At 40.2% G+C, this 271624-nt stretch overlaps 8 protein-coding genes across 14 annotated transcripts; 5 read left to right on the top strand and 3 right to left on the bottom strand.

The window, feature by feature from the left end:
* Positions 1 to 44634: 44634 nt before the first annotated feature.
* add3b (adducin 3 (gamma) b) lies at positions 44635 to 64674 on the top strand. The gene is made up of 15 exons (XM_014980735.2): positions 44635 to 45391; positions 46010 to 46253; positions 48429 to 48573; positions 49329 to 49480; positions 49830 to 49910; positions 53601 to 53750; positions 54089 to 54232; positions 55395 to 55493; positions 56540 to 56713; positions 58790 to 59050; positions 59260 to 59376; positions 60648 to 60737; positions 61548 to 61671; positions 62691 to 62786; positions 63114 to 64674. Exons 2-15 carry the CDS (start codon positions 46053 to 46055, stop codon positions 63362 to 63364), a joined length of 2085 nt encoding a protein of 694 aa, XP_014836221.1. The 5' UTR covers positions 44635 to 45391; positions 46010 to 46052; the 3' UTR covers positions 63365 to 64674.
* A 5586-nt stretch (positions 64675 to 70260) lies between these two features.
* Positions 70261 to 76898, top strand: LOC106914133 (max-interacting protein 1-like). 2 transcript variants are annotated; one of them, XM_014980737.2, is made up of 6 exons: positions 70261 to 70620; positions 72606 to 72708; positions 72898 to 72927; positions 73977 to 74091; positions 76029 to 76200; positions 76296 to 76898. In XM_014980737.2, the coding sequence occupies exons 1-6, from the start codon at positions 70386 to 70388 to the stop codon at positions 76457 to 76459; spliced, it is 819 nt and encodes a 272-aa protein (XP_014836223.2). In that variant the 5' UTR covers positions 70261 to 70385; the 3' UTR covers positions 76460 to 76898. The 2 variants fall into 2 exon arrangements, with proteins under 2 accessions (XP_014836223.2, XP_087869103.1); XM_088012977.1 differs by lacking the exon at positions 72898 to 72927.
* A 1903-nt stretch (positions 76899 to 78801) lies between these two features.
* On the bottom strand, positions 78802 to 82864 carry smndc1 (survival motor neuron domain containing 1). Its single transcript, XM_014980738.2, has 6 exons — positions 82705 to 82864; positions 82302 to 82428; positions 80916 to 81058; positions 80256 to 80417; positions 79484 to 79637; positions 78802 to 79396 (listed from the first exon to the last, which is right to left on the bottom strand). Exons 2-6 carry the CDS (start codon positions 82419 to 82421, stop codon positions 79259 to 79261), a joined length of 717 nt encoding a protein of 238 aa, XP_014836224.1. The 5' UTR covers positions 82422 to 82428; positions 82705 to 82864; the 3' UTR covers positions 78802 to 79258.
* A 2038-nt stretch (positions 82865 to 84902) lies between these two features.
* Positions 84903 to 86102, top strand: LOC106914135 (alpha-2A adrenergic receptor-like). The gene has a single exon (XM_088013029.1). The coding sequence runs from the start codon at positions 84903 to 84905 to the stop codon at positions 86100 to 86102; it is 1200 nt and encodes a 399-aa protein (XP_087869155.1).
* Positions 86103 to 96323: 10221 nt separating this feature from the next.
* bnip4 (BCL2 interacting protein 4) lies at positions 96324 to 101104 on the top strand. The gene is made up of 6 exons (XM_014980744.2): positions 96324 to 96600; positions 96817 to 96988; positions 97136 to 97196; positions 98153 to 98259; positions 98922 to 99071; positions 99870 to 101104. The coding sequence occupies exons 1-6, from the start codon at positions 96558 to 96560 to the stop codon at positions 99910 to 99912; spliced, it is 576 nt and encodes a 191-aa protein (XP_014836230.1). The 5' UTR covers positions 96324 to 96557; the 3' UTR covers positions 99913 to 101104.
* LOC106914137 (protein phosphatase 2, regulatory subunit B, delta) lies at positions 101037 to 108893 on the bottom strand. Its single transcript, XM_014980743.2, has 10 exons — positions 108702 to 108893; positions 108440 to 108514; positions 105503 to 105600; positions 105192 to 105357; positions 105000 to 105112; positions 104697 to 104874; positions 104424 to 104588; positions 104144 to 104313; positions 102999 to 103090; positions 101037 to 102824 (listed from the first exon to the last, which is right to left on the bottom strand). The coding sequence occupies exons 1-10, from the start codon at positions 108706 to 108708 to the stop codon at positions 102545 to 102547; spliced, it is 1344 nt and encodes a 447-aa protein (XP_014836229.1). The 5' UTR covers positions 108709 to 108893; the 3' UTR covers positions 101037 to 102544.
* An 18106-nt stretch (positions 108894 to 126999) lies between these two features.
* On the top strand, positions 127000 to 214030 carry ebf3b (EBF transcription factor 3b). 5 transcript variants are annotated; one of them, XM_014980751.2, is made up of 16 exons: positions 127000 to 127795; positions 128125 to 128281; positions 128637 to 128700; positions 128885 to 128940; positions 130837 to 130910; positions 132706 to 132774; positions 179156 to 179237; positions 183097 to 183214; positions 187915 to 188045; positions 188707 to 188833; positions 201676 to 201764; positions 208933 to 208998; positions 209168 to 209339; positions 211304 to 211489; positions 211957 to 212046; positions 213357 to 214030. In XM_014980751.2, exons 1-16 carry the CDS (start codon positions 127665 to 127667, stop codon positions 213386 to 213388), a joined length of 1644 nt encoding a protein of 547 aa, XP_014836237.1. In that variant the 5' UTR covers positions 127000 to 127664; the 3' UTR covers positions 213389 to 214030. The 5 variants fall into 5 exon arrangements, with proteins under 5 accessions (XP_014836237.1, XP_014836234.1, XP_014836236.1 ...); XM_014980748.2 differs by having other exon boundaries at positions 211957 to 212124; XM_014980750.2 differs by having other exon boundaries at positions 187912 to 188045.
* Positions 214031 to 226003: 11973 nt separating this feature from the next.
* mgmt (O-6-methylguanine-DNA methyltransferase) lies at positions 226004 to 252632 on the bottom strand. Of its 2 annotated transcripts, XM_088012974.1 has the most exons (6): positions 252456 to 252632; positions 250104 to 250249; positions 235862 to 236022; positions 230018 to 230157; positions 227574 to 227575; positions 226004 to 226882 (listed from the first exon to the last, which is right to left on the bottom strand). In XM_088012974.1, exons 1-6 carry the CDS (start codon positions 252471 to 252473, stop codon positions 226723 to 226725), a joined length of 627 nt encoding a protein of 208 aa, XP_087869100.1. In that variant the 5' UTR covers positions 252474 to 252632; the 3' UTR covers positions 226004 to 226722. The 2 variants fall into 2 exon arrangements, with proteins under 2 accessions (XP_087869100.1, XP_014836238.1); XM_014980752.2 differs by lacking the exon at positions 227574 to 227575 and having other exon boundaries at positions 226004 to 226851; positions 252456 to 252629.
* Positions 252633 to 271624: the final 18992 nt, after the last annotated feature.

The raw sequence follows: 271624 nt of genomic DNA, 5'->3' as shown, positions 1-271624 counted from the left end.
GAAGAGACTCCCCCTGTATTGAGCTGTGCTCTCTTCATCGCTCTGAGCTGCGACGTGATCCTGTTCCACATACGGGTCAACCGCACAGAGACGTCTTTCATTGGCAGCCATTAGCGATGCAGTGAGCTAGAGCTGTCTCAATCTGTTTTAGTTAGCCCCCACCAGACAAGAGGAAATCAGTCTATAATGCAGATTGATGGCTGACTGAGAATTTCAATCACGGAGAACGTCGGCTAAAAAAAAAAAAAAGAAAAAAAAAAGCTGAACGCTTGACCGTAACGCAAACCTAAAAGCAAAACCGGCCATCACAATGCACATCAGCGCCTCGGCGAAAGTAATGACCATGCAGGTGTGAGACATCCATACAACTTCTGTAATGTGTTTTTCACTCGCGGAGGTTTGGCAGGGACTGATTCCCACTGCACATAATAGATTCTTACTCTTGATTTGTTCGCGTAGATCCACATGGATGCATGTGGAGAGGTTGCTTATTTGTCATGGTGATGTTTTATGACGACTTGAGTGACATATGCGACTTCGAGTCACTGTTGGTACGTTTGATCCAGTGATTAGTTTTTAAAAATGATTAAGTAAAAAGTTAAAAGGAGGATGCAGTGGTTTAGTGCAGTTTGCAGCGTGAGCGTGCTTCTGTTGAACGTGATTAATGTACACGAATAAATCTGCCTCATAACCAGTCACATAATCAATCAGAAGTCTCAAGTCTCTTTCTCTAATAAAAGAGGCAAAGTGATTTCTAATAATATTTCTGGACTAGCATGTATTTGGCTTCACTCTAAAATTATGATGATGGAAAAAATAAATGTTTTTTTTCTTTTTTTCCATTCTCTCTGGTGTGTGAGCGCTTTTGTTATGTGTGGATTTTGTAGACTCTGTTGCAAATGAATTATCCCCTGGGATCAATAAAGTATTTCAAGTTGAGATATAAATATGTTATTAGCTACAACAAAATCAGCCGACTAATAATTTAATGAAGAAAAAAAAAAACAGCTTTATTACATATTTTACACATATTTTTACATTTCAATCTAAAGTACAAAGATGCAAACAAATATTCTACTCTGCAAAAATCCCTTTTTTCCTTCCTTTGTGACTTTTTTTCCTTCTTTGTGTCCTATCTCTGCAACTTCCCTTGATTCCTTCCGAATCTCTCTCTCCACTCTTCCTTTCTACTATTAGAAGTTCCTCGTTTGAAGACTGAAGAATGTGCTAGAACCCTGACTGTTGTTCTGGCAGGAAGGTCCCTCAGAAGGCTGTTGGCTCTGGGCCAGTTAATTTGATATCAGTGAAAAACAAGAACATCTATCACAACCGAATCAAGCAAATTTATCAGCGCGATGCTTCTTGGTGGCTTCTGGTTTCATCCAAGTCTCTCTGAACTCAGCACAGAACTCCTCGCCAGGTTTCGGTGGAGACGCCTCAAGGGGCCGTTCAATCAATCAGACTGAGGATAAAGTCACTTCACACTGTCAACGGGAGAAAAAAGAAAAAAGCAATCTGCTACTTTTTTAATAAAGCACTTTTTATATATATATTAAGATCCAAACCATTAGCAAACTGTAATAACAGTCATTATATCTAGATTATGACCTGAGCTGTTTTTCCATTTGAAGTTCAATGGAATCAGGCAGACAATGATTCTAATCGAGAAAAAGTCAGGCTCATATTTTACACATAAAGTTAACTGAAACCTTTTTCTTATTGTCCGAATAAGGGAGAATATGATAACTCATATAAGATAAGCTTCGACATATTGACAAGCATTCTTTAACTCAACACTTCACAAAAAATATTCAAACTTCAGGCATTTTGACTAGATCTAAATAGCGTGTACTTGCATAGCGCTTTGTCGAGTCCAGAGGACCACAAGGCGCTTCACACTACAGTCAGTCATTCGTACGCTGATGGTGGTGAGCTACATTGTAGCCACAGCTGCCCTGGGGCAGTCTGATAGAAACCAGGCTGCCATCCACCAGGAGGATGAATGTCTTGCCCAAGGACACGAGACTGAGATTTCACAGAGTGGGGTTTCGAACTGGCAACTCAAGACCAACCCCAACGACTGTCATCTTAACAGTAGTTCTTGAAGGTGAAAGGTCAGACCAGACATGTTTGTGTTCACCATGATTTAACCTCTCTGAGGGGAGCTGTTGTGAAGTCTTTATGTATTGACAGATCCAGGTCTGTGAATTTATGGGTTACAGGAAAAGTCTGCTTCCGCCTGGCATAATTGTTGACTGGTACTGTCAAATGAGAGTCGAAATAAAGAAATGCAAGATTTTGGGGGAGATAAAGCAAGCAGTGAAAAACCCTTGAACTTCCCCTGCCACTCAAGCATAATGAGGCAGTTCCCTTGTGGCTGTGTCAGTATCACTCCTGATAAACCTCACCACGTTGCCACAGAGAAGAAAGGACAAACAGTATATACAGGTGATTGGAGCAATGACTCTCACACAGGAAATGGCAAAAAAGAAAAAAAAATCAGATGTAAAGTTAGTGTCAAGCTTAAAAAGTGAGCAATATGGCATCTCAAACTCTATAACCTAAGTTTCTTTACTTTTAACAAGTAGGAATCTATGTTTTGAATGTAAACCATATTTTTTTTATAGCTGAAGAAAATTAGAAAGATACTAAAATAACTGTAGTGTTTGAGACTTTTCTTCATGTGCTCTGGTAGGGAAAAATATGTTTGGAAAGATGTAATTAATGTTTTATGAAAATGTCCTTGATGTGAAAATATGTAGGATGTGCTGTGCTTCGACTGGTAAAGGAACTTTCAGGCAATGCTAATGAGATGATCACAATAAAGGGGAAACTTTAAAGACGAAAAATTGAAATCCTTACATTATTTTTCACGAGGCTTAAAAAGACTTAAAGAAACTAAGGACATTAAAGCCTCCAGTCATATTAAAAAAATGAGGACGCCCAATAAAATATTATGTTTTTTTAATAACCCATATCAGTAAACTTTCAAATCTTCTTTTTTTATTAACATGGTTTCACTTAATGATCAATTATTTGATTGCAGTGGAATATCAACAACTAGCTGCTATTTTGCCTTTGTAAGCAACAAGGACTTACTTAGTTTTTCCCATGACTTTATTTACCACCAATAACAATGTTTTTTAGGGAGGGTTTCTCTCTCTTTTTTTTTTTTTCCCCCCCGCGACAAATGTAAGTCATCTACATTTGTTTTTCCAAATCCAGGTTTTGAACTTGGAAGAAAAAAATTGGTATTTCTTTAAGAAGAAAAACGTAGCACAGGAAGGAGTCTGTTCGGAGCAGCATGCACGGTTGCATCATTTGACAGCTGAAAAGGAAAATATGAGCCCTGTGGATAGGTTGTATATTTCAGAGTAAGATGAACCAGAAACCCATTCGTGTGTAGCACTGCTTTTATGAGACATTTTAGCGTTTGGTCCACTTCAGTTCCGACGTCTGACAGAACCTTAGACGAAGGAAAGGCTGGTGTTTGAGAGATTGTCCTTCAGCTGTTCGGTCTCTTTGTCATTTAGGACCGAAAGATATGGTAATATTTCCGAAATGCTCTTCTTCTGCAGTTTACATCTTGGGACGTGTTTTGGACTGACTCTTCACAAAAACCGCCTTTGATGACTTAGCAATATCCGACTGAAAGTCTTAATAATCAAGCCTCTTCAGATCCTTTATATTGTTCTTGACTCCATTTCAAACTGAAATGATCTGCAAGCCATCTTCTTTCATGAATTGCCATTTGGCAGCTCCTACTGTAAAGCAAAGTGAGAGACCCTCGGAATAGCCCCCCAGCATGACGGAAACGGTGTAATGAGTACAGCGAGACTCCTGCCTTTACCTGAACTCCAACTCCAGTCTGAAAGTGGTTCTTTTTCCGTCAAAATGAAGTGAGTCTTGTATTCATGAATTATAAAATATTTACTCCAAGGTGTCGACTCTCTAACTCGTGCGAGTGGTTAATGTGCAGGCATATGAAAATAGCAGCACAGATAAACGCCTTAATGGATTTAAAAGTCACTTTTTGACGATCGCATTATCTGTTGAGTGTTGGCAATATCCCTTGAGTCTTTTCCCATTTTGTGTCATTACAGCCACAATCTGCCTGGTGTGTGGCTTGCATTTATATTGAGCCCCTTTATTTAGATACTCCTAAGCAAAACCATGTGCAGCCAGCTGCCTTCAGAAGTAATCCCTATTGCAGCGCTTAATAAAGCTCACCTGTATGCAATTTGAGCTCAGTATGCATGCAGCTGTTCAGTGATGCCCTTAGAGGTTTGTTAGAGAATATTAATGAACAGGCTAGTTAATGAAAGTTCAAAGCCAGGTTAGATTATCAAACAATATTGATGGTTGAAACATCTATTTCATCTTAGCATGTTGGTACAACTACGTATCTACCAAGATATGTCCAAACTAAACTGACAGAACAAGCAAAGAGAATATTAAACAGAGAAGCAACTAAAAAGCCCGTTCAAGCTCTGGAGTAGCTTCATAGACTTACAGCGGAGGACAATAACTAAAAGAAATGCCTTTAGTTACATGCTCCACAATCTATTCTTGTAAAAACTTTGTTGAAAGAGAGACAAAATATGTCTTCATTGCCGATAATACATGGAAGATGAGATCAAAATTCAACATTTTGGCCAGCATGTAACATGCTATGAGGAGGTAAACTAACATTACACATCACCCAGATCACACCATTTCTAAACACGGGGTTGTCAGCATCATACTGAGGGGATGCCTTTCTTCAAAGGCAGACAGGGATGCGGGTCAGGGTTAATAGGAAGATGGATGAGGGTTGACATAGAGACAAATATAGAGAAATCCTTGAAGAAGACCTCTTGGTGGAAGGTGAGACAGAGATTCACAGTCTTTCAGAAGGGACAACAGTCTTGAGAATGGTCCAGTCAAAGTCCAGACATAGATTCAGTTGAGGTGATTTTGCAAGACTAGAGAATTGCGGTGCATAGATTTGACACCTGCAGTCTGACCAAGTCTGTGCTACACTGTAAAAAATAAAATGAAATGTTTCTGTATTTATACGGCAAAAACAGGTGACTGTATTTTACCTTAAATTAGAGATGTTTTTTTTTCAACAGTGCACTTTGTAAAGAAGAAGGGACAAAGCCTTCAGTCTCTAGATGTCCAAAGACGATAGAGACATACCCGAACAACAAGCAGCTGTAATCCCAGACAATATGAGTTCCACAATAAGGAGGCTGATTTCATATGCACACCACAAAAACAAGCACCAGCAAAGTTTGTGGTTGTAAGACAAAATGTAAAAATATTTAAGAAGTATACTACTATGAGGCACAGTGCATTAAAAAAAAAACAAAAAAAAAAAACATGTAGCCAAAAAAAAAAGGGAATTTGAGTAATCCTTTGCAGTGTGTTGTAAAACACGGCTCCTGAAATAAATATCACAGAAGATGTCTGTGTCTTGCTAAGAGTCATCAAATTTTGTTGTAAAAGTTGACATATTCCAGGATTGATGTCATGTGCAGCACATTTGTGTGCACAACATGGTGGCGGAGTGGAATCATTGTCTTTCGACAGACAAGTCTGCTGCTTCGCCGCCTGTCACACTGACTGAATACAAACTGTGCAGGCTCCCCGAGCTCCTTCTCCTATGATAGGAACTTGTGAGCATGCAGTGTGAAAAAGCACACAAAGGAGCAAGGTGACAGCTATCTACGTTGTTAGACTTCTCTGTGTTTTAATTAAATAGAATCCAGCAGAAGTAGAAAAGAGCACTGTAAAGGCCATCTCTGAAATTAGTCTCTTCAAGTCTGATGTCTGGTTCGCTTTCATAGCGCCCTTAATTATTCTGATCTTTATAGCAGATAAAACAAAAAAAAGAGAGGTAGAGAGAGAGAGAGCAGACGTTAGGGTTGTTAGTGATGCGCAGTGCATTGTCAAACCGTTTTGTTCCTTCAAAAAAAAAAAAAAAAAATCTGTCGTCAAAGCTGGCTAATATTGAGTAAATGAAAACAGATATCTGCAGCTGGCGCGAAAGTCATCTCTCTTTTCTCCTTAAAGTGACTCCGAACATCTACTCATTTTTCCCCCCCCCTAAATCAGATGGAGAAATACGCAGAGCATCTGTTCAGACGTAGCATACACAGCTCCTCGGATATAAGAGGGTGTTGCAGCTGCAACAGCATGCAGCTCGAGTTGATAACAGACACCTCAGACAACTATGTTAATTAAAGCTGAACACACCTCTGAGGCTTCAGCAAGAAAACTGCCCTTTCAAATAATGATTTCAATTAAATTACAGAGAGATACAGTGAAATGCAATACAAGTAGCAGGTCGGCTGCTGCGACTTTATATATAGGCTGCATGCTTCAAACCCGTCAGACGCTCACTAGAAGTGTGGTAAGTACGCTTGTATTGTCAGTCAAGTGAAATGACGTAGTGGAACAGAGCTATTGAAATGTACAGAAACATAGCATGTGATCATATTAGAGTATGCTTTGGTCAACGTTGTTACAATAGTGCACTAACATTAACATCATAAGTGAAACCTATTGTAGTTTAATCTGAGGAGTCAGTTGTGATTAGTTTGGCTCGGCGTTCAGTGAACATAAATTTTCCTCATAAAGCCAAATAGCAGCAGCAACAACAGTGAAATATGAACAGAAAAGTTCAAAAATCTAGGCTGCATTGGTATGACCTTGTTGTTTCACAGCAAGAAGCAAGAAGCATTTTTCTTTTTTTCTTACGGCTCTGTGCAGCTTGCAAGTTTAAGTAGAGAGAACACTTTTCAAGTTTCATATTGTTTTGCAAGGCGAAAGTGACTGAGATTATTCGTTGTTGTTTGTTTTAATTTTCGTCTCCATTTTGTCTTAGTTATTAGAGCTGCTGTGTGCCACAAACTGATCAAGATTGCTTGAGATCAGAGGCCTCAGGGGAAGGAGGCAGCTCATTATACTGTGCAGTCCCAAGACGGGGATGATGTGTGGAATTGAAAAAGTTTCTCTGAATGATCCGTGTCAGCATATTTTTCCTTACCGAGGTTGAGTAGAGTAGAATATAATATACTTTATTGATTGAACATGAGGAACATGAAACTCTGAAATGTACCTAGACTTTGATGAGGCAATTCTTACAAAGGAGAATCCTTTGAACTTAATCATCCTACTGTTGCTCAGGCTTTTTGTTTATCATGTGTTTAGCTCTTTTCATGCTATGTGTAACTGAGATGTAATCTAGGTTGTATAATGCTTTGTGTCTGTAAATAAACTTTACTTACTTTATACTTGCATCAGGTTTCACCAGTTTCCCTCTCCCTGCTGAAGAAAAAAAAAAAAAAGAAAAAGAAGCAATCCCACAACACAGTTCTGCCAGCACCATACTTTCTCAGAGTTCACAATGTCCTCAGAGCGTCGTGCAGTGCTGGTTTTCACATAGTGGTTTAAATGTAGGCCAGAAAGTTCACATTATATCTTATCTGCCCACAAACCCCACATCCACATGTTTGCTCTTTCCCTTACATGGCTTAAGATAAACAGAAAACAACAGATCGCATAACTTTCCTTGAAAAGTAAATTTCTTGTTACTACACTCCTATGAATTTCATATTTATGGCGTGGAAATGTTTAACTTTTTTTAAATTTTTTAATTTTTAACTACTCGCAAATATGAAATTTGCGCGTAGTTGTCCTGTCAACAGGTTCTTCCACCTGAGCTGTGTTTGTCTGCAGTTCCTCCAGAGTAACCATGGGCCGAGAGGCACGTTGTCTGATTATTGCTCTTCATTCCCGGCTTGTAAAATAAGCTGGTAGGTTTGATGTTGCATTCTTAGTGTCCAGTGATTGACTAACCAATGCTCCACGATACGTTTGAAGATCAGTCATTGTTTTAAAATATAACACTGCTTTAAATGTTATCCCTCCTTTGTATGCTTGTGTTTCTGGACCTTCAAGATGTTGTTTGTTCAGTAATGTTATCTAACAAACCTTCTGAGAACAATTGTTTTCATGTTAAGTTTGCATTGCACGGACTTAATTTATTGACTAAGTGAAATGTGAAAGTTGTTTGATTCCTTTTAGAAGAATCTAAGTAAAGGGAGATGAATACAAATGCAAGCTGCACATTTCAGATGTCTATTTGTTTAAAGAAAAAAGAAAGAAAATTAAACCGTACTTTCTTAACTTTTTAAAGTACGTTCTACTTTGTGTTGATGACTTTGAAATTTATAGGTGTAACATGACAATATGTAAAAAGAAAAAGTTGCGGGGGTGTAAATACTTTTGCAAGGCACCTTTAAGTCTTTTTTTAAATATTTTCTATAAGTATTAGAGGTTACGCAGGACATAATGCAATGAGAATACAAAATAATGTAGAACCCGAGATCTAATATAGCGGTGATTGTCTCATATTGAAGGTGTTTATTATTCACTGTATCTTGGATATTGAAAATGTGTTGACATTCACGTCTGCCAGCTACACCAGCTAACTTTCCAGCTCAGCTTAGAGCTATTTTGGACCAAGCAATACAGCGCACACGGACCCCAAGTTATATTGTATTTTTGGGCTGTCTGAACTGACTGTGAATGTGGTTCCCAGGATGCAATAGAGGAGAAAGAAAATCTGGAAGTGTAAAAAAGATGATGCAGAAATCCACGAAAGCTGTAATTCTTGCCAAATGTGTTAATTTGGCAGAGATTTTTTTATTATTATTTTCCACTTCACCATGTCGTGTCAAATTTCAAAATGATCGAATGACTTGTTTAAACGTTGAAACCAAAGTTTCCTGAAGTCATGGACATGTACAGTAGTTCAGAGAGAAATGCCAGGCTTAAGATTTCACTGCACAAGCTTCAACAAAATGTAATTTTCATGCGGTACCCCAGATAAAAGCCTGGAAGAAGTCATTTCTGAGGAGATGTTTCCTGACTCGAGGAGAAGTCAATTTGGGATGGGAAATTTGCACAAGACTCCAAATATTACGACTATATTCATTATTAAAATTTACTCACTTGGAAATGATGACTGAATTGTTCATTACTAAATTAGATGAACAAATCTGATTTAAGGAGGAAGATTCCCGATGGTCACATGAAGCAGTGAAAGTGGGAGAAGTGAAAGAAGTCTGAACCTGTGGCTGAGGACACCACGGCTCAGCAGCATTCGAGATCTGAGAGAATTACAAAGATGTTGCTGCAGCAGGTCCAAAGATTTTCAGATTTTCTTTCACGTTAATTAAAACTTGAAGAAGTCCCTCATGTCCACTTAAACTCGGTGCGGTGATGATCGAAGCCAGGGCACCCTGCTGAATAATCCCCCCCTCCTTGAAAATGTTGTTTTGTTGTCTCGTTTCTTCTCCTGCTCACTCAAGTCAACAGATTAAGAGCAGACTCTTAAAAACACCCCCCCACACACACCCTTCCCCACCCGCCCCACGTGGTTGTTTAAATATTAGAGGTGAACTCGAAAATCATTAAGACACATTTCTTGCAGCGTATTTGTAGGGCATAACAAAACCTCAGTCTTTGACTGAAAAGAAGAAAAAAAAAAATCAAGTAATTTTCTTCACAGTAGAAAGAGCCGCTCATATCTTGATTGGCCTCCAGCAGTAGAACCATAACCATGAGACACAAACTTGTAGTTATTAATAATAAATGTATCTATTCTTGCCGTCTCCAATGTGCAAATGGTGGAGGTCCTGAAATCCAACTCACTGTGACAAATTGACCAAATAATAATACAAAACAAATTGTTATGTGCTTTATCAAAATATAAAATAACCTCCTATAATAATGTTGTCTCATGTCACCAAGACAAAATGTTAGGGGCACAGTTTGATTTGTAAATATAATTTTAGATTTGATAAAAAAAAATAAAATAAATAAAAACTAGGAATCAATATACTCACTTTAACTCATCAAATATAATGTGGTCCTTAAGGAGTAACCTAAGGTTGTCCTAATAAACACAAACGCAACAAAGAAAAGCAGAGAAGTTATGCAGGACATTATGTGTTTTTATAGTCTAACAGTTTCTACTCTTGCCAAATAAATTGGAGTTTCTAAACTAAAAACATATAATGTAGAGCTAGACATGAAGAGTCAGAGCATATTTCATGGAGTAGTAATTCCCATTTATGGAAAAGCCACTTTTCTTGCACTCCTGTTAAGTACAGTTTGTGTTTATTGGGATGAAGGATGTAGAATTGAGTATTATATTATATGTTGAGGTAGATAATTTTTGTATTGTATTTAGCATGACCATGTCCTTGCTGCTGTTGTTTTTGTGTCAAATGTACTGTTCTGGGGATTGACGTCTAATGGCCTCTGCACAGCCTATGAGTGGCCCCAAGCGGCACTTCTAGGTTTGTCAAAGTACCTCAGATGGAGCCACAACAAAACATTTAGCATCCCAAGAGTGAATCTTCATCAGCACAGCAATGCTTCAGAGTTGACACTTTGGTTTAAATTGCATCTTTACACCTTGGTGACACTCATTTCTTCATCCTTTCTATAAATTTGAAAAAAAAAAAAGGATCTTAGCCTGTTATTCAGCAGACATTTAGTCTTTAGTGCTAAATGCTCTGACAGGCGGTGAACTGTAGCGGAGGTGGTGCTACAGAGCCACGAGCGCCAGAATCAACAATTTTAAGGTTCCTTTTTCTCTGTTGACGATTGCCTCATTATACCTGCACAAACATTACCTTCACTGAATGCAAGCCACGTAAATTCACAGTGAAACACTGATTCTAGCAAAAAAACACACTGTGTGTTGTATCATATTTATTTTTGGTCAACTTAACTGACCTAAGACCTTATATTTTAATCCAAATTAAAGTAAAATAAGGAGAAAAACGTCTTTTTTTTCTGTTTTTATACAGTACACGGACATACCTGGATTCTATGATGCAGCGTATAAGCCTATTTAGATTTTGAAATTACGCAGGACGACTATGAAAAGCATTTTAATTCTTCGCCCTCTTCCCCCTTCCTAAAAGGAATCAAACTAGCAACCTTTCACTGCAGCTATATTTAATGTTTTTCTTGTCAGCTTTGCTACCACTGAAACCTTTTTTTTTTCTCACCAAGTTTGTTAAATAAAAATTAAAGTTTTAAAAATTTGCTTCAGCCACAGGGTTCAAACTTCCACTGTTTCACTCAGCAGTAAAGATCTGCCTGTCAAATATTTGATTGGCAGCTGCCACACAGACACTGAGATGTCATCCCGACACTAATCACAGTCACTTTTTCCCAAAATGCCCCCTTGCCGTCCCCAAGACACACACGTAAAAGGTTTCCACAAAGTTAGGCACAGTTTTATTCCTCGCTATATCTTTTTATCACTATTTTTCCTGAGATCCTCCTGTGCCCTTTGCGACTTCCGTCCCTGGTGTCTGAGTGACTATAATTGTGTACAGTTGTGGCTGCACCACCACGCTTAACCGACCAGCACAACTTTGGCACCTAACTGTTTGGTGTAACATTCAGTTCTTGATACTCCCATTTCTCAAAAAGACTGAAGTGTTCCTCTAAATTGGGCTGACATACTGCTTTTTGTGGCTTAGCCTCGGAAGGAACGTGGCGTTCTCATGTTTCCCCCCAACCCCTTCAAAGCAGGTGTCGTCCAGTGCTCTTTTTCTTATTTAATTAGTCAAGGGGCGCCACATACGAGGAGAAGAGAAGGTCATTTTTGTTGTTTAATATACAGATAGAAGCTAAAGGATACACATCAGTACTAACCACTAATGAGGGCATGTTAGCCTTTTCATGCTGGTGTAAAGGCCATGGCAAACTTAAAAACCCTGAACTTTTCACAATAATAAGGCAGCCAGGAGGGTAGAAACCTCCCACACAGCGCATCAGTAATTCACAAAGTGAAAGATTTCATCCTGCAGGAGACCCCTCTTATTTTCAGGAATGTCATTTTTGAGTCATATGAAGTATGAAAGGAGACATCTTTGCAGACATCAATTATTAACCGCAGCTTATATCATAACCTCCTGTTTCAAAACAACATGCTCGTGAGATACCACAGGGTATCTGATGTATTTAGTGCTGTCAAAGAAACAAAACAAAACTAACACACAAAAAAAAACTAAAACAGAAAGGTTACGTGCCAGATTTCTGACGAGAGCTCCACAGCCTTTGTAATTTCCCTGACAGGTACGCAATATGGCAGAGGAACACTGTAGGGTATGTGAGCCTATCTTTGTACTCCTCTATCAGAGGGAGAGAATTTTGCACCACCACTGAATAGGGTTCCTGTGGAAATGAATATTTTATGACATTGCTACCAGGCTATGATTTGTAGCTTATGAGTAGATTTGCATTCTAAACTGCCTGTTGTGCAAAAAAAAAAAAAAAAAAAAAAAAAAGAAGTCATTATAGCCAACTTTAGATATGTCCTAATATGCCAAGACCCCAAAAAATGTGTGCAGCTGTTTTTGTAATGCTTTTTTTTTTTTTTTTTTTTAGTTTAAAGCCACACAGCAGAAATATTTACCCACAGTGTGAAGCACAACTCCTTTGCTCTTTCTACTTATATTTTCTACAGGGAAGTTTTGCAATGTTGTCCAACAAGACTTTCTGCAACAACATATGGTACTGGCAAGTAATATTTCACAAGGGCTGGAGCACAACCTTGTGATGTGTCTTTGAAAACTCTCAAAATCGTTCTGGCTTTTCTCTCATGTTCTACTTTCTGTAGGATTTAGACACTAAGACTACAAAAAAAAAGATTTTTGTGTTGATTTGCGCACATGTTTTGGATCAATAATCTGTTGAAAGACCCACTGAAAACCCATTTTCACTTTCTAAAGGCGGAGGCCACCAGATTGTGATGGTATTTTATGAGCCACAAATTCACATATTTGACTTTTGGATTGAGGTGATTTCCAAATGGTTTCACTACAAACCCACTTCAGTGTTGGTTTACCAAAAAGAATGAAGACTGTGTTCTCAATACCATAGAAGAGGGTCTAATACAACTTTTACTCTCACACATTACCTACTACATCTTATTTGTATATAGCAGTCTCTACAGAGACAAAGCAAGCACGCCAGACTGGACTTTGAAGACGTCCACAGCACAAGAAGTCCCTTCTTTCCCCCCTCATGTCTCACCCACCTCACGATTTGAACAACCTTGTCAAAATCCGAATCCCAATGACATCACTCCAGGAACCCTTCATTTCGTCACCAAGCTCCCATTATTAAAACATTTAAATCTAAGTAGTTACAGAGTCAGCGCACCTCCATCTCCAAATCTTTGTCCTGACTGTGTGATAACAGGCCTTAGTTCTACCACGATCTACATGAACTCCTTTTGTTCCCTACAGGAAAATAATGTAATGTTGTTGTTTTTTTTTTCTCCTTTGTTTATTGTATCACATCTTTATCATGTACGGCACTTTGAAATGCGTTGTTGTTGTTTTTGAGCTTGACATGACTTAATTTTGCCAGCGGCGACATTAGAATTGATACCGACATGCTGACATGTGTGGCATCTATATGTACTCTCATAAACACAGCATGCCGACTGTGATGTCAAGTCTTCTTAAGCACATGTGGGTCACTTAGGGGCTGTAAACTCTTGAGGCGGGAGTCACAATAAAATCATAATGTGAACAACAGCACAAAATCAAATCAAATCTCAGCAAAAACTGAAACTGAAAGTAGCTTTTCGAGTTAACACACAGTTCCAGATTAAGTCCTGGTATAGCAAACTCCATGTCAGAAGAGAAGAGGGTTTCTCCTATCGTGTATCTCAAACAACTGGTTGGTGTCTAGATAATATCCAATAGACTGGGTAACCCCAACATGCCACAGTTTGCTGCAGTTCTGGGGGTTTTTGTCTCTCTTTTTACCTGCTTTACCTGTGTGGTGACAATGTAAATAAGCGTCCTCGTGCAGACAAGTGAGCCTCAGTTTCACATATTTATACCACATAAAGAAATAGAAAGTGCTAAAACGTAAAAAGTCCCTAACTCTGTGACTCTAGAAAACGTTTTTTTTTTTTTTTTAATGTAGAGCTCTTTTCTTAACTCATCAAAAATGTAAAGTATGAATTTGAAGCTATGTTGAATTACAAAAGTTTGTCATGGTACCAAGTGATTCTAGAGCGACATTAACTATTTCTCAACATGAGTTAAATGGCATCTTATTAAATCTCAGATGTTTTTAAATTGAAATCAGGCTAGTTCAAGAAAAAAAAAGTTGTTTTCCTTAAAGACTTTTCACACATCTTTGGGAGAGATTTGTCTGGCTGAAAAAAATAAATATTTAACCTTAATGTTGCAATGAGAAAAATGATCTCAGTATCTGGCAGAGTCCTATTAGTGGCTATTCAGCTGAAAGGTCCTGCTTTACTTAGAGTACTGTTGCGAAACAAAGGCATTAGAGGAGAAATGAATAATGTAGAGTCATATCACAGTAAGAAGTCTGGACTCTAGTCCCATAGGGGAGCTTCATCGTCCTCTAAAGCCTCTTAAACTCATATTACCAAGTCCTTTTTAGCCAACCCACTGGGAAGCAAAGCTTCAAGCTCGCACAGTTAAAACAGATAATTCATCGCAGTCCTTGCGCAGTCAAGTGTGAATGTGATGTTTGTATATCGCTGCACTGTATACCTACGCTTTGGTTGAAGCTTATTTTATATGTTTGGCGGAGGCTGCCCCAGATTTACAAAGTGCTTTGTCACAGAATCGCACGCTCAGAACTCCAGAAAAACAAAAATAGCCAGGTTGCTTCTGCATTCCCAAACACACTCCGTCTTTATCTAAAGAACTTGTCACTCTCCACCTGGTGACACAAACAAACTTGGAACCAGCTCAGGTAGTTGATACTGATTTGCATTTTGTATCAAGTTCCTTGGTTTGCTGCCAACACAAGCATAAAAACCTCTGCCCACCAGATATGGAGGACCCTGATTGAAACTGTGGCCAGAGTGGATACACTCTGTGTGTGTGTGTGTGTGTGTGTGCGCGTGCGTGCGTGTCCACTATACAGCAAGCTCATTAGCTGGAGAGACCTGTGTGCATTGTTCCAAGTCTGCAGAGTCAGCGAGGGAGCCACTCATCACTCCGCTGAATCCAAACTCTTGCACATCTGGTCTGGCAGCTTCAGGGTGACCTGTGTTCATCCACAGCAACACACACACACACACACACACACACCCACACACACGCACACACACACACACATATGCACCATGTAAATGTTGGCCAAAGTAGCAAACATAAACATTCACCAGAGCACAGAGAGTGCCATGATGCCTGAATGCACATAATCTCCTGGCTGATCATGCATGCATTGTGCGAACAGAGTTCTGAGGATGAACAACAGGGAAATGCAAAAGATTGCGCACACTCGGTCACACACGCACACTCACACAAGTCCAGCAATGATTTACTGGGCATTTTACACCCTGCTCAGGTGGCCACTTCCAGCGCTGACCCTGTCCTGCAGCCTGGGGACGTCAGTGCTTCTCTTTGCAGCACGACCCACAGACTCCCGCAGCACAGAAGGAGACTGAGTTGTCTGCCTCTCCTTGTTGAAGTTTTAATCTGGTGCCACAAGGTTTTAAAATGTACCTGTTTGCTTAAATGTGAGCTTTTTCACTACTTCCCCACGTTCAGTGTGACAATCAGTTGATTCATGCTGCAGATTGCTAAAAATGTCAGTGCCATAAAAGTAAAATACCTTGAAAAATCAAGAGTAGCTTACAGGTGACTCTTATAAACAGCATGTGAATACAGATCAAATGAAATGAATCTGCTGTGCTTATTAAAGGAGACATGCCCGCTATTCAGAGCATGTTTCATTACTGTGCATTCTTTTGAATCTCCTCGTCATACTGTGTTGTTTACGGGGAAAAAAACAACAACACTGAGCTCTGAGAGGAAGAAGAAGTTGATAAAGAAAAAATAGCAATAGGCCACCTATCGATTCCTAAATCAGTATAAAAAGAAATATACTCACAGGGCCCTCAGTTGCCATATCAAAAAATAAAGTTAATCTGAAGAGTCCATTCCTATGGCTTTCAGATAATGACAGAGGCAGAGCTGTCATTTAAGATAAAAAACATGAAGATCAATATTGAGTCTTTTTTTGTTTCTTTTAGCATTGGTGAGAAGTTATTGTGGATTCCTTGCTGCAGACCCTGGAGGCTCAATGAGATCGCCATCATTATTCAGAGGTATTGTGAGAAAATATCAATATTATCTCCTCTGTTCCAGCTTCTGTCATACACAAAATTGCATCAGTTATCGGTGCAACATCCAATTATGTGGCATATCACTGATTTCTACTCACTTTTTCTTTAGAGAGAAAGGCCAAATATGAACAAATGAATGTGGCAGGTGAATCCTGAAATAAAATCATCCCGCTGCATTCTGGGCCTGTAGGCACAGTTTGACACTTTTAAAAAGACGTCTTGCAAAACAGGTTCAGTTAATTTCTTTCCTGCAGTAAATTGTTATTTTTTTTAATAGTAGCTTAATTTTGAATCCTGATTTGCTGATTTCTCAAGTTCGTCTGGGAGGGATTGAAACCAAAGCAGATTTTTTACTAAACTGCAAATCAAAAATGTCAAAGCGGTCGTTCTGAACGCAAGTTAATGGACTTCTAAGCTGTTGTCATCCTTACATTGAGTGGTTATTTACAGAGAAACGCCATGATTACTCACACAGAAAATGGAAGTTGGCAGCACTGCACCACTAATGATCTTTCCATGTGAAACGTGTACAGAGAAGGAAACATTAAAAGCATTTCCAGATAAAGTAACTGTCAGATAAAAAAGAGTAACACGGTGAATAGAATAATGCCTGCAGTATTCTGCCGAAAGCATTTTGATTTTTGCTTACTGGATGTGGTTTACATGTTCCATTCTCAGTAGGCAACAAGGGAGAGCCTCTGTAAATCACAGTCTAATGCAAACATGATTATGGTTCAGAGATGTACATAATAGTGTTTACATGAACTGCAGTGACAGTTTGGAGACTATAAGTAAGTAAACAAATTTAATGGAAAGCAACTTAGTAATCAATTTGGTGCTAAAAGATGAGCCTGTTTTCTGGTGACGAAGTGCCACGAAGTAAAAATCTGATTTTTACTTCCGTGTTGAATGTCTGTTTTATAATATATCTACCACCAATGACAAAAAAAACATTTTCTTTTTTTTTTACTTCTGTGTTCTGTGAAGCCTTAAGTAACAATGCTAAACAGTAATTTTATTTTCAAGGCAGACTTATGATACCTCTAATTAAATTATTCATTACAGGCATACATTATCCAATTCAAAATGAATACATAGACTAATTATTTTTGCAGACATGTACATCAGTGTTTAAAATCATATAAAGGATGAAATGAAGATATATGGTATTGATATATGTGACACATCTGCTTAATTGACTGTAACTTAGACCTGATTATCTGTGCACGGCTGCAGAGGTTGCTGGTGTCAATCTCCAGAAGTTATTGGTCAGTTCATAAGCTCTTCATGTACTCATACAGAGTGCAATCATTAACAATTTGCTGACATAGAGAAAAGGTTTATGTCTTCTCTAAAAACTTTCACTAAAGCATGAGGAGTGTGTGTGTGGGGGGGGCACCATTACAGAGCCTAAACCACAGTTTTATTAATGCGTCAGTAATTTATTTAGTTGTGAATTTCTCCATCGTTCTCAGATAAAATCATTCGAGTGCTTTTGTGTTTTAACACCAACCTGATTGGTTCAGTTAACAAGATACTTTGCTCTGTTTGCCCACTTAGCATGCCTCATTTGAGCAGGCATGAGAGCTGTTAATCAGCAGCCTCAGTGGACATGCCCCCCAGCTTCTTAATCATGTTTGGCTAGATCGGTGACGATACTAATTGTTTCCACCCCTGATAAACTCGCAACACAATAAATATATCTGTGTGCACTTTACATGAATTGAAAAGAACTGTTGTAAGTATATACTAATATCAAACCTTACTGACATTGCTCCTGTTTACATGTAACGTAGATGTAAAACTGTGCATAATAACAAACCCGCAACCCTACATTTTCAAAAACGAGTTATCTTCCGTCTAGATTATGAAACTCAATTAGGATTAGAATCATTCAGGCAAATTTGCCAAACCATTAGCAGAGCTAAATGTGTCTAAACTTGAGTTTACACACGTTGAGTTTGAACAACACTGATTGCATAGAAGATATACCATCTGATGAAAGTGTGTTGTGATGGTGCACAAGAAAATCACTATATTCATCGCACACAAATTAGTCAAAGATGTTTCAGTAGGTAGAATTCAACCTGACTGTGTTAAAATGATGTATTTAAGAACCCATTCCTTTTGATTGTGGGATACGCACAGGCCAAATTAACTGCAATCTGCTTTGTGTCATGCAGAAACCAAGCAAACAGCAGGTGCATAAAATATACAATATATCACAGCTTCATTAGTTTCCCCTAATGTCTTATTTTCATCTTCGAAATGAGATGGACAACACTGTTTTTTTTTTATTTTTTTACTGAGCACATAATCTTTTGTCTTACTGCCCACTGTCTCATAGCTCTTACTTTACAAAACTAAACTATGAAATAGCAGACTAAGAGATTTTCCTTAATGACTTCATCACCATGATCGTAAAAATAATACACTTTTTAAGTAGAAAATCTGTCTCAAACAAATGTTCACCCATAAAGGAAACAGCTGATCCATAATTTCTTTTTTGTTTAGGTGCATAGAGTTGCTGTTTTGTTAGCAAAATGATGAGCATATATTTTAGAAAATAGACTATACAGGAAGTTTGTTGGCAGTGTGTGGGAAAAAAAACAAAAAACGTGCTTTTCATTCACACTTTGTTCACTATACTGTCAGATGATGATGATAATAAATGAAGTCACCACATTTCCAACCATTCTTTCATCTTCCTGCTTTTGAAAAATATGTGCAGGTCTCCCACCAGACAACAATGGGAAGTCGTAATTTGCAATTGGTGCATATTATCTAGCGGCAGACAGCAATTTCCCAGGTGAGCGAAAGCAGCTTGGACGGAAGTACTGCTGGGATTAGACCAGCTTTCATCCCAAACCTGCCCAATCAATCATCACAATGTTTCATAAACTTTTTTTTTCTGGATTATTATCAGGGATGTTATGATTTTTGTTACATTCTCACTGTGACTTCAGATGAGCTTGAACAACTGTAAGAACGTACTCCCAGGGTGTGACAACACCTCTTCAGAAAGCTGCTAATTGGGAAGATTCATCCTATTCTCAGCAACCGATGAAGAAGAAAAAAGACAGAAGACGAAAAGAGGAGTGTGAGACTTCGATGTCCCAGGCTCGACTGTCACAGCACACCATCCTGCTTGTCCCACGAGATTTGCCTCAGTGAAATGCACACACAAAGACTTGCAGCATCCTCATTTTAGTTGTAAGAGATGTGAGGAAGAAAAAAATAAAATAAAAAGAGTTGTCAAGGCAAGAAAGAATGTAGTCGCAAATCCTGTGTGGCTCTACATTAATGTGTGTAAGGCGTCACATTGTGACGATAATCAACCTTCTATTTGTGGAAGTTTCTGCATTTGGTGTTGGGGCGAGAGTGGAAACGCTGTTACTTGATTCACCTGCATGACATCATCATTATTCAGCTTCATGTCTTTGTTGTAAAAGTGTGTAAGAAAGACCACAAATTAGGTGCAAACATCTAACATTGGAGACTCGGTGTTCAGCAGCAGCTCTCAACATTACTGCTCTGACAGCACTGAAAATAATGCTGGAATCCCAGCTATGGATTCTGGGAGAAGGTTCCTGGTAATAAGGAAGTTCACTAGACTGATGCTATCACATTGTTTAATATGCATGGCATAAATATTAATTCTGATCTCTACTTATATCTACAAGTTTGCTGCCGTGCCATTAATCGACTGGAGAATTTAATGGCGAATTTTTCTGACTTTGTTTCCCCCCCCCACACACACTGCTTTTTATGCATGCATGATCATTGCTGCAAATTAACTACACTTAGGTTTAGCTGAGTCTCTTTCCTGGATTGGGTCACTGACGGAGCTAAAACTGCCATTACCTTTGTGTTTCATTCGTGCCTGGCTCTGTGTTTCTGTGTGTAGCTATTTGTCGCTCCTAGAGGGGTTCATAGCTGGCACTATTGCTGTCATAATCTGCATCCCCTCTGTTTTTCTGTCCAACAGAAAGTACTACTGGCTTGGTGCTTCTGTGCTCAGCTGCGACTCCTTTCGAGATACAGACCCTAAAAGAGTTGTTGCTGCCATTAACGTTGTATTCCTGTTATTTTCTGTTCATAGGACGTGACCAGCGAAGTGATTTGAAGTAATTATGGAAAAAAGAAGCGTCTTGGGGGAGCTGGGTGACTCTTTTTGGTGGAGTGTGTGCAGTGGCTACCACTATTTGCAGCTTGTCTTCCCCCTCTCTATTTATCCACCCTGCACTAGTTCCAAAAATAAAGCTCTTTAAGGTAAAAGGAGTGTGTTATTAATTAAATTAATTTAATTAATGTGATATTGTTGGTAAAAAAAAAAACAAAAAAACTTTGTAACAGAAATGTGGCACCTTTCTTCTTTGCTTAGTAAGTTGTCTATGGAAGGTTTCAGAGTGAAATAGTTAACTATGCATGGGGATGCAACCAAGGACAGCCAGGCAGGCACTGGAGAACTGAGAGCCTTATCATAAGCTTTATGAATAAAGCCTGCGAAGGTCCACTACATGCTGCCCCACCATCCACTAAGTAACTTTCCCATTTTTCAGACATCCACTGAATGTTCTCAGATTTTCAATGCAAAATAAAATAATTAAAGACAACACGTCTGAACTCTCCACTCTGAGGGGAGCTGAAACTTTTATGAGCGCCATCCACTATTTTGAAGTCTAACTTTGGGAGCCGAGCCTTCTCCTGGCATACTTTTCAGACTCCATAAATAAAATATAACATTCACATGGGTGTGCTTAAGCAACAAAAAGAAATGCTGTCTGGGTTGTTCTACATGGAGATCCTTTTTGAAGACGGGGGGGAGAAAAAAAATAGTCCTACAAAACAAAAATAATTGTCTCTTTCATAGCACTTTGCTCAACTCCTGATCAAAGCCGTTGTCATTGTCATGTTTCGATGTACAAAAGGAAGTCTTTAGCTCAAATTTCTTTTGTTTGAGGCTTTAAGATGTTTGCAAAACAGCAGCTTAAGTAGATCATAAGAAAGTTAGCTTGTAGGTTTCCAGGTGGCTTTAATAGAACCCTTTAAGGATGAATAAGACATGAATTGAGCTCATAAAGATTTAAGTGTACAGCTGTCACACTGTCAACAAGAGTAACATGATACAAATTCAATGCCTTCAGTGAGTTATGCAAGGGTGGCATCAACAACCCTGTAACACATCACATCCTCGTGCAATAGCAGCTGGTCCATTCAATGAAATATTAAATGAAACAAACAGGGAATCAGTCCTTCTGACTCTGCTTGTAAGCAAAGATGATGGATTTATTTATGCTCACGGAGGAAGGTAAAACTTTGGTTTCTTTCAAGTTCTTCCAAACACATGTTATCCATACAAGACGCCGCAAAACAACTCAGTGAGTCTTCAGAAGTGTGAATCGTATTTTTGCCTCGAAAGACATTTAAGATCTTCCACTGTTAAAGTCCCCTGTGAAAAACCAATTGAAAATCATAAGCAGCCCATGCTTGGAAACGCTACATCATCCGTTTTTTTCCTTATTCCTGACTTAAAATGGTCAGATAATCCGTTCCATCTAGTATTTAGCATCATTACAGTGGCTTGCTTATTTGCTTTGCAGCATGATATCCACAATCCTGATGGATGTGCAGCAAAGATGCATTTTTATCCAATGAGGAATCTATCTTGGGTGGTGTGACGCAAAGCATTGAAAAAAATGCTTTGCGTCACTCATTGTTATTCTGTTTGTCTTTTTACTCTCTCTAGGAAACGGCTCTCCTCTCCTTTTGAGTTTATTTTAAAGTGTGTTGTTTTTCACACACTTAAAAGTGTGTTGTTTTTCATCCAGACGGCATAAGGCCGTCTGGATGAAAAAAAAAAAACATGAACGCTGTGTGCGCTGGGTTTTAACCTTAGAATGGCCAACTCTCTGTTATTCCTATGCCAATTTGATACAGTAGGGGCTATACTTCCCATATCTGTGTCCTCTGTCACTTTTATCAGCAGTGAAAACTGTTTAATCCGTTGTTAACATGTGGAAACCTGTTTTTCTGAGCCGCAACATGAGCACTACGACACTCGCGCTGGGTTTACACCTGTGCAGCAGTGAAGGAGACCTGCTGCTGCTGGGCAGAGATACACAGTTTTCACAGTTTTCCCTCCAACCTAACCGACTGAGTTGAGTAAAGCTGTTGGATGCAGGTAATGTTAGCTAAAAGATGACTAGCTAGCTCAGGGGTGGGCAATCCTGGTCCTCGAGGGCCGGTGTCCTGCAACTCTTCGATGTCTCCCTGGTCCAACACACTTGAATCCAACAGCTGAATCACCTCCTAAGTGCAGTCAGGTTCTCCAGAGTCCTGCTAACGACCTTGTTAGAGATTTTTTGGTATTATCATTTTGTTATTACTTTAGTTTATATTCAGTCTAATGTTAATCAGTATTATTGTGATTTTCAGTTTAAAGTGTTCTCTTCCTTATGTGTGTATAAACTGACCTGGAGGTCACGACTGTCTGTTCATCTTCATGTGAAACAGTTAACTCTGTTTCTCAGACCGTAGATCAGATATCACACCTGGAACTGGGTTGCTAGTTGTTTAGGTTAGAAGTTTTACGACCTCTGTTGTTTTTCCTGACTGCCCCCTTGGCTGTTTTTCTTAGACAATAAAACAGGGGCTTACGCGGAAGGAGAGCAGAATGCTCTGTGAATGGCTTGGAGGAGCTGCTACCAGAGACTTCTCCTTTTGCAAAAGCTTTGTCATGAAATTCATATATGTTGTCTGTGGTTCTTTTATGTAGGTACAAGAAAAATACCCATCAGACCTCATTATTTGACTCAGGTGTGTTGAAGTTGAGACACATCTAAAAGTTGCAGGAGACCGGTCATCGAGGCCTGGAGTTGCCCACCCCTGAGCTGCTAGCTAATATCAATACAGCACCTTAAGCTTAACAAGTAGCCTGCAGGCTACCGATGTTGTTGTCTATGTTCAGCTATGTACATTCATTTTGCCCCCAAAAAAGACGATTCCCTCCCCCCACCCCTCCCCTCACATGCGTCGTTTCAACCAAACAGCCATTTGTAATGAAAACCTGCTTTGAAGCCTTGACTTGTAATCTTTATTTTTATGTATCTTCCTTAAGCAACACTGTCCTTCGCTGGAAGACGTGGGCTGTGGATAGAGATCTACTTAGTAACCCACAATTAATTCTTCATATTTTAAAGAAGGTGAAGACATCAAGGATTTGTCTTAGACACTCTACATTTAATAAGTGTCACCTTGAACCCCAGATATAGCTCTGGCTATACCAGAGAATATTCTCCTTTTGGTATTTTATTGGAGAATAGTTTTTCCTCCGTCCTATGGAGCCATGAGACTGTCACAGCAGATCCCATATGTGGGTTTTGATTGCCTCTGAGCAGCAAAGAGGGGTCCTGCCTCGTTAAAAATAAATGCATCAGGCGATCAATGGTTACAACAATAGAATATATTTGGAGGGGGGGACCTGGCTGTGACATCAGCGACGCCGAGTTGGCGATGATACGCTGAACTCATTTAAATGATTTAAGTTGGTCTTCAAAGAACTACAATTCAAATCCCGGGACAGCAGGCCGCTATAAATCGGAGCCGGGAATCTGAAGTCGTGACCCCTGGTCTTTTTTCAACACGGCTCCTCTTTAATGATGACAGGGACAAGAAATGGCATCTGCAGTGCTGCCCAAACTTCGTTAAGTAATGAAAGTTAATTTCTCATAAGCTCATCTGTCTGAAATATGAACGACGAAACTGTGAGAAAAATAAATAAAACACAGAAGCGTTAGGATTTCTAAGTACACCGTGTCTGCACTGTGTTGTGCTTTTTAAAAATGTTTACAAAACCTGAACTTTTACTTTTATTTTAATCAAGGGACTGAATTGACTAGTTACTTTCCACTCCTGGTAACAACAAACAACTAGGCCAATAGCATAAAACTGTGAGGACAGACATGAACTAAGCAGGGAAATTCCAGTACTAACACCCAATGAACAACAAAGAAATGAGCAGCCAATTAAGCAATGTTGGCACTAGCAAGATTACTTATTGTTTTGCTCTGTTTTTGGCTAGCAAGCATAGCTGCACCGTTCTACATCAATTTGGCAAGTGCATGCTACAGTCTGCTAAGTAACTTAGGTAAAAGGCCATTTCATCACATTAGTTTTGCTGTACCTCTGTTTCTCCTCTCCTTCCTTTGCAATTTCGGGCATCAGATAATAATAAACCTTCCCAGATTCATCCCTACAGAGCAGAACTGTGACTGTCAGCAGCAGTGACGAGAAGTGGAGCGGGACAATTGGGGTGCAGCAACAAACCAGTAGACGATGGGGTGAAATGTTGCTATACGTCCACCTAATGTTTCCTACTTTCAAGAAATTGTTAAAGATGCACAAAGCAAATTCTCTTATTCTGGCATTTAGGAGTTAGAAATAGTTTTGTTAATCCCAACTTATATAAAATAAGTGTTGTGTCTGATGTCAGAGAGCAAGAAAAGAAGGGTATGCATCTTTTTGTGCAGTACAGTGTATTTGGTCCAACTGGATTAGCAGGCTTTCGGACAAAACGTTGAAGCATAACTCCTCAAGGTCATGAAAACAATGATATTTTTTTCAGATTCAGGGAGGCCATCAGGATAATAGGCTGTTATGAATAGATCTAAAAGGCCGAGCAAGGACATTTTTAATTGGCAATGGGGATACAGTTAAATGTGGTGAAAGGTCAACTATGATGTTATCTGAAGTAAGCATTTCAGATTCCAGAATGTGTATTTTGCATGTTCTTTGACACCTTGTATTTATTTGTCTAAATCATAGACAGGATATTGGAAGTAAATACAGTTACAAAGTAAAAATAAGGTTTAATTCTCATGTTACACAGTTAGTGAAGGCTATGAAAGTCATCTTGACATTCAGACAAAATACAGAGGAAAGTTAAACCTATAAATGGCAACATAAAACATTTACACAGCCAACCAATCCAAAATCAATATAAAAGTTATTAAAGTTACACTTTTCAATGCCAGCTTTAATAAAATATGAATGCATTTCATTATTACAGATATATATATATATATATATACATATATATATATATATATATATATATATATATATATATATATATATATATATATATATATATATAACCCAGACTCTCAATGCATTATAAAAACTTAAATCAAATGACAGTTTTATAACAGAACTTTATGAGAAACACCTGGATATATATACTTTTTCTCTATCTAAGAAATCTGGATCATCAAGTGTTTGATTCCATTTCAAACTTTCTCAACAATACATAAACCACATTAAAGTCAGAAGTTGAAGACAATGGTAGAGAAAAAAATGACTTTTAAAAATGCTTTCTCTGCTGCCTACACAGAAAAAAAAACACTCAGTTTTAATTTAATGGTTTATAATTAAACAAATTGATGGTGTTTACAGAAGATAAAATCTAATTTACCCCTTATTTATAGTGATGTTGGTTGATTTGGGAAAGACCAGGTGGTTGCTCCTTCTAATTCCAGTTAAGGCACATTTTGAACAAGTTCCCAGTCCATTATGCAACGGTGAACTTTTATACTTGTAAGAGTTTATAAGCAGTTAACCTACCATGCATCTATCTGGTCTTTGGAGTCCTGTAGAAACCCACGCAGGCTAAAAGAGAACATGCAAATGCTATACGTAAAGGCCTCAGGCAAGGTTTGAACTATAAACCTTCCTGCTCTGTAGTGACAGTGCTAACCGGTGCAATAAGCCACCCACATAACATACACCAGCGGACCATAATTGTATTTTAGCTCTTACTTTTTTTTTTCCCCTTGCAAAAGTAGAGGGCAAAAAAAAAGCAAATTTGTAAGACAAAAATAAGCCCTAGGTCTTGTTGTTGAATGGGTGTTTCTGTGTTTCTACAGATTTTTTTCTCAGTTGGACTTCTTAAATTGGCCTAATGAGGGAAAAATAATCCCCTTTCCCTTCTTTAGTGTTGGAGTATTTTCCTTAAAAGGCCTTTAAACAACGGATATTTTATACAACAAAGTAATGTTGCCGAACAGCCTCCATTAATACATCTGACAAATCTATTCTCTGTGTTGTTGGGTTTTTTTTTTTTTTGTTTTTTGAACGCACTCTTTGTATGGTCTGAAAAATATCCCACAATAATACTGTGCTTCAGGAAAAATAACCTCATGACCATTTTTTATGAGCTTTGGACAAAAAGCAATTCCTTTATGCGAGCAGCTGCTTTGTGAATAATGAAAACCTCCATCATTCTGCCGCTTTATAGTTTCACTTTTGGGTTAACTAGTCTTTCAACTTAAGAGACGAAAAATCATTAAACGTATTTTTCCCCCATTTCCACTCGAGTGTGCTGCCAGAGAGAGAATTGTATCTGGGAATTTAAGCTGTCAGCTCCAGCCAAAGCTAAGTGAAGTCTGAGCTCTGGAGACGGTGGTTTGCTGCATTCTGCATTCATGGTCTGATTCTCTTCCCTAAAAGTTTGGGACTCTCCATTTACTTTTATCATTAAAGTTGCATAAACAACAACAAGTACACAAATCAATGCGTTTCTAGTTAATGACAGAGCCTTGCTAGCAGCACCTGCTCACCAGCACTGGGGCTTTTGCTGTCTCACAAACACATAAGCTTTTTATCCAAGAAAAGTAAAAAGATAAATAAATTAATTAAAACAATGACAAACAAGAACAGCTAATGTAAATTTAAGTTCCCTTAAGTGGAGAAAAAAAGAAGCAGAGATATCTTGATGTTAATCCACGTCGATACGCTCATTTTATGTCTAGACAGAGGTTTCATACACGCAAAACAAAATCTTCAAAAGATGATTTCACACGAAAATCTGCTTCATGTTGGAGTTTACATCGCTTGATCTTTGAGTTTCTCTTTAAACATTTGGGACGATGCTTGTGCGCTTTTGTGAAGATTAAAAAAAATACACAAAAAGATTGTTTTTGTTTTTTTGCTTCACATAAATGTTTTATATCAATAGCATAAGACATATGTTTGACAGGTTACCTCATGCTATCTCAGACACGTTCTGAATGAATAAGAAATCAGTTTACAAACTGGTTTCTTATTGAATATCCCAAACCAACCTGGCTTCAAAGGATGAAAAGAAATTCCCTCTCCTTGTTAAATGACGAACAAATGATGTGTATGCCTGATTATTGCCCTGCAGAATCAAAAATATCCTTTATACTGAACTTGTCACATCTAAATCTGCGACATGTATTGATAATGTTGGTGTAAATCGTACGTTGGAACAGCAGTTCAATAAATTTGTGCGAAAGATCTGGTGGACCTGTTAAGAACTAAATAGTGTTGTTATTTAATTTGCTTTACTTTCATCTTAGATTTTTCACAAATCAAACTGAAGAGCAGTGGGCAAACTGTGTTTTTGAGACATGTTGCTATAACAACGTGGCAAATGATCCAAATTAAAGTCTGTTGTGTCAATAGACCACTTGTTCATCCCTTTGAGCTTTAGCAGCTTCTTATGTCTCAATGACACATGAGAGTCAAGTAGCTTAACAAACAGAGAGACATTCTCCTACAAATGATTTGGTGTTAGACTGGAAAAGTTCAAAGATAAAGCTGGGAAAGCTCTTGATTAAAAAGCAGATGAGAAGGACAGCTGGCTTCGTACTCCTGTCCTTTCTGTCTGTTGCCGCATGCGGTCAGTCACCCAACAAAAGAAAGGCTTCTGCTTTTCCCATAACTTGTGAAATAACAGAAGACTAAAAATCTTTAGGCCTTGATGTACATTGGATGTGCTTTTGCATTACCCCGTATGTGCAAACCTTTGCTTAGCTACATTTCAGAAGATGATATTGATAATAGCATTGTATGCTCTTGAGTTTGTTTTTGACTCAATCTTTACACATTTTAAAAATAAAATACACTGTAACATGTTTCTATGTGTTATTCATTTTCCTTCAGGCGAATAGTAAAACCGTTTTTTAAAGATTTCTGGTCTCTGGTAGTTGAGTGAGGTCGTATTAGAACGTGGTCAAATTGTTGTTCTGCTCAATAAAACTATTCCTCTCTGAACCTCTGACATTGTTAAATTTAGATAAATAAACAGATAACATAAAAGTGTAACACAGAAAAGAAAAGTAAAAATATGCCTGGCTCAGTCGTGTTTTGGTGAAGAAAAAAGAAACTATATAAAAATCTAAAACCACACAGTATTTACCATTAGAATGAAAACAAAATGCCAGCAAAGGGTTAATTTACTACAGACCTGAACTCGCACACTAAGAAACATTTTAGTTATGATAACAGTAATTATCACGATTAATAGTAATGCTGTACAGTCAAAGAAAAAGCAAGCCATTTCCGGGAGGCAGGACAGGAGCAGGAGAAGCTCCCAAAAGGTGAGCGCTTGGTATTTCAGAATGAATCATTGTTGGCGGTGTCAGCGAGGTTGGCTGGGAGGGGTGCTGACTTTCCAGGAGTTGTTTCTCTTTCATAGGAGGTGGCTTTTGATCCAGAGCTCCAGCGTTTGGTTCGTCGATTCTGACAGAGGTAATGCTGGAGGTGGATGGGGATGCAAGGTGTGGTGAGTACTTTCAGGCGGTAGCTGTCCAGAAGAAGACCGCTGCGAAACAAGCTGCTGATCCAGATGAGCGTAGCAGGTTTAGTGAAGCAGACAGAGAAACTCGTAAGTCTGGGATCTTCACCAGTGGAAACTCGAAGTCAACCTCAGATTTGACTCACAGAGAGACAAGTACTGTAGTTACACAAGTGAGGATTTGTGTTTGGTCGATTATTTCATTGTTGTAACAATGCTTTCTGAGCGATAAGTCTGTTTATTTCCCTTTGAATGGTGCCACTTTTTTAAGGAAAACTTATTCGTCTCGGCAGAGATGAGTGTTTGGGTCGAGTCAATGGAAAACTTCCCAACGCTGATGAAAAAATGCTGAGTTGCATTTTATTAAAAAAAAAAAAAAAAAGCAGAGGCTTGAAGCGCTTGAGATGTATATGTTTGATTAACTTTTAACAGACACAAATACAGAAAATAACGCAGTAGATAAAAAACCTAAATCTTGATGAAACTACAACTCCCCAACCTTTAGCTCACAATGAAATTAAGTAGGAATGGAAAGTCGATGAAAAAAACATGTCAAAATGTGATTCTGGTACCGGTCTGCTATGTCTTGCTGATGTTATAATTGTACGCCTATATTTTTCATGAAGAACCTCTAGCTTCATCTCAAATGTACGTCAGCTCTGTGGTGCACTGCAGCAGAGTTGTTACCCTCGCTGTGGACACTTGGTTTTGATAAATCACAATCCGACCTCCTCAGTGTCCCCGTTTGACACCTAGCAATGAAAACCGATGCAATGATGATAGCCCGCGGTCTTACAAGGGGCGACGTAGCACAGTACTTAATTAGAGCCAGGTTTTAACTCTCCCCCCTCAAAAAAAAAAATGCAAACCTCAGCTGAACGGTGCTGCTTTTATAATATTATTTTCTCCTCCATCTTTTACATTGAGGAGTCTGAAATATTCTATGCCAATCACATCAAGAGGCACCCTGGGAACAAGTTCAGGCACAAGTTCAAAATATGCTCACAGAGCAGGAGTGTAGCTCTGAGCTCCCTCCTCAAGGATTTTTGAGGGGAAAAAAATAGCTACGAGACAATTTCTCTAAAGTTCAGAATTTTTTTGTTTTTGTTTTTTACTTTTTTTTTTTTTTTTTGTCACTGCAGCAAAATCTAATCCAAGATGAATGAATGTGTTTATTGAAATTGTAGGGATTTAAATGGATTAGATCTGCAAACAAGTCCGTGATGCTATTTCTTGCCAATCAAAAGTTTACTATAAACAATATTTCACTATGTACAACTTGTTGTTGAGTGTTATGTGGATTACACAGAGTGATAGTCTGAATCTTAATTACTATAAATAACGTACAGGTAGACAATTGAGCTTTCTGGGGGTATTAAATTACTCAGTTTTTTTTGGGTTTTTTTAAAGCCACTTTCACGCATCAAACGTGAGATTTCTTATTTAGATTGAAAGTTTTTGCTTTAGCTCAATATGTAAATCATTAGACATATTCCAGTATTGTAGCTCTCAAAAGAGCAATCCTCCACATCATCATTAAAAGTCGGTGAAAGTAACTTTTAATGGCGTCTTCCCTTGTTATCTCACTAAAAATAACCTTGGACATTATTATGCATCAAAAGCCAATGGCTGATGCCGTCTCCTGACCTAGAAAACAAGGACAGTTTCCTGAAAGTTTTTAAACATTTAAACACTTTTTTTTAAAAGCCCATTAACATTTCTATATCTTTGCCTTGAAATATTATTGGTATGTTTTACTGGAATTTTTTTTTAAATGCTCCCAAAAGAATTGACAAGGTATTAGACAAGTAGGCCTCAAGCCAAAGAACAATTGATTAAGATCTGGAGATGTTCCAGGTCTGGAGCTTCCACCATTAGGCTGTTATTGGTTTTAATCCATAGCTACAAATTTAAGGAGGACGGAAGCTTGATTCCAAATCCTGAGGGCACGTTCGCAAAGTGAAGGAATCAAATTAACCTGTGCGTGGCATGTTAGGAGAGATCTCTTTGGAGACAGCTTTTGGCACAGTAGTCTCAGCCTTAATCAGATTTGGACACCGATAGGACCGAGGAAATGATTGTTGCAAGTGGGAATGAGCCTCCAAAGCTTTTAATGGTTTTAATGAAGTATGCTGTGCTCTTTTATCTCTGTCCACCAATTCTTTACAGACGCAGTAGTAATTCCCTTTCAAGGATTTGGATGTGGAGGAGTGCTCACCGAAAGCTGTTCTCAAATATATGTCTGTGGCTGCGCTCCTGGCATTATTAGGTCCTGGAAGCACCTCGGGGAATGCTGTGGCTCCTCAAATTTGAGGCAATCTGTGACACAGTGTGTGCAACTCTGCTTGCGTGACCCTGTTAAATGAGTTTAGTTTGAAGCCGATCCTGATTTGACAAGAATGACGAAACAGAGAAATTTTTGGAGGGTATGACAGCAGCCTAAGCTGGAATTTATTACGATCCTGGAGAAGTATCTCATCTCTGCATCTCTGAATGAATCGCCTTGATTCCTCTAGCGTTGTTTCAGACGTAGCTTGCCATTATTAGTGTATGAATTTGCCCTTTTAGATTTCAATTTTATATAAAGGGAATTATAAATCAAATGTATTATTATTATTATTATATACACCTTGAGAGTAACAACTTGTTGTAGATATGTTTTACATGTGCATCACAGAAGCAAAAGTTGTCTCGAAATAAGCAAACCCTTTAAGTGAAATTCTAACAAAATCAGTAGCATCCAACAACCTTTAAAATACGGGTTGAGGTACTGATATTATACAGTATTTTACTGTTTTCACAACCACTCAGTGAACATTTACTCTACAAGACACACTCACTTGTTCACACTCATGCCATCCTACACAAAGGTACATTGACACGGGGATTCAGGAACTAAACCTGCAACCCAGACAGACAATTTACTCTTCCCACTGAACTGCAACTTTCACCCGTCCATCCACAAATCTATCTGTCTGTCCATCACGCTTCCTGTTCGGAGTAACAGAGAGTACATTTAATGCTCTTCAAAGAAGTTTCAGTTGTTGCTGTGTTGTTTTCCCTGAACTCCGATGTGTATTTATCAGGAGCGGCAGGACTGGGTGTGCAGAGAGCAGAGCTCTGTCCAAGGTGAGTGACACGGTGATTATGAACATTTGTTTGCCTCTTTTTAAAAGAAATAGGCAACCATTGCATCAATAGTATAGTTGCTAGTTTATTGTGCGTGGCTGTTAGGTTGCATTTTAATTTACTACTTGTCATATGGTTACTTTAATGGTGCAGCATTTTTACTTAAAGATTACAATAAGCAATGCATTAAGAACTTGGCATTTTATATAGGAATCTGGTCAGTCTACCATCTGAAACAGATTTTTTTTTTTCCATATTTAAATTTTTCTTTTTTACACTCAGTGGCAGGTGTGATTTCAAACATAACTGTGTACAATACCTAAAGAAATGCTTCTATTACACAGTTTTAGAAATATGTAAGAGTGTAGAGGTAAACAAAAATACATATACATTAACAAGGAAAATGTAAATGCTTTACTTTTTTTATCTGGAATAAAATGTCAGTTCAGCCCCCTGAGACACAGCTGCTTTCTTGATAAGTGTCTCCTTTTCTCTTTTCTCTGTTATTGCAAAAGGAATTTACTGAAATCACATCCAAAGACCTAATCCAGCTGTGAAAGGAAGTCCTTGGCATTAACAACACTTCTATTAAAAATGTAACATATAACTGAAACTTAAAGCAGCTCTCCAACATTTGCTTGGCTTGAGTTATTCAGTTTTTTTTTTTTGTTTTGTTTTTTTTTCCATTATTTCCATCTTGTAAGACAAGCGGTGTTGGATGTCCTTGAGACTTTTGTAATAGCTAAATATCTTTCTGACAGAGAAAATTAAATAACTTCTTTAATGTCTCATGACAGGAAGTTGGTGTATCTAGGGACGTGTTGAAGATTACTGACTGATGTCTAAACCGAACATTAGAAAAGGAGGAAAGAGGATTTAAGAGACCTGAATTGCATCATGGTTACTAGTCCCAGATGTGTTCGTCTGACTACTTCAGATCTTGATGATCCATCCATCCATCCATCCATCCATCCATCCATCCATCCATCCATCCATCCATCCATCCATCCATCCATCCATCCATCCATCCATCCATCCATCCATCCATCCATCCATCCATCCATCCATCCATCCATCCATCCAGTCAACTAGCCAGCTTTTAATTCTCTAAACCATATTACTTTTTAAGTTACTACTTTTACTCAAAAACCTTGTCCCTTTTCTCACTTTATTTTTGTACTTTTAACTATTAAATAAAATATATAGATTTGCTTTAACAGCTTTTAAAACTTTTATTCAGCACCAATAAAATATACTTTGATATTTACGCGTTTCACTTTTTGACCATATCTATTGTTGTAAAAGAACAACAGTATTTTTTTCTCTTACACAAAAGCTACTCTTTAAGCACAAAACTGAAAAAAGTGTAATGCTCCTTTAATGCTGTGTCTCTTCACTAAGCTTCACACTGGCAGCCATTACTTACTCACTGAAAGTCGAAACAATATTGTTTCTCTGGTTTTTGAAGTAACCCATAAAGAAGCGCTATTTTTTAAATAAAGAGACCTAAATAATGTCCGTTGTGTGAGAACCGTCTCAGACTGTGAAAAACACAATAAATTCAAAGTGAACTCAACTGCCCCTCTACTGCCCCCCTGCTGCCCCTCAGCTGCCCCTCAGCTAGCTCACACATGTACTAAGTCCTCTAGCATTAGCATTGGTTAGCTGTCAGAAATGTCCCGTTTTCTACTCAATACTAATCACAAACTGAATAATGTGACTGAGTAGTGGACATTTGATTTATTAACCTCTTCAACTCTTAAAGGTAACCAGTATATGTGCATCAAAATGCATTTTTACTGACCTGTGATATAGAAAAGACAAGACACACATGCTAAACTTCCTTTCATCTAATAATTCTTCTGTGTGCCCACAGACACGACTGCCTCTCTCTAGCTTTTGTATGTGGGATCACATTGAATAAGTGAAATCACACTAAAGAAATTATTATAACAAGAAATTAAGGATAGATAAGGAAGTGCCTAAGTAACATTGTGAAACATTAGAATAGTTTTACAGATGCTTTAATGCGGCTACGTCCAGATGAAACCACCAAATCCTCATCTGGCTGCATCTTGGCACCATCATGCCATTTGATCTTATTCAGGTGCAAGACTGGAAATTAATGTATTTCATATTTGGCACAAAATAGGAAGATGATCCTTTCAAATCATTCATAAAGTTCAGAACTGCGTCATCCACCACTGTTCCTGTGCCCCTGAGACGTTCTTTGTATTCCAGCACAGTTTTGTTCATCAATCACTGCAGGAGGCTCAGGTGGTTTGCCAAAAAAAAAAAAAAAAGTGAGGATGGGTGAGATTAAAGCAGCAGACATATTAATACACAGAGCAACACAGCTAATAGGTTGTGCATGCTGTTGTGAAGACTGATCAGTTTCTGGCTGTCCACCTTTTGGTTCAACACCTTTGGGAGGTTTTTCATTTGTTTTACTTTTAATTTGACGTATTCTTACCCAACAAGAGATTTAATTTAAAATATAAGAATATTCTTAAATGAACATGAAGTGCAGATTTTTTTTAAAGTACTTTGAATTTACAAATTTCTAAAAGATGCTTAACATTACTTTTTTTTTTCAACAAAAATCTTAAGATTATCACAACCCGCATTATGCTAAAACGAGAATCTTTCAACAAATCGTAAACACAGCATTCAGATGTATTAATAGTCAGCATATTCTGTTTTATTTATGCAATCTGTGTCAATTTCAACATATATTTATAGCATGAAACTCTTTTGAATGTAAAAAAAAAAAAATAAGCAGCATCAACACCAAATTAATATGCCCTCTTTGTGTACTAATGTATGTGCATATGCATTTTTGGGGGAAAAAAAATATTTTTGCGAAAGGATCCAAATAATTTAATCTGAGAAGCTGCTTCGTAGAGGAAAGAGGAAAGTTACAGACATTAACAGGATGAAGCTTTTGTAGTTGTGTATTCCTATACATTGGTACTACTGCGTTACCAAAGTTGCTCATCACCACAACTGTTTGCCCTTTCCCTGAGGTAGCTATTTTCTATAGTGTACGGTTAGCTACTCATGACAGCATCACAAACTTCTTCCAACGTTAAGTGAGCCCCAGTTGTAACTTTGCCTTCCAGATCAGAGTCTCAGTGGTGAGCGTTCTAGCCAATCAATGACGGGAGTCTGCCTTTTTGTTTTCATGCTACAGCGCTGTGTGTTTTATATGAAAGAGCCGGCTGTCCAAAGCAAATAACTTGGCAAGTGCTCAAATGAGATCAACTGAACACGAGAACAGCACATTCCAAAGGATCTTAAATGCACCAAGACTGCAGACCCAAACATTCATGCCCCATGAGAGGAGCTTTGATTTCGACTCAGCTGTTGGGCTCTGTGATAAAAAATAATGAAAAAAAAAAAAAAAAAAAAAACAGCAGCAGAACCAAACAGTGTTGATGCCTGTTCATGTTGCTGCCAGTCTGAAAGCAACTTGAGAAAGTGCCAGAATTCACATCTACAGTTGCACACAATGCAGCTCTATTGTGCAGGACTTTCAGTGTTCAACTTTCTGGAGAGATTAAGGTGCCACGCTTCTCATGTCAACCTTTCATAGCCGTGGGATGACAGATTATATGTTTCTAGCTATCCCTTCTTTTTCCTGACAATTCAGAACAGTCTTATCTGTGTGATATTTGGTCTTGCAAATCCTTTCTTTAGGTTTTGTTGTTGCGCAGCAAGGAGCGTCACATTATATCGCATTAAAAAAGACAAACACCATCTGTGGTGATCTTCCGGAGTTAAAATCAAGTCTAGCCTTGCGAATTTATTTGTGGAGTTTATATAATATTCAGTGCCAAATGAAGACAAGTCATGTTTCCTGTTGTTCTTTTTTATCACCTTCCACCCACTTCTATACCTCGTGTCAACATGTCCGGCGCTACATTGTGCGATGTGTTTGCGGCAGCCAATTTTTGTGATCATGTCACGGCTTTCCTCGGAGACACGAGCCAGATCCTTCAAAAATGCTGAAGTCCTGCTTGGGCTGAAATCTTTATGAATCTGATATTCTGTTAGAACAGGGGAATAAGAACCTCCCCCCCAAGCCCCAAATGCCCTTCTGCTCCTCCACTCCCCCTTTTCTCTTTCTCTCATAGCCTTTGTTTTTTGTGTCCCTACACCACCAACAACTGATTGTTTTCATCATTTATTGTTTGCTACTGTTTTCCCCCAAATATTCTATCTATATTTATTATTAGACCAATCCAGGGTGTAACCGCCTTGCGAGAACAATCAGTTATAAATGATGGATTATTATTTGGATTTATTCAGGTTTTTCTTTTATTATTACTCTTTGTTTTTTAATTCAGAATTTTTAGTGAGCTATTTATTTACATACCTCTGTTAAAATATGTATACATATATTTATGTTAATTTTTCTCCCCCTGCTGGAAGAGAGTCTACTGTTCACTGATTCTGTATGACACATCTCATCTATTATTAGATTAGACTGTCTGTCTCATGCTCTTTGAGTTGATTTTATTGTTTGTTTTTTTTTCCAAAAAAGTTAGTAGTCTGTTTAATCTTATTGTTACTATTAGCGTTATTATTACTGTGAAATCTTTGCATTTTTCTATATTTTCTGTATAAATCTGTCCGTGAAAAGTACGTAGGTCACGTTTAATAAATTAACACAAAAACCTTTAAAAACAAGAAATTATTTTTAAGTCAACAGATCAATTTAAAAATCCTGATCACAAAAATGTTGCATTTTAATAATTCAACATTTTAAAAAATTCAAACCACCCAGTTGGAGTTCTGCCCTCAGAGGGATGTCGAGAGCATCTGACTGACACCGGGATCTGACATACAAACTTCACAGCCCAAAGCTACCAAAAACCTATTTTCTTGATTTTCTTCTTTTTCTCCCCACATCGCTGCTGGAGGATCCACAAAACAGAGTGACAGCCGATGCAACACTGAAGGAGAGCCTGCATTTTTTAAAACTCAAATGGTTCGCTAAGTCGCCACTAGATGGCAGTGTAGTGTCAGAAAAGTTCTGAGCAAGTTTCACCCCGCCCCTCTCCCTCAAAAATGCATCATTACACAAACTTTCAAAGGATTCTTCTCCTTTCTTTTTCTCTTAGAGGATGTGAATATGTAAAGAGAAACGCTTGTGCGAGCCTGGATATTTATTTTGGGAAGTTGCCTCCATCGTGCCGTGACTCCTGACCTCATGCCTCGTTTGACCGGGGTCATCCTGTGGGTGTGGTTGCGGTGACTGCAGAGAGCTCAGGAAATGAATGTTTTATCAGCCTGCAGAAAGACAACAACAACAGCAGCGTAGTGGGTGGGAACACACAGAAACCTCTAAATTTATCCCCGTCAGCTGAGGCCAAACCAAATAAGATCAACGGCAGACAGTTTCCTGTAGGTTCCTCTTCCAGAACATCTGAGATTTCACCAAACAGATTGCTCCCAAGTTTACTGGGACCTCACATTATGTGGATGCAGCTTCATAGCTGCTGCTGCTGCTGCTGCAGCAGCAGGATGATGTTGACAGTGTGGGGAGGAATCTGCGCCTGAAGTCATGACATTACACAGTGTCAGTGTTTCATCCAGAATTCGTGTCAGTTTGGAGAGCTACACAGAGACCCCTCGAATCACAGGTTTGCTTCCCACACATCACCTCCCGTCACTGTGTCCTTGCTGTGGCAGTGTAAGCCAGTGTCTACAGCGCGTAATTACCTCGTATACCCAGCAGAAAAGCGTGATCTCTTCAAAGGTCTTCTGTATTCAGGTGGTGCAGAGGAGAGGGAGAGCTGCTCGTCCTACTCATTCAGTGTAAAGAGACTGTGGGAGGAGGTGAACGCAGGCAAGCATTCGCTGTGTGCAATGCCATCCTCGAGAGCAAAATTTAGAACATGAGGCACTCAAAGCAAGCAGGAGAAGAAAAAAAATGTGCCAAGATGGAGATAGATGCAGCTTCCCTTCATTTATGTTTCAGCAGAAATGAAGCTCAATTACTCCTGAATATTAAAGTTTCGTATCAGTAGAAAATGAAGTCGAGCACATCTCTACCTGAAGGAAATTACTCATTGTTGCAATGCGTAAATAGGAGGGGCAGACGCTTGATCCACCCATTTTGCCCATTGCAGTCCAGTCTCATCTGAAGGTCTCCACAAACCCCCTCTGTCAGGTCTTCCTGCCTCCCCGTGAGAATAGGCAGCCGCCGTCACAGACAAACGGTGGGAGTTCAGGAGATCTGAGGCAAAGCAGCAGTTGCCTGTTTTTTTCTGGGAAACCAGATGACCCTTCTCTTGCTGATAATGTAAACAGTCATCTAACTGAGCCTGGAGCCGTGGGACTTGGAAATAAAACCCAAGGAATTTTGCAACAGGATAAGTGTGAAAACAGCCAACTCTGTAAGGTGTGTTCATTTCACTTGTTGTTACTCTTATATACAGAGAGTGTACAAGCATGCAGGAGCTCCAGTGATAAGTGAGGATTGATGGTTGAGGAAGTGCTGACAACTGAAACAAGACACAATATATGTCAACATATATTCTTTTAGCACATTGTAAATTATAATAATTATTTTCTAGGTTTGGATGAGAGAAGAAAAATAGGATATATGCATTCATTCCTACTGTTTTGTTATCATTATTGTTCAGCACTTTGCTTGGACCTGGTTGAAATTTAAAAGTACCGCATAAATAAAGTGTTATGTGTTGTAATTCATTTGTTTATCTGTTTAGCCATTCATGTATCTGTTGACCTTTCTGGTCATCCATCAAGACAAGTTCCATATTTCAGACTGGTCAGTGTAGAAACATCAACAGCAAGTTACACTATTGTATTAATACTTTAAATTGGTATAATATAGACAGCGAGCTCATGTAAACGGAGTCTGGAAAAGTGAACATTTTTTTTACATGAAATGTGTAGGAATCCTGTTGGTTTCGTCTTACTTTACTGGACTTTTAGATAACACCCTGGCGCTGCTGAACTCCACTAAATGGACTGTTTGCAGCTGCACTGTCAACTCCATCCGCGGAGGTTGCAAACAGCTGGTTTCAATAAACGTGGGCCAGCAGAAACATTAGTCTGAGTGAGCATTTGTTGACTTTGCATGTGGAGCTGGGGGAGCACAGGGTTTCATAATATGCGCGTCTGGTGATGTAAGTTATAGGCTCCCATAAAATCAAATAGGCAGGTCATGACCCAGATCCTTTCACCCACGCGATCGATTGTTCTTTGGACAGTTCATATCTCTTTACATATTTTGCGTGCTACGAATTTTAGCTCAGATTAAGCTGACTTCAGTAGCTTGCCAAGTTCTTTCAAACCTGCATTCATTCATCACTCTGGTCAAATCGTTGATATTTTATTAAATGTCAGCATGTAGTTTAAATGTAAGAGAGACTTTTAAGACATATCAAAGTGAAAATGTCCTTGTTTCAATCAGTTTTGACTCAAAAGCTACAGCCACACCACCTCCACCCAATTTGAACTGAACCACATACTAACCACTGGAGGCCATCCAAAGACAACCACAGTGGGGACTCCAGCCAACTCCTCCACTTTTGTAAACAAGTCTGCCTTTTACCACACAGCTGCAATCTGTGTACGTGTGTGTGTGCGCGTGTGTGTGTGTCTGACTGTAATTACGAGCATGTGTAAGTTGCCGAAGAGGGAACCATTCCAACTGTAACAACGTGAATTATTTCAAGTTCAAAGTGGACTCTCTGTGGTACCCCTCCGCCCTCCCACCACCCTACCAGCACAGAGGGGTGCAGCCCAGCCATTTTCAACTAAAGCTGGAGTTTGCACTCTAAATAAATCCAGACAATGACACTGTTAAATTTTATTGTTTTTTGCAGAAATTCAAAGTCGCTTGCACAACACTTCCCTCTAACAGGTCCGTCCTACTTGTCACGGTGTAATTGCACGCAGTGCATTGCTATTCCTTCTTTAAGTCATAAAGTTTGACCTTGGTGTCAGTTTCTGATTTTCTGATTTCTTGTAGCTCACTCAAAGGTTCCCTGAGCCGTGATAATGTTGCATTCAGAATGAAGAATGCAGCATCGGTGCACCGTAGGACGTCCACTCATGAGAAAAGTAGTGATCGCAAAGTCTTCATCTGTGTTTACTTCCACCGAACACCCAGATTCCCAGCACATTTGTTTCCAAGTGTCTTGCAACATCCTTTTTCTCTACTGCCAGTAGGTGGTTGAATGCATTTGAAATATATATATATACAAAAGCTTCATGAAATGGTCCTTTTTAATCAAGAAAAAGTAAGTATTATATGCAAGACAGCAGTCAGTCACACACTCCAGATTCATATGGTCATTTAAATAGGGCACACACTTCCTGTTTTTAAGAGATTTGTGGCTGCAAAGACGTGTTTGTTGTCAGAAAGTGGTTTTAAATTATTTACCTGCTTTGAAAAGATCAGAATATATTTATGTTTCGTATTTTTAAATTTATGGGTTTTATAGCTCTAAAATATAAACACCTTCAAGTGTAGTACATTTTACTTCTATAGTGGGCATACTCTGTGCATGACACAGAGTTATGTCATGTCTATATAAAATATGATAATATATTAACTGACTTGAAATGTTTAAAGTTTTGTCAAACTGAATCTAAAGGCATCCATTATCCTTTTGAGCTTTAGAATTTTTAAGGCTAAAGTTTTATCAAGAAAAACTTGGCTGTGAAATCGAAACTTGAAGAGTCCCAGATCACCGTACCGTCAAGCCCCAAACAGCAGCCAGTGTCATTTAGCTTGCTCTCAGCGATAAAAGCGATTGCGCTGACAAAAAGGGAAGGGTTGAGAAAACCGTGGTCAATATTTCATGTTTTTTTCTGCAATTCAGAAACAGTTGTGATCTCAAGAAGACAGAATGTCTTTGGTTATTAAGAAAATACACACTCCCTTTTCCACAGGCTCTAATTAAAGAGGAAAAGTTCAATCAGGCAGCATTAGCGGTGATATTGATGTACTGCTTATGCTTTGAGATCCTTACTTGTGTTTACTTGAGCCGTTTAGGCCAAAGTGACTTATTCCTACACCAATCTAGATTAATTATCAAACAATTGATAATATTAAAATGCAAACCAGATAGCAAGGACCCACCTTAACAATAATTTTAATTGATGTTCAGCAAACAACAACCTATTCCAGTGCTTCAACTATTTTTAGTTAAGATGTATAGTACATTCTTCTCGGACAGAGTGAAAATGTGAACGTGGATACCTGTTCTCTAAGGAAAGACACATATATCTCTGTTTATTCCCCCATGTTTCATCATGTAGGGTAACATCATATGAAACAGACATAAACACCAGTAGTCTCATTTTTACTACAAGACAATTAGAGATGTACGAATAGTTTCGGAGAATGACCCAAAAATGGAGCTAAAGCTCAATAAATCGCTCCCTGAAATTCATGTCTTTCTTCAGCTTCTCTTAAGGCCATTCAAATAAAAAGAACACACAATACACAATAACCTGCATCATATTATTGTGTATATTTGGATGGGTGACCCATACTAAAACTTTAATTACAATGTTTTAAGGTATTTCTTGATAACATTTTAATAGGGATGATAAGAATACTTCATGGTTCCTGAGTGAAACTGTGTTATCAGTTCAGCTACGTTAAGCTGTTCAATGTTGAGGAAACTATATCAACAATTTGTCTCTCAGGAGTTTAAAATAAAGATTTTATGCTGACTATTTTTGATTATAACATCATCCTTGAATTGCAAGTGAAAAGGACAAGGAAGCAAGGATCCAAAGGCTCAGAATCACCTGAACCAATTGGCTTCCAGCACCAAAGACACAAACTAAAGAAATAATTGAGCGCCTTTCTACATTTCATTTCATACAGAGGGTCTGGGACCCTCGACTATTGAGAAACAATTGCTTACTGGAGATGTGGACTCTGTTTTGGTTTTAAATTTTACCCAGTCGCTCATCAAGCTCTCATGGGATGAGTAGCAGAAAACGTGACCAAAGAGCCAAAATAATAGTTCCTTAAAACTTTCCGGAGTTTTACAGAAACAATTAAGGGACTGCCGCTTGTTCAAGAAATATTTTAGCAAATATATTTTAAAAATTGAATGAATACTTTTAATGTTTAGTGATAGCTGTGCGTGAATTATTTGATGCATAAAGTGATTCATTTCATTTCTAAATCAGTGAATTTTTGGTGATTTTAGAAGCTAATGTGCATTGATCTAGCAATTAAATCGATATGAGAAGACGCATGATGCTGTATAACAAATCCTTTTCTTTTTTTTTAAACCTGTATTATTGTGTTCTTTTCTGTGTGTTCAGTCAAAGAAACCAAATTCTGCACAAGCCTCCACAAACCCATCACCAGCAGAGATAAAAACAAACTCCTGGGTGGGTCAAAGGTGGACTCAAGCTTCCCACTTTCTCAGTGCGCTGTGGTCTTACAGACATCCTTCTGAAAGATTCAGACATGACACGACTCTGACTCAGTCTCTGAGCCAAGGTCCCTCTGGATTTCACAGCAGCTCCTCATCAAGCATGACAAGCTGACAACTTTCAGATTTTCTATGAAACCCCCGATCATGGGAAACTTGTTCTTGTCTTTCATTTTCAGTGTCTTGAGTTCATTTTTCTGAATTTAATGTGGTTTTACTCGGCTTGTTTGAATTCTAACAAGCTGCTGGTCATTGGATACTTTCGAAGTCAGGTGAGAATCTACATTTTAATCTTTTATTTGTTCTCCTTTTTTCGTTTTAGCAAATTTGACCTTTCCCCACCTTCTGAGTTATTTCTTGGTGGCTCCAACGTGCCTGCCTCTTTTAATGAATCACAGAAATCTCTCCATAAAAAAAAAATTAAAATATTAGCTTTTCAATCGCAGGCATCCTGATGGCTGTCTGTGTGAACAAAGTGCCGGCTTATGCTAACTGAATTTCGGTCAGTAGTTTCCAGATAAAACTCCCTTCCCTGAAAAGTTCAAGTGGTCCGAAAGAATGTGGGGGCTGGACGCTGGGAGGCTGTTGTGTGTAGGAGTCTAAGCTTACATGTGGTTTCATTGGGAACTCTGCCAGGCTCAGGGGGTTGTTCTTTTTTTTTTTTTTGGTGGCGGGGCAGTGGGGTGGGTTGAAGGGTCACGTTGCTCCAGAGGGGGAAAGTTCTGCTTTTCATTACGTGAACCATTAGATCACATATCTGCTCCGCCTCTCTGACTCTGCTATGTTTCCTGAAATTTTCCTGTCAGTCAGCGATCCAGTCCTCCTCTGTATTGCGCCACAAGTAAAGATAAAGGTGTGAGTGTCTGATTGTGTTTGACTAAAGGCATAATAAGTTTGCAGGGATACGTGGGCAGTGTACAAAAAAAAAAAAACATTCCAGAATTGATTTCAGTTCCTATGGGATGCATCTGAATACTGCTGAAACTGACAAAGCAGTGGATACATAAAACAAAGGAGAGGCGATATATCTGGCCGTGCAAATGTGTTCATGTTTTCTCTTATAATTATCATGTTGCAACCATATGCTTCAATGTATTTTGTGTGGAAAAAATAATAGTAAAGTAGATGGACAATAATGAATGTTTTTATTATTTGTCACAATGTTTTGTGCACATTTATACCCTCCAGGTTTTCCCATAAGTATTGCCACGTGTGTAGCTCCATCTATTTTTCCAGCACAGTTAGTTTTCTACCCAGCATATTTTGAATTTAAGCCAAAAAGTTCCAGTTAAGTCTCATTTGACTGGAGCACCTCCCTCAATATGTTTCTTGTCTTAATAGCATGGATCAGTGAACTGGGAACAAGATTTATTAAATGTTTTCTTTTTGCCACGGTTCAATAACTGTCGTTGTACACATTTCCTAGTTGTCTCATATCAACACATTCCCCTACCTGAGCTGTGGAACTCTGCAGCTCTGCCAGAGTTACCATGATTTTTTATTTATTTATTTTATTTTTTTGCCTGCTCCTCCACTTCTTGCAGATTAGTTGGGTGGCTCTGCCTTGGTGGATTTGCTGTTGTGCCATTCTCCTCATTTTCACCCACCGTCCGTTTACCAGCTCCAGGACCCGACCAAAACCCCTCAGTGTCATTACCTTGAGAAATAATGAGTTTTGGTTAAGTGTAAAACTGGTCAATGATCAAATGTTACAAGCCATGCAAGTCATACAAATGGAACAGATTCACAGCGCTGGGCTCCACTCAGCTCACCTTAAGGGTGACAACAAAGTGAAGCAAAGATTGTAGCGCAAGTTCTGCTTTTATCTTCTTCTCATTCTGCACCCGCTCTAAGGGGGTGTTGGTCTGCCTTAATCAGTTTTTATTTATGTGTGACTGTCTTAAATGTTACGGTTATGCAAGCATGTGAGCAGATAAAAGAGGCAGAGGAAAGACAAAGAGCCATTTTATCCACAACTCTAACAAACATCCAAAGGCCTCATAGAACAGTGAGGCATATTTGGTTTAATAGAAGTCAAAGTATATTTTTTCTTTTAAAGTTTGCTGAATCCCACTAAAATATATGTAAAAAAGGTCAAGGGTTATTGATGCTCCTGCAGCAAACTGTATAGGCACAGCTGCATTCACTTCAATTTTACCTTCATTTATGTTGACAGCGTTGGAATATAAAGATATTTAGAGACAAGTATGCATGTAAAAGCTTTTGCAGCGAAACTTACTGAAACGCTTTAGTGGTGTTAGAACCTCTGTATTATTATTATTATTATTATTATTATTATTATTAAATCTACACGTGAAGTTACTTTTATTCAAATGGTAGACACAATTTGTTGGAGTCACTCGAGTTTTAAGTTCTTACAATATGGAAACTTTTTGGAGGGAAACATGATCTGTTTCGATACATTAGAGCCATAAACAGACAGCGGTCTTGAAATACAATAAGTGATAATTCACAGACACATAAAGGAAACAAACTTTTTTTTTCTTTAAAGGGTATTTTAGAATCCATCTGGCAAAAAAAAAAAAAAAAAAAAAAAAAAAACACGACCGAAATCAGGCTGAAAATTCAGACACCTTCAGTTTCAGCGCGCAGTTGTAACATCCGGTCCACAATAAGCAGCCCCTCTTTTGTCCCGCTCGCGGGGCCCCGGTGGTGGGTGGATAAGTGGAGTCACATGGTCACTTTTCCTTTTTCCCACACAAACACACCCACATCCTCCTCCACGCTGCCGCTCTTCTTCCTCACTCCTCGGCTCAGCACTGAGAGGACCGCAGCGGGCAGTCCCGCTCCGTCTGGATACTGTAAAGCAGCAGCGGCACAAGTTGCGCCTCGCAGGCTTTTTACTTTCTTTCTTTTTTTTTTTTTTTCCGCCCACCCCAACACAATGAATCCGAATCGACCATAACAGCCGCGCTGTTCCGCTTTATCCCAGTCCGTGTTGGAGAAAGTCGACATCACGCCGTCCTGGAGGAGTTGGGAGGACTTTTTTTAGAGGTAATTATTAATGCAAGGAGTTCTCCATTTGTCTTGTTTTCTTTAATTCGAGTTTCACTTTTATGTGCATCATCTTCTGTGTTGCTTTTTTTTGTGGTTTAAATGCTTTAAAGTTGTCTGCGTGGTCTGCTTTGTTGTAGTGCTGTAATCCCAACTTTTAAGCAGGCCTAATGGAAATGCTGTCTCCTACCTCCTCCACATCCAGGTGCAAACTGCTTTCAACGTGAGCTCGTTTACAACAGGCCCTTACCTTTGTTTATCCTGCACCATGCTTTACAGTTTTCCTGAGTGGGGGGGGGGGGGTTGCGTTTTTAAGCCTAACATTTGGGGGGTGAAAGAGTTCTTGGATCTACATGCATCAGTGGTCTTGTTGTGGAATTATAGTCCAACGAGTTCCCTTCTTCCATCATGTTCAAAGCATCTCTGACTAATGCAGCTTTGCACAAATCTGCCTCAGTCACAAAACAATGTTCTGGTCTCTTTTGTCTATATCACTGTAATTACATGAGTCACCGCTGCAGCCAGAACAGCTTCTTTCCCAGCTAAAATAACACCGGTTGCCTTGACAGCCTGAATCTGAATCTGAAGTTGAGGTGAGGCGATCCTCGTGTTTTTCAGAAAAAAAGGAGGTCACAGAGGAGGACCAGGAGGAGGACAAGACATGAGTCTGGTTGACGTGAGGCGAGCGGCCGGGGCCCTGACCCTGCCCCTGTCCGGCAGTGACTCCAAGGAGCACCACTTGGACGGCGCGGGCGACAGCGACCCGGAGTCGCAGCGCAACCGGACCCTGTCGCCGGACCTGAGGCAGGACTTCAACATGATGGAGCAGAAGAAGAGGGTCACCCAGATCCTGCAGAGTCCAGTACGTAGAGTCGAGCTGCATGAGACTGCTTTCCTCCTACACAGAAGCTTTCACTGTGTATGAGTAATGAGTGGTGGTGTTAGAGCCAGAGAGGCAGTGAGATGCTTTCTTTTTCCATGTTTAAAAAAAACCTTCTGCATTTACAAATGTTATACAGTAAATTTTTTTTTCTGTGAAATGCTGCCAAAAAGGTTTAACTTATGATACTGTAAAGGAACAGCTACCTTGCAAAACATGAAAGTAAAGTCCTGTATCAGAATTTAGTTTTATAGAGAGAAGGAAGATGTAGCATCTCCTACCTTCCCCCACATGTTGCTGAAATCACTTTAAAAAAAAAGGGCTAATACACTTGTTCAACAGAAAGGTAAATTTGACTCCTTTAAGGTCTATGTGGTTGCTAAAATCATTAGTAGTCTTGGCCTGAAACGAAAGGAGTGCCACCCATCATTCTTTTTAATGCAGCACTTTGAACTATAGCTAGCAGGATACCTGCTAAGCATCCAAGTGCAGATTGTACCACATTTAATATGCTGACTAACTGGTTAATTTCAGCTTGTCCTGCAGGGTTTTCCATACAGTGGGGAAAACTGTAATATATGGATGTAGTTTTTTTTTTTTTTTCTGTTTATGTAAAAGTATCAAGAAGTGACTTTTGATGTTTATATGTCCATCATTCCTTGGTCCCACCTTGCATCCCTTAATCTAATCACAGTAAAGTTGCCATAAACTCACAGTGAAGTTTGTATTTAAACATTAAAAACAGGCTAAAGCAGATGGAGGACTCTAGAAACGTAAATCAGGACAAGTATGAAATTGTGGCATGAAAACTGCTTAAGCCTCTGGGTAGCAATACTCAGATTTTTTTTTTTTTTTGGAAGGAAATGAAGAGACATTAAAATGGGATATACCTTTAAAACTGATGTGATTCTTAAGTTAGATCTCTTCATCAGGTGTTTATTTTACTTTCTGCTAGTGTGCTATCAAAATAATATTGCATATAAATATTTTACATAAAATTATGTTTTATTTTTTCACTCATCCTATCACAACATTTCAGGCGTACCACATGAAAAACAATGTCGCCTACATGTTCCAGGGCCAGAGATAAGATACTATCTACAACAATCAATATGCTAAAGTATTTTAGGAGCAGCAGGAACACTTTTACCTATTCTGTTCTGTTTTAAATTAAATTATTTATGTAATTTTATAAATTTTTATCTAAACATTTTGCATAAATACAGTAAAATTATGGCATTCTAACCTCATACCAACTTAGTTTCTACTTGTTGGGTTATCGTCTTCAAAATCTTCACTCTTTACCTGCATTACTTATTTTTGTTTTTATAGGATCACAGTTTTAGGAAATCATTCATCATTAATTGCTAAATATTGCAATGATCATGTTATTGTGGCAAAGCCACATTTCCTGACGGCTCTAATCTGTCATTACAATGCTTCAGCCACTCTCTGTGACTCTCAGTATGTAGAGTTACCTGCATGATGTACGGACATCAAGTACAGCAAACTAATTATATAATCGGCATGCAATGCATGAATATCATGCCCACAGTGATATATTCTGATGAGACCCAGTTTTTCTCTTTGTATTTTGATGAAATTCAGAAAGTCTTCCCGAACTGCTTCAGAAGGCTTTTTATTTCTGTACAGCTGAAAGCAGCACCGTCTAAAGCACCGGGAGGTGTAGTGCACAAATTGCCAATGAAGTGCATAGAAATAAGACGAGCCCACACTCCTCTTTCATTGCATAACAGGCACAACAAGTGTAACTCATCACCATGGGAACTGTGGATGGATGGAGCAGAATACCAGAGCTCAGCTGTAGCCCACAGAAATAAAATTTAAAAAAAAAGAAAAATATTGCTGTTTCAGAACTCACTGGCAAGTTCTTCATGCAAAAATCGATAGTCGGGTTTAATGTACACCCCCCTTCGTCCCCTCTTTGCTTTTAATAAAGCCCCCTTTTCACAGCCTCACAAAGAGCCTTTTAATAAGCTTTGGTGATTTGTGTACAGTGGTAATAAGGAGAGCCGCGCTCCCCGGACGCATCCTCTGGAGACGCCGGAATGAGGTCAAGGTTGTGTTTGTCCCAGTTGTCAGGGTGACGCGAGATTTACAACAGTGTTTTTCCTCCATCTCCTGCCTTGTTTACAGGTGTTCAAAGATGAGCTGGAGGGCCTGATTCAGGACCAGCTGACGAAGGGCAACAACCCCTCTGGTCTCCTGGCTCTCAGGCAAATTGCTGACCTGGTCATGGCCAGCACCGTGGGAGGAGCTGGCCCTTTGACTTCACCCATCAGTGAGTGGCTGTGTTTGCAAAAGAGTCTGTCCTCGTCCCTGCGGGCCCGGCTGACTCTAAGCGCGCTACATGTGTACGAGCGTGTTCTGCACCCTGATTAACCTCATTGTTAGAGGGTAAATTCTCAGACTCTTGTGACGCTCGACAGCCCCGAAACTGCAGAAGAGGCACAAAGTTGTTGACAACGTCCTTCATTGTGTGCGTCTCTCATGACCACTCTTGGTAAAGAATTATAGCAGTTTGCAGTGGTAATTATGTTAGTGTGACGGTTTGCCTCAGGGGAGTTTTCAAGAAGGTCATGGAGAAGTTATAAACATTTGGATCGTGCCATGGAGGAAGTGGCTGTGAAACTGCTTATGCAAACCTTTCTTTCAAAAAGCCAGAGTGGCTGTAAAAGAAGGCCGAGTTCTGTATCATTATATGTCCTTATATGGAGGTAAAGGCCAAAAATATCCTCCGGTTTCACGTTGGGAATCGTGAGACCTTTTTTAGCCTTGGAGCCGCATTCAGCCGTGGAGACTCCAGTTTCCTGTTTGTAGGAAGCTGGATATAAAATAAAAGCAAAACCCTGCATCTGGACCTCGGTTACATGGTTTCCATGTCATCTGGACAAGTACGGAAAAGGAAGAGTTGCTTTGTTTTGTTAAATTGAGTGAGTAAACACTGAATAAACTAATGTAGACCATGAAGACGTAAACTCTGATTTGCAGTCTTGAATCGGACCAATGCACTGAAGCTGTTATGTCTCGCTGCAGGCTTTGGGATGGTGACTCCAGTAAACGACCTGTACAGCATCGAGTCTCCGTCCTTTGCCAAAGGAGAGAAGCAGAGCCGCTGCAAACTGGCCACCCTCTACAGGCTTGTTGATCTCTTCAACTGGGCTCGTTTTACAAGCTCCTACATCACTGTGAGCACAACTTCACTGTCACGCTTCGGTGGACGGCTGCTTATTTATGCAGTGGTTTGCATTTCTTTATGTGAGCTTGGCGTTGTGACCTCTTTAGCGGTCTACAGAGGGAATCCCTCTTTAATTCAGAAAGCATAAATGATAAATGGTGTAGATATCTGAGATCTCGAAGTCGAAACGGCTCTGAGAAGCCAAGTCACATTTCTGTCTATGTGTAGAGTTATACTTCACTGTTGTCAATGCAGATCGGCTTTTACAATGTTGGCCAGAGTGAATTTTCTCTCACATGGTTGGAAGTGTTGATATGCACAGCCCGAGGAGTGAGCTTATAAATCTCTCTGCGTCTCAGGTGCGTGTCAGCAAAGAGCAGGACCATGTCCTCATCAGTCCACGAGGCCTGTCATTCGCTGAGGTGACGGCAGCAAATTTGGTAAGAACAACGCCCGAGCAAGACGTCACTAACCGAATGTTGCCACCGGTGTTACAATGATCTTGTTTTCCGTCTTTTGCCCAAATTCACTGAAACATCAACATTTGCTATGAATTCATTCAGTTCGAAAACTGGATGATTGTGTTTAACTAGGAATGTCGAGACAACAATCTTACTTCGGACTGTAGGGGGAAAGACCTAAGGCCAGTATTAGAACCCAGAACCTTTTTGCCACGAGGCAGCAGAAATGTCGTCGGTGTCACAGTGCAACATCTTTGAACTCAAACAGTAAAAGCCTATCTTACAGAAACTGCTGGTGTTTTGTCGCCATTGCTAATAAGCCTTAGTAACATTGAGTGTTCACAGTGTGAAGGGCAGAATGAAAAGAGCAGGGTGTCTGTTACTTGTATTGTGGAAGTTAAACTCATTTAGTGAAGGATAGTCTGTAGGTGCCTCATATTGTGTCGATTGCTTTGTTTTACTTCCTTACCCTTTTTTTCAGAAAGTTGCTAGGACAGAATTTGTACATGTTTTGCTCAGACTGTCTGCAACGGTTCAGGATAGTTGTCACAATGGAAGCATGCAATGTGGGAACAAATGCCCTAATTAGTGTCTGTGTGCGGGGCTTTCCTTACACAGCAATTTGTGGTGGAGGCACATGTGCTGCATACCTCTCTGCTTAAGCTAAGGATCTAGAATCAGAGCACATATGGTTTCATGTGTCGTCAAAATTTCTAACAGCCACAGAAACACCTTGTATAATGAGGCCTTTGAAGGGTTTCTAAGAATGATTTTTGAACTAAAATGAGCCAAAGGCGTTCTGCAATAAAGAAAAGGCACGCAGAGTCTTTTACACTTATGAAACAGAATACAACACAATAAAAATAATATCAGAAATAATAATAATAATATAATTTCTTCCTTTTTACAGTATTTTTGAATGTGAGTACCACATTCAAAAATAATAACAACTTGGTTATTCTAGTTAATGGTAAATATCCAGCTAAAACCCTAAATATTAGGTATATTTCAGTGACTTTTCATCATAAGTAACTTGATTCTCATTTTCAGATAAGAATACATTTTCTTGAGGACCTCCTAAACTGTAAATAAAATATAAACGTTATTCGTTATGCCTATTCTTTCTTGAACAGAGATGACAGAATTATTAAAACGCTATATTCTTTACTTGTACTTTTGTGAGAGATTATGCTTGCTTTTTAACGTGTTTTAAGCCTAATAGCTAAAAATAACTTCTGAACAACCTGAGGTAAATATTGGAAAATAATATTATCAGTCTTGGTTTTATTTTGCTACAAAGCCTATGAGAAACTTTACTGGGAGTTTTCCACTGGGCTTACCCAGGGATAGTGGTTGCTTAGCAACAGTCCATACGGTTTCATGCATAAAACCGGTCTTAGCGCAGTTGCTTGCTTGCTGTGATGAATGGTCTGTTTTGATTAGCAGTGGGAGGATGGTATCATGGAGACCAAAAATTAAAATACATTATTGCGAGAGAGCATTGTTTAGAGTTAATTTCACTTTAAATCTGTTTGGTGCGAGATAAAAAACAATTAAATGTGTGGCAAGTACCAAATGAATTATCACTGCAATAACAAAAGCTCAGTTTGCCATTCTTTCTGCTGTTTATGTTAATATTGTATGTCACATAGTGAATGTACTGCAGATCAATGCGCTGCACAGAGGTGGCTCTCACTCAAAAACTGCCAGTTTACATACCCTGTTTGTGACCATGCTTATAAACGCTGCAATGTCTGGTTGTTTTGTAAATCCTGCTTGAAATAACATGCACACAGTTTATACTGCACAAACACAAAAGTGCTGTTTTTATAAATTATGCTGGTAAGATAGTATAGCACAACTGTTTCCTGAGATACCAAGACAAATGCAGTGATTTTTGTTGATAAACTATCGTCTTGCATTGTGATCCTTGAAATAAATTTAAAACACAGCAGGGCAAGGATAAAATATCTAGATCTATAGTGGATATGTGGCCATGGAAAACTTAACCAATCCTTGTGTGCGCTCATAAAAACCACTAAGGATCTGATTCTAGTACTGAGTACAAGAAAGAGCTTCATTGGTTGCTCTGTTGATTCACAAAATGCAAAAATTGAGTTTTAGATGCAGCCTTAAAGCTGGTGCTGCCAGTTTATGTTTCCATAAAAAGCCATTGGAAACAGCTGTTATCTGTCTGATCATTTACATTTTTCATGTAGTCACAACTTCCAGATTTTTTCTGCTTTATATTTTTTTTACTTTAAATACTTCATATAAAAAAAAAAAAAATTCCCCTCTCACCCTCTGTGGGTGGTCTCTTTCATCCTCTGAGCTCGGGTCCTCTACCAGAGGCCTGGGAGCTTGAGGGTTCTGCGCAGTATCTTGGCTGTGCCTAGAACTGCACATTTCTGGACTGAGATGTCTGATGTTGTTCCTGGGATCTGTTTGAGCCACTGCTCCAGTTTGGGGGTGACTGCCCCGAGGGCCCCGATGACCACAGGCACCACTGTGGTCTTCACCTTCCAGGCCTTCTCCAGTTCCTCTCTGAGGCCCTGGTATTTCTCCAGTTTCTCATGCTCCTTTTTCCTGATGTTGTGGTCACTTGGTATTGCTACATCCACCACAACGGCTTTCCTCTGTTCTTTATCCACCACCACAATGTCCGGTTGGTTCGCCATTACCATCTTGTCTGTCTGGATCTGGAAGTCCCACAGGATCTTAGCTCGGTCATTCTCCACCACCTTTGGGGGTGTCCCCCATTTTGACCTCGGGGCTTCCAGTCCATATTCTGCACAGATGTTCCTGTACACTATGCCCGCCACTTGGTTATGTCGTTCCATGTACGCTTTCCCTGCCAGCATCTTGCACCCTGCTGTTATGTGCTGGACTGTCTCAGAGGCCTCCTTGCACAACCTACACCTTGGGTCTTGTCTGGTGTGGTAGATCTGAGCTTCTATTGCTCAGATATATATATATATATATATATATATATATATATATATATATATATATATATATATATATATATATATATATATATATATATATATATATATATATATATATATATATATCCAATCAGACAAGTTTAATACAAATAGATACAAAAAACAGTTTTTGTATCCAAAAAATGACAAAAAACACTGTGGTCCTAGATGAAGATGTATTTGTCACCATTACTGAGTCAAGAATAAATGGGTTTTATTCACTTTTTTTTTTTGTTTAGTTTCGCTGACCATAACGAGGCTTGATCACTGCCAGATGGTAGAATAAAAACCCCACCTAAAAATAACCTCTTTGGCAGCATAAAGCAGGCTGTATGATTTTTTTTTTTTTAAAAGCACATCACACCCCATTCTAACGAAATTAAAATACAAAAGAGAAACATAGCCGCTGACATCAATCCGTGACTTCAATAATTGAAATTCTTTCTCCAGCTTGAACTATTTGTCTTACATGCAAAGCTCTTGTCAGAAAATTCACACTGCACATCACCTTGAACACACCGTGAAACACGGTGGTGGCTGCGTCATGCAAAGTTGAACCTACAATAAATCACCATCCAGCAGGTGAATAAAGACCTGAGTAGGAAGGATGGTTGCCGCAGATTTGCTTTTATATATGGGCTTGTGTTTTTTTGTTTGTTTTTGTTTCTTGCATCACATGTAGGTAAAAGTGAACATAGTGGGTGACGTTGTGGACCAGGGTTCCACTGACCTGGGCCCTGACCACTTTGGATTCGCTCCTCATGCTGCCATTTACTCGATGCGCCCCGACGTGAAATGCATCATCCATATACACACCTCAGCTACGGCTGCTGTAAGTATGCCCCGGTCATATTTTAATTGAGTTTTTTTTTTGTTTGTTTTGTTTAACTCTACATAAAAGTTGCTGCTTTACAGCTGAAAAACATGATCAAGTGAAAAGCAGCCTCTCGCATGCCTGGTTGGCTCAGGTACAGAGGCCCCTGTAATGTATTTTTACCATCCCTTTTGAAGCCTCACTGTAAAACGCAGAGCACACTGCAAGCATCGCTATAAAACTGCGTTTTTATTTGTGCCCAAGAGCAAAAAAAGAAAAGAAAAAAAAAAAATCAGTGCTTCTGTTGAAGACGCTGGCGCATCACAGTCTCGCTTGTTTTCATCCCACGCTAACAGGTGTCCTCGATGAAATGTGGAATCCTGCCCATTTCCCAGGAGGCTTTGCTGCTGGGAGACGTGAGCTGCTTCGGTTACCATGGCTGCCTGGATAATAAAGAGGAGAAGGTGGAGTTTCAGAAAGCGCTGGGCCCGACTGCCAAGGTACCGCGAAACTGAAGCACCTCATTAACAGCTTGCTCGCATTAACATGAGGCAGGCTTATTATATCATAATGTTTCACACACAAGGGAGTCTGTGAATGTTTTGTTGAACCGGTTTAATCATGGCTATACGTGCCACTAGGCACGGCTTAATTATTAGAGTCTATGCATAGTTTCTAAAAAGATACAGCCTCAAAACTTTTTCAGAGATGTTCCACTATAAATTTCTGTTTTGAAAGACTACATCTGTTGCTGCACACGGATGGTTATTGGACCGAAAGAGGGCTATAGCAACAAATTTGAATGTTAAAAAATATGTGCAAAAAACACATGGAGTCATGGTATAAAAACTAAAGAGGGTACTTCTAAAATGTAGCAAATATGAATATTGCCGGTATATTGACCTAAAACATGTACAGTTTTGTTTTGATGTTTACTGGTTAGAAAAAACATAATATGTTACATTGTGAACCATTGTGTGTGGGAACTATGCACAACATCTTAGTTGTGCCAAACACACCATTAGAGATTTAAAGTAATTAAGAGGAGAACACAACTAATTTTGAAACATGATGAAATATAAAAGTTTGCTTTCATAGTTTGCTCCCATTGCATGTTACACATTTCAGATTCCACACCCATGTCATTAAACCATTTAGTGTTATTTTATTTCTCTTTGTGTTTTAAGTATTTTTCATGAATTATGGAATGAAATGTTCAGTTAACGTCATGCATATTATTTTATGAAAACTTTATACGGTTGGTATTTACCCTTCCAGTGTTTGTAGTTGCTGCCAACCCCTAAAACAGCGACCTTGCAGATTTCGCTGCCAGTGCATAAGGCTTCCCACCCTCTGAAGGCATGATATGCATCTGCAAAAGCAGTCAATAGAAACTGAGCAGTTTTACTAAAACTTCAAAGCCGAGAACAGAGCTCAATTTTCGTTTTCTTTCGGAACACATAGATTTATGTTAGCCCGGGCAGAATATGGAGCAATTTTGTTCACAAGCTTCAAATAATCAAAGCTTATCCAGTTTTTTTTTTTTTTTTTTTTTTTTTTTTTTTTTTTTTTTTTTTAGAACTCAAACAGAAAAACAGAAACTAGTGCGAGATCTATGAAGTAGCTGGATCACGTACCATGATCCCATGATGTGTTTTTCAGGTGATGCTTCTGAGGAACCATGGGCTGCTCGCCTTGGGAGAAACAGTGGAAGAAGCTTTTCATTACGTGTACCATTCACAGCAAGCCTGTGAAATCCAGGTACGCAAATGATGCTCTTCATCGGTTACCCTCTGCTGCACCGTCGGGCTCATTTCAGCCCAAGTGTGTCCCTGTACTCATACTCGCCACCGTCTAAGGTAGCCGAGTTATTGTTCATCATACGTTGATTAATGAGTCAGACGGATGAGATAAAGCCAGCGCCTAAAATAGACACGCAGCAGATGATGTCTGGCATGCAGGATTTCCAAGCAAATCTAAGTCAAATATGAACTGGGTGAGGCTTCTCTTGGGTTGGATTGTTTTGTTTTTTTGTTGTTCTGGTCACAAATTTGCAGTGAGAGCTCCTACACAGTCTAGTAAGTCTGAAAATGTGCAGAATTAGACCTTTGTATTCTCCAGATCTGGATAGGTATAGAGAAAGAAAAGAAGAGGATGGACAAATATGTAGCATTTGTGGAATTTATTCCGTTTCCTTTTTCTTAACTCTCTTCATCTCTTTGTTTTCTTCCTTATTTCCTCTGTTCATTACCTCTGACCTCAGTTCCATCTTTTCTTGCTTTCTTCTGTGCTTCGTACCTAAATTTCTTTTTTCTCGTCTTACTTCCTGGCTTCTTTTCCTTTTGTCTAGCCTTTCTTATGCTGTGCCTTACGTCCGTCTGTCCCTCTTTTTCTTTCTTGTGTCCTTCCTTTCTCCCTCCTGCCCTTTTGTTCCCACGTTTCCCACTCCTATTGTCTTTCTCTGACCTTCTTTTGTCATGTAAAATTTCTTTTTGTCTGTTCTTTCTTCTTGATGTTTGTTCTTTTTTGTTTCATTGCAAAGAAATGTCCCTTCTGCCTCTCCTTCTTTAATTCCTTCTTACTTCTTACTCCTTCCTTGTGCCATACTTTTCTTCCCTACATGTGTTCTTCCTTCCCTCCATTATATAGTATAATAGTATCTCTGAGTTGCTTTTGAGTATTTTTGAAGTGTGTTTTATTGTACCCATGAGGGAAATTATAACTTCACGCAGTGATAATTTAGCTTTTAACACTCTGCAAACACAGAACTAGCAAAATGAAATCCCATGTCTGACGGCTTCGTTTAGGTGAATTCTCTGAGGTGTTCAGGCACCATGGACGACCTTGTCCTGCTGGACAGGGACAAGTTTAAGCCCCGCACCCAGGGAGTGGCTGCCGCCGGGGTCGTCATTGACAACGAGGTCAAGTGGAAGGTGGGCGAGGCCGAGTTCGAGTCCCTAATGAGGATGCTGGACAACCTGGTGAGTGAACCCTCACCTCACCTTCCCAAAGGAAGCGACTGATTAGAGAACACAATGAAAAGACTACATGTGTTTGTTAATGTAATATTTTGCGTAAATTAATCATATTGTTATGTGATTGTACTCCCGTTCCCCTCATGGAGCGTGTTTGTATTTTTAAGTTGTTGAGTCCAGTGAACCATTTCCAGGGTGTGTTTTTTTTTTTTTTTTTTCTTTTACCTCTCTAAGGATTTCTGTGGGCTGATTGCAGCCGCTGTCTTTGCACCGGCTCTGATAATAAAAAGCATCCGGCTCGCTCTGTGGACAGACGAGATGTCAGGCTGTAAGTCTGAGTGGACTTCTCGCAAACAGCTGCTGCAGCTGTGTTAACTCTGTGGAGTCATTACCCGCTCGTCCACTCGATCACAGCTTTTCAGACGGGAACGAACGCTGTGGGCAGCTAAGAGAACCACAGACCACTTATTGGAACAGCTGTATTTCAGCTAGTTTATATTTGGCATTTCTTCAAAGGCTTTTAAGGGCTACCGCGTGAAAATACGAGTTCATTAAGCCTAACTGGTGGTCTGACCTTTTAAACCAGAAGGGGAAGTGGGCTAGTTGTGTGAGGAATGAATCATAAGCAACAGACCCTTGCAGAAAGAATAACAAATTAGGTTGAGTGCATTAGTTTTCCGAACTAAGAAAAGAAACTGAGACGGGTCAGAATTTCAGATGGGATTTATGATGTCTGGTTTTTAAAAACCAAATATTAAGAAGTACGAAGAACAGCGTTGAAGCCGTCAACTGCTATCCATAATTATTGTCACGGATAACACCCTTTAGTGTTCTTATGTTAGCGATTAGCGTGGTTAGCATTAGCAGTCCTATAGACAGAATGTAGATTGTTACTTTAAATGTGATATTTGTAAAATGCTGGCAACATTTCCCAATCTTGCCATTACAGACAGAAGTGAAATTCTCATTTTATTCCATTTAGCCTTCCTGTTATCTGCTATCTTTATTGCTCTCTCGTAACCCGAATGAACACACTAAGGATGGGCAATTGTCATTACATTTATAATTATTAAAAGATACATTTATCTTGATACAAATCAGAACTCATTGTGAGCTCAGTAATCTCTGATGATGCTTGCAAACCCCAGAAACGGACGCTTTGATTGGAATTGTTTCTTTTTCCTTTTTTCAGAACAACTTCTTTCACTGTTTGACTGTTTCAGTTACATCTACGAAAATTGGTATTTTGTAATGCCCTTTTTATAATAATCAATAATCAAGATTTTGATTAGTATTACAGCAGGCAAACGTTTTTATAATGGTTGACCAGCTTTTTTCCTGCTTCCTGTGGTATTTTACTGACAACTTCTACAATAAAGAATGCCACATCATGTTTAAAAACTCCTTTGCTGTCACGTTTGTATTGACATTGTCATGATTATTATAATTTCATATGTATAGTTGGAATGTTTGAACGTTTCTGCTCGTCTGAAAATTATCTGATTCTCAAGTCAAGATCTTGCTGCATCTCTAAATGAAGCAGATTTGAGGAATCCCTCAGATTGTGAATGGAATATACCATTAAATAATAATTCATTTTTTATGCGTCTTCAGTCCTTGCATGTTAGTGAGGACGTGCTGGTTAAAACTGTGTATATATATATATATATATATATATATATATATATATATATATATATATATATATATATATATATATATATATATATATATATATATATATATATATATAATAGATAGATAGATAGATATGTTGGGGGTTTTTGTGGGGATGGTGCACAAGCAACCTCAATCTAAACATTTTAATTAATACTCCGCTTTTGATGTGTTAACAAACTGAAAAAAGGTTTGATCTTCTCGTTCATGGACTTTGCAAATCCATAAAAACAGTTTGTTTATGTTTTGGTCTGTTTAAATATTTAAAAGCTAAATGGAAACGACTGTTTTGGGGCCTGTGGATTGTTTGCGTTTTAAATGTTTTTGAGTGCAGCTCTCATGCCCGGCTAATGTAAATTGTTCCATTTAGTCATTTGTTTGTCCCTTCTGCACGCGACCTGACAGGGATACAGAACAGGCTACTCTTATCGGAACCCGATTGTCCGTGAGAAGCCCCGTTCCAAGAACGACGTGGAAATCCCCGCCACGGTGTCGGCGGTGCCGTCGGACGACAGTGACCCAGGTCTGCGCAGCCCCTTTAAGTTCATGGCACAGAAACAGCAGAGGGAGAGAACCAGGTGGCTCACCTCGCCTCACAGCTACCTGAAGGTCAACGTTCCCGAGCAGTCACCCAGCGGGGATGTCAGCCCCAGGACCAAAATCATGGTACACTGATTTTTAAAAGCTCCGCCCTTCACAAGATACTGAGTTGTTCACAGTTACGGCCTCTGCTTCTGGCTGCAGAAACAAACTCTGCTAAGTACATTTTCTTTTTATGTAAGCCTGCCCTCTTGTGGTTGGTTTGGAAAAAAGCATGCGTCAGATGCGGTTGTTACTTTAATTTCTCTAATGAATCTGCTTTGGGTTATTTTCAGTGGATGAAATCATCACAGCCAGGCAACAGCGTGGGGACCCCGATAAAAATTGAGGACCCTAACCAGTTTGTCCCACTGAACACAAATCCCACAGAGGTGTTGGATAAGAGGAACCGGGTCAGTTTTTTCTGCGCAACAAAATTTCTCTCGGTTTCAGGATATCACTTTCAAAATAACAACCAGACATGTTATTTAAACAATTACAGATCGTCAGTATCAGGTAATCTGACTACAAAACACATCATGTCGTTATTTTCACTGTTTAGTGTAACCAGTAAGAAAACAACCAGTCAAAAAATGTTTAAGCTTTCTTACAAATAGTTGGGCTACCAGCTAATTAAAGGAGGGGTGGGCTCTTTATTTTTTATTTAAACATTTTTTTTAACTTAAATTATAAACAAAATGAAAAATTTTAATACTAGCAAATAAAAAAACCCAACTGTAAATTTGTATTTTAACACTAATATGAATATATGTGACTATTTACTTTTATAAGAATAAGTGATCATTTAAAAAATCTATATACATTTTTATGTGAACACAGGAAGTAAAAAAAATAAAATAAAAGATGCATCTTAACACATTGAAAAGCATATGCAAACATAAAAAAATCTATATGAAGTACGTTCGTTTTCCTTTGACGTTCTGATATAATTGCTGTTCTGAACAGTGAACTATTCATATAAAACAGATTAGCTCAAACTAACACATAATCCACTTGGTCGATTTTCAGGCAGAATAATTCATCAGTCTCTAATCCTGATTTTGGCAGACCAGGTTTTTCAGCTAAATCAACAAACTGCCTCGTTAGAGTAGCATTGGAAAGCCAAACAATGACTTGAGACTCGTAATGGTTCTCTGAGACGTCTCTATCCCAAATAAAACGAGAGAGAAAAAGAGAAATGTCAGCTGATTCTATCTCTGGGAAAAGGGAGGTTTGGTTACAGAATCTCATTTCTTGAGTGAATAGAGTCCGGAGATCTTTTTACTTTGAACTTCACAAGAAGTAACTAACACAAATTCGCTCAGTATGACCACATCGCTTCATATTAACTAGAATACATTTTGGTGCCTATAGCACTTAGAAAGTAATTCAAGATATCCTTTGTTTTGTATTATTATACTAACTGGGTATCCTACATTTGCTCCATAGTTTGTGAGCTGAATAAAACGTGAATATTAACAGATATTTCTCTCGACTTTTATATATTACAAACATCTGTATGACATAAAACATATTTATCCCAAGTATCCAAAAGGATCTATGTTGAGTTGATGAATCCACTTAGTAAACAGCTTTATGTTCCTTGTTTTTACCGGTGTTGTATTGTTCTAAAATCCTGTCAAAATGTTTGTATATGCATTTTTTTTAAAATGCGTTTTCTCAGATAAAGGAACAACACAGGGGTGATCAGATGACTCCAGGACCAAAATCTCAATTACTGGCAGGCATTGTAGTGGACACCAAACCTGGACCAGTGAGTATACGCTTATGTGATGTTAAGAGTTCAGTACCTGTAACTGCAGTTTGCCAGCTTTTGTCCTTTCCTTATGCATGTTGAACATAGCTTCATGGAAACGTAGTTCTACGTAAAGGAGTCCTCTTAAGGAGAACCTTAAATTAAGATAAGCGTTTAAACCTCAACATTAATCTAAACCTGGCCTAAAGTATTCTGCACTGACAGTAGCATTTTGTCTCCTGCTATTTTAACTGGTACTGCACCATGTTGACCAATAGAAGCTGTAAACTATCATGTGTACAATTTTATGAAATCCAAACAATTAAGAACTGCAAATACATTGTTCACCACAGCAGATTTCACTGCATTGGATTTTGATGTCTGCTCGGTGAGAAATGTGCAACTTTTAACGAAATACGTACCAGTAGCACAAATATATATCTTAAATGCTCTTTCCAAACAGTGTCTGAAACACGGCGGCTTAAAACAAAAATACAGCAGCCTACCAGGAAAAATCACAGATTATTCTCTTCATATTCCTCCTTCACGAAACCACTGGAATCGTCGTCTTCTGTGTCGGATTTGAACGGCCTCTCCCACACATCCTCAACCTCGCGTTCGATTTCGCTTCCATCTTGTGGCAAATTCACTTTTCGCTTGTGCTGTCGTCTTTATCACGCCTTTGTCGGTCCAGCCTTTTGAAACCCGTTGGTGAAAAGTCGCATATTAACCGCATCACAGCTGTCCACAGGATGCGGGGGGGGGAAAAAGTAGCAGCTTATAAGTCTAGAAATTACAGTGATAAAATTTGACTTCTCTTTCCTCCAGGCTTTCATCATTGAAGATGAGGAGCTGACCCGGACTCTTCCTCCCAACCCCTTCAATGATCTCACCGAGAAGGAGCTGGAAGAATATAAGAGCCTGGTGGAAAGAAAGCAGCAAGGGGAAGAAGGTATTATTGTTGTTGTTGTTATTATTATTATTACTGTTATTATTAGTAGTAGTATCAGCAGAAGTAGTAGTATTGTCATTACAGTGATCAGATTGTGTCTCCCATGGCAGAGCAAAAGGGAACAGTGTCTGATTTTCAGATCTTTCTGACGGTAGATAAGATTGCTTTCATTTGTAAATATCGCCCGATCCTCAATCACCCAAAATGTAAGAAATCGGGGCTGATTGGTTCACCGCCGCTCCCTCCAATAAAACACAAGTGTCACTGGAGGGTGCCTCTGTCTCTGTAATGAAACAATTTTCATTGGGTTCATGTAATATAACCTTTTTTTTCTTAGGAACTAAATTATGACTTTCCATTAGCTGTAAGCGCCAACTATCAAAATGAGCAGAAACCAAACCCAGTTTGCTATGTAGCAAATCTACATAACAAACTGAATCGCTAAATACATAATTTTTGTAATTAATATTGTAATATATTGAGATGATATTATAATACGTGGAGATGCACCTGCACACAGCAGCTTATTAGATTGTCTTCCAGGCAGTTCATTAGTCCACCCCAGAGTGGGATCATTTCTGTCGGGGGAAACTTTAAGGCAAGATGAGCAGGAAACCTTGAAGTTTCCTGCAAACAAGCGTTGGGACACACAGCTGTCAGCCTGTGCTCGGCGCTGTTCAGTCGGCTCACAGGACGATGAGGGACGAGCAGCAAAGACTTCAATCTTGTCAAACCCTTCATGTCTCGGTTGTTACTGCAGGCGGGAATGAAATGTGCGTGCAGGAGAGGAATGTGTTTACGACTGTGCAGCAGAGTGTCACCTTTATTTCCCTTAATAACGTGTCATTTCTGAAACACGTCAGCTTTAGCAGATCTGTGCAGCTTGTTTAATAATTTTGGTTTGGGTTACTTTGGTTTGTGCGTTGCGACGCTGACAGCGTCTGAGCAGCTATCAGACGAAGGAGAGGCTGCCACGTTGGATGGTTAACCGCCCTTTTATGATTTCATGTCTTTTGTAGAGGATGAAGATGCAACTGATGCTGATGAGATGACCACATTCGATGGCTCCACTATCTCCCTGTCACTTTCTCCGATAATGACACCAGCGAAACAAGGTAACCGGAAAATCAGCTGTCTCACAAAATGATTCATACTCCTTGGTTGTTTTCACACGTCAACATAGTAGGATCGTATGTGATTGAAAGTAGAACGTAGCTGTGAAGTAAAATGGGAAAGTCCTAATAAGTACAAATCAGAAACATCCCCCCCCCGCTTACTCTGACCCCACCATATAAAATGTATAATCAATCTGTCTGTCTATCTAATTTTACTTTAAAATATGATCAAATCCAAGTCACAGTATAGCAAATTGATGGTTTAGCTCGTGATTAAATGAGGCGCTTTCTGCAGCTCGTCTCCGACTCTGTCTTATGTGTCAACAGATTCAATACCCAACGGTAAGGACCACTTGTCTGAGCTGGAGGAGGATCTGAGCATCGAGGTATCCAAGCTGAGCGTGAGCACTTCAGAAACAGTGGAAATCTCCATAACAACGAGGGAGAAGACGGGGGAGGCCCAGACCCCAGAGAGCCAGAGCAAGTCCCCCAAGAAAAAGAAAAACAAGTTCCGCACTCCCTCATTCCTAAAAAAGAGTAAGAAAAAGAAGGAGGAGAAGGGAAAGACGGAAGCTTGAGGTTTTTTTTTTTTTTTTTTACATGACGGGGGGGGGAGAAGCGTGAAATGAAAGCCTTATTTTCGTTGTGTTGAAGGGAAGTGAAATAAGAGAAATGGTCTGATAGGAGAGCCTTCTGTGTGTTTCCCCTTATTCACAGCTATCTTTCCAAGTTCTTTCAATATATTTTTTTTTTATTAATTTGTGACTGACCACTGAGAGCTTCAAATGAATCGTAAATCAGATCACGAGCGAATGCAAAACGGCATTCCTATACTTCTTACCCATGTTTATAATGGGCTGTCATCTGTATCATAAAGTGTAGTTCATACAATGAAACATCAAGGTGGAATCCCTTAAACTGTCGTGTTTTTCTTATTATTGCACAAATTGTTGAATGTATTCGGCAATCTAGGATTTTCTAAAACATGTTTAGCTAACAGTGACAGAAGTAGTTAGAAAAGTTTTAACGTTATAACGATGTTTAACTTTAGAAACAGTATGATTTGTATTTGATCTTTGAATCTAATCGTAGTTATATTTACATGTAATAATATACGTGGGTTTATATGACATGTATAACAGTATAGTGTTTGGTAGTAAATGATTTGATGGCCTTTATTTACTCACACACTAAAACATGCTGTGATGAATCGGACGGTATCAATCCATGTCGTTTTCTACACGTGTTCACATGTTTGCTGCTTTTACGGTATTCGTGATGAGGAATCGAACTGTGACTAATAGAGGAAGCTGATTAAGTGACTGTTTATGAATTTGACTTTTACTAATAGCTACTTTTTTATATATTATGGGATGGCAGTTATGTAAGTGCCAAGTGTGGATTGCAGCAAGTGGATTGGAGGACTTGGTTTTGTTTGTTAAACTTGTCAAAATGAAGGTATCGGGCTGTAAAGCTTTTCTTCTTGCTCACTGTTGGAGTTTTCCATGAAGTACAATGGAGGATTGTATATTTTTAACCCAGTCAATAATGTGAATGATGAGTTTGAACCCAAAGGGAGTGAACTTTTTTTTGTAAATAGTTTTGTTTTTGTGCAGTTCCTTTGTTATGCTAAGCCAAATGGAAATGACTCTTTAAAAACGTGACAGAACAATCTAATATCAATATTTTAACACTCCCTGTATTACAATGTAGCTTTACTTACTTTGATTAAGCTCCATATTTTATTTTATTTTTTTTGCGTTTTCATTTGTGTTGCTAGTGTGTGCTTGTGTTTCCCCTTTTGTTTACATTGCTCTTTGTATTGCCTTATTTCAGTGTTGGCCTTTTTAATACTGCCTTCTAGCTGAATAAAACATTTCTTCCGTAAGTTGTTCTCACTTCTCGTCCTTTTCTAATAAGATATGCAACTCATTTTTAAAATCCAAAATCCACTGACATGCAGAAAAGAAAAAGATGCAATTTGATTTAGTTTTTTTTTTTTTTTTTTTTTTTTTGGCTAGACAAAATTACACTTCCCATTTAAAATAAAGCTTTTCTCAACAGTCCCCCCCTTCTTAAAATGCACTAAACTCTCCCCCCCAACCATCAGAAAACAACGCATTCATTCCGTCTGGTGATAATTGCCCACGTGAAGCTGCATAATCAGCCTTCAGCCATGATATGAATGAGCGTTGTCATGGTAAAACCCTGAGTGTGGGGGCTGTGAAGACAAAAGAGGGGATTTGGTGTCTCCAACAGGTGTTCGTGGTGGGGGAAGTGACAGGATCTGCACCTTCACGACCCCCTTAAACCACACACACACGCACACACCTCCATAAAACACATGGAGAGGAAGATTAGTATTTTTTTTTTCTGTTAATTAAGGCTGTAAATGCATCTTTCCATTTATTAGATTTTTACCATTTTTGTGCTTGACCACCATCAGACTCCATATTTGCTAAAATGAGCATGTGGATAACAAAGCTCAGTTTAGTTTCTGCCCTGTCTGCAGCAGGCTGCAGAGGGTAAAGAGCAGGTGACAAATGTCTGACCTGTAGCAGCGCTGAGCTCTGACCTCTGGACAAAGGGTCTCTATTGTCGAGAAACAACTATAGAATCAACAGACCACCAGTATGCTATGGTGTTGAACCTTTTACATTTTTTCACATTGAACTACAAATCTTAATGTATTTCGTTGGAATATTATTTGATGGACCAACACAGAGAAAATGATACTTTTACAAACATTTTTGAACAAAACAGTACTTGGAGAGCATTTGTAATAACTTGACATGAATAAAGCTGTTTTATGAAGATCTTGAGATTTGAAAGAAAATTAATTAAAGCATCATTGAGACCAAGAACTAAAGTTAAAGAAGACAACAGTTTCCCACATGTTGAGCACCTCAAAATCCCGTGTTCAATCTGTAGCCCAGAAATCATAAAGAGTACAGCATAAATGGAAAGTTACCAAGACGGATCATTAATGAGAGAAGCAGCCAACATGACTACAGTGACTCTGGAAGAGCAGCAGAGATCTATAAGGTAAGACGATCTGTTGGGGAAAAAAAAGCCACAATGCGTCTCATTTGTAGTTTTCCACAAGTCGAATAGTAAACATGTTGAAGATGATAGATCAAATCAAGGTCTGACGTTTTAGCCCAACATGCAAAACACCTTTCCTTCAACACGCTACGCCTCAGTATGGACAGGGAAGCTGTTCACAACTGATGTGAAGATGGCAGTCCTTGAAGAAAACCTTTTTTTTTTTTGCCGTTACTTTATATTCTCAAAGCACCATAAACTCCTGTAATGGTGGCAAGAACATAGCTAAGTTGTGAAAGTGTATTTAACATCTCAATGAGCACAACTCATCCTTTGTCTCATCCTAGGTAGGGACGACAACCATCAAAGTTATAGCATGAGCCACAGTGGAATGGGTTAAAACGGAGCTACACACGTAACTCAGTTTATCTGAGACCAGATAAATAGATATCTAGATAGCTAGATAGATAAAGTGTTTTTCAGTTTAAAAAATAAGCAGCACCGTGTGTCTTTGCCTCTGCTATGATGACAGGAGAGCCACTGGTGTAATCCTCAGGCTTTTCAGATTACTCCAGTTGGGGTCACATTCTACACCAACCTACAGCGGGTCAGCTTTCCACTCCCTGCTATCACTCAGCCAGTCGGCACACAAGCCTCACAGCACAGATGAAGCTTTTTTTTTTTTTTCTGGTGAAACACTTTTAGGTTCCCTCCCCCACTGATCTCTCAGTGCAAATCTGTCCTTTTTGAGCACACTGGTTCAGAGAGCTATTGGAGCAGAGGGTGATGTCTGAGTTGCACACATCAGAGCTGCTGCAGCAGTGAAAAACTCGGTAAAGTGGAGTTTTTAAACGTGCAAACCGGCAGAAATGCAAATGAGCATCTTTGCCTCTATTGACCAGATTATGAGGTATCAGGGCTCCAGGCCTCACCAGGCGGCTGATATAAGCTACATGGGAGGGTGAACTCTCTTTCACTCGGTCGTCCGTTACAGGCCTGGCCACATCTGCAGCAGGCGAGCCATCTGCACCTATTGTCTCAGAGCCACAACACGGCGGCGCACGCATGGCTGGCCTCGTAAAGGCAAGCGAGCTCCTTTCCCCTCTGTTCTCCGCCATCTCTTGTAGCGAAGGGGGAACATGACTTCATCGTCTGACAAAAGCAGCAAACAGCAAACAGACGTCAAACTGAAAAGAGCTTTCGTTTCAAGGTTAGCTTCATTAAACAGGAGATAACATTAAACATCAGTGAGGTCATTGTCACCACCAGACACATGGAGATGACAGAAAGGATGGGTTGTGCTCATTGATATATTAAATATACTTTCACAACTTTCCTATGTTCTTTCCACCGTAATGGGAATTTAAAGTGTTTTGAGGACATTAAGTGAAGCGAAAAATATTAGCACAGGTACATCTTTAAAAATGTGAAAACAGTGAAAAAGCTTAGTGTATTTTGTCACTTCAGAAAGTGGAACTCATGTAGTATTTATATTAATCACACAGTTACCTGTTTCAAGCTAACAGATAATAAAAACCCTAAATTCAGTGTCTCAGAAATTTTAACCTCACACACAGCCAATAAAAAAAAAAAACATTTTCAATGTACAAATGTTACGTAATTGCCATAATTCTCTCTGACTACAAAGATGTCCAGAAGACAATCACATACATCGTCCACAATGAGAGTAAGATACAAAACGTCACTGCTAATGAAGCTGGATGTTCACAGGATGCTGTATCCAAGCATATTAATAGGAAGTTGAGTTGAGACAGGGAAAAGTGCAACCAGGAGAATCACAGCCATGTGACAATTGTCCAGCAAAATCCATACCAGAATGCTGAGAAGCCTAATAAGTACGGTTGGGGCCACTCAGCATAGACCAATCCACATGTGGGACACAAATGTCACAGAGTTCATATCAAGCCAGGCCTAAACCTCAAACCATCACCAACTGCGACGTTCTGGGATGCCATGTTGTCTGGTGACGTTGATCCACTGTGTTTCATGAAAGCCACGGTCATGGCCATCAGCCAGGAAATTCTACAGCACTTCATGCTTCATTCTGCTGATAACTTTAATGGAGATGCTGATTCCATTTTCCAGCTGGACTTGGTGTCTCTCCCACACTGCCAGTGCCAAAGATACCAAAAGCTAGCTCAGTGTTCCAGTTCTTGATTAGCCAGCATTAGCAAGCTCCTCTAACCAAACCCGCATGGTATGTTCTATGGCATTCTGTCAAGATTCAAGTTTTTTCAGCCTTGTAAAGAATAATAATCTGCTCTGAATGGATCAAAGGTTTCTGGTTTGAGTCTGAGAAAGCAGACTCAATGCAGACTCATTGCCTAAAAATCTCATTGATTTTTAGGCAATGAGAACACCTAGGAGTAAAAAATAAATTCAATGTAGCTACTAGGTCTTATGGGCAACATAGTTGCGTGGATGTTTTGAGAGGACTGTATTTCATACAAAGAATACATATAAAACCATGCCACTTTCAAGTGTTTCAATTTGTTGGGATTTTTAGCAAACAGCTAATAAGCCACTATTTTAAAATGGTGATGTCACAAACTTAGCCCTGAGCGTGATAAGCATAACACCAGTAAGTTTCAAGCGCTGTCCCAAGACTATGTAGGGCATAAGGCTGAATTTCATTTGGATGGTACACTTCTATCTGTGCCCTTTACAGAGAGACTGCGTTTGTTCGAAAATCACACAAGTGGATTGTGTTCCATTTGTAAGTTGGAAAATATCCCCGAGACTTGCAATTAATCGCAGCAATGATTTTTAGCAATCATCAATAGGCATGTATTTGTCTCATTTTTGTGAAGTTAAATACTTAAGGGATTGAGCTGCACTATTTCCCACTGCTTTAATGAGATAACAATCATCAGAAGAGCTAATAAATAGTTTATACCTGCAGCTTTTACTGCACCTTCCACAGCAGCCGTACTGGATTCAATGTCAGCGCTGCTCCTGGACCTCCAACTCCACCAGTCAGAACTCCAACTTTAAGGGACCCTTCTTGTTTTATTCTGACTAGAAACTTGGAAAATCCAACTCAAAGACACAAAGAGAGCACACCACTGGAGATTGGTTCTATGCTTTGCAAGTCCTAAAGAAAAAGGCTAATACTTTTGTTTTTTATATTCTTATAAGCAGTTCTAGAAAGTTTGTGGCATGAGCAGAATTTTTTTTAAAATTAGTGATTATAAATGACTGTTAAAATATTAAAATATATTACATTATTTTGTAACTATGTATAAGTTGTGAGTAACTGGTGCATTAGCAAACCTGTCCTAGCTGAAACCAAGTGATCCTGTGGTTCTCAGCTGGACTAAGCAGTCACAGTGTTCACTAACACCAGCCGTGGTTACAGGCACTTTGCTTTACAAACTCCACAAACGGGCTAAGCAAAGTCAACAAAATGTTTGCTTTCTTTTTGCTCTTGTATAGAGCTTAGGGTATTTCTACAAACAATGGTATGCTCACAAGTACGTATTTCACATGGAAAAATATGAGCAACCTACAATAAAAGGTACACTTTTATATGAATGCAACTTTTCTATGTAAACATCAGGTCAAAAAGAAACTTTTGAACTTTTGGACATATATTTGCTCAAACTTTCTTCAGGAAGTTATTGCTTAGGCACAAATTGGTCTTCCAAACAGACAATAACAATCACAAAACTACTCTGTATTTTTGAAATGTCTATCACAAAGCCCTGACCACTTATGGAGAATATGTGAATAGAGGTGATAAAGTTGTGTGAACCTATAAACTTCACTCACTTACATCGGTTCTGTCAAAATTCAAGCAAACTATAGAGAGAAGCTTGAGCAAGGACAGCCATAATAGTTCAGACAAGTTATGCAGTTTAAGGAAATTGGAACAACAGCAACAACAACAACAAAAAAAGTACATGTTTCAGGAATTTGAAGAAAGAAAATGTTTTGCTTATTGTTCTAATGTTTATCTACTAGAAACTAACTGACCAAAAATAGCAAAGGCTTTGTCTGGATTAATGTCAGACAAATAGCTACAGATCTTTTTCGCCACAAGGTATTTGAATACTGACTGTCATGGCTGCAGATGACATCAAAGTTGAACTCATACTATGGCAACAAATTACTTAGAAATCAGTGTGCACAAAATAAAAAATAAAAAAAATATATATATATTGTTTTTTTTTTCTTTTTACGATGTAATAAAGTGGCTTTTCTACTAGCTCAAGCAGCCTTTATAGTCGCATTTGCCGTTCTCCTGCAGTATTGATAATGAGGATTTATTATGGAACAGTTGACAATGAATGCAATGTGCATGCGTTAGTGGGAGGGATTATCCACCAAGTAGGGCAAGTGGCTAAGGCTAAGGACTGCAATTCCATCCAGCCTAGTTCATTTCAGTCATCCGCTCTGAGCACACACACTCACACACATACGTGCACAGGACAAGGGGAGCACATTTCTGCGCAAGCTCTTCCCCACAATAGTAATAATAATAATAATAACAATAATAATAAAGAGCCTTCAGTGAAAGGAAGAGGGGGTAAAATGGTAAAGTACATTCGACAGCATAGCAGCGAGCTGGGAAGCGAAGAGGTCCTGTCGGAGTCTGACGCGTCCAAGGAGCAGCAGGAGAGATTCGGAGAGATGTCCGGCTGTTCTTTCAGCGACGCTTTCTACTCCAAATGTTCCGCAATGGACCAGATCGGGACTTTCATGCGGAACGTGCAAGTGCTGCTGGATGCGGCCAGTTACATTGAAAGCGCTGAGAAGAGCAACGGAAGTAAGTAAACAAACGGGACATTTAATGCGCCGAGCAGACAACAATAGAGAGCGAGGGCGACAAAAGACGCGCAGCGGACAGATGCACTGCTGGCCCGAGCGGCGGCTGCGACGTTTCACCTGCTGCTTCCTATTAAACCCGAGCTCTTTTGAGGCTGACATAATTCAAACGGGGCTCGTTTGCAGACGAGTTTGGAAATGCATTGAAGTAGGAAATTGGGAGAACAATCGGTTCATCGGAAGCAACGTCTTGCAGCCGCCTCTCGCTGCTGTTTAAGATGATTATTTTTTGCCACTATTAGATTATTTCTAGTCTTTGTTTGTTTGTTTTTTTGAAATTACGTGCACAATTTTAATGAGCCTTCCTTATGTGCACTTGAGTCCACATTATTATAGTCTATTTGCGGCTTCCCATTTCTACACCTAGCATTTTTTTTTTCATTTAACAGAACCTATCCTCGGTTTATGTCCTTTAAGTTTACACATTCACTGGGAATACGTCATGTTTACAGCCCTTCTATCGTAACCGAGACTCCGATTTGGATTTTATTTCCTCTTGGCTTTCCAAATGATCAGCCCTGCTGCCCTGGTCTCTGAAAGCTGCTGCTTCCTTGTATGTGTTGTTCACATGGTTTACGCATGGAACAAATTGCAAAGTTTCTATTGGTCGGAAGCCACGTCCTCAACCCCTGGTCCACAGCAGCTAACCAATGGCAGGCAGGTTTTATTTCTGACGTCTTACGTTACCGAGAATAGTGGTTCATGGGAACTGTAGGAAACAGGATCCCAAACCAACACTAATTCTACTGTCAAAGGGGAGTAGGATAATGACACAACATTATGGCGAGGGAACAATTTAACAAGCTTTGCCCGTTTATTCTGACCTTTTGTAAACTGATAGATATATCCTCAATGGCCACTTTATTAGGTACACCTTTGCTGGTATTGTTTTAATTGTTTCCAGCATATTTAGGTCCATACTGACATGATAGCATTCCAGAGTCACCACATCCAAAATGTGCCCAGCTGGTTTGAGATTTGGTGATTACACACACTGCTCAAAAAAATAAAGGGAACATTTCACTTTAATTTTGTGTGTGGCTCCAAATCCAGGCCTCCATTGGTTAATAAATTTGATTTCCAATGATGATTTGAGCATCAAGAAAGCATCCCTGCTGTCACCAATCGCCTGAAATCTAGATATAAGTCAGGATGGAATCATTCTTTTATGTTGCTTATGCCAGATCTTGATCTTGTGTGAGCCTGTGTAAACTGTCGCTTCAGTTTCCTGTTCGTAGCTGACAGCAGGTCTTCTAACAGACTCATGCGAAGAACAAATATGATTATCATTATCAAAATGCAACCAATATAGCAGCTCCATGTAGCTGCTTGAAGGTCTCCCGCACCAACAGGAAGAACACCGGAATTGTTAAGAAGAGACGTTTGCAGATGTAGCTGACCGTCAGCCATAGAAAGGGAGCTTTCTGTTTGATAACTTTCACTCTCCGCTTGATTGCGAGACACTACAGAAATTGTATTAAAACATAGCATATGTCATACTTCGAGACTTTAAACATAAACTATGCATTATGTCGCTTGATAATTTTCTCATAGCTGTATCTATATTTGCAAAATTAGATTTATCATCAAGAAACATACATATTTGGTTGATCTATGAAAGAAATGTCTTCGGCAACGGTTAGCAGATGTAGTTGGAAGTTACTGAAATTTAGCTTCATACAACCCCGTGTCAGTTCTGGCAACAGAGCATCAACATTTTCATTTGCTTGTTTCCATAATTCAGTTTTTTATTTTTGTTTGTTTTTTTTATTGCATGGACCTTTTTGCAATTTAGTATGTAAACTTCAGGTCATATTTGGTCACTTTTATCAAGTAAATTCACCCTTCTTTGTAGTTGTGGCAGATTCAATAAAATAAAAATATTAATTCTCTATTTCCATTTATTTTTTTTCCCCCTCTTATCAGAATGTGAGCATGGTTATGCTTCAGCATACCCTGAAGCACAGATTGCACATCAACAAAAACATCGCAAATTCAAGAACAGGAAAGTGGACAATATGCACAACAGGTAAGTTAACACTATTGACTTGCTGCAAGATCCCCAATACTCATCATGTCATATTATCTTTGTTAACGACTGAATTATAGCTTCAGTGTGTTGGGTTTGGTGTTTGCACACAGTACGCTTATGCTGCTGTGGATCTGGTTTCTCTATCAATTAAATAATTGACAGTAAATGTTTTAATGCTTTCAACAGATCAGCACATAATGAGCTGGAAAAGAACAGGTGAGTGAAGCAAGGTCCTCTCAATGCACGTTTTAACTTTCGAGACAGCCACACTACAAACAAATCTAAATCTGGTGCATGCTTAACACTTGTGCATGACAGCGAGTATAAAACTTGAGAGAAAGGAGGAATAAATCAAAAATAAGAAAAAAAGTCTATTCTTATCTGCAAGTTTCATAATGGGAGCTCCAGGTGCACAAGCCCACAACGTTCCTTCCCTCAGCCACATTTGCATATCTTGGGCAAATGCTAAATACATCTGCCATATAATTTCAAAATAAGATGTGCTGCAGGACTCTAAATTAACTTATCGCCACAGCACCTTAAGGGAACTCTTATAAAGAAGAGCTTTGTCGTTTCCGTACCGGATATAGGCGTAGATTTTTGCAAGGCAAAATAGAGCACGGCCGCAGTGTAGCAACACTGTTCCTCGAGGACATGCAGACATTTCCCCAGTCAGCAAATGGGAAGCGTCCGTTTCCAGACAACAGGGTTCCTTCCTGAAAGATTTCCAGCTGCGAAAGCCGACTGCCGTTTGCTTTTGCTTCCCCCGTGATGAGGTTTCTGCTTTAAACGGGGAGCTATTCGAAACTTAAATCAGCAGCCATATGCATGTGTAAGTGCAACCTTCAAACAAAAAAAGAAAAAAAGAAAAGAGAACACCCTAAAGGAAGATTCAGAAGAGATTACTCTAATTTACAAAATGGAGGCCAATGCAGATATGACATCATGATTTGACCTACATTTTACTCCATTATTTGCAGGCATACTGAGAGTCCTTTTGCCAGTTATTGTGCTCACTCAGACTGCAGAGGAGTCTCTGGATTGCACAGCAATAGATGACTTCAGCAACTTTGAGATCTCGACCCACATTTATGCCTTCATTTGAAACACGATTAATAACATTATAAAATAGCAATTTTTCAAAGCCCTTTTCTTTTGTTTGTTTGTTGTTTTTTTTAGCGGTCATGTTCAGTGCGGGGAATGCAATGTACTCGTTGTGCTCAGTCCCTGCAGAGAAATTACCTGAACAATGTCTCCTCCCACAGGCGAGCACATCTCCGCCTGTGTTTGGAGAGGTTGAAGTCACTCATCCCTCTGGGACCAGACTGCAGCCGGCACACCACACTGGGACTGCTCAACAAGGCCAAAGCACACATCAAGGTGTGGTAGTGTGAGAGCTGTGGGAGAGGGGACTGCTGAAGGCTTCCCCCCTTTTTTTTATTGGCTTTTAGAAATACTTCTCATGAGGGTGGCTTTGTTTTTGTTCAGGTTTCACCACAAAGTAGTCGCTGGGTTATATAGGTTTTAGAAAAACTTCAGAAACAGTGGAAAACACGTCGTTTCAGGTTATGAAACGCATTTTAATGTTAGACAAGTATAGCTAGGGTAAAGCATTTTGTCACTCGTTTCAAACTAACTGAAGCCTGTGTGAAAATCTAAATGCCCCTCAAAGTTTAACGATGTATTATAATGCATTGGCTGTGCCTAACCATGTTTTTAGGCAGCTGAGTTGTATTTCACTTGCCACACCCAGGCCTGATTACTGCCAGACTTCATGTGGAGTAAACATGAAGCCTAAAAGGCTTAAAAAGCCAAAACCCATTACCAATCTAAAAAAAAAAAAAAAAAACAGACAAGAAGCTGGCACAAAACAAATAGAGAGAACACAAAACAATATCTAGAGCACTACAAGTGTTCAGGATTAAACAAAAAGGAAGAGAGGAGAAAACTGGAGGAAAATGGCATCATTGGGAAAGGTGCAGTTTGAAAACAGCTACTGACCAAAAATAACCCCAAGGTCTGTTTAACATTTGCCAGAAAACATCTTGATTGTCCTCAAACTCTATGGTACGTTTGCAGCTGTAGCACATTCACCCAATGTTCAGACGATGGATGATCCTTGAGATGTTTAAAGCTTGGGATATTGTTTTGTCATTTATATTGCTTTAAACTTTTCTCCAGCTTTCTTACTGACCCTAACTTGATTTTCATGATGCAGTTTGTCCACTAATATTTTCTGACACACAGATTGAGTCTATTTACTAACTGGGTGACTTTTAAGGCAATTTATTTTGGCGCTATCACGTGAAACATTTCTAATCGAACTAATTTGATTTTTGTAGCTCCAGCATTGACCTCCGGTATTAACACAGGTTAGCTTAGCGGACCACAGCGTCTAGGCGACACAAGACAGAGGAGCTAAATAAAACCAAATAAATTAAGCTTAAAAGCGTCCGCCACTTAGCACAGCAAATATAAGTCAAAATAATTTTTGAAGTGGAGTAGAGGTTGGAGGGAAGCCATATAAAAAAATACTATCCTGGCGACGGCCTACAAGAGTTCATCACCTGGAGGTGCAATAAGTGAGAAAGCTGAAATGTTTGCCATTGACACTGGATTTGTACAATTAAAGTCCAGAAACCGAGGCTTTCTAAAAGTTACTGTAGTTTTATTTTTAGAACGTGAGGCTGTGTATTTAAAGGGTGGAGCAGGTGCAGCTGGCAGAGGGACATTAAGCCTGCGGGCATAAAAACAAAGCAAACCAAAATCAACAGCTGTTTTGCAGAGAGCAGTGATAAAAGCTCTTCTCCCTTGTATGAAGGCAATAACGTGAAAAGCTCTGTTAGCGTTAGATGTTTGACACGTCTTTAACTTTATACAAGTCTTTATTTAAACAGTAATATTGGTCTCTGCTGGTTCCCCCCACACCCCTGTGAATAGAAAATTTCTTGATCATGTCCACATTTTGTCATGTTGAATTTATAAACTTCAAATGTAGCTTACTGGGACTATTGTGTTATAGACAAACACAAAGTAGAGCATATTGGTTGTAAGGGAAATGAAATGTGCCTCTCAAAGGCTTTTACAAAAAAAAAGAAATATCTAAAATGTTAAAAATTTATATATTTTTATTAATTTGTCGATGAATAAAAAATAAGAATGTCATAAAAATTTGTTTAAGTCACCATAAGACAGTTCCGATGATCCAGAAGTGATGCACACAAATTACAAGCACTTTCTTCACATTTCTTCAACGACAAGAGCTCTTTAATTAGGAATGAACATTCCTTTTTTTTTCTTCTTCTCTCTCTCTAAAGAAACTTGAAGAGGTAGACCGAAGGAGTCAGCACCAACTGGAGACCTTAGAAAGGGAGCAGAGGCACCTACAGAGGCAGCTGGCTCTGCTGCAGTCTCATGGAGAAAGAGAGAGGGTCCGCACAGACAGCCTTGGCTCCCGCATGGACTCGGACCGCTCAGAGTCTGACAGAGGTCAGTGTCGCAATGAAACCCTTCACTTACTCTTTTTTTTCCAATGGTTGATTACTTATCGATTGTAATTTTTTTAATTTTTTTCCTGGATGCAGAGGAAATCGAAGTGGACGTGGAAAGCACTGAGTTCTCCCATGGAGAAATGGACAGTGTTAGTACTAGTGGTGCAAGCGACCTGGACGACCACAGCAGCCGGCAGAGCTCGGCCAGTGACGAGGGCTACTCCACCTGCAGTCTGAAACTTGCCTTCTCTGCTTAAACAACCAGCCTATACCTACACTGAAGCTGCGATCTTTTTATGGCTTTCTCCGTTCAAAGTACCAGCCTAGAGCTCCGTTCTCCCTCGATCTTCTTCAAACGAACCAGCCTCCCCACATGAATAGTCAAATGTAACTCTTCCCAGAACCAGCCTTAACTTCAGTACACTCCCCTTCAAAATAATAATAATAATAATAATTTTAAAAAAAGCAGCAGCCATCTCTCTACCACATTATTACAATAATACAACTTTGGTAATGTACAACCGTTATCAAAACATCGTTCCCTTTACCTTTTGTAAGTTCAAGTGAACTATACTCGTTTTAAAAGTCGATCCCGTTGAGGACCGGTTATTTAACCAGTGTCAAACACTGAAGGAGGAACTCTGCTTTAAACAAGCTGATCTTTAAAAAAAAAAAAAAAAAAAAAAAAAACAACAACCAGCAAATCCCATTTTCACACACACACAACCAGCGAGGAGCTCACCATTGGAAACATCTGCGCCATATGCCTTGTAAGAAAAAAAAAAAGCCCTTCGTTTCCCCCACTGGATAACACATCCAGACAGCACTTCTTGTTAACGTACAAGCCGGCAAGGGCTAAAATATAGCTTGCATTCCAAAATACGCTCCACAAGTCTGTTTTCTCACGCTTTAGGATCCACAAATCAATCCTTGATTTCATGTGGCATCCCTCTTCTTCAACAAAACAGTCCAATCAAGACACAGGTGGCACGTGGTCCACCTGTTACTCCTAATATATTTTGCATGATTCTATTTATTTTTGATATATTTAATTGTACTTTAGTTGTGCTTGAATGGCAAACCTTTCATCACTGTTTCATCACTGTTTTTAAATGTCTGCCAAACTGACTTAGTAGGAAGCCCCACAAGAAGCATTTGCTGTGCTGAGTTTAACCCATTGCTCAGTGTTTAAATGCTTTCACACTGTGTGCAAATTCAATGAGTTTAGTCGGTAATAAGCTAATCTAGCACTTGTCCAAGCACAAAGCTCAAGCAATAATGTCTAGTTTGATCATGTGTGTAACGTTGGCTGGGTTTGACAATTTTTTTCTCCCCCCCCCCCCATCCGTCCAATTCCAAATACGAGGATATACACTTGCTTTTGGTAGTAGAATCGGCGACTAATAATCAGCAGTAAAATGATTGTAATTGACTTGAAACGCTATGGTGCATGTGTTCTTCTTGAATGTAGCCTTTCTAATATTGTAATGTATTTTGAATTGACAAGTCTCATAATATTAATAATAATAATAATAATGTTGGTAGCATGAACAGCAAGTGACAGAATATTGGTTTTGGTTTATACGTCAGTGTTTAATACTGTATCGTTTTTTGTTTGTTTTTTTGTACTGTAGCTGAGAAAGGAAAAATTGAATTTTTTGACATTTGAAGACTTTTCACTGAAATTCAGAATATATTTAATACTAAACTGCACAGCTGATTTGTTTCAACAATTGAAACCAAAAACAGATATTTCAATATGATCATTTATCTGCGTTCTTCTGAACAAAGTCCTAAGTAAATCACCACCAATTTGTGTCTTAACGTGGGGATTGTCCAACGCCTCGTCGTTGGAGATCGGTCCCCTACCCAGCACGTTTGGGGAAACTGCAAAAAATATAAAAAATAAAATAAAATAAATGCACTATTTAAAGAAAATGTCAATTATGTCGAGGCACAATGTTTTTTCTTATGCTTACCAAGCCGTCCAAGGTGACTTTTGTGCGAAATACGTGCTGCTGGTCCCCTGCTAACAATTTGTTACAACTCCTGGAAACTATTCCTAGAATCTTAATAAAACCTTTAAAACACAAAAACATGCTTATGTTGTGTTTTTTAAGCTTCCGGTGAGGGTTTATGTACAGTACATCACAAATGATGCAATTAAAAAGTAAGTAAAAATTAAAACTCACTTTTTCCTTTATAGTCACATTTCAAGCATTCATTTCTGTTAATTGTGATCGTTAATGAAACCCCAACATTCTGTTTCTCAGAAAATGAGATTAAGACTAATTTAAATAAAGGTTTCTTTTAAGTACAGAATTGCTATGGCCTAAATGAACACAGACAAGTCTGCTGACTTGACAGTTGTCCAATAACCAAGATTATTTTAATGATGTTCTATGTTACTATGATGTACCTTTGCCAGCAATTTTAAATCATACTGTTTTACTGCTTAACTGAAGTCAGGATTTTATTTTTGTTGGGCATCTCCAAACGGCTTCACATTTTAGCTTAATTGTACTGAGTGTAAAAGTCTCTGCTGCCATCTGCAGGGTTAACAGAACCTATACTACATTGAGAAAAAAAAAAAAAAAAACCGAGAACATAAGGTTTATTTTACGCTTTTATATATATGTACAGAAATTAAAATGTCAAGTTAGTCATTCCAAATTCTCAACATAATTAATAATCAGATATTGTTATTGATGAGAATTGAACAATCCAGCATCAAATGTACACTCCATATCAACACATCTTGGAGGAGATTTTGCCTCAAAAATAAGTACAAACAGCAAACTCCACAGGTTTTTCCACAACATACGTTCTTACGCAACAGGAGACTTTGTTCCAGTGGTGGAAAAATCCCTCATGTGAATCTTTTAGTTGAGCCTACGTAATATACAAGATAACTACAGCAATACTTTAAACACCGGTGTCCAACCAGTTCCTTTAAAAGCTTTCATTATACGAGGGACTTTAATCATGTAGAAACACAACAAAAAGCACCGATACAACTAGTATACAGTGGATTATTATGTACAGAGTGTGCGAGGTCATTGTGGCATCAGATGTCTGACGTTGTATTTGGATGTGTCGTTATACTGGGTCATAGGTTTGTCTGCAATGCCACATGTTCCCACTCCCACCTTTCCATTTACACTTTCTGGTGATGCAAATATGCTTCTCTTTACCTACAAGGACATAAAAAAATAAACTGGTTAGCTGGAGGAGAAATAATAATAATAAAAAAAAACAATAAGAGGTTAAAACTATCTTACCTGTCCTTTCTTGTTCTTTGAGTAAGCTTTGTTGTTGAACTGTTGCCACTTAGACTTCTGGTCCTCCCTCTCTTGCTCCAGCTCCTTCATCCTCTGTACCTTTTTCTGAGCTTTCTTCTTCTTATACTCTCGCTGCTCCGCTATTTGCTCTTTTCTAGAAAGTCACACACAAGATGAGAGAAAGTTAAAACAACAAACTTCACACCAGAGATCGGGAACTGCAATTTATGAATTGACTTGAAGTGGTAGACCTGTAACAAAAGTAGTAATGGTAAAAAAAAAAACATGAACAGAATATTGGCTTTGACTTCAGTTTTTAATACTGTATCTTTTTGAAAGGAATGGATGAGTGCAACGTTCAACACTGGCCGTGTCATTCCTGCCACTTGAGGCTCCACTTCCAGGTTTTATTGCTTTCTTAGGAGTCTTAATGGTATGGACACCTCCATATTTGTCTGGTCTTCAGTGTCCCCAACACTCCACCCACAGCAATTAATGTGCACAAATCAGCTCATGGTGGACATCCATAAATCTAGAATCAAATGCAAACTCAAAAACCTCCTGAGCGGTGGCGCCTGATCTGTGGAACAGGCTGCCTGGCACCTCATAGAAAGGCTAGTGTAGCTTCACAAACCTAAAGAAAACACTTCTATGGTCAGAGATAAGTCATATCTTACTTATTTGGGGAAGCAGAATGTAAAGCGTCAGTGATGCAAGACTTTCACAGATTTCAGTGTAGAAATAGTAGAAACAAGACGAGTTCGTTCATTACCTTGACTTTGACTTTAAACCTCCGTCATCGTCAGATCGTTTCCCTTCCTCCACGGCTTTGAGGTTCTGCAGAGGAATCACTTCAGCATTCCCGTACTCTGTGAACGTAACGGCCGCAGTGCCGTTCTCTCTGTCTATCTCCTCAATCTCAGCTTCATACACCCTGTCAAAAGATCACGTCTGTAAGCAGGTGAGTATGAGCCAAAGACTCAAGGTCTACTTAATAGGCAACGTTCAATAATGGCTCAGTAAGTATGAAATAATTCCATTTCAATGTTACAAACTCTAATTTCAATTTTAGAAGAAAAACTGTATTTTTTAAAAAATATCTCCCAACTACAAACTTGTATAAAGTTAAAAAGACACAGACTCTATAAAGCAACAATGCATTTCCTCAAGTTACATAAGAAGAATGAAAAACATCATTATATGAAATGAATAAAATGAAACTGAATGTCAAAATACAGTTTTGAGGATATTCACACTGACCTAAGGTTTCTGAAATGTTACGATTACGATTCGTCTTCATCAGTTACCATTTACGGAACAGAACTACGAATAAAAATATTTTCGTGCATCCAATGAAGAAGGTGCTGCTTTATGGTGACACACATTACACTGGCGAGTCATTTGTTTATTTAAAAAGGATGTTGAAACTCACTGGCCATCGTGGCTCCACGTTGCCAAACATCGTTCACCCACTTTCCAGCTTTTCTTCACTGGCACCGACTCTGAGCCGCTGGTGCTGGAAGACCCATCAGCGGGCTGCGAACTCAGGAGATCTTTAGTCAGATCGATGACTTCCTGCAAAAGAGCAAGAAAAAAAAAAAAGAATAATTACAGGAACTAAGGTGCTCTTATTAGGTTAGGCAACATAATGACTTCCTACTTCCTCCCTTTCAAATGCTTCCATGTCATCAGTTATTTTTAGGGTTTCATGTTAATACAATTCACCACGTCTATAGACTTGATCAAACTTATTAGACAAAGGTAAGAGTGTGTATTAAGGTAAACCGGAGATTTCAAAAGTTATGGCTTAGAATCTGCTTAATTGTGTAAACCTACAGGTTTAAGTCATTTTAATGAGAGGTCAGACACGCTCCTGGATTTAGTGGAGTTTTCTGTGGCTGAAAAGAGAAAAGATCTCCCAACCTGTTGCTCTGTCAGGCAGTTAGTTGAAAGAGATCAATTTTATACCATGAGATTGTCACACTGGCTCGTGTCTATATGCAATTTTAGATTCTATAAATATAAAAACTTGGCAGAGTTTCTCTTCAATTGGATTTCCTGCACTGCACACATTCCTGTCCTAGAAACTATGCATGTGTGGGGCTCACGTGATTATAGTGGACAATTTTATTCATTTGCAAACTTCAACACAAAGACTTATTACATATCAAAATCACAAAGAACTGCAGTAAATAAGTACCATCTAAAGCAGAAGGTCATCAACACTATTTGCTTAAACATAGTTGTTCATTTATCGATCATTTGAACTTTATTGATTACATGTTTCACAGATTTTGTGTAGCCCTAATTTTTATTATACATTTGGTTATCTTATTGAAGGTACTTTGTCTTTTAAACCTATACAAAAAGAAGTTAGATTACACAAAAAGTAATGGTTTACACGCCAATAAAAAAACTGCCCAAAAGTGACAAATGCTTTGTAACTTTATTTGAAATTTCCTAATAAGACTAATGAAAAGGCATACTTTTTAAGATTAATTTACTTAGTTTTACGGTGTTTTCAGGGTCATGTTATAAACGTACAGCAAATATGTATAATCTGCAAAAAACATAAAGAAGAAGTAATGGATGAAAAATATTGAAAATGTGGGAAGCACGGATGTAGAGAGCAAAGAATGAAGAACGAAAGGGAATAAGACTGGAAGGACAATGAACACAAGGGTTCATTATCATTGGGATGGATGGAGCCAGACAAGACCGCATATCAACAAACATGATGACCCACTGTATTCCTAGTAAAAAACCTTTTATAAATGCTACAGTGAAAACAATTTTCGGATGAAGGGAGAAAACAAACCTGCAAGTCCTTCTGAAGTTTTAGGAGGTCTTCATTATCTGGATCGGTTGATAAGGCAACTTCTACTTGCTGTAACTGAGCTTTATAGCTGCTCAACTGTTTCACCAGATCTTCCGACATTTGTGCGCTAAAAAACAAAAAGCAAAATGCGATGTTACCCAGTTTATTACGGGTAGCTGATAAGAGGGTGCAGTATAAAATACGTTTATGACTATACTACTAATCCCGCTTTATTAAAATCTGAATAAATTGATCCATAATGCGTCAACTAAAAAATTGAATGTTAGCACAGCGCTAACACTTAGCAAGGCCTTTTCTTCGACGTACGTTTACCGTAACGAGGCTACCGCTAGCTAACAGCCACAAAGAAGAAACAACAAAAGAGCGGCTATGTGGGTCTTACCTTTGTTCTAGAACCCTTGTCTAACCAGCTGAACAATAAGTACGATTCAAAGTCGACAATTTTTCGTAAATAGCTGTTCTTATTTTTAAAATGTGCTCTTCTTCTGTCTATCTGTGAATAGCACACCGGAAACCAGTATAAATCCCATGCGATGATACGCTGTTCTAGAGGTTCATCAGCGCCCCTATCGGCTGGACATAGCATCTTCAGTATCTCTTTGACTTTCGACTTAAAAACCAAGCTTGTACAGTCGCCACAACAATTTCCAATGAGCTTAAAGTTGTTTACTTATACAGTTTTTGTCTCTTTAAACATGTAAAAGAGTACTTCTTAATCCCACCCCATAATAAAGTTATATATATTTAACTTCCCACAGCTCTTAAGCAAAATCGATGGCTGCACAGTTGGTTTCTAAGTGGTCAAAAGTAAAACAACATTTTCTTCCACATCATTTCTCCGAAACACTAAAGTGTATAAAACCTATTTTGTCACAACATTAAACATATTGCCAGAGATATAATGAAATAGTTCAGATCAAAGCAAATGTATTAGTTAGAATAGCTTAATCACAGTTTTCCAGTTTCCATGCAAGACTTAACATTTACTTTGTTCACAATCGCTTTACATTCAGTCAGACTGAGCTTGCAAAGAATTTTAAGAATATCACTCTTTAAATTAGAGAAGCTGCTAGAAATAAATACTTGCAGCTGTAACTGCAGCAAAAGATGAGTTGACAGAGTACCAAATCAGAGTCGATATAAATGCACATGACCGTCTTTAGATTTTCTCTTAAAAAGAAAATTGGAAAGTCGTTTCCTTTCCACTTCACAAATATTAAATACTTTGTGTTAGTCTATCACATAAAATCCCATAGACGCTGAAGTTTGTACATGCAAAGTGAAGAATATGAAAAAGTCCAACAGATATGTACTCTAATGTAGCAAGGCTGAGCTCAGCAACAACAGCTTCACTCACCCAGAATGTCACACATTGGACTGGAATCTGATGTAGAGGTGTTGCAAAAAACAAAGTGAGTAAAAATGAATCGCTTATTGTGTAAAACTATGTGCAGTGAAAAATAAGCAAAATGTCATAAATTCATAGAAACTGTAGAAAAATTACATTATCAGATAAGAAGCACAAGAAGAACAAGGTTCCTAAAAACCTAAATTAAAATGACCCCATATGTGTATTATTTCATTGGACACAAGTAACAACTTTAAAATATAAGTTGTATCTGACTTACTTTATAAAAGTTTAGTATATTAATCAAACCCATTCATTTTGATTAATGCAGTTCTGCTCTGAAAACAAGATTAGATTAATCTGTGTCAGGCTGTATGTCAACAGTCTCCTCTATCTGGGCCTTAAGTGCTATTAGTGAACAACTGAATAACCCCCTCCTCTCTCCAAAGACAACCATTATTTCCAGCTCTTTCTTTTCTTTTTACTTTCAAGATATATGATTGGCTTATGACACAGGAGCTCAAAACGATAGCGTGTACTCGTACAACACTGTAATCTAATAGTGCACATAAATTGCTTCTATAAATCACCAACATAATTATCCTCAAAAATCAACCAATGACTTAGGCGTCTGGAAGCAGCACCGAATCACTTTTTATGTCTTCAGCAGTTGAACTCCTCCCATTCCTGTTCTCACTGTAGTGGAGGCAGCATCACAGATCTCCAGCGTCAGATCAAGCCCATTGAAAACACGAGCTTCACTACAACTGCAACAGATGAAGAGACCAGATGAAGACAGATGAAGACAGATGAAGACAGATGAAGAGACCAGGAATTGAAGGAAAATGGGTGATTTATGATATGGCTTCCAGGGAGTTAAAATGTGTAGTTTTATTCCTAAAGGTAGGTGGATTCATATTTCTTATTGCTATTACCAGCACTGAGTAAAAAAGAGAATTATGTAAAAGGTGGAATGCATTAAATCACTTTTAATAGAGCTTGTCTCTTTAACACAAAGAGATATTCATGGTTATTTTGTTTATACTTTTTTACTCTCAAAGGAGACACAAACTATTGACTTCTTCAGCAATCTCAGCAAAATGAAGAGACCGTTCTCTGCTGCTGTTTTCCTTTAGAGAATCCCCCGAACAGGCAGTGGGAGAGCACAGTTTCTCCTCGGCTCGCAGTGAACACAACTCAGACTATTATTTTGGACGCCACGGCTCGTCCTGATGGGCTGCCTCAACCTCACCAGCAGAAACGAGACTTTGCCTGGCAAGCAGCCCTTCTCTGTGCAGACCTCGGTGATGCTCACCACCCTGGTGGGGATGCTTATTTTACTAACCGTGTTTGGAAACGTCATGGTAGTGATCGCTGTGATGACGAGCCGGGTCCTGAAGGCGCCCCAGAACTTGTTTTTAGTCTCTCTGGCATGCGCAGACATTCTGGTTTCCACCTTAGTGATGCCCTTTTCCCTAGCAAACGAACTCATGGGTTACTGGTACTTTGGCACAGTGTGGTGTGAAATCCACCTGGCTTTGGATGTTCTCTTTTGCACTTCATCCATCGTTCACCTGTGCGCCATAAGCCTGGACAGGTACTGGTCTGTGACTAAAGCCATCGAGTACAACCTGAAACGGACGCCCCGCAGGATTAAATGCACGATCTGCTTGGTTTGGGCGCTTGCAGCCTTGATTTCATTCCCCCCGCTCATCACAATGACAAAGAAGGAGGGAGGAAAGGACAACCCTGAGTGCAAGATCAATGAGGTGAAATGGTATATCATATTCTCGAGCATTGCATCCTTCTTTGCACCCTGTGTCATCATGATTATGGTGTATGTCCGGATCTACCAGGTTGCCAAGAAAAGAACCAGAGCCTCACCAGGAGAGCGGCAAAGAGAGAACGGCAACTTAGAGAACACCCAATTTGACATGGACCCCGGAGAAAAGCAAGAGAAGGAAATGGATGAGCTGAAAGACGGGGAAGAGGTCTACGGGCTGGACGTGGAGGAAGAGCCGTCCTCCTCTGATGGGAATGAAAACATCCTGTGTTCCCTGATGAAGAAGAGGAGCGGGAGAACACCCAAAGCGACTCAGGTGAAATCTAAAGAAACTTGTACAAAGGCAGAGGACCTGTCCTCTGCGAGGGCGAGCAAGTGGAAGGGAAGGCAGTACAGGGAGAGGCGCTTCACCTTCGTCCTGGCCGTGGTCGTGGGAGTGTTTGTTCTTTGCTGGTTCCCCTTTTTTTTCACCTACACGCTTGCAGCAGTTTGCGACACGTGCTGCATCCCGGAGAAGCTGTTCAAGACCTTCTTCTGGTTCGGCTACTGCAACAGCTCACTAAATCCGGTGATATACACCATATTCAACAAAGACTTCAGAAAATCATTCAGAAAAATCCTTTGCAAAAGAAACACAGGAGGTTTGTAATTAAAATACAAAAAAGTGTGTATTATGCTTGTTTTGCAATCTGTATTACAATGTTGCAGCATGCCAGTTTAGAGTCTTGATATTGTTTAACTGTGACATTGTGGGTGGCTATTTATGAAAAATGTTACACATTAAATGTTCATGTTTATCATAATTATACAGGTGCTGGTCATAAAATTAGAATATTGTGATAAAGTTCATTATTTTCCATAATGTCATGATAAAAATTAAATTGTCATATATTTTAGATTCATTGCACACCAACTGAAATATTTCAGGTCTTTTATTGTTTTAATTTTGATGATTTTGGCAAACAGCTCATGAAAACCCAAAATCCCTGTCTCAAAAAATTAGAATATTATGAAAAGGTTCTCTGAACGAGCAATAAAAATAATCATCCGAATCAACAAAGTAACTCTAAACACCTGAAAAAGATTCCTGAGGCCTTTAAAAACTCCCAGCCTGGTTCATTACTCAAAACCGCAGTCATGGGTCAGATTGCTGACCTGACTGCTGTCCAGAAGGCCATCACTGACATCCTCAAGCAAGAGGGTGAGAAACAGAAAGAAATTTCTGAACGAATCGGCTGTTTGCAGAGTGTTATATCAAGGCACCTCAGTGGGAAGTCAGTAGGAAGGAAAAAGTGTGGCAGAAAACGCTACACAACGAGAAGAGGTGACCGGACCCTGAGGAAGATTGTGGAGAAGGGCCGATTCCAGACCTTGGGGGAAGCAGTGGACTGAGTCTGGAGTAGAAACATCCAGAGCCACTGTGCACAGGCGTGTGCAGGAAATGGGCTACAGGTGCCGCATTCCCCAGGTCAAAGGTCAAGCCACTTTTGAACCAGAAACAGCGGCAGAAGCGCCTGACCTGGGCTACAGAGAAGCAGCACTTTGGACCACTGTTGTTCAGTGGTCCAAAGTACTTTTTTCGGATGAAAGCAAACTTTGCATGTCATTCGGAAATCAAAGTGCCAGACTCTGGAGGAAGACTGGGGAGAAGGAAATGCCAAAATGCCAGAAGTCCAGTGTCAAGTACCCACAGTCAGTGATGGTCTGGGTGCCATGTCAGCTGCTGGTGTTGGTCCACTGGGTTTTATCAAGGGCAGGATCAATGCAGCCGCTATCAGAAGATTTTGGAGCACTTCATGCTTCCATCTGCTGAAAAGTTTTATGGAGATGAAAATTTAATTTGGTCTGGAATCGGCCTTTCTCCACAATCTTCCTCAGGGTCCGGTCACCTCTTCTCGTTGTGTAGCGTTTTCTGCCACACTTTTTCCTTCCTACTGACTTCCCACTGAGGTGCCTTGATATAACACTCTGCAAACAGCCGATTCGTTCAGAAATTTCTTTCTGTTTCTCACCCTCTTGCTTGAGGATGTCAGTGATGGCCTTCTGGACAACAGTCAGGTCAGCAGTCTGACCCATGATTGCGGTTTTGAGTAATGAACCAGGCTGGGAGTTTTTAAAGGCCTCAGGAATCTTTTTCAGGTGTTTAGAGTTACTTTGTTGATTCGGATGATTATTTTTATTGCTCGTTCAGAGAACCTTTTCATAATATTCTAATTTTTTGAGACAGGGATTTTGGGTTTTCAAGAGCTGTTTGCCAAAATCATCAAAATTAAAACAATAAAAGACCTGAAATATTTCAGTTGGTGTGCAATGAATCTAAAATATATGACAATTTAATTTTTATCATGACATTATGGAAAATAATGAACTTTATCACAATATTCTAATTTTATGACCAGCACCTGTAATATTGTCATGAAGAGTACAAATTTAAAATGACACAGATGCATCAAAACGTGACTTATATCTGCATGCTACAATGGTATAGATCTCCTAAAATTTCAAAGTTTGGCACATTATTTATTTCTGACGACTGTATGATATCCCCACTGCGGTACTGATTCAGTAAGGGAAATTAAATGCTAAAAAGATGCATAACAGATTTGTGACACTTTCATAATCACCTCGTCAGTGCTGGCCCAAGAATATACAGGGCCCTAATCATTTTAATTTGGGGATCCTTTTTTTAATTTGGGCCCCCCAGCCTCCACACCATAAATCTGCTATATATTAAATTTAACAGCAGTATACTTTCACAGTTCACTAGCAAACCGACAATTAAATTGACTATTTGTATTGATCTTGACCCTGATATCATTTGCTCCGTATTGGGTATTAAAGTAAAACCTGAAAATGCAGTAGGTTGCAAAACTTCAACATATTTCGTTAGGATTTCTTTTTGTTGTTGCAGAATTGATAAGTGAAAGGAATAAAAAGTACAAATAAAAATCTAAGAAAGTGCAGTGTGCCTTTTAACTCTGCTATGATGTTCATTTCTGAGGTGCAGCTATAATAATATAATGTTCCTGACTCAAGTTGACTCAGGGATTAAAAAAAAAAAATGCACTGTCAGAATCCAAAAAATATTCCCCAAAATATTTTATATCTGATCAGTACTAACAATTTCAATCAATATTTACTGCAATGATGCAATTTAGCGCTTAGAAATGAAGGCTGAATGAGGATAATTCACTTGTTTTTCACAAAAATAGAACTATTTTAATTTTTAATCTCCACTAGGAAAGCCGACACAGACAAGTCAACATCAAAATTATATTTTTCGATTTTTTTGTCAGTGTTCAGTCATTCGTCTGGTGCTATGACATCCAGTAATCGTGTTCAAGTTACCTACTCCCCCTTTGACAGTATTAAAGGATTTGTTTTCTGGTCCTTTCAGGTGATGATTTCAGCACTTTTGTGCAAAGTACTCAAGAGGACAACATTTTTTCCCTTTTTATTAGGACACTGTAAATTTTCACAGATTACGTTTTTCCCCCTGAGACCATTTGCCATAGTAAGCACCGCCCTTGTACCCTGATTCTTTGGAGAAGCTAAAGCTGGTTTTCCAATGAAAACCTACAAAGTCTATGTATAGCTAGTGTTTGGATCACATGCTGCTCATATTATTATTATTATTATTATTATTATTATTATTATTAATGAATGGGTCAATTTGACCCTTAACATAACAGGAGGGTTAAAAACATTCTTTAAAATTAGCTATTTGTGAACATTTGTAAAGAGCATAAATTAAGATAAATCTTTATAAAAGAACCACATAAATAAATAAATAAATAAATAAATAAATAAATAAATAAATAAATAAATAAATAAATAAATAAATAAATAAATAAATAAATAAATAAAAATGCTAAGAGCTCTGGCACCTCCCGCCCTACTTTTTTTGAGAATCAAATTTTGCTTTTTCTGGGGCCAGCCCTACACCAGGTTGCATTTCTTCAAGCACGTCAGCGATTTTGCATAAAAGCAGACATCTTTTTTTTTTTTTTTTATGAAAAAACCTGAAACTGACAATTTCCTTGATGGTTTCCATGTTTTCCACCTTCAACTTCAGGATATATATTTCTTCTCGTTTTAATGCAAATGAATTTGGACAGTAAAACCCACTGTTGTTTATTTCAAGGTGCTGAAGTGAAAATATGCTTCACATATTTAGCAGGCTGTAGTTTTTTAAAAAGTCTCTGCTGACATGATTAGCTGCGATGGTGTATGACACGAACATGGTCGATTGTTCCAATGTTTAACCCCAATAAATGACTTTTTGGCTTCTGTATTAGATGTGACTCTGCTTTTATAATTAGGCTTTGTCAAAGGAGCACAAAAAGAAAAAAAAATCATTAGCTCCAATTATCTGCTGCATGATATGCAATGATTGTGGCAGCCAGGCAACTGAGCGTCTTTCACTGTGAGACCGAGGAAACAAGCGACATTGTAAATTTTCTGAAAACTATCGTACATGTCTTTTAATGGCTATACAAACAATTGTGCCTCCTCCTCACCCCCGAAGCAATCTGTACAGAGAGGGATGTTATCTCCACCCCACCAGCTAGCTCACTCCCTCATAACAAGCCCTAGAACAAGACAATTATACGAACAGAAAATTATCCCTGGGAGGGACGAGTAACACGACAGTATTGAACACAGTTTATCATGAATTATAGCCCCTCATATCAGGATATCATTAAATCCTCCCCTGGAGTCAAACAGAACTCACGCATGGATAGAAATATGAGTGTCTTCTGCAAATTACGCTGTGAGGTTAATATCCAGCAGCTTATCAGTATTTTTTTTTTTGTTCTTTGAGTGTTATCAGTGTTCCCTGTCTCTTGTCCATTTTTGTGCACTTTTCATGCTGAAAGTTCTCATTGTTTGTACTTTTTTTCACTTAGTTTTTTAGGTTCAGATTGATTTTTTTTTATAGTCAATCATTTGTTTGTAACTTACAAAACATTTTTTTTAGTCATGTATTTTTTTTTTTTTATACAAATAACTGAGAGGTTCCCAGGACTTGCTTTCTGGGATTCTGGTATCGTAAGATTCCAGTGGTTCAGCCATTTCTCAAAGGCTTAAAATACAACATAATAGAATTTCCATAATATTCCATTATGAGAAAATTGTATTTGAGGTTTTGTGGCGAAGCCTAATCATGCAACATGAATGTATTTCTACAGCAGCATGAATAGATCTTAAGGTACTCATGCAGAGAAAAAAGTAGACATTTGGTCTGTTTTTGGAACAAGTTTAAATAAGCATCTGCTTATGAGAGTCTTGAGTATTAACAATATGAAATATTTAGTATTACGAGGATTTCAAGAGAAATATATCTTGTTTGGTTCTGGCTCATTGCATATCAGTGTGTTTGGAAGAAAAAAATTAAAATAAACTGCTGTGATTAGTTTCTGAATGCCTCCTTTAATTAAAATGACTATTCTCTTGGAGTCTGCTGCACTGCTTGAGCAGCTGCATTGCATAAATTACAATTTGAAGTGCCTCAACATCAAGCAATTGGGAGATTAAAATGCCAAAATGAACATTACTGTCTTCCCCAAAAAGATTAATGAAACAGTCGTAATATAAACGGACGCGCTCAGTTGGTTTGGCTCAAACCACAAAAGCACTGGCATTATTTCAAGCCCTGCATGTTTTTAGGCTGTTTTTTTTTTGTCTCATGTCAAATTACAGTAACTTATGCGACTTATGTTTGGTTACAAACTACAAACGGTGCTGTTGCAATAGCTAAAGTACACATGAGTCTACTTTCACTGTTTGCTGAGACAATGATTAATTTCCTTCTGCAAAGACCGCAGACCATCACGATTTATGCCCATGATGGCTCAACTTGTAAAACTATCTTTAACACTTACTCACATTTGGAGTTCCCACAGCTTTCACACAGTTTCCCTGTCAGTCCTCTTCCTTTCATAGTTCTTTTCTACTCAATTGCTAATAATGGGTCAAATTTGATCCAATGCAGATTAGGTTAATTTAGCTTGAAAAGATTGCCTTAGTATCATCAGATTTGACCTTTCACCTACATAATATACTTTTCTTCAAATTCCTTCAAAAATATTAAACTCTTACTAAATGTGTTTTTATTATGTTGACCACAGAAAGGAGTGGGCATTGTCACAACGACAGCTAATGGAGATCCTGAGCAAATCAACAAAGAAAACAACACACATTCTTTTTTTTTTCTGCTAGTCATTGGTTTAGATACTAATTTGTGTTTGTATTAAAATAGACTGATCAAATGTTTGCCACCTCAACTGTGAAAACCATTTTAGTTATGATAATACATTTCTCTACAGTAATCAGTTATCCACATGTTCCGTCTTCATAGTCTTCTGTGATTTACAAACAACGCCGTAATCTACTTCCTCTGTGCAATCGGACATGCCCACACACTTGTTAGACCCCACCTCTGGTTGGATGATCAGGACTCCTCTGGTGCATGGATGCAAGAGCTGGCTTGGACTGTCAATCTGGGTAGAAAGTTTGACTATCATAACCACAGCCCACTGACATTAGCAACAATGAGCAGATTTTCTTTGTTCTATCTTCATGTTGTGGAAGAAGTCATTGAGCGGTTCAGAACGGTAATCGGTGTGGAATGAAGACGATCCTCATGATCCAGTCCAACAAACTGGATCATGATTTTTTTTATTTTTTTTTTTTAGCCAGATGTTTGATTAAAAACCCCAAATCTCTGTCCTGACAGAATAAAGCAAACCATTTGCGTTAAAGAAATCACCCATACGCTTTTTTCTGTTTGCCACACTCTCAAAGAAGTAGTTAGAGAGACATCAGATAAACAAGAGTTGTCCAGAAGCCCTAACAAGTTTAAATAAAAGCATGAGATGAATAGGCTGTTTTTAATTTAATGGTAAGTCATCTATTATTTATTAATCAGAATGCGCCAGGCACACTGGGGTATATTAGATCTCCTCCATGATAAAGACACAAGATAATATCATTTGACTCTGAGGACTGCAAGAGGCAGGAAGACCCTGTAAGGTTTCATATTTCTTCCATTCCCAAGGGTTTGCTGCTGCATATAAAATTAACAATTAACCCGGTTTTTAATTGTGTAAGACACCTGTGAAACTGGAGTTGTTGTTGTTTTGTTTTTTTATTTAGAAATAACAGACATCATAGTGTGACTTCTAAAATATAGATTTGGCTATCTCCCCCTCTACGCCCAGAGACCCCCAAAAAATACATGATTTGCATAATATTTTTTCTTTTACATTTTTCATTTACCATGCACTTGGCCTCTGTTAATTCACAAAGAAATCTTAATTCGCCTTAGGTCATCTTCTGATTGACAATAACCCCTAACAGACCCAGTGGAGACAGTGTACCCCAGTGCTTTCATGTATTTTTTTTTTGCACCTCTGCATAATTTGAATATTTCCACAATCTTGAGCAGTTCTTACAAAACAGTTTCCCTGCAGGGATCAGCGAGGTTTTTCTGAATCTGATTAAATCTTCAAGGACTCCACAACCAAATGTTTCTTGTCTGCTTTGACTGGAGGCCACTCTTGATCTCCAGAAGAACACCTCGGGGACCAGAGGACCTCACTGGGAATTCAAAGAGCCAGAATATGTGGATGGCACAGAATTTGGAATAAGAAATCAAACATCTCGGCATTTTAACAAGCCTGTAATATGCTAAGTTAAAGGCTTTCAGTCTTGTTTTAGTTTGTTACGCAGATTTAAAAAGGACGGTTGTGTCCTCATGCTGCTATGGCTTCTTCTTTGCTCTCTGCCCAAAATGCTTTTTTGGAAAAGTATGGCAAAATTACAAAGACCACAGAGGTGATGTGGTTAAACAAACCTTAGTGCCACATAATCCCCTCCTTACGTTGTATAAACAAAAATAATGAACAAAACTCTACGCTCCTATGTTATGAAGCTGCGGTGGAGTTCTACCTACTACAAATGGCCACTAATTTCAGTAGGAAAAAGCTGATTAAATAAGGTAAAACTGCATAACGCATGCAGGAGTTATTTGAAAAAATTATACAAGCTGAGTACTCTTGGTTAGTTACTTAGCATAAAATGTTATAAGCACAGGAAGGCGTCCATTTTATATGGAGGAGAAACCAAATTACCTCCTGGGCAGCTGCGAATGTATTCTACTGTAATACTACGAGCCATAACACATTTCAATGACTCAAGAGCAAGGAGAAAATGGAGCAAGTTTTCCGAGAGGTGATGATCTACATGGTGGTGGGTGTGAAGGTAAGACTGCCTTAATCCACAGCAAAACTCACAACTTCAACTCCTTGAAATTAAAATGAAACTTGATATGTGCAACGCTAGCATATAGTTTTAACCAGGAGACACTTTACTAAAATATTCACTGACTAAACATGTAGTCAACAGACTATGATTAAGCAAGGGGTATACAAAACCCAGCCAAATCTGAAAGTTAAACTGAAAAGGACAACTAACGTATTAGTATAATCCATGATCTTAAAAATGGATTGACCAATAAATAAATAAATAAATAAATACATATATATATATATATATATATATATATATATATATATATATATATATATATATATATATATATATATATATATATATATATATATATATATATATATATATATATATATACCTGGTGTAAATTTATTGACGAGTTTTCTATCTCATTATATCAGTCCAGCCAATATTATCATTTCCGCTCTGTTTTCTCCCGGTGTTTTGCTCACAACATCCTCCCATATATGCACATGCATCTGGGCAGTGCCAGCATCCGTCATACAAAGCCAACATAAATATCAATTTCTATTTACTTTTAGTGAACTTCATCTATTCTCACCAGTCAACTGTTGGGGGGGAAGAAAAAAAAATCTATTGATGAGCTGTCATCTACAGCACACCCAGACACACAAAGAGTTAGCTGAATACAGAGACGTTTAAACAAGCTCTGACAGCTTCGGTAAAGGTGTCAACTTTACTTTATTTCATCTTAAGAGACTTCCAGAGAACAAAGTAAACCTACCAAGCTGGTATTGAGTCACACCTAATGACATTTTATTAAGTGATGTAAAGATGTGTCATAATAACTGCAACATGCAAATCAGTTGGCATTAATATTCAATGTTCTATTAGCCCATAAAATAAAAACATTGCAAAGACTGAGAGAGACATTTCTAAACAAGGTTCAGACTTTTTAATAAGATACTATTTTAATTATTAATTTGAATGATTATAAGGCTACATACTGTATCTTTCTATGATTTTCTTTGTTGTTTCTTTGGATTAATCATTCAGTATATTTCTCTTGAAGCTGTAAAAAAGGCAATGAAATTATTTCAGGTTATTATGGTAGGTAAAGTTTGGGGTAAAGTGACCATATCTCAAATAATTGGTATTTAACAGACTTTGAATTATACAGCTGTCTAAATCTTTCAGGTACTTTGGTAATTAAATGTTAAAAATGGCTTGCCATAAACAGAGGTTCTGCTGAAAAACACCCAAAGGAAAGATAAATACATTACATATTTTTTTTAATTGTCACATTTTGAGTCGTACTGATAAAAAAAAAGCGGTTTTCCTTTATTTCTACCATTTATTCCTCATTTTATTTGTTCATTCAAATTCAGCCACAAGAAGAATGGCTTCTTCCATTTTTGGCAATCGTCTTATTAAACAATAATAATATCAATACTTATATTGCTCAAAATAGCTCGCAAAAGACAAAATGTTCTGTATGATGTTGATGGCAACCTTTTATTTTTGCTGCACTTACACAATTAATTTAAAATAGTCTTAACAGTTCCCTCTGCCTAAATAAATGTATTCCTGTATGGAAAAGGAACCCACATCTCAGAATAATAAGAAGCTCTCTCTATTGTAGAAATAATTACATTTTTTTCAGGATAATCAGTCACGCTTATCTCCATGGGAGCTAAAATAATTACATTTGCCAGATTCAAAATTGGGCTTGCCTGATGAAGAACTAATGAACAATGAATCCGTACTTTACCTTTTCACATTGGAGCATACACTTGGGCAGTTCTTCAACAAATGTATGACAGGTAATGTTTCTCATTGTGTGTCTGAAAACTTTAATTCACTTCGATTAATAGGTCTGTCGCAGTTACATCAAAACTTAACTGATTTGTAAATTGCTTGGCAAAGGTATTCATACCCCTTCTTTCCCCATATGTTGCCACGTTACAGCAAACTTCAAAGCATTACATTGAGAAACCATGTGTTCGAACAACACAAAGTAGCAAATAATTTTAAAGCCTTAAGAAAGTGATGCAAGTTAATGTTCATTAGTATTCTGAGTCAGCGCTGCGTAAAACTGCCTTTGACAAATGGCAGCTGCTTTTGCAGTTTTTTGGGGGGTTCTTCTTGCAGCTTTGCATCTAAAACTTAGTTTTTTCCAGTCTTATTTACACCCCCCTCCCCACCTCCCCACCCAAAAGTTAAGACAATAACGAACGCATTGAAGAATATAACCTCTAATAATTAATATTTAATTAACAACTAACTTTGCTAAAACAATTGTTGAATTTTTAACCCCCTCTTTATCCCTCCCGCTCAAGTGTTTATCAAAACTCGACCTCAAAAAATAAGTTGTGACAGTTTGGAAAGTGCTAGTGCAGCTACAACTCTGAAGAACATGACAGTGATGAGTCATTGCTGCCATCTTCAGACGACTGAGTGGAACTGCAATATTTCAACAAACCTGCACAAATAAACCTGACATGAGCGAAGTTTTTTTTTTTTTTTTATATATTGCTACAGTGATAATTTACCAGATCTTAATATGCATCCGTGATGCTTTAAACTTAACTGAAAGGGTATTCAGAAGGCGTAGATGTGACCCTGCGCATGCGCACTGACTCAGATGTCATACTGGAACTTGGTGTGCGTTTTATACGTGCCCTCCTTTTTGGAGCCAATCCCAGTTCGGATAAACAAAATATTGCGTCACTGTTATTGTGCTAGTTGAGACTCCAGCTGGTTGGGGACATTTCGCCACCATTTCACCTACAATTCAGGCCTTTAAAGCTGTGTTTCCGATTAAAGTTCGTCACACGGCACAGCGCAAATGTCGCTTCAAAAGGACGCGTCATCTGACGAGAGTTTGCAAGGTAAAGTACTGAAAGCTAATGATATATAAAACATTAGAAACACGTTGTTGTCTCTATATTTAATGGTGTCTCCCCCCCCCCCTCAGCGTTTGAACTGTTAGTTGTTCTGCTGTGCACTTTACCCTTCGTGGGAGTTGTTACCAATACGCCTGTAAAAAATAAAATAAAAAAAAGGATAACAACGAGCATTCATGTGTAGACACTGTTTATCCTAAGGTTCCTGGGTAGAGCTGCATTTCAGTGGAACTGGCTCCCAAGGTACCAGTCATCGAGGAAGCCAGGAGCACATTCCCACGTCCAGTCAGCAGGGGGACGTGGAGAAAATGCTCCTAGAAGCGCAACACGAGTCAGGCAGGAGCAGCTCCAAAGGAAGTTCCCAGTGCAACAGGTTGGTTTGCAAAAAAAAAAAAAAAAAAAATGAGGAAGAAGAGTCAGTGCTGTTCTTTCAGCGTTGGTTGTGCAACACTTATTACCCAAGAAGCTGCTGTTCCGGGTGTGTTCACGTCTCTGTTATGTATTTTCTTCTCCGCAACAGCCCACTCAGATCACAGACTCCCCTTCTTCTGTGGAGAGGCTCAGAAGGAAACAGCTCTCAGGTAGAAGATGTTGGAACGACTTAGTTTTTTGTACATTTCCTGAAAAATGTATCAATGTTCTCTGATCTTTTTTTCCTACATTCAACTGAAAAATAGTTTTTAGAACCACCTTGTGCCGCAATTGCAATTGGAAGTCTTCTGCGGTATGTGACTGTCGGCTTTGCAAGTCTGCAGCCCGGGATTTTTGCCCATTTGTGTTTACAAAACAGCTCAACCTAAGTCAGATAGCATCTGAGACAGCTACTCCAGTTTCAAGTCTTTTAAAGCCTTTTAACTTCCACGCCTACCCTGTATTTAACTCCATCCATCTTTTCCATATCACCACAGCGGATGTTGCCTCTACCGTGCTTCACTTGGCGATGGTGTGTTCAAGGGAGGTGTCGAGTTAGTTTTCCACAGTGCACATCAGTTTGCTTGTAGGCCAACGACTTTAAATTTGGTCTCATCTGACCAGAACTCCTGTTTCCACATGTTTGTTGTGTCCCTTACACATCGCTGGTGGTGAAGTTGAAACAACTCTACTAATGGTTTTTCTCTCTGCAAATGCAGACTTGCTGTTCTTTTTTTTTTTTTAAATAAAAGTCAGATTTGTGGTGTGCTGCCACACTCTTTCCATTCTCACATGATGGTCTATAATAAAACCAATTTCTGTGGTTATAACGTAACAAAATGTTCAAGCGGTGCAATACAATATGGTATACATTTACAAGACTGTAGCAGCGCTATGTTTGACATGTCAAAGCAGGAACAAGAAAATATGTCCTAATAACTCTGGCATTCCTGTACAGGGAGGTTCTTATTTGTTGTGCATTCAGGCTTAGTTTATGCAAGTGAATCAGCCTTAATACTACTAACGCTAATCTTGGGCTTCATAGCCATTGTACACCCTAAAATCATCTGTTGCTCACGTTTCGTTTTAAAACGCAGACAGTTTTCATTGCTGTCAATTTTTCCAGTCAGATGAAGACTTCCAAGAGAGAAGACGTGAAGTGGAGAGTCTGATGAAGAAAAATGCCGACTGGATATGGGACTGGTCCAGTCGGCCCGAGAACAGTCCGCCAAAGTAAAGAGCTCTTTTTTTTTTTTTTTTTTTTTTTTATAAACACAAATGTTTGAACATTTAGGGCAGTGTTTCCCAACCCTTGCCCTCAGGGCACACTGCTCTGCATGTTTCCCTGCTTTAACATGCCTCATTCAACAACAGCCTGGCAATCGACCATCAATTAAAATGAGGTGTGTTGAAGCAGGTAAACATCTAAACATAGGGGCAGTGTGCCTTGAGGAGCAGGGCTGGAAAACACTGACTTGGGGAACTGCTGTTCACTGAGGTGTGTAGACTTGGCTGCTGTTATCAAGATATACAGAGGTTTTAAAAGTTTCAAAAACATTCGAAACCCTTTGAGATTCCAAGAGAAGATGCCATGAAAAGCATTGCCATAGCTGTAATAAACACGATTATAGGAGCTAGAGTAATCATTACTTTTCAGTTTTAAATGAAGTCACTGTAGTCAAGGCTGTCATAGCTCTAGTGTAGTTTTAACTGCAAACACTCGGGGCTCTAACCCGATTTAGATTGCTTATATTTCCCCCATACTGTCATATTTGTGATTTGCTGACTTCACGGCGGTATCTGTGTGAGCACGGGCGTTCGCATGACATTAAACCAGAAATAGCTGATCTTTAATCTATGCAAAAAGACTGAAATATTAATGTGCTGCTCCGCAGGGAGTTCCTGCTGAAGAACCCCAAGCGCTCGACCTCGCTCAGCATACGGAACACCAGTGTCATGAAGAAGGGCGGCATCCTCTCCGCCGACTTTCTGAAGATATTCCTTCCCTCGTTAATCATCTCTCACATTCTCGCTGTTGGCTTGGGGTAAGCGGTAGGATTTATATTCCGACTCTGGGAATGTCATGGAGCCTCATTAATTTTTACGCAGCACACAGGTGCATCTCAATAAATTTGAGTATTGCTGATAGGATAATGAATTTCACAAATGGAATTCAAAAAGCTCAGCTCATATATCCTATAAATTTATTAGACACAGCGTAGTGTATTCCAAATATTATTTCTGTTAAATTCGATGGAAAGAAAATGATTTTCCTTAGGAAAACGTTGTGGTATGGCCTACACAATCATGAAAAGACTTCTGTCTTGATAGTTGTCCAGCAGTTACTTACACACCCAACAAGAAGAGTAAGCCATGAAAGGTAAGTTTTAAAAGTGCTACATCCAAACATTTTATTAGGAAGTTGAGTGGAAGGAAAAAGTCTAGTAGGAATGGCTCCCTTCAGAAAGTTGTGAAATCTCCCTGGTTCAACTGCTGAGCGCATGCACTGTAGTGTGGAGTTTATGGCCATATGTATCAGTAGGGTTAACATTTCTGTTTTGGAAAATTTTATTTTTGTCTCTTCACTGAATTTTTTTTTTTTTTTTAATTCCATTTTGGTTTTTCATTAACTGTAAGCCGTAATCATCAAAATGAACAGAAATAACTAACTAAATTAACATTACGTTGAAACTATATCAATTTCATTTTTTTGACATATTGAAATAAATAAACTTTTTGAATATATTCTATTTTTTTTTTTTTTTTAGGATGCACCTGTAATATTTGAACTTAGTCATTTGTAAAGGACTACTTTAACATAAAAAATGTTTATCTATTTTCAGGATATTTATTGGGAAGCGCCTAACTTCCCACAACACCTACTGAGCGAGGTGCCGATGCGTTTAGGGACGGCGCGTTACGACCAGCTTGGCATGCCTTATTAAATTGGGACCTGTGCCATGTGACCTGTGATTCTGACTGATTGCCCGACGCCAGCATGAAGAGCTGAGGATCTCTCACTGCTGTGTTGTTGAATGCACCACAACCAATCGCTCTGTCCATGATGTGTTCACTGCTAACTGAGATGATCGTTTTGCTGCTTACCGCTCCTTGCACATGCATGCTATGGGACAAATATATATATTATATATATATATATATAAATAATATAAATCACTTCTTTTTTATTTAAATAAGATCTGATTTCATTTATTATGACGTGCTGAATTTGCTATTCTTCTTAGATCAGCCTTGTGACAAAAATTAATAGGAAAATCATTAGCTCAGTGTTGATAATCAGAAACAGCTCAGTGTAATAATAATAAAATATGTTAGAATTTTAAGGAAATTGGAAGTACATTTGATAAATAAATCAGCAAGTGTCTTTGTTATTCCCAATAATCTAACATATAGATCATTAAATGTTACACAGGTTATATGACAAAACCATATCTGTTTGATAGATTTCGTTTTGCAGTGCACTGTGAAATAACAGTCCAGGTTTGGATTCACACAGGAAATGTGACCGAAGTTCTAGATGCGTCTGTGTATGTCGTTTCTTCCATCCCTGACTCCAGGTGAAGTGAGCGAATTGTTAATCTCCAAATTCCTCAATAGGCTTTGATTCATAATTCTCTAAAGGCTGCAGTTATTTTTCTCTCACTTTTTCCCACCACTAAACTTTCCCACATATATGCTTGGACTCAACACTCTTGTCCAATGAGCAGGTAGTGACTCACACCAGTGACTCTTAATGGCTCAGAACCAGTGAAAATAATTACTGATAATTATGTTGTTTGGAGAGTAAAATGCAGCTTTAAATATATATTTCTTTTTATCAATATTTCATGTCTTGCATATTTAATGCTACATTTGCTTTTAAATGTGTTAGGATCTACTGAATTGTGCAACGTTTGGACCCCTGCAGTGTGGAGGCCTGTATTAAACATTTATGTGCCTGACGGACTTCCAACTCTTTACCACGCATAACAAAAAAGAAAAGGAAAACATGCAGATGAACACAATTAAAATTTTATTGAACTTTGGTCAAAATAATAAACAAGTGAATACATTGCCACCATGTTAGGAATCAATGGACAAAGACAATGCATTATTATGTGTTTGTAACGTCATCAGTATACGTTTTGTGTCGTCAACCTTCATGTCTGCATTCACAACTACAAAGATCCACGTTTGCAGTATGTGGTTCAGATCTGGGTGGCATCCCTAATCAAATGGAAAAAAAAAAACAAAAAAGGAAAAAAAAAAAAAAAGGGCACATGTATGAGGCCTGTCTTTGTTTTCTACTTATTACAAGATTTGGAGGCACTCTATCACATAAACTGTATGTATGGTGTGCAATTTTCCTCCTTTGTGTGTTTTCATAGACAGCCACGTGTAGCAGCAGTGTATGAGGACAAAACTCTATAAAATAGGATTTACAAATAATGCACATGAGGTTCGTATAACGCTCGGGGACGCAACTCGTAGCTGTCACTGGTTGAAGTAGGTATTAAGGCTGCAGATTCCCTTTGTCCTGGACTCTATTTTGTGCCATTCAGTTTCCAGTCTGCATCCTAAAACAGTGTCAAAAAGTAGGACTTTAATCTCTTCACGCAGACATTTTCTGACAGTAATTTCCAAACCGATTGCCCCAAATATAGTTTTTTTCCTCGACAAGTTTGACGTAGATCTGCTTGAAAAAGAAAGAAAAAAAAAAAAAAAAAAAAAACAGTGGCGTGACTGGACATTTCTCCACCTCTCTACAACATAAAAACATGCAAAGCAATAAACATGTTTTAATACCTTACTTCTAAATTTAAAAACACATCTGTAGTTTTAGTTTCTTTTATTATGTCGATGACAAGGTGTACTTGAGTAGATACAGTCAGTGAATTTTACGTTGCTGTATTGACTGGGGGATAAAAAGAAGAGAGCGGGGGAGGGGGAAGGGAGGAAATGAAACAAGTCCACTTTTCAAATTCATGGGCCTTTTTCCAGCAGTAATTTGGCCTGAATACGAGACCAATGGGGGAATGTTACAGTTAGGCCTACCGGCCTATTCACCCGTGCTTCTCAGGGCCCAAAAATCTCTGAAAGATGAATACAACCTTGACAAGACGTCACTTTAAGGACTTCCGAGAGTTCTGTCGTCAAATCGTGAAATGAAGGCTTAAAATGTCAACACAAATAGCAATGTTCAAGGGTTTGACCTCTAGGAAGTGCCATTCCATCAATTAGACCCGAATTGGGCTTTCTGGGTCAGGGGAGGGGCGTGCTGATTGCCCTGGTGCCAAAGGCAAAAAACAACCTAAGCTCAGACTCGAAAATAAAACAGGCCTATGGATCAACCTCCTGTGGCAAAAAAAAAGTAGACACGTGCTTTCAATTTCTTCACCAGGAGGAACAACAAGGCTGTTTCTTCTTATACAGATAGACAAGTAGTAGGCTTAACTACACAGGTATGGTAAAAGCCCTATCCTCTGGAGCCCCAAATATTTTTTTATTTTTTTTGTTTTTAGTTGATTTTGTCCTGGAAAATGTACAAGTTGTTGGTGGCTGCCACAGCTATCACGTTATCTTTGGGGTGCCAGGCAGTGTGGAGGATCTTCTTGTTGAAGTCCAGGCTGTCCACGCTGATCTCGTCCTTCTTCCTCTTGCCGCCGGTGGACACTTTGCGGGGTTTGAGCGTGGCCCGTGGTTTGCTGCTCTCCCGGGACGCCTCCAGTGTAATGTCCCGCCTGGTGTTGCGGTCAAACATTCGGAAGAAGTTGTTGTAGGAGCCGGTCATGATGGCACTGGTGGAGGAAGTAAAAACGGATTATCCCCATTGATTGTCTCGCCGTAAAACGAAAGGAGAAAAAAAAAAAACAACAAAAAAACAAAGCGACTCGTGGGTCGATGATGCTGAAAGATCTAAAGCGGCAGCAGGGGAACGATAACTGCTTGCAACAGGGAGGACGTTTGTTTACCTGTCACTGCCATTCCAGCAGCACTCAAACTTGTCGAAGATGCAGTCGTTTTCATACAAGGAGCAGAGCTTACTGCGAAGGTATTCGTGGACCTGAAACAAAGCATTTCAATAGACATGAATATTTGACTTAAGAAATACAATTGCTTTGAAAATCTTAAAAGTAGTGACACAAAACGTATTATAAATGCATAGCCCATGTCATTTCTAAACAACCATTTATTGCTTTTGTCTGCAAAGGCAATAAATGGAGAGCAGTGAATTGCATGTTGTCATGTGGGAATAATTAAGCCCAGACCTCAAGAGCTACTCATCCTGCAGCTTTCAGACGCATCCGAATCTGATGAAGGAATTTAGGCATTTGATTTAAGTGTGCATCCAAAAGTCGCAGAATGTTATCGCTCAAGGATTGGACTTGGGCACCAACGGCACCTGACAGTATTCCATCGAATGCTAATGTCATTGTAGCGAAATATAGCAAACACACATGACTTTCATAGTACATAGAACTTGTGTTAGGCAACATTTTGATGCATTGTAGCTCAATACATTCAATGAGCAGAGCTGAAAGTGGCTAACATGCACTTGTTAGCATATTAGCCAAAGACAGCGAATATGTACAGCTTTTAGCCCAACAGACAGGGTTAGCTAACATAACCCGACATACTATTAATAGCTTGTTAGCTTACACTAGCATTTTAGCTAACAAGGACCCAACTTCAGTGAAACATTGTGTTAGATATCGATAGGAACATGCTAGTGTTAGCATGTTTGATATTTTTTTTGGAGCACTTTTACTCTAGATTCCCAAAGTTGATACATTTTAGGGATAACATGGCTGTCCCCGTAAAACACCAGCATTTCTTCAAGACTTTTCTAGCTTAAAGTTACTTTGATTATTTGTATCTCAATGGAGCTGTCATCAAATACATTTCTCTAATTAAAAAAAATAATAATTCAAATAAATAAACATAAAAATCACTCTAAATGTGGCGGTTATTTACTGTTACTTACTCAATGTTGTTGAAATGATAGCTAAAAGTCATAATAGTCTTAGTGGATTTACATTTCATATATTTGTACTAAGTGCAGAGAGATGCACCTAAAATAGTTGTTTTGAACCCCTGCAGATGTAGATCTACGCACCTGATACGTCTCCACTGGTCTGTTCTCCATGTTGAGGTCCCAAACCTTGACGGAGAGGTAGTCACGTGTCATCATATAGCGTCCGCTGTGACTGAACTTCACGTCTGAGATGGAGGAGATAATCTCTGAGAAAAAGGATCGGCTGCTTGGATCCTCAGGTTCCTCAAAGACTGAAAATACACACACACATTAAAAGAAAAATTGAGAATGGTTCCCAAAACTACATTTACAAAGAGCAAGTGAGGTAATCCTACTATCCTCTATTGAGCCATAAACTTACACTTAGAGTGCCTATCGCAGAGTGCCGCTGCTCGCATGTCACACAGGCGGATGGTGCCTTTGCTACTGCTGTACACAAATACATTGCATTGGTGTGGATGGCACTCAGCAGCTGTGATTACTTCTGTCAGTTCTTCCATATTGGCGGGCTTGATGTCTACAATATCTGGGAGAGCAGCGTTAAAGGAACAAACCGCCTTCTCTTTTAGTAGAATACAGACTCCAAACTACAAAGCATGCGTCTGATATCTGATATGATCAAGAAAAAGGATACTAAAACTTCTGTCTGTGATTTCCAAGTGCCATAGATTTATTCTTAGGTCATCTGCAGAGAGGTAAGTTTCATGGTCACTATTTACAGAAATGGAATTAATGTGATAGGTGTGCGCATTTGCAAAGATCCTCCGTGGGCTTGCTTCTACCATGAGATCCATTGGCATCAGAACTGGTACCTAAAAGAAAACAATCACAGAACAATCGCTTATCAATTTAAAAAGTTTTAGAACTCATCACAGGCAAAAAAAAAAAAAAAAAAAAAAAAAAAAAAGAGGCAGGTTTGAACTGTTGTCGCACATACCCGTAAAGAGGTGATTCTAAAAGGATCTCTGAGTCGCCCATCTTCATCTTTTAGGTTGTAACCCTCTGCCCGTTTATCTCTTTCGCTTATTTTCCACAATTTGATAGTTTTATCTGCCAGAAGTTAAAGACGTCGTCAGTTTTGAAAACCAGGCGTGGGCATGAAGTCTAAAACAAAGTCAAGGCCTCTTACCGTTTGTTGAAAGTAGAAAGTGAGCAGCATTTTGTTGGGGTAGCCATCTTATTTTATTAATTTTTTCCTCAATTTCTAAACTTTTCAAATAGTCGAATTCTGGCTCATGACTCTGAAAAGTGCTATAGACGTTGTATTCCCCACGCAGGTGTGGACGATTCTTAGACTGAGGAGAACAATAAATAAGAGCACACACAAAAAAAAAACAAAAAAAACATGAGTCACCAGGTTTAAATCCTTTCACTGCAACAGAGGGAGGGAGGGAGGGATGGCACAGCAAATCATCCCTTACTGTACTCAACAAATCTTACCTCTTGTTCATGTTGAAAAATCACTACTCGCCCTCCCTTGTCTCCAGTTGCAAGTAAATCTCCAGAATAGTTGAACTCAACAGTTGAGATTATGTCAGCTGAAAAAAACAAACAAAAAAAAAAAAAAACACATATTGGGTGACTGCGACTTCACCCAACATTGCCCTTTTGACAAAATTTAATATGACAGTTAATTTTAAGATATCCATAAAATTATTCTGACTTCTCACACCCACAGTTATACGAATCTAAAATGATTTCAAATGTCATCAAGAGGTGCAAAATTGAGCGTGAGGTTGCTTAAGCACTACGCGGCTCTCTGGAGCGTTTCAAAAGTATCATCTTGAGGAGGAAGAACAATACTGATGTGAACACAGCAACAGATTTCCAGATTTCTTGGAGGCAGCGAGTCAAAAAAGGAAAAAAATAATCACTTGGTTTATGCTGTCTACTTGCTGGTCTAACACCAACATTTTTGCAGCAGCATTAATAAGCATACATTGTATTGCAGTGTATTTATATCTTGACCATTATACTTGCTGAAGCATCAACAACATATTGGCCAGAATATGAATCAGACACTTTTTTCCTTGATTGGCATGAACTTTTTATTTATGTGTATCAAAACTTAAGAACTATAAAAAAATTTTTAAAAAATCAGTCTAAAAAGAATCGACCAACAGCAACAACTTTGATCAACTTCTTTATTTTAATATATGCAAAAAAACACAAAAATAACTAAGGAACATTAACTTTGATTTTAAAAAATGGGAATAGTTTAGCAATTGCTTAACTGGGTTTGTTACATTTTAAAACTGAAACCTTTAGCACTTTTTTTTTTTTTTTTTTACTTTTAAAATGTAACTGGGATTAAATAACCTGATTGGCAGGTCAGAAATTAAACACAACTGACAATCAGCTTTGGCCTAGAAAAGATTGATACATATCTAAACATCCCTTCTATGCACGTCGACAGCAATAAGCAGTACGTTAGAAATAAGCTCTATGGATCTGGGACTCAAAGGTTGCACACTGGATTTCTGTCATTCACTATTTTACTGGGTTTTTCTTTTTCTTTTTATTGCCCTCGATCGATTCTACCTCAAAATCTGCAAACTTCAACTCTGTCAAATCTGTGCAGGATTACCTTGATCGATGATTATGGTCGATAAAACTTTGGTTTGTTTAAATTTAGAAAAGTGTCCGTTTTCAAGTTGTTGTTTTTTCTTACCAAGGACTGACTCAAGATTAGCAACATTTTTTTTTTTTTAAAGGAATGTGGACTACTCCCTTTTTTTACATTTAAGAAGCTTTAAGTGTTATTTATTTACAATAAAGTCTGCAGCTGCTGTTGATGCTCCAGTGGATTAACTTTTGAATATGCTAGTCATGGCGGCACTGTCCCATAAAAAGGACATTTTATTTGCTATTGTAGATTGTTGTTTTGAAAATTAACAAAAGGTAATTGTGTGCAATATACACAAAACAGAAATTATTACTTGTTGGATATAAATGATTGCTGTATATGGCATGATATTGAGCTTATTTTCAAAGATTTTGTCTTATGATAATTAAGCACAACACAAGTAGAATTTACAAATCAGCCAAATAGTCTGTTAACACTTTCCACGTTTCCCGAAACTAACAAAAAATAAACTTATTTGATACATCAGCACAAATAAATCAGCCTGTGCGAGGTCCAGAGATTCCAACAAAAATTAGAAATACTCTATTTTAGGATGCAACAGTGTTTCATTTGAACAAGAATGCATCTTTTTCATAAAGCAGGATTTTTTTTTTTTTTTTGCTGTTTTTACACCATTTTAAAATTGTGTAAATATAATTTGCTACCAACAGATGTCACCTACAGGCTGAATAATAAAGGACTATTTACAAGCCAATTAACTAATATTTATTGTGACCATTAAAAAGGCTGAAAGTTGATCAAATATCGTAAATAACCGCAAGTGTTTTTATTACAGCAAATCTGAATGCGTTTTTTTTTTGCCTGTAATTTTGACATGCGTTTAACTCTTTAAACGTATAGCAATCTTGTATTTATTTTTTTTAATAAACATTGCTGTTTACTTTTGGTCACCACCTTCAGCAAATTTCAGTATAAATTGAGGAGCACAGAATTTCAGCTTTTAAAGCTGCTGTAGCAGTTCTCATTTTTAACACGCACGATTTCAACACTTTAAAGTTGTGGGTTTGACAAACAGGTCTTATAACACACATTTTGCTAAAACGTCTAGCTTAATATTCTTTTAATAATGCCAGATGTCAAAAACGCGGTGAACTAGCCCTTTACCCTGCACCAAGATCAAAGGCCAACTTCGACATCAATGAGAAAATCCAGGAAAGCAGAAGACAATTAGATGATTTCTTGTTTGAAAATGTTCCATTACTCATACAACGGCGAAAGGCTCTATTAGAAATTTGCATAAGCTTGTAAAATAGCATTTCCCTGAATGACTAAATGTGTATACAGAGGGTGTCACTGAGGGAGTAACAGTATTGTCTCGTTGCTAGTGAATACCTGAAATGTCATTCTACCGACAATGAGGAAGTACACTTCAGGTACAGGCAGTGCAGACAAGTACCGAAAAAGGGAACGAGGGGCCATATTTCAGCGACTGACAGCTAAATACGCACAGCGACTCTTCATGTATGAATGAAAACAAGCCATGATGTCACGCCAGCAGCACACTGACATTTAGCTCCCACCTAGCTTACAGCTAGTTAGCGAAAACAGCAATTCACAGGGTAAGGGCGTTCCCACACGCACACAGAACGGGAGAACCGACTTTTAAAATAAATCATGCTTGCATCTGTGGCTACGTGTCGAGAATTTCCCTTCAAGCCCACAGAGCGCCATCCCCACGGTATCCGAGTAGCAGCTTTAGCTTAGCTGCCGAGCTAACGCTAGCTACATACCTTCCGCAACATCTTCATCTATCGCTCCTTTCACTTGGGAGAAACACCACTGGAAATCATTTCCTCCTGCAACTCCTGCGAAAAGAACGATGGCGTTAGTTTGGGTTAGACTGTCTCCTTATTTTAGTTTTTCAACTGGTGATGAGATGACCTGACAGGGACACAGTTTGACAACTTAGCTCGCTAGCGCTAACGTTGGTTCAGATTCAGGCCACACCGAGAGAGAGGTGGATCCTTTTTCCTCCCTTCAAAAGTAGCTTACCCGCCATTGCTTCATTTAGCAGCTTTTGTTGCACACAGTATCCGATACCCGATCAACCCAACGCGGCTCGCTCGCTCCGGGAAACGGATAGCATCCACAATCAGTGAGAAGACTCGGGTCCAGATCTGTCAAGACCACGGAAATTATCCGTGATTTTTTTTTTTCTTCCAAAATGGCGCACGGTACATGGAGAAACGACGTCATGCACACATGCCACATCCTGGCTCCATCCATCCTCCCGTGCATCCCTTTCTAACGCCTTACATTTCCCCTCTTTCTTCCATTTATCCAACTTTATTACACCAAACTAGATAATAAAACCTCCGCGTCTTTAAGACACGTTTTCCGCTCTTTGGTGACTGAGTCAAACATTACATTCAGAGAACAGCTATGAAAATGATTTCTAAATTTAAAGTAAAGAAAATATATCTTAAAGAGCTACCAGGCAGACTATTACATTTTTAAACCGCGTGTTCAACAGGCGGCATATTTTTTTTATTTATATTTTAAATGCGAAGGATTAGAAATGCAGAAATATTCTTTTAAAGCATATCATTAGTTTTGTTTTGTTTTCGAATTTTTGTGACATGATTACAATTTTAAAGTGAGATGTAATTTAAAAACGTGAAAGGATAGGGTACCAATAGTTCTATTTGACGGGCATTTAGTGACATCTAGTGGTGAAATGGTGGAAGTCCATGTTATTGAATAATCTGTCTATGGTCAAAAAGTGTTATATTAAAAAAACAAACAAAAAAAACTTAAGCGATTAAATAAACATTCGAGATAAATGTTTAATGAATGCATGCACAATTATTTAAATATTTCAATGATGTATGAAATACATGGCTATGTAATAAAACATGGTTAGTCCTCAATTACAATTCGAATTTGTTAAATGTCTATGTTGTATACACATTCCAAACAACTGCTGACATAATCAGGTTTGGCTGTTCAAACAAGTTCACCTTGAAAACAGATCACTAGGTGCTAAAAGAAGTCTCCGAAAATATCTAAAGTGTTATTGCAGAACCTACAGGAAGAGTTTGCAACCTTGCGAAACACACCAGAAAAACACCGCATGAGTTTTACTCCTTTGGAGATGTGCAAGGAAAAGGCCCATACATAATGCAGATAAAGACCAGGACTTCTGAAGTCAAGCTCGTTTGGCAGATAAGGCCAAAATTGTATTATGTACAACACCAGGGAAAAGCCAATTAAGTTGTCCTATTTTTTTTTTTTCTCAAACTAGATACATTTTGATTTACACGGTTTGTTTTATCAATGAAATTATGGTTATGTTTTAACACACACCTATAAATAAATCACTATTTTTTTCCAGCAGGAAAAAAAAAAAGATTAGAGATCAGTCCTTTTAAATTTCTCAATTAATAACCACAATTTGAACTATCCTTATTTTTTCAAATGGAGGAATTTGTGGGTGAAGAAAAAAAAATAGAGCAAACAAAATTTCAAGCAACAACACATTTGCTTTTATTTCATCAGTCGATCATATTAATGTTTCAATGAAAGCATTATGTTTTTTTAGATACACTCTATATTGGGCTGCAGTTTCCACTAAATGTATCTTGCAATATTAAGTATAGCATCACAGTGAAAGCTGTAATGCTCCACTTGTGAAAATAAATCTGTTGGCCTTCACCTTACAATTCTGAAACAGAAAGGTTCCGTATAAAAAGAGAAAAGAAAACCTATAATACTTTTCTTCCTTTCACTGAATGTTTTAAGATAGTTTCATTTAAACTTAACCCCAAAAATAAATAATAAAAAAAACAACAAAAGAAGAAAATGTGTATAAATTAATGCAAACGACTGAGTATCTTATGAGGCAGCCCATCATTTCAGCTGCATATTTGTTTATTCCACAAAATTGGCATTTTTCTCACAAAACAAACAAAAACAACTTTTCGAATGCTCTTCGTCTCAACCGGAATTTATGCTGCGCACTTATTTATTTAGCGTGCTCAATCAAAGCAGTGTAAGAACACACCGAGAAATAAACGTCGGAGCAGCAGAATTCATTTATAGTTTCATACTTGCGATGCTGTGTGAAGTGCTTTCTGTACAATGAGTGCTGTCATGAACTGGGAATACAATGATTGCCCACTGGGATTGATAGTGCTATAAAAAAGTCACATTCCAAAAAAAATATGAGGGGAAAAAGTCTCATGTAGCTTGGGAATGCTTGATATCTGGGCCACATTTGAGCGGATAAAGCAAGCACATTTGTTCCTTTGAGTGCACCAACTGATAGAAGCACCCTATTTAAGTGCATACTAATATATATATGTATTTTATTTTATTTATTTATTTTTTCTTTAAACTGAACTAGGTCCTCTTCTTTGTACATTTTCCTCTTTGTTATAGAATATCTCTGTGACTCGGAAAAACACTACTTCACAGTTAGTAACTGTGATCCATGAGCAAGATGTCTTACACAGAAACAGTACCTGTGACTTCTTTTGTTATACGTTTTCTTCATCTGCAGATTCTGCTGGAGGTGTCAAGACAATGGATAGGGGGAGTGCAGCCTAAAAGAACCGGACCAAACTTGACCAAAAATCTTCTCTCCAGTATCTCCCGAGCTACGCGCATCTTTCTCATCAATCACACGGCGTGTCCCGTGGGAAGGAGCCGAGCAGAGGCCTGGAGGTTAGGTACACTCACGCACAACACACACACACACACACACACACACACACACACACACACACACACACACACACACACACACACACACACACACGCACCCCCACACACACACACACACACACACACACACACACACATCAACAAACGCACAAACAACCAGTGAGAGAGGAAAAAAGGAGAAAACTGACATAGATAACAACAGAAAAATGATGCATTAGGCATGTTAAAAACGGATAATTATGCCATATCTCTTCTTCTGCTTCACCTTTTGCACCAATCCCATTTGGTTATTGCAGATGTGGGAAGTTGAGAAAATTGATTAGAGGTGTACCCCAAGGCTCAGTTCTTGACCCACTCTTTCTAGTTTACATTGAGCTGATTTGAAAATAAGCAGCAGGAAAAAAACAACAACAACAACAACAAAAAAACATGTGTCTGTGGTGTACCCCAAGGCTCAGTGGTTGGCTTAGTATTTTAGTTCATATTGAACTGATTTGAAAATAAGCAACACAAGCAAATTTATCTACGGATTGATGGAGGTTTCAAGATGGACGGTGATGATACAGTTTGGATGGAGATATTCAGGACATCGCCTGTATTGATATTTGGTATCCGTAGAGGCATAGCTGGTAAATGTATACATTATGCTGGCTGTAAAAAAAGAAAAAAAAAATCTTTTGTTTGCTTGATGTTTTACTTACATTAATTGTTAAACTGGAGTTTAATTGGTAACTTATGCTGCAAGTATTTGAAAAAATATATATATTTTGGGTTTGAATTCGACATTTGACAAGAAGGTGAAGAAAACCTGCGAAAGCAATCTTCTACAGACTTGAACTGATCAGACAGCAGTTTCTAGTTTATGTTATAAATTACTATTATGACACTCTTGACATACTGGTTCAGTAACTCCAATGCAAACTGTAGGATTAGTTTATGCAGAGATTTTCTTGAATAAATATTCTCTTTAGGAGAGATCAACAAATGGATTTGCAGACCTGCAGGACTACTTCTGAACTCATACTGGGGTCATTTTAAAATAAAACTGAAATGATACGAAAAGACCAACTATATTGCTCACTATATTTTCTTCTTACTTTATTTATATCATGTTATATAATTCATTACAATGCTTGCAAGCATCGCAAATCAGCTCAAGCTGAATAATGTCATGCAAAAGTACATTTGCCTTGAATTTTTCCAGATGTTTTTTTTTCTTTTTTTCACTTTTGAACCACAAAATTAAATGTTTAATTAAAATTTGATGTGACAGACCAAATAAGCAGTTGACCATTATTGTGAAGTTTTGGTTGTCAAATGTTGCATGTTTATAATCAAACATAAATTTAACTGGATAGCCCCAAAATTAAATCTATTGCAACCACCTGCCGTCAGAAGCCAAAGTTAGGAAATAGAGCCCACCTTCCTTTTACTTATTCTGAGTGCAGTTGTTCTGAAAAGGCTTCGTTTGTTAGAGATCATTAGTGAACAAACAGAGTCATGAAGACCAAGAAACACAGCAGATCAGCAACAAAGCTGAGGAGGATTTTAAGGCAGGGCTAGGTTATAAAGCAATATGTCAAGCTGTTCAATCTATTATCTGAAACTGGAAAGAGTATAGGATTATTGTTAAAAAAAAGCCAAGATGTGGATGTCCACCTAAACTGGATCACACAAGAAGAGCATTATGAGTGGTAACTCTGGGGGAGCTGCAAAGATCCACAGCTCAGTGATGATATATCTGTTTTTTTTTTTTTTTTTTGTTGTTGTTGTTTTTTATGGAGGAGTAGAAAAAACAAAGTCAAAAGACCCCCAGTGTGCCGCTACATAGGGAAGACAGCAAACATGTAGAAAACTTACATCTCCTAGAAAATACTGCATATAATTGAAACGTAGTGTTCAAAGTATCATGCTGTGGGAACGGTTTACTTCAGTGGTGAAAGGGAAGCTTAAGCTAAAGAAGATTGGACGATTCTGGAAGAAACCCTGATAGAGTTCACAATTGACCATAAACATACAGCTGGAACTGCAATATCACAGTTTACATCAAAGCATATTAATATGTACTGTTTTCCTTCAACTCCACGTACTTTGTGTCGGTCAGTTAAAAAAAATCCCAATAAAACACACACAATGATTGTGGTCATAACTTCACAAAATGTGAAAAAGTTTAGAGGTGTAAATACTTTCCGAAAGCATTGCGCATCAGTGTACATGTGTTAATATCTAGAGTTTGTCCTGATGGCAATGAACTACAAATCGATGAACACAAATTGTTGTGATGTTGCAAAAGAATCGTTTTAAGAATCTTAACCTCTAAGTCATGTTTGACTTACTTTTAAACACGCTGGTTTGTTTTTCTGCAGCTTTCACCTTTAGCTAAATAAGTTGTGATAGAACTGAACTTTATTTGCCCCATGAGGTACAAAGAGTTCCTGATTTTTAAACTAAAAGCTTTTCCTACGACAAATGTTTTATAACAAAAAGATGTTGTTTACCATGTAAACGACTTCATATGTTCATATTTCCATTTAGATTGAGAATGTGCTGCAATGCCAAATGTCAAACTATTAAAATCATCAGACTTTCTTTTTTTTTGTCTATGTGAAATATTTGACTGAGACCTAATTTGCTATTTTATAAACTAAATAATTTGTAGGATTTTTAAATATTTCTTTACAAGTTTACGGTTTTGGCAGTGACTGTGTGTGTGTGTGTGTGTGTGTGTGTGTGTGTTGCCGTAGCTTCATCAGGTATAAGGAGAGGTGTTGACTTTATTCCGAGCCTCCAGTAACACCACTGACTCTGATAGTTCCCCATCCCTGTGGGAATTCATTATAAGACAGCTAGAGGCTGCTTGTGGATGGTTACTGTGCTGCCCGTATGTTAACTTGTCGCTATCGCGCAAGGCAAACATGTGGTGCAGCTGCTTTCTCTGGCTGTGGGCAACCTGGAGAGATTGATTGGTGAGCCTTCTGTTTTATCCAGGATCAGGGCCACATTCAGTAGACAAGGTGCCTCCGGAGAAGCAGCCATTTTCCCCAGAAAATATAGCTCATTACCAGCACAGACAAAATGAAGGTGTATTGACTTTTTAACATCTTACAACACACCTATTCCTGGGCCGTTTAAAACAGCGCGCATTTGTTATTCTGGAAAATCATTACCTTATTGTATTCTTGAGCAAAAAAAGAGGCATAATGTGAGTCAACTTTGTTTTTTTTTTTTTTTTGGAGGGGGTTGGGGGGGCAGAGAAAAAGCCGATGCAGCCACTGTCCTCGTGCAATTTGGTGCGAGTGGCCGCACAGAGGCATTAAAGCACAAAACAAACACACTCCTCCCCCACACTCGGCCTATCAGACGGTCTTTAACACAAGCCATTGGCCAGTGGATGTGTCTGCCCTGCTCAGGGGCATTAAGCTCTGTCCAGGCCTTCAGTCTTTTACTTACAGACACACAAACGCACACACACACACACACACACACACACACACACACACACACACACACACACACACACACACACACACACAAACAGCAAAGACAAACACAATCAATTATTCAAGACTCCAGTTTTTGGCTTGTATTTTTTATTTTTTTGTTTTGTTTTGTTTTGGGTTTTTTTTTTTTTCTTTTCTTTTCCTTATTATTTTTGATTCCATTGCTTCTGTAACATCTTCTGGCAACCTTAACAGCCGGAAGGCCAGATGAGTGAAATGTGAGGCCTGATGACTTGAGGTCTGTGTATGTCTTTGTAATTTAGATGGCAGAGTGTAATTTGCATGCGCAGCCTTCGACATTGCCTCATTTTCTGAAAGAAGGTTGTCCTTGCAGCTCACCACAAACTAACGGCTGTCAGAGACCTGGCTCGAAGGGCAAATCTTTGTTTATTTCCCCCCACATGTGTGGTCATTTAATTCAGTTATGCCCCACCCTGTAGCACACGTGTATTCAGTGAAGAGGTACACAGACTTGCGCTCTCGTTTCTTTTTATTTTCTACCTTCTACTTTCAGTGTGCCCACTGTGTGGTGTGCTGTGCAGCTTACTTCATGTGCACAGGGACTGTCGCTCTTCAGTGTGCAAATGCGTTCACTAGATGGCACTATGGCACTTATTATTCAAGCAAATCATTTTTATTCTGGATGACGAACCTGTGTGTATGGCACTGGCACAAACAGTTTAACCAAACCTAATAGGTTTTGTTCCGTTTTAATTAATGAATAGCTATGACCTTTAATTGTATAAAAAAAAAAATAAAAAAAAAAAAACTAGAACTCTAATTTCAAGAGCATGGGTTTGATATAGGAAGACACACATAGCTGGACTCGTCCAGAGCATCAAAGTTTCCAGCTGGACTCTGAGCACATGTGCCTCATTTTATGGGCTCAGCTGCACATCAAACAGAGCGCACTCTTACAAATCAATGAAAACAGAAAAGAATTACATTGCGGGGAATGTACCAGGTTGCGAATCCTTGCAGCGATGATGTCCTCGTAACAGATCATATTGTAAATAAGATGGGTTAAATTGCACTTGTAGCTTCCCTTCAAACAGTCAGGCTTTTTCTCTCAGGGGGGCAAAGAGAGAGAGAGAGAGACAGAGAAAGAGAGAGAGAGAGAAAGAGAGAGAGAGAGAGAGAGAGAGAGAGAGAGGAGGAGAGGGAAGCGCTGCCGACTCTTCCTCTAATAACGCCAGACAATGAGATCCCGGCTCATAACGTAGGCCTCCACTATATAGAACAAGTAGCGGGGGCTTAGCAGCTAATAAAGTGGCAAGTCTTCAAATCCATGTCAGAGGAGCAGAGTGCCACGGGGACCTTTCATAACTCTTGTACGAGCAGGTTCCAGTGCAGTGTAAAGGTTACACATCCGCGTTGTACTGATCAAACCTGATGAATTGCCTTAAGCCCCACAAATTTTCAAGGCTGTTTTTAGTTTTTTTTAGTTTTTTTTTTTTTTTTTAAAAAAGCAGAACCGAATAATTCTCCGTCTCTATGAAAGACAGCAGGCGAAGACATGAGAGGAGAACGGATCCTGAAAAGCAAGAGCATCTACAGTCAGTGTGAACTTTGCTATTGAATCTGACAAAAATACGACTTCAGCTGTTAAACCTGATTTAAAGAATCTGTCCAGGGGTGTATATTTTTCCGCTGACAGATGCAGGCTGATAATAAAAATACAGATGGGTAATAAAGTACAGATTTCCACTACTAGATTTCACAAAATACAAAGTCTTAAAGAAAAAAATACACTGAAGGAAAAAAATAGCTAATCTTGCTTTTTGTTTAATTAGGTTGAAAGCAACACTGAAAGGTAAGAATTCAACATATCAGCTGAAAAAATTAATCTCAGTTGAAAGCATCAAATAGACTATAAGTTTTATAAAAAAAAAAAAAAGACATCCAACTTGACTTGTAGTATTGGCTGGTGATTCTTAATGAAATCTGCCCACTGTTGTCCAACCAGGGCTGTCAATCACAGATCCCCTCCGTTTTATTGTTGAAAATTCTGATGTGTTCTGACTTACAGTGATACAAAACACAGGGAAACACCTTTAAAGGTGGAATATGATTGAAAACATCCTTGGAAAAATAAAAAAAATACAAATAGACACACAAAAAAATACATAGATCAGAAGTCAGTGTTGCCCTGTGCCATATATGATGTAACCAAAAATATATACAAGCTTGTTTTAAGGAGTGTATATTTTCTCCGGATTAAATAATAATTTGTAACAAAACATAAAACAAATACAAGACTGACTATGACATGTGATTACAACATATATGTGGAGAGTTGATTATTTTATAGAACTACTGCTGGAGAGAAGTTTTACTTCTTGATTTTTGTTGTTGTTTTATACCTATAATCTAGTTTTGTCTGAATTATTTTTACTCCTCGATAACAGTCACTTTTGGTACTCCATACGCTTAGTTTTATGTCAGGTAATTTTTAGACTTTTTCTGCATGAAAATAAAGCTTTTTTTGTATTTTTCTCTTCTAAAACAAGCATGGGCTTAGAGTGGAGGCAAGTTACTTTTACGTATGCAAATCACAACAGAATGATGGTTAAAGTTCAAGATCTTTAAGCCTAGTCCATATTTAAATACAGTGGTTTTTTTAATGCTTTTTTTTGTTTGTTTTATTATGAGAAAACAAAAGAAATCATGACATCCTTCCTAGATGTTTCTAGAAAATATTAGTCAAATTGGTGGCAGGTAATTTATAAGGTAACTGAAATGCTCCAAAATCAAAGCCACGCTGTTTGACATGCTTTTGATCAAGAGGCAGACTAAAGTTTAGACTACAAAAATTGTCATTTTCAAATAGTTTCAGCTTTCTACACAGAGGTCCACAAAACTTAAATACCAAACTTAAACTTAAAAAACTTTTCTTTTGGAAACTTACACAACAACAACATTTATTCAAAATAAAAATATATATATATATAGTTTGGGAATCCCAAAATCTCAGGACCCCAGACTGCTGCCCGATAAGCCCTCGGTAAACTCTGGCCAAGGCCACAATGTGTGTCGCTGAATCACGCCGCCCTGTGAGTTCAGAAACACAGTCTCAGTAATTAGCCTTCGACTGCCTGGTCTATGTTTGATAAAAAAAAATGTAAAAAAAAAATTGTCGCTCCTTCCTTCTCTATGGTGAACCTGTCCTTCACTTGAGCACTCCTCCAGCATTTCCACCCACTTTGTTTGTGAGTCTTTGATCCACAGTATTCCAGTTAAAGTTACACCCATGTGCTGCAAGTTGAAACTTTCAGCTTTGTTGCTCAGGGGAACCTTATACCCGTGGCGCCTTCTGCTTTTGTCCTTCCTTTTAGCAACAGAACTCTCCTATGCTCCTGGACAAAAGACTGCTCACGGCACCATTTTATGATCTCTGTGATGATACTGTTTCCTTCCCCTGTTTGCATGTTACCCCCTTGCTTATTTTAATCCAAGCCAACGTTATGTCAAAAAAGAAAACATCATTAGGAAGGAAGGTGGAGGTGGTGGGGTGCTCTCCTTTGAGACAGTTGTTGATTTGGAGGAATGGATGAGGAAATAAGAAAAGAGATGTGTTTTACTCCAAGATGGAACAAGAAAACCAATTTAAATAGGTTCTCTTTATGCACAATAACGCAAAAGCGTAAAAACAGATGCCGCCAAGTTTGTAATTTAACCATAAATCCAAAGCCCGACTTTATTTTTCCCCAATTATATTTATTTGCACTAAATCAGCTGGACTAAACAATAACTCTCATTCTCTTGATTGTTTTTGTGCACGTACGTGACATGCATGTAAATGTGATTGTGTGCTGAATTACAACTTCTTATGTGAAGCGTAATTGACACACCACCACCAACCACTCTCTCTAACAACAACGCAATCTGGTGGATAAAACACACGAAGGCAAAAGCCAACAAATACAGTATATCGAAGTTGCATGTGAAATGCAACGACGTCTGGCCCCCTCCCCCAGTTTGTCTAATCACTTATGTGACTGAAACATTCATGGTACACTAGATCAGTTCAATATTTAATTTCCCAACAAAGACTACATGATGGAACAGATGCTCAAACTTTGCATGTTTCGTCAGCAAGAGGGAGTGTAAAACTCACTCTGTTTGAGCCGCTGCAAAGCACAAGATCAGATTTGCGTGAGAGTTCCTCTTTTTTTTTGTTTTTTTGTTTTTGTTTTGTCCTCACTTATGTGAACTACCTGAATTAGTTTTGAAATAATTATTTGATGACTTTTAAGCTGCATTTGCTTACTGGTTATTTTGCACGCTGTTTTTCACTCCTTAGTCATTTTTTTTTATTCCAGTGTAATATAAAATATAATTGTTAATTCATGTATTTCTGAGACTTCAACAAAGTTGATGCCTACCTCTAAGTCTTCTTACTTGTCCTATGCAAGCACACTGCTACAAATGTTTTATTTTAAAATGCTGGGCTGCAAAAGAAGAGTTTTAGAAAATGCTTAACACAATTATTCAAAATTTAAGTTAAATATCAAATACTACAGAAAAAAACAAACTGTGAAAATGTGTGTATTTTTTGCGATGCTTCAAGTATACAGTTACATTTTACAAGCAAGTGCAAGAGTGTAAGCTGCTTTCGGTTTCTTCATTTAATCTGTAATATTCATATACTAAAATAAAGCCAGCTATACATTCATAACTTAGTCAGATTTATATTTAATGGAAGAAGCAAAACATATATATTTATATCTGTTGTAAATAGTTTATGCATAATTTAGCAATGTAATAATGTAACTATTTTGACATTTCAATAAATACTTAAAAAAAACATCCAGTAAACAGTTCAGTTTTCAAAGTGGCAGTATGATGTATTTTCTAGGCACACAGTGCCATTTTATAGCACAATCAAGCAACTATGTTACCTTTGGTTGTTACAAAAATGCCGTATATACTGATCATGACTAAAAAGAAATTTGACGCCTTGAAATTGGGCCTCTGTCTCTTTAAGAAGCTCTCGTTCTTTACGACGCTGCTTTCAGCACATCATCACAACGCTTAGCCTTTGGTAGCATTCTTTTGGGGCGTTACACTTAGAAGTAGTTCATACGATGAGCTCAGTGGGTGTGCAGCTCCACCAGGTGTGTGCTAACTGCTGCTGCCACTAGTCTGGTGGAGCTAAGGTTTGGGGGAGGGGCTCTGTGAGGCCGAAACTCCAAGAAGGAGTTTTGTAGAAATGGGCTGCACTTTATGGGAGCAAGAGTTTAGGTAACAACAAGGAAGATTCATGGATTTCTCAAACATGCATGAAAGATTCATAGCAGCATTCAAAGTATATTTCAGATGAGGGCATAACATTATACACAATATAAAGCCAAAAAAAAATCTATTTCACATAATACCACCCCTCCTCTTTAAGGTATTTTCTGACCTTTACTTGTATCAAATGTTAAAGGCATCGATTGTGTTAAATTATTTGTATTTTGCCATTTGTATAGCTCTTTGGTGCAACTGAGGTTGCTTTAAATGTGCCCTATTGGTAAACAAAATCATTGAAATGCAACGCTAAGACTCCTGAATTTTTTGTTCCGTCTTTCGGCTTTGGTGCGCCGCTCCAAGATCATCAGTGGGGAGCCCTTCCAGCCGTCCCTTCTGCAAACTTTCTGGAGGCGGCCCTGCTCCGACATGCACTGTGAGTCGGTGCTCAAACCATGTTCTGAATACATCACTTGTTTACATCCAGGGGCACTGAACACTCATGTGTGGAACCACATTAGTGATGCGCCAAGGTTGCCCTTTGCCTTTATGTCACATTTCAAGTGAAAATTTGACTTGGCATGTTTACATAGGATTCCTTCATCTCCCTTTTCAAACCCCCTATGGGCAAGCTGAAGGTGAGGGGAACTAAGATTATTATCCCCCCACCACCCCACCCGTTTCTCAGAGGAGCTTTTCTTTATGCACACCCTCACAGATGTCGACATTTGGTTAGGCGGTGTACATAGAAGCCCCAGATTATCTGCCGCTCCAGGAAGTCTGTTTAGCTGAAGTTAGGAGTGGTTACTTTCCGGCACCTTTTTTTAATTTGTGTTACCCAGAGACCCGCTTGCTTAGCCTTACATCTGTGTTAAAAGGGAGTTTAAGAGGGAAATATTAGATTGGATAACGCTGTCCTTTCCCGGGCAGGTTTTAATTATGCTGATGTTCGCATCAATAGGACTCCACTTGTGCAGATGTAGACCTATACTCACAGGAAGCAGAACAGATGGTGTACTATATGTCATAATGCTATAAAATCCAACAGGAATTGACAATTGAAATCCCACCCTGGAGTTTGCCTCTTTTTAGCTTTTGCATAATCTTCTCAGGATTTCAATTGCAAAGTCAAAGAGAATAGTCTAGCACATGGGGACTAGTTATCTGGGGCAAACGCGGTCTAAGGTTGACAATGCGAGGGCTATGTTTATGTGCATCACACTTGCTATACTGAATGCTTCCCAGAGTGCAAGAACATCCTCCCCTGAATTCTATTGCTCTTCCCACGTCCCAGCGCTGCCGTGGAAAGTAGGCCAAGTGAGCACCAGGGCGTTGCTTTTTTTAAGATGATCAGTTTGTCAGTGTTTTTCTGTGTGTGTGTGTGTAGGTGCGTGTGCGTGTGTGTGTGTGTGTGTGTGTGTGTGTGTGTGTGTGTGTGCTCAGGACAGCTATTCATGTTGCTCTACCCGGTGGAAACAAAGAGTAGCATTATACAATTTGCAAGCCCTTCCAAAAGAGGGGAAGAGGTTGGAAAATAGGGACGGGACGAGCGTGGATGAAACAATGACAAAATCTGGCTTGTTCTCTAATTCATTTACTTCCTCCTCTTTTTTTTCTCTCTTCTTCTTCTTCTTCATGTCTTTGTTGCAGTAAAAAGGTCCCTTGCCGGTAACACTCCTCTGTAAGGATCACACTGCACTCTGGGCTGGCGTGGATTATTTTTAGCTATTGCTGTGCAGCTTTTCACCTTGACTCCTTCTGCCTTGACATGATAATTAACATTTCTCTTAATAGCAACACAGTTCAATATTAATAATGATCTTTGACTCGAGTCAGAGAAACCACCGTCAGAGCGACGAGGAGCCGCGCAGCTGCATTGCTTCCCATCGCCATCAAATGATGATATTCCCTGTAGAGATGGATTAGAGGCACTGATGCAACATGTTGAAAATATACATTTTGATGGGAAGGAACTTGAGAATTATTGGACTCCTGCAGACAACAGGAGGGCGGAGAGGGAGAATAACAGTAAGTTGGCAGCACCTCCATCGCAGGGGTCAGCAGGTGAATTCAAGTTCTCCTGAGTGCCAAGGCTGCAGGAATAAGAAGAGGAGGAGCAACCTTAAACTGATTCCTCTCCTCGTGTCTGGACGCAACTGGTGCCTGTATTTCAAACTGACTGTTGAGATTTCTTAAATGACTTTTTCAAAGTCATTTTTTTTTTTCCTATTTGCACCTGCATTCAGCCTGCTTGGCAGCCGGGCGCCCGCATTATAAGTGGATATGTTCCGATTAAAGGCTGAAAAATGAAATTTGCCTCACTTTCATCAACGCGAGGCGGCGTGATAACTTTTTTTTCTTTTTTTTTTAAATAAGGAATTTTAGATGGGCCAACAAAACGGTGATGGACACAATCGAGACGTGCGGGGCCGCTCTGCGAAAGCGAAGGGTATACCCTGGGTATTTGGTCATGTGTATTTTGGTCCAAATTTCCAGGGGATATTTTAGATGTTAATAGCCCTGAAGTGGTCTCGGTTTCTTATTTAATTTCTCTCGCCTTCTTTAAATGTAATTCGCCCACAGACTGCGCCGCGAGGCTCTAAACCGCGCAGAAACTCTCTCTCATCATTTCCACAGCAGAATGGAAATGCAAATTGTGCGCACGGGCAATGCCCTTGACAGAACTCACCACTGCACACAATTAACATGAGCGCTCTGACAGAAGTCAGTGACGAAATGTGAGGTCACACCGGCACTGAGTCGGAAAACCTGCTTGCATTTATTTAAAACAAAAGGTAAAAAAATAAAAAAAATAAAAATAAAATAAAAATAAAACATAACAATATCAATAATAATGAAAATGTCAAACGTATATAATAATAATAATAATAATAATAATAATAATAATAATAATACAAACAGATTTTGCTACCTTCCGTGTCGCATAGTTTGTTTCTACCACTTCATAATTTAACTTAAATATGTTTATAACAGTGTCTTTATAATAATCACTTAATTTAGTATTTTTAATATTTTTCCATTATTATTATATTTTTTATGATGATGATGATAACTAGTAGATTTCTTTTAATCGATGTAAACATGAGAGATTCTGCTATCTTGTCACTCATGAAGAGAACAGCTGCCTCAAAAATCGACACGATGATCTCAAGTGTAACCAAGGAGGGGCGCTGTCCGTCCATCAGCGCCAACAACTTGACACGGGCTGGGCTGTGCAGCACCGCGCGCCCGCCCGATCCCGTGATTGATCTCGCCACTCTTGCCCGTCTGTGTTTTACCGCTATAATTAAAAATAACGTGCGGGCTTGTGTTTTAATGCGATGTTTGAATATGTCACCTCGGATTTTCTTTTTTGCCCCCTCCCTTTTTTTTTTCCCGGAGGTCCATAAATCAGGTCTATATGGAGTTGGGAAAGTTTGCAAAATTTAGGGTTTTCATTTCATATTAAAGACATTTGAATGATTTAAATAAAAATAAAAAATAAAAATCACTTCCCACTAGGCCTTATTTTTTATATTATTATTTTGCCATTTAGAAAATGCTTATGAAGCTTTTATAATAACAACATAAAATAGAAATATTAGTTTTCTTTCCAACAATATTCATTTTTGCGCGCGAATTTTTGGAAATAAAGACCACTACATTTTTGTTTCAGAGCAATTGCTTTCTTTTTTTTTCATTATTATTCTAACAGAACGATTACTGCGTTTAAGTTGTGTTGCTACAAACAATACACGTGCTCACTATTTTTTCCCACAATGATTTTGGAGTGATGCGTTTACTGTAGGCGGATTTGATTAATAATAAATCGGGGAAAAAAAGAGAGAGACTTGCTTAAAACAGCCTCTATGATAAAGCAATGAGCGATCTAGCTCAATGGGTGCTAATAAGACACCCCCCCCCCCATCCCTCCTTCACCTCCTCTCTCTCTTTTACTTCCTCTCTCTCCTTCTTCTTCTCCTTCTTCTTCTTATATCGCCAATCAATCCATTAGGAAACAATGCAGGTGAGCATAATGAAAGTGTTGTCCCAATAAAGTGCATCGATGGACAGCTGGGCAGCGGCCGGCTGATTGACTTTGCCTTGACATCTGGGAGGCCCGCTGGCCCCTGGCACGCGTAGAGGCTGATGTCGCCATTTACATGCAAATTTAAGGAGATCATGAGGGCCTCGCCCCGTAAATTCACACACACACACACACACACACTCACCCCCACACGCGCACACACACACACACACACACAAAGAAAGACGTCACCTCTGAATACGAAGGATGCACATAACCCTTTGAGACTGGAGGTCTTCTGAAGTCACCCTGTACATCTTTTTTTTTTGTTATTGTTATCATTGCTATTATTATTATTATTATTATTATTATTATTATTATTATTATTATTATTATTATTATTATTGGAGGAGTTGGGTTTGATTTCAGTCTTCAGGCTCAACTCTTTGGGGGCTCGTTCATTGTGGTCACTGAATAGAAGAGTGAAGATCAGCCGGTCATTTAAGACTGAGCGCAGCCATGGCTCCAACGCGGGCCAAAGATGCAGGAGATCAAATATAGTTTGCACTTGTCACCCACCACTTACCTCCAGCGTGCTGCTGAGGAAAGCCTTTTTTTTTCCTTTTTCTTTTCTTCCTCCAAATAATGAGGAGGATCCCCTTGAATTCATGCAAGTTTTCATGCATGTAAGTATTAAACCAAACAGGGGATGGGATCAGCGTTTCTTTCTTTTTTTTTCTCCATCTTATATATTATTATTATTATTTCTGATGCTGTACCATTTCACCTAATGATGGAGAGCGCATTTTCCACGGTGTAAAGCCCACCACGCAGATGATCCCACAGAATGAGCTGAGACGGATTCAGACTCCGCGCATGCAGCAGCAGCAGCAGCGAGCAGCAAGCAGCAGCAGCTGACTCCCTCTCTCCGCGTCCAGATGGCTCCTGCACACAGATTTGCATTCATTTCCCCCCCACCACCCGCCTTTAATATCTTCTGAAATAGCGGGGGGACAGCTGCATTTGTTGTCAAATACGGTTTAAAACTCCCTTTCAGGACAGCATCGTTACCTACGTGACGGGTGTGGAGATCCATTTTCCCTCTCCAGTCAACAGTATCAGATCTAAGAGGATTTGTCTCAAAAGTCTCCCTAATTTGATAATCAGATTTAAATCGCCTCGGTGCGTGTAATCAGGGGTTAAGTTCTAATAAGCGACTTGAAACTGTTCAAAAAAAAAAAAAAAAAAAAAAAAGATAGAAAGAAAGAAGGAAAGAAAGAATGAAAAAGAAATGCAATTTGCACAAACAACAGACAAAACATTTGCAACATGCGTCTCCTTTAAGAGGAAAAATACGATTAAAAAGGCGTCAGACATTTTTCTTTATTATTATTATTTTTGTGCAAACTGAAAGTGGGATCAATTATAAATTTGAAAAAAAAAAAAAGTTTAAGCAAAAGCAAATCTTTATTTTGTGACTGAGCAATTTGGCAATAGATTTTGCAGAGGTGAAAGCAACAGCTTATAATTCACTTATCTTTGGCAGCAGCTATTAACCCTCAGCACCAGCTAGATAGATTGCTCAGGATATAGCACACATCTCTCTTCCTCGCACCCTCCCCTTCACCCGCGCTCACCCCTCTCCCCCCCCCCAACCCCCCGTCTACCCACCACCCCCTTTTCACCACTAATGAACCGAATTGCTTGCTTGTCCCTCTCGGACAGAGTCGGACATGTAAGGGAGTTGGCCTCTTTAAAAATGATTAAAATGTTTCTGATTATTACTGATTTTACGGGACGTGCATGAAATAAGAGGGAGGGCAGAGAAGCCACGCGGCGTGTGGGGGTCTCCTCGAAGTTGTGTCCCTCCGTGACCAAAAAGTGATAAGTAAATAAATAAGTATTCACCTTCAATAACTGGGATCAAAATTTCACTGATTTACGGCAATGCGAGAATTATTGTAATTAGTGTATTTCATTTCCTTGGCTCGTCCATTAAAGCGCAGAGAAATTGAGAAACTCTTTTTCTTTATGAAATAAAAAACAAACAAACTTGATAGTGTTGCAATTTCTCAATGGAAAATGAATCCAATATAAAACATTTATAATGACGAGTGATTATTTTAAATGAAAGCTGAATTATCCGTGTCATATATATTAATTGCGTTTTAAAAACTTTAAAACATTTGTAAATATGTGAAAAAAAGTGAAAATTTTAGTACAAGTATAAACGTAATGTGCTCGTATTGAAATATTATTTTTGACGTTTCCAGAACAAAATTATTATAAAACTTCATCAAGGTAATATATATATATCTAATATATATATATATCACAATAAAAATAATCAAACAAAAATTAATCGAAGGGATACAACAAAATTCACCACTTTTAATCAACAGAAACTAAAGAAAACTTGCGATCATTAGGCCATTTAAAGAAAAAAAAAAAGAAACATGAATTCTGAAGTCGGAGTTATTAACAAGCATTCTTTTATTATTATTATTATTACTATTAATATTACCACTATTTTATTTCTCTCTCTCTCCTTATTATGCTTGATGGTTACACCCCGCTCGAATTGTCCATATCATTAAAAAAGTCAAACTCACCACATATAGGGGCCTAAGCAAGAAGGAAAAAAAGTGGAGCGAGTGAGTGTTCTCATGCTGCTGCACTAAATGGGCTGCACCCGCGGAGTGGAGCGCCGCTGCCTGACAGGAACCGTCAGCGCTCCGTATATGGTCAAAACCCCGCCCCCTTCAGCGTCACGTTCTGACAGCGCCTCTCCCGTGGGTTTAGAGTTTTGGCTCCCGGGAAAGATTTCAGTCCTCGGGGAAAGAGGGCTTAGTTTTGCATGTTCCCATCCATCCTGCACGACGCGAAAGGGGCCCCCTTATCCACCTCTCCTGTGTACGAGGAACACCTCCACTGGTGATCAGCCTTTGCCTTCGTGTGTTTGTCTTGCGGAGAAGCAGCGGCAGCAGCAGCAGCACCACCACCACCACCAGCAGCAGCAGCAGCAGCAGCAGCACCTTTTTCCAGGAGTGGGGCTTGCTTTTTTTTTTTTTTAATTCAACGAGAAGTCCTGAAGGTTTTGGATGCGGGCGCTTCAGGGATGTGGGCACTTTGAGAGCAGCAGCATCACCCACAAACACAAACAACTGCCATCGATTTTTCTCTGAATAGCACAAAAAGACAAGAAAGAAAGAAAAAAAAGAAACAGAGGAACAATAGCAAGACAAAAAAAAAAAAACTCGTCTATTGAACAATTCACTTTTGCAGTTTGTGGATACCGCTCTAACTAAGTACAGCACTTTGAGAATTGCTCACATCGGACGGACTGAAGAGGGAGGCAAGACCTGTGGACCGGGTTTTTTCCCTCGCAAGTCTTATCCCGCGAAGATAAAACCCTGAAGGATAACACGCTTGGACGTTTATTTCCCCTAATTTCACAGGAGGCTCTTCTCTCTTTTTTTCTCCTTCTTCTTCTTCCTCTTCTTCTTCTTCTTTTCACGCAAATTGTCCTAAATGTTTGGGATTCAGGAAACTATACCGCGGGGTGGGACGACGATGAAGGAGGAACCGCTGGGTGGACTGAACTCGGTCCGCTCCTGGATGCACACAGCTGGGGTGGTGGATGCAAACACAGCCGCCCAAAGGTACGCATGCCAAAAAATGCATCTGATTTTTTTTTTTTTTTTCCCCTCGCACGCATTCAGCTCCTCATCATATCGACCCCTCAATCCCCTGAATACTCTGTATCAATTACGGTCTCCCAATAAAATGCCCCCCCTTCGGCTTTTCGCTTCTTTCATTACATCAGATTAGCCATTATTGTGACAAATCAAGAAATCTCCCCCGGTTTGTGCTCAAGCGTGCTTCTGCATCCTCAATGTTTCTCCCCCTCCGCCAGCTTCTCCATCATCTAGTGGCATATCCCCGGTGTCCGGTGCTTTAACCGAGATGGTCTCTTGTTCTCTCCCCGCAGCGGTGTCGGCTTGGCACGGGCACATTATGAAAAGCAGCCCCCTTCCAACCTCAGAAAATCCAATTTTTTCCATTTCGTCCTGGCGCTGTATGACAGACAGGGTCAGCCCGTGGAGATCGAAAGAACAGCTTTTGTGGACTTTGTGGAGAAAGAAAAAGTAAGACGTTTTAATAAATAAAAAAAAAATTAAAAAATAATTTTATTATTATTATTATTTTAGAAATAAATGTATCTGCAAATAACATGCACATGTTTCCAAATTATGTTCTCTGAAATTATAGAAGGGGGGAAGTCACGTGTACTGTTGATTTATTTTTCTTTTTTTAATTTAAAACTCAATTCGCTTATGGCAGAGAGTCATTTTAACCACTAAAGCAGATCTTCCTTCTTATAGAATTTAAAATATGCATGCATTTAGATTTTTCTATTTGATTAAAAAAAACAAACACGTCTGTTAGTTCTAGAAAGCTGTTTCACTGATGCTAATTTTCACAAACTGTTGTCTTCTGCAGGAACCAACCAGTGAAAAAACTAACAATGGAATACATTACAAACTACAGTTATTGTACAGCAACGGTGAGTAAAACTAATAATAATAATAATAATAATAATAATAATAATAATAATAATAATAATAATACTTTATTTTGACATACATTTTATTTTTATTGAACGTTGCTTTATTTGCAAGCTAAAATTCATAAAACATTTCTAAAGTGCTCCTCTTCTTCTCTCCACCCTCCACCCCCCCAACCCACAGGCGTCAGAACAGAACAGGATCTTTACATACGATTAATCGATTCCATGACGAAGCAGGTAAGCTGTTTGTCACACTTTAAGTTTCTTTTACGCACGGCGCAAAACCCCAAAGTGCCGTGCAAATCGTCACCCCCTAAAGCCAGAGGGGGTAACATAACAGAACTTATGGTACAAAATAAAATCAAATTACGTGCGTAATCAGAAGAGACAGCCTCTATTTTTGACTGTTTACGTTTGACCCTACATTATTGCCATACTCCTAAAAGTCAATGTCACCCTGGAGTTTCCTTTCTTTCTTTCTTTCTTTCTTTTTTTTGGCTTCTTTGTAAGTTCAGTTTGTCCAAGCATTAAAAATTTACGCATCACCTCTGCTCCATATGATCTGATTTGACTTTTCTCACGCAAAGAGTCAGAGGTGACGCTCTAAACCAGTTTTGGAATAGTGTTTTACATAAATACACAGATTTTTAAAAAAATATATATTATTATTTTAATTTTAGTTTTTTCAAAAGGAGCTTAAAGCCTAAACGCACGGTGTGGATTTTTTAATCCAAAGCAAACCCGATTACAATGAAAAAACAGATAGATTAAATTAAATGAAATATTAAAAAGGCCGCGCACACATGCATAATTTTTAGCCTTCCCTCTCCCCCCCCCCCCTCCCTTGTTTTGTTATTAAAGCAGGGGGTGTGGAGGGGAGGTTGGGGGGGGGGGATTTAGATAGAGCCGTGAAGCTTGGACAACATTCCTGCGCGAATGATCCGAGTCAATGACGCAGAACAAGCAATTTATGGATTTCTGTTACTGCAGTTGCAAATAGCGACATAAATCAAACCAATATAGATAATCGCCAGTTACAAGCGGGAAAAATACTACAAAAAGGAACAAGGGAGGGGGGGGGGGGGCATAATAAAACCTGCAGGTCAAACAAGTTATCTTTTATAATGTGAATGATGCGACCTGGTTCAGATGTGTCACTCCTTTTTTTTTTTTCCTTTCCCCAAACTCGTTTTATGCTGTTGGCCTGAAGCGTGCCAGACGATGATTGAATTTATTAATGGCAACACAGCGAAAATCAGCAATAAAATTATCACCCTTATTATTATTATTATTTGCTATATCCCTTTTTATTTATGAACGTCGACTTTTATTCATTTGTTTATTTCACTCACATTTGCACGGTGTCTCAGCCTTGTACAAGGGAGTAAAAAAAAAAGAGAAAGAAGTCTATCCTTAGAAATAGAAGAAGGAAGGAGAGGAGAGGGAGGGAGGGGATGGAGGGAGGGAGAGAAGAGCGGCAGAACTGATAGCTCCACGCCATCTGTTTCAGCCAATGCTCAAAAATTACTCAACCGTACCGCCAGACACCGCTTTTTATCCACAGAAAGATCATTGTTAGCGGCTCAAAATAAACAACAGATTGCCCATTAACACTTTCCCCCAAATATCCCCAGATTATAAGCATATTGATGACACTTCTATTGGATCTCTCCTCGTGAAAAATCTCTTCTGTGTGTCTGTGCGAGCCACAGGATATTACCGAGATTAATAATAATAATAATAAATAAAAATAATACAGTTTATTATTAGGCTATTTCTATAATTAACAACAACAAAAAACAAACAAACAAAAAAAAAACAAATTGTGTGCTTTTTTCATTTTTGATAAAAATACTATTGCTGGATTTAAAAGATTTGTTTCTGCTATTTTTATTATATTTTGGAATTGTTGATCATGATTTAAATAGATTGTTTGTTTTTTTGGAAATAATTTGCACATGGGAACCGCATTTCCCTTTCAATTTAATATTTCGAACTGTCTTTACACTGTGTGTGTGTGTGTGTGTGTTTAGAAGAAGAGAAGTAAAATCAGTAATAAAAAAACACAACTATTTATTTATGTTGCAAAATAAATTAATACAATTTATTTCTGTGTCATTTTGGTTTAAAAAGGCCATAGTTTATGAGGGTCAGGACAAGAATCCAGAAATGTGCAGAGTTCTTCTCACTCATGAAATCATGTGCAGGTAAGCAATGTGTATATATATATTTTTTTATTATTATTATTTTTATTTTACACTGATGCGCTGTCCATGTTGCAGAACCAGGCAAAATCATTATTCTCTTTCCCTCCAATAAGTTTTGACACTTTTGATGTGATGCAGCAGCCTAAATTGTTCTGTGGTCCTTCAGCAGCCACACACACACTCACACACACACACACACACACACTCACACACACATACGCACACTGTGAGCTAGAGCGAGAGAGCTAGAGAGGAAGAGAAAGCTGCTGTCATTTCCAACTTTGATATGATGTGATTAGACTTTGATACAAATATGACAGTGAAAATGAACTGACTGTCTTTTTTTATTGAATGGAAATTGACATAACCACACAAGATCCAATTTCTTTCTTTCTTTTTTTTTATTTAATGCGATTTCTTTAGGAGCTGCATGCCACTGTTAATGTTCTGTTATGCATAAATGCAGCATGCAGCGCATTCTCCATCTCTCTGACTTTTTTTTTTTCCATTTTAGTACAGAGTCATTTCTCGCTTGATCCCACCTGTCAACACTGATCAGCGAGCCTTTTAGTGTCATTTAAACCACGTAAATCTCAACAGCTCACGTTGCACCCGCCTATTCATCGGTGTCACTGATACTAAAAGGAAAAAACTCCTTTTGTTGTTATTGTTAAGGCTCAGCGTGAGCTCTGTGAACACTGAATTTGGATACTGTCGGTTAACCTCTCCTTTGTTGCACCCGGTGCATTGTTCAAGTTGTGCTGGTTGGGGAGCAGGAGCAGCATGAGAGCTGAGAATGATTTGTCCTTTTTCATGCATAAACTCATCACTCACGCTCAATTTATACATGCATCCATCACTTATTTGTGACACACTGAATATGCTCGTGCTGTAGGGGTAATTTTTTTATTTATTTTTTTTATCAAGAGGAAGTGCATTTTGCTGCTGCATAAACTAAGTACTAGAACCTATTACGACATATATAAGAATGGTGTTTTGATATATTACCTAATTCTATCTTTTTTTTTTCCCCAGCTTGTTTTGAATTACATTTTTTTCTTTCCTTTAATACATCTCAGCTATAAAGCTCACCTTTAATATTGCCTCTTGTAAATAAGGGACACCCAGATAGTGTGTGGTTGACTGACAGAAGCTTTGTTTTTCTCCTTGCAGCATATGGCATAAATCAATCCCATTCACATACGCTGCTACGTTTTCATCTCAAACGGAAGCCGAGACGATGCATTTGTTTGTTGTTGTTGTTTTTTTTTTTCTTATCCACTTCCTGTTCCTGAACCAAAGCGGTGATAGGCAGCAGCTATAGCTATAGGTTTTCTTTCTTTCTTTTTTTTTTTTTTTTTTTTTTACAGTGAGGAAAGGGCTGGAATAATGTGCTGGAATATAGATTAGTGCTTTTGAGGGCCATAATTGATAAATGCCCCGCAGAAATATTGGTTGAGGGTGGCACCTTGCATCTCCCTCAGAAATAGCAGCTTGGCAATTAGAGGTAAACAAAAGCTGAAGCTGTGAAAAGTGACTCCCCTGCCTCCTGGCCCAGTCCCCACTCCCCTCCCTTCCATCGCTAAGCCAAACAACACAACATGTTGTTTTCACCATTTTTATCAGCCATCAGCATCAATGGGATTGGGTAGATTGAGTGAAGGAAATCTCAAGGCAATGTCTTACCACTCTGATGTACTTAGCGAATAAATGTTCTGATATTTAACTAATTATTTGTTGGTAAAAAATAAAAATAAAAATAAATAAATAAAAATCATTTTCTCTGTGTCTCCAGCCGATGCTGCGATAAGAAAAGCTGTGGAAACAGGAACGAGACCCCGTCAGACCCCGTCATCATTGACAGGTAAGGGTGTGTGCATCATTCTGCATGCGTATGTGTGTGTGTGTGTGTGTGTGTGTGTGTGTCTGCAAAGAGGCAATGAGTGGATGAATGAGAGTCACACTGACTAAACGGATGAGTGACGGAGTGCTTGATCTCCCTCCTGGTGCACCAGTCTGGCCCAGTTGGGCTGACTTGCATCTTCCAGCACCACAGTGTGGGAACCGCGGGCGAGTCTGTGTGAGAGTCTGAGGGGCTTCTTTCCCAGGTAGCCTGTGCACCACCGAGGGGGCGGTCACCACCTGGATAGGGTCTGTTGGATCACAGGTGGTCGAGCCACCAGAGGATCATGCCGGGAACAACGTCTAATTAGCTGGCTCTTATCTGGCACGCTGTCGTATCTTTATTTTTGACAGCGACGCCGTCAATAATAATTGCTTTTCATTGACTACTTCCTCCACTCGGGCGAGCTGCTCGCTGGGCCGCCACTAAAGTTTTGTTTTCAGGGGGGGGATAAACACTTTATGGCTGCTGTTTTAAGCTCCACCTGAAGGGAAGTTGCACCTTGCACGTTTATATTACCCTCGCCGCTAAAGAGGAAGAATAAAAGCTCCTCTCTACAGGCACTGACATTTCTTTCCCATGCCAGGGCAATAGGTCCTGGTCAGCAAGGGGTTTGTTTAGGTTCAACATATGTGTGTGTTTGTATGTGTGTGTGCGTGTGGTTGGATACAGAGGTGATGCAGGGGGTTGCAGCCTGAGCGTTGGATCTCAATGTAACTCTCGCCACGTAGTGAGGGAGGCAGCAATGCTAATGTTTGACTAGCCGGAATCACTGTTTGCTTAGCGGAGAATGCCTGGTATCTGACAGAGGGGACAACTCTCTTATTAGTAATCAAATAGGGCTGAGCAGTTGTTGCTGCCACTCCACTCCAGCGGCTTCTCATGCATCAGGAAGTAGGGAGCCGGCTGCCCTGGGAGCCTGGATGGATTACCAGGGCTACTGCTGTCTGAACCCCAAACTCACACAGACACAAATGCATGTCAACACACACACACACACACACACTCGGATGGAGACACGAGTGCAGCAAGAGACACGCTCTCTGCAGGCGCGCATGCACATTTTCTGTATGTTGTTTAAACTACTGCTCTGGTTGACTGTCATATTTTTATACAGCTTGGGAGAAAAAAAAAATTAATTAGGAGACCTATGTACAATTCAAAGTTCTTGTGATGTGACTGTAGCTCTGAGTTTGAGTAGTGCGAACATTTGTTCTAATCCTACAAACATCAAACAGCGTTCCTCCGAAATCTCACTTAAAGATATTGTCGCTATGAGTATTTTTTGCAGCAAGAGAAAATGTTAAAATAAACTAAGGGAAATAAACCAAGTTCATATTGACTTTTAAATATCATGTTCTTGATGGTTTAACTTAGGATGCGTTCAAGCATCAGTATTTGGTGGAAAATCAAGATTTTCAATCTCAGCTTTCACTTGTCTTGGCGTGCGCTCCATACGTTTTTCCTACTGATGTTGAGTTGAGGTGATCACCTAGTCGGTGATCACCTGACGTGTGCTTCTTGTGTTGACTCGATTGGCTTTCACGTGGAGATGCTGATTTCAAAACAATTCGCAGGGGTCATTTTATACTTTGAGAAACTCATATCCAATGACTGCGGCAGGTTTAAAATAATTTTTTACTCACGTTTATTTAAAAATTTCAAATAAAAACTGGAACATTTGTTAGATTCTAATCTGACATCTGATCTCGCAGGGGTATGGATAATTTTGTCAAACATTTTTTTTTGTCATATTTTTACATTGAGTAACGCAGTGCTGCGTAATCCCTACAATTATTGGTGCACACTTCTGGTCAGCTGGCTGAAATAAGCTTACTGTGGTTTTTCCTTGTTAACAAGAAAAAACACTGCATAGAAAAAAAAATGTAAATGGTTCCAAACTATAGTTAATGGAGGTTATCCACAGCATTACTAGAGCTAGAATTCAAAATAATTTGTATTATTTGAGCAGGAGTAGGCATAAAGGTGGGTTTTCAGATTTCAAACAAAAATTACATATATGCACATTTTACTTTGAAATCTCTCTTTTGGCCTATGCCAAATGTACATATATATTCTTTAAGGCAGGCTCAGTGGATGTACACCAGTCTGAAAAGGTGCATTCATTAGTCAGGTGGAGTTATAAAAAGATTAGACTAAATAATAAATATCAGCTTTTAGCCTGATTTCCGGCCCTTTCATGTTTGCTTTGTGTCGTTGCTACTGTTTAAAGTTTCGCACACCATTGTCCCTCGTTCTGATCGGACAAAGGAGTGTAACTTAAGTACAATAAGCAAAATGAAAGCAAGTAGAATTAAAGTCAAGAAGAAGGGGTGGGAAAAAAAGGGGTGGTAAAAAAAAAAAAAAGGAGAGAAGCGGATGGATATTGTAAGCTCAACCGGCTCAGGGAGGGCTCGGATTTTCATTGTGACGACTCTGAATAGGAGCAGAGTATCCCTTTCCTTGCACAATGAGCAGCTCTGTTGAAACACAAAAGCATATGTTCCTCATTAGACCCTCCCATTGTCTCCATGTCGTAACTATGAGCCCGTCAGCTCACCCTAACAGACCCACGCAGGTTCCCAGTGACTGAGGGGGGGAAAGCTCGCGGAGAGAGGGGCGCCTGTGAAAGTTTGCAGAGTTTAGCAAGAGTTACGGACATGACCCGAGCACCGAGCGCGCTTACTTACTGTACGATTATTTAGTGCAGTTACTTGACTCTTCCTGCAGTGCATATGGTTAAGCTTTTAGTTTAAGCCCCCATGTTTTACAGCCATTTCTGTTACATCTGTCATTTTCCCATACACATCATTAGAGGCACCTGTGCTGTGGTCGCTGCTGGCAGAAACTGATTATTTCCAATTGAGTAGAACATAGCTGAGTGACATAAACCTAGAGGAGAGGTTTGATTGTTGAATCAAGCATGTCTCATCTGTCTAGAATTACAGCATGAGAGAAAAAAGAAAACAAAAAGGAAGAAAGAGAGAGAGAGAGAGAAAAAAAAGAAAAAGCTCAGCGAGCACTGCCACATTTCGTTGAGAAACAGTAGCATGGCTGAACCTTAAGAAACAGATTTGGAGTGAATCATTGATGGCTTTCACTCTCTGTAACATTTTCCCAGATGGTACGAGGGGGGAAAGCGCACACAGCTAGCTGGCATCTAGCAAGACATTAACTGGCTTTCCCATGGATCTGGCATATCCAACGGAGTTTGGGAAACTTATCATTCCAAATGTGTCCTATTTTCCTGCGGTCAAGCCAGACATCTGTTTACCCTATTTTCTCTTGGAGTTTTGATACAGATTTTCACTCAGATTTCTGAAGAGGAAGGATTCTCTTAAAAAAAAAAAAAAAAAAAAGAAAAAAAATGTTGGTTAGATATTGGCCCAACAGCTGTCACAAAGTTTCAGCTCTACTTGGGCTTTAAATATTTCAGCAATTACACTAGATGCCCTTGCATTATTCATATTTGGTTTTGGATGAAGAAAAGTCCTATTTTTGATTAATTCTTGTGGTTTCATATCAGGCATGGGGCCGGCATGAGGTTCTCACGGTGTGTACAAGCGCCACAAAAAAAAAAAAATAAATAAAAAAAATAAAACAGTTATCTGAGTGCTTTTATTTAAAACTGGAACATTATTCATACTACTAAAATGAGATTGTGTTGTTTATTACAGTCATGGTAATGTTTCGATAGCATTTATTTGTAGTTATTTTGAGTCTGACGCATTTAAGTGTGCTTAATGTTATAATTTTGTTGGTAATATCATTATGAAAGCTACTATTATGTGGTTAATTACAGAGGTTAATTCCTTAGAAAAAAAACAGAAACCTGTCCTTTAAAATTGTGTTACACTAATAGGTTGATAGGTGGCGCTCTTTTAGTTTCTACGTTGTATTTTACTTATTTTTGGACACTAGAAATATTTTGTATTTTGTTCCCACCAGTCAAATTTGTGTTTCTTGTAGAAAAGAAAAAAAAAAAAAAAAAACGGTCGCAGCCATTCATTTGGCCAGCTGACCAGCAGTGTGCAGCAACAGATAGGGCAAGAAGATTACTTGCGGTACGCTATACTCCATACAACCAGATAATTAAAAGGCCCTTAAACTGTAGCAATGATATGACAGACAGATTTATGCAATTTAAAAATCACATTTTTAAAAAAAATACGTATTATACCTTTAACCCAGCCTCTCCTCACTTTGTATTTACCATAACTTCTTGTCAGTCAGTAATATGAATGTGTTTTTCAGACATAAAAAGTGGAAAAAAAAAAAAAGAAAAAAAAATTCATAGCCAGTTGGTGCGAGAATTAGATTCATCTAGAGACTAATTGTTGTGATGTTGCTATGGCCGCATCCCCTTCCAGTTTGCATAAATCTGGCAGAGCTGCAGATGTCACTTTTATAAGTTAATGGTGCTTTAAAGTAACTGGGGGAGCAGGTTTATTTAGTCTGTAATTTAAATCTTGAGAGTTATAGTGATGAGGTACCCAATATCTGATTAGATGTTTTTCTCCCCCCCATTTACAGTGCGCGCAGCATATATCCCAAACATAACTTAATTTACGACGACTCCTCTGGTCTGGGATCTGTCTTCACTCTTCTGCATATTGACTTTGTCTTCTCTTGTGTGAAAGATTAGATACACTGGCCAGGCTCTACGCATGGATTTTGTAATAAGGCGGCACATGTTGTTGAAAGATGAGAGAAAATGAGTCATTCTGACTGTCTGGGTTCAAAGGTCACCTTTAGCCTGGGAAAATTGGGAATTTTTGTTGTTTTTTTTGGTTTTTTTTTGACGGCAGAAATCAGACGGACAGTGTGTGAATTCTGGTTTTATTGTACGTTCGTGAGGTCGGACATCCTGTCTCGATTTTCATTGCCATTCGCAAACAGTTTTTGGAAGAGAGCTAAACATGTCAGCTTCATTTTTTCCATCGGCCACAGCACTCCATTTCACTTCCTGTCACAAAGGTCAAAGAGCGCTGACCTTTGGAGTGCAGCCCAGCCACTGAATAATTCATGACATTGACTTGTTTTTTCCCCTTATTTTTTTCCCCCCTTGCCTCTTTTTTTTTTTTTTTTTTCCGGTCAGCACACATGGCTGTGCGGTGGGAGGCTTTTATTCATTTAGCTCATTTATAAAAGGGCTTCGCTGCACCTGTTTGTGTGTTAATGCAATTAAATTTTGGCCTAATGTAAATTTTGCTTAGCTTTCTGTTATGTCCCTCATTAGGCAGCCTGTATTTTCTAAACGACTTTGCGTTATCGTTCATTTGTGGGAACACCTACGAGGTCATTTCCCAGAGTGCACTTGACTTGTTGTCAAGTTGTTTACCAGAAACAAAAGGGGGGACCGCAAGCCTCAGAACGTCTCGCGAGCGGCCTCCTAAGAAACAAATCGTGGAAATTTGTGCGCTCCCATCTGGTTTTTGCAGAGCCGTGATTACCTCCGAAAGCTGAACAAATGCCAGTATTTATAAGGTCAGCCCTTTATGTGGAAATGCGATGTAAATGAGAATCAGCGAAAGGGGACATTAAACAAAATTAAATTCATTGTCTCCTTTAATGTCATTTACATTTTTGGCTAAGCTCCGGACTGTCAAAGAGGATTTCTAAAACCATTTTAATTGCACATCAGCATTGAGGGAGGAAAAAAAAAAAAACGGAGGGTGTTTTCACTGTGCAGCTGCCTTGATAACCTGCAAAAAAGAAGTGTGTTTATGAAGTACCTAAATGACATGTTTTCACTGCGTCTGCACGGGGGCAATTAAGATGGCAGTCAGTAGGTAGTGTTAATCTGCCATGGTACTCCAAGCATCCTTAATGAAAATGATGCTGAGGGTCTTTATTTTATTCTTATTACTTTTTTTTATTTTGCATTGCACCTTTAAGTTGCAGCACTTGAGTTGCAGTGCTTCCTTTATGGTTTAGCCATTAAAGCTGTTAACATGTATAGGAAGTGCCCTCTTATTATATTTCTGCACGCATGCAAACACCTGCGAACACCTAATTACTTGCGACTTAACAACACATTCAAGTCGACGTTGTATTTATGGACGTGTTTGGCATCATTCCTGAGACAGATGTGGGTTGAGAAATGGGAGCACAAGCCGGCCACCCCTGCTTTAAGCCGGCGTGGTGTTTGAGTGAAGCCTGTCTCCTGCCGGGGTCCAGAGCAGGAAGAGCAGGAAGTGTTGAGAGCGAAAGCTGTACTTTGGCAGCTCTCCTTTGGCTTGCACTTGCCGAAAAATGAAACCCAGACCCTCTGCGCAGCCCCTAAAGGAGCCAGAAACCTTCCTTCCCAGCGCTCCCAACCATCCAGGATTGGGTAATACTTGTTCACTAAGCAAAACATTACCTCAAATTATTCTCGCCCTGTTCCCCCTATTCCCTCCTCCCCTCGTGTCGGTTTTTATCGCAGTTTGTAAATGTCAAGACACGTACGACGACGCACAGTATAAATGATATTTTCCAAATTATGCTCACATGTTTGGGTTCACATGAGTGGCGGCTGAATGTAACGTGGTGCCTGATGCTCCCGCGGGACGCCCACCTCACTGGGGTAGCATTCCCCAGTGGCATCAGCTAATGGCAAGACTTGACAACAGCAGAGAAGCCGGGGGTGTTGTGTTTTACTAGCGCTGAGCAGGGGTGATGACTTTAACATGTGTGCAGAGAGAAAGACGGAGATGTTTGTGTGCTCTGTGTGTGTGCGTGTGTGTGTGTGCGTGTGTATGTGTGTGCTGTGCTAAAGAGAGAGGTGTGCAATACGAAAGATTGGCGCGGGCCAACAGAGCGACGGATTCGGCTCCAGCTTGACGGCAGTGAAAGACGAAACATGGTTCCACATGTGTTGAGAAAGAGCAGTCCATCTGTCCATGGAGACAACCCCTCCTCCTTCAACCCCCGTTTCTCTTCCCCTCTTTCCTTCTCCTCCTTTCCTTCTCCTCCACTCTTTTACTCCCCTGGTTCAATGCTGACAGAAACAAGGCCAGAGCTGGGGTGATGAGATGAATGCTGGGCCAAAAGCAACACTGGACCTTGTGTACACACATAGAGAAACATGCGCACACACACACACACACACACACGCACACCCCCACACACACACACACTCACACACACATATATCCTGAAGAGGAATGAGAAAAGGCTTTAGAGAGATTATTTGTTATTTTGTGTTATGTTTTATATATGTTGGTAAAAGTTTTCATTTTTATTTCTGTGCTGTTTGTGCATTTTAAATCTCGCTCCCTCACCCCCCCAAAAAAAAAAATCCATGAGTAAAAAAAAATCAATCTATAAAAACAGGGATTGTTTACTGGTATATATATATAAAAAATAAAATGTATTAAAAGCGTGTTAAAAATATTGGGCTACAACTATGCTAACACTGAACAAAAAATTTTACATTAGCTATTGTTTGTAAACCCTACGAACTGAAAGTATGGTCGGAGTTATGACTTTTTTTTTTTTTTTTTTTTTACCAGTGACCAGTTATTTTAACGCCAACATGTAGGAGGCTTGCTGTATTTTAAAGTAATGAGCTACAATTTGCAGGGATAGAAAAAAAAGGAAGTTGTAACACATATCACCTGATATTTGGTACGTAGGTACGCGCTTTGTGGAGGAGGCAACAATCTTCTTTTGTGCCGTAATGAAACTCCTGAAATTCTGTAATAGCTTTTGGATTTCGGTGTGCCGCCCTAACAATGTGAGGGAACCCCATCTGGAAATCTCTTTCAAATCCTTCCACTGCATAATCCATCGGAGCAACAATAAGTATCGATATTCGGCACTAGTTCATGTAAATAGTGTAGCTCATGTGAGGAAGGGTAAGTTTTATTGCTAGATCAATATTTGTGTTTGTGGAACTTTGCATGCAGTGACAAGTGTAATGTCAAAAAGACAGATGAAATGAAACATAGGATGCCGGATTCTTTTTACTGCAATAATAATAATAATAATTCCGTGATTATTTTGATAATATTTCAGCCCATATTGCCAATCCCTGATGAACGCTCTAATGAGATAAACAAAACAAGTACTTAGCAGCACTCCTTTCTAATTCAGCTTTATTGCGGTTTTGAAGGTGTTTTTTTTTTTTTTTTTTTGTCAAATCGCTTCTGATTCTGTGAACCAGTTTAGTTCACTCAAACCTATGTTTTTCCTTTTGCAGAGAGTGTCCGTTTTCTTTCTCTTGGCGTGTTCTCACTTCTCATTCAACCCTTATTAGGTTTCCCCTAATTGTCAAACAAACTGTTGGGTCAACCTCAGTCATATCTGGCTGTAAAACAGCACATTAGGCCCCGGCGAGGGATATATGTGGTATTTCATCGGGAGACGGAGTAATGCTGGGGTTTTATGGTTAAGTACCAGTTCACGCCCACGCCATTTGTTTCGCATTAGAAGCGAAGGTTTTGTAAATCAGATCAATATGTTCGCTGAGATGTGATTCCATGTCGGGATCTCCCGAGCCGTTCGTTCCCCCAGTATTTTTCTTAGGGGACTGGTTGTCGATGCACACTCTTCCCCTCCTTTGCCCTTCCTTTCCACCCCCTTTTCTTTTTTTTTTTCCTTCCTGTATTTCCCACCTCTGCTACCCCCTCCCTCCGTCTTCACCTCAATCTATTTCCATTTTCTGAACGTAGCAATTTGTCGCGTGACACGGACGAGATTAGGATGGGAAGCAGTCCTGAAGATTTCATCGGACATGGTCCTGCTCCCGCTGGTGTGAGGTCACAGGACAAAAAATGGGGGGTGGCGATGGTGTGGTGGGGGTGTGGTGGGGGAGGATTCGGGGAGAGGGTCATCAGTTACCTTTGGGGAAACGAGCTGGTCTGCTGGCTGCTCCGTTGGCCCCCAGGGGTGCCTGGGATGTATCGGAGGAGAAGGCCCCAGAGAAGGAGCCCTGAACCAGTGTCATTTATTAAAAGTGACAAGTTATTTCTAACTATAGCTCTGTTTTTATTGTTTTACAATGCTGTCGTTTGGAACGGCGGCCCCTCTCTTCAAGCATCACAAACAAGTGATGAATGAACCAGGTGACCAGCTTTTTTTTTCTTTTCTTTTTTTTTTTTTTTACATGCTCAATGCACTTAACCGCCACATGTGCGCAGTTAAATCATGTAACATATCTTGTTGCTCTGTTAAAATTAAACAAACGTGCAGCTTTAATAAAGATCAGACCATATGTTAAGTGTAGAAGAAATATTTCAGCATTCGCCAGTTTTTTTTTTTTTTTTTGTTCTCCAGGACATTTGTTCAGTAAATTAATAACAGCTTACAGTATGAATCTCAAGTTGACCTCTGCATAATCAGTTCCAGAACATGACCAAACTGCAATAGTTGAGCTTTTTTCCTCATTCCATTCAGCACTTCCTTAATGAAAACCCCACTAATAATGGCGTGTTTATTCAATGTGTGACCAAAGCTCCTTATTGAGGGTCAGCAAGGTACCCGACTGCCCCCACCTCCTCAATCCCCATCCCCCCCATTTTTATTTTTTTATTTTTTTTAAAGCCAGCCCCAAGTGCGTTAATGATATATGACAGAAATTTCCTTGTGCTGGTTCAGTGGCAAGAAAGGTCCTGGCTAGTCTATATCAATCCATCTGACTTATGTTCCCATGTCTTGAATTACCGCTTGATGGAAACCTGCTGCGGGCTTCTCTCGCCAATTGAAATCAGATCTCCTCCACAGCCTGGTGTGATATTGATCCATATTCAACACCCAGGCTGCGGATCGATCAGTATTGATTTACAATAAAAAACACTCCTCTGCTTGTTCAGCACTGCAATCGATACTTTAAAGCAAAAGAGAGAGGGGGGGAAAAAATGCAAAAAGAAGAAAAACAGGACCTGCACTGTCCAGCTGGAATTTATATATGAAAAAAAAAAAAATGAGGATCTGTTTTATTTCATTTGAGGAGCAAGAGTTTATGTGACCAAACCTTAACCACTCTGGTAACCCCGCAACCCCTGCAATGATCCTCTCCTGCAATGTAAGACAAACCTATAAAAAATGGTTTTACAGGATGATATTTCTATAAGGACCCGTTTACTGAAAGAGGTGTGTCTGTTTCTGAATTAGCGGCACATCTGCACTGCAGTCTGCAAGCGCTAAAACTGTCACATCAAATCTGTTGGAGAGCTGAAATGGAATGCTAAAATTGGTGGATCACTTTAGCTTGATTTCGGCGTGTTAACACAATGACATGATTTCCTGTGGTTTTGATATTAATTCATTTCTCATTTTCCACCCCCCACCTTCCTCCCCCCCGCCCCCCCACACACACACACACACACTCACACACAGACACATAATCTTGGTCCAAGCCTCCCACACGTTCACGATTAGGGCCCGGTACAATGCTGAACACGCTAGAACAGGCCAAGGCGACCCAGTGAGCTCCGGCCAGATCCACTTTCCTCCCTGTCACATCTTAGTCCTAATCTTTCGGACTTCCTCTCCCCTGCCAAATAACTGTTCCCATCCAGCAGGTCCCAGCATTGGCTCAGGCTGCCAACATCTGAAAGTTATTATCCCCAATCTCTGACATCCAGGAGTTTACAGTTATATAATGATGGGGAAAACCACATGTCCCCAGAGGCAGAGAACATTTTTGAGATGCCTCCCCATCTGTTTTGGGGGGAGCTGCCCATTTTGGGCAAAACTCAGAATGGCAAGCAAGCAGAATTTTTTTTGTAATCTTTCAGTTTTTTTTTTTTTTTTTCCAACAACTGTAACAGGCTGGTCTGGGAGTCATTATATGGGGTGATAAAGCAAATCCAATTGGGTCAAGTTCTCCTCTACACAGCGCTGGTGGCATCAGCTCTCCCTGCCTCTCCGTTCGTCCCTGACTGTGTAAGTGGCGCTTGTTTGTTTGTCCTAGAGAGGCAGGGTTGGGGGGGGCTAATGCAAGCCCAGGGGCCAGCCAGGTCGGAGGCGACGGTAAACCCGAGCTGCCTGGTGTAGCTGCTCTCCCTTGCTGCCGGCTCGGCCTTGTTTGGACTGCAGCTCCGGTTTGCTTTCTTAGAGGGAAGTTGAGCCTCCGTAATCACTGAGCCCTTCGCTCGGGTGGGGAGTGCAGCCGAGGCCAGAGGGAGTGATGACATAGGTCCGCAGAGGCCTGGCCCGGTCCACCCCTGCTGCTCCTCGCATATTTATTTTCTCTTCCCATTGCATGGTTTAAGTCACACCATATTATGTTCGGACCTTATGCACGTGCGTAAGGCACTCAGATGTGATGAGGTGCATCGAGTAAGCCGTGGGCTTTGTTTTTACTAATAAAGCTAGGGATTATTGCCTTGCTGACCTCAGTGTAAACTTTATTAGTCTCTTAATCACATACTCTAGTTATGAAGCAGCCCTACCTGCCTTGGGAGTACTTATACAGCCATACAGTTCAGGTTATTGGGGAACTGACTAAATTGCACTCAATTATTAAAACCCCAGCCACACAACTTTGGGAATTTTCTTACATGGGTAAACTATTAGTCTTTTGAAAAAAAAAAAAAGCTCTGTCAAGACTTCTGCAACGATAATGTAATACTTACTCCACGCCAGCAGGTGGCAACAATGTCGTCAACAATTACATCAACGCTTCAAAAAGAAGATCAGTGACTCTGTTGCTATATTTAGCTAGTAATTATAAACTTCCGCTATCTATTTTTCAAAAAGCAGCAACAATTGGCAAATCTATCAAAATATTTTTTGGTGTTACTGAAGACTTTTTTAACTTGTGACAAGGCTTGCATCATCTGTACACTTCTCAACGAACAGAAGTCCGTCCCAGTTGCAGACAGAGCAGGACATTTCCACACATCTAAGGTGTGAGTAAACTACGCATGTGTGAAGCAGTCACTGCTAAACCTCCAAATCCTCTAATCTGACGTAAGAAAGTTAATCTGTTTTCAACAATTTAGATTTTCTGTGTCACTTCCATTGCATTTTTTGTCTCTCCAACAGCAACCATACAAATTACGTGTAGAATTGCGTTAATTAGGTGACTTTCTGAGATGCTAAATGTGGCTAAAGCAGCGCAGGGCTAAAGACTCGGCCAAAATATCTGTTTTCTTCAACACTTTATCCTCCTAACCATCAGTCATTAACTTCAGCTTGCAGTTTAGTGCAAACAGAGTCTCGGTAGAGCGAGACATATTCGTAGAAAAAGAGCTTTGTTATAGTCTAAGCGTAGTCTTTTGTCTGGATACCAACATTGGGGATCCACTTTTTAAGAATCCAGATTGCCAATCCACTTAGATACACCACCATTCATTTTTAAACTAATCAGAGTCCACACTTACCATACAATACAATTATCTACCTGTGCTGCTCCAGCAGGTGGTGATAACAATGATATGACCTACAAAAAAATAATAAAATAAAATAAAGGATGAATAAAATGAGGATGCCGAAAGCAGTGCTAGAGAGTCTCTTAAATCAGTTTTCGTTCATGTTTTCCTTGTCATCATTTACCCTCTGTCCACAAGCTGTTGCATCAGAGTTGTTAAAAGGCTCCACTTTGAAAAGTGCTTTTAAAAATCCGTTTTGTCACAAACAGCTTATTTTGAGTGTGGGCAGCTACGTGGACGCAGCAGAAAACCGCAAAGTATCTCAAAGTATTTGTATTAACGTGGACAGCGCCTGCATCACTAGGCCAGACATTGTTTATGTCTAGGTAAATAGATGCTTTGGCATAAATGAGCAAAACTCTTCCCAATTTTTCGCTGTTTAAAATCTCATCTACGCAGTTCTTCGAAAATGTTTTATTCAGCATGACCACTCTGTTTTGTTTTGTTACGTTATTGAAATGGGTTGTCGATTCGAATAGAGTCAACCTGGTGGGCCAATCTCATTGTAACCAGTGGAGAGTGAAAGCCATCTCCGCACTGTGGGCTCACCAGAACACACACTAAGATTGGACAAGGGGGGCAGTGAGTGAGAGAGAGGGTGCGCTGCTCTCCAGATGGAGATCCCAGATATCGGGAAAGCGGGTGGGGTGGCGGAGGGGGTAATGTCCGGGCCATTTTCCAGGGCTTCCATAATGGGAATCTACCCCTTGCTTGCTTATTAAGTTGTGCACACACGGCAGAGGGACAGGAGAGATGGAGGGGAGAGGAGATAAGGCCAGGCGAGGCGGAGGATGGACAACCTGCTCGCGTTCACCTCTCCGTCGCAAGTGTCAAGCAGAGCCTGTCGGAGAAATCGCAGGTCATGTGGACAGATGATTGTCAAAGCTCCACCTTGATAGAGGGCTTTTCCGTCTTTCTTGTCGCTGAGCTGCTGAGGTGAACGATAAGATTTGTTTTTGTTTTCCGTCGGAGAGGGAGAAAGTATGACGTTCCAGTCAGAAAGGTCGCCTCCGGGGGGTCACCGGGTCGCGGCCCTCACGGTACCTGAGCACCCTCACACGGCTAATCCATTTCTCAGCCTTGCCGAAACGACGATGGGGTGCGGAGTGGAGTAAGGGGGGCAAATGGGGGGGGGGGGTGAGGGGGGGTTGGCTCGAGGAGAATGATCTATCAGCGGCAGCAGCAGACATGCAGACAGCATGGCAGCTACTACAGCTAAACAGAGTGAGACAGATAGACCAAAGTCTCTCATACGTAACACCGGCAGCTTTAAGACGACAGCACTGAGTGTTATGGATGCTTGACATTGACCTCCGATGCACAGATGGTGTATTTATCAAGGTTGTAGGACAATGGTGTATTTGTTTGTAAATTATTTAGTTCGGCGGGCGAAATGCTGCCTCTCTTCACATAAAAAAAAACAAAACTAACACAAAAAAACCCAAAAAAAACTTGCCACTTCTGTGAGATAAGAACAATCTGTTTCTGTTCTCCCCTTTTTGTGCCTCTTGTCAGCTGTTTTCTACACGGCTTAGAATTTAGGTGATCATATTTCCAACACTGTCAGTTCTATCAAGTCAAATCTGCTTTAAAAGGCAGAGGGAAAAAAGCTCTGCAGCGTACATTTTTCTCTAAGAGAAATATTTGTGTAAAGATAGGCCTGTCATTCCGTGAAACAACATTCATGATTCTTTTATTGGTGCTCTGCCATCGCCCCCCTCCCCTCTCCCCCCCTCTCTTCTTCCTCTCTTCCCTCTGTGGAAAAAAGGGCTAGTCTACAAAGTGGCTTTTTGTCGTCTGAGAGAAGTAAACTTCATCAGGTCGACGGTGAGGTGTGCTTCACATGTCACTCAGTTGAGCTCTTTCCTAATGAAATGCTGCATACAGATTTCTGCCTGCGGGCTCAGGGGGATAAGACCGTGGTAACAGAATGAAACAAACCCCTTCCCATTCCCTTCACTCACACACACACACACACACACACGCACACATCTTTCTGGAGAGCATCCATGTGAAGAGATCCAAATCTGCAATTTATTCAAATATTGATATTTCTACTTGTCAGGAGAAAGGTGCCTTGAAATTTCCTCTGAGTACTCCTGTCAAAAAAATAGCAGGAAATATGTCAGATAATTCATAAATGGAGTTCAGCGCTGCAAAGTCAGTTGGGAACAGCGAAAAAAAAATATATATATGCTTGTCAATGAAGAATAGGAGCAATATTCCAGAGCCTGCTGCTCATTCTTCCATCATGTCAAGCAAACAGCTTTTGCTGGCCCATAAGCGTTTGTTTCACAGTTTGTGTGTATATTTGTGTACGTCCCTGTATATTTGCACATGTCCTCGTGTATGCACATGTGTATGTATATTTATGCATGTGAAAGTGTGTGTGCTTTGGCAATGTTGTGACTCCTACTTAAGATGTGTTTGTTATCTTTTTTCCATCAAGACACCCCATTTCCCGTCCCGCAGCAGCCAATGGGAATGTGTCCACTTTTTTTTTTTTTTTTTTTTTCCTGCAGAGGTCCGTAACCGGACGCTGGCCTCCATGTGGTTTGAATTAGGGCCCCTGAAACTGTGAAGGACGCCTCGAATGACGTGAGGCACTTGCAGACCCAAATTCCATTCTGTTGAACGGAGGAGAAGAGAACTCTCCGGAATCCTCTGAGATTTTTTGGCTCGGCCCCCGTGAGCGATTAAAACAGGGCGGAAACTGAAAACTCAATGAATCATGTGGCAATGTCCCATGAAATCTCTCTACCCTGTCACACCCTCACGCAAACACGGATCAGCTTAAGTTGTGAAAAAAAACAATTGCCTCACTCGTCTCTGATATCTAGTGAATGAAAATTTCTCCGTTTTGGTCAAAAAAAGAGTACTTTTTCTCGCTCTCTTTTCCCCCCCGCCCCACCCGCTCCCCTCCTGACGGAGTGGCAGCTCTGTGATGATGCATCGCCTGACCACGTCGTGCCAAGGCAAGACAGAATGGGACCTCACATATCTCCCGCGGTCATGTGATGCCATAGTTCATAGCTGTTGATGAGATGCAGTTTGGCACAGCTTGGGACCCATCTGGGAGATGCAGATACGCAGACACGAGAAGTATTTTACAGCAATGCATCTGCGCGCTTGAAGAGCCATTTAGCATATGCTGCTATACAGGAGAATGTGCAAGGCCGTGGCCAGCTGCAGATTAGACTCCATTTCTCGAGAATCCGACAAACCAGCTGATCCGTTGTCAGAGATGTGGTGATGCATCGTGTTATTTGACATTGCGCTTTCAATACTTTGAAAAAGTGTTTTGTCATATAACAACCACAAACGTCAGCGTGTGTTTTTACAGATAAAAATCTGAAAAGTTTGGTGCCCATTTTCATTCACCCCCTTATTTTAATAGCCTCAAATAAAATTCATTGCAACTGGTTGGTTTCAAAAAAGTCACATAATTAGTAAATAAAATTGAATAAAAGTCTCAAGGGTATTTCAGAGTAGAATAAAAAAAAAAAAAAAAAAAAAAAATCTATGTCATGGAGAACTACTTAATCCATCGTCCAAAAATTGAAACATTATGTCGCCACTGCCAAGACGCTAAGCGACACATGGTAACTTTGGAGGAGCTGCAGACGTTTAGAGCTGGGGATGGAGAATCTGTGGCAGTTCTGAATTTTGCATGCGTTGTAATTCCCTAGTCAAAGTTCAAACCTAAATCCAATTTAGAGTATGAGGTAAGATTTGAAATGAGATGTTCTGAGATGCCATCAACACAATCTGACTGACTGACCTGTTTCACTGGGAAATGGTGTGTTAAAAGCCAAGGCATACGTCAAAAGACTTGCAGCTGTGATCGTAGTGAAAGGAGGTTGAACAGTTTAAACTCGGACGGATTCATCCTAAAACTAGATTTTGACCGATTTCCGTTTGCAATAAAACCCAATATATTTCACATCGCAGTTAGATGCTTATGTTGGTTTATCTCAACAAGATACACTGTAATGTGACAAAATGTAAAAAAAAAAAAAAAAAACTTTCAACGACTTGAATGAATTCTTCTGGACATCCCAATAAGTGTCTGTATATGGCACAGACAAATATCGCAAAAACAAGTAAATATCGGTCACACGACGTGTAATTTAAAGTTTTCCTTGTAACAAGGAAATAAAGCAGAGCAACATTGGAGCTGCCGGCCCAGCTTGTTTTGTTTCTGTTAGCTTTAGCAGAAGTCAGAGCCCATCCTGCTGCTCTAACTCAAGTGGCTGATATGTTCGGCCATCTAAGGCATGGCAGGCGGTTGACAGTCCATGCAGCCTGTCTACCCACAGGACATCTCCACACAGTGTGTCCACAGTGGGGGCCAGCGCTGTCATCTGGGCCCACTATGGACCACTGCTCTGCTGACAGTGAGAGGGTAAACGTTTACCACCTCAATCCCCCATTAACTCGGTGAAGGCACTTCGATCCTCTGTGAAAATAATGATATTGATTGGAAGCTTGGGCTTTACAAACAAAACGGTTGCAACTAAAAGAGGGATGGGCCCGTGCATTAGAATATGGGATTTTCGAGGATAAAAGAGTGTTTGGATCTTGTTATATTTTTCCTCTCCTCTATCTGCCTCCAGCCCTCCTTCCCTCCCCACCACCACTTCCTCGTCTTCTCTCTTTCTGCATTTTCTTTTTTTTTTTGTGTGCCTGTGTGTCTCCCAAGATTACCCTCCGCAATCCCCACAATCAAACAACAAATGACAACATCATCGCTCGGGTCCTTTTCAAAATACGACACAGAAAATGTGCGTTGTAGCTACATTAACTTGCAACAACCCCCCTAATAGACCCTTGTGGGTTTTGTATCTTCTCCCTCTTTCTTCCCCCCCCCCCACTTTTCCTCCTCTCTTCTCTCTGCAAGGGCTGTCACATTTCCACCCCCCACACCCCCTCCTCTTCACAGCGCGAGCCTCCGAGCCTCGGTGGAGATCAGGAGCTCCCTGTCGGAGGTGCTTTGTCACGTAGCCCAGGGAGCGTGGAACTCACCCAGAGCTGTTGAACAAACACAAGCGCAGGGGCTGTCAATAGCAGCTCCGCAAACTAATTGCCTGTCAAATGAACCACCCTCGTTAAGCTGCCCTCGCGCGCACGCACACTTACATGCACGTGCACGCGCCGGGCCCGTTTGATTCAAAGAGTAGTGATACCTTGTTAAAAGGAGAAGACACACGAGTGGCACTTCTCTGTTTGCCGTCTTGTTCCCCGCGATCGTTACCTGCGCGTGCGGCGCAGTCACCGTGAGATTGCCTTTTTGTTATTATTAAAGCGAACATGGCATCGTATAGCATAGCTGATGTAATCCAAGCTCATCCAAGGCGCCCCCGACGATACATCAGCCCCGTGTTGTATTTCAGTTGTTAAACCCACTCATTAGATGGTAGCAGAGCTCCATATGCCAAATGTTATTGTTTTTATGTTTGTTTTGTTTCTCCTTTTTTTTTTTTTTTTTTTTCTGTAGTCATTAGGCGGTAGCAGTGGAGTGCCCAGCGCCTTGTCTGGGTGCCTGTAACAGTGCTGTCGGATTGACACAGCTGGGGAGAGCAGCTTGAGGCTGCACGCTCAGGAATACACAGGGGTGTTCAAAGCCCCTCTCTGAATCCTGATCAGAGCGCTGCCCCGGCCAACTGATGGCCTATTAAATATACATGCGCAGAGGTCAGAGCTGGAGGTCCCGGCTTCCTCCCAGCCATGTGCACTTAAGCGGAAGGGCTAGGCAACAATAAAACCAACCCTTCTCTCTCTCTCTCGCTCTCTCTGTCTCTCTCTCTCTCTCTTTCCTGCGAGCTCTCCCCTGACACCCTCACCTCCAGTGTGTACGTCAAGTACAGTGCTCACCTAGCGCAATATTACAACCGCCTTTGTGAAAAGGCCAAATGATGCATTTTTTACATGGTTATTATATATTTATATTCAATAACACCAGGACCAAGCCTCGAGTCTGTCCGTCTCCTGTTATTTCTTTCTATTGTCACCTTGCTCGACAAATTGCACGCGCGTGCCTTCTTGTCGTTTAGCGGGGCTCGAGACGAGAAGGTTGAAGGAAGAGCCCCTCCAACCCCCCATAATGGCTGGTCATGATTAACATATTCAGAGTGACACTCTCTGTGTGTTCCTTCGTTAAGCCCGGTCTGTCTGACTAATGAAGTGAAGCGGCAGTTTATCAATTAATCTAGCTCTGAGCCATTTGTGTAGGGGATAACACTCACGCCGGGCATCCGAGTGATCCAGTTTGGTGCCCTTTAACCTCCACTAGCGTTGTGAGGAGTGAAAAAAAAAAAAAACAAAAGGGAGCGTGACAAACACTAAAGAGGATGTAGAAGAGAAAAGCATGTGGATTGATTGGTTATTAGGATCCTGGAAAAGCAAAAAAAAAAAAAAAGAAGCATAACAACAAACTAACATTGGGGGATTCAGCGTTCTCAGACTTCACATAGATCATAGCAAACAACTTAGTGCTGTCTCTATTAAAACAAGGCCTCCCCTGCCATTATCTTTCCCCCCACTGCTTCCTCCTCCATTTCACATTGTTTGTGTTCATTAAGACATGGGCGACCTGCCTTATCCACACATCAGACCCGGCTCTCAAGAGTAATTGCGATAGTCTTGCAGAGGATAATGTGGTTTAAACTCAGTATAGCCTGTCTATTAGGAGAGACATGATGGCAACCACAAATAATAAAGAACTATTTATTCCTCTCTCTGTGACGCTAACTAGGTAACATATCAAGGCAGCAGCACTAAGGGTCTCTCTTACTGTCAGAAATGGCACCCTCCATCCATTCCCAATGGCCCTTTGCCTCGACATCTCTGCTCTTCATTTTCTACATGAGCTTGGTCATAAATGGACACACACCTCATATATATTTGATGGTTAATATTTATCCTCGCCGGGGAAGTGCACTTTACATGTGGTAACATACGATTACCTGCAATTCTTATAGCAAAGAAACAAAATCGATATGGATATATAATTCATGACAGAGGGGCTATCAGTTTTTATGGCTCTCTATCCAGCCTCATTAAAGTTTTATCATAATTGACTGCAAGCAGGAGTTTTTAAGGCATGTTTCTCCCGTACTTTCTAGCTTTAATAATTGAGCAAAGTTTAATTGGTTGTATTTTGAAGCACCTATAGTGGATGATAGGATTCTCTCCGATCCAGAAGCATGAATTACACAGCGTCTTGTTATGCATTAACCTGTCAGTTTGTTCATTCGTTGAAGCAGTACAGTATCCCTAGAAAATTCAAAAACTCCGAATTCAAATAACTAACCGGACGGGACAAAAAAGAAAAGAAAAAAAAAATCACTTTTTTATGTCTCTCATTGCTGTGTTAATGTAGTGACACGACGCTGTCACTCAGAGCGCGCCCATCAAGTGCCGGCCCTCCGAATCGACTCTCCCTGATTGGTGGTCAACTTGTTCTCTTGAAGGGAGATTGACAGACGGAAAATTGCACTCTCAGATTTCACCCTTCATTCGCCGCAGTTGTTCTTCCACTCGTCAACCCCTCCGCCAGTGCCTGAGACAGACAGAGGCTTTATCCATTAGCTGCTGGTGCTGGCGGGTGGGTGGGCAGATTGAGGCGGGGATGGAGGAGGAGATGGGGGGGTGGTAGGAAGACAATCCTACATTTGAGCACTCTGAGGGAAAATCAATCATGTCATCATAAGTGAGAAGTATGGATGAATTTCATCAGCTGGTTCCTTTCCTGTTCGCGCCACTGGATTTCTGACTGGCCTGTCCCTCCTGATTGGCTTTCCCAATGACCCTTAAATCCAAGAATGGGCGAAGATTTTGAAAACACTTTAATAGGAGAAGTCAGACAGCACTTTCAGGGTTACAATTTCCCACTTTGCCTGCTGCTACACTGCGGGAAACCTCAAGTGGTTTCTCTTGACAAAGTGGTAATAGATTTACCATATGATTCTGTGCCAAACCGGCATTAGGTGGTTTTGTAAGAAAATGTTTCTCAACTATTTTTCCGTCTGCAGCAGATATGATGAAGTGTTATAAAGGGCAGCCTCAGTCTGCCACTGAAAATTTATTTTATAATTTCCACGCCCCCCCCCCCCACACCCCCCATCATCATCATCTCACAAGGTCACAGATGAGCACTAAAAGCATCGCAGGTATAGGGTGTGAAGCAATCAGAAATGGACAAAAATGAAGACATGGGAATCACAGATGAGAAATGGACAGCCGTTTACAGCCTTGTTGTTGATGTGAGTGAGGAGGGACGGGGGGCCTGAAAGCGAAAAGGAAGGAGCGAGAAGGAGAAAGGGAAAAGGAAAGAGTTAAAGTGGTGATAAATTTAATGGAAAAATCAAATACAAACCAAATTCATTCCTCTAAACTTGATGCTCCGGTCGTTCTTTTCTTAGCCCGTGCTAAGCCTTAGAATAAACTGTCACTCCCTATTGATTGCATCTGAATTGTTACCGAGATTTCTCAAAAGTAGTCTTGACACACACCCCGCGAATGGTAATCTTGGGAGATGAGAACATCCAGACCGAACATCTAACACCCCTGGCTTAAAATAAAAAGGGGCTTTTCTCTTTCTCTGCCTTTTTTCGAATCCAAACTAATACACGTCGGTGAATTACAAATTCGGTGATAAATATGTGCTCGAGAAAGACGGGGGGGGTTTATTATCTTTCACGGCACAGTGCCCTAAAAAAATACTCACGGCTTTTGTCACATAACAGCTAGAAACTTCAATATATTTTTATTGGACAGACCGATCCAGAAGAATGCACATTTCTTAAGTGTAAGGGAAATTCTAAATATTCCAAAAAATAAAAATCTTCAAAGTGTGGCCTTTATTGTTTTTATGGAGCCCCGTCTACAGTTCCTCAAAATGAAATTCTACCTGTGTCTACTTTAATCGCAGCATAAATCCAGTTCTGTGAATGAATCAGAGGCTTGTTAGAACAAAAAGCATCACTAAGACTTGCCAGAAATAAAGTTATAGAAGTTTAAAGCAAGGCTAGGCTACAGAACAATAATCAGAGCTTCGAATCATGAAATATGACGCAATTAACTTGATGCCACCTGTCAATCAATCTAATGGGTTTGTCAGAAGCTGACCAATAAGCAGCCGCGGTTTTTCCCAAAATAAACGCCCCTTGCCTGGAGGAACTGAACCGCCTACATAGTGTTAGGGTTTATCATTATGAATGAAAGACGTTACAAGTCAAAAAGCAGCCGAGAGGCATATGGTGACCTTGGAAGAACTGCAGAGATCCAATCCTCAGGTGGGGTAATTTGTTGACAGCAAAAGCATCAGTTGTCCACTCCTCAGATTTGGATTTTACAAAAGAGTGGAAAAGAGAAAAAAAAAACTGAATAGTGTGCTCGGCTGTTTGCTGCTTTTTATGTGGGGACACAGCAAACACATGACACAAAGTTGCTTATAAATAAAATATTCTCAGCCTACCTGCAAAATGCTGTAAGTGGCAGAAAACCAACACCTTGAGCACACAGTTTCAATTACGAAACAAGGTGGTGGCTGCAGTAGGTGTGGGGATGCTTCTAGGGACGCTGGTGGATGGTGCTGGACGAAACCTTTTAGCACTGCATAAGACTTCAAGGAACAAAGTATTTTCATGTTTTAGGATGGTCCAGTTAAAGTCCAGTCCTCCATTAACTTTCTGGATTGTGTTCAGAGACAGACATTCTCTATCCAATTTGTCTGAGCTTGAGTTATTTTGAAAATGAAAACTGGCAAAAAAGAAACAACAAAAAAATCTCCATCTCTAGATATGCAAAGCTGATAGAGACGCACGCCAAAGGACTTGTGACTGTATTTGTAGCACAAAAAAAATGTACTTAGTATTGACTCAGAGGGCCTGAATGCACACCAGCTTCTTGGATTTGTAAGACTAATTTTCTCTCCACTTGTTCATGATAGCACCTCTTTGCATTGGTTTGTCATAAAAAGTCTTAATAAATTATAAACAAGTCTGTGGTTGTGACAGGAAAAAATGAACACATTTCAAGAGGTGCGAATACTTTTGCACAGTAGCTGCGAATACAAGGGACGCCTAATGTTTTGTCGAGGGGGAATGTTTAGAAGCAGCAGCTGAGCATGAAATGTTTGCACACAATTTGCCTAATATTTGTGTCGGAAGTGACATGATCAGAAAATCAATTCACTTCACATGTAATTTCCAAACAAGCGGCTAAACGACTGCCGCTGACAGCCGCCGTTGGAATTCATGTATCATGGTATGGCTCATTATATTCTGATGGTGTATTAATTATGGCTATAGATAGAGAGCTAAGCTATGAGCGGTAGCCTTGCCGCTGTGTGCCAGGGGGAGCTCGCCTGAGGAGGAAAAGCTCCGCTTGTATCCACTCATCCCTCAGCTGACAGGCCTGCTCCGGGAGAAAAGGATTTCTCCGGATTGAGTGCCATTTTCTCTTCTTTAACAAGGAAATTAGTGTGTAAAGGAGATCTGTCAGGATAAAGTGCAGCTTGACTGCTGCCGCCCTCCCCTCCTCTCTTCTTCGCCTTTCTTTTCCCGCTCTCTTTTCCCTCTTTCCCAGTCCTGTAACCTGCTCTTCACCTCTCTCTCTCTCTTTCTCTCGCCTTCCCCTCACACTCTATCCGTTTCTTTCCTTCCCTTCTCTTTCTTCTCCTTCTCCTCCTCTCAATGGCTCCCTCAGGGGATCTTCCTTGAGCATTAGCAGAACACATCCAATGTCCCAGCTACATGATTTCATGATATGATTTGTACGGGGGATTTGCAATAATCCGCAAATAAAGTTGAAAGTCAATGACTCTCAATAAGAGAAGCAGACAAGCACAACCAAACCTTTTAAGATTTTCTTTATCTTTAATGGCATGAAAAATGAATTTGTTTTGCATTAGATCACAACTATTTAGGAACAGGCTTGAGTGCCTTGTTTTGTCTTTGGCTTTTATGATCATGATTAATTCCTGCACAGGAATTTCAGTGATATACATAATGCATCACACTCTCATTTAAATGTTCAGCTCCTCTGCAGCAGCAGAGCTTGGTAGCTCATTACACATTACCCACGTGTGCCTGGGAGTTGGAGTATGCCAGTTTCTCACTTATAGTCAAAGATTCAGTATGTGCAGCTTTACTTGGCTGTCATGTTAAGCCCAGGTGTCATCTCCATTTCACCGGCTTCATTCGCCTAATGCTGGTGCTTTTATTTTTGTCGAACTTTTTTTTTTTTTTTTTTTCCCCCCAAACTCGAGTGGATGGACAGGAACGATACCCGCTGGCACATTTTAATAAGTCTGCTTCAAAGGTGTCGGACGAGGAAGAGAAAAATCAAAACATCCTGGGTTAATTTGAAATGTACTCTGCATCTGTGATGGGAAATGGCCTCACAGGTAAGTATGGGGAGACAATTAGGGAGTATCCGTTAGTGCATGGGGCTGCATACTAAAAAAACCCAGAAAAAAACCAAAAACGCAAATCACTATTTCCCCCCTCCTCATCTGGCCCCCGCTGCGCTGAGAACTGCAGCTGAGGTCCGATTTCACCCGTCAATCATGGCCTCCTCGCTGTGGGGTGTGTGTCCTGGTGAGAGAGCCTACCCCCAAGTCATTAGCACACACAGTCAAACTGCACTGAGAACTGCCCCGCGCCGCTCTCCTCAGCACCGCGGTTTAAATATCCCCAGCCTGTGACAGGATCAGTTTAGCGATCTGTAGGATTGATCTCCTCTTTAAAGTTTTGCCTGAGGCGACTCTAATTGGGAACGAGGCTGCCTCCCACTCCCCTCACTCCCTTAACTGTCAGTCTTGGCTTTGTTTACTGAGGACATGCCCAAACCTATTTACTCAATAATGAGGAGACGTGGTGGGGATGCTGCTGATCACATCCAGGCCCCCAGCGGGACTCATACCTGCTGGGAAGGGCGGGAACATCGGTTTTGGACTGTTCGAGTCGGTAAAACTTGGCCGGTACGCCGTCATTGTAACGTAGACTGATGAATCTTTTTTTTTTTTTTTTTGCTCCTGGTTTTCTCGTCTGGCTCTCACACCTTGATTTGCAGATCACTTCTCTGCCTCCGGGTGTTTATTGTTTTTCTCAGTCATGTGGTGCGTTTATCTAAAATAGAACCATCTTTGAAGAGACGGCACATACAGTGCCTTTCAAACGGATTCATGACCTTTCTTTCCAGTTTACTGCGTGACGACCACAAAATTTGGTACATTTCATTGATGTGATGCAATTATTTCATAATCACAAGGTAAAAAAAAAAAAGTGTGGTGTGCATAAGTATTTAGCCCCATTTTACTCTGGTACCACTGAAATATTTCCTGCCTTCTGGCAGCACCTAAGCATTAGAGTGACATCATGGTGTTTTTGCAGCTTGTGACTGAAATATAGTCTGGGCAAAACAGTTTTGTTGCGTGGTTTCCAATAAATATTGTGTGATTGGTCAGGAATGTAAAGCGGACATGGTTACAACTGTGACTGTGCTCTTTTTCTTGTGACGTATGAAATGTCCTGGTCAGCAAGAACTCTGTTCTCTTGTTATTTTTCTCTCCTTGAGTAAAACAACTTTTTCATTTTTTCTGTTCTTGCACAGTATGCATAGATCCTTCGGAGAAGCAGGTGGCTCTGGAGGAGCTGCAGAGCTTAGGTGGGGAATTTGTCAACAGGACAACTATCTGGCCTTTCCCACAGAATATTTTTCCCTTAGTAGGGAATCTGGTGTGAGTTAATAATGTGACGGCCTAGGAAGAAAAGCTGATAACCTGACTCTGTCTAGGACAGCGGTTCATCTTTTAGCATTCTAATGATCACTTCAATGTACAGACCAGACAGAAGTAAAGCATTATTCAGAAGTGGCAAAAAATTAAGTGTAGCATTGTATTTACATTACCCGCCCTTCCCCCCATCAAATCCCACATGTATCTAATTAGATTTAGGTCTGGACTTTGACTAGGCCATCCTGTCACATGAACATGCTTTGATCGAAATCAGTTTGCTTGGGCTCTGTGTGTATGCTTGTTATTTGACAAAATACTGTATATACTGCACAGTTTTTGTTTTTTTAAACACTAAGTAGCACAGCTTTGTACTTCTGTAGTGATGTTTGATGTCATATTTGCAGAATAAAATCCCACTCAAGACATGTGAGGCACCACCAGCGCTTTGCTGTGGATTAGACTATTCATGATTCAAGTGTTTTGGCCTGCCAGCTAATTTCCTCATCTCTTTTAGCCGATCCCTCAATGCTCTCATTTAGGTTGTTTTCATTTTGCACCGAACGACAAAGCCTTTGGTGTGGCCGGGCCATAGAATCCATTGATGCCCATTGGGATTATGAATGATGAAGTGGAGAAGCTGCTGCTATCAGAGGGACACAACACTGCTCTTAATAGAAAAGCATTTAGAGAGGCAGCAGGGAGGAGGTGGTGGTGCAGGGGGCTTTCTGACACTCCACTGATAAGAGGCAGCCCTTCAGAGGTGGTAGTGTGTACAATGAAACACGCTGATGGGGATACAATGACACACATGTTGCGTCTGACAGCCGCGTGATTTAGATGTGCAGTTGGGAAGAGAGAGAGAGAGAGAGAGGGAGAAAAAAAAAGCTGGACCACACAACAGAGAGAGCTCTGTGATGTGACGTTCTTGACGTGGAAATCTGCATTTGCATGTTGCTGCTTATTGGTTTGATTTGAGGAAAAAACGAGTTGTCGTTACTCATATCAAGGCCTTTCACAGAATGAAGAGGGAAAAGAGGAAGGACGAGAGAGGAGTTAGTAGGGTGGTGGCACGGGAGTGAAAGAGAGATACGCAGAAAGGAAGGGCTGTCAGTTTGAGGAATGAGCCTGATAAGAAAAGGGGACTCGGCAGATGGGAGGAAGAAACCGGCAGCGCACTTCTCAATTAAACATGTAAATACCAAAAGCAGGCGGCAATCGAGAAGAGGGAGTTGGGTAAACACAGCACCGTGCTGTGATTACAAGCTCAGAATGCTGCCACCTTTACCACTAGTTTTAGTTTTTCGAATTCCCAGGAATTGTTTAATCAATCCCAACTTTTGCTCTGCCATATATATATATATATATATATATATATATATATATATATATATATATATATATATATATATATATAGGAGGTGCACCCCAAAATACGAGTTTCATAGAAAAGTTAAATAATTTTAGTCATTTAATTAAAAAAAAGACCCAGAAACTAACATATACTTATTGAAGTGTTCATTTCTTTTCATTTTGATATACCTTAAACTTTAAAGTATGTCCGTTTCGTTATGGTGTAAACACTCAAAACTGGGTCTGGCTCCTTTTGCAGTGTGACATGAAGATGATCAGCTAGTGGCTCTGCTGAGGTGCATTGTTGATTCTTGTGTCCTTCATGTTTCTCTGACAGTTATCCATTGATTCTTTACTAGTTGTTTTTTTTTACTGGATGAACCTTGAAGCTCTGACTTTTCCTAAGAGATGACTGCTTAGTCTTTGAACTTGTGTGCACCAAGATTAGCAAATGACACAAATTCTCAAACTATCACTGACTATGGAAACTTAACACTAACGCCAGTCCCCCGTCTACATGTTATGAATCTCCCTCAAACAAGCTGTTCTTCGCCCTCCTATAACTTTGGGATAATGCTGCTGTGTGTGCAACTTTTCCTTCCACTCAACTTTCCATTAATATGCTTGGATGCAGCACTGTGTGAACAACCAGCTTATCTCGCAATGACCTTTTGTGGCTTACCCTCGTTGTGGACGGTGTCAGTGTCTGTCTGCTGGACAATGGTCTCATCAGCGGTCTCTCACATCATCGTGTCATTGTGTAGACCACAACATCATATTTAGTTTTAAAAAAATCTTTTTTTTTTTTTTTTGCTTTTATTATCTGTAAGCCATAATCATCAAGATCAAAAACAAAAGCTTAAAGTATATCATTGTACACAATGAATCTATATGCGAGTGTCATATGTATATATTTACTTGTTTTAATCACCTCCTGTGGGTGAATTGATTCATGCAGAGTCATTCTTTGGAAAACTGCACGCCCACCAGGAAATCTTGATAAAGACCTAATTAATGCTATTTATCCATTCACTTTGCCCTTTTGTTGTAATTTCTCTATTTTAATATCTTTTCTAATATTCTTTGTCTATCACTTCTACATATTTGCCCCCTCCTCTGTATGCACCCCGCTGTGAACTACAGGGAGTATCTTAAATACTTCTGTAGGCAGTGTCCCTGACATTAATAACAATGAGCTTGGCATAAGCACAGTGCGTTCTCAGGGTAGACTCACAGTTTGACATTCAGCCCAGATGCTATCGCGAAGCCTCGCCGTTTAAGACCGCAGAGAAGACAGACATCTGTCACTTGTTACCTTTGAAGTGAATAAAAGAGGGATGCAGAAAAACACAGTGGACAAAAGGCCATTCTGACCACAGACCTTCAGTGTTTACAAACGGAAAGAGAGAGTGACAGGAGAAACTGGAGATGAATGGATCGCCGCTGTTGATCTCGCCTCCTCATTCCATGTGCTAAGTTATTCTGTGGCTGCTGCCCCAGTGGGGGGTGTAGGGAAACAGGAAGTTGAGAGAGGGAGGCAGAGGCAGAAAGAAATGCCTCAAGGAGTCTAAAGGTGCCGAGCACTGCAGCCTGCATGGGAAAGAAAAAAGTCCCTAACAACTTACTGTACACTTCTCTAACCGGAGGTATCAAACATTACAAATGTGAACACCATACAGCTTTTAATTAGGGGATGATGCTATACTAAAGCAATATTTGCAATAGTGTTGTTGAAATAACCGCTCTTGTTGCGTTAGCTGCTATTTGTACACAGTGCAGATTAAGACTTGAAGTGTAAAGAAAGGCATTTTCATACAATTATTAGAACAATGGCCACATTCATTTATCTTCTGTCATGTCTCCTTAGACCTGTTTCTATTTCAGGTTGCACGTCAAGTGAGAGCAGCTATATCTGGCTGGCAATTAAGTCGGTCCTGCCTCCCCTTGTTGCTTGATTAGTCCGATTGATGGAGGAGGCCATATGTGGCGGTGTCAAAACTTGGCAGCCAGTCTCCATCCTCTCAAATGAGAGGCAGGCAATAAAGAGGCAGGCTGCCCAGAATGGGTGCATGTATGCAAGGCCGACAGCACTGCGATTTTAGGCCCTGCTGATGCGATGTGTGGCGTTTTTTTCTCTGGGGGCCTTCAGGGCGCTGACCGCTTCCGCCAAGTTCTCGTCAGGCCAGAGGTGGCCACCGGCTAGGCGTGTCACTGTACCAAGCCCTCTGGGGGGGCCCAGGCTTCGGGCTAGGCGTAGAGAGGGAGGGAGGATTGGGGGAAGTTGGGTGCGTTCGTGTTGTTGATGGGGGGGTGGGGGGGCCGATACCATAAGGGGGAGGGTTGGGAGGTTTAGAAAGCTGAGAGATATGGCCCCCATCCCAATCTCGCTCGGAGACAACAAAAAGGGAATGCTTGAGAAGGGGAAGCAGCGGGAGGAGAGCACAAAGACAAAGGCGCGGGCAAGGTCAGTCTAGCTAATGGGCCTGAGCCGTAGGCTGCCTGGGGCTAGGCACACTTCTGTTCTCTCTCACACACTGGGCCTTCAAAGACCCTTCAGTCCACCCCTCTCCTTCTCTCCTCTCTCCCTCCATTCTCTTCCACTCCTCTTTTGCTCGCTTCCCCACTTCCATTGGTGACACTTCCTCCCTTCAAAAGATCCTGCGCAGGTGCTTTCACCGACACGCTTCTCCACAAAAGGCGTCTCCTGAAATCCCGACTCGTTGCGAGTATCAACAACCGTGAATTAATAAATGGCAGAAATAATTCAGCGACGTGTTCAGCGGGCGAAGAATTCTCCAAGTTTACACAAGCGCCATCATTAGCTTCAAGGTGGGTCTGAGGAAGTGCTAAGAGGAGCTGTTGGGAATGAGGAGGAGGTGGAGCGGCGTTGTCAGGTTGGCTGGCTGGCGTTGCTTGGCTCCACTCGAGGGCTCCTTTAATGTGCAGCGGAGTAGAATAAGTGAGTGGCTGTGGGCACCAGCTGAGCTCACTCTCGTCTTCGCCTGGTAGCTGAGGGGTGAGCCGCCGCCACCTGACACTGGGCACACGGCTCAGGGCTCCTCTTGGCAACGTGGCACGGCACACATGTCCCCTCATTTGGATGGAGATTCAGACACAACACACAAAAGCTTTACCCCCCCCCCACTCCCTGCTCACCCCTCTCAGCCCCTCACTCACTCAGTCTCTCGTTTCGTCTCCCTGCCTTTTTTTTTCTTGCTCGCCTTCCTTTAGTTTTTGACAGCATCATAATAATCTGGGTATCTTCTTGATCATGCCCCATGTTTTTTTTTTTTTTTTTTTTTTTCAGCTTCCCTTCCTCATCTTCTCAGAGACGAGTTTGAAATTGCCTGCGTCAGGACTTTGCTAATTAAAGTCATACTTTCAAAAATGCCATAATAACTGTTAATTAGCTTGATGCTATTTTCAGCATAATTTGCTAATTAGTGGAAAACCTGTACAGCGTTTCTCTCTAATTACAGTATGGCTCTGCACGGCGCATCTGTGCCTTGACTCCAAATGATACCATTACAAAGTCCCGTATTACGCATTCTCTCAAAACAGTTAATTGCCTCCACAGATAGTGAGATACTTCAGTCAGCTGATTTTTATGGTAATAAATGGACAGGCACAGACTCAAACCACCCTGGTTCATATTTATGAAATATGAAGAAGGAAAACAACCTCCTTATGAGATGCATGGAGTTAGTTTGGAATATAATCTAGTTGGTTCTGTGATGATTTTGTGTGCTCATGCGTTGAGTTGCTGGGATTTTTCTTTAATGAAGTTGGTTTTATTCTTTGTTGCGACCTCTTGTCAAGTAAACCATAATGCTGCAATTAAAGGGAGAGTTCAAATTTATTTGAAGTGATGTTCTGTGTTATTATGAGCAACAGTTCCTTTACGTGGTAGAAAGAAGTCACGTTACCAAGGGTTTGCAACAAAGTGAAGAGATCGTCAGAGGTAAAAGGCTAACAGCAGATTTTAGCTAATTATAGACTTTAGCTGAAAATGTTAATATCTGTGTGAAGTAATGTTGTATTTGACAGAAGTATGTCAGTTTTTTCTTAGCCAAACAACTTCTATGCTGCTACACTAAAGTTACGCTGCTGGAGGCCTTCAGCTGCATCAATAATCGACTAATCAGCTGATAGCAAGTCCAATTGACTTGGAAACACACAGAGATGAACCATATTTGATGCCACTGCATCCTGATGCAAATCCAGATGTTTACTCCACTCTTAAGAGCGGACTGATGAGTCACTGTTGATCAGGTGGATTAATACGGCTAGCGACTTTAAGGACTTCATCATTGTAAGCTTTTTGAAATTTCTCAGCTGGAGATGCATTATCACCTTGAGGTTATGTTGGTGTCCTCTAACCCTGCCAAGAGTGGAACAAATTTTTGTGATTCTGTGAAATGCTGTCATTTCTGAATTCGGCAGTGATGATGGTATGGTCTTGTGCTTTTCCAGGTCTTACATATTTGCTTGAAAGTTATGTTGACATTCTGCAGGTTAACAAATTGGATGGATCCACACAGTCGGCAGCCTTGCCTAGCATAACTTTAGCTTCATAACAGAAAAACTTGTTGAATGACAGTCCGTAATAGATCGTTGTATACCACAGACCTAATCATTTTTCAGTTTGATTTGTTATAAATTTGTAAAATTAGCTCAAGCAGTAGAGGATCTCTTCACTTCTCTACAATCCCACTGTGACATCTTTCAACTACACGTAAGGGAACCGTTACTCATAATAGCTTCGCAGAACATTTCTTACTAAAACATCTGAACTTTCCCTTTAAAGCAGAAGCGAATCATACCGTTATACGAAGAAAGGCAGAGCTGTGATGGAGTCCTGCTTCAGGGAGGGGGGTTAGCGTGTAAATACAAGCTGGAACATTATGCGACCATGCCACTACTTATTACTGAGGATGTAACTACCTTGTCGCACCGCCGTTTATTTTCATGTGGTCTAGAATTACGGACATGACCACAGGTTGACCCCCTGACACACATGTGTACGAGACGCAAATTACGACTCATTAAGCGCGTCGAGGAGTGTGATTGGCATGACCTTTGAACCCGGAGACGTCAGCTGTGCCCATCCTCCGCTCTGCCCCGCTTTTTGACAGCCACCAGTCTGACAGGGGTAGCATCGGCGTCGGCTAATTAATGCGCCACTTCAGAGACCCTTTCATTTATGGCTTCTGAAAGGCATTATTAAATTAATTAAACCACCAAGAGTTAGTCATTATGAAATCAGGAGGTTTACATGGATGACAGCGTTTATGAATTAAACATCCCCAAAGTTCCTCGCAGGAGATACCCCGAGCTGCATGCGGGTACCTAGCGCGACAGATGTTTGCCCCCCCCTCCACCAACCCCTCCTTCCTCGAGCTAACCTGTATTGCAAGCGATTTAGGTCTCATTTGGGGGTTTGAAAACTAAAGGCAGGGAGAGAAAGAGGTTCAGGATAGCTAATGAGCAGAGAAAGAGAGGGGAAAAGGAGGTCACTAGCTCTGTTCATCTGTAGACAGTACAGATGGTTCTGTTTTATACAATGCAACAATAGCGCACATCAATTTGTTGATTGCTAATAGATAGCTGCTCTCAGAAGAATTGCAGTCTGGGATTAGCTGTCTGCGGGTTCGAGCCGAGAACTCCACATTCATAGCCTGGAAACATTTAGAGCAGCTCTGTGCTGTTTTTAACTCATCATGTGATATGAAAACTACAAATGGTTCGCGAGATAAATCCCATAAACTCGGGCTTAGCTGGAGAGCAGAGGGCAGAGATGAGTGGCTCGCTCAGGAGCCTCGACTATAGACTTCTTTTCATCTGCGGACTGAGATTCGCAGATTATCTCAAGAGGCTCTCTATCTCTGTCCTCGTCTCTATTTCTCTTCCTCTGTTACACCCTCCCGCTTTCTTCCCCCCCACCCCCCACCTCCCGAATCAGAAAGTTTGCCAGCTACTGTCTTTGTTTACAATGCCAAGGGAAAATGTCAGAGCCGTTGAGAAAAATATCCTTAGAATCTCTCTTTTTTTTCATCTTCTTAATCTAACAGTTTACTGAACTTGATAAGTGTCCTATCAACATGCTAATCAAATTACTTCGGAACCAAAATTGACAGTTTTCATTAATTATACAAGATTATTCTAATTGCAATTCAAATTTATTCATTCTGAACAGAAGGTATTCAGTAATATTTTACAAAATTTGCATATTAAATGGAGGGAGTTGTGCATTATGCATGGTAATGTATGCACAGTTTCTTATTTTTAACTTCACGGCCATATGTGGTGTCGTTGTAGGAGCAGGTGAAAAGTCTAAGTGTGTTTAATTTGCTTGACAAACATTCGGCTGGAGCTTGTCAAGGGGAGTATTGTGCATGCCAATCTTTATTCCCTCTTTATTGATTACCCCCAAACCCTAAACATCTGGAGGTAAATGGCACTGAGAGAGATGAACTGAATCATGGGATTAGTACCCTCAATGACTGAATCACTATCAATTACTTCAATAGCATAATTCAAGTGTACCGCATAAAAAAGCAGCAGCACCTCTGTCTGAGCGTGGGATTAATATTGCAATTTAACGTAACAATGGAGGCGCGGGAATGATATGGATGGCGTCCAACTTTCTTTTTTTTTTTTCCTTTTTTTTTTTAAACACTGATGTCAGGGAGCTAATGCTGTTATCTAAATATGAAAGTATTTAATTCCTAATTTGAGCTTTGTTTGTGGAATGAAAAGACTCCACGCATTAGGCACATGTTTTAAAAGGTAATGGATTCTGTGAGTAAAACAACCTTATTTATTCACCGAGACGCAAAACCCCCAATTTGCTCTTTGTTTTTATTTCCTAAAGCGGGCAGTGAAGTGCAAACAGCTTACTGGGAAGCTGTTTACTACTGTATATGACAAAAGGAGTGTGTGCGTCTGCATGCGCGCGAGCGTGCGTGTGTGTGTGTGTGTGTGTGTGCGTGTGTGCGTGTGTGTGCGTGTGTGTGTGTGTTTATAGGAAAGGGGGCTGGCTCTTGCAGCTCCACAGGCAAGGTCTTGTGCTGTAATGTAAGCGTAATAATTATCAAACAGCATCGGGGGCTCTGGGTACGGGCTTTAACAGGGGGAGAGCATGTTTGATATGTAGAATCAGCCCATAGTGCATCCATAGAGGGTGACTAAATCGCACGGTTCATGGATCACATTAGTATTGCTCTGCATCCACCCTCGCACTATAGGTGATTTCCATTTAGACACACATTTCCACACGAAGATAAATATGACTTGAATCGTAATTTCCCTGAAGTAAATATAATACAAATACAACATAATACAGTGTCAGGCCAGGCAGGCTAATAGATTACTAGCGTGTTTTCCATTTGTATGGTAAGTGGTGAGCCAAGGTGGTGGTCTGGCAAGTAACAAATTGAATGTTTAATCCATCTCAGTGCAGATTGAAGGTATCAGAAAAGATCGGTAGTCTTTGCAGTTCTCCTGTGGCCGGTACTATATTAGAGATTTCTTTTTTTTTTTTTCCCCCCCTTCACTCTTCGGGGAATTTTTGAGGAATGTTGTCGGATTAACAAGAGGTGCAAAGTGCTAGATAAATTCAATTTCTTATCTCTTCAAACGTCATCTGCTCTTTTTTCAAATAGGTGTTTGGGTTTTGATGGTCAGTGTTTCCAGTCACTCGCAAGTGTAATCTCTGATGGCTGATTAAAATAAGACCAGCTCTGCTTGAGCTAGATAGTTAAAATATTTCACGACTTTTAATTACTGAATTTTTTATTAGAGTATTGAATTATTAAACTCCCCACCAGTCACATATGTGGAAGTCATTACACCCACTATTAGGTTCATCTTTTTAGAGGCTTCTTCCCTATAACTATGGCGGAGGAACAGTGACAAATATGCAAAAGACGCGCCTCTTTAATGTTACCGACTATTCTCTAAGTGCGTGTTTAATTCTTTAATAAATGTTTGCTCTTGCATTTGGAAAAGCTAGATTAGCCCCAACTGTGCAGCGTCTTATATAAGTGTGACAAATTGATATTTTTATATAGCTTAATCTGTTTACTATGATGTTTTTTTGGGGGGTTTTTTTGCGAGGACTTATTACAAACTAATTAAAGAAATCACTTTGATATAATTAGTCAGATTTCAGGAAGCTCATTAGTAGTAATTTGCATGAAAAATAAGCCCTGTAGTGGTGCTCAGACCCAGCTATCCGATCTGTGTTTTATCTGGTTACACATCATCCCCCATTGTTTGTTGTCTGAGGCTTGTCTGAAGTGGCCCACGATATTTTCAGTCATTGCCCTGAGAAGCGGCAGGGTGTCTTTCAACAAATTCCTCCGCCTAAAGCTAGTCAACCTGCATGTGGAAGCAGACACGCGCCTCTGTGTACATAAGGCAGGAGGACTGAGCAGCAAAACACCGTCTATTTATCTGTCAGGTTCCTGACAAAGAACTGAGCTGACAAGTAATGGTTTCCCCCAGCAGAACAGGAGGGGGAGCTTCTTTTTTTTTTCTTTCCTCCCACTGTACTTACATGCCCAGTCTATGCCCAGAGACTCATGTTATTTGCAAATCACAGCCTTTGAAAATTCACAAGCGGGGCGAGACATGCCATGCTAGGGTTTTGTCAGCTGCCTTCATAACAACGAGCTGTATCACTAACAGTGTGCGGTTTGGTAAGGAAGCAGCTTTCTCTTAGCATTTGCCTCGCTGTCACTTTTTCCAACACATGCGTTCTGTGTCTTCATGCATGGGGTCTCTCCTCCCTCAGAGGTTTGCCATCTTCCCTTTGGACTGACAAAACGTCCACACTCCCACTGATATAAAGAAGGAAGTGGGGAGGGAGAAGGAAAAAAAAAAAGAAAAAAAGGACAGAATTATATCATTCGGTGCTGTGGTAGTTCTTCCAGAAGCTTACATACAAATATTGTATTTATGATTAGATAAAGGTAAGTTAAGGGTGTTTGACAGTGAGAAAAAAAAATAATGCTATCATCATATTTGTTTGGCCATTTTTCTAATAATAATTTTACTTATAAAAATGCTTGATTTCAAAAACTTTTGGATGTTTCCAAGGAATAAATTTCAAGAACTGGTCACTTATGAGATACATCAGTACTTTCATTGTTTAGAAAAGCTACTTGCCCTTAGAAACACAGTTTTGTCAGACCAAAGTTTCTACAATAAGCCTTGGTGCTGGCTTTCGCACTCACAGGAATGAAAGAAGGAATAAATTATATTCTTTATTTCTCAATGAGGATTCTTTAAACTTATACTCAGACCACTCAGAAAAGAAGAATCGACTACTTCAAAAGCCTCATTGATCGATTGGTTACAGTTTGCAGATGCACTCGGGGACAAACACCTTAAACGATGGAATCGTGTTCTATAGTCTGCTGAAACTACAATTGACACGTTTGGCCATAATTCACATTTAATTAAATAAAGTACAAGTTTGCATGCCAGAGCACACCAACCTCACGGGGAATTTCAGAAGTCGTGGCATTATGTGGTGGAGTTGTTTTGCTGCAAAAACAGGCTGATAGTCTTTGCCAATCAGTTGACAGTGTGAGGGAAAGAAACATTATGTGAAAATATTGAAGCAACATCTCCAAACATCAGCCAGGTAGTTAAAGCTTGAGCACAAACTGGTCTTCCAAATGGGCAATGAGCTAAACTTAACATATTAGATATAAAGTGGCTTAAGGACAACAAAGGAAGATTTTTAAAAAGACCATCAAATATCCTAAGTCTGATAGAAATTTTCAGGACAGAGCTTAAAAGATGAGTGTAAACAAGGTGCCCAACTCACCTGACTCAGTTGCACCAGCTATGTTGGGAGGAAAAGGCATATATTGCAGCAACGTACTTTAAGAAGGTACGGTAGGGTTTGGTAATTGTACCAAATACTGAGGAAATGCTGGTAAACATCCGAAACGTGTTTTTCTGTCATTTTGTTCAGTGTGTGTAAATATCTGCACACACTTTGCACACACTTTGGTAATAGTTATGAATCTTCAGTTTTGTTTTTTAAAGAAAATTTCCTTCAACATGTGGGGTTGAAGAATGACGGCACAAAAGTGGAACACTGTTTATTCTCCATACTCCTTTCCCACCACGGGACGAAATCCTTCCCTAAACATCCGGACAGAGAAGCACTTGTGTGACGTTGATGTCACAGACCTACCTGGCCTCCCTCTCACAAAAGCTAAGGTATCATTAGCTAGGCCTACACAATGGCCATTCAACCAAGCCACTGCGCTCCTCAGGACTGAGGAACAATGTTATTTTTTGTCTCAGAATTATAAAGACAGACTTTTGCAGGAAACCTGACAGACAAAACCTTTTAGAGGTAAATGCTCCAGGCGGCTTTTGGGTTTAATCTTTTCCCATTAGCATTTCAGCCCCCCCTCACACCCCCCAACCCCACACCCACCAACACACACACTACGCTCCCTCTTTCCCTTTGCTCACACACAAAGACCATATTTACAGGGTCAAAAAGTACAGACTCTGAATCTGATTCTTTCTAACTTTACATTTTTGCACTTTTCTTTTTTAACTTTAGTTAAATTTGATCAATACATAACACATTGCATACATACACACTAAACATTTTTAAAATGTAATTTTTTCTGGTAAGTTTTTTTTATTTTTTTAATAAAGTCAACTAATAAAACAATATATAGACAGAGATCATACGTGTTTACAAGAATATGAAAAATGATTTACCTACGAATGCAAAGGCTAACTTAATAGTCACATTGTCAACAATACAACAGCCGTGCTAAGGGTTCATAGACCTACCTTTGTGTGTGTTTGTGTGCATGCGTGTATGCGTGCACACATTCACTTACACTCATGCGTGTGTGTGACTCCATGTGTGTGATTCATTCCAGGGCAGTTTTAGTCCTTATAAAATATTCATTTTGGTTGTGCAGGGCCCTGTAATTGCCATCTCTCACCCTGAATTATTTATACCTCGCACAGACTGACAAAGCTTTGCCATACGGCCCCAGATGAATCAGAAAGCAGCCATCTCTGCTGCCAACAGCACTGGGCTTTCACACAAATATGGCAGCCACGTCTCTCTGCCTGGCCTCTCTTAATTTGACATTTTCTTTTCCCCCCCTGCCTTTGTCCTAGGTGCAGAGAAAGGTTACCTGTTAGCTTTAAGCACCGACCCACTCTCTGTCTTTCTGTCTCTATCCCCCCTACCTACATGACAGTCCGTTATGTCCCCCCCCCCTCTCTCTCTCTCTCTCTCTTTTTTTTTAAGTCTTCTGAGAATGCGTCAAAGTAGTGGCAATGTCACAGTGACTGCTTCATGATGACTGATCAGCTCTGACAGCCACTTTAGATGTATGTATTATACATTAGTAAAAATATGATGTAGAGTAACACTCACATAAATATGAGCACGCATGGACAGACTGCAAAACCATTGACTCGGTGACCTAAAAGCAGCACACACACATGTAAATCAGCCCCTGATGGCATGCTGAGTCCACCAAGGCTGTCTGTACCGTGAGCGGTCACAGCCTCCCCGCTAACCTTCGCTGTACAGCCGTGTTCCTCTGCACCTCGCCTGGGTCTGATCACTCCGAGGGGTGTCACAGGAGAGCGCCTGTGCTGTATGGCTTTCGTTGTGAACAGACTCCAGGAGCCTGCAGAACACCACGTCCAACACCCTAAATACAACTATTCAACCGGCCACGCCAACATATGCTTATCTTCCGTCTCACCAGTGCAGGGAGGTGCTGACTGGTATTTCCTCAAGGCCACAAGCTGCAGCACTGACCAGTAATCAAAGCCGCGTATTTCCTTTTATGCACACATGAAAAAAAAAAAAAACCCAAAAACAAAATAAAAACATAACAAGCAGATACCTCTATGGTGTCCAGCTGGTGAGTAAATATTCCTGGCAGCTGTGTTGTTGATGTGCGTGATTGTTTTTGCAATGTCAGAAATCTCTCAGTCTACACTGGTCTGACTGCCATAGTCAACACTGGTAATAGGCACGGACCTTTTACTGCCGTACCAAGGTTTTGCTAATTTAAACCATCAACGTACCCATTTCTACAAGGGTTGGGTATATATCTGCTTTGAAACAGAAATAATATGGATCTCAATACACTGCTAAACAATCTGCTAAAATAAAGATGCATAAGCTGCAAATGCCAATCTGATACGACTCAACCACAGTTCCGTTCAGTTCGGTATGTTTTGACTATAATAATTACAACGCAATTCAATTTGATGTGACAGGATACAATGAAGTAGAGTGAAGCAAAGAAATTATCATGTGCAACTCACTGAGAAGAAGCCATGCAGTATAATGTCGGTACAATGAGCCTCGGTGGATTATAAAACATCTGCAATGCAACAGATCATCATTTTATGAACCTTTCAGTAACCAAATAGAGAGCGGAAAAATTGTGCTTTCTAGATTGTGAGCATCAAAAAATGAGTTAAACTAAATTCTCAAGACAGGCCTTTAGAGCTGCTCACAAGTGAGAGATTTAAGCTGAGTGACATTCACTGGGTGTGTAATTAGTCTCATTGTTAAAATACAGTAACATAGATTAGTGGTAGTGAAAATTTTATTAAAGTGAACATAAACGTTCAACAGAAAGGGCTGGATTGCACTGACGCAAACATTTAAAAACCAACACATGTAGACTTTTATCTAAACCAGCCAGTCAGCATACTGCCATCCAGCTGGCTGAAATAAGGCTTCCATGCTTTCTCTTGTTTACATGAACAAAACTTTTTTTTTCTGTCTGGAAACGTGCCATGGTTTTGGAAACTGGAGGACTGCCGTAAAGTTGGGAAATGGCAGGTCTATTACGCAGCTGACTGCAAGCTAGCTACTGGAGCACATAGCCACGTAGCTAGCTTATGATAGCTGGTTAAACCAGTGGTACTCTGCTGCATCTCTGCCAGAATAGAACTGAATAAAGGTGTGATATTCTATGTATTTACTGCTAGAAATCTGCTTCTAAAAATGGTAATTGTTTACCTTTTATTTTGGTTTAGGATCATTATGTACTTGATGACTTTATTGGAACTGTAATATTCAAGATGTTGTAAAAATTAGAAATAATTATTGCTTTTCTCTTTCCAACAAAATCAGTCAGATAACTTTTCTTTAAAACTTGGCTACCGTTAAACCTCGCTGTTTTCACTTAACGTTATACCCTGAGAATTTCTTGCTTGCCAATGCCTATAATCTGTAGGGAACTTCACGTGTTTTTTTGTTTGTTTTTTTCAGGGGCAAACAACAATTCAGCTGCATTGAGGGATTCCACTTTCAATGCAGATGATGTTTGTTCTACAGCAGCATTTAGCATCAGATTTGTTTTTACCACAGCACCAGGCAAGACAAAGTAACGCGGAATTATTTATGCCCAGCGTCTTATTATATTGTGTTCAAAGTCCCGGCAGAGTAACGTCGTATTCTGAGTAAAACAAAGAACAGCGTGGAACAGTACACAGCCTTTGCGGTGTCTCGATGTGAATGGGATGGGATAGGCAGAGCGAGCACAGAAAGCTCAGGGCTAAACATGCAGTGTGTGGCGGAGCTGAAGCTAAAAGCTGCATAAAGCACACAGCCTTAGTCCACTGTTAGCTAGTGATGGATAGTTAGCAGGAGCTCCAAGTCTTCGTCTAATCTGTTACAGTAAACCTATGCCAAAGCCCGAAGGGAATCAGTGGGGGCTATAGCTAGGAGTGGGCTTGACGTGAAACCATTTGTGAAGACGAGTGATTCTCTTAAGTAAGAAACTAACAGTGTAGAGAAAGAGAGAAGGGTAGAGAGAGAGAGAGACAGAGAGAGAAGCGAGAGTGAGGTGGAGAGAAAGTGAGACAGGAGGTGAGGAGAATGAGTGAGCGTGTGAGGGAGAGTGAAGGAGGAAGAGATACCATAATGAGTCCTGTAGCCATGGAGTAAATGAAGAGGGATTGACAGAGTGAGGGATCCTCAAGTGAAATAATGTCAATGCCACTCTGCCCATTAGAGAGGATGGGGGTGGTGGTGCTGGTGCTGGTGGAAAGGGTAAAGAGGGATGAATGGCGGGACAGAGCTACATCTTACGTTGCAGAGGAAGCACATAAATTATTTGTGACACCTTTGCAACACACGTGTACGAGCTACAAAAATATGAAATATGAAACAGCGGAATGAACCGACAATAGCAGCTGAAAAAATATAGAAGTAAAAACCCAGAAAGGGCCTTGGAAATACCTAATAAATTCTCAGAGACGTGCAGTCGGGGGTATTTGATGTCGAACAATAATAATCACAGCAACATCTGCCTCGCTGCTCTCTGAGGAGGTGGGCAGCACCAGTGGGTGGAAGGGGTTAATCTCCCAAACCCAATAAGGTTGGATAGTGAGGCACTTGTTCCCTGATAAAGAAGTGATAGGATCTGTTGGTCTGGTCCCTCGGCGCTTGTACAGGGGTAGAGCAAATATTGTTAATGTGCTGTGGTTTACTTCAGCTAAGGCGAGAAAAAACAGCCCCGTTTGACGAGGGAGAACAGCAGCAGGCCAGAAATATGATGGAGAGGGTCGAGTTTGCTCAGTGCGGCCTCCCAAGGTCTTAACTGGCATGTATATCTGGGCCTACTCAGCTGCATAAATAAGTGTTCGGGGAAGATTAAGATCTATAAGTGTCTCTATTTCTCGTTTTACCTGCCCCTCCTTGTCACAACAGGGATCTGAATGCAGTTCAGTGAAGTGCCTAATAACCAGAGCAGTAGGTAGGAAAGGCAGGAGGCTTGACATTAAGACCCTGGCGTTTTGGAAATCCGATATGCTATTGACCCGTGTACTACTATCTCAGCGTAGAGATCTGGTGTCAGCAGATTGTAGTCTGGTGTTGGGAGCCGTTTCTTACAGGGCTCTTGTAACAGGGGCCCATTGAGTCTGGGAGGCAGCTGGGGCCTGATGGGCTGGAGCTGGGTGGTGATCGATACTCACCACCCCGCAACGGATGACCTCACTGTCATGGCTGCCGGCTGTGGACACTGCATGCTAGTCATTAGTGCCGGGGCACCAATCAGGAGCTTAGAGTTGTCAATACCTGCCTCTTACAGATACTGTGGCCATCTGTCAGTGTATTGTGTAACGGCCTGAGTAAATACGGGGAAGCTCTTTTGAACAATAAGAACAAGGTGTACTATCGATAGAAAAAAAATAGCCTCGCTGTAAGTAATTTAAGAAATCACTGAAAAGTTGTTAAACAATTCAGAGAATTTAAACAAAAATAAGCAGATTAAGAATAAATAAAAAAATGATCATAAATTCAACATGAGACCCTTTTAGGTTTAAATTTGAGAAATGAAACTTTTGTGATAATTATTCAACTTGCCTTATAGCTTAATCAAGTAAAATACATTTATGAGAATTTAAGTTGCTTTTTCCTGGATGGTTTTATGCCTGGCCTAACAAGATACACAGCTTTTGTAGGATTATAGCTGTTGTGGCCACCAGAATTTTGTCTTTGAGTCAAACACATTTATAGATACTTTCCAATCATCTATAAATGCATTTTTTAAAATCTGAATTCCAGTAGGAAAATATCATTCGATGTCACTGTAGAAAAAACAGAAAACTCACATTACACAGAGGCACCGGAGGTTGCGACAACCAATGCGGTGTCTCTTTCACCGTTCTTTCATTGTGAACATCAATGAAAAGGTTGGGAATTCATAACAAAAATATTGTTTTTAATTATATGCACATAGATTTTTTTTAATCCACTCTATTCCAGTTTGAAAGTGAATTCCTGCATCTGAATCTGCAAGTCATATAAAGTCTTTTTTTTTTTTTTTGGTTTAAAAAACCCCCCAAAAATTAATGTTTTTGTAATCACATGGCGGAGAAATTGATATACGTGATTGATTAGGTTGGTGGTCTTAGTGGAAATTAAACAAGAAGCTCCTTTTACTTCAATTACCCTAAACATTGGATTTAATCTGAATAATTTTGCTCCCTGCAGAAGTGGAACATTTTCAGAGGTTTGAGGAAAGGTTGAAGATCTAAGGTTAAAACATTTATTTAACAGTAATTATTGCATCCCTGCAATGTGGGATTTGTAGTTTTATTACAATAAAAATAACGGTAAAATTCATCAGAGCTAAAAAAAAAAAAAAAAAAAAAAAAAAGGAATGAAACAAACTTGACTTGACTTTATACATTTAAAAACAGACAATGCAGCTGAATTAATGAATTAATATGAGCACAGAGGCTAATTGTCCACCACCAGTTCTGAGAAGGTTAGCTGCTATAAAACAAAATGGTAACATTCAAAACAAACTAAGTTAAAAAAAAAACAGCATCAAGCAATAAATTAATACAACAATTAATGAACATGTGACATGTGTATGTGATTAAACACCTACAGAAAATCTGGTCGTATTTAAGATGTTTATGGCCTAAAATGAGGAAGAATAAAGACTTTTCAATCAATTGCAGAAACGCTGAGAAAAAAGAATGAAAATGAGAAGACAGCAAGCCTTGGAGATCGATAGATCCTCCTTAATAATACATTATCCTTATTTGCCCTCCTCACTCAAATCAAAAGGTTGGACATTTATGCATGAGTGACATCAACCCGGCAATTAAGATGGCCATTTAAATGAGAGAAGGGCTTCCTCACCTCCTGTGTTTGTTTTTTCCCCCCTCTTCTCTCTTCCTTTTTTTTTTCCCTATTCCCCCCTCTGTTTGATGAGGGGAGAGGGTGAGCTCGAATTAGGGCGATGGGTCTTCCTTTGAGTGTCAGCCTAAAATGATCAGAGTAAAGATAAGAGGGTCTAGCAGCCCTCAAATCAGTCAAAGTGCCAAAGTCGGCCTTTTTCTCCTCAATTACCGGGTCTGTGAAGCCAGGGAGTAGAAGGCGCAGAGCCTGCTGCATTACTAAAGAGACAATCTATTTCCCCTTTGACCAGAGGGAGAGAAATCATTATGGCATGATTAGTAGCTTCGGCAGTGGGCGAGCATGGAGGTACTACAGGAGAACCGTATTAATTGCCTTAGACCGAGGCATGAGCGGGATTGTTTTAACGTTGATTTGAGGACCTGTATGACTAGCTGTCGGAGATAAAAGCCCGTGTCAGGTCTTAGTTATACTGGCAGACTTCGGGCGTACAGAATGAGAGGCTTGATGTCAAAAAGAGCTTCTGTGGCTGGCCCAGAAGTCTTTCTCTGTATGCCTGTCGATGTCTTCCTCTTTGTCTTTCTTCACACTTCAGAGTTTTTCCTTTACGCCTCCCACTATCCCTCCCTCAACTCCCCCCCACGCTCCCCCGCCTCTCCCTTCCCTCGCGTGGACTGCACCCCACCCCTTCCCACACTCCTGTTCTCTCCCTCCTCCAACTGATAGCTGCCTTGGCCGATTATTTCATCCAGTGCAGTCCACTGAGAGCCTCCTCTCTCGGCTTTGGAAGAGCTTTAATTAGCCATGTTAATATCCCCTTCATTGGCCTTAATATCACTCAACACCTTCCTCCATCTCGGCGGCCACCAGGGTCCCCCTGTCCTGTCAGAACAGCTGATTATTGAGAAGGATAGCTTTAATCAAACCTAATTGCAGTTCATTCTTTCCCTCTATCCCCCTTTGCCCTCCATTGCCAACATCTAATGGCAGCGACGACTTGATATCCCATTAAAAAACAATTAAACAACCTCCTTTTGTCTCTGTGCGTGCCAAAACACCAGCACAAACTTCTGTAGATATTTAAGAAGTACAGGAGAGAGAGGGGCCTTGTCTTAATTGCTCTCCTTTCCACCAAGGACCAATTTGCAGAGTACTCATGGAGAATCCTAACCAACTCAAATGTAATGAATGCTATAGTAGTGTGGACGGTGAAAATGAAGCCTCTTTCTTTTTTTTTTTTTTAGGGGAGAAATTGTACTTAATTGCCTTCATAAGATTAAGCAAAAGGAGGCTCTTTGTAACAATGTGGACACTCAAACTTTTGGTTTTGCTTAGGGAGGAGCTGCATGGGAAGGCACTGAAGCATCCAGGAAAGAGACAAGACCAACTCCGAAAGCGATGTGTTTCTTTTATGAAGTGAATGCCTGGAAAATATATTCTGTCTCCAGCACTGACATAAATTGTCTCTCAATAGGTGATGCATGTGCATGCACATCCACACGCAAACCCACTCCAGCGCAAGCACACACGCGCGCACACACACACGCAGACACGCACACATACAAATACGTGCATGCCGTATGAGAGGCGACAGACAAATAAAAGCCGTATTTCAGGTCTGCTTTCCGCAGATGTCTGCTGCTCTACATTATGACTCTTCTGGGAAATAAAAACAGGGTCAGGGAATTAGAGTACATAATGGTCATTTTGATGATCAGCCAACAGATGCAACCCGAAAAAACGCAGCGAACACAATCAACTGAAACGCACTAATGACAAGTTAGGATTTTTAAATTTTTTTTTTTTTTTTTTTTTTTTTTTTTTTTTTGATAGCCTTGCCACACACTGACAGGCTATCAGCATTCTGGCATGGTTTAAAACATCTTTTATTGATGTCGAAGCCAAAGCTCCTCGGATGTGGAGGGGAAATATTTTCTCACCTCCGTTCGCCCTCCTGGGTCCACGGTGGAGCGCAAAAGTATAGAAGTCTATCGAAGAACGCTTCTAAATGACCAGTGCATGTGTTAATGCGGCCAGGGTTAGAAGGGCCATTTCAGACTCTGATTTATGGCCTGGCTGGAATCCCAGTGGGCGAACGCAAAAGTCTTAAGTGTTGTGAACGCGTCCTCGCAGGCCACACAAGTCACTGAATTTAGCTGAATGAAATGGCCACGCAATCCATGGTGCAATCTATGGTAATCCAGTAAGACACGGCGATTCGAAAGCCGAGTCACTTTTACAAAGGCAACAATGGCATTGTATATAGTAATAATGGCGCAATGTGATGAAAAAATAAATACGACTGTGCTGTATTTCTATAATTGGAGAAACCGTAGGCACAATCAGTCGGGATCTGTGGTCGATTTCATTGTTTATTCTGCGTGTGTACGCTTTTGAACACAATGGCCTACAGCTGAGATAATTTCTCGCCGCGCTTTACCCTTCCTTGTAAATGTTTCCCTCCTTAACTATTTTGCGTCAGGGAGGCTACATCTTGATACGCGCGACTCTAAATTTGCTTCCTTATCAATAAATCCAGCGAGAGAAGAGGGCAGCTTATGTGAACTAAACCAAGCCCAGATCTCACTCAGACGTGACATTTGTTCAGAGACGATTAGCCAGGTTGTAATTTGTGGCATAATTGCCTCACCCACCCACAAGTACATGGGTGTGTGTACGCATTAGGTGTGTGTGCCTGTGTGTGTGTGGCATTCTGCGGTCCCAGGAGTGTCCGCCTAATTGCCTGACAGGACTATAAGTTTTGTGGCGCGCTCTCACCTTGTTAGGTCCTTTATCCCTGATGCTCTTCAAACAAGACCTGGTCACAGGTGGGCCTCATTTGCTTCCCTATTGAACAGGGGAACTTTAATTGCACAGGGGGTGTCCTGGGATTAAAGAGGTGGGTGGAATATCAAGTGACTTCCTGTATGTTAGTGGCAGATGGGTGTTGGGGAAGACCTGTGAACTCAGGTGAGATCACAAAGAGGCTGAAGCTCCCGGGTTAGAACAAAAAAAGAAAAAAAAAAGAAAATGAGATTAAAATGTTGAGATGAATGTGTGAATGCAATCAGGTGTGCCTGGAGAGTTTAATTTAAACATTCTGTCACTTTTTTTTCCTTCATTCATTTTTTAACTTTGGGAACATAACTAATAGTTTTTTTTTTGTTTTTTTTTTTGCTATTCTCTGTTGCTCTTTTTCAGATTCTTCCTAAAGTTCTTTCTCAAGTGCAATCAGAACTGTCTGAAAAATGCAGGGAATCCACGAGACATGCGCAGATTCCAGGTGACTGAAACCTATTTCACACATACGCTCCATTTCTGTCACTGTCTTTCACTGTCTGTCTTCTTCCTTCCTTTTTTTTTTCAGACACACACACACGCACACACACACGCACAGGTGTAGAAATGTGCAGCTACAGCTGCTACTCTGCACTAACTCACCCTGACACAGATTCACATATGAACACATTCTTATTACTGGCACTAAAGGAGGCAAGAAAAAAAAAATATAGGAAAAAAGAGTGAAGGATTTTGTGTCGTGTGTGCCCTGGACAGAATATTTATTAGGGAATACCATCTGACACAAATAAGGATATAGGATTTAAGAGTGCCATCAATTGTGTTCCTGACAGCTTTCTGAGCCCCGGCGCACAGGGGAGGACGATACAACCACATGTAACAACAGTGTTAACTCAGGATCTGTCTGGCAGAGGAAATGCATACCTTCTTGCGCACTCGTATGCGCGGGCACGAACCACATATGGACGCACGCACATAAACGGAGCGCATGTGTTTGCTTTCTTCATGTCCGTCTCTCGGTTTTAAGCCACATGTGCATATGCTTAATGCCAGTCATGCAATTCCAAGTACAGCCAGCGGGAAAAAAAAAAAAAAAAAAAGTACACGAGCGCAGAGTGATGTTGGATGTTTCTCTTAGCCTCTCACTTCTGATCTGTCAGAGAAGTAAAGACGAGCGGTGATTGACCCACTCCTGATCCATTTATCCAACCGTTCATCCATTCTGCCCCCGACATTTTCAACACAAACAGCCCACTAGGTCAAGGTGAGACAGCAAGAGTTGGTGTGATTTGTCCTATCAGGGTTTACTACAAACTACAAGAGGACGTCCGTGACTGGCAGCACTATTCAGTGATAGACACATGAGCCGGCATCCTCCAGGAGGAAGCCCAGACATGAAACAGACAAGACAGGGTGTCCCCCTCCTGATGTCACCACCATCAGACCTCCCCTGCCTCCTCAAATCTTCCCTCAGGGTGAATGTGGACTGATGCGTGACAGCCACCATGGGTTTTCAGCTTTCTCGCATTCCGGTATCAAGAAGGAATTCAAGAACCAACTTTTCGCCTTTTTTTTTTTTTTTTTTTTTTGAAGTTTCTGAAATAATAGGATACTTTTTCCATCGTCGATTATGATGATCATAACAGTTAAGATGCCATTACCCCCTAATGGATTTCCCAGATGTTCCTGCATAGGTATTTCTCTGGCCAAAGTTGTGTATTTTACATGCCTTCGACTCTACTTATTACCCCCCAAAACCAGCTGGAGGCCAGAAAGGGCCCAATCCATCATCCTCTGCTTGGCCCAGCTCTGAACCTGCTCACAAGAATGGAGCTCTTTCACTTCCCCTTCTCCCTCCACCTTCCCTTTACACCCCCACCTTTCTCAAACCAACCCAAAAAAAAAAAAAGTACCCCCCTAAATTCCAGCGCCACACCGAGGTCACTTACCGGCGAAGCAAAACCTGAGAGGGGCTCTCTGTTTCCGGCTCAGAAAACACTTTGGCCATTCACATGCAGGTTTGCTTGTTTGGAGTGCGGTAGCCAAAAAACAACAACAAAAATAAGCGCTATAAAATATGGAGTGTGGTTTGGAATATGATCCTGGTAAAATGTTTGCTGAGTGATGGGGATGGCGTACGGCCTGGCTGTTAATGACTCCGGTAATATTTTAAAAGGAAAGGGCCTACCGTATTCGGAGTTGGTGGAAAAGCTGATCAATATTTTTTGAGTTTTAGTCATGATGGCAGTTCGGGATGTAGATAAATGGAAATTGTATTCCAGTCAATCTCTCTAAAAGTAGGGCATTAAAAACAAAGGGAGGAGCAGCAAAAAATAATTGTAATACAATATTTCCAAGGAGAACAATCACTTCAACAGGTTTGGCAGTACTTACACAGGTACGCTCCTCACTGGGGAGCAGTCGCTCATTTTTCTTCATGTATTAATCTATTTACTTAATTATATCCTACGTTGCCCGGAACTGCTTTACATTCTGTCACATTAAAACTACAAACTCCAATGCAATTTATTGCAGTTTAACGTGATAGACCAACACAAGTGCAAATCTGTGAGGAGGAAGAAGAGGGATGCGTAGCTTTTCTTTTTATAAACACATTATCTGAAAGGTTTGGCGTGCATTTTTATTAAGATGAGTAAATACTGTGGAAATCCACCTTCTTTCCGCCACAATCCCACCTGCTTTTCGTTAGTGGATTTTCAATAATTTATCTGTGCAAAATAACTCAAACTCCATTATATTGCACGGAAAATTCATCCGAGTCATTTTAATTTGATTCAGATGTGGACTTTAGGATATTTCTAATAATGAATATGCGTTGATCTAAACCACTCCAGTGTGTCTCTGGCTGCATGTTTAGGGTCATTGAACCTCTGCCCCAGCCTAAAGTCTTCTGCAGCCTCTAACAGTCAGTGTTCCCGGATTACTCTATATTTACTTCAATCCATTTTCCATAAACTCTGTCCCATAGCACGATGCTGCCATCAACATGCTTCACCCTGGGGACAACATATCTGTGTTGTGTTCAGGGATATGTGGAGTTTTGATGGGTGGAAAAACATGCATCGTTTTCCATCCATTTCCCAACTACAAACTATGTTGTTGTAGTTTTTCAAATGCAATCCTGTTAACACCTCGTGGACTAGTAAAGCTAATTAGCTTTATCCATGTTTTGATGAAAATAAAGCCAAGGTAGTGTATGGATACTGCAAATATTGTTTGATACATGTGTCATTCATACTAAGGATACCATCAGAAGTGCTTTGATACCTGCCCAGTGGTCAAAGCGTGGACTACATGTGATTCATGGAAATGGATGTGCACAATAGATAAACTCAATAAATAATTTTAACTCTGAGCCAAATCATGCAGCAAACACTATATTTAGGATTACGGATGTAGTTAATAACTAGTTGTTTTGGTGTGACGTATTTTAGCGACACTAGGCAACTAAGGAATATAAATAAGTTATACTAATTTAATAAGGATTCAGGTGTAATTGTAAAAATGGTAATTTGTGTGGATGTATTTTAAAATGCAACTTTGAATTAAAGGATTACTTCAGATTACAAAAAAATATTTATATAAATATATTTGTAAAAATAATTACTTAAATGAGTACATGCATGAATAAAATATATATATATTTTTCATGAAACAGGGGATACAAGCTTCTAAGACAGTAGAATAAAACTATTTCAATGTTTAACTGCACTTAAAACACTGCAGGTTGAACACCAATAACTTCAAAAATATACATTGAAATTAATTTGTAACACTGATTTCTTATTGTTAAAAGTGGCTAGAAGCTCATGGGATTGTGTGGCAATTGTTTTTATTTTTGCCGCATTTGAAACACTAGTTATAGCTGTTCAAAAACATCCATAGCTGACTGGAGTTATCATGTAACTCCAACCAACTCAATTTCAAAGTTTTTTTTTTGAGAAACAGCAGGATCAGTAAAATAATCAACATACCAGGTTTGAAAAGTTAGTTTCAGTACCTAAATGTCTAGTAGATCTAATTGTGTCATACATACAACATACCAAAATTTACACCAGTGGTTAGTACAATGTTCACAATAATAACCCCAAATTAATTCAACATCTAACTGACAGCAAAAACAGAAATATATTTTTTGGTATAATTAGAAATCATTTCAGGCATTTAGGAGTCAAATCACACTGAGTTTGTGACTGTAACGTAACAAAATGGGAAAAGGGTTCAAGGCTCCATGTCTTTATCTGTGTGCAATACATTTTTCGAAGCTTGAATGTTTATCTTGTATCTTGCTAAACCACGTCTCACTTTCACTCCTCTCGCAGGTCGTCGTATCGACGACCGTCAACGTGGACGGCCATGTCTTGGCCGTCTCCGACAACATGTTCGTACACAACAATTCCAAGCATGGGCGAAGGGCTCGCAGACTCGACCCTTCAGAAGGTACGCCTCCTTATCTGGAAAATGGTAGGCACATTTTTACATCTTATAATTTGCTACGCTGCTTTTTTCCTATTAGTTTTTTTTTTTTTCTCCTTTTTCCATTTTTCAGATCACACACCTATAGCTCCTTTCACATCTGTAGAATCAATAGTTCCTCCATCATCTTTTTTTTTTCTTTTTTTTTTTTTACTTTTTGAGTTGCTTCTGGCTTCCATCCCAACTTCTGTTATGCATTGACGGGAAATACTATGCATTAGTTTTTATCATTCTTGCACTGCGAATGACAACTAATTCAAAAATGTTATGCTACTTCTACTCTGGTAATGCACCTAGATTTGTCCTAAAAGCCACAGTGAAACATGATCAAATTGCTGAAGAATTTGGCTGTAAGGTCAATTTCCTGCCGTTGGGGTTCTGTAGATTTAGCCGAGAGAGAGTCGAAACAGAGGGAGGAAGGAGAAAGACAGAAAGAGAGAAGGGGGGGGGGAGAGGGAGGTCGACTGATTCTGTGTGTGTGTGTGTGTGGGTGGGTGGGGTGGCCTATGAGCAAAACAGAACTTACTGTTTTTCTTCCAACTGATTCCATATGATAGACTGATTGCCTTCTCTGCCAAAAGGGAGAAAAGAAGGACCACCAAACCATGGGAAATCCGAAAAGTAAAATGTGCTATGTGTAACCTTTCGACCCCCGTGGCCTTCGCTTACGGAAAGCAGCTAACCCACAGCTGAAATACTGTTAAAAAGAGCAGGGGGAACCTGACTTTCGTGCGATTGCTTAGATTTAAATTGTGAGGGCCAATTACGGCAAGGCAAACAGTTTATATATGCCACGTACTAAAAACAAGCTTCTCTGCACATTAATGGGCATTAATGGTTCTGTCACCAAAAGCAAATGTAATGTTTAATACAACAACGACGAATACAAAAAAAAAACAAAAAAAAAAAAAGAAACATAGCAGACAATTAATATATCTCGGTGCTCTGTAGTCCTAGTGGGGGAAAAAGCTAATCTATTTGTTTTTGTCTTTATTAATGACTCCTCTACTGGAGAACAAAATCAAATAATTAAAGTCCTGCCCGGAGCACCAAAGTCATTATGTTCGCTGACGTTCTGTTTGTGTGTTTCACATTTATGACACGATAGGTGTGGATCGCCTAGCAACCAGTTTCTTAATGAGGAGAGCAATTAAAGAGGTTGAGCCCTTGCCTCCGTGTTCCCCTGCTCCCATGAGACCTTCTGTGTGTTGTGTGTGGCGTGTGTACGCGTGTGCGTGTGTGTGTGTGGGTTCTTTACAGGTTACCCCAACCCATCCTTTATTCTCCTCTTCACCGCACTCTTCAAAGCGGCAGAGTGACGCCCCGTAAAGCAAGAAAAGAAGCAATTGTCAACCGCCCAGTTGAACATGTCTTTGTCTAATAACTTTAATACACCTTCCCTCTTCTTTAGAAGTTGAGATCTGGGCTTTTTTTTTTTTCCCTCCCAGGCTCAGCTCTACAACAAACTAATTTATCATGCATCAACAGCGATGGCTCACTTTGTTTTGAGTCACCTTTAACAAACAGAGATGTGGCACGGGAGGAGAGGGGAAGAAAGAAAAAAAAAAAAAAAAGAGAGAGGCGGTTTTATAAAACGTAACTCCAGCCATGTCCTCCGCAGCGGCTCTGACAACTCGAAGGCAAACAGACAGACAGCGTGCTTTAAATTAGCAACACATTCTTCCTCTGGAGTTCACAGGGCGAGAGGCTTTCAGCCTTTGTGGCTGTCTGACTGGCTGAAGCAGGGAGGCATCCTTTCCCAGCGCAGCTCAGGCTCAAGAAGTGCTGCCCCCTATTGGCACTCAGAGGGGATCGCACCCAGATGACAGTCTGAATCTCGCCATGTGACATTTTTGTTCACTTGTGTGCTCTGTCACACAACAAGCATATTATGCATTCAGACATGAATGTGCTTTGAGGCCGGCTGTCACTCAAACATGTATGGATTCAGGCTCAAAGGTGCATAAACATGCTCACAAATAGCTGAGTCTTTCACACACATCACCCCCCCCGCCACACACACCCCCACCTCCAAACACACACACACGCACACACACACACAACAAATACAAAAATGCTCTCACTCACTCACCCACACACTCATACACACACAGACATAGACATACACTCATGCACGCACGTTCCTTAGCTCAGTTTCACCATTATAGAGCCCCAGACAATATAGGAGACTTAGCATAGGGCCTGCAGCGCCTGACTCATTTGCATGCCAAGTGGCTGTAATGCTGTTAGGGTTTATGCAATAAAGACAAGCGAATCCAGACCGCCGGGCCTAAGAGGACGAGAAAAGAAGGAGGGAAAAGAGGATGGGAGGAAAAGGAATAAGAGAAGGAGAGAGACTGAGGGTGAGACAGCGAGAAAGAGAGACAGAAGAGAGAGTCAAAGGGAACAGATGGCCCAGGGAGAGGTAAAAGGTATAATCCCATCAGCTGCACTATCAACCGACCATCTGGACATCCCACAGCACAATTACAACACATTTCAGCAGGCAGAACAAAGGACGGCTTCACAGGGCCACATCAGACCTGTTTGAGTGTCACAAAACCAGAGCCAGAAGCTCCTCCGCTCAGATCTCAAATCGGCTTTGACGTCCTCCACGGCTAACGCTAAACTGAGAAGAAGGAAAACAAAAAAAAAAAAAGTTGAAAACGGGTTGCAAAGTTGCAGCTTGTGGTTGTTTAAAACCATAAAATTATTTAGATTCAATTTAAGGCGATAACTGGCCCTTGATTTGTTTAACTTTTCCGTCCTAAAGTTTGTAAAGACGTAGTAAAGCAGCAGAACATTACAAACTCCTCCGTCCACTTCAGCTGATGTCTATCATCTGCCGGGTTGGGTGGGAGGGGGGCACACTGTGCGTGTCTGTCATCAGATCGCCTGTGCTGACTGTGTAATCCACTTTGCCACGGTCCCCATTCAGCACATGCTCCCCGCTCTGACTGTGCATTGAGACATATGCAAATTTTCAGGCAGAAGGGTGGACGGCTTAGGGCCTCAGTCACTGCCTCTCCATGAGTCCTTCTGCGCGTGGGAGTGAGGCGTGGGGCTGGGGGTGTGTGGATGCAGAGAGGGGTGTGATAGATGGGATTTCCGAGGTAGTGTTTGTCTATTCTCGTGTGCGTGTGTGTGTGTGCGTAACTAAGCGCAGCCCGTCATAGGTTTCAGGCAGCAGCTGCCCCCCTCTCCCCCACATCCCCACCCAACAGTCACCATCAGGCACCCTCCTCCTTCCTGCCCCTCCTTCCCTCTCTTCGTTCTCTCTCATCCCCAAAGTCAATTTGTTTACAGTAATTTTGAAGGGTGAATTATTTGCTGTAATCGTCCGCACTGATGAAGGTCAGGCCCTTAGAGGGGGCCCCGGCATGCCCATGGAGGGTTGGTCCTCTTTCAGACGCTCCGCTTCGCAATTAAGGAAAGCAAATGTCACTCCTCCAGGCCTCACAAATGAAAATCTGTACGAGGTGATTAGCATGAAGTCAACAGCGCCTGTTAAAGTCAGATTCCCTGTAGTACCAATGTGTGTGTGCGCACTTTATGGGCAGAGAGAGAGAGCAAACATGACCTGAACAGACCCAACAGTAAGGCAAACAAAGGGAGATGTCTTGTCTGAGGTGATCCATACAACAATGGCTGACTGTGATTTACTTACTGGATGGAGGGGATAAAGGAGGTTTTAGAAGTGTGCTTGCAGTGGGAGGAGAGTAAGGAAAAGAGAGAAAAAAAAAAAAAGAACAGAAGGAGAACTTGCAGGAATAGTTGCACGCATTTTGAGGAGCGGGAAAAACATGCGCATTTCACGCCGTATTATAAGATATTGATGAAAATAGATTAAATTTGATATTGCTATTTTATGGCAAGCTGTCATGCTATTTCTGTTGTAAACATGGTGTTTTGCCGAACACCATATTAAGGCAATGCATCAAGTGACAGCGAAAGTGAAGCATAAGATCACTCAAATTAGATTATAATAACAACTCCCACTGTTGATGAATGGCGGAGCTGCACAGCAGAAGTCATGCCAGATGAAAAGCATTGTAATAAACAATGTGAAATGGATTGAATCGATCACAAAAAGAAAACAAAAAAAAAAAAAAAAATCTTATACTGAATAATTCATGAGCGCATTTCACGATATGAAACCTGAAACTACACGCAGTGTGCCTTCGCCGTATTGTAGAACAAAGGTAATGAAATAACATGAAGCAGCAAAGCTTTAGCTTGTCATTTCCACTTCTTGACTCATTTAAGATGTGTTCAGCTTTAAAATTTTACTGTACATGTCCGTGCATGCTTAATCAATTCTGATGGCTACATTTGCCCTGACACATAATTTGCTCCATCAAATCATTTTCCTGGGGAGCCTGGGCGTTTAGCCTTTGTGAAGTGGACCATTTGAAGGGTCTGCTTAACTACACCACTCCACCGGGCTGATAAATGATTTTGATTCTCGTGCCTTAAAGGACAAATCCATCATTTTTTTTTTTTTTTTTCTGGGGGGCAATTTCCATGATATGTCTTTGTGGGAAAAGACACGCAGGGCTGAACGTAGAGGTGATTCAGTAACGTGTCTGAGAGAAAAGAGACATGTGCTGGAGTGTCAAAGCCTGGGTGCTGAATTTGCTCTTCTCTTTGTCTTGGATAAGCAGCCACCCCATGCATCAAGGCTATCAGCCCCAGTGAGGGATGGACCACTGGAGGAGCCACCGTCATCATCATCGGGGACAACTTTTTCGATGGTCTACAAGTCGTCTTCGGCACTATGCTTGTATGGAGTGAGGTACGATAAAGCATTTGTTAAAGAAATACTTCAGGATTTGCTCTCATCAGTCAGTCTTGGACGCTGAAACTAGTCCGAAAGCAGGCTTTCAAACTGGATTAAACAAACACAAGCTTAGCACAGCAGTGATGATTATTTACATAGCTGTAAAAAGTGGTACGCCTCCAATAGTCCTCCGCTGAGAAACGTACTGAGAAACAACAGGTAAAACAAAACTGGCTTAAAACGAATCAAACAGTGGTTTGTTCGAAAACAAAGTAATATTTTGTTTACCTTTTACACAACTTCACTTTGATGGAAAGTTTTGTTGAACATGTTCTGTTCTTAGTAAATGTTTCGCACAGGAAGGTAATTTTTGGTGCACCACCTTCCCACCTCCATGTAAAAAGAAATCATAAGCCTTTTGTGTAAAATAAACACCAAATGCAATTGTGGCAATGATTTCAAGGCTCATGAAATAACATCTGCATGAACAGCTTTGAGATTGGAGAGAATTTCAGACTAGCAGTCGGCTTCAGCTTCCAGGACCAACTAATGACGGCAATATATATTTTAACCTTGCAGGGTGATTCGCTTTCCCTCTTGCATGGAAATTATGCTCTCAAACGTCGATTGTTTGTTCTTTGTCGTGATTTTCCTTTCGTTTTCCCCTGTAATCCAGCTGATAACTCCCCACGCCATCCGTGTTCAGACGCCCCCTCGGCACATCCCCGGCGTTGTGGAAGTCACGCTGTCCTACAAGTCCAAGCAGTTCTGCAAAGGTGCCCCTGGGAGATTTGTCTACACTGGTGAGTCAGAACCTTCTGTTCCTGTCTTTCTTTGTATTTTACAATCTTTTACTCTACTCTATCTCCATTCTGTCATTGGGGTGGAGACCTCAACTATCTATCCTAGCCAATAATACAGAGATGCGGCACACGAGGTTTTCTGGCCAGCTTGTCTTTTTTTTTTTTTTTTTTTTAAAGCCTTTCCAAAAATGATTTTGACTGATTTGGATTTCTCCTTAAGAACTATAATATAAGAAGATAAAAGAGATGCAATCAAGATTTTTTTTTTCTTGTTCTTCTGCCATGAGCAGTCGATATTTTTCGAGAGCAAATGTTAACATCACATCATGTTTGTGAAAGAGCATGTTAACAGCGTTTTGATATTATTTTAAAGGCAAAGAGATTACAGAGTTGACATTTTGAACGTCCGTCAGCATGCTTCCTTAAAATTCCCTTCAAACACCTCGCTGGTATGGTGCATAGCTAACTCAGGGTCTTCTCAAAAATCCAAACTTGTCAAGCAATCTTGAGCCAATTTCTCTGCTCTTGTTAAGTAATCTGGCTCGATGAATGTTAAGTAACCATGTTCCGGTAAGGTATCGTGCCAAATTACAGCCCAAAGCCTTCAAGGTAAATCTTTCTCCCAATCGTTTATATCTGCCATTAAGTATAACAGATTATGTTTTAGCGTAATTTGCTGGATTTATAAGTCAACCGTGGCTTCATTTTTTATGAATCAAATAAGAACGTCTATAACTAGGTTAAGTGAGTGAGTGTGTCTGAAGTTATTCTCATGTGTGATCAGCATGAATTTGTAAGAGAAAGTGTGGTTAAGAGAGGGTGAGAGAAAGAGGGAGCGTGTGTGTGTGTGTGTGTGTCACACCGCGAGCAAAAGATCTGATTATCTTGGCTAACAGAAGGAAGTGGTGGTCTTATCTGTCATCATTGGTGAGTAGACAGAGGTTGTGAGGGTCAGAGCCTGTCTGACCTGGAAGCCTCTGTCTGTTCCAACTCTGGTGGGCAGAATGAAATGACCCCTCCTTCCCTCGCAGCACTCCTGAGCCTTAAGCAAAAGCTCTGGCCTTGAGCACAGCAAGGCCAAAGCTGGGGGGCCCCCCCAACCCCCACTCCCAATCCCCCCAACAAAAAAAAAAAAAAAAAAAAAAAAATATCCCAATCCAGACCTTTCCATCCTGCAGCAGCTGTTTCTCATCAAGTCTCCCTTGCTCTCCCTGATGCCCCAAAACTACCACTCCCCCCCCACCCGGCCCCAGAAACAGCCGTTGGTCCCCTTCTCCTCCAACCGTGCAGTCTGGCCCAGCTCTCCTGTGTTTAACCTCCCTAGCAGGAGTGGAGCAGAGGCCAACAAGACACCGGGATAATGAAACAGGAGTGTAGTGTGACTGCATAAGTGTATGTGTATGTCTGAAAGTGAATGGAAGTGGGGGAGAAAGTGTGAGCGCAAAAGAGTCTATGCGAGTGTGTGTGTGTGTGTGTGTGTGTTACTAAACAGCCCTGAGAAGGTGTATAAGTTAAGACATTAATGGCTTCTATAGCACCCTAGTGAAAGTGCCAGGTCCCTTAAGAACAGACCCCATTAGTCACAGAGGCTAAGCGGATTGGGATGATTACCATCAGGTTTTACTGGAGAAATGTGTCCCCTTTCCCTCTATCTTTGTTGATTTTTCTCCCCCCATTCTTCCACTCCGTCTTCCCTGGCTCCTTCTCACTTCCAGTTAGTATTAAGATACAATTACCCCTGGAGGCAATGGTGGTGCAATTGATTAGTGTGGTGAATTAAAAGCGAAAGTCACCAACAGACAGGTCCAACTCCTTTGCTTCCCTTCTCCCTCAGTGGCTCGCCGTGATTGTGCGACGGTGGAGGGTGAGGCTCGAGCGAACGAAACCGTTAAAAGGCAGCGTAATGCCAGAATTAGGTGCCGCTGATTCCATATGTACAGTAATTGCGAGGTGAAAAGGATGTTAGCTGCTCCTGTCGGAGATTAAAAAGCGAATTGAGTGCGGGGAGAGTGGATTGTGTCTTTAAAAATGAAACAGCTCATTTTAAAACCACAGTTTTTCCTTTTCTTTCACAGCACTTGAACAAATGGCCTTCACACAGAAATAGATCGGAGTTACACGAGCGGGGAAAGTGAGTGCGGCGACGCGGCGCTGTCGAATAAGCACCAAACGTCACCGCAGAGCAACACGTGTATATCGAAAAGTCGAGCCTAACCGTTCAGAATGCACTCTGAGGAGTGTGTTGTTGTTTTTTTTTTTTTTTTTTTTCTCATGTTGACTCCTCTTTCCCCACCACCCTAATTGTGGAGATTTAACTCGGTCAATTTAAGAAATTATCACAAATTACCAAGAGTCAACACAGAGGAGACTGCAGTCAATTGGAACAGCGGAGGGACACGTCCTCAGTCAGGTTAGCACCCTGGATCGGCTCCAAAACTCACAATCCATTCTCAGAAAGAGAGGATCCTGTAGCGTATGTCAAATAATCCTGTCGGCATTGACTATTGAATGTTTAAAACACTAATGAGACAAACAGACAGACCATATAAAACTTAACTAAGCTGTAGCTGACTGCTTCAAGGAACCCATTTATGTTCTTTAATTGACACTTTTTAAAGGAGTGAGAAGCTATTTTTGTTTGTTTTGCAGCCTTCTAAAAGAGCCTTGTCCCCTGGAGCTTACATGCCTGTCCTCTGTCTAATCCATGTATTGGTTATCCATTGGTCAGGACAGAAGTGGTGGAACCAGCTGTCAGCAAGGTTGTGGAAAATCAAAAGGAGAAAGTTACGGCTGCACCTGAGTCGATATTTTATTTTGCTTTACACTTTTATTAGGCACGGAAAACGGCGGCGAAATGGGTTTAATCAAATATCTTAAACAAAAAGTCCCAATTTTAAGCCTCATTTGTTGCCTCCCAACCTTTTTACTGCATACTTATAGAGCTGTGTGAAGGAGCACATCATAAATAAAAATTTGACTGTACAATTCTTCCAATTTAAACTCCTAATTGCATCAGAGCTATTGTTGTAAATATATATATAAATATATATATTTTTTTTATCTCAGCCAAGTTTCCATGAAGAACTCCCCTCCAGGGCCAGCGATGATGCAGGCCTGTGGTAATATGGTTCTGCAAGCAGTCCTAACACACTCAGCCGCTATTTATCCTAATCAGTGACATCCACATAACCAGGATTGCTTAAAATGAACCCCTTCCGCGCCCCAGAAAACGCACATTTACCGGGACCCCATTTGTCATGGGTAAATTGAGGGTCAGTAAACTTCGCCTGTATCCTCCAGTGGGGATCCAGGACATGCATCATAACGTTAGGAGAGAATGATTGGCGAAGGCGAGCTGTCACATATTTGTCAGGGGGAAGGGAACATTATTTGCTAATTTCCCAAGCTGGGCACTGACAGGGTGCTTCGTCTTCAGACCTTTGGTGACCAGCATGGCTTCCCGGCTATTAGTACAAGTCAAGTGTTTTTTCTTTTTTTCTTTCCTCCTCTCACTGTAAAGCGGCAGTAATAAGAGCCATTCGTTCGACCTCACAAGACTGCAGCACACTGGGTGAAGGATTCTGGATGAAGCAGATGCCCCCCATACAGAGAGTTGCTCTTGCCAGGCCTTAGTTGTGGCCAGACAGCCTTGAGGGCTGATGGATCACAAAGTTTCCTCGTCAAGGTGACGCTATCGACTCCACTGCACCAAAATCTGACAAAATGGGTATGAGGCAGTCATTCATCAACATAAGGACAAAGGGGTCATGTGTGCTTCACTCAATACCGTTGGAGATCAAGAAATGTCAACCCTGTGAGGGAATAAAAAAGGAAGTGGTTGAGAGTGCCGAAGTGGGTTCTCTATATAGATAAAATGTTTTGCCGAAGTATTCATACCTCGTTAACTTTATTTTTCCATCTTGTCACAAAGCAACCGGAAACCTTGTTGTGTTCAATAGGAATTTGTATGTGATAGACCAACAGAAAACAGCACAAAATGCAAAATGTTGAGGTGGAAAAGAAACACGCATTGTTTTTAGAGTACTTTAGAATAAATAATCTGTTAAGATTTAAAGCAGGGTTAGGTTAAAATATCATCATATGAACATAGAAGGATTATTGCAGAACTACATGGACTTCCACCTAAATCCAAAGGCTGGGCAAGTCGAAATTTAATTATTACGGCAGCCAAAAGGCCCGAGGTATCACTGGAGGAGCTGCAAAAATCAACAGCTCACATTGGAGAATCTGTGGACAGGTTGAATATAAGTCGAGTGACAGACACATACCCCAGAAAAGACTTAGAGCTGTAATATGAGAGACATGTCATTCTAAATATCGAATCAAAGAATATAAATACAGATCCACACTTTTATTCATAAAAACGAAATAATCCTATTATTTTTTTGGCTGTAACCTGACAAAAGATAATAAAAAAATATATGGGTATGAAAACTTTTGCAAGGCAAAGTACACATAAACTAAATGTTTTAAATTTATTAAGCCAAAAAAAAACAAACAAAAAAAAAACATGCATGTACATTGGATTTCCCTGCATCTTAGGAAATAGCCCTTTTTTTTTTCTCCAAAGCTATAAATAGTGCTATCCAAAAATCAAACACTTCCTGCTCCACTCGTGGAAGGCGGAACAAAATGCAGCGCCGTTCTCGACCCTCCTCTCGCCTGAAAAAAAAATTAAACAAACAACCAAAGACATCTTTATCGGCACAAATCAGACACAGGGTCCTGTGCCGTCCAGCTGGTGAATTGAGCCTATCCTCTCCGCCCTGCCGGCACTTTGAAGTCCCAGACTTACAAACTGATTAGATGGAGAGCTTCCTTTTCATTTCCTGTCCTGCAGGGCTGGGTTTGGTACTTCACTAGCGAATGGTCAGTGACGGGGTGTGGCCTACCGAAAGATATGTTATAATCAAAGGCATTCAAGGAGGTATGTAAACAGATCGGCTTCTGAGGAGGACCTGCAAACACACCAAATACTTCATACTCCATTTGCGTATTTAGAATCTGCTCCACGCAGGGTTCTGGAGCCTTTCTTCAAAGCCTATTTTTAAGACGAAAGTCAGCGCAGGAGCGAGGAAGGATGACACAGGCATTTATAAATGTCATCTCCGCAGTGAAATGGGTTGTAACCGGTTGGCACAACAGTTTTAGCATGTGTCAAGGCGTGTTATCCACCAGCCATCGCCATACCTGCCTGTCTTATTACAACTGCTGGTATTAAGCGCGAGCTCCACAGGAGTGGAGCAGACACTCATTGCCAAGTGAGATGGGTCTGGGCTCGAAGGCCTTGCGAGCTTGTGTGCATCGCGACAAGGTTCCACAGAGGAAGGTCCTTGTGTCCAATTAGAGGGCCGACGTGACACGTGCTCACACTCCCCCACTGTCAGGCAGCTTGTCAGGTAAGCTTTGAGAAGCACACTGTGGCATTATTCCACAGCGTGTTATCAGCAAGTGACCTGTGAAATCCAGCCTCAGGAAATTGATTGAAATAAGTACTCGCGGTTGAGCGTGTATTTTCACCCATTACTTGTTTCTGAAAGTGGTTATCTTTCAGGAGCGGGAATTAAAAAATAAAAAATAAAAAAATAATGAAGGTTTTAGTGAGTTTTTTCTACCAATAAAGAGGGTATGCATTGATTTATTTTTAATTGGGCCCGCTTTTTTTGTTTAACATTAGCGGTTTTGTTTGGTAAGGGAAAGTCGTCACCAAGTCGCAGCATTAGTCTTTTGCCACAGGACAGACAGGCAGAATTATGTTCTGTTCTCCTTTCACCGCCTACCCTTCTTGCCCCATTTTCAGGCATGATCCAAACCCGACGGGCTTTAAAGGAACTCCAGCCCCCCGAACGTCCCCCCCCCCCATTGCCTCTCCTCCGCTGCCGCTTTTTGATTGAAATTCATCGGCAAGTTTATTGAGAAATGAATGAGGGAGGCAGCGCGGTATTGACTTTGAGAGGAAAACACAACTCATCTTGAATGAGGGGGAAAATTCACCCGTAATTTAGCCGCCATCGATCCATGCCCCGTCCATGTATTGATCTTCATTTTACAATATTAATTTGCGCTTGCAATCAGCTGTGAAGGGAGCCCATTTGATTTCTGCGGGGCCGGTAATGTGCGAGAGTCCACCGGCGTCCTCGGAGAAGAGGCACACGTGCTTTAGGTGTCATCTAAGAGGATTGAACAGGTGTCTCTGGCACCTTTCTAATAACACAGCCGATATGAAGGGAGCTGAAATTATGGATGTGCGATCTGTAACATTGCTCCCTTTTAACCGTGTTAATTACATTTTATCTGTTGCAGGGGCAATATCTGTGGGAGACTGTAACTGTCGAGCTTTTTTCATCTGTATTGGCTCAAAGTTCATGAAATTTCAATGAACATTGATCTGTCTCCATTGATTTATCTTAACTGCAGATCTTTGAAATTTTAATTTCCTGTTCATCTCGAGACTGCTGGAGATGGAATCACTGAGTGGTAACTGGCTGCAGTGGATGGAGATGATATGGTCAGTGTTGAAACAGATGAGGTTTGCTTTGCGTGGGCTTGCTGTGAAAATTTCAATTTGGCTTGGTTTGGTTGATTTATAGGTTGGTTTCCACATCTGTGTGCATGTTTTCTACTCTTCCGAATGGAACTTACCTATTCTGAGGAGCAGCAGCATGACTTCTGATTTCTTTACCTTCCCTCTATGCACACCATTCAGTTTTAATTCCTTGAAGTCACCATGGAAAAGTTATTTTCCCTTTCTACAGTGCTTTGCAGTAGTATTCAGACCTGAAATGTTTTCCCGTGTTATCATGTTGCAGACAAAAACATCAGAGTATTTTCAAATCTTACAACAGAATCTCAATTGGCTTTCATGTCTAGGTCATTCGGACACATGGACCTGATTTGGTTTGAGCTACATTTTATTGCCGGATGTGTAACATTTTGCCTCAAATAGGCTTTTCTCCAAGATTGCTCTGGATTTATCTTCATCCATTTCCCTATTAGCAATGATCAGCTTCTGCTGCTGAAGAATAGCATATCCACAGCATGATGCTGCCACCACCCTTTTTCCTGGTTCCTTGTGGGTATGGTGTGTTCAGGGCGATCTGCTGTGTTAGTTTTTCTGCCACTCAGTGTTTTGCATGCACTTACATTTTAGTCTCATCTTACATGAGCAACTTTTTCTGTACGCTTACTTGAAGCAAAACGCTTGACTTTCCTCTCGCCACGTTTCCATAAGGAGTGGCAAGAAAAAGCAAATAGCTTTCCTTTCAACAGATCCCCTCCCCTGCCTGAGCTGTGTATCTCTGCAGCTCCTCCAGTTACCGTGGGACTCTTGCCACATCTTGGTAGGTTTGCAGTAGCACCGCAGACTTCCCAACCTAACACTAACTTTTAACAACTTCATCCTTGACCTGCCAGTTGAGTTCATTGCTTTTCCTAATGCTGTTTGCTCACTGATGTTCTCAAACAATCCTCTGAGGCACTCGCAGGAGAGCAAGATTAAATTACATTAATTAATTGGATTAAGTGACCTTTTGAGGAGAGGATTGATTGCATTGGATTTTATTTTGGAGTATCAGAAGAAAGGGGGCTGAATACAAATTCACACGTAACTTTTGAGATTTGAGTTATATTTGGAAAAACTATACTTCTATACATTTTCTTTCGATTTCATGCACTCCTCTGTGTTGGACATTAAGTCTCAATAAAATAATTTTTTTTTTTTGGCTGTAACATGATGAACTGAGAAAATTCTCAAGGGCAATGAGTACATAACAAGACACCAAGTAATTCCTGTGGAGTGGTGAATTTCAGCTGGTAGAGGTCATTCTGCGTGATGATAGATCTGCATTCGCGTAACAGACTACAGGTGCCTACGGGGCTTCAGTTTGACAAGTCACAAATGCAATAACACTTGAATGAACTTCTTGCTTGTGCTGTTTATCTGTCTCCCCCTTTCCAACTCCCACTCCACCTCTAATTTGTGTTAAGGGGGGAAAGAAAAAAAAACTGCTCAATGGTGTAGGAGGAGTGGAGATAAGCTCGAAGCAGTTAAGTATAATTAGCGAAAGTAATAGCTGGCAAATGGCAACAAGGCTAGGTTTTTATCTCCTGGAAAGATAGAGTTATCGTAATAAGCTGTAATGGCTGGCAGGAATGCTAGTACTCTGTGCAGGCTTCCATTCAGGCTCGTAGACTTAACAAGGAACAATTTCCCTTGAATTTACTGCTTTGCTCAAACATTTCCCTATGTTTATACCCTGATACTGTAAGTCAATACACGTGTTCACTCCACTTTCATATAGATTGAGGGCACACACTGCCGTATTGCCATGTAAGCACTTCTGGCTGCCAGCATCGGCCATGTTCTTCTGTTCCCTCAGAGCGGTTACTCATGTCCCATTTCCAGAGAACACGGAGAAGTGAGCAGCAGACCACACTCATATGCCATGTACAAGCGATCCACTCTACATTTTAAGTAAAGTGGTGGTGACCGAGGCTGGTGAAGGACCTCTCGCAGAAAATGAAGGGAAAAGGGGGGGGAAAGATTGAGGCGTCAGATCGAAATAAGATTGGGAAGCGTGCATTCCAGGAAAGGAGGAATTCTACTGAAGGCCTACCACGGCTGCCAGTGCGCATGCGGGGCTGCTCAAAAAGGAGGAAACGATACGGTCGCAGCTGCACGAGGAGTCAGGCATTCCATTTCTTCATATTCTGAAACGTGATCATTCGGTCTCTTGAGAGAATTGCTGAAATAGTCATAAAAAAATATTCTACTTCCCAATCTTCAAGACGGTCCACAGTAAAGTCTGCGCATTTTGCCACTTACCATGCTAATTCTGCTCGCATGTGGCCATAATTCTTTAAGTTATCAGCTGTTAAATTTGAAACATATTTGCTGTCACATTCAGTTAGGAAAATTTCTATCATCCTGGAAATTAAAACACAAAGCATCTCTGATCCAGGCAGGGTGAACAGATATAAGGAGTATAATTGAACAAAACGCGCAACCTGTCGAAATCTGTGCAGAAAATGAGAGAAAATGAAAATTCTATTAGTGTCTAATGTTCCCTCCTCCCCCTCGCCGCGCGCTCTTCATCTCTCCGGCAAAGTATTCAAATGCAAGCCCTGCCTTACCTCCCCGTGTCTCTTTTTCTCTAATTATCCATGAGGTCAGTAAGCAAAATGGGGAAGAAGCCAGGAGATCAATACAAATTATCCCTGAGCAAACCAGTGCTGACAGTTTGAATTGCAGCATATGTTTACCCAAAATCAGGCAATTTATCTTAATATCAGGCGAGTAATGCAGCAGGGGTGAGAGGTCACACAATCTCTCCACCTCATAATTACCCGCCTCTAAAACAGGAAAGTGGTATTGATTGGCCGCGGGCCGGGAAGCGGGCGTGACTGGAACGTGCCAGTGACCCCCCACCCCTCCCGCTCCCCGACACCCACCCTCCCCTATCATACCTCCCATAGTTCTCTCTGTCCCTCCGCCTCCCTTCGGCTAGACTCCCCACCCAGCGCGGGATTTATGGGATGTGTGTGGATGGTTTCGTGTTTCCTCGAAGCGACTCAGAAGTCCTACAGAAGGAGTAAGAATGGGTGAAGGGGGCGAGGGAGTGTAATACCGCTTTCACTGTTTATCATTGGAAGGTCAAGGAGGACTAAACAAATTTTGGCTCTGGATCATCGCACCACTTTATTGCAGCGCAAAGTTTATGAGTGAGAAGAAGCACATGACGAGGTGTCGAGGATTGAAGTAGACCTGGGAGGTGAAGAGGGCAAATGTGTGGAAACGTGCACGTCAATGCAGGAAAACGTAAGGAGAGTGGTCCCAATGATTCTTGTAAAAGCTCAGCGGATGAAAGGAAATCTTTGCACGGAGGATGAAAAAAAAAAAAAAAAAAATCTGCGGAGCGGTGCAGCGACTGCACATTTATTGTCCAGATTGAATATAAGTGCTCAGTATATATCATCAGCAGCTCTTACAGGATTATTGACATTGTCTGTGTCTGTCTGCACCGGTGTTACACGCTATGACTACAAAACTGTCAACTCATCAACTGACAGCACCGTTTAGCGCTAATGCAAGTCTCCATCAGCTGTCAAAAGCATTTGCATGAAATCAATAGCAGATGGCGGTCTGTGTCACCAATTTCATTACGCCAGGGTTGTTACAAAGATCATCTCCATGATAGATGAGACGGCGACATGCCGGCATGGGGAGATCATGCCTTGTGCTGGAAAACTGGAACTGCACTGAGTCCTGACACCAACTGAGACAAGTTTTAATATATCTTTCCTTTTTTTTGTTTTTTTTTTTTGGTCTGTCACCAGAGTGTGGTGCCAACTGAGTCCTCCAAATCACATTCATTGCAGTTCTTAGGCCGGCATTTACAGTAGGGCATCATTATCATTGGAAAGACATGTCAAAAAGTCCACCTCTCCTGTTCTCCGTCTCGTTCTGTACTGTACATCTGTCCGGCCGAGTTCCCAGCATGCCTGGCGGGTTCTGCAGGCCCCAGCTGAGGCAGAGGACAGGAGAGCGTGATGTATCACCCTGAGAGAGCCCACTGACAGCCTCTGATGATGGATGGCCTGATTATGGAGTGCTTTTTACACATACACAATTTACATCACACTGAGCAGCGGGGTCTGGCAGGGCCGTCGAGCACATACGCGTTTTCCACGCGGGGCACGGGCGTTCACACGCTTGCATGCGTGCACACGCACGCCTGCACGGGTCTGCCACAGTGCATAAGATAAGGAGGGGAGTGGAAATAACAAAAGAAAAGGGGGCAAATTCCTCACTGCAGCCTTGTCATGTAAGATCAATATGGCAGATCAATCCTTTATTAAGGAGAAGATGGCTTCTCCCCCTACATTCCGAAGCAGACCTTTGTCGTTTTGCGACACATGATGACATGTCAAATCAGATTTCCAGCAGTGTATGTAGCTGTGGCGGGGGGTTTATTCAGGTGTGTCTGCGCTGCCGGGTTGAATACCACTGTATTTGTAAGCTGGATCTGTGCTATCGATTAGAGCCCCCACATTGTCCATGCTTGAGTACATAATTGCTGTTTGACCATGCTTGAGCTGGCAATTACTGTATTCAGCGTTTAGCACAACTGCTGCATGTGTTCAATTGCAAGAACAAGTTTGAATGAATAGGAAATTAGTGTCCATGTCAAACGTTGGCATGGAAATAAAATCCTGAGTCCCATTTCAACCCATAAACCGAAATCTAAGCTCTTGGCCCGACATTACTGAGGGGTAGAGCATCCAAATTGGTTCTGTGTTGTATAGAGACAGCTAAGTAGAACAAATTTTTAGCCCTTGATAACAGAACCACACTTTATAACAAAAGGGGTAAAAAAAAAAGTAAGCAAATTTTTACTCAGCTTACATATTTTTAATGGCACATAAGCACCAATGTTGTCAAGTCTTAAATGGCCCACTATAGTACGTTTAGAATCACTGCTAAACATTTAAATAATTCACCAGTAATTGTGCAGTGGTATCTAAAAGAAATAAGGCTGTGGATAGCGGTGGGACTAACCCAACTACATGGTCCTTAGGTCATGACTCTTTGTGCTTGAGATCACTTGTTTAAGACCTTTTCCTCCAAAAGCACCAACCTAATAAAGAGCAGCAGGCTTTGTATAGACCAAAACCCAATCCTAATCCGGTAGAATGTAATTTCTGGTTTAAGAGTGCCGGTCAAAGTACTGGTGATGGTCATGGTTAAGTACAAGTGAAGTTACTCAAATGAATAGAAGTCGGTACCGTGTCCCAATGAGAGTAGCTCCACAAACTTGAGTGTGTGTGTGTGTGTGTGTTTCTGTGAAATTGTTGGGGGTTGCGTTCACTTGCTTATACATTCAGCAGGTTCAGCGAGCTGTGTGGTGTTAATGCCGAAATTACATGCTGAGTAATGAGTGATGGGCCAAATTACAGGCTGAACAATGAATAGAGGCAGGCAGCTCTTATTAGTCTCCATAGAAAGCCATTGATTTATGAAGCGCCTTGCTCGGCGGAGTTACTCTCCTGAAAATGATATCTACATTGAGAAGTGATGTTCTCTATTAAGCCATTCTTTCCCCTTTTACACTGCTCTCCTCCTTCCTAACCCTCCTCCCCTCGGCCTCTCTCTGAGTGTACACATGATTGTTTAGAATCAGGCGGAGCTGTAAGGAAACCTTCAATTACCCATTAGGACTGTCAGACATAAAACGCCCGGCTCTCACCAAAGTCTGGGTTATGATTCATTTACTTTGTGCCTCTGATTCATCGCCCAATATGCCTCATGCCCCAGATTACTGTTTGAGGGGTGGGAGAGATTAATGGCTCCATGGGATCTGCCACCGTTTTTCAAGGGCCCAGTGTTGCAGTACAGTTGGTGCAGAAGGGTGAAATGACAGCAACTTACACTAGATCAATGTGTGGACAGTCTTTCACAGATTATTAAAGCTCTGTTAGATTAAAAGAGCCCCGCTACGTAGTTTACTGTAGTCAATATTCCCAAGCAGATAAAAAGGGGGAGGGTCCCTTGAAAGGATTCTTAGGCCGATGTAGGTCATCATGGTTGCTAATGAAATAACACTTGGTGACACAAGTGTCAAAAGGAAACCCCCACCAGAGCTGACGATGTTTCATAAAACATTGTCTCACCCTTGAGTTTTTTTTTTTTTTTTTAATTAGGCATTCTGAAATTATTTCTGTACTGTAAACCATCACAAATTTTTCAATTAGTTCCCTCATATCTCTGGCAAAATTAGCCCTCAAATGGGTCTAATCTTTATCTTCCCTTTCCTCTCTTCTAGCCCTCAATGAGCCCACCATCGACTACGGTTTCCAGAGGCTGCAGAAGGTCATCCCCAGACACCCTGGCGATCCTGAGAGATTACCAAAGGTCAGTACATTGTCCTTCCCGAGCAGAGAAACGTAGGGTGTTAATGACACAGAGCTCTTCAGGTTCTGAAGGAACAGTTTATATCTTAACCATAGCAGATAACTCTCATGACATCGTTATTTAATATAAATCCAGATTAAGTTTGTTGGTGCTAATCGGCTAGTCCGAGAGGGGCCATCGTCCGTTGTGTATTGGTGACTGTCCTTGGAAGCTTGTTGGGGGACTGGTGCGCCAGCGGTCATTGGGCAAAAGGCAGGGTACACTCTTTACAAGCCACCAGTTCATCACAAGGCAAAAAGAGACAAACTATAGGCAAAGTGAATGTGCGTGGAGCAGCGTGGGAGGAAGGATCAGTAGTCTGGACATCACCCACACATGTAAGGGGATGAACATGCAAACTGGATGCAAAAAGGCCTCGTCCAATACAGAGTATAGATCCTGTACAGTAAAATCATTTTATTGCTGTCCAATTTTCCATATTGATATTGCACACACTAATGCAATGCAGGTCGATAAAATAGCATTTACTTAAGCAGCGGCAATGTTTTTGGGACTGAGGTTGTGTTAAGACTGTTAAGACCCTACAAGTAAACTTTATTCTTGGCCACTAGCTTCAATCTCCAGGGTCAACTAATCTGGATTTACACTAAATGAAGACACCAAAAGAATTATCCCCTTGAAGTAAGATATTTACTGCCTATAATCTTTTAACAGAACCTCCCTTCAAAAATCCTGAACCATCCATTTAATATCTTGCTAATACTCTGTGACAAATAAACTAAACAACATTCCCATCAACGCAGAGCGCTGCGACCCAGAGCGCTAACAGCTTTTACTCCACATATGTGGCTCACCCTCCAACCAGCGTGGTAATGGTATTGGCTTTTTTTTTGTGTGTGTCTGTGTGTGTGTGGGGAGAGAGGCGTAAACTCTCTGTGTGGTAAAATAGCTCAATCAGGCGTTTTCCTCTCCAGTAGTCTGTGGAGATGGTAATCTGGTCAGAAACGACGCCTGCACCCTCATTACCCCACTCATGTTTTCCTTTCATTTTCTGCGGCTCGATTTGGTTTAATCTTTTGTTTACAGAACCCTGTGCCGTAAACCTTTCTAGTCTTGCTGCAGCTAATAGACAAAGACTGCATGTTATTATGCTCTGGCTTTTATAATGCTTTGTTTTTTATCTTTAAGTTGAAAGTCACATCAGTTTGGCATGACACATCAATAGGCCAAACTGAAAGAAAGAACTGAGAATTAGCATTAAAACTGAGGTGTTCACATGTCTGTTTTTTTTTTCATAAATGTTCTCCTGCACAGTCCTTTTGATTCCTTTATTCTTATTTGATTCCTTTGATTCTTTCACTCTTAGTTTCCCACTGATAGAACCTGTGTTTTCTCTAATTGCCACCCCACTAGTAACCATTTTGATGACCAACGCTCCAAATGTGTCAAAAGTAATAATATGACTGATTAGTCAATTCAGGACCCCTCGGCACGCTGTAAAGCGGGGACCACCTCGGAGTTTTAATAATACTGCAGAACCTTTAAAGACCTTATCTATCATATCCCAGCAAGCAACACAACAAAATTATTAATGTCCAACAGACAATTTAATAAAGAACAGAGTGTGATGTTTGACCAAGGCAACCTGGAGAAATGGAACTTCACAGCTAGTCTTTGGCTCAGTATATGAAGTGTTTCAATTAGACCTGGTCCCTGTGGAGACAGGAAGCTGCACCTCGACATGAAATGTTGCTCTAATTTCAGGTGTAAACGTTGACCAAAAGGTGAAGTTCACTTACCTTTCATATCTACAACTCTGTCTCCGCTGGCAAGACTGTTTGAGTTTTACAGGGTTTTCAAAAGTTTTCACCCTCTGTTAAAATTAAAGCAGGATAAATAATAATCAAAAACATTTTTACACATATTATGTTAAATATATCTGCACTAAAATCACTAAGAGTAAAAAAAAAATAAAAAATAAAAAAAAATGTTGCAATAACCCGGCTGCAAAAGTCGGATTATTGTAAGTATAAGTATAAACCAATACTTTCTGAAAACTGAATCAGTTTCAGTCTGAAAACTGACACATTAAGTCATTAAGTCTTTAATTCTTCTCTTACAAAACTATTGTTTTATTAATTGGACAGTATGCTTGGACTTCTGGTAATGTTGACTAGTATCTGATATATTTCCTTCCACTTTGAAAAACGAAAATATGCAGTGCCAACTGAAGCCACCATGTTTCAGTGTGTTGGTTATGTTGTTCATTTGGTGGTGGGTGTTGTCTTTGAGTCAAACTTATCCTTTAGAATTGTGGCCCAAAGTTCAACTTTGGTTTCATCTGACCACTGCATTGAAGATTATTATTATTTTTATTTTTTGTCATAGAACACAAAATGCTTGGAATAAGTTCCTGCAGTTTCCTTATTTTAATTATTGATGACTGTCTTCCATTTGCCCTTGTGCATAATACATTCTTTGTGCTTTTTTAATGATGGATAATTTTGTGATACGAAATCCTTAACTTCTCAGTGAACCGAAAGATGCAAATGGAAGTGCAATAAAAATCCTACTAGGGTGGCTGAACTTCAGATTCACTTTAATTAGTATAAGATGTACAAAAAATGAAATTCTTAAATTAAACCAAAAGGCCTTAGGTTAAGGTTGTGAACACCTAAGCAAGAGGGTTATTGCACTTTTTTTATTATTATTATTTTAATTTGAAGACAGATATCTTGGCTTTTTACTTCAATTCTATGTGGTGAAAGTTTGTTGTGGTGAAAGTTTGTTTTATCATCAAAACTTGCACATTTTAACAGAGCCGTGTTCCCTTTCGAGAGCCACTGTATATAAACAAAGTCCACATCTTTTCTGCAACCAGAGACACAATGTTACATGGTAACATGGCTTTATTACAGAGAAACCTTGAATACAAAGCATGGCTGGTTGTGGGACAGATTTTGACACTGAGACTGAGATTAGTTTCCTGGGTGAGCGTATACTTAATATAGCACGGTCTCCCGGCCTTTGCATGAAACAATCAGAGAGTGAGATGAAACCCTGCACTCCCAATAAACAACATAAATATTTGATTTGCTCTCTAATGGACCCAAATATGGGGTTCAGGGGGCATGTAAATGATCCCACGAAGTGATTCGTCATTGTTAAGCTTGCCATCTCAGGGTCAGCTCTCGGGGTCAAAAGCACATTCCCAATAAAACAAGCCTGCGGCGGGCCGAGGCTGCCGTGCACATTCGGAATGAGAGCAGAAACAGAATATAGAGAACAGCCATTACAGGGTGCAGGTGAGGCAGGGAGACTCTATAAAAAGAAGATAAAGCTGGAGGACGGCACGGTGTGCATTAGCAGAAAGGCAAATCGACACCAAGCCCACTCACCACCTCTATCCGAGCCCCCCCACCCCCCACATCTCCTCCGTTCCCTCCCTCCCATGACTTCACCCTCCAGTTGATAATATTACTGCGCTATTGATTTCCACCAGCCTTCTCCCTGGGACCAGTAAGACACGTGGTAATTGTAAGGAGACAGAAAGCCAATATGGGAGTGCTCATGGATAGCAAGGGATGCACGCTAATATTGTTGCTACACAGAGAAAAAAAGGGGGGAAGCTGCCTCTGATTGAAGTTTACCTCGTAATTCTAAGACAACATCGCAGATGACAGCCTGACCCTGTGGGAGGAGAGGAGATATAAAAATTCAATGCAAAGTCCAGGGTGAATATGAAAGTAATAAGTGTGAGCAGTCAAGTGATGAGAAAGGAGATTGGTTTGCGGGCATGGCGTTAAGTGAAGAGAGACTTTAGAATTCACCCTCCTTTTTAAGATCTTGTTATAAAACAATTTTCTATTCATAATATAAAAAAGACAATTTATAATACCATTTTGTGCCCTCTGGCAGTAATGGACAAATAGACTGGATATCACATTATATCACACTCAATTTCTCTCCTCTGCAACAAATTAGATTCATTATAAAATTAAAAGTGGAAACTCAATATTGTTTTATTATTAAGCTGATTGCTTTGGATTCTTTTTGTTCCCCCCTCCTCCCCAAAATGAGCATAAGCCCATTCTTTTCCAATTCTTTGTGTAATCCACAAGGAGAAAATATTACAAATGTGTTCATGTCAAGCAATTACCCATGTATTTAAATGAATCTCTCTTCCTGTGCTCTTTGAAGTACCTTCATCTAATGGCCCTATGCTTCTAAATGCATTCATTACCTCAGGCTAGAGCTAACAGAGTAATTGCCTTACAGTTTTATAATGGCATTAGCACTCCAAGCTACATAACCTAGGCCCTCTTTTATTAACTGTGATAATATAAATACAACATCCATGTTAATCTAGTGCTTGAAGACTCCTTATTGTTAGATTTTTTTATTTTTTTAATTTTTTTTACAAGACGTCATTTTGGATCTCTTCCCCTCAATTTTATGCCTCGGCAATAACATGAACCGGCTTTTAAATCTTAGGTGATCAGTCATCGGAGCGTTTGTTGGCAGAGCACGAGACCTTTTATGCAGAACAGTCCCAAACAATAGCCGAAATCAGTCACGCATTTGTCACAGAACAGCAGAAATCATTCGAAGCCGTTAATTGTTTCAATTTAACATGGTGTGTTCAGATATGTCTCCATGACAAGAAAGCCAATTACACTTATGCCGGAGCAGCATTTGAGATTTACATGGAAATGCCCTCGGAACGCTATTCCGTGCTAATCGTATTCACAGCATGAGCTGATGCGCATGAAGGCGTCTCGTCAGAAGAAAACAAACTTCCTTCCTTGATTGGGTGCAGCACTTCTCATCATCCGCCGATATGACTAGGTTGCCACTTAAGCATAGCCCCGGCGAGTCAGCTTGGTTAGTTAAGACACCACGCGGTAAACGACAGATTAAGGATGAGAGGCAATATCGTTTTCTCCCCTCCTCTTTCTCTTTTTTTTCCCAAGCTGTCCTTATGTCACTGCTGCAAAGTACCATATGGACAAGGAGGGAGAGGACGGTTCGCGGAGAATGAAACATGGCTTCCGAATGCGACAGTCTTAATTGCTTTAATTGTTGTTTAAAATTGAGAGCCATGTAGGAGATCTTGAAATATGATAGAATAGATTATTGGTAATTATTAACTGCAGACAAAAAGAAAGGAAACCACTTTATCTCACTCAGCAAGAGAGAGAAAAATCTGTTCTGCCTGATGAGAACACATCAAGACAGCTGGTACTCTCATTTAGTCTACCTGCTTCACGACAACCATAATTCTTTATTTGTATGCAAACTAGATGCATGCAACGTTGAGCATACACACCAATTTCAGAGGTAAATGCCCATTCTAAGAGCCACCCATCCGGTAACTTGGGGTGGATTAAGCGATATGTTTCTATAAGAGAGCATGGCACACGCTGCAAGTGGCTCCTACAGCGATTCATCTTGATAAATCAAGGACGGTGGCTAGCTATGCTCCTTAGGATGAAAGGGGGGCCCCCTTACACACGCTGCGTACACACACTGCATACGCCGTGCCGCGGAGACGCAGGCCAAGTCTTGGAGGCCGCTGTTTGAAGGCGCGAAGGCTGTGTTTACATTCATTTACGGCAGCTGCCGTCTTAATCCCACACTGCCATTGCCAAGTGATGGAACACTTCAGACAAATTACCGAGGCCTGCAAAAGAAAACACAGTGAATGTGGGAAGAAAACAAGCACCATCTGAGATGTTTCTAGTGACAGATTTGCATTGCTTTTAACCGGAGTTCTAACAGCACAGTCGACAAATCTCTGCTCTACAGCAGGTGACAACAAGAGAGCATTTTAAAAAACACACACACACAACAGCAATGACTGCAACTTGCCTTTGTCAGATTAAATGCACTCTTAAGAGGAGGAGAGGGTTTTCATACAGCAAACTGCCTTCTGTATTATGGAAAACAAAGAGAGCAGCCTGGTTTCTGGAGAGGGATTTAATTGTAAGTGCTGAATTCAAAGAGCCGATAAAGACACACAAATGGGCCAAGCCCCACCTAGCCGAAAGCCCAAAACAGAGAGTGTGTGTGTGGTTGACTGGGTGGGGGTGAATGGAGGGTGCGTGGGGGGGTTCGGGATCCGGGGCCAACTCATTTTCACCGTTAAGAGCCAAAGCAACACAGCTAATCCGCATTGTCAAGCGGGGGCAAGCATGCAGACATGGATAAGACCACATCCTGAGCATCCGTGTCCCCAAGGCACGAGCACCCAGCTCTTGCTGGATGGGAAGTCATTTGTGAAGTCCTTTGCAACAGCCAGTCAAAGAGGTTAATTGAAAAATTCCTTAATGTCATTACAACAGAACTAGATTAACCCAGAGCTAATTCACTTTATTGTTCTGAAGAGAGGGGACTCGGCACTGAACTCCGGAGCAAACGTGAAGCTCGGAATCAGGGGTGAGGTGTTGTTTTTAAAGGACTATGCCAGTTTAATTAAGATAGGGAACATTATTCACTGCTCTGCATGGTTGGAAGGAGCAAAATGGTCGTGCTGTATAAATTTACCTCCGGTGCCTCTTAAATCTAGGTGGCTCTTATTTATGTAAACATTTCATAGCACTTTTTAACACTGTTGTTCAGCTCTCTGCGCGTCATACTTATTCTGCATGTGCAGTGACGTCACACATCCCCACTTCCCCCTCAAAAGCAATAACAAAACTAATAGTGGTGTATATTTTGTTGGATCATCATCTGATGCCTTTGTTTTTTGGTGTTTCAAACTAATTATGATCCCTTCTTTTGAGATTTGTATTGATGGGATGGTAAGGCTCCTTTGTAACATGTTTTCAAGTGCATCAAACATTTTCAGGCCTGAGCACCTAAAAACCTGGTGCTCTGATGCTCCTTGAACCACTTTCCCACTATTTGGGCCCACTGAATACTGGCATTATTATTTAATTTGAGCTGGACGCCAAAACAAACATTTTACACTATTATTTAAGGGATAAGGGATAAAACTGGACTGTTTTGACTTGAATAACCTGTTGCCTGCAGAAACATGTTAATCACTGCAAAAATCTTCCTAAAAGCAGGGGTCTTCTCTTTGGTTTGACAGAGGCCTCAGGCTAAAAAAAAAAAAACTGTTGTGGGAGTTGTATTTATTTCCTTTCCCTGTTTCCCTAATCAGGAGGTGTTACTGAAGAGGGCGGCTGATCTCGTCGAAGCCCTATACGGGATGCCCCACAATAATCAGGTACCTCAGAAATCCTCTCGGCGTGTCTGATTTACACAAAGAATTGTTGATGACATAATTAAGGCCCATATTCAGGACTATATCTGAAGGAATATAGTGCCGCGAGTCAACTCAACAGCCATGTATTATGCATTAAAAAAACCCTTTGCCTTCTTTTTTTGCCTCTCAGGAGATCATTCTGAAGAGGGCAGCTGACATCGCAGAAGCCCTATACAGCGTTCCCCGCAACCACAACCAGATTCCCTCTCTCGCCAACACAGCCTCCCACGGCATGATGGGAGTCAACTCCTTCAGCAGCCAGCTAGCAGTCAACGTGTCAGAGTCACAAGGGAATGACCAAGGTGTGTGATTTGGCGGGGGGGGGGGTTAGCTCCATAACTTAGAGGTGCTCAAAAGGGGGTTGCAGAAGGATTGCAGGTGCTTCTAAGAGGAATACCCAGGGACTTACAAGAATATGGCAAATATGTTCTCCCTTTTGTCGGCTTCAAATAAAAATAACTAATAAAAAATGGCCTAATACGAAAAAAGGGATTAATCCAGTCCGCGAGTCTTCTCTCTTTTTTTTTTAAGAAGGGGTATTATGTGTTTCCCAGGCACATAGCAGCATTTCATAACACAATCTATTAATTATGTTACCTTCAGTTGTTATTTTAAAAAATCTTGTATATATCAAACACAGCTTAAAAGAAATCTGGCTTTCTAATTTGACACCTTGAATTTGAGCCTCTGTCTCTTTAAGAAGCTCAAATCCTTTCCGACATGCCGCCTTCGGCACGTTATCACAACCGTGCCTTTCAGTTGTGCCGTTTATAACCATCCATATGAGCGTTGGACTGAGAAGTAGTTCATATGATGAGCTCAGCCATACCCAACTTCCACCAGATGTTTGCTAATTGTCGCTGCCGCCAGTGTGGTGGAGCGCAGTGGGGGAGGCGTGGGGGGCGAGGGGTGCTCTGTGAGGAGGAAGCTCGGCTGGATACTGCGGCTCCAAGGAGGAGCTCTGCGTAAAATAGGCGGTGCTTTGTATGAGCGAGCATTTTAGGCAACCTGAATGGCTGGCAGGGGTGCATGAAAGAATCAAAGCAAAACTCCAGGTATGTTTTCGAACATGATATAAAGCTAAAAATTAAATATATTTTACACAAAACTTGGAGTATGTCTTGATAAAAAAAAAAACAGAGATGATTTTTTTCTGGCTGATTCTGTCTTTCATAAGGCTTTGACATGCCATTACTAATTTTAGCCAACTATAATTTTGCTGTACATTATGCAGATATGTAATTCACACAGTATTGATATGATATACTATAGATAATCTTGTGTCTAGATTAATAAGTATTTATACTCAGACGTGATGTCATGCCCTGTGTGCGCGAGACAGTGTCTGTAAAACTGTTTTACAGCTAATTTAAAACAAAGAAAATATTATGCAGCTCGCCTTTTAAGCTGTCTTCAGCATCTTATATTAGCTATCAACAGGATTAGCCAGACTAGGATTATTAAAACAGCCATCTACGTGTGTATTCCCTGTGGAGAATGTGGCCGACATTTTCAACTGCAGCATGCTCCATCAGATACAGAGGCTGAAAGCTTAAAAGGATAAAACACTTAAACTTTTCTGACCGTTCAGACTTCTTATTAGCTCCTGAAAGTCTTGCTCTGTCACAGCTTAAAGCTGCAGTAGATAACTTTCATTAAAAAAAAAAACATTATTATTTTTTTTACATATTCGTTAAAGTTGCCACTATGTCCTGACAATATAATTTCAGACCAATAGTCTGTGAAAAGAATCTTGTGGTCCTATTGGCATCTGCAGATTTATACCACTTCCTATCAGAAACAACCAGTCAGAGCTAGAAGGAGGATCCTAGTGCTGTCAATCAAGCTTGTGTACGCACTGCTCAATATTGGTGGTTTGCTGCAGCTTTGCTAATGGAGGGCAAACAACTTACTGCTACAGGAAGACCGATTATCTACCGCTGTTACTAGCAACTTTGCATATTGAATGTTATGTAAATTCTGGAAAGATAATAGAAATGTGTTGTTTCAACTTCCTGCCTCTCTTATGCTACTCTACAGTTGTTGTATCGTTTACGTTCTTCATTCAGTAACAGAGGATTTGTCAGTGAGGCTTTGCTAGCGTCTCGATTAAAGAGCTATCTGATCATAGAAACATCACATTTTAATAGAGATCTTGACTGTACCAGTTCATTCCCACTGCCATTTACTTTCAATCACCGGACAATGCCTCGGAAAGAAAGGAATGAATGAATGTCCTTGTGCTTCTTCCATTTGTGTTATCCAGTTGGCTACAGCCGGAACACCAGCAGCGTGTCCCCCAGGGGCTACATCTCCAGCAGCACCCCACAGCAGTCGAGCTACAACACAGTCAGCAACAGCATGAACGGCTACGGCAATGCCGGCATGAACCTGGGTGTGCCAAGCTCCCCGGGGTTCCTCAACGGATCCTCTGCCAACTCCCCATATGGAAGTAAGTAGCATGCCACTCTTGCATGCTGTAGTAGCTCTAAGTTGCTGCTGATTTAATTCCAGCTCCTGCATTCATTCACACCTCTACAAGGCGTTTCTGAAAGGAAAGGGGTGTGTGTGTGGGGGGGTTGGGGGTGAGCGCATTGTTGATGGTGATAATATGTAAGGCTTCATTCACAAGAGCTTGTTTAGTTTCAGGACTTTAGAGAGCACACATGTGGCTTAGAATTGTGGAAATATTAGGTTTACTTCGCCACACGCCACCTGTATTTGTTCAGCCGGACCAAAATGTTGATCATAGGGGCCTGTGAGTACTGATCATGTGTCCCCCACCCCAACCCCTCCCTCCCTGACAGTAACTCTACCCCAGCCTTACCTTAACTGCCCTCTCCCCTCTCAAGCACTACTCACAGCACGTTCTCACTCTCGCCCTCCCTCCTTCCCTTGCCCTCCCTGTCGTCTCCGCAGTTAAACAAAAGAGCGCCTTCGCCCCTGTGGTCCGACCCCAGGCCTCCCCACCCCCCTCCTGCACCAGCGCCAACGGCAACGGACTGCAAGGTGAGCCCCCCTCACCCCCTCATCCCTTCCCTACGGACTACTGGTCAGATACCGCTGCTCAGGCCTCTGTCCGGTTTGGTGAGGGATTAATCATTACAAATATATGCATTTTGACAGGCCAATTTACACCTTTCAGTTCACATTCAGGCACACACTCTTGCAGAGAACATGCCCACACACACACACACGCACTCTCACACACACGCAAACAAGACAGCGCCGGTCTGAAAGTGACAGTGCAAATGTTTATGCATACATGCATCCTCGTTGCCCTTACATACAAATGATCCGCTCCGATGTCGCAGGACAAGACCTTCGGCGAATTGTTTTAGTAATTATGTTTATTAGGTTTTGTGCGTGTGTCATGACCAACATGATTGCACTGAAAACAAGCTTAGCTGTAGCGCGTGCCCCAAGATTAATAACATTGGGCTTAATGAAGTGGGAAATTAAAGTTCATCTTGCTACACGTTCATACTTATTAATACATGTGCAGAAATTAATGAGCAATGCCTTGCCATCATCTGCGCTGGCAAACTTAAAAGCATTTCAACCATGACTCTACAAATATACTGCGAGCAATACACTAATACATCATCCTAGCACTTCACTAGTTGCCTAATTGTTAAAACATGTGAAAATACTGAATATATAAACTCTTAGGGCGAGCTACAGTTGCTAATGATATCCAAAGCAGATGGTCTTAGCGCAATAACAGGGAGCTACTTTTGATCTTGCCTAATCTCTATTGGATAATGACGTGAAGGCAAAACTTGAGTCGATGATAAAGAGACGTGGGGGAGGAGGGAGGGCGAGATAAAGGAAGGAAGTCGCAGAAATGAATCCGAGTGGGAGAGACTGAGCCGAGTTGCGGCATTGTGGGAAATGACCGTGTTGTTGCTCCGTCGTCACCACAGCCGGCTCTCCTGGGAGTCTGGGCCACTGTTTGCCATTACCCCGACGGCAGGAGAAATATCACACATAGCAGGAGCGGCGTGCTGAGGGCTGAAATGTCAGAGCAGGAGGGAGGTTAGGGGAGCGTACGGCGACGAGGGCCGGCGGACACGGCAAACACTCGCAGGCACATGCGCAAACAGGAACATTTAAAGGCTTACATCCACGCACTTGTGCAGCATCAGGTGGCTGGACTCTGAACAAGCACGCACCGACACGCACACTGCACACATGCATGCACTCATTTTTTTTTCTTTCTTTCAGTTTTGATCAATTTTTAGAATAAATAAAGCCAAATCTGCTGTAACCAACTCAACTAATCTGCTCTCTTGTTCTTTCTTTATCCCCCCCCTCAGCCATGTCCGGCCTGGTTGTCCCTCCAATGTAAATGCACTTTTGTCATCTCGAGCACCAGTCGACACACTACCACTTCACAGGACACTCCCCCCTTGTTCCCAAGCACACTGCAAAATGCTGGTGTAATGTATAGTCAACTGCTCGTTCTGAAGAAAGAAAAAAAAAAAAGAGATTTCCCCCTCCGCCCCCTTTTCAATGACTTTCAGAACCTGCAGAAAAAAGGATTTAACAAGAACAATATTTTGTTGTTTTGTTTTTTTTTTTTCCCTGTGGGATTTTATTTTTCTTTACCCTCCCTAACCCACAATTTTATCAACCTTTGATGAGAAAAGGACGCGGGATGATGAAGGATTTATTTTGTATACCTGTCGAGTTGAGCTTCAGCCTCGGACAGCCACTCTCAGTACTGGAAGGGACTCTGTGGACTCACCATCTGGTTGTAAAGTAAAAACACTGATGTACAGTCCATTTGCCAACAAACTTGTTTGCCTCAGTTGTTTCTTTTTTTTGTTTTGTTTCAACTCTCTTTTAATAGATTCACAACAGTTGTGCGTCTTTATAATGTGACTTTTGTATTTTTATGTGTGAGAAAACTACACAGGGGCCAAGACAGTTTGAATTTCAACTGGAAAAATATATGAAATATATAATTTAGCAAAAGCCGATCATAAAAGTACAATGAATATGAAGTAAAAACAGGATTTCATTTTTTTTTTTTTTTTTTTTTGGGGGGGGGGCTAATCGGGGGTGGGAAGGGGGTGGAGATGGGTGGGTGATGTTGTATCATGTTTCATTCCTGCATTTTAACTTAAATTTTGTAATTTATTGTAGCTAGAAATCATCTTCAAAAGTGAAAAAAAAAATCCTCCACGTCAACAAGCACACTGATGTGTACAAAAACACTACTCTGTTGATGAATATGATGTACTTCCACGTCTAGAGCTTCCTTTTAAGCAAGTGTGTTTTGCCATGTTTTTTCAACTTTTTTGCTAGCACTGTATATTAATGCATTCCTAGGCTACTGTGAAGTCTGTTTCTTGTTGATGAGGAGCAGTCTCCTTTTGGCTCCAACTCCCTTATGTGTTTTATATGTGGTTAAAAAAATAATTGTAGACTATTGTGATATTGCCAAACTTGTGCTAAATATTTATACATCTGTCTTTTTCATGTTCTTTTAGATCAACAAAAAAAAAAATGTTTAAAAACAAAAAAAAAAAAATTTAAACCCATTGAGAATGTAGGAATATAGTCAGTCATTGTCATTTTTCTGTTCAAATACACACTTGCGCTCACTGAAGGAAATTTTGTAACATATCAACTATAAATAATGTATTTATCTCTGAAATTTTGTATATTGCTTTTCATTATGTATGTATTAATCGTCATGCCCTTAATATAGTGATGCAGCACAGATAATTCAGCCAAGAACTGTTGCCTTCATTTGTTTTTCTTTTTTGTATTTGATGAAATGCAATGTGCATATATTTCATGTGTATCCTCGAAACTTTTTTGTGTTACACCGTCGAGACTCTCTGTCCATTTTTTTTAAAAGGGAAGTCAAACTTCATTGTTTATTTTTATATTGATTTTAAATTATCTATACAGACCATTTTGGAGAAAACTTTGTTGGTTGTATTGTCAAATAAATTGTTTGTGACCCATATGATAGTTGTTAAGATCCAATAGAGACTAATGTGCATGAGGGACGACCTTGGAGATAAAAAAAAACACTCCATTTGTGGTTGTACTTTTATTTTATTTTATTTTTTTCCTGTTTTGTAGAATGTATAGAAGTCATTTTTACTCACCACTTAAGACTCTGCCACATAGCTTACATGTGTTTACAGGGAAGAAAATTTAAAAATGTCAGCATTTGGAATGGAAACAGAAATGACTAAGTGATGTTTTATTAAAATTTTCAGTAAAAAAAACATAATAGCCCCTCAACTGTGGACTTCTTCAGTTTTAAGCCCAGTTTGGATGGCAGATAAACTGACAATCAGGAACAAAGAAACAAATAAACAAATACAAAAAAAAAAAAAGACAAGAGAAAAGACAGTAGACAAAACCTGTGATTCATCTGTAAGATGTAGTATTTAGACATTGCTATGGAGATAACTGTTTGAACCTGTGGAAAAAGTGTAACATCCATAAAAAAGATGAAAACTGCTCTTTCCTCATATTCTTTCAGCGAAGCATTCTGAATGTGTTTCTGCTGGTCTCTGTGTGAGCACATCCTGCATCTGTGGTGCTTCAAAGGTTCATTGTAGTCATTCATAAACAGTGCAAGCTTTTTTTATTCAAAGCACCCCAAATGGGGCTCATTCAAATCCCTCATTTCATTGCATTAAGCCACCTAGTTAATAAAGAATCGATACATTGAAAGAGCAAGGTTATCCTTTGTCTATAAGGCCTGGTATCGTTTTGAACCTCTTATAGTTTGAGTGCTAAAGGGGGGATGGCGTGTGGGGGGGCTGTGAAATCTATACTCATCAAGTGGGTCAAACAGGAGGATAGAAGTGTTTGAGGGAAGAACAGTGGTTCTCCTTAAAAACAACTGAGCATCTTATCTGGCATCCTGAGCGCTCGCGGAGCGCAGGTCACAAAATGTCAATTTCTCATCAAGGCGCCATTGTCCGAGGCCACGTCTGCCTTTAATGCACAATTAAATGACAGCAACCCGAGTGGCAATCAGCATATCAGCGGCTTATTATGCCAGCCAGCGTGCGCGGATCTCGGCGGCGCAGGAGATCCACCAGGAGCTGCTGATAGTGCAAAGGACAGACGCACCGAAAGCAGCAATTTCATTTTCTGCAGGCTTCAAATAATTTCCCTGATAACCCGGTGCATCTGATAACAACGTGCACACAACTGTCTCCCTGCGTTATCTGTGTCGGATACACAGGTTTCGATCCGTCACGTTGCATTCTGCTTTGTGCTTTTTCTTTTTTTTTTTTTTTAGTATTCGTTTTTGGAGATGGGGGGGTGGAGGGTAAAAAAAAAATAAACAAACAAGCAAACTCGATATTAATCAATGCAGCGAAGAAAGCAGACGCACAAAATTGGGATTGCTGAAGAGAAGCTCTGTTAAATTATTTTAGGCAGTTAATTACCTACCTGCTGTAAATAACTCCATTAACATCTTTATCTGTGTAAAACCAGATTAGTTGGAACTGCATTACATTTGAGGGTTGTTTAAAGTGAAGCTGGTGATTAGTTACATGGAGAATGGAGCTACCTGTCTGATACAAAAACAAACGTACTCTAACCGTTTTTACAAATGTGTGTATTTTATTTGCAGTAAGTGTTGCTACTGACAGCTAATAAATGTCTTTTAGACGCATTACAAAATATTTCTTTGGAATAATTTCGCTTCGGCAGCAATCGTAGTTAATTCGGAGTCTGTTTTGGAAAATGAATTTTCTCGTGAGGTAAGGAGTGTCCAGCTTAAACAACTATGCAAAATACAACAGTTTGAAAAGCAAAAATATTACAGTGTTTATAGGAAGCCTGTTTTATTTATTTTTACCCTGCCTTACTGTTCTTTGAGGTCGTTACTGAGTTTGGAAAAGCCCGACATGTTCTCCAGTCCATGTTTCACTCAGGAAGGTCACTGGTGGCTCACCGCCTCCAACCTTTATTCCCTTTGTAAATAATCACTTTCTAACCACCTAATAAAACGTGATGATAAAATGTGATTTGCCTTAACCACTAACATGTTTTTGACACTAGTTTGGGTTTTGCCACTCTTCTACTACTCCAATCTACTTGATCATCCAATCTCGATTTACACCAGGAAAAAAAAAAAAAAGCCAGGAATTATCTACTGTAGGCTACATGTCAATTCCTTATAACAATTTAACTAAACCTCTTTTTAAAGACTAAAATCAGAGGGTAAAAAAAGTCTAATGTATATATAAAAAATGACAAGTTAGCTCAGTTGCTGGGTGCTTTAACAGCTCTGAAGCCTGCCAGGCAGGCTGGAGGTACAGTATATATAGTCTCAGCAGGTTTCTTTGTACCCAACAAACAGCCAGTAGCTCTGCCACACCATTCAATCATCGTGAGAGCCTCTTTTATTGGAGAACTCTAATGGCCACCCTCCACCATGATCTTAATGTGTGCATTAAATATTTATAAATCCTGGGTCAATAATGCCCCATAACCAGAGCCTGACAGACCCCCACCGTACCATGTGGCTGCCTTGCTCTCAAACAGAGGCACGGGTCACGGGGTCACACAATCAAAAGAAAGCGAAGCTTACCGCATCCATATGTTGCCACTCTTATCAAGACTTTCCTCCGTACTGGTTATCTGTCAAAGGAAAGAAATATTGAAAGCAATATCGATCTTAACTAGCCTTGTGTTGCCGAGGGCCACTCTTCAAACATCTGCTCGTGTATTGTTATATTTCAAAAAAAAAAAAAAAGAAGGGGCGGGTTAGGGTGGGGGGAATAGAAAAAGTCGTCTCCGTAATAAAAGCCCAAGCTGTAATATTGAACATCTCTGTGTGACGCAGGCACCCTGAGCATGACTAATGACCACGTTATTAAGAAGCATCGCTGGAGGTTTTTAAAGTTTCAAATATTTCTTCATCAGTGTCGGGTTAATTACGCAGCCTGGCATCTATGTGGGTGACTCGCTTGTTTTTTTTTTTGTTTTTTTTTAATGTGACCACATCCTGCCTGTGAGCTCCTGAGCTGTTCAGGTGAAAGATTGTGCTCCGGTGATAGCGCGGCACAAAAGAGCGACCGGACAATGAGCCAGTCAATGGAGAGCTTCAGTTGAAAGCGCCACAATGGCCGTGCATGCTGGGAATTGGGCTGGACGATATAAAGGAATGAAACCTTCATTGAGGCCATGGAGGACAAGCATTCAGAAAAGAGGGTTTTGTTTGCTCTTTATCAACCTGCGCTTTCCCAGGAGAAAAAACAATTCAAACTGACCTTAAAAAGAGAATATATATTACCCCGCACATCTTCTCCCTATGTAAGTTGTATACTTAGAGGCGTTTGCATTCATGCTTGGGGGGGCATTATGTTGCTCAATATCGAGACAGGTCATAAAACTAGGAGGTGGACGACGGTTTATCTTCTCTGCGCGGTGGGCAATGCCGAGGAGTACTTTTTAAGGATTTGCTCTTTGACAGAGGGGATTTGTTTTAACCGCTGAGTGCAGAAAAAAAAAAAAAAAAAAGTGGCTGCAACTCTCCTGTAGCTTATGCACGAGACGGAGAACACTTTTGAGAGTCATAAAAACTGTACGAACCGAGACCATAACTTAAAAATGAAGCAAATCTGACCTTTTTGAACAATTCAGTATTTGAATCAAAATAAGACATGACCCCCCCACTCCACCCCATCTTCCCCGGTCCTTTTTTTTTTTTTAAACAGTCCTACATTAGAGCAGCCTCCTGTCTGTGATTCTGAACATCAGATAAGACACCGCTCCCCTGTTGCTGTACTCTGGGAGTGAGCTTTGTAAGGAAAACTTGTGAAAAGTGGAAATCTTTTCAATCCTTGCAAAGATTTCCACTTCACTCGCTGCAGCCGAGAAGCAGGAGCAAAATATCCCAGTGGTTCGGCGTCCATTAAACTTGTATTCACATGTCATTTGATACTTCATCAATGTTTCAGGGCATTTCAAACCAGGAAAGGAAAAGCCAGATTTACCCCTTGATGCAAATAAAACGTTCACCATATTTTCCCTGCACAGTGCCCTGCAAAACTATAAATTTACACATTTTGTAATGTGATATAAACTGAACTCCGTGTCTTTAATTGGGATTTACTTGATAAACCAACATAGAGTTGGTTGAAAGGATTACTTTCTCTTTTTTTTTTATAAATAATAATAAACAAAATACATATTTGCCATCAATCTTTCCCTCAACTCTGACCTGCTTCCCTGTAAAAGCTGCAGAAAACCGTCCCTAGAGCACGATGCTCCCACTACCACGTTTCACCGTGGAGATAGTTGTACCTGAGCTACAACATTATACAGGTTTGCAGTTCTTCCATACTATTTCCATTATAAGTCTACTGACTGGACAGTACTCCATAACACGGTCAAAGCTCTGGTGATTGTTTTACTACCCTACTGCATTAAAAAATCTCTAATGTCAATGTTTTCTAACTCCAGTCCTGAAGGCACACTGCCTTGTTTTTTTTTTTTTTTTTAGCTGGATTCATATTAGTTCAAAATGCAACCAAGTAAAATTATTTACTGAAATTATATGACTTCTGAGGGCAGTTGTTAAAGGGGACGGAGGATCTATTCACAGGACACTTTACTTACTTTTATTTTGCAGAACTACTAGAATCGTGTACATCATGTGCCTTCCACTTCTCTATTACTTTATGCTGACCCATCAAGAGATTAAAACAAGACAAAACACACACACACACATATTGGAGTTTAAGGTTGTAACATGACAAAATGTGAAAAAGCTCAAGGGTATTAATACTTTTGCAAGGGACTGTATATGAACTTCGCTTAGCCTACAAATTACAGTGTGTGGATTTCTTGGCACAGGCATGCAGGGCTGCAGTGATAAAATAATATCACTTGAACTGTATTTTCTGCCACAGTCTCCAGCATATAGAGCTCCTTTCATACTAGTCCTGTGTAGTGCTTTGTCCAGTATAGTTCTGGATATGATATCATCTATTAATAATGTATTGGCAATGGATTACATAAAAAGGGAGCAGAAATAACATCCAATATTCATGCCCCCTGAGCTCGAGTGTGTCCAATCCGTTTGGCCCATAAAACCTTAGCCCCATTTCCATATCCGCTGTGGGTCACAACAGGTCTGCCGCACAAAGGCTCACAGAAAAGCTCAACTCAGGAAGAGGGCAGTAAAAATTGGGTGGATTTCTGAACCCTTATGAAACAGCCCTCCTTTGAGAAAAAAAAAAAAAAGAGTGAAAAAGTGAAAAAGCCCTTTTCCGATTTCAGCGCCTGTGAAAAACCTGTTACAGTGTTTCCCTCTTTAATTGTGCCACTTGAGAAATTGACGTGCCTCTGAAACATGGCATGAATCTCGCAGTTATTGCAGTCCCCTTGGCAGGGAATGTTGATACAACATCTGCATGCTATAGAAAGTAATGGAAGTAGCAGAGGTGGCAGCTGCAACTCTACAGGAAGTGTGCCATTTTCAGGCAGCGCTGCTGTGAGAACCACTAACTGCCAGCCTGGTCGTGCAGGCAGCTCTGATTGCCAGGACACTATGACAAACACGCAGGGGCTGGGAGTGTTGCATCCTGGGGGATGACAGCTTCTGTTTGATTGTCAATAAGGCTCATTAGCAGAAAAAATGGAGAATGCGGAAAGAGATTAAATGACTTGCAACAGGGTCCCCCTCATGTTTCATTACAGTGGATTTATCAGACCCTTTATTTCATCAATATCAGGAGGGGAAAAAAGGAAGTGGAAGGACTGCTGCACAATCCAATTTTGTACATTTCTATACATACCTGATAAAGTGCGAGCCGTTTTATTGAATTCAGCACCACCTAACTCAAAAAAAAAGGAAGAAAAAAAAAACCCTCTCCAGTGCAACTCTTGTCTTAAGACCAAGCGACGGATGTTTCCCTCCATCTTAGGGAGGGACGGCCAACAAAGCAGCGTGTAAGGGCCTTTCCCTGAAGAGTCCTTGTCACGCCGCGCCAAACCTCTGTGATTATCGTTGTTTTTGCAGAGAGTGTCCACGCCTGCCAATACCGCTGTTCCATAAATGAATTTGGCCCCTCGTCAACGAATTACCTAACACGCAGAACTGTGTATGTGTCACATCCAATTCCAACTCACCGGCTTTGGCGGTGTGTGTCAGCTGGAGGACTTAATCATCAATCGTCAATCATAATAAGCGAAACGCATTGATAGGAGTTGTGTATTTTTTTTTTCCCCCCTCTCCTCTTTTTTCCTTTCCGACGCCGTTAAAGTGTAAAGGGAGAAGTTAAAAACGACCTTGTTAAAATGGGACCACCATTTATATTCCTAATTTAGTGTATGGATTAATTAGTGTTGGCGAGCGAGTGTATCAGTTTCCATGTGGCAGAGCTTTGGAGTGATCAAATCATTACTCTCTTTCATAAGGGAACTTTGGAGTGATTTCTATCAGACGCATGTTGATGTTTCTGCTCAGAACCAGCTTTGCACATATTTAGAAACGTGCTTTTAATTAATTCTTAATTGGACAGTTAATAAACAGGCCTTTTTAAGTATTAGGAGCCAATCTATAACCTCAATTTCACACCATGCAAAATTAATGCTATCAGGGCCTTTAAAGAGAGACATAGGACATTTTAAGTGGGATACTGTTGAGATGTTATAAGTGGTTAATATCTTACCTGAGGTAGATAACAGTCTAGTTAGCTAGCTAGTCTAAGATAAGCCAACAGCAAAGAGGTCATTTTCTGTTTAAAATAGTTATTCATTTAAATGATGAGGCTTGTGCGTTAGCTCTCAGGTTGAAGATAATCCTGAACATTTAAACTTGTATTAGAGGCGTATTTACATAGTGACCAATAGTTAGCTAAACGAAAAATGGATTCAGAAGGTGTTGAACTACCATTGATCTTGATGAGTTAAAGGAACTAGCTCTTTGCATTTCCATCATCACAAGTTTTGACACTGGGCACCCCCCCCCCCCAAAAAAATAAGGTAAAAGCAACGGGCGTCAACATTTACAAAGTTGGATTAGCAATAGAAGAAAAGCATTGTCTCTCATCTTCCTGATGTTGATCGGCTCTCTGTTAAAAAGTTGCAATGTGATATTCTCATCTGGATCCTTAAAACTCATTTCTGACTGAGTTCTTAAACACTGCTCAGTTTTTAATATTGCCAGGTGGTGTTGGTAAAACCTGCTATAAAAGTGTTTAACCCCAGCTGCTAGAACAGAAACTGGATTGTGAAACATTTACAACCACATTATTGTTTAAAACAGCTTTAATAAATAAAGATGACGATTTTAGGAAACTTGTTTGCAGCCCATTCCGGGTCATTTCAACATTTTATTTCATCGGAGTAACCTCCTGATTTAAAAGTGGTGTAAAAATGAAAAACATATCATTTATTACCTCCTTTTACCATGTAAATAATCATCAGCGTCTCTGTAACTAACCACCAAATGCAAACGTGACAATTTACTCCAAATTTATATAATAGTCTTCTCATAAATTACAATGAATTTTAAATCTGAAGTTGTTTTAAGACGGTTTAAGTTCACGTAGGTCTCATGTTAGCCTGCAGGTCAAACTAATCTGGAAGACAAAAGCAGGACTATCTAGTACAGGTAGGATTTTAGCAGCTTATAACCTTTTAACAAAGTCTCACTTCAAAAAAAAAAAAAAAAAAATCCTTTTAATGCTGCCTCACATCCACATTACACGCTTACTGGCACAGAATATCTTTTGCACGAGGCAGAGGAATCTGGCTCATATTTTCCTTCGGCCTGATCCATTGCACTCCTCTCTCCCGTCATATAGATCGGAGTCTGCAGGGGCCAGAGGCGCTGACAGAGCCCAGATGCTCCCAGTCTGTCTGGGGGACTGGGGAGACTGGTGCCATGGGGTCCTGGAGCCTCTGAAGTGCCGCCCCTCCATCAACATGACCAAGGCTAGACCTGCACTTTCTCCAGGCTGAGACACTCTCCTTACCACGCTGACAAGTGCGCTGCACAGTCGCAGATTGATATGTGCACACTCAAAGGTAATCGCTCTCACGTAATGTACGGCCATTCGTCAGCCGTTCCTAATCAGGGAGCCCAAAAAACCCAACGCTCGGGTTCTCACTGACACAAGGTCGCATGCTGATACCACGAGGAGTGCTTTTTTTTTTTTTTTTTTTTTCTCTTTCTCTCATTTAGTCTTCAACTTACTGCTATAGAGATCAGTCTCTTTGTTCTCAAGAAACCAACATTCAAAAAAGGAGGCACCACACGAATCCTACGTCCTCCTGGTTTCTGTCTCAAAACAACAGACAAAGATCATTACAAGAGCATCAAAGTGTGCCATGTTTGAAACGCTGGTTCTCTTTGTAGTAGCGCTGGAGCATGGAGTGTGTTGGTATTAGACGCTGCTGTGGCAGCTGTCGTGGCTGGCTGTGTGGTGCCTCGGTGTCAGGGCCTCCGAGAAAAAGGCCGTCCCGGCAGACAGACACTGGGGGAGGAAACCCGATACGGCAGCCAAAAAAACCCGGTCTAATGTCTGTGTATCCAGATATCTATCCCAATGTCTGTCTGAGTGTTGGAGGCTGCCTATCTGCATGCTGGATCCTCCTCTGGTTCCCCCAGCAAGGCCGCGCTGCCTGCAGCTGAGCTTAACACGCACCAGAAAGTTGTAGCTTTATATATCTCAAGCGCGCAAACTTCTTCTGGAAGAATGGCTGTTTATGAAATCGGCAATGCGGCTGCGTCATTAATTCTGCGGGGCGGGGCCGGGGGAGTTGGTGGTGGCGGCGGCGAGGGGGGACTAAGCGTCGGGACTTGTTCCAAAGGGGTTCAGGTCGTGATAACGGCAGAATTATGAGCCGACATGTATGAAGAGAAGGAGATGGAAGTGCAGAGTGTGTTTGTGTTTGATGTGGGGGCAGAAAATTGTTCTATAATGAGGAGGGGTGCCAGGATATGAGATGGGAAGCGGGGAGTTGGAGACAGGATATAAGTTATGAGAAGGAAACTAATGTTAGGAAATGCAGAGGCTGTTGTTGTTGTCTCTGCTGCAGCTTGTATGAGCCAGAATGTATCTTAGCTACTATAGGGCTGTGATTAATACAGCCCGGCCAGGTCAGAACCCAGCACTGATGCTACGGATGCCACCAACCGTATCCCCACTCTTTCAGGGGCTCAAATAAGTGTGTGTCGCTTGTGTGCGTGTGTGTGTGTGTGCGTGAGAAAGAGAGAGAAAAAGAGAGAAATAGGGAGAGAGAGAGAGAGAGAGAGAAAACACGCACGGACGCGCGTGTGTGTGTGTGTGTGTGTGTGTGTGTGTGTGTGTGTGTGTGTGTGTGTGTGAGGGGGTTAATAAATGTTGAATCAAACGCCGCACGAGACACTCACACTCCTTAAGGGTTGCCCATTAGCGGTGTGTGGGTGCATGGGGAGTTTATCAGTGTCTGGGTGATTTATGAAGTCAGACTCAATATCATCCACTTCACCCACACACATATGGACATGCACATGTGCGCACACACACACCAGCATGCATGGCCACATTCTCACGCACCCACATGCACAACAGCCCCTGCGTGCCCGCGCGTGCACTCCAGCAGTCTCTTTGTGAAACGGGAGGCAGGTATGAGGGCAAAATTAAAGGTTTCCCAGAGATTAACAGCGTGGATGAGCCTCTTTAAATCTAATTCTTTCTTTTTATCTCTGAGCCTGAACTATAAAAAGGTGGTGAAAATATGACAAAATAAGGCAAATATTACTATAACGTAAACTATTAGTAGGTTAAAATAAAATTTAAAAAAAAATGGTAAAAATGGTAAAAAGTTGAGAAATAATGATGTAAGGATTGTTAGAGGGACTCTTTGGGTAAATTACAGAACCAATTACTGGCAGCATATTTGACGCTTTGATGCCGGACTTGTTTTTAAACATCAACCGCTCAACTCTAAAGACTTCAGTCGCTTTTGGTTGCTAAATTTGTGGCATTCCATAGAATTTACTTGGCCAGTAGCAAAAAAAAAAAAAAAAAAAAAAAGGAGGGTGCTTACAGTGCACTTCAGAGTGTGCCTGGCTTAAATGGGACCCCTTGTGGCTGTGTCACAGCTCCCTTCGTTAGGGGGCTGACTGTAGCCTGTAGTCACCACAGGCATCATTAGCCCTCTGTGAAACCACAGACTGAGTCTCATTCTTCATCTGCCTGTCTGCTGCCTCAACATTTACGCTGCGATGCTGCTCCAATGGCAGAATAACTGAGTCCGGCGAGCTGCGGTGAGAGAGACAGCCGCGCGGAGCCGGGGCGGATAAGAAGATTCAAAAATGCAGCAAAAGTTCAAATATATTCAGCAGGCGGGTCCACTCGAATTGGTTCTGTAAAGGTTAGAGCCGGGGTTATTTTTGGAGGGTGGATTATTAGGCTACCTGGGCTGAAGAGAAGAGGAATAACTATGAGCGAGTTAGGGTCACTTTGGAGCAGAGGACAGTGAGGTGAATCAGGAATTCAAACTGTAACTGTAACAACGGATCAATGGGAGAGAAAAAAGAAAAACGCAGAAAGTAAAAGTTCAAGGCACATTCAGTTAAAACGACTGTTTTCTCTAAACACGCGCATCACCGCATGCTCTCTCTGTTTTGTTTTTTTTTTTGTTTTGTTTTTTTTTTCCCAGAAAGAAATAATAATTTATCCCGCAGGGATTAAACGGGGTTGTGATGATAATAAAATAACACATAAACATTTAAATTACAGATTAAATGCGCTGGATGAATTCAAGGTTGAAATGTTGATTTTTCTGTTTCCCCGTTCTGTACTGCCCTCTAATGGAAAAGCCCACTCAGAAATAAAAGAAGGAGCTCTGACAAGTCAGACAGCGCGGGAAGAACAGACACGCGGCATAATTAAAAACGAGCCGAACCGAGAGCAGTTTATAAGAGACCAGCGCTGAAATTAAACAAAGTGGAACTGATGAAAAGAGCAGATTTGTCGTTTTGAAATGTGTTTATTTAAACATGTCGAAACGGAGGAAGAGTACAATATATATAACGCATGAGACATCTTCTCCACTCTAGGTGGATTATAAGGCGAGAGCAAACAATGAGATCTAAATGAAGACAAAACAAATGCTTCACTACAAAGCTTTGTAGCCATAAAATTCGGAGCCTTTATCACTGGATGTCGAACAAAGCATTCACTTGGCAGGAAATTAAAAAACCGACGAGAGGTACAAAGAGTAATTCTGCTAAGGAAGAGAAAAAAAAAACAAAAAAAAACAACAACAACAACAACAACAATGCAAGAGACATATTTTTAAGGGAATAATAATGCTTTAGAAAAACCATTCCAGCACTATCTGGCAAACGCAACGAGGACCCACGGGAGCATATGTTTGTAATTCCTACTGTTCTCTGTTTAAGTTATTTTTTGCAACAATCTAATTCTGCAACAATTCTGTATCGCATTAACAATGCAGCATCTCTATTCTTAGATTAAAAAGAAAAAAAAGAAAGAACTATAGTGAGTGTTTCCAAGTAATTCCAGTTGTTCCACAGTTTGTGCCAAGATGCCTAACTTTATAGCCTTGTTTTGTGTTTAAAAAAAAAGAAAAAAAAAAAGAAAACAACCATGTGCATGTGCGTGTGCTGTGTGTGTGTGTGTGTGTGTGCGCAATGAATGAAGGACAGTCGGGCTCTGTCATGCTTCAGCCTTCCCCTCTCTGCCTCTCATGGGTGAGCAGCCATTGTTTGAGATGGTCGCCCCTGCCGCTCATGTACGGCCCACTCTGTCCAGAGCTGGAAATGACTCGGTGACAAGGAATGAGGAGAGGAACCTGGCACAGACGGGCAGGGAGAAGTGTGACGCTCCGAGGGAATAGAAGTGTTTTGTTTTGTTTTGTTTTTCTCATAAATTTCACAACACTTCCTCATGTCAGAGTAACTTTTCACAGCTGGATGTTGATTTTCTTTAATCAGTAATTTTTTTTATTTTTTTTATTTTGATTTACAAACAAAAAGAAGTTGCATAGATACATTTTTTTTTTATCTAGGAAATAAAAGGTAAATATTAAAGGAAAAAAAAGCAGATAACCACAGATTGCAGGTTTTCGGTCACAGTTTTAGCATTTATAGTCACGGCAAATCAATAATTAAAAATTTTTGATAGCAGGTGCGCATGATAAATTCAAGAACGTGTGACTTAATAGCACTCGACGTGCAGAGGATATGAACTACACCTTCCTGAGTCATTTTGCACTTTTCATGTTCTCTCGCTGCATAAAAAAACAAAGTGCCACACCAGAACTGTTTGGTTTGATCCTGTGCGAATCCACATTCAGGATGATGGCTCAGTCTTAGGGTATAAATGTTTTTTTTTTTTTTTTTTTTTTTTTTTTTTTACTCTTTAATAGTGAAAAGCAAAGAAGCAATCAAAAATTAATGGGCAAAAACACCAGCAGGATGAATATTCAATCGAGAGGGTGTCAACATTAAGATCTGATAACCCTGTGATCATTAAAAAGAGGAAGTCAGTGAAGCGTTTACTCTTGTTGCAGACGACTGCCAGGGGGGTCCCGAGTTCTTTGTAAACTAAATGGCTGGAGAAAGATTAAACAAGCAAGCCTAAAACACTTCGATCATTGTGGATTCGGAACAAGAAAAGCGGTAATCGTCGGAGCGAACCGCTGGAATCGCCTCTTTTTCTAAAATATTCTAAATGATGTCCTCGTTTTGTTCGAGCTGCACGAACAGGAAAAAAAAAAAAAAACAAAGCAAAAAAAAAACATCCCAAACCACCGCTGCACTCTGGCTGCATCCCCTCTAATTTAACAGAGCTGTGCGCCGAGTGGATGGTTCCACTCTCGCTCCCTTCATACGAAAAGTTGGACAAGCAGTGTGTGTTTCGGTTAAAATCCATCATTAAACCCTCTTCCATATCAACAGCAATAAAACTTTCTGAGCCCCCAGATTAACCTTGCAGACAGAGAAATACTGCTCGCGTATTCGGATCAATACTGTTCCCCGGGTTTGGAGGGAGAGCGGGGTACCCTCAAGGCCTTCGGATCTGCCTCTTCACATAGGGGGGAAAAAGAGCACTACGCCAGGCTTATCAATACTCAAATCCTGGTGAAGAAGTGCCACAGAGAGGCGAGGATCGATTGAGCACACTGAGCTTTTCACAGCTGAAGCCCGAGTGGAGCAGTGCTACTGACAAGTAATTGACACTGACAATCTGACTCTGGATCTGAATCAGGAGCTAAGGGCTCAGGCTCCCAGCCTCCCTGGCGAAAGGGAAGAAATGTCTGTAAAACATGAGGCTGAGCACTATTATACAGCTATATACCAGTATTGCCACTGGCTACTGAAAAGCGTAAAGTATATAGAGAATTTAATGCGGCGCATCAAGAGCCAAACTGTGCGATTTTGCCCCTAATTCTGATAGGAGAAACTGCAGAGTTTTAATTTTTCTTTCTGCAAATTTAAATTCCAAACCGCAGCGGGCGGAAAAACGGAGCATCAACGCAATTTTTCGACGTGGAGTTTTATGGAACATATAAGGAGATAACATAAGAAGTGCTCTCTGCCTTCACCGAGCACACCGGTGGTGCCCACAGCACTACATGGGCAGAGTTAAACAGGCTTTGATCAAAGGGTCTGATCAAAAGAAGACACACCACTTGCCCTCTGGCCTTTCATTTTGTACACAGTGGATTTGTGGGTAAAACGATGCAGACCAGGTTTCCTACAAGAATGGGAGATTTGCGGTGAACGATACCGACAGGAGAGAGCAGGAACAAAAAGGTGTGGGCTTAAAAAATAAATAAAAAATAAAAACACCGTGCTGTAGGTAGTTTTACTCCTCGGCCGCTCTCGGCGGGAGGTGCCGATTGCATATGATGGAACTCACCTACGGTTTAAGATTCAATATCCTGGATTGTGGAAAACTTTTACACAACTGCTTTTGAGTAAATGGCATCTCAGCAGACAGCTGAAACAACAACAATGGGTCTGAGAACCAGTTAGCGTTGAGCTCAGGCCCGGTTGAGGTTTCAAAGTCTCAAAAATGCAGAAATTGTCAATCGTACCGCTCCTCTGGTTAAAAGCCTTTTTGATGGGATGCCAGAGAAACTGCTGGAGTGACCAGAGTTCTTTCCAGCTGCATAGACTAATACGCTGCTCCTCCCCCACCTGTTACTGTTTTCTGAAGGAAGGTCAGCTAGTTCACTTTGTCCTTGTGTACCATAAAAAACAAATTTGCCTGTTTGTAAATATTTTTAGTCATAAAAAAAAACAAAAACATGAAAAGTCGTCATGTGGAATTGAAAGGAGCTCTGCTAATCACCCTTTGGAAGGCTCCATTTATGAGCGCCATGTCTAATTGACCATTATTTTCAATGTTACTCTGCAGTAAAGTCCATTAAAGACAATACTAAACTCAGTATTTAGTATAGATTTTAAATCTATACTTGTGCTTACATCTAATAAAAGTAATAATTTAAAGGTGTTTTGTAAAAACAATAAGAAATGGGTTTGTTATACAGTATTTTAAATAAAATTAGACAACTTCCATATCTGCTGTTAACAATGTGGATCACACATAATAAGAATGATTTAACTCCTGTATTTTTTTTTCTTCATTTTTTACCTGTAAATGGCGCCTTAAATATGGACTTAATAACTTTAAGCACTTCATTTTTTTATGTCTAAAGGAAAATTTTCAGCATAATCTTTCCTGGAAAATTTCTATGTCAAAAAATATATTATTAAATCTGGGTTTCTTTAATTATTAATATTTCATTTTAAATAGCTGCAAACTTCTATGTTTAACCTTCTGTAAATTTTTAAGAAATAATTAACAAACCATTTTTTTAAATATAATTATTATTCATTCTGTTCACAATAGATAGCTTCATGATAAAAAAAAAAACAATTTTTGTCCCTTTTGGCTTGAATAAATTAAGTAATGATGGAAGCCTGTCAATCAATGTCATCCACACTCACCGGGTTCCTCCTCATGGCCCCTCCCACCGCCCGCACCGCTCTGGGGTTTCCCGCCATCTCGGCGAGGCGCTTATACGAGACCGTCTCTCCAAACTTCACGTCCCTCAGAAGTACTTGCAGCACGCGGCTGGTGAAGGCATCTTCGCCACGCGGCAGAGGGACAGGGGAGAAAAGAAAGAGAAAAGAGAAGGTGAGATTAAATCTGGCGGAGATTTGATAACACGAGGAAGCGTCGCACGCCGACCCAACTCTTTTTAATCAAAACAGAAAGTGTGAATATGCCCGATTAAAACACTTGCTGTATACGGGGATGTCTGTCTCTCTTTATTCCTTACTCATTAAAAACTAAATACGAAGAAGTCTCCCCTCTTTGACCTTAGAACCAGTATTAACATGCTACACAAGCAGACGTGAGAAAATTATTCCTATGGCAGAAAAATCTAGGTTATGCTTCGGAAAGGTCACAGCTAAAATTAAAAAAGTTCGCTCCTTCATTTAAAAGGATTAAGAGGGGCCAAAAAGACTGCAAATCTGCTCCAGATTTTTAATAATAATAATTTGAATGTTGCAAAAACCATTTGTGGCAGTGGGATGACTTTGAGGTTAATCAGACCAATTTGTCCTTTTAATTGCTTTCTATTCAGAGTAGATTCATTATATCATCTTCACTTAAATGGCGGAATTCCTCAAATCATCCGCAGCTTAACCGACCATATTACCGGCTTTGATTTCATTAGCACTTTAGCAGCAGTATTATCTTTTTTTTTTTTTTCTGTATTACCGGGCAGCGACTGAGAGGCATGTTTGTCTAGCTCCGATTGCTGAAGAAAAGGGAAAAGTATTTGAAGCGTCTCGAACGCTTGAGACACCGATGCACTCAGCTTGTGTAGCGAGTGGAAAAACACTTTTCTCTTTTTTTTTTTTCTTTTTGCACACAGGACAAGAAGGGGGAACAATAGTCTCGTTATCAAGACTGGGTGAAATTCATCTAGTATACACATGTACGCCGCCATGAAAATTCAATTAGTGATCTCCCATTCTCTCTCATTTATATGGTCTAAGAGAGCACATGACAACTGATCTATGTGAAATCCCTCTAAATTGGCATTGTGTGAAAACATGTCACACCCCTGTCTCTCTTCTACAGAGCGAACATCCTTTGCTCCCCAGGCTCCCTTGCTACCTTATAGTCACTCTCTGCTACACAAAGCCACGCGAACAAGGCAATTTGCCTAAACTGGGGGGAATAAGTGTAAAACCTAAAGGGGATACGTTTGATTGATGCACACCCATGTGAGTTCTTTGTCTTGAACAAGGCCCGTAGGTACTGTTTAATAATTTTTCAGGTAATAATCACGCTGTCAACGAGATGACGGGCTCTTACGCAGACAGCCTTAATGTTGTGAGGAGATAAGATACACCCACTAAAAAAAAAAAAAATTTTTGCCTTTTTATGCTTTTCACTCTCCCTCCTGTAGCTCAGATTTGGCCTCGTGATGTCTGCGGTGAATACTGATATCGCTTTGTCACTGATGGATAGACGAATGTCTGCCCAGAACGAGGTGACGACAAATCCCTGCTGACGCAAACTTTTCGGGCAAACAAAACAAGGTCTGTGTCGCCCTGGAAACAAGTTACAACGCGCTTAAAGTGTGGTTTCAACAAGTTTAAGAAAGTTCATTTTAAGGCTTTTTAAGACCACTGTGATTTCGATTTAAGAACCCACATGTATTATGAGAAATATCCTACTCACAACTGATTTTTGATTTGTTAAAGAGGAAGTTTAACATGGCATTGTCAACTAAAACTGCTTTTAAACTTTGGCTACATAACTAAATCACCTCCCCAAACTTTCTTATTGATTGGTATTATTAACTACTTTGAAAATCCTTGCTTTTAAGCAAGATGTAAATATACAGTTCCCTCTAAAAAAAGGAGCTACTAATGGGTCTTAAATTTAAAGGACTTTTATTTTTTTCCCCACCAAATTCATTTTGCAATCCAATCACAAAAGATCTGACATGTATGTGACAGTTTTGGAAAATGTATAAAGTGTCAGATCCAGACAAATAAAAAAGCTTCTGTGATCAACACAGTCTCTCCATCACTCACTTCAATGCAACATCATTGGAAAGGTTAGAGAAACTCATGCTTGTAAAATTATTTCCACACATTCAACAAAATTCCACGACATTCCAGTTTTGAAATGGATCTGGATTTTTTTTTTTTTTTACTTTGGAGAAGCTGTGGAATGTGATAAAATATTTTGTTTAATTATTGTTTTGTTTTATTATGATGTGTGTCAAAGCACATGTGCTTTGACACACTTTGTTCGGAGTTTAGCCAAACATCAAGGTTACAGTATTTTTTACTTTGATGCAAAAACATGTATAATCTTACAATTCTTTTTTTTTTCTTTTTTTTTCAGTTTGCTTCATAGTTACTCTGAGAAATTTTATTTGAAATATTTCTAGGATTAAAATAACATTGAAACTGGCGGCTCAGACCTCGCAGAAAAGAGGGAATCCGCATCAAGCCAAGAAAAGCCTGACCGGTCCATCTCTGCACCTAACACTTCTGCACGAATCCTGTTTCTCAGAGCAGGTAAGGCTGGAAAACAAGTGTCTGTTCTTTCATCTGCAGATATAGAGGTTAAAGAACTTTGCCCTCATCAGTGTTTGTGACAGACACTTCATGCAGGTCGCCCAAGGTGACCAGCAGTGATTCAGAGAGCGGTCCCCCAGCCCCATACTTCATAAAGAGCCTAATACGGTGTGTCTGAGGTCAGGACCCTCTTTAGATCAGAGTGCAGTGATGTCAATTGTTTAAATAAAACTTGAGGGAAACCACTTACATGTTTACACGCGGCCCATAATCATGTCACAGGTCATTACCTGCAGTGAGGCCAGGTGATGGGGCTGCTGTGGAGGCAGAGACAGATTTACTCGGAGAAAAATCGAACGCATCTAGTGATTATGAGGATATTGACATATATGATTGATTTGCTCATAATTTTGTATACGAGAGCAATCTTGAGGAGGAAAAATAGAAAGCTGTAAACTGATTTCCATCAGCCCCGCTAATGACAGATTTGGAGAGACGACCTCCAGCTGACAGTCACCTCTTACATGCTTGTGAGAGAGCAAAAAGACAATAGTGGAAATGCAGCTACCTCATTATCCTTTGTGTCTAATGGGAGGGAAGACTTTGACTCCCAGTCAAAGTGTCTCTTGAGTCTTAAGGGATCCATACTTTTGAAGGCTGACGGGGTGCTGATGATTCTCTGATTATTCGATATTCTGAAAACGTTCATTTCCCTAATTCCTCTCCACATCACAGGGGCGAGTCCTGGTGAGTGTCTCATCTCGCCCTGCGCTGTGCACAGGGGGAGGTTCAGGCTCCTGCAGGAACACAGTCATTTGGGCTTTGAAGAGCGCCCTTCCCCCCCACCCCCCGCCTCCCCTCTGCCTGGCCCCCCTCCCAGCACATTCCCCGTGCCGCTTACCGAGACTAAGATCCTCTCGTCTGTTACATATGGATGTATAATTAATGAGATAAGAATATGCATCATTTTAAGAACCCACGTAGACGTCTGTGGTTTTCTGAGGGAGCAAATGCGAGCACACACACACACACACACGCACACACACACACACACACACACACACACACACACACACCTACACGCACACACACACACGCTGTAGCTAACTGAGCGTAACACGCGGATGCTCTCACCATTCCTTTACCCCTGTTGGCCAAACTTCCGTGTGATGTTGTGCGTGACAGTCAGACGATATAGGGAACTGCGCCTTGAATCTCCTTTCATGTCACCTCTGTTTCTCAGGTATGCCGTGACAGCTAATATGAAAAGTGGCTTGTTTTGTCAGAAATGTGTAAATAAACATGGCAACACTTCAAGTGAAGGTCACAACTCAATATTACATGACAAGTGCTGCGAGAGCGCTGTCGCGTTCAGGTTCTCCCCAAAGATAACTGAGCAAACAAAAGTTGGTTGTCACAGATTGTAATGACCTGATTATACTTGTTTTTTTTTTTATACCCCTTTCTTTCTTGGATACTGGTGGCAACAGCATGACTTGTTAAAGGAGAAATTTATGCTCCATAAAGGCAAAATCAATTCATAAATTTTTTGCACACACAAAAAAAACTATATATATGTGTGTTTTTTTTTTTCTTTACCCTCAAAAGACAAATACTCCTGATGCACACATTTAACATTTTTCCACTAGTTTGGCCTCTGGTTCTGACTACTGAGAGACTAAACCTTGTATTTTACGGAGCCCCAAAACAAAAGACGAGCAGGGGGGACGTGGGGGGAAGAGGTGCAACACGGCACAATCACCTATTCAGATCAGGTACTAATGAAGAATTCCATCTATCCTGAAATTTAATTAAAACCCCAAAGACTTTCAGATGAGATGCGATTTGAAAGAGCCCGGGGCTGGTACACAAGCACTTGGTGGCGAAGGGAATCACACTGAAAGTTGATATCGTAATTGGTCCTGATGTATTTTCTGCATTGCCTTTGCGGGAGCGTGGGACTCATAGCTGTATACAGGGTCTCGACGGAGTACCTGCTCATTGAAAATGCCATCACTCAAGCACCGCAAATCTGCATGAAATTAGAGAGCAACTAAGGCCTGATTGCAGGGGAAGGGAGCCACAATTGTTAAATGCATATATTAGGGTTTTTCTTCTCCATGTATGTGTGCATGTGGGGCTGAGTGAGCTGATCTGAAAAGCCTTAAGTTAAAATATAATAAGCGCCTCAGTAAAATAACATTAAAAAAGATTCTTAGTTGTTGTGAAAACAGCACTGACTTTTTATTTGATGTCTACATTTAGGTTTGTCATGTGACAAAATTAATGTGTCTTCAAAACAAAAAAAATTCTGATATTCATCTTTTCTGTCACTTAATTTGATTTGCAAACACAACTACTCACTGAAGGAACAATAACTGTAAATGTAAAATACTATGTATGGTGAAAAACTAACAGTGCACATCAACTGTAAATCCTTGCAGTGGCAGCATCATGCTGTGACATGCTTTTCATAAACAAGAAGAGTAATGCAATAAAACCTATTGGAGGCTGTAAGCTAGACAATGACCCAAAACATATGTTAGATACAATGGAGAGGTTTAAATCAATGCATATTCATGTGTTAAAGTGGCTCAAGGTAAGTGAAGTAAGTGAAATACCTGAATGCACAGATTTTAAAAGTTTGTTAGGCAACAAAATCATTGTCTTGAAAAGCACCAGAGATAATTCATTCTTCATTTTTGTCCTTCAGCTTCTCTATCAAGAACTCCACAAGCACAACTTCCCACTACAAGAACACTAATTGTCCAGTTTTCTGGGCCGCTTTCATTTTACACACCCTAAGTGACTGATCAGGCCAACAATAAGCTCATTCAAACTTTACCACCATTCACATGTTCTCATCTAAAAGAAAAAAAAAAGACAGAGAAAGAAAAAGAAAAGAAAGCTTCCTGTCTGAAAATGTCAAGAGTGGAATTCGATCAGTTTCAAAGAATGTGCCAAGAATCATGAAAAAGCTTGCCAAGACTAACACGCGTGGTAAGAGCTGCCACAGATTACTGAACCAAGTTACAGCTCTGTGTTCTGTTCTCTCTCCACCGCTCACACACACGCACACGCACACACACACACACCACCCACTTTCCTCCACTCTCCCTCTCAGCCATAAAATACTTCATTATAACACAGTGAGCCAGTGAGTGTAAGTGATGTAACTGACAATTAAGAGTGAAAGCCTGATCCCAGTCACGGCTCTGCAAATATTTATCCATGACAGACCTCCTTGCAGGGCGGGGTGGTGAAAGGCAGGGAGCGGGAGACTCCCAGCGGTCTGCGGCTCGGTGAAGTACGCCTGGAGCCATTCAACGCAGCGCTGCATCTCGGGGCTCGTTTCTGCTGGGCTATCGGTGACCACGCAGCTCAGGGGGGCCTCGTTGCTCCTGGGAGGGATGTAAGGCAGGACAAGGGAAGTAAGATGGGGATCAGAGGAGCAATCATACCACCCCAGCTTTTGCTTGAACGGTGCTAAAAAAAAAAAAAGTCACAGGAGTGCAGTAACGTACGACACAGATGGAAGATGGCATTATATGCAGAATAAAACTTAAGCTGTTAATTGAGACGTGCCTAAAATCTAAAGTTGTACACTGCCAAGGAAGTACTAACACCACGTGAACTTTTTGTCACATTACAATAACAAACCTCTTGTATGTTTTATTTGGATAGTAGCATAGTAGTATATACTTGTGAGGTTTACATTTTTTATTACAGATACAAATCTGAAAAGTGTGGTGTGAATTTGAATCAATTCCTCCTTGGATATGACACCCTGCACGAAAAACCAGAGTAACCAATTTCCTTCAGCAGTCGCCTAATCAGTAATGGAGTCCAGTTGTGTGTAGCTTAATCACAGTTGTGCTCTGATGAATTGATGAATAAGCAGAATAATGAAGACAAAGGGACACATCAGATAGGTCAGCAATAAAGTTAGAAAACAAATCCCAAGCTTTCAACATCTTTAAACAGCTCTGTTAAATCCATCAAAACGTGGCGATCACATAAACTGACAGTCTGGGTGAAATGAAGATTATTTAAAGAAGCAGCCAAGATTTCCACTGTAACTCTGGAGGAGCTGCAGTAATCCATCGCCCAGGTGAGAGAATCTGTTGACTGGACAATTACAACGCGTATGCTACACACATCTGTTTTTATAAAAGAATGGTGGGAAGAAAAACACAGCTGAACACAGCTATAATATTTCCTGTTTGTGTCTCAAGGGAATCTCAATAAATCAGAATGCAGTGGAGCCCCACCTAAACACAGATGTTCAGCGAATAAGATGTCCAACTTATTCACTGTAAATAAGTTGGAGTCTTATTTTACAACTTATTTTCAGCTAAATAAGGTGGAAGGGTTAGAATATTGGAATAGAGTTAAGGTGACTATAGATATATTAGTGCATAATGCATATCTAAAATATTCTAAAGAAAAGGTAAAGCTCAAATAACTGGACACATTGCTACTTGATAAGCCATTGGCTGGTGCTTGCTAAACAGCCAATCCATTAGCTGTGCTTTTCTGATTGGCTGTGCCCTCAAGAACAGAAGTAAGGAAGAGTGTAGATATTATTTTCTGTTGTACTGCCAAGATGATTTACACTGAGAGAGTTTATGCATATTAGAGTTTATTTAAACGATGAAAATAGGCAGTTATAAGCGTTTTTGAGGGTCTCAAGTAATCACAGATTTTAACCATTCACAAGTGATTATGGTCCTTAACCTTTGCGAATATCTGGGGTTCACTGTATTTATTGAAAAGTTTAATTATTTCAGAAAGTCAATTCAGTGAGTAAACACGAGGTATAGATTAATTACACACAGACTGATGTTTTCAAACCCATAGTTTTGTTAATTATAATTTTCCACTTACAACTAATTAGAACATGACATTTAGGCTTTGGATATTATATGAGACCAATAAAAAACATGTTTTTTATACGTAATAGGCAGAAATATGGGGTTAAGAAAAAGAACTGAATTACAAAAAGGTAATGGGATTAAATATTCCAATTTTCTGAAATTTCGGACACAGTAAGGATGCAAGAGAAGGTGCTCTTGTCAGTCAATTAATTTTAAACTCAACAATGATGCAGAAATATTGTTTGTAATTGAGAATGAGTGGTATGACATGGGGGGGAAAAAATAATTATTTCATTTTCCACTGTGTAAATCTGCACTACTTTGTTCAATAAATGACAATGGCATGAATATTTTGTAAGGTATTTAACACTTATAGGTTTACCCACTGTAAAAGCAGCAGGTAAAACTGCAGCAGCAAGCAAAAAAAAAAAAAAAGTGGAACAAAACATGAAGAAGTCCAGAAATTTCTCACAACAGATTTAGAGTGTGTGTATGTGTGTTGCACAAAGTGAAAGAGGAATCACAAGGGGCAGAGTTTGTGAAGCAGTACGGATAGTTTTTCAAAAATAACTACAACAAAAAAGGGGAGTTTTAGAAATAGTCAGGAAAAGTTAGAAGCCTTAACAACCGTTTCAACTCTGCTTGGGCTTTGTTTAGAGTTCATGACAAGAATAAATGGATTTATTTATTTTTTCTTTTTGGACAAACCGGAGCTGGCCAGTACGGCACTGCACTTGGACGTGCATCTTAGCATGAGTAGATGCTTGGAGGAATTTGCCGATGGTTGAGTTGGCATCACTTAACAGCTGAGTTTCTCTCTGCTGCTGACCACCCCCCAGGTCAAGGCAAGCAGGCTGACCCATATTTGACACTTAAAGACCCTATTGGGAAGGTCCTCTCTTAGCATGTGCATTACTCCAAAGTGGACCTCAAGCTGTGTTGCGGATTCTAAAGCAGGCCGCCAATTCCATTAACTGGTGTACAGGACTTATAAATAAATAATATCGCCATTTAAGTGCCCCCCTTTTTTTTTTAAAATTGGCTTATCCTGTACGGTATTAATAATAGACATTTACTTTGTTAAACACACAGGCTGTCTCCCTCCCGCCTGCCGTAACAACGTGGCCCTAAAGTGTTTTTACACTTCTGCAGGTCACAGTTTGAGCAGCGTTTTATATTGGACATGTGAAGCCGAGGTTTACTGGAGTGTTATGACTGAGCAGGTCAGTTTTCAGAGGGCCGCTCTGCCTGCTAGTTTGTGGCTGTGTGATGGAAATCTCCTGGGTGCCGTTTAACAGTGGGTGTAAATACAGTAAAAGGTGTAAATACTCTCATTTCTAAATAAACCTCGCAGCAGTTTATAGCCGAGCGGTGGAGAACTCGGAAACCCACCAGCGGGCTCTGCGCTGAGACCCGCTCAAACAATGGCCATGGCTCATGGCAATCTCTGTCGGCATGGGTGAGTGCCCAGCCAGCCCCTACTTGTCATTGTCTCTCCTTTCTATCCCTTCCCTTCCCCTTCCCTCCCCCCCCCCAGCTCTCCCTCCTCATTTCGCCCCCTCTCTATTTCTCTATCCTCCCACACCAGCTCTTTTGGCTCCCCAACACCAACCCTCATCCCCCCCCCGCCTACTTTCTCTCGGCTAGGATCTCCAGGCCACCGTTCCCTTTCTACCCCACCACCACCAACTCGCATCCTCCCACCTCTACCTCCTCCTCTACCCCTCCACATCTCCTCTTTCTCTCTGAGAGGATGTTCCAGACGCTGCACACTGACAGCTCGGGGATATTGTGTGTGGAAATGTTCCTGTTGGACCTGCAGGCCCTTACAATCTACCGGACAAAGGCTGGTGCACCTTTGCTTAAGGCTTGCCACCTTTGACCCCCCTCCTCTGCTTGCGCTTCAGACTTGTCACCGTAGCTAATTTTTCCTCTCCGCCTTTCGCTTTAAAAGTTGCCTCAGCGACACAACGTTGACAGTGGTAAAACTTAATGCAATGCAGGACATGTTATGGTTGGTAAACAAAAGCAAATATAAATAAATAAGTGAAAAAGGAACAACATCAGTGGAGCTGAAGTCTGTCACCTCCCGGTGCAACGGGGGATTGTTTTTAAAGAGCATATGGGCTGTGGAAGATGGAGCTCCTGCAACATTTCCAGACGCTTCAGTGCATCACAAGTCAACCCTCGTCATATGGTCTTTAAAGAGGCCAGACTGGCACATTACCGAGCCTTTTACATGAAATTTGGCATTATTTTCTGAAATAAAGTAAGAAATACAAACTTTGTCCTTGTTTTGCTTAAGTAATGAAGGTATACATGGATGGAATTGAGATTCTTACTATACGATACCTTTGAGTAAAATTATCTTGATATCGCAATATCACAAAATAATGACACATATTTATTATATTTGATATTTACTAAGATATCATTTTTATGTAACAGCACCTGTTAAAATTAGTAAGTTTTAAGTCAAACTTACTATATATATATATATATATATATATATATATATATATATATATATATATATATATATATATATATATATATATATTTTTTTTTTTTTTTTTTTTTTTTTTTTTTTTTTAATGGAGAAGTTGGACAGCAATTGTAAGGCGGATGTAACTGTTGTAAAGACAAAACATATATTATTTAATTGTGATTGAGAAGGGCATAACTTCATCTTGTTTCATATTTCATATTTATTGGTTAAATACAAATAATTATAGATGTTAATATCTCATTGCAATAAAATACAATGGAATTGTAAACTATGATGATTTTATAAACAGGGTTAAGTGGTGGTCCTTCTGCAGTTTGTACACCATAACTGTCTGTGTTTTTCAGAAAGGAAGTATTTACAAAATGCCCAATATGAATTCTTTGTAACCCATTGAAAAAATATACTAGCCATCCTTTGACCAGCTGACCAGCAATGCAAAGCAACAGGTGAGGCGGGGGAGGGGTGGAGTGATGCTGCACCATGCATGCCAAAAAAAACATCGTTAACATCAGTATATTTTATGACATCTCATTAAAATGACTTCAACGTGTAGGAATGATGCAAGAAAGACTAGCATGAAAGAAAACTTCAGCAGTTTGGAAACTGTTTAATATTTTGGTGTACCTTGATATTGGTAACAAGCTTGCGCTTGATTGTGATTAAAAAAAATGCTTCAATAATTGCATTTCAGTTGAAATAAACAGTACAAACAAAGTTAAAGTAGAACTGCTTTTTCATTATCTTTTGACTGCATAAATCATACTTCTTTAGTGTCCTTTGGCCATTTTCTATTCAATCACAGGTAAGGAAATAAGAAACTAATTCCAAACTAGCAGAGGATCTGCTGCACTAAAAAGAATATTTCCCCTGATACAAGATAGCGATTTGAGAAAATTTCTAATACTGTGCTCCTGTCACAATCAATTTCCAATTACCATAAATCATTGTTGCGTAAAGTGGGAGTCATCTGGAGTTCCACCTATTTTCCAACTCTAATATAAAGAATGAATTGAGCATTTATGTAATGTTGAAGGTTATTCCATCAATCAATGAAACAAAGAGAAAAATGTGAAAAAAAGAATATTTGGCATTAAAATTGTCAGTTTTCCTTGAAACATCTGGCATCTCCACTTGCACAAGACTTCAGTAAGACTTTTTCTATCAGCTACAGACGTAAGAATGAAACAGGTTAACCACAAGATCTAATTGAAAGGAATCTGGCGAAGGGTGTAATGGTGTATCGCACAAAAAAGGGGAAAAACTCCAAAGTGAAGCCTCCATCCTCTGAAGCGTGATGGCGCTCATCCCGACTCGATCGGCTGTCACTTTTGACACAGCCTGCCAGAGTTCTCCTTCACTGATCATGGGTAACATGGCGGGTCAGAGGATGAAATAGAAAAGGCCAAGAGCCGTTCAATATTTTTCCTCAGCCTTATAGCTGCAGATACTTAACTCAGAGACGTCAAAGACTCAAGAGAGCATGAAAAAAGCCTAAAATGACTGTCTAAAAAGGGAGAAAAAATACAGCATGTCTCTATGAATGTCAAGATCCTGATGGTCTCTGAGCAAGAGGGTGTGATACAATTGTAAGCCACTTGCTCGATGCAGGGCGTTCAACCATTTGAGATCAGATGCCTATCTCAGTACTGGTAAGCTTTAAGGAAGGCTTCCTATTCTGCTACGAGAGAGAGAGAGAGAGAGAGAGAGAGAGAGAGAAAGAGAGAACGTTTTGTGCTCAGCTGTTTCGAAATAAAAACAACTAGGCCAGATAAACTGCTCTCCTGATATCCAGCAACTCTTATTAGCAAATGTCCACGGAAGAGGCCGCGCGCTCAATCCAATACATAAAGGTGGTGGTGAAATACTGCAGAGCAGGCAACAAAGCACACAACAATTAGGTCTTCTCCCAGCTGGCTAGCCACAGGAGTCAGTGAAGGCATGTATTACCAGAGCCTTAACTCTTACTCCATTATGTAGTGTATCCACACCCCAACGCTGCAATGTTTATCTACAACAGAGTACTGAGCAGTTTCAAATAGCGTTTTTAGCCTCTATTCTCAAGTGCCACAGTAAGAGATTCCAATTACCCGAATGGTAAGGAGCCAGTGAGGGAGGCATAAAGTACATTAGGGATCCCCTGTAACTGCAGGGACCTTTTAGAGACTCAGCTGAAGAGGGCCAGGAGACTGAGGGGACAGTGACCCTGCATGGATAGCCTCTGTCAAAATTTGACCACGTCAAGCACAAAGGCATTATGGGAATCCAGTGTCACCAAGTCCTAATTACTGTCTGTGTTCAGAGCAAATTACTGCCTTGTTCCTCTGATTAGGGAGGAGGCTAATCTTCACCTGTGTACGCCAGCACTGTTGAGGGCCCTTGAGTGTTAGCGCTTCGTCTTCTGTAATTTATTTTTAAATCAGTGCCCGCTCCCAAGAGTTTTGAGTGTTTTGTTGTGAACCGCTTACCATGATCCCCACCGCCGCCCCCTCACCCCTAAATCCTTGACTAAATCCTTGTTTGGTGCCACAGGAAGATAAGCAATAACAACACTTGGGCATAATTGACTCGTACTCCTCTCCAAGATGTCAGAGCGGAATCATCTCTCTGCATATTGCCGTGGTATGTCGCACGCTATACACTTCTGTGCGTTGCAGATACAGAATCCAATCAAGTTCTAAAACAAACTTGCCTTATGTTGGAGAAACTTCACGGTCGACAGCGGGGAAAAGGGAGGGGGAACAAAAACTGCAGGAGCTGCTTTTAGTTCTGAGCGGCAACTCTCATTTGGCTTCTGGGCTCACCCTGGAGGTTCTGCTTTGGAAAACCACAACATTTGCAGAATTTTATCAGAGCGAATGTCAGTGTCTCGTCTGCGTGGGGCGGTTTACAGGTAGTGTGTTGCACAGGTGTTGGTTTACACAGGAAATGGCACATGCAGCCTGATTGGGAGGATCCCAGGAGACAGGGGCACAAACATAGAGCACAGATGGGTCCAAGGGCCAGTGGGAGCAGCACCTTAATGAATACACAGCTGAGTACTACACTTCAAAACATGCAAAACAATATTCTGAGGCGGTCATAAAAATAGAACAAAAAAAAAAAATCATCTGAATATCATTACACAATGAATAATTCATATATCTTTTCTAAAGGGAGTACGTCAAAAAGTCTCCCCACTGCTTTATTGATGATTTCATTCAATATTTCAGCAGTTTGCGGTTTGTATGACGAAGCATTTTAGTTGCAAATGTAAGCAGTTTATTTAGCACACAAAAGTGTATTTAGACAAAGAAAGACTGTGCTAGACAAAGATGAAAAATGAAATAATAAAGTTCATAAAGTCCTAACGAAAATGTCCAAATATAGCAGCTACTTTTAAATATAAATTTACCAGAGGGGACTCCCGGCTATCGCTAGTCTGCCTTTTAGGGAACATTAAGCTTCTGTGTTAAGCTGATGTGATGATGGAGAAAAGAAGATGGAGTGAACTAAAGGTTTGTCAGCATTTTTCAACACCAATCACTCACTGTGTTATCTGTGTTATCCCAAGTCAGACGGAGTAAAATTAGCTCTGGTGGCATGTTGAAAAATTATGTATACCCTTCTCAGTGCATGTATTTTGGGTCTAGTGATATGCACACACTTTTTAAAATCAAATATCTATTCCAATATTTTAGCTTTATCCATGTACTCTAAATTCAGAAAAGTGTCAGTGCACAAGCAAAAACACGGCAGAGGACAGCAGATTCAGAAAATATATATTTTTGGTCTAAGCCACCAGCTCCAAGACTTTTTCAATAAAAAAAAGAAGTCTTGTATTTTTTTTTGTATTGTAAAAAAATACAAGATGATCTTACAGTTACAATATTACTCTTATTTAATATTTGGGCTGCACAATATATCACATCACAGTTGTCATCGCAATATCAATGTGTGCAATACTGCAACCGCAAAGGAATGCGTTTGGCTTGTAGCTCAGTAAGTTATGAGAGTTCAACTGTCGTTCATTGACCCTGTGTATATCAATAATGTATTTGGCCAGGGGATTGGACCCTAACTTCCCTCAATGACCACACCCTGTGTGTATTTTTTATTGCCCTAGGAACTTTTAAGCTAACAGAGACTGCTTTGGAAATTGTAAAAGCATATTTAAAAAAAGGAAGAAAAAAAAAAATTTCAAAAATGGGTCAACTGTAACTGATATTGCCATAATAATATCCATTTTCAGCAACATATTCACAATGATTGTACTTCTGGTTTCTCAACCGCAAAGAACAATACTGTACACAATTCTTTTGTCTCTGCTTATTCCTTTAAATCTTCATTCCAAGCTCAGACTTTCTTCGTTATCTTTCCAAGTGGATCTCAGGGACTTGTTTGCGAGATTTGGTTGAAATCTAATAAGGGAGTTTACCAGGACACAGCACATCCTAAAATTGGTCTGGCAAAGCCTTTGGTCAAATTAAATAGAACAGATGCAGAAAGGAACCGTAGTGGAAAATAAGTTGTGGTTATGGTTTCCTCGACGTGTGAGCACATCATGTAAACAGACCCCAACCAGGGAAACACATTTACCATACCGCTATTCAGCGCAAAGCAGGACATTGATTCACAACACAACACGAGTGTGAGAAAAACGATAAATGCATCACCTCAGATATTTCACACCAGCAGTGGTAGTGTGTAAAAGCTGTTGTGACAGCTTGGGTATTAGAGCAGGGTAGATGGAAAATGTCTGGCTGCTTATGAATGCCAATGCGACTGGGGTGACGGGTTTGACACAAAAACACTCCACCTCAGAACAATTAGGCTGTTCTCAGGCCCCATCCAGTGTTGTCGGTGATAATGGAAAGCTGTGAGGATAACTGGTGATAAATAGACTTTAACACCCTCCTCCTTAAGAACAGTGCAGTCCTGCAGTCCTCTCATATGCTTAGCTAATCATGACCATGGCCAGCAAATTCATACAAAAGACTAATTACTGTTGTACTTCACTTCAGTCTCAAAGGCCTCTTATAGAAGGACTTGGGGGTTCTCCTGCCTCTTTTCTCCTCTTGACGGTTATTTTTTTTTTTTTTTTTTTAAGTAGGCCTCATGCTAGACAAAGGCGTTTAAAAATTTGTGATTGCTTTCATCCTCTTTAATTGCATTCAGAAATGGCATTTCTGCCACATAATGCACTCCTATTGTTTCAGAATTATCTGGCTTGGGGAGTAAAATCTACAATATTTGACGATGCTCCCGAGCTAAATCGCCTCTTGAAATTGAAATATGCCGCCGAAATGCAAAATAAAAAAAATAAAAAAGCAAGCCTTTGCAGCTGATATACTGGAAAGCTCCTTGGCTTTCTACAGAATGCTATTATTATGCATATCCAGGTAGAAAGTTAATTAACCCAAAGCTTAAGCTAATTATGGTAGCAGAATGCTATCAACCAAACGCTTTCAGTCAGACAGCTGTCCAGAATTTCATTTGCTAATCATTTGTCTTTTGCCGGAGCATATGGTACATTTCCCCGCTATCACAGCAACAACAAACAGATGAAAATCATTAACTAAAAACAATGTGCAATGTGAAAAAAATCAGACACAGATTTATAAGGCTTTGTGTCAGAGAAAAAAAGGGGGGAGGGGGGTTGGTGGTGGGGATTTATGGCCTGGTAAGTATAATGATAATTTTGGTTTTAGCCACTTAGGATTTTAGGCTGATCACATGACCTGAGTGTGCAGGGAATTCGCATGCACAAATATATTGTTTATATCTATATGCAAATGAGAGAGAAGTGTTTATCCGTGTAAAATTAATTACAATTTTCTATAGAGGCTTATGCAAAGAGCTTGCTCTTAACAATTTTTAGCTTCTAACACATTTTGTGCCAGTTTTTTTTTTGTTTTTTTTTTCCCCAACATTTTTATGTCGTTAAAACAAGAATTCCCCCAGCTCAGAATTAAATCAATTATTTTCCAAGAAATGCTTCATACTTTATTTTTTTTCTTTTCATAAAAACACATCACATACGGCTGTTAAAGGGTGATTGATATCAGCATTGCCTTGCGACATTATCAGGCAATAAAGGCTACTCAGGTTCTAATGCAACATGTCATACACCGGCTCCTGCAGTACATTTCTATTGAGGACCTCACAAGCTAAATTGCTTTTTTCCCACTCCCCCACATCTCAGCCAGCTTGACAGACAAATTGATCAAAGCATTGTAAAATAATATGCTCACAAAATGTCTCGGGGCAGGAGTCCAGACCTTTTTTCATTTTTCACCCTAATAAAAAAGTGCTCCATGATTTCCTCTGTATTGCATGTCTGTGCTCTGTGCGAATGAGGCAAGAAGAATCATATTTCAGATAGCAGTAATCTCCTGTAAACAAAATGCAAACCTTTTTTTTTTTTTCTCTCTCTGTGACTGCCGAGGCAATGCTACAAACTAAAAAGGGGTAAAAATGGTTAAAAGGAAGGCTGGTGTGTTAAGGCCCCAACAGGGGTTGTTGAGATGTAATGAATTTGTTCATCTGATGGCGCCTTCAGGGCTGTCGTTAGACTGGCAGAGGAGGCTGATTTCAGGAAATGCTTCTTAGATCAGTTAGGAAGCAAAAGGGGCTTGAGACATTTCTATTATAAAGAGCTGACGGTCACGGTGTGTAAGCAATACTTCAAGGGCGTTTAGGTAGGTATAATGGCATTTATCAATATCCGTCTATCAATGCCAGAAATGCTTTTTTCTATTTGTGCTCAAGCTGCTCCAACACCAAAAAGTATTCTTGAAAGTATTACCTTCATCTTATTATTTTTCCTCTTTTATAATTGTCCTATTTGCTTTCCTTTGTTTACCATTGTTGCTGGTATGGCTCATCACCAATTCAAAACAGCACCTATTTTAAATCTCGCGAATATTTTAATTTTAATTTATTCTGGTGTTGATCCTTGGGTGAGTTGACTGCACATTTCTTTACAGCAGATTAAGAGTAGGTCACAGAAAACGAACTCCAATTGATGGTTTTCAAAGCAGGTATCGTGGTTACAAAATGTCCTGCGGGGGTCAGCTCCAACTCGTGCCCAAAAAAGGGCATCATGCAAAGAGACAAACGGATCAGCACCTAACTTTTTTTTTTTCACTATGTTGTACCTTACTTTTCTGGTACGAGGTGTTGCTGTATTCTTTCTAACAAATAAAAGTTATATGTAGGGCCAATATTGGATTAATTAGGACAAAACCATTAGGCAATAGGTAATTTAGCATTTACTTAGAAAATAAACACTTAAAAATGTGACTTTCCTGTTTAGAAAAACAGAAGAAGAGATAATATTTAATAGCAGTTTTTGTTTGTTTCTTTGTTTGTTTGTTCTATGGAATGTGTACATTTAATCTAACCAAGGATCTGATCCTAATTCAACAACCTTGTTCAGTTTCTCTCGGCATGGTTAGTTGCCACAAGCTCTTATTAGTTTTTACTTAAAATGTCTGGTTCAATCTGGATCTAACATTTCTTTAAGCTTGCTGTTTATTTTTAGCCTGTTAGCTGCTAATTCGTTTACAACTGAAACAGAGGAGTACCAGACGGGCGTAAACTGGTCGGTTTGACTTTTATTTCTCGCTCAACCACTCCACTGGGTACGAAACTATGCACAAGGTAGGATGGAGTCATTGTGTGGTGGGAAACACATCTCAATGGGGAGACACAATCTGATGTAAAACATACATGCTATCGGCATGTTGCTAATATTTTAAACAATACTAGGTTATGCCATCAGGCATGTTCACTCCTTCATTGTTGCAGATACGTGAGCATTACTGAACTTTTTTAATCTTTCTCCAACATCAGAGTTTTGGCCTTTAGGAGGCTCTTGTAGTTCCTGCTCTGCAGCAAAGCGTCATGGCTTGTTGGTATTCTTTGCCTTTTCCTGTTCATCTGCCACAAAATACCTCAGGACAACGCTTTGCCTTTTCAGCTAATGATAGTCAAAAAGACTCTTCTCCAAGCCTATTTGCTACGTCACCAGTTCCTACTCATTTCCAACTTTGGGAGTTGGAAATGTGTCTCTACAGCTTTTGATGAAACTGAGTATCCTTAAAGAATTGCTTTCTATGTTTATTGTATGAAAATATTGATTATTTTGATAAGTCTAGTACAAATAATAAGTAATAATAAGTAATTAAGTCCTGTCTATCCTAATTATACTTCCACATAACAGCATCCTTAATATTTATGACAATTTAACAAGAGTATAAATAAAAAATAATAAAATAATTTTAAAAAAGGCATTCAGTATTTCAGGTATATGGTATGAACACCGTTTTTTAAAGGTACAAACAAAATAGCAGCACAACGGTATAAAATTGGGGTCCCGATTGTCTCTTTATTACTGTGGCTGCCTGTCCACTTAATTGCTTTAATCAGATACAGTTGTTAAATTAACAGAGTCAATTATGCAACAGGACAAATATGTCACTTTTCCTGTTTGGTAGAAGAAATCTGACCTGACACTGCAAGGGATTCAGACCCACCATGGTGTTGATTTAGCTGCCATGGCAAGACGCACACACACACACACACACACACACACACACACACACACACACAAAAAAAACGCATGCACTGTTCTGTAAACCTGTAAATGCACTGTAGGTCTCTCTTTGTTTTATGCATGGATGTTATCTATTTTCTTATCCAAAATATGTTCTTAGAGGTCATTTATCATAGTGACTTCCTAAGCCTGTGCAACACCACATCCAAAGCTGAGAAGAGCCTTGTTTAGTATGTCATAAATAAATCAATGGAAATGCCTGATCTGAACTATTACAGCCACAGCCAGGCTTTTCTGAGATCTACATGGAAAGCCGGTTGCGAAGATAAGCCGGTATTTTGTCACTTTATCTCGCCTCCCTTAATGCCTGTTTACATAGAGTAACTCAACATATCTGAGGTGGCTCTGCTTCGCCATCTCCTACAACACTGACAGCATATTCTACTGGCCAAGATAAGATCTAAACATTTTCCTAACGATTTCTTGCTCACACCTTGGAGAACATATAGACAGTGATGCGATCGCTCCCACTTATGACCGACATCGCAAATGATATTAAACTGAGAAATGATCTAGTGATGCGAATCATTAAATTCATTTGCATATTCCTACTGAACCTGAACGCACAAATTAAACCCCGTTCGCAAGTCGACGGAGAAAGGTGCCCGCGCATGGTTACAGGACATCTTCCATAATCAAAATTCCATATTATTAATTTTCTCACTTCAACTCATTAACAACAAGTGGAGTGTTTTTGCTGCTTGATGAATTTTGGGAAATAGCAGACAGTCGAGGAGGAAACACATGTTGAGGTGTAATATACAAGGTCATTAATGGGTTTCCATAAATTAGAATTTAAACGGACATTTTGAAAGGGATAACTTCTTATCCCGATGCATTTGAAATGGTTTAATTTCCCAAATCATTCAAGTTTATCAAATGTGAATCTGTGAAACATGGATATTTAATTTCAATCTAATCAAAACTAATCTAAGATGTAGGACGTGGACCTTTAAAACTAAGGAATAAGTACCTATTAGTGCTGACTTTAATCAGTTTCAGTCGCTTCAGTAAGAATGTCTATATTCTGACAATTTTGAGGGATGGGAAGGCCATGAAATGCAACCACATAATACATTTCTGAGTGTCAGTTGACACTCCAAACTACTGCATACAACTTGAATGAAACATAAAGAAACAGGAGAGAACAGTCCACACTCCCTGTGGCCTTAGCTGACCTCCCAGACATCATTTCTAATCAACTCCCTTGAGGGTAATAAACAAGTTATTTTTCTGAAATTTCAAATATACTGCAGGAAGAATCACAACCACATGCCATCAGAAATCTAATTTCGAGCCCAACAGTATTCTAGTGCCCCTCATATTTCTAGAGCCTGCTCATATTTGCCCAACTTTCTCCCGGATATTTCTTGTGGGATCTACAAAAATGCCCTGCTTCCAATGAGGAATGGTGGCACTCCATCACAGGAGTGGATTCTGTCTGCCTGTAAATTTCACACCTTTGTTTATCACGTCACCAGCCCGGCTGTTGTACAGTACCTTTCAGCAGGTGCGACATCCATTAGGATCTGGATGGTGTGCACACCATTCTCACATCCACTGACTTGGATCGTCCCCAGGGGGCTCAGCAATGAGATGGTCTTCTGAGTGCACCGGCTCTCCTCTTGCTTCTTCATCTCGCTGCCCTGCCGATGAAGAACAAATTACACCGCACTTATTGACATATTCGTGCGGCAACTTTCACAATTTTCCATGGAAAATTTGCATTGAGTGATCTATTGAAAACCAAGCATGCCACCAACAGAAGATGACTTGCATATCTGAACACCTAGCCTTCCAACAATGTCATGATGCGACTTGATCCCCGCATTATTCTCAAATATTTCTTTTGTGCATGGAATAGAATACGCCTATCTAACCAATAAATCGCCCATTTTTTCCTCTCTTTCTGTTCTATATATCACATAAATGAGAAAAACAATGCAGTCTGTTCCCTTGTCTGGTGGGGGATTCCCAAGATAGCTCGACATTATTTTCAATCCGTCATTTTTGGTTGATGGCCGGGATGTTTTTCTAGCATTAAATTTGTTCCTTAGGGTGCAACTCCAATGGGATTCTGGTTTCCAGCCCTTAACAACAGCAAAAACGTGCAGCTTTTCTGACGACTGAGATGGATACTGGCAATAACCAGACAGCAGTTCCTTTTTTATTTTTACTTTGAGGGACTGAGAGATGATTGACTATGTTATATGTGAGATTTTGAGAGATGGGGGTTATAATAAATAAAGGTCACATTGACTGCAAGCAACCTTTACTTCCAAGAACCTTGATGTGAAAAGTTGAAATGATACAAAAAATACTTATCATTTGCTTTCAACTTCTCAGCATTTAAAAAAACAAAGCTGTACATATATTTGATTTTTTTTTCATAATTTAAACCTTAAATTAAATATATAAACATATGCTTCAGAATATGATTAAACTCAAATTATCCATAGTTTCTACATCCCGGTTGCACTGCTTAATTTTGATGAATGCACTGATTGCATTGAATAATAGATTTATACACAAAATAAATATATACTTTTGTATATAAAACAAAATTGCCCTGCAATATATCACTATTTGTTGATATGATACTAAAACACCTTTCATATGTTGAAATTATTTTTACTTTTTTTTTTTTTTAGTTGAAGTGCTTATCCTAAAACATTACTATGTTTTTTTCTTAGCTTGGGAAAAAAAAGATCTTGTTTGTGATTCCAACCTCGACCATACTTGTCTCTCAAAGTCTTTGTCTTTTGGGACAGCAAACAAAATTTTGGGAAGCTATGCACTGTTAGTCAGGCAGCACAAGCAATTGACTGATTTTGAGAGTGTGAGCTTCAACAATTTCAAGACTGTTTTTATTATTGTTATGTGAACCGCCGGGTGATAATAGAAAAAACTCTAACTGAAAGACAACAATATAATTTTTTTTTGCACTGATTAGTATTTTTTTTTTTTTTTTTTAGGTTTAAAAGTCTGTTTGTTTTATTTTAAGATTACCTCTTTTCCCCACCCCCCTACACAAACGCACACCACTACCAGCACATCTGTCATGGTATGTGATCACAAATGCGTCTGCTTCAACTTTCTTGTTTCTACTCTTGCAGCTCTCACTGTATTCATTAGGGGTTTGCCTGAACTGACAATAAAGGCGAGAAATTTTCTGAGCCAAACAATGGTACAGTGCACTTTGGATAAGCGTTGGACACACCGTCTGCCATTTAGCAAATAGACTCGCAAAATGGAATAATGGACTTTGGCAATAATGGTCTTTGCTAATCGCCTGCGCTGATTAAAAAATAATGTCCTTCGTGTTGTTGGTGCTGCCGTATTTCGGCGCAGTAACACTCGGTCTACTTAGTGACTGCTCGGATGTTTGATGTTTACCCAGCTTTTCACGGTGAGGAACAACAAACAATAAGCAGCTTGTGTTGTTAAAAAATGGCTGGCAGACTCCTCATGCTCGTCAATCATTTGACTGGTTTCTCATTAGACTAGCTCCTGGTCAAACCTGCGTGATTAATTGAGCAGAAAGCTCACCGTGACTGTGCAGGTGTGAAAATGCAACATGTGCCGTTTAAAAATAAATAAATAAATCACACAATTTATGCCGAAGCACGCAAGATATCTAATGTAATCTGTGAAAGTGAGTATTTGCCCTAAACCTTCATAAACACACCTTCAATTTAACTACCGAGCTTAAAATGTCCAAAAATTAAGTAAAGTTTCTAACCGAATCCGAACAGAGACCATGTTTAGTACAAGAAGCAATTGCAGAGCTAAATTTACTTTTAAAAGAGGGTTATAGTTCAATTAGTTGCATTAATTAGTCTTGTAGCTTACAACTGATGCCTTTTTCATACTCCGACTACAGTGCAATGTTCAATCTTCGTTCCTGTGAACAAATGACACTTCCTGTTTCTTCTAGCAGCGTGGTCCAACGATCCAATCACAACACGGGAAAGTCCGCTCTTGTTCCCTAATTGGCCAGTACAAAGTCACCGCTCCACCCCCTGCCAGGGACGGAGTTGTGCTCTATAGATGTGATAGAAGACTCCTCTAATAGGTCTCAAGTTGGGATTTGGGGTTCTTTGGGGGCTCCACAGTAAACCAAAGACTTGTAATAGTAGTGATTTATGTATTTGATTTGCTTGATGTTCACACACTATGAAAAAATATATAATAATGCATATTTCTAGCATTAATATCAAACACAGTTATCGCTCTGCTTATCTAAGACATTTATACAGTGCTGCATCTCTAGTGACAGCTTCTCTGTGAGGGATTTAGAATCCTAGGCATAGTGTTTGTAGATAAACTACATCTATATGAGAGCAATAACCAATAACCCCTTATGCATTATTAGCTAATAAAGTCACCATGTTATTATAAACAGCACAATTTGATACTTTTATTATAGTTTTGTACTGTCTAAAGTAGACAAACTTGCTTCATTCTGCCTGCAGCAGTGTTGATCAAGATATGCAGGATAATACAAAACACTTATAAAAAAAGTGTGGTATCAATCATGTAATTTTTAAGTGTCTGTTCGCCTCTGCCGTGTTAATTTTTATTTCTGTGGAGCCTTGAGCTCTCTGCATGCCTCCGTTTGGAATGTGTAGGCCGGTATGGGCCTGTGGCCCACACCCCATCTCAGCGGTGAGGATGGGAGCGGGGGGAGAAAACGCCACCCCTGCAGAGACCATTTTGAAATCTGTGAGGATTTCCGTGCCATCTGGACCCGCTGCCAGTCTGCCCCAGATAGTAAGGGTTGGCAACGGTACCCGACGGTGCAATATGGCTCTCTCTTTAATGAACTACTAACTGTCCCCCGTTTTAATTGATGTGACATTTGAGCCATTTATCTCTGACATTTCAATGAAGGATGATTCTCAGCCTTGCCATTTACTTTTTTTGTGCTATTTTCTAAGAGTCATTTGCATTTTTCTACTCTAAACCTGCTTTTTGTCTCTCATTAGCTAATTAGAGGAACATGCACAATTAATAAAAATGAACATAACCTAGTTTGATATAGGCTTGATGAGGGATAATCAGAAAATCAATGTTTTCTTAACATTTATCACAAATGATGTGAAGGGCTAACTGTGGTAAAAGGTGACTCTGATAAAGCTCTGTAACCTTTACCCACATACCAACATGTAGCCTACAGTGTGGGACAACTTATGTTCACAGCATGGGGAGAATCAAGCTCAATTAATCAGCATATGATTGCAGTAAGCAGCCCCCTCTGCTGGATCTTTGGAGCCATACTGTTTGAAATCATTTAGACACTTGATTCAGTTGCCAGACTGTTATCTTATGTCAATGTGGTTTTTTTTTCTTAAATGTTTTATGATTGCTTTAATGCATTAAATTAAAATGTGTTTAAAAGTGTCATATTTTTTTTTTAAATCGTTTATTTTGCTTTTGTTAACATTTTTCTTGAATACCAAATTAAATTGCCAAACACATCAGAGATTATTAGCACAGTTTGCACTGTGTGTGTGTGTGTAAAGTTATTTATATTTATTCTAATTAGGCTAAATGTTGTATATCAAAACAGGAAATATTTTAGTGCGTATGTATTGAAGCAAACTGCCTGAGGTGCGTGTGAGTGACATAAAAAAAAACCTCAAGGCTCAATTGTTTTCCATAACGAGACATATTTTAATCTTTTTAGATATCCTTTAAAAACACGGCTCCATTGATGTCGACTGTTCCTTTGATTGTGAGTGTTATCATTGCCAAGGTGTGGTGCCCTGTCTGTGCTGGCAGCCGGGCTTGATATCTTTTGTTTGGGAGTCAAAGAGCTCCTTTTCCTGCTCAGTTTCCCTCCCTATTTTTGTTTGTGTGAGGCGTTGATAGACTTATATGTTGCACGGCTTCCTTTTAGTGTGCTGCCCCAGATGTTTGCAACAATAACAACCCTAACCTTTTTCTTTCTTTTTTTTTTTTTTGTCGGCATTGTGGCAGAAATTGTTTATTAGCAGTTTTGTCCATCCTGTGTGTCGTATGATTGTCACAGCTCAGTCAAAAATGCTGCCTGTCAGTGGCTTTGCTCTCTTTTTTCCTGTGTTCGCTGCCTCTCTCTCTCATGTTGGCGTGGGAGGAGTTGAAGTCATTTATGATATCAGATATTCTCTTGGAGAGCGGGAACGTCCTGACAGACGGAACAACCACTATCCTCTCACGCAGTGGTTTGTGTGTGAGTGTGCATTTTAATCAGGAAAAATGGCTCTTTGGGCCTCACGCTGCACATCGAGGAGGTTTGGGGCTTCTCGTTGTGTATATCAAGGGTACATAAATGTTATGTCTGTTTCACTAAATCAAACTAGGATCCAGCCATAAAAACAGCACCCTATTACAATGCCTCGCAACAGTTTAATACAGCTCAGGTTGTTGTTGTTTTTTTGTTTTTTTTTGTCGTTTTAACAGCTACATCTCTTTTGAAGTAAGTCAGATTAGCAAAGCTAGACACTGAAAATTTTGCCCTTTTGCTGTACACAAAAGCTTAAGATCTTTTTTAGTAGGATGGAGAGCTTTTGTGCATATCAATGTCTTTTTACAGGGCAATTCATCTTCTTATCATCTCTGTCCAACTTTTATGTCATTACTGAGAAAAGTATCCCCAAAGCATAATGGTGCCACCACCATGTTTCTCTTTTGGAATATGATGTTCAGTGTGACAAAATGCTATGGCACACATAACGTTTTTGAAAGCGGACTATTAAGTTCAATTTTGGACTGTCTTCTCCATGTTTGCTGGCTTGGGACTACCTTTTTCTTTATTTATCTTGTTTAGAATTAATTCTGCAGCTTTTGAAAGTAAGTTGTTGCACTGATAAAAGCGTCCTCCTATAAGTGCATCTGCATTTCTACTTCACAATCATAAACTCGTTTGTGTTGCCGTGTCATTTAAATTTCCCTAAACATAAATTAAAGTTTATTCTTTTAACATGATAAAATGTGAAAAAGCTTAAAAGCTATTTATTCTCTTGAAAGACTCTGTGTTTCGTTCTTTTAATGTTGGCTCTTTGTAATTCCCCTCCTCTCTGAAGAATTAGCCTGATCGTCATGCAAGCCTTCTCCATAGCCACGAAGACGCCGGCTAACTTTCTCCGTACCCCTCGAGTGCCCACTTATTTAGTACACCTGTGTGCTTCTGTCCCTCCGACTCTGATATGATGTGTCTTTCCTATTTTACTGTTGACACAGTGCTATGAATGTCTGAGCATTTTTGCAAATGAAGAGGCTTGAACTCCTGACAGGCAGTGTCGCCGGCACCCTGACACACTGGCCCGCACATGCTGTGCGGCATAATGATGACATTAGGATCCAGTGATAATATCAGGACGCACTTCAGATAAATGACTGATAAACCAGGGGTTGTGCCTCTCGTATTACACGCTTGACAGAGCAGCTAATCAGTGTCCAAGTGACTGCTATTACATAAATCATGAGCTCGACTTTGATGCATATTCCAACGGTGTTCCCTATTCATCACGTCATCTGGGGGAAGATTCTCTGGATGACTGGCTGCCGAGCCAACACACATTTTAAGAGCACATTATGTTTTCATTAGAATTTGATATGATCCATTCCAGTGTTGATTTGATTTTACGTGCTTGGGTCATTTGATAGGAGGCTACTAAGGAGAGGTGGTGTATTGTTACGCTATGTGAGCTGTTTCCTTTTATTACCCACATTTATTGCCAAGATGCGTGTTGATGAACAACCACATTCTTTGTATAAAAAGCATCTCCCTAAACCCCAATTATTATTGTTTTTTTTTTTTTTTTTGCTATATTCAAGATCCATCTTAACCCAGGATCTTGTTAATTTTTTAAAAGTTGTCTTATCTTGGAGTGTGGAAGTTGGAGCAAGTATTATTGCTTTCCTTAGTAATAAAATCAAAATACACCCATAGGTGAAGTTGGAACTCAGACATTGGGTGCTGAAGTGAGTCACGGTGTATGTTTTATTCCCCTGTATTGGGGTCAGAAGATGTGAAGGTGGGGGTGTTAATTTAATCCCCATTCTTACCCTGAGCATGGCCACACTCTCTAAGGAGCTTTATCTCTGACAACTGTGTCAAATTAGAGAGACCACGAGCCCCTCATAAAGAATATGTCTGTCAGACTACATTGTTCCTGGCCTCTGAAATATATGGCTGAGCGGGACAGAAATAGAAGATAACTCCGTGGTCCCCGCTGTTGGACTCAAACATGATGAAATAATTTTCAAACCATGTGATCCTGTCAGCGAGACGGACCGCTAATAAAACTGATGCACACGTATTACTGCGTACCTTTCGAGCTTTGTAGAGTTCTATGTGCTTCTATGTTTAAAATCTCATTTATTATTCTATCCCCTTTGTGAATAAAACATTCAAACAAAACTCTTAAGAGAAGTTAATCAACAGTATTACTGTAAAAAGAGTGAAACAATAATAGAAAATAGTTTAGTTTTATTGTTTTCAAATTTGATGTTTCCATCTATTTCTTTAGTATTTAGTGGTTTTCTTTTAAACTCTCTGAGACTTGAAAGAAATGTTCTCGATGTTTCTCAACAAGCTTCTCACAATAGTTTGCATGAATTTGGGCCCTTAGGTTTTTCAGCTGTAAGAAATTAAGATCAGGACTTTGTGATGGCCACTCCGAAACACAAACTTTACTGCACTTTGTGACTAATTTGACGTTACATCAAAGCTCATTGTCCATTTGGAAAATTAGTTTGCTGCTTCAGGTTCTTCTCATAATATTCTTTGCCCTCTATTCTGCAAAGCATAATAGCTCTTTTTTTTTTTTTTTTAGCTAAACACTACCAAACAATACAGTTGCCACTCCCGTAATTCATAGTTTGGTTGGTGTTTTCAAAGGCTTTGTTGAGCCCCTATTTTTCTTCTAAATGCAATTTTAATTTAATCTGACCAAAAGATATGTCTCCAAAAACTAAGGTTTTTTATTTTTATTTATTTTTATTTTTTTTGTAATTTGGCTTTTTTGTAGGACTTTTGGAGTGAAATTTTTGAGTGTCCTTTAGCCCATGGGAGTACAAAACTCTTTTTACTGTGGATAATGAAACCAGCTTCAGCTCGGATCCTCATAAGGTTTTTGGTGTTTTTATTTTTTATTTTTTTGGCGCTAATGCAGACATTTTGCATCAAACATGTTTACAAGGAAGTCTTCCACTTTGGCCAGGTATTCTGAGGCTGTTTACCCTCAAGTATAATAGTCGAATAGATAACTGTGGAGTTTTCAGGTGGGGGAATTTTATCCTATTGCAAGCATCATTTTTATAGCTCTATTTTGGAATTCCTGATATCCTGGCTGATTAAAAAAAAAATAATAATAATTTCCATGGATGGATCCACATGTGTGTCTCTAACTCTGTTAACCTTTCAGACGTTTACAAAAGCATTACATTATCATCTTGGCTTTGCAGATGACCATCTTAGATTATGTAAGCATCTGAATGTGAGGTAATAATAATAATAATAATAAAAAAAAGATGTCTCTCATTATTCTGGCGTTCAACAAATATAAATAATTTTCTGTACTCTTGCCTGACCTATAAGAGAGAAAAAAATTAGTCTGTTGTAATATTAGACAGTGAGAAATGCAGGGTTATTTGTCATTTAATGAGGTGCATGTAAATATCAAGTTTCAACTCCAAATCTGCTTGGGTCTATAAGTGATGGGCATGTTTCATTCCATTAAAATGTGGCACATAACTCCAGGTCAGTCCAGCCTAATAAGTGCCCATCATTTATCTCCCCTGTATCATCTCTTTACCGCAGTCAAACATGTAAAACAACTCTTAATGTTCTCCTCAGTCCCCTATGGGTGGTTCTCCCTGTTATCATCATTGCCTCTATTCTGCGGGGACTTCCTCAGGAGACAACGTTTTCATAGACCTTTGACCTAAACCATATTTTCCATTTGAATGGTCTGACTTGTGAATATTTACAAGCATGTTTAATGTATAATAGATCTCATCTGTGTGTATCCGGAGCCATTTTCTGCTCAGTCAGATTCTGGCATCGGCCTCAGCCCCTTTGCTTGAGGTAATTCTGATCCTTTTTAAAAGCAAAATGACCTGTGCCTCATTTAGGGCCAAGTAGTATGCATACGTTTCCCACAGGTCCCAGGGGCATACATGTTTATAACAAGAAAAGCCGGCAGTCTCAAATGTAAACATCTTAGTACTGTAATATTATTGTATCAGTAAAGTCCCAGAAGGTGGAAGATTTAATAATGTGGGTGGATTATATAAGAGAGAGAAATAAAGCAGTAATTTGAAATTGTTTGGGGACCTTTTGTGTCAATGGTTATGGAGGCTAAGGGACAACTCTGTTCCCTCAGGCCACTGTTAAAAAGGCAATGACTTTTCTTGTACATACACAGCATTTTGGAATCTACATGCATCACTAGCAGCACCACAGGCTTGCATTGTGTAATTACTAATACATAATATATTGGATTCTATTTTCGCATATAGATAAAAAAACAAACAAAAAAAAAACAATGAATGAATGAAAGCAGTGAAAAAGGAAGAACATGTTGATGAATAACTTCTGCGCTGAAGAGCATTAATATACATTTGCTGGTGAAACAGATCTCGGTTTGCTTCTCGGGCGCTTATACAACGATGGGGTTTTTAATCTCTTTCTTGCCGATGAAAGTCCCAGTAATTGCTATATTTCCCTTTTTGTTTCAAGGACCTTTGATGATCCCTTGGCTTGCATCAGAGGGCAAAGTCATTAGTGGAGAAATGAGCTCAAGTGAAGAGAAAGAAATTGCAGGGCTCCCAGCATGATTGGAAACTTTGGCTCACGTTGGAACGTTAATTTGAATTCAATTTTCAATATATGTTTGATAGATAAAGCACAATTAGAAAATATGTACTTAGAAAAACTGATGAGTTCAGCCCCCCCGTTAGTGTTTAAGCATTAGCCAATATAACATTATGGTAAATATTACTGTAGCTGCAACAAGCATATGAGCCGTTTTGGATTATAAATAATTGCACAGCCTTTGACAAGCACAATTACTAACTTGTAAGAACATTTTTTTTTCTTTTTTACCAAAAGAGATGCAATTATATTTTAATGCTGGCTTACATTTACACATTTAATACAAGCAGGTTAATACAAGATTGCCACTCGCATTAACAGCATGCATAAGGACTCTCAAACTTGTTCAAAAATCAGAATCTGATTTATAGATATGATCAAAAGCACAAAACAGCTTGTGAGAAGCAAATGCTATTAATTAAGCTGTACTTGCAACTTAGAGAAATAAGTTATGTGGGTTGTCGACATCATGTTTTATTATTTTATATTACTCTTACTATTATTTCACTTCCTAGTAGTTTTTAGATGTACTGTTAAGAAAAGTCCATCTAGAGACAAGTGCTGCAAATTAGCTTATGCTATATGCACCTTGATACAGGTATAGACTGCAGTTTCATTCAGTTTTGCATTTCGTCATATATTTTGTTTGTAACATTTAAACAGGTCAACATAAAATAAGCCTATTTAATTTGGATTCATTTAATGTTTTTTTTATGTTCTTTATGACCTGTATCCAAGTAATTAGAGGGACATGAGCAAGAAAATGTGAAATATGAAATCCTGTAATTCAATTAAAACAGAGAACACTTGCTTTGTGTGAAAGTAAAACTCTTTGTAAATCAACTTAAAATCCAGACAAAAGTTTTACAGTATTAAATGGTAAGTAGTAACACTGCAATAAATGTTGCAATATTTACGCACCGTATCGTTTATTGAGCTAGTGCTCAGTCAAACGGGCCGTTTAACTGAGCACATACAACTATAGACACAACACACAAACACCCTTTGGTCAGGGTGATGTTTGTTGAACTGCTGGGCTATTTTAGCTAGCTGACTCTCTGTTTTGATATGACTCATTGATTGTGTGTTTGCATCATGCTTTGTTTTCTGCTCCAGTTAACTGTTTGTGGTTACAGGAAGAGCTATTCTCCTGCTTTGTGCACTAATTTTTTGATGGTGAACTGAGGAAAACGTTTTCAGTTAGCTACCACCGTCTAAAGTTGTGGCTTTTTGTTTTGTATAGCATAAGAAATCGGATTTATTTATGTATTTGGATTGTTTAATGGATTTTTTTAAAACTCATTTTTGGTGTCCATACGTTGTTGGCATAATATAACCAATGCTGCTTATGTTCCACTAAAATCTAAACTACTGCTACGACTCCCACACGGCATTCGGTTGAGTAGGTCTTATCACTCAGACAGAGCGGGAGCAGCGGTGACCAATACTGACTCCTTTTTACTACTCCTTACTTTAAACGGCAATGTGAAGGTCACAACAACACTTAGACTGTTGTAAAACCCCGGATTTGTGAAATCCACAAGTCATCAACTTCTTTTGATTTTCTTTGTTGTTTCTATTTACCCAGTTCCACTATTATATCTTTGCTTTTCACACTGCAGGAATCATTGTGCTCAAAAATACACTTTAAGATGTGTCTAATCTGGACTTGCCGTTATGTCCCGATCCTGCTCAAAGTCCCAACTTTAGAAGTCAATGTTATATAGAAATATCTGTAGGTATTTTATTTATTTAACATGCTGGTAGTATGTGGACCGATAGATAATTGATTATTTATACAAAACATAAAAACAGGTGTATTTATTTCACCCATATTATTATATTTATAAATGTACACATTTGTGAAATATGCATTTTTTTAGCTAATATTATTTCAACCTTATTTTGAGCATGAGGAATGTATCATCTTTATCTTTTCTTCCTACTAGTCTTTGTCATTCATTTAACCCCTCTGTTTCTAATTTATATCTTAGGTTCGCCAGTCTGAAACACCATCTGTATCACAAGCTAAATACAGAGCAGTTACATTTCACAGCAGCTAAACTGGCAATATGTTTTATGCTATAATCCTGCAATCATCATCAAGTTGTTCTGGGAGGGAGAGGGATGGGGTGGGGTGGGGTGCAGGGACATGTGAAATATGAAATCCTGTCAATCAAACTGCAGCATCCAACACTCGGTTGCGGTTGGGTGACGGTGGTTCTTTCATGTAAATCACAGACATTAGAAATAAAAGACAGGCCTGTTGACTTGTTTCATGCTGGGAATCAGTGGCCCAGCATGTGTTGCTCTGTCTCTGCTTCACTCTCCTGTGGAACCGCTGTCCCCTGGGTCCCCAGCACTGCTCCCTGGAGTGCACTGCATATAATTACCCACAATCCACCCTGAAACAGCTCTCATTTACAGTAATCAACAGTCTGCACTTCAAAGGATTCATGTGGCATCAGACACCAAAAGCCAGTGTGTGTTATTACAAATTATTATTATTATTATTGCCTCAGAGTTACCTTTATACGCTGTGGCTGATGACTATATTAACTAAGGAGATGATGAGATGCCTGTGTGTGTGTGTTTTTTTTTAACCCATTAAGGGCTGATGAGGGCAAAGATGATCTGCTATATGCTGTTAAGAACTTCAAAAGCAGCCACAGTTCAATATGAGGTCTGAACAACAGCGGCAAAGCATCGGATGTTTAATATTATACAGAAAGATGTGAGGCGAGTGAAGGGGGGCGAGCCTCATCAAGGGCCTAAATTTACATGACTAACAAACTCAGACAGCAAGAAAGAAAACGCAGGATCATTTGATCATTTGGCAGACGTGATGGTGGTCTGTGCAATAATGGTCATTATCATAAACAGAAGCCGTCATTAGGCTTGATTTCAGATAATGGTCAGCGTGGAAACCATTTTATACCAAGAAAAGGCTCCCCCATTAAAGACATATTAAGTGAATTAACTCGCATCATGAGTAGAAAACCACTGTGTGGTATTGCCTGGAACATAATGTTCTCATAATGTGAAGTGATTTCTCTTGACTGGAGACAAGTCAGCCACTTTACATCCATAATTATTTGCTTCAAAACTGAAAATTGTGCTCCACAGCATAAGCGATGTGGTGTTTTGCTGTAAGACATGTGGAACATTAATGTTAATCATTGTGATTTATCAATTGCTATTTTATTTGATTAGTAATGCACATGGCATAGTGGACATGTAGTGTCATATATATATATATATATATATATATATATATATATATACATATATATATATATATATATATATGTATATATATATATACATATATATATATACTTTTTGTCAGGAATGCTATAAAACCAAGCTTTTCAAATTGAGGTATGTGGGCTGTTTGCGAAACATTTTATTGTCATTTCTTAAAACAAATGAACTCAGATAAATTGTTCCAGCACACTGATCTTTGTTTCAAATGTAAACTACTTAAATTAGAAAGGCAGTGGAGGAAATTTAAATATTTTAAGCATAAGCTAAAGTTGCAAACAAAACTGACTGGTAGTAGCATCACAAGCTAATAATGTAAATTAGAAATTAGACGTATCACTGCTACTTTGTTGTAATTTTCTCTATCATGTTGGATTTTGCGGTTGGGGATGGTTAGTAACCTTTAACTTTTCCACATAGAGTTTCGACATTCGGGGAGGAGCCTGTCAATTCAAGTCAGAGCTTGACTATTTCAACTTTGGATAATTTATTGCAGAATTAAATTGCATTCTCAACCAAACAATAAATGAAAAGAGACGAAAATAGTCCAACTCCAGTTGCTCTACTGCATTAACGTCACTGTTAATCGGTGGTACTTACAAAAACTTAGAGTTGTCTGAGTTAGTACTTGTAATAAATAGCTAGAGAACCACTGCAACATTATAACACTGAATCATGTTATATGTTTATGAAGTTTACAGTTAGCTTGCTTGGCCTTAACGACTGGCGTTTTCATTGAGGATATATTTGTGCACGCTAAATATACAACTCTTGTGTAATTCCTCTACAACTTACCCCTTGGCAAAATGGCTGCTGTGCATCCAGAGAGAACACCTTCAGACATGACATCCCCCATTCTCTGGTGGGAAGAACAGCGTCCTCCACAGAAGCTGCCTCTGACCCTCTGGCACTGCTGGGCCTCATCATTGCCGGTCCATTAGGGATGCTGGAGCAGGTCTCAGAACGGGCATGGCTGCACCGCATTACTCCTACCGCTCACTGCTGGCAGGTCCCCTAGTGGCCAGGTCATGTCATGGCATGGGTGCCCTGTGAGTGAGCTTGTACCAGGTCTGCCCTTGACATGCCCCCCTCCTCTTCTTCTCCGCCTTTTTCTCCTCCTCCTCCTGCTTTTCCTCCTCCACGGAGAAGAGAGAGCAGACTGTCCGGATGGGGCACTGGGGGTGCCAGCTGGTGCCAGCTGCGAAGGGAGATATCCAAGGTGGCGGACACCTGTCCTAGCTTGTGCCCCCAGCTCCCACAATGCATCTGGTGCAGCCCTGCAGACCCATCGTGGGGAAATGAGGCGCTAACCTTGAGGAGAAATGCTCCCAGCGACGCATTAAGAGAGGCCCTAATTGCCGAGCGCCAGCACTGCCAAATGACATTAGGAAGTGCTGTCGTTTACTTTAACATAATGGCTCAGCGTGTTTTTTGGCTAAACTTCCTTCTGCTTCTCTGAGGTGCTTCGCCACGGTCGCCATTTTGGCTTTGTCACGACCAATCAGTGGAGGACTTAAGGATGAATCTTAAGGACAGATGCTGTAAATATGTCACAAATTCTGGCATTCGAGTCTGAAACTTAACCACGTAATTCCAAGGAAAAAAACCGCAGAACTTCACAGGACAACTCGCCATACCATGAAACTGCCATTTGTGGAAAGCAAAGTCATTTACAGCACAAACAGAGTGAGTTATTGTATTATTTATTCCCCTGTTTTATGATGAAACCATGTTTTTATGGCAGGGCCATTACAAAGAAATACTAACACGGTCCACTCAGTGTGATTAAATTAAACAAGCATGCTCATTACATTATGCATACTGTAATAAGAATAGCCATGACCGGTCTGTAGCAGTATAGCAGGCTCCACAGAGACTGATCACATGTTTCACTGCTGTGCTAGATTTTTGGGGCACCCATTAGCAGAACAAAAATCACCTTTGATTTAATGAAAGGTCCTCATTTGCTTACCGGCTCCCCTCACTTACGGGCACATGGTTAAATTAAGCACCCGTAGCCCCCTCAGTCCCTCCCTCCAGTCTCCCCTCCACTGTTGCCTCCGTTCGAAGGAGACACCGTCCCCTTTCCTGCAGTATAATGCTGTGATGATTCTATGATCTGGTGTTTCAAGTCTGCAGGAGTGTCAGAAATCCACTGCAAGGTGCTTCTAATTGCAGATACACCTCAGCACTTGAAAGTAATGAATGTGAGCATGGCGAAACCTCCAAGGATCAAACGCTAGTAATACATCATCAGTTCTGAAAAGGGTAATTCGTTTCCCTTCGCCAAGCAAAATATTAGAAGTTCAGATAGGGGGTTTTATTATTAATTTATTCTCCCCCAATACATGATTTTTGTAATTGAAGTGCTATGAATAAAGTAACCCATATAACTTAGTGAGATGCTATGCATCCGTTGACTAGATGTGGGATTTGAGTGTGTAAATATTGTCTGTAGCAAAGCGCAACAAGGATGAATCTTTGTCAAATATACTTTGGTGATATCTTTGATTGGATTTGGAGCTATGTATTTCCCAAGATCCTTGCAAATCACTCTTTATTGTGTCTCATCTTAGATCTATAGTGTTATTTACCGCACTTTGAGCAAGCCTAACTCCTTGAATTTATTTGCGGTTTTGTTCAAATAAATCCTCATATTGGTGGCAAGTCTATTCTAATTGTCTGAGATTTCAAATTCAGAAGACATCTGTTGCATTCTCCGTTCCCCCCTTGTCAGAAAGACCCATGCAAACAATCCAAATGTTCTTTCTAAACTTTACTTCACCTGATCCCTCTGAAGAGCATCACCTCCATTCACCAGCAGGTAATTGTGCCACAGGGACCCAGTCAAAATAAGTCCAGCAGTTCACTATAAGACGGCCTCTTGCTGCTGGTTGACCCCTGTAGCCACCAATCTGCTGACCCTGGGCGCGTCGGGGTAAGAAGTTCAAAGCCCAGCTGTCTGCACATGATCTCTCCGTCTAGGCCGCGGTCGTGCACCGCGGGGGCCACTTCCCCTGCTGACTAATGCTGGTCTTTTCTCAAACAAAATCAGGATATGCCGTGCTACTCTAATGGCGCTCTAAACAACTTAAACTCAGTTGAGCACAGAGTGTTTGTGTGTTCACGGGATGTAATTTACAACCTTGTGGCGAATGCAAGCTACCAACCTCGTGCAGGGACGAAGAGTCGGGGCTGCTCATGGCATCTGCTCATACAGGCCGCTGAGGAGCAGGCATAACAATGTGCCATTCACGGGCCAGATGATGTCCAACTGTGAAGAAGAGCTCGAACAGGAAGGGCAGTAGAAGGGCAAAATGACAGAAGAGGTTGATGGACCTCACAAAAAAAAAAAGCCAAAACCAACTTTAAAGAAAAGATGCAGGATATTTCTGGGAAAAAAAAAAAATCACTTAATAAGTTTCTTTTGGTTAACAATTTTAATTTGCACATTTATAGATCAGGTGCGCATTCTAATTCCAGTGGCCAGACAAATCAAAGTTGTGGTCTGCAGTTAAAGCCAAGTTTCAGATACCTGTCATCGGCGGTGTACAGTCAGGAGGTGGCTACCCCCTCGGGGAGGAGAGAAAGTGCTGGGGGGTCTGAGGTGTAAAAACCAAGGAATTTCAGAAGCTGATAAATGAGGCTCTTCCTAACTGCATATGGTATGTGTTTTAAACTGCCTCCCCCTTGGCCCTCCTTGTAGCCAGCCATCCTTCATGAAGAGTTCAGGGGCCCTCTGCTGTATGGGGCCCTGTTTTGTTGCCAAGACAGGCCCCCTGCATAGGCTGCATATGGGACTGTAGGATGACGGGCTTGGCTGGCTTTCATGAATTGTTATGGTGGTGTTATAAAGGCTTCACATTGGGTCATTGTTAATTTACACTGACTTTGTAAGCTATTAGTTTTACAAAGAAAATGGTTTTGTCACTCAGAATATACACCTGCTACCTGAGAATAACAGAAGTGAAAGTCTAATATGTTGAAAGGGAAAAGCAGTCAAAAGGCATAGAATTAAATGACATCTGTCTGACGGTTTCTTAATGTAGTCTTGAAGTCAGGACAAACCCGAAAACAGCTTTGACACCACCTTTCTTTAAATAGATTCCACTTATCGAAGTGGGGAGCCACTCTCCGCGGAAAAAAAAATAGACACTTATGCGTCGGGATGACACTGTGAACTTTCCCGACATCAACAGCAAGACTTGTAAATTTTAACTAGTGACAGTAAGGTGACCTTTTTGGAGCAATTGGCACTTAGCATCCCTCATTTCTGCAGGTTACATCCGACTGTTTGCCATAGTGGTTGTTCACTGTCCTTTTCTGTATTCTTTCAACCAGCCAGCTGGACACACATGCCCCCCGGTTATTCCACTGGACCTTTACCTCCTCTCTTATAACAGCACCACACTCCCTCAGTCTTTCAAATGTATTCTACTCATTGTTTACTGTACATGCGGGTCCACAGTAATAATAAATAAGGAGCGTGTGTGCCGTGCCAACATGATTGATTACGACAGGGAGGCAAGGTCAGGATGGAGGAACAGGCTAGGGCTGTCCGACTCATTGAGTTAACACTGTATCCGTATTGTATGAATGTCACCAGCGATCCTGTGATTTATTACTACAGCCACTGCTCAATTCTGCTTTTCTACCTCCCCCCTTCTTTTGGTACCTGACCGAGATACAGGATATCAGTAAAAGTGTGGACAAAATTCAGTATGCTAGTGAGCAGGTTACATCGTTATTAGGGTATTTTTTGCCATTTGAAACTTTATTTTCTTTTCTAATTTTGTGAATCTGAAAATATGTATAGCTACAGGAAAAAGCTGTTAGGATTTTTTTTCAATAGATTTTTTTGAGGAAGAAAATTAAACCTGAGTATGAGTTAGACTGTTTATTCAATGTCTTAAGAAATACTTTTTATTGTATGAATTTTAGGTACATTGCTAAAACAAACTACCGAATAAAATCACATGCATTTTATTTTGGTAGTGTTGAATATGTATTTCTAAGTTAACATCATGTAAGTTTAAAATCTAAAAGACACTTAAAATATGTTTGGATATAACCAACTTTTAGCTGCTCTTGAATAAGCAAATCTATTTCTAGACAATTTTGAATTTTATTTTATTCAACTAAACTGGCTAGGTAGGTTCGAACTAACCTAAACTTTTGACACACACATTGTATTTTATTCATAACATGAAGTTATAAATCAGCATCTCAATCAACAGTTCATTAAAGCATGCATCTAGACTTTCTGAAAACTAAATAATGTTCACTAACATTTAAAACCTACAATCAGACTGCTGTTTGTAGGTTTGGAGGGATAATTTCATAATAACAACAATACCTGCCATCTTGATACAGTTGCACAAATGACAACCTGCCACAAAATCCAAAACTTTACTCTGCTCTTGGTGGGCTTGTTACATCTAATCACGCAGACTGCTACAATCTGGTGATTGTAGTCTGCTACATACTTGCTAGTATACTTCCTGCATACTAGCATGGAAGTTGTTTGGCAGAACAAACATTGGCAATTTTAACAATGATCTCTTGTGCAACTGTACATGTTTAAAAACTGCTCAGCTATATTAGATTATATTCCAAGGATATAAACATTTTCAGCTTTGAGTTATTTTAAATGCTTAAATTCAATTAAAATAAATGGCTTATCAGACTACCTGTTGGCGTTATATTTTTAAAAGAATTTAATCACACTTCTGCAAACTCACTGTGAAATTACATCTTTCTATTACAGGAAAGGGAAATACTACTGATGAAAACTTTATCAAAACTTCCTTCAGAAAATAGAAACCATCTCAACCCCTAAGTCTTTCAAAGTTTTTAAATCACTATGCTGATAACTCATCAATAATACAACCCATATGAACATTTCAGCTTTACTATTCTTTTTGCACAAAATAGAAAAAAATGGCTGACTGAACACATATCCAAGTTAAATTCTAATCAATATATTTTTTTAGCTAGATTTGTTCTAAAAAGAAAGTAATTAATGTGTTTAAATTAACTTCTACCAACTAATCTCGATGTCTAAGTACCGTTCAATTTCCTTTTAATATTTTCCCATATGAGAAGTCTATGTATATCTGTTTACATTTCACCTGCACTCAGCACCTATGTTAAATAAACTGAAAAAAATAAATAAATCTGAAAGAACTGACAGAATTGTTTATCTGCTTGAATACACCCCCACATCCCACAAATACGCGCACACACAAAGTCATTGTCACTTCCCAACGATATATACTGAACTACTCTTTCTTTTGAGAGAATCTAACCTTTCGTCTTGGACTGAATACACAATGCCCCCCTGGACTGCTCACTCTTTAGTGCATGTCAAGAAGACACCAGTCTGAACTATTTCCTCTGGGAGGTGGGTAAGCAAGCGCCACGCTCTGTCAGTTAGCGTAAAATGTTTCAGACTGAAGATGGATGGAGACGACGTGTCACTGCGGCTCAAACGGGCTTTCACTGCTGCCATGGCCATGTCCTGGTCACATCAACCCAAGCGACCGAATCGCTAGGACCTGTCCTTCCTTTTGAGTTAGCATATACACTACATGACAGAGCTTGTGGCCTTCAGTCACTCAGGGCAGCAAGAAAGGGAAGAAAAGGTTCTTTTTGTATGGTAGGTCATCTGGATCAAAGCGAATGCTTCGGTTGACTTGTTTTGTTTTAGTGAACTTTTACTGTTTTGCTCGCAAAAGCAGGAATCAGGTCATTGTCCGTCTTGCGCAGCTTGATTTTCAATCACAGAAAATCACAATTAAAGCGAACCACTTGAAAGTCTGGAAGGGCTCTGACAAGAGGGGGACCCTGACATGGAAAATCTTGGGGTGTTGACCTCTTTCTTTGACCCCCCACCCCCAATATGTTTCCACAGGCAATTCCATAACTCTCCAGCCAACATTTAAATGCTTCCTGTTTGACAGGAAGTTCCACATGACTCTGTGGGACAAGGGCTTATGTTCAACTGTGCGAAACGGCAGCGTGCTGAACCCACAGTTAATTTATATCACATCTCATCACCTCTTTTTCCTTGTGGAAGACTGCACCCACACATGTAAGCATTCAGAGAGTAACATGTGAGCGCTGGTCATGCTCACATGCTGGTTCTCAAAAGCGTGGCCCCTCATTTGAGTCATACGTACAGCATGCATCCGCCTCACACACTCGCTCAAGTAAAAGTCTCTGTGTGACAAGATATTTTTTCTCACACTTTTACTCTCCCTCTCTGCGTCTCTTACTCACTCACTCACTATTTCACTGTGTTGTTATTGGAATGTGTGTGTGTGTGCTGGTGCGGACTGTGAAACTGATGAATGACCAGCCATGGCAGATTCATAGTCCGGATCTTGGTGCAGCTGGAGAGGAAACTAATGGCAAGCTGGGACTATGGAGGTCTCAGAGCTAATACCTGTCTCTTCCATCAGGAGACCTGGGGGCATTTTTTTACACCCAGCCAAATAAGAGCCAGCCCCCCACCACCACCAGCACTCCTACTTTTAACACCTTCCAACTCCTCGCTGCTACTCCCGCAACATAGACCACCTCTTTTCACGCACGTACACATGCACGCAGAGACGCACACACGCAGTCGAGTATGGCAGCATGCGGCCACATACAGATGGACATGGGCACACCCCTGCCGAGCCCCAAACTGTCCAAACTGTAGGGTGCTGGGGTAAGACTTCCACAGTGAATGGGTGGCCTTGCCTGTAGCAGGCATCAGCTGTCTGAGTGTAAATGTGTGGCAAAAGAGGACAAGGATGGGCACTTTCCTGGACACTGGCTTTTACTCCCCTGCTGAGCGGCCGCACCGTGGATTGTGTCTTTTGTGCGTAGCCAAGGTGAAGTCATGCAGCTTGAAGATGTGCCAGCGGAAGTGTTGGGGTTGCACCCGTCTTTCCAGCATCCAAAGTTTTCGACTGTGCCCATGTCTGAAAACATACATTAATGTTTGCTGTCATACTGCATGCCTCCTAGTGTTATCCTCATTAGTTCTATACTATGCTCATCCCGAGAGCAGGCTGTGAAATAGAATCAGAGCGCTAGTGGAAGTCATTAGTCAGTTTTGAGTGTGCATATGTTCAATTGACCTGCAGTATGTAAATTCCTGCAATGCTGGCCTTGCATATGGGCCGCTTGCCTCACTGGAGGCCCGTCCAGCATGGTGCCTCATTACAGAGCGGCTTTCCAGAGTCCTCTCTGTTAATTAGAGAGCCTTTGTCTGTCACGTGACTCCGCTTCTCTGACACTCTGAGGTCATGGTAAGGACTTATGGATCTTCCCACAAAGTCAGTTTGTCTATCTGTCAACTTGCACCAGTCTGACTTCCCATTTTTCTTTTTTTTCTCTTTTTTTGTTGTGGGTATGTGCTTGTTGGACAGCTCTTCGATTGAAAGTTAAGCTCATCTGTCAATATTTCTGGCTTTGAAAAACAATTGTCAACTTCCAAAGTTAAGAGTTTAGTTAAACAAGTCAGTGATTTTGTGCAACGGGACTCGGTTTCTATGGAAAATGCCTTTTTGTCCCCCCTTTTCTACCTTTTCACCTGCTTGTCAGACCTGCAAGGCACAGGGAGGGAATTATCTCCAGGGGTAACAACAAAGCACTGTCAAGATAGCCAGCATCCTGCGGCTTAATTGTTATTAATTTACTGCAATTAAAATGTGTCTCTCTGTCTGTTTTTTTTTTCATGCCTTGACAAGCATGGATATTGTTTACACGCAATGAGAAACTGTTGAAGAACATTTCCAAGCAATGTCACTGTCTGTGCATAGCTTCCAGCAATTCCGGCACACATCGCGATAAAGCCCATATTTGAATAGGAGCGGATATCAAACACATTCATTAGGTTACA

Source organism: Poecilia mexicana, unplaced genomic scaffold (genome assembly GCF_051168715.1).
Source record: "Poecilia mexicana isolate PSO_F unplaced genomic scaffold, ASM5116871v1 scaffold_15, whole genome shotgun sequence".
Lineage (NCBI taxonomy): Eukaryota > Metazoa > Chordata > Actinopteri > Cyprinodontiformes > Poeciliidae > Poecilia > Poecilia mexicana.
The sequence above is the reverse complement of the archived record's forward strand: the minus strand, read 5'-3'. Positions and strand labels throughout refer to the sequence as shown.

What these genes read in the sequence shown, in the direction of transcription:
- LOC106914137 (XM_014980743.2), bottom strand. An exon ending in TTAGAATCACCTCTTTACGG is followed by an intron (nt 104,875 to 104,999) that starts GTATGTGCGACA and finishes GTTTTCTTTTAG; the next exon opens with GTACCAGTTCTGATGCCAAT. An exon ending in AATCACAGACAGAAGTTTTA is followed by an intron (nt 104,589 to 104,696) that starts GTATCCTTTTTC and finishes CTGCTCTCCCAG; the next exon opens with ATATTGTAGACATCAAGCCC.
- bnip4 (XM_014980744.2), top strand. Translation starts at nt 96,558, where the DNA reads ATGTCGCTTCAAAAGGACGCGTCATCTGACGAGAGTTTGCAAG. An exon ending in GGAAGTTCCCAGTGCAACAG is followed by an intron (nt 96,989 to 97,135) that starts GTTGGTTTGCAA and finishes TCTCCGCAACAG; the next exon opens with CCCACTCAGATCACAGACTC. An exon ending in ATTCTCGCTGTTGGCTTGGG is followed by an intron (nt 99,072 to 99,869) that starts GTAAGCGGTAGG and finishes ATCTATTTTCAG; the next exon opens with GATATTTATTGGGAAGCGCC.
- mgmt (XM_088012974.1), bottom strand. An exon ending in GATGTCGCACCTGCTGAAAG is followed by an intron (nt 236,023 to 250,103) that starts GTACTGTACAAC and finishes CATCCCTCCCAG; the next exon opens with GAGCAACGAGGCCCCCCTGA. An exon ending in CCACCCCGCCCTGCAAGGAG is followed by an intron (nt 230,158 to 235,861) that starts GTCTGTCATGGA and finishes CGCGTGGCGAAG; the next exon opens with ATGCCTTCACCAGCCGCGTG.
- add3b (XM_014980735.2), top strand. Translation starts at nt 46,053, where the DNA reads ATGAGTCTGGTTGACGTGAGGCGAGCGGCCGGGGCCCTGACCCTGCCC. An exon ending in CCCTTTGACTTCACCCATCA is followed by an intron (nt 48,574 to 49,328) that starts GTGAGTGGCTGT and finishes GTCTCGCTGCAG; the next exon opens with GCTTTGGGATGGTGACTCCA. An exon ending in ACACCTCAGCTACGGCTGCT is followed by an intron (nt 53,751 to 54,088) that starts GTAAGTATGCCC and finishes CCACGCTAACAG; the next exon opens with GTGTCCTCGATGAAATGTGG.
- ebf3b (XM_014980745.2), top strand. Translation starts at nt 127,665, where the DNA reads ATGTTTGGGATTCAGGAAACTATACCGCGGGGTGGGACGACGATGAAG. An exon ending in GCCTCCTTATCTGGAAAATG is followed by an intron (nt 183,239 to 187,911) that starts GTAGGCACATTT and finishes GTCTTGGATAAG; the next exon opens with CAGCCACCCCATGCATCAAG. An exon ending in GTCACAAGGGAATGACCAAG is followed by an intron (nt 209,340 to 211,303) that starts GTGTGTGATTTG and finishes TGTGTTATCCAG; the next exon opens with TTGGCTACAGCCGGAACACC.
- LOC106914135 (XM_088013029.1), top strand. Translation starts at nt 84,903, where the DNA reads ATGGGCTGCCTCAACCTCACCAGCAGAAACGAGACTTTGCCTGGCAAG.
- LOC106914133 (XM_014980737.2), top strand. Translation starts at nt 70,386, where the DNA reads ATGGTAAAGTACATTCGACAGCATAGCAGCGAGCTGGGAAGCGAAGAG. An exon ending in AATGAGCTGGAAAAGAACAG is followed by an intron (nt 72,928 to 73,976) that starts GTGAGTGAAGCA and finishes CTCCTCCCACAG; the next exon opens with GCGAGCACATCTCCGCCTGT. An exon ending in CCGCTCAGAGTCTGACAGAG is followed by an intron (nt 76,201 to 76,295) that starts GTCAGTGTCGCA and finishes TCCTGGATGCAG; the next exon opens with AGGAAATCGAAGTGGACGTG.
- smndc1 (XM_014980738.2), bottom strand. Translation starts at nt 82,421, where the DNA reads ATGTCGGAAGATCTGGTGAAACAGTTGAGCAGCTATAAAGCTCAGTTA. An exon ending in GGTTTAAAGTCAAAGTCAAG is followed by an intron (nt 79,638 to 80,255) that starts GTAATGAACGAA and finishes GTGACTTTCTAG; the next exon opens with AAAAGAGCAAATAGCGGAGC. An exon ending in CAAAGAACAAGAAAGGACAG is followed by an intron (nt 79,397 to 79,483) that starts GTAAGATAGTTT and finishes ATGTCCTTGTAG; the next exon opens with GTAAAGAGAAGCATATTTGC.